This window comes from Lytechinus pictus, chromosome 17 (assembly GCF_037042905.1).
Source record: "Lytechinus pictus isolate F3 Inbred chromosome 17, Lp3.0, whole genome shotgun sequence".
Taxonomy (NCBI): domain Eukaryota; kingdom Metazoa; phylum Echinodermata; class Echinoidea; order Temnopleuroida; family Toxopneustidae; genus Lytechinus; species Lytechinus pictus.
Genome location: NC_087261.1, coordinates 14983829 through 15272186, shown reverse-complemented (window position 1 = coordinate 15272186; position 288358 = coordinate 14983829). Strand labels below are relative to the sequence as shown.

At 37.1% G+C, this 288358-nt stretch overlaps 8 protein-coding genes across 11 annotated transcripts; 2 read left to right on the top strand and 6 right to left on the bottom strand.

The window, feature by feature from the left end:
* The first annotated feature begins 18972 nt into the window (after nt 1-18972).
* On the top strand, nt 18973-32845 carry LOC129279962 (peptidyl-prolyl cis-trans isomerase FKBP1A-like). The gene is made up of 5 exons (XM_054916023.2): nt 18973-19098; nt 26282-26326; nt 27107-27219; nt 27915-27988; nt 30410-32845. Exons 1-5 carry the CDS (start codon nt 19062-19064, stop codon nt 30462-30464), a joined length of 324 nt encoding a protein of 107 aa, XP_054771998.2. The 5' UTR covers nt 18973-19061; the 3' UTR covers nt 30465-32845.
* Nucleotides 32846-38505: 5660 nt separating this feature from the next.
* LOC129279853 (kelch-like protein 24) lies at nt 38506-56252 on the top strand. Its single transcript, XM_064111902.1, has 6 exons — nt 38506-38668; nt 45909-46832; nt 47927-48166; nt 49059-49348; nt 50115-50264; nt 51632-56252. Exons 2-6 carry the CDS (start codon nt 45925-45927, stop codon nt 51889-51891), a joined length of 1848 nt encoding a protein of 615 aa, XP_063967972.1. The 5' UTR covers nt 38506-38668; nt 45909-45924; the 3' UTR covers nt 51892-56252.
* Nucleotides 56253-70658: 14406 nt separating this feature from the next.
* On the bottom strand, nt 70659-91315 carry LOC129280808 (melanotransferrin-like). 2 transcript variants are annotated; one of them, XR_010296211.1, is made up of 12 exons: nt 91196-91315; nt 90101-90316; nt 89211-89334; nt 85250-85430; nt 82900-82983; nt 81173-81338; nt 80210-80374; nt 78587-78880; nt 77797-77962; nt 77172-77436; nt 74139-74751; nt 70659-73674 (listed from the first exon to the last, which is right to left on the bottom strand). XR_010296211.1 is itself a non-coding variant. In XM_064111901.1 (11 exons), the coding sequence occupies exons 1-11, from the start codon at nt 91308-91310 to the stop codon at nt 74473-74475; spliced, it is 2055 nt and encodes a 684-aa protein (XP_063967971.1). In that variant the 5' UTR covers nt 91311-91315; the 3' UTR covers nt 70659-74472. The 2 variants fall into 2 exon arrangements, 1 of the variants encoding a protein (XP_063967971.1); XM_064111901.1 differs by having other exon boundaries at nt 70659-74751.
* Nucleotides 91316-142264: 50949 nt separating this feature from the next.
* On the bottom strand, nt 142265-147030 carry LOC135157344 (sodium-dependent phosphate transport protein 2A-like). Its single transcript, XM_064112571.1, has 3 exons — nt 147025-147030; nt 146193-146286; nt 142265-143524 (listed from the first exon to the last, which is right to left on the bottom strand). The coding sequence occupies exons 1-3, from the start codon at nt 147028-147030 to the stop codon at nt 142686-142688; spliced, it is 939 nt and encodes a 312-aa protein (XP_063968641.1). The 3' UTR covers nt 142265-142685.
* A 427-nt stretch (nt 147031-147457) lies between these two features.
* Nucleotides 147458-153284, bottom strand: LOC129280242 (sodium-dependent phosphate transport protein 2B-like). The gene is made up of 4 exons (XM_054916288.2): nt 152921-153284; nt 150966-151238; nt 149380-149462; nt 147458-147757 (listed from the first exon to the last, which is right to left on the bottom strand). Exons 1-4 carry the CDS (start codon nt 153282-153284, stop codon nt 147458-147460), a joined length of 1020 nt encoding a protein of 339 aa, XP_054772263.2.
* A 14908-nt stretch (nt 153285-168192) lies between these two features.
* On the bottom strand, nt 168193-208699 carry LOC129280244 (transmembrane protein 179B-like). The gene is made up of 7 exons (XM_054916289.2): nt 208508-208699; nt 196191-196322; nt 179690-179806; nt 177265-177338; nt 175586-175726; nt 172685-172760; nt 168193-171548 (listed from the first exon to the last, which is right to left on the bottom strand). The coding sequence occupies exons 1-7, from the start codon at nt 208697-208699 to the stop codon at nt 171405-171407; spliced, it is 876 nt and encodes a 291-aa protein (XP_054772264.2). The 3' UTR covers nt 168193-171404.
* LOC129279850 (ubiquitin-conjugating enzyme E2 W-like) lies at nt 205660-224363 on the bottom strand. 2 transcript variants are annotated; one of them, XM_054915908.2, is made up of 7 exons: nt 224285-224317; nt 218511-218537; nt 214716-214807; nt 213836-213938; nt 213286-213441; nt 209480-209555; nt 207429-208771 (listed from the first exon to the last, which is right to left on the bottom strand). In XM_054915908.2, the coding sequence occupies exons 1-7, from the start codon at nt 224294-224296 to the stop codon at nt 208758-208760; spliced, it is 480 nt and encodes a 159-aa protein (XP_054771883.2). In that variant the 5' UTR covers nt 224297-224317; the 3' UTR covers nt 207429-208757. The 2 variants fall into 2 exon arrangements, with proteins under 2 accessions (XP_054771884.1, XP_054771883.2); XM_054915909.2 differs by lacking the exon at nt 218511-218537 and having other exon boundaries at nt 205660-208771; nt 224285-224363.
* Nucleotides 224364-231510: 7147 nt separating this feature from the next.
* Nucleotides 231511-262039, bottom strand: LOC129280752 (protein EFR3 homolog B-like). Of its 2 annotated transcripts, none has more exons than XM_054916759.2 (21): nt 261965-262039; nt 260693-260820; nt 259616-259766; nt 258324-258445; nt 257707-257892; nt 255002-255127; nt 253252-253330; nt 251709-251844; nt 250296-250463; nt 247921-248053; nt 247354-247402; nt 246279-246372; nt 244076-244233; nt 242571-242732; nt 240426-240557; nt 238887-238954; nt 238220-238344; nt 237095-237180; nt 235932-236099; nt 235476-235525; nt 231511-234845 (listed from the first exon to the last, which is right to left on the bottom strand). In XM_054916759.2, exons 2-21 carry the CDS (start codon nt 260797-260799, stop codon nt 234734-234736), a joined length of 2412 nt encoding a protein of 803 aa, XP_054772734.2. In that variant the 5' UTR covers nt 260800-260820; nt 261965-262039; the 3' UTR covers nt 231511-234733. The 2 variants fall into 2 exon arrangements, with proteins under 2 accessions (XP_054772734.2, XP_054772735.2); XM_054916760.2 differs by having other exon boundaries at nt 257749-257892.
* Between the last annotated feature and the right edge of the window lie 26319 nt (nt 262040-288358).

Here is a 288358-nt window from a genome sequence, read left to right as displayed (position 1 = left end):
AGCTAGTGTTTATCTGGTTGCCCGAGTCGAGTTCTACAGGTTAGGATACGTGGTTACCCTGGCTAGGCCGTCGGGATATCCCTGGGGCCCCTTGAAAAAATACTTTATTTTAATTTTTTTAAATGCGATAAATAGCCCTTTATTCCCTTTAATTTTGTTAATTTGAGCCCCCTAAATGTGCATGCGCCGGGTCAAGCTAGTGTTTATCTGGTTGCCCGAGTCGAGTTCTACAGGTTAGGATACGTGGTTACCCTGGCTAGGCCGTCGGGATATCCCTGGGGGCCCCTTGAAAAAATACTTTATTTTAATTTTTTTTAATGCGATAAATAGCCCTTTATTCCCTTTAATTTTGTTAATTTGAGCCCCCTAAATGTGCATGCGCCGGGTCAAGCTAGTGTTTATCTGGTTGCCCGAGTCGAGTTCTACAGGTTAGGAAACGTGGTTACCCTGGCTAGGCCGTCGGGATATCCCTGGGGGCCCCTTGAAAAAATACTTTATTTTAATTTTTTTTAAATGCGATAAATAGCCCTTTATTCCCTTTAATTTTGTTAATTTGAGCCCCCTAAATGTGCATGCGCCGGGTCAAGCTAGTGTTTATCTGGTTGCCCGAGTCGAGTTCTACAGGTTAGGATACGTGGTTACCCTGGCTAGGCCGTCGGGATATCCCTGGGGGCCCCTTGAAAAAATACTTTATTTTAATTTTTTTTAATGCGATAAATAGCCCTTTATTCCCTTTAATTTTGTTAATTTGAGCCCCCTAAATGTGCATGCGCCGGGTCAAGCTAGTGTTTATCTGGTTGCCCGAGTCGAGTTCTACAGGTTAGGAAACGTGGTTACCCTGGCTAGGCCGTCGGGATATCCCTGGGGGCCCCTTGAAAAAATACTTTCTTTTAATTTTTTAAAATGCGATAAATAGCCCTTTATTCCCTTTAATTTTGTTAATTTGAGCCCCCTAAATGTGCATGCGCCGGGTCAAGCTAGTGTTTATCTGGTTGCCCGAGTCGAGTTCTACAGGTTAGGATACGTGGTTACCCTGGCTAGGCCGTCGGGATATCCCTGGGGCCCCTTGAAAAAATACTTTATTTTAATTTTTTTTAATGCGATAAATAGCCCTTTATTCCCTTTAATTTTGTTAATTTGAGCCCCCTAAATGTGCATGCGCCGGGTCAAGCTAGTGTTTATCTGGTTGCCCGAGTCGAGTTCTACAGGTTAGGATACGTGGTTACCCTGGCTAGGCCGTCGGGATATCCCTGGGGGCCCCTTGAAAAAATACTTTATTTTAATTTTTTTTAATGCGATAAATAGCCCTTTATTCCCTTTAATTTTGTTAATTTGAGCCCCCTAAATGTGCATGCGCCGGGTCAAGCTAGTGTTTATCTGGTTGCCCGAGTCGAGTTCTACAGGTTAGGAAACGTGGTTACCCTGGCTAGGCCGTCGGGATATCCCTGGGGGCCCCTTGAAAAAATACTTTATTTTAATTTTTTTTAAATGCGATAAATAGCCCTTTATTCCCTTTAATTTTGTTAATTTGAGCCCCCTAAATGTGCATGCGCCGGGTCAAGCTAGTGTTTATCTGGTTGCCCGAGTCGAGTTCTACAGGTTAGGATACGTGGTTACCCTGGCTAGGCCGTCGGGATATCCCTGGGGGCCCCTTGAAAAAATACTTTATTTTAATTTTTTTTAATGCGATAAATAGCCCTTTATTCCCTTTAATTTTGTTAATTTGAGCCCCCTAAATGTGCATGCGCCGGGTCAAGCTAGTGTTTATCTGGTTGCCCGAGTCGAGTTCTACAGGTTAGGATACGTGGTTACCCTGGCTAGGCCGTCGGGATATCCCTGGGGGCCCCTTGAAAAAATACTTTATTTTAATTTTTTTTAAATGCGATAAATAGCCCTTTATTCCCTTTAATTTTGTTAATTTGAGCCCCCTAAATGTGCATGCGCCGGGTCAAGCTAGTGTTTATCTGGTTGCCCGAGTCGAGTTCTACAGGTTAGGATACGTGGTTACCCTGGCTAGGCCGTCGGGATATCCCTGGGGGCCCCTTGAAAAAATACTTTATTTTAATTTTTTTTAAATGCGATAAATAGCCCTTTATTCCCTTTAATTTTGTTAATTTGAGCCCCCTAAATGTGCATGCGCCGGGTCAAGCTAGTGTTTATCTGGTTGCCCGAGTCGAGTTCTACAGGTTAGGATACGTGGTTACCCTGGCTAGGCCGTCGGGATATCCCTGGGGCCCCTTGAAAAAATACTTTATTTTAATTTTTTTAAATGCGATAAATAGCCCTTTATTCCCTTTAATTTTGTTAATTTGAGCCCCCTAAATGTGCATGCGCCGGGTCAAGCTAGTGTTTATCTGGTTGCCCGAGTCGAGTTCTACAGGTTAGGATACGTGGTTACCCTGGCTAGGCCGTCGGGATATCCCTGGGGGCCCCTTGAAAAAATACTTTATTTTAATTTTTTTAAATGCGATAAATAGCCCTTTATTCCCTTTAATTTTGTTAATTTGAGCCCCCTAAATGTGCATGCGCCGGGTCAAGCTAGTGTTTATCTGGTTGCCCGAGTCGAGTTCTACAGGTTAGGATACGTGGTTACCCTGGCTAGGCCGTCGGGATATCCCTGGGGCCCCTTGAAAAAATACTTTATTTTAATTTTTTTAAATGCGATAAATAGCCCTTTATTCCCTTTAATTTTGTTAATTTGAGCCCCCTAAATGTGCATGCGCCGGGTCAAGCTAGTGTTTATCTGGTTGCCCGAGTCGAGTTCTACAGGTTAGGATACGTGGTTACCCTGGCTAGGCCGTCGGGATATCCCTGGGGGCCCCTTGAAAAAATACTTTATTTTAATTTTTTTTAATGCGATAAATAGCCCTTTATTCCCTTTAATTTTGTTAATTTGAGCCCCCTAAATGTGCATGCGCCGGGTCAAGCTAGTGTTTATCTGGTTGCCCGAGTCGAGTTCTACAGGTTAGGAAACGTGGTTACCCTGGCTAGGCCGTCGGGATATCCCTGGGGCCCCTTGAAAAAATACTTTATTTTAATTTTTTTTAAATGCGATAAATAGCCCTTTATTCCCTTTAATTTTGTTAATTTGAGCCCCCTAAATGTGCATGCGCCGGGTCAAGCTAGTGTTTATCTGGTTGCCCGAGTCGAGTTCTACAGGTTAGGATACGTGGTTACCCTGGCTAGGCCGTCGGGATATCCCCTGGGGGCCCCTTGAAAAAATACTTTATTTTAATTTTTTTTAATGCGATAAATAGCCCTTTATTCCCTTTAATTTTGTTAATTTGAGCCCCCTAAATGTGCATGCGCCGGGTCAAGCTAGTGTTTATCTGGTTGCCCGAGTCGAGTTCTACAGGTTAGGAAACGTGGTTACCCTGGCTAGGCCGTCGGGATATCCCTGGGGGCCCCTTGAAAAAATACTTTCTTTTAATTTTTTAAAATGCGATAAATAGCCCTTTATTCCCTTTAATTTTGTTAATTTGAGCCCCCTAAATGTGCATGCGCCGGGTCAAGCTAGTGTTTATCTGGTTGCCCGAGTCGAGTTCTACAGGTTAGGATACGTGGTTACCCTGGCTAGGCCGTCGGGATATCCCTGGGGCCCCTTGAAAAAATACTTTATTTTAATTTTTTTAAATGCGATAAATAGCCCTTTATTCCCTTTAATTTTGTTAATTTGAGCCCCCTAAATGTGCATGCGCCGGGTCAAGCTAGTGTTTATCTGGTTGCCCGAGTCGAGTTCTACAGGTTAGGATACGTGGTTACCCTGGCTAGGCCGTCGGGATATCCCTGGGGGCCCCTTGAAAAAATACTTTATTTTAATTTTTTTTAATGCGATAAATAGCCCTTTATTCCCTTTAATTTTGTTAATTTGAGCCCCCTAAATGTGCATGCGCCGGGTCAAGCTAGTGTTTATCTGGTTGCCCGAGTCGAGTTCTACAGGTTAGGAAACGTGGTTACCCTGGCTAGGCCGTCGGGATATCCCTGGGGGCCCCTTGAAAAAATACTTTATTTTAATTTTTTTTAAATGCGATAAATAGCCCTTTATTCCCTTTAATTTTGTTAATTTGAGCCCCCTAAATGTGCATGCGCCGGGTCAAGCTAGTGTTTATCTGGTTGCCCGAGTCGAGTTCTACAGGTTAGGATACGTGGTTACCCTGGCTAGGCCGTCGGGATATCCCTGGGGGCCCCTTGAAAAAATACTTTATTTTAATTTTTTTTAATGCGATAAATAGCCCTTTATTCCCTTTAATTTTGTTAATTTGAGCCCCCTAAATGTGCATGCGCCGGGTCAAGCTAGTGTTTATCTGGTTGCCCGAGTCGAGTTCTACAGGTTAGGAAACGTGGTTACCCTGGCTAGGCCGTCGGGATATCCCTGGGGGCCCCTTGAAAAAATACTTTCTTTTAATTTTTTAAAATGCGATAAATAGCCCTTTATTCCCTTTAATTTTGTTAATTTGAGCCCCCTAAATGTGCATGCGCCGGGTCAAGCTAGTGTTTATCTGGTTGCCCGAGTCGAGTTCTACAGGTTAGGATACGTGGTTACCCTGGCTAGGCCGTCGGGATATCCCCTGGGGCCCCTTGAAAAAATACTTTATTTTAATTTTTTTAAATGCGATAAATAGCCCTTTATTCCCTTTAATTTTGTTAATTTGAGCCCCCTAAATGTGCATGCGCCGGGTCAAGCTAGTGTTTATCTGGTTGCCCGAGTCGAGTTCTACAGGTTAGGATACGTGGTTACCCTGGCTAGGCCGTCGGGATATCCCTGGGGGCCCCTTGAAAAAATACTTTATTTTAATTTTTTTTAATGCGATAAATAGCCCTTTATTCCCTTTAATTTTGTTAATTTGAGCCCCCTAAATGTGCATGCGCCGGGTCAAGCTAGTGTTTATCTGGTTGCCCGAGTCGAGTTCTACAGGTTAGGAAACGTGGTTACCCTGGCTAGGCCGTCGGGATATCCCTGGGGGCCCCTTGAAAAAATACTTTATTTTAATTTTTTTTAAATGCGATAAATAGCCCTTTATTCCCTTTAATTTTGTTAATTTGAGCCCCCTAAATGTGCATGCGCCGGGTCAAGCTAGTGTTTATCTGGTTGCCCGAGTCGAGTTCTACAGGTTAGGATACGTGGTTACCCTGGCTAGGCCGTCGGGATATCCCTGGGGGCCCCTTGAAAAAATACTTTATTTTAATTTTTTTTAATGCGATAAATAGCCCTTTATTCCCTTTAATTTTGTTAATTTGAGCCCCCTAAATGTGCATGCGCCGGGTCAAGCTAGTGTTTATCTGGTTGCCCGAGTCGAGTTCTACAGGTTAGGAAACGTGGTTACCCTGGCTAGGCCGTCGGGATATCCCTGGGGGCCCCTTGAAAAAATACTTTATTTTAATTTTTTTAAAATGCGATAAATAGCCCTTTATTCCCTTTAATTTTGTTAATTTGAGCCCCCTAAATGTGCATGCGCCGGGTCAAGCTAGTGTTTATCTGGTTGCCCGAGTCGAGTTCTACAGGTTAGGATACGTGGTTACCCTGGCTAGGCCGTCGGGATATCCCTGGGGCCCCTTGAAAAAATACTTTATTTTAATTTTTTTAAATGCGATAAATAGCCCTTTATTCCCTTTAATTTTGTTAATTTGAGCCCCCTAAATGTGCATGCGCCGGGTCAAGCTAGTGTTTATCTGGTTGCCCGAGTCGAGTTCTACAGGTTAGGATACGTGGTTACCCTGGCTAGGCCGTCGGGATATCCCTGGGGGCCCCTTGAAAAAATACTTTATTTTAATTTTTTTTAATGCGATAAATAGCCCTTTATTCCCTTTAATTTTGTTAATTTGAGCCCCCTAAATGTGCATGCGCCGGGTCAAGCTAGTGTTTATCTGGTTGCCCGAGTCGAGTTCTACAGGTTAGGAAACGTGGTTACCCTGGCTAGGCCGTCGGGATATCCCTGGGGGCCCCTTGAAAAAATACTTTATTTTAATTTTTTTTAAATGCGATAAATAGCCCTTTATTCCCTTTAATTTTGTTAATTTGAGCCCCCTAAATGTGCATGCGCCGGGTCAAGCTAGTGTTTATCTGGTTGCCCGAGTCGAGTTCTACAGGTTAGGATACGTGGTTACCCTGGCTAGGCCGTCGGGATATCCCTGGGGGCCCCTTGAAAAAATACTTTATTTTAATTTTTTTTAATGCGATAAATAGCCCTTTATTCCCTTTAATTTTGTTAATTTGAGCCCCCTAAATGTGCATGCGCCGGGTCAAGCTAGTGTTTATCTGGTTGCCCGAGTCGAGTTCTACAGGTTAGGAAACGTGGTTACCCTGGCTAGGCCGTCGGGATATCCCTGGGGGCCCCTTGAAAAAATACTTTCTTTTAATTTTTTAAAATGCGATAAATAGCCCTTTATTCCCTTTAATTTTGTTAATTTGAGCCCCCTAAATGTGCATGCGCCGGGTCAAGCTAGTGTTTATCTGGTTGCCCGAGTCGAGTTCTACAGGTTAGGATACGTGGTTACCCTGGCTAGGCCGTCGGGATATCCCTGGGGCCCCTTGAAAAAATACTTTATTTTAATTTTTTTTAATGCGATAAATAGCCCTTTATTCCCTTTAATTTTGTTAATTTGAGCCCCCTAAATGTGCATGCGCCGGGTCAAGCTAGTGTTTATCTGGTTGCCCGAGTCGAGTTCTACAGGTTAGGATACGTGGTTACCCTGGCTAGGCCGTCGGGATATCCCTGGGGGCCCCTTGAAAAAATACTTTATTTTAATTTTTTTTAATGCGATAAATAGCCCTTTATTCCCTTTAATTTTGTTAATTTGAGCCCCCTAAATGTGCATGCGCCGGGTCAAGCTAGTGTTTATCTGGTTGCCCGAGTCGAGTTCTACAGGTTAGGAAACGTGGTTACCCTGGCTAGGCCGTCGGGATATCCCTGGGGGCCCCTTGAAAAAATACTTTATTTTAATTTTTTTTAAATGCGATAAATAGCCCTTTATTCCCTTTAATTTTGTTAATTTGAGCCCCCTAAATGTGCATGCGCCGGGTCAAGCTAGTGTTTATCTGGTTGCCCGAGTCGAGTTCTACAGGTTAGGATACGTGGTTACCCTGGCTAGGCCGTCGGGATATCCCTGGGGGCCCCTTGAAAAAATACTTTATTTTAATTTTTTTTAATGCGATAAATAGCCCTTTATTCCCTTTAATTTTGTTAATTTGAGCCCCCTAAATGTGCATGCGCCGGGTCAAGCTAGTGTTTATCTGGTTGCCCGAGTCGAGTTCTACAGGTTAGGAAACGTGGTTACCCTGGCTAGGCCGTCGGGATATCCCTGGGGGCCCCTTGAAAAAATACTTTCTTTTAATTTTTTAAAATGCGATAAATAGCCCTTTATTCCCTTTAATTTTGTTAATTTGAGCCCCCTAAATGTGCATGCGCCGGGTCAAGCTAGTGTTTATCTGGTTGCCCGAGTCGAGTTCTACAGGTTAGGATACGTGGTTACCCTGGCTAGGCCGTCGGGATATCCCTGGGGCCCCTTGAAAAAATACTTTATTTTAATTTTTTTAAATGCGATAAATAGCCCTTTATTCCCTTTAATTTTGTTAATTTGAGCCCCCTAAATGTGCATGCGCCGGGTCAAGCTAGTGTTTATCTGGTTGCCCGAGTCGAGTTCTACAGGTTAGGATACGTGGTTACCCTGGCTAGGCCGTCGGGATATCCCTGGGGCCCCTTGAAAAAATACTTTATTTTAATTTTTTTAAATGCGATAAATAGCCCTTTATTCCCTTTAATTTTGTTAATTTGAGCCCCCTAAATGTGCATGCGCCGGGTCAAGCTAGTGTTTATCTGGTTGCCCGAGTCGAGTTCTACAGGTTAGGATACGTGGTTACCCTGGCTAGGCCGTCGGGATATCCCTGGGGCCCCTTGAAAAAATACTTTATTTTAATTTTTTTAAATGCGATAAATAGCCCTTTATTCCCTTTAATTTTGTTAATTTGAGCCCCCTAAATGTGCATGCGCCGGGTCAAGCTAGTGTTTATCTGGTTGCCCGAGTCGAGTTCTACAGGTTAGGATACGTGGTTACCCTGGCTAGGCCGTCGGGATATCCCTGGGGCCCCTTGAAAAAATACTTTATTTTAATTTTTTTAAATGCGATAAATAGCCCTTTATTCCCTTTAATTTTGTTAATTTGAGCCCCCTAAATGTGCATGCGCCGGGTCAAGCTAGTGTTTATCTGGTTGCCCGAGTCGAGTTCTACAGGTTAGGATACGTGGTTACCCTGGCTAGGCCGTCGGGATATCCCTGGGGGCCCCTTGAAAAAATACTTTATTTTAATTTTTTTTAATGCGATAAATAGCCCTTTATTCCCTTTAATTTTGTTAATTTGAGCCCCCTAAATGTGCATGCGCCGGGTCAAGCTAGTGTTTATCTGGTTGCCCGAGTCGAGTTCTACAGGTTAGGAAACGTGGTTACCCTGGCTAGGCCGTCGGGATATCCCTGGGGGCCCCTTGAAAAAATACTTTATTTTAATTTTTTTTAAATGCGATAAATAGCCCTTTATTCCCTTTAATTTTGTTAATTTGAGCCCCCTAAATGTGCATGCGCCGGGTCAAGCTAGTGTTTATCTGGTTGCCCGAGTCGAGTTCTACAGGTTAGGATACGTGGTTACCCTGGCTAGGCCGTCGGGATATCCCTGGGGGCCCCTTGAAAAAATACTTTATTTTAATTTTTTTTAATGCGATAAATAGCCCTTTATTCCCTTTAATTTTGTTAATTTGAGCCCCCTAAATGTGCATGCGCCGGGTCAAGCTAGTGTTTATCTGGTTGCCCGAGTCGAGTTCTACAGGTTAGGAAACGTGGTTACCCTGGCTAGGCCGTCGGGATATCCCTGGGGGCCCCTTGAAAAAATACTTTCTTTTAATTTTTTAAAATGCGATAAATAGCCCTTTATTCCCTTTAATTTTGTTAATTTGAGCCCCCTAAATGTGCATGCGCCGGGTCAAGCTAGTGTTTATCTGGTTGCCCGAGTCGAGTTCTACAGGTTAGGATACGTGGTTACCCTGGCTAGGCCGTCGGGATATCCCTGGGGCCCCTTGAAAAAATACTTTATTTTAATTTTTTTAAATGCGATAAATAGCCCTTTATTCCCTTTAATTTTGTTAATTTGAGCCCCCTAAATGTGCATGCGCCGGGTCAAGCTAGTGTTTATCTGGTTGCCCGAGTCGAGTTCTACAGGTTAGGATACGTGGTTACCCTGGCTAGGCCGTCGGGATATCCCTGGGGGCCCCTTGAAAAAATACTTTATTTTAATTTTTTTTAATGCGATAAATAGCCCTTTATTCCCTTTAATTTTGTTAATTTGAGCCCCCTAAATGTGCATGCGCCGGGTCAAGCTAGTGTTTATCTGGTTGCCCGAGTCGAGTTCTACAGGTTAGGAAACGTGGTTACCCTGGCTAGGCCGTCGGGATATCCCTGGGGGCCCCTTGAAAAAATACTTTATTTTAATTTTTTTTAAATGCGATAAATAGCCCTTTATTCCCTTTAATTTTGTTAATTTGAGCCCCCTAAATGTGCATGCGCCGGGTCAAGCTAGTGTTTATCTGGTTGCCCGAGTCGAGTTCTACAGGTTAGGATACGTGGTTACCCTGGCTAGGCCGTCGGGATATCCCTGGGGGCCCCTTGAAAAAATACTTTATTTTAATTTTTTTTAATGCGATAAATAGCCCTTTATTCCCTTTAATTTTGTTAATTTGAGCCCCCTAAATGTGCATGCGCCGGGTCAAGCTAGTGTTTATCTGGTTGCCCGAGTCGAGTTCTACAGGTTAGGAAACGTGGTTACCCTGGCTAGGCCGTCGGGATATCCCTGGGGGCCCCTTGAAAAAATACTTTCTTTTAATTTTTTAAAATGCGATAAATAGCCCTTTATTCCCTTTAATTTTGTTAATTTGAGCCCCCTAAATGTGCATGCGCCGGGTCAAGCTAGTGTTTATCTGGTTGCCCGAGTCGAGTTCTACAGGTTAGGATACGTGGTTACCCTGGCTAGGCCGTCGGGATATCCCTGGGGCCCCTTGAAAAAATACTTTATTTTAATTTTTTTAAATGCGATAAATAGCCCTTTATTCCCTTTAATTTTGTTAATTTGAGCCCCCTAAATGTGCATGCGCCGGGTCAAGCTAGTGTTTATCTGGTTGCCCGAGTCGAGTTCTACAGGTTAGGATACGTGGTTACCCTGGCTAGGCCGTCGGGATATCCCTGGGGCCCCTTGAAAAAATACTTTATTTTAATTTTTTTAAATGCGATAAATAGCCCTTTATTCCCTTTAATTTTGTTAATTTGAGCCCCCTAAATGTGCATGCGCCGGGTCAAGCTAGTGTTTATCTGGTTGCCCGAGTCGAGTTCTACAGGTTAGGATACGTGGTTACCCTGGCTAGGCCGTCGGGATATCCCTGGGGGCCCCTTGAAAAAATACTTTATTTTAATTTTTTTTAATGCGATAAATAGCCCTTTATTCCCTTTAATTTTGTTAATTTGAGCCCCCTAAATGTGCATGCGCCGGGTCAAGCTAGTGTTTATCTGGTTGCCCGAGTCGAGTTCTACAGGTTAGGAAACGTGGTTACCCTGGCTAGGCCGTCGGGATATCCCTGGGGGCCCCTTGAAAAAATACTTTATTTTAATTTTTTTTAAATGCGATAAATAGCCCTTTATTCCCTTTAATTTTGTTAATTTGAGCCCCCTAAATGTGCATGCGCCGGGTCAAGCTAGTGTTTATCTGGTTGCCCGAGTCGAGTTCTACAGGTTAGGATACGTGGTTACCCTGGCTAGGCCGTCGGGATATCCCTGGGGGCCCCTTGAAAAAATACTTTATTTTAATTTTTTTTAATGCGATAAATAGCCCTTTATTCCCTTTAATTTTGTTAATTTGAGCCCCCTAAATGTGCATGCGCCGGGTCAAGCTAGTGTTTATCTGGTTGCCCGAGTCGAGTTCTACAGGTTAGGAAACGTGGTTACCCTGGCTAGGCCGTCGGGATATCCCTGGGGGCCCCTTGAAAAAATACTTTCTTTTAATTTTTTAAAATGCGATAAATAGCCCTTTATTCCCTTTAATTTTGTTAATTTGAGCCCCCTAAATGTGCATGCGCCGGGTCAAGCTAGTGTTTATCTGGTTGCCCGAGTCGAGTTCTACAGGTTAGGATACGTGGTTACCCTGGCTAGGCCGTCGGGATATCCCTGGGGCCCCTTGAAAAAATACTTTATTTTAATTTTTTTAAATGCGATAAATAGCCCTTTATTCCCTTTAATTTTGTTAATTTGAGCCCCCTAAATGTGCATGCGCCGGGTCAAGCTAGTGTTTATCTGGTTGCCCGAGTCGAGTTCTACAGGTTAGGATACGTGGTTACCCTGGCTAGGCCGTCGGGATATCCCTGGGGGCCCCTTGAAAAAATACTTTATTTTAATTTTTTTTAATGCGATAAATAGCCCTTTATTCCCTTTAATTTTGTTAATTTGAGCCCCCTAAATGTGCATGCGCCGGGTCAAGCTAGTGTTTATCTGGTTGCCCGAGTCGAGTTCTACAGGTTAGGAAACGTGGTTACCCTGGCTAGGCCGTCGGGATATCCCTGGGGGCCCCTTGAAAAAATACTTTATTTTAATTTTTTTTAAATGCGATAAATAGCCCTTTATTCCCTTTAATTTTGTTAATTTGAGCCCCCTAAATGTGCATGCGCCGGGTCAAGCTAGTGTTTATCTGGTTGCCCGAGTCGAGTTCTACAGGTTAGGATACGTGGTTACCCTGGCTAGGCCGTCGGGATATCCCTGGGGGCCCCTTGAAAAAATACTTTATTTTAATTTTTTTTAATGCGATAAATAGCCCTTTATTCCCTTTAATTTTGTTAATTTGAGCCCCCTAAATGTGCATGCGCCGGGTCAAGCTAGTGTTTATCTGGTTGCCCGAGTCGAGTTCTACAGGTTAGGAAACGTGGTTACCCTGGCTAGGCCGTCGGGATATCCCTGGGGGCCCCTTGAAAAAATACTTTCTTTTAATTTTTTAAAATGCGATAAATAGCCCTTTATTCCCTTTAATTTTGTTAATTTGAGCCCCCTAAATGTGCATGCGCCGGGTCAAGCTAGTGTTTATCTGGTTGCCCGAGTCGAGTTCTACAGGTTAGGATACGTGGTTACCCTGGCTAGGCCGTCGGGATATCCCTGGGGCCCCTTGAAAAAATACTTTATTTTAATTTTTTTAAATGCGATAAATAGCCCTTTATTCCCTTTAATTTTGTTAATTTGAGCCCCCTAAATGTGCATGCGCCGGGTCAAGCTAGTGTTTATCTGGTTGCCCGAGTCGAGTTCTACAGGGTAGGATACGTGGTTACCCTGGCTAGGCCGACGGGATATCCCTGGGGGCCCCTTGAAAAAATACTTTATTTTAATTTTTTTTAATGCGATAAATAGCCCTTTATTCCCTTTAATTTTGTTAATTTGAGCCCCCTAAATGTGCATGCGCCGGGTCAAGCTAGTGTTTATCTGGTTGCCCGAGTCGAGTTCTACAGGTTAGGATACGTGGTTACCCTGGCTAGGCCGTCGGGATATCCCTGGGGGCCCCTTGAAAAAATACTTTATTTTTTTTTTTTTTAATGCGATAAATAGCCCTTTATTCCCTTTAATTCTGTTAATTTGAGCCCCCTAAATGTGCATGCGCCGGGTCAAGCTAGTGTTTATCTGGTTGCCCGAGTCGAGTTCTACAGGTTAGGATACGTGGTTACCCTGGCTAGGCCGTCGGGATATCCCTGGGGGCCCCTTGAAAAAATACTTTATTTTAATTTTTTAAAATGCGATAAATAGCCCTTTATTCCCTTTAATTTTGTTAATTTGAGCCCCCTAAATGTGCATGCGCCGGGTCAAGCTAGTGTTTATCTGGTTGCCCGAGTCGAGTTCTACAGGTTAGGATACGTGGTTACCCTGGCTAGGCCGTCGGGATATCCCTGGGGGCCCCTTGAAAAAATACTTTATTTTAATTTTTTTAAATGCGATAAATAGCCCTTTATTCCCTTTAATTTTGTTAATTTGAGCCTCCTAAATGTGCATGCGCCGGGTCAAGCTAGTGTTTATCTGGTTGCCCGAGTCGAGTTCTACATGTTAGGATACGTGGTTACCCTGGCTAGGCCGTCGGGATATCCCTGGGGGCCCCTTGAAAAAATATTTTATTTTAATTTTAAAAAATGCGATAAATAGCCCTTTATTCCCTTTAAATTTGTTAATTTGAGCCCCCTAAATGTGCATGCGCCGGGTCAAGCTAGTGTTTATCTGGTTGCCCGAGTCGAGTTCTACAGGTTAGGATACGTGGTTACCCTGGCTAGGCCGTCGGAATATCCCTGGGGGCCCCTTGAAAAAATATTTTATTTTAATAAAAAAAATGCGATAAATAGCCCTTTATTCCCTTTAATTTTGTTAATTTGAGCCCCCTAAATATGCATGCGCCGGGTCAAGTTAGTGTTTATATGGTTGCCCGAGTCGAGTTCTACAGGTTAGGATAAGTTGTTACCCTGGCTAGGCCGTCAAGATATCCCTGGGGGCCCCTTGAAGAAATACTTTATTTTAATTTTTTTAAATGCGATAAATTGCCCTTTATTCCCTTTAATTTTGTTAATTTGAGCCCCCTAAATATGCATGCGCTGGGTCAAGCTAGTGTTTATCTGGTTGCCCGAGTCGAGTTCTACAGGTTAGGATACGTGGTCCCCCTCGCTAGGCCGTCAAGATATCCCTGGGGGCCCCTTGAAAAAATACTTTATTTTAATTTTTTAAAATGCGATAAATATCCCTTTATTCCCTTTAATTTTGTTAATTTGAGCCCCCTAAATATGCATGCGCCGGGTCAAGCCAGTGTTTATCTGGTTGCCCGAGTCGAGTTCTACAGGTTAGGATACGTGGTCCCCCTGGCTAGGCCGTCAAGATATCCCTGGGGGCCCCTTGAAAAAATACTTTATTTTAATTTTTTTAAATGCGATAAATATCCCTTTATTCCCTTTAATTTTGTTAATTTGAGCCCCCTAAATGTGCATGCGCCGGGTCAAGCTAGTGTTTATCTGGTTGCCCGAGTCGAGTTCTACAGGTTAGGATACGTGGTTACCCTGGCTAGGCCGTCGGGATATCCCTGGGGGCCCCTTGAAAAAATACTTTATTTTAATTTAAAAAAATGCGATAAATAGCCCTTTAATTTTGTTAATTTGAGCCCCCTAAATATGCATGCGCCGGGTCAAGCCAGTGTTTATCTGGTTGCCCGAGTCGAGTTCTACAGGTTAGGATACGTTGTTACCCTGGCTAGGCCGTCGGGATATCCCTGGGGGCCCCTTGAAAAAAATATTTTATTTTAATTTAAAAAAATGCGATAAATAGCCCTTTATTCCCTTTAATTTTGTTAATTTGAGCCCCCTAAATGTGCATGCGCCGGGTCAAGCTAGTGTTTATCTGGTTGCCCGAGTTGAGTTCTACAGGTTAGGATACGTGGTTACCCTGGCTAGGCCGTCGGAATATCCCTGGGGGCCCCTTGAAAAAATACCTTTTTTTAATTAAAAAAAATGCGATAAATAGCCCTTTATTCCCTTTAATTTTGTTAATTTGAGCCCCCTAAATGTGCATGCGCCGGGTCAAGCCAGTGTTTATCTGGTTGCCCGAGTCGAGTTCTACAGGTAAGGATACGCGGTTACCCTGGCTAGGCCGTCGGGATATCCCTGGGGGCCCTGTTAAAAAGAAATCAAAAATTAAAAATTTCATGCCCTTTTATTCACTGACGTTGTCCCCTAAATGTCCTCGTACTAGGGCAAGCCAGTGTATTTATGGTTGCCCGAGACGTGCTGCACCTGTTAAACCCCCTATTTAGCTTTTAAAACCCCTAATTTTTGAATATCGAAAATCAACCAAATTCATACGAGTTTGAATATCGAACCTGAATATCGAACCAACTTCACAGCGTGAATATCGAATATCGAATATCCAACCAACTTCATGCCGGTCATTCATAGTACTGTTCTCATTCGACACGCAATCATTTAGCTAGACTAGTCGACTCGAGAGATAACGTAACAAAAATAGCAAAGATAGTGCTGCAAACACTGGCGGATCGGGGGGGGGGGGGGCACAGCCGACCCGTGCCCACCCCCTTGAGAGGCACAATTATACTTTGTAATGTAAAAATGCCGTTAAAACAGAAGTGTGCCCCTCCACCTATTGAAAGTGAAGAGTTTTTTTTTTTTTTTTTTTTGGTTGTCAAATTTTTCCTCGGGGGAAAAGCCCGGGGAAAAGACTAGTGCCACCCCCTTTTCGAAAAATCATAGATCCGCCCCTGATATGAGTGCATGCATTGGCGGCACCAAGGTTTTATTATAGCTATAGGGGCAGGTGGGGGTAAAAGAACAATTAGGGGGCAAAGACGGGAACGTTTTTTTTTCTGTTCCCGGGCCTGTTCACAAAATCGATTTGCGAAGCGCGAGCTAAAAAATTTCACAAAGACCGACCTCAAAAAGTGTTAAAAATGAGACTAGCTGTGAATCGAAAATAATCTCACCTATATAATGCTAATACCATACGCTAGGTAAAGCAGGCGCGAAGAGCGATCGGAAACTTTTTGATATTCTGGGGTGATAACTGGACTTTCTATAGAGCAGTTTCTTGTAACTATATATATGAACAGGATGGGTATCTAAACAACTGAAGCGAGCGCGTAGCGCGAGCTGAACATTTTTTTTAATTTATTATTTTTGTTAATACATGCGGGATGCGTAAAGGGCCTATCCGGGCCTATCCGGGCCTATCCCTTTTTCATCCTGACTTGAACAATGGATTTTTAAGCCTATGCATATGTTATCCTATATTAAAAAAGATAATCTATTTATCTCACTCAACAACCACTTTCGGAATTTGTTAAATATTGATTTTTTTTTTAAATTTAAAATAGGGAGCCGATAATTATTGGACAATCTTTCATAATGACCTGACAGATTGTCCAATAAAATAACTACACTCCCTTTATTTCATTCACTCTTCCATGATCATCCCTTTCTTCCTTCTTTTTTTTTTTTGAGCAAGCAATATTAAGGGCCAGGGGCAATTTAAGAGCTCCAGCGCCCTGGATTCGCCCATGCCAATGTGAACTCATCCCTATTTGATTTCTGTCTTCTTTATATATTTTCAATTTTTATACATATTGAACATAATATTTTTCCAGGGACAAAAATGATTTTATTAAACAAACTGGTGAAGTCCATTCTTTATCTCAAAATAGTTGTGTGTGGCGAGACCATCTAGCCGACGTAGTGCAGCCTTTTTATTTGATGAAAGATAATGATGTATATAGATAATTCTATATCGGGTTATCTGGAAATGCGAGTTTGTGCATATGGCATCCTTTACTATAGAAAAATTTATTTCAGTTGCTTGTCTGTGAGGGAACGGTGCAGGGGTCGCAGAACGGTTTTTGAAAGTGGGGCTCCGTCCGCGGCCCCGCATGTGGTGCTCTATAATAGAGCAAGAAATTCATCTATTTTTAATTAAGGTGAAACCTATATATAGCATTGTAATGCTTAGCATAATATCATTCATTTACAATCAGATAAGTCAAGCTATTAGCCATAATAATATACGTAATATTAAGGAGAAAATCACCTCTATCGCGTGTAGGCCTATAGTTTTGGGAGCTAACACTGACGTACTGGATGAGAAACATTTTTTTCTTCAAAATTTGAAGAGTGAAAAAAAAATGTTTGGAGCATTTTTTACAGCTGGAGTAGGAAGAAAGAAAGAAAGAACTTGAAGAAAGAAAGAAAGAAAGAAGGAAAGAAAGAAAGAAAAAAAAGAAAGAAAAAAAAGAAAGAAAGAAAGAAAAAGAGTAAGGAAGGAAGAAAGAACTTAGAGTAAGAAAGAAAGATGAAAGAAAGAAAGAAAGAACTTGAATAAAGAAAGAAAGAAAAAGAAAGAAAGAAAAGAAGAAAGGAAAAGGAAAAAGATAACACATACTGAACAGCTGAAACAAGAATTATTGATAGAATAGCGGACAATGACAGTTTTTACTATATGGAAAATACACCAAATTTCAAACTCACTTCTAACATGACCAATGCGATTTTGTAAAAAAAAAAAAAAAAAGAATAATAATATAATAATAAATAAAGATAAAAAATAAGCAAAAAAAAAAATCGCACCAAGATGAAGGAGATTGTATACAATCTCACAAGAATAGTTTATGTTTAGAGATATAAGACCAGGCAACACACCAATAACAATTTTTTAAATTTTTTTTCATAAATAATACTGTATATAAAATTTGTCACTGACGATGTACCTGAAGTGCAATATTTAAACGTAATAATTTTGATAGTTCTTTTTTTTATATTTTGTTAATACGCAAGTATTTGTATTCATTTCAAATTTGTTCTATATTCTGTGAACTTTGTATGTGTCAGTCTCGGATTGTTTAACAATCTCATTAACGCAGTAAACCGAATTGATATTTCTAGACGGCATTTTGTAAAAAAAAATATATTTTATATGAAATCAACATCCTAAAATTGTCAAGTATATATATACTTGGCTATTTTAGGATGTTGATTTCATATATATATATAATTTTAGGATGTTGATTTCATATAAATATATATCGTCAAGCTTTCGATCCATTACTACATACTTTTGCCGATAACTGTAAAAATATAATCATTTTTAAATATGAATAAATCTTAAACCACACTTTAACTTTGACTTGTAATTCAAATACTTGTGTATTTGAATTGTGTAATACTTGTGCAGGAATTTTCGTTTTCTTTTAAGGACAAGTCCACCCCAACAAAAAGTTGATTCGAATAAAGAAAATCCAACAAGGATAACACTGAAAATTTTATCAAAATCGGCTGTAAAATAAGAAAGTAATTATGACTTTTTAAAGTTTCGCTTTTTTCACAAAACAGTTATATTCACATCCTTGTCGGTATGCAAATGTGGAGACTGATGACAGGCTAACTCACTATTTCTTTTGTACTTTATTATGAAATGTGAAATATTACAATTTCCACCTGTTTAATATGGTTCAATCACTGAGTTGGTCCTTATATTGTCAAATATGTAAAAAATGAAATATTGTTTAATTCAAACAATAAAAAACAAAACTTGAGAAATAGTGAGTGCAGGACATGATCGCCTGTGTCATTTGATGTCACTGAGTTATGCATATCACTGTTTTGTGGAAAATAAGCGAAACTTTAAAATGTCATAACTTTCTTATTTTGCATCCGATTTTGATGAAATTTTCAGCATAATGCTTGTTTGATTTTTCTCTATTCAAATCAACATTTTTTGCTGGGGTGGACTTGACCTTTAAGTAGAAATTTTCTAACTCTGTACGGGCAGTCGACCGTAGTCGATGGTGTCCATTTGATTGTACTCACTTTCTTTTAATTGTTTGAATTATACAATATTTCATTGACAATAAAAAATTGACTGAACCATATATAGTTTTAAACAATGCTAATTCCACATGTTCAGGAAGGAATTAATCGTTTTTTCACCTCACCGTATAGGAGAAATTAGAATATTTCATATTTCATATAAATATTAAAATACTAAAGAAATAGTGAGTGGATGACGTCATCAATCTCCTCATTTGCATACCGACCAGGATGTGCATATAACTGTTTTTGTGAAATTAAGCGAAACTAAAAAATGTCATAACTTTCTTATTTTACATCCAAATTTTGATGAAATTATAGTATTATGCTTGTTGGATTTTTCTCTTTTCAACTTTTTGATATGGTATATGCCAATGGGGGTGCATGCATGGGCAGATTTGTCCATTAAAATGATTTCCTTAATATCCCAATTTTGTTTTGCTTGGTTTCTGTGTATAAACATAGTAAATGATGTACATGCGTGTTAAACAGTGAAAAAATCCTCAGTATGGACAACAAAGTTAGGTACCAATTATTTTTCGTCGCGAAATTGTAGAGGGCAGCAACACGAATTCTGAAATATTCTGAAATAATCGCACGACGAGGAATTCGTACTCGTAGCTGTCGACCCGTTTGTAATTTGTAAAAGAATAATAAAATAATGGGCGTCGAAGTAAAAACTATTAAAGAAGGGAATGGTAAGAACATTCATAATATGATGTATTTTATTAGATATGAAATAGATTATTCTTGATTTAACTATTGCTCTGACTTCAATGCCCCTTTATTTTTTGTGTGCAGTCGCGCGACGCGTCGCAGTTTCAACATGTTGTTCAACTAAAAGGAAGGCCTGGGTTGTGGGGGGCGCGCGGGCCGATGACATGGCCGTGGCGTGGGCTGTGCCGATGATTACTAGACCATTGGTAGACAGCTGGCAGCCGTCTGTTTCGAGGAGTTTTTTAACATTTTTTTTTTTTTTTAATTTCTCCTCATACACAGACGGCTCGCTAGCGTGCAGCCACCATTAGGGGACTTGCAATGCAAAATCCCCCCGTCGGGGCTCTTCAATTTTTGTCTTTAATGAGTAAAAATTTTGAAAATTAACGCGACCAAAATGCAAATTAATATTCCCTCTTGGCATCAATTGCCAAAAAACCGAGAAAAATCAAGTTAAAAGGAACAAAAACAGTGACTTACCTCGGCTGTCGCGCAAATTCACTTCCCCGTTTTATCCGATCTTAAGTACATAAACATATATGGCCATTGAGTCCCCTGTACAGATCGCGCTAGAACTTCGGTCTCTGTATTTGGTGAGTGAAGCCAACGGAGTTCAGCTGAACAACCAAAATTAACAGAGACCGAAGCTTTTGGTCTAGACCATTGGGTGATTTCAAGTTCGGTGTTCGGTGTTGGTGTTGAGACCGTAAAAAGGCCGCTGAACCGAGCTCCAACACCGAGCTGGGTTCAGAGGAATGATACCGATTGCGTTGTCGATAGCACATGACGTCCCGCCTCTGCGCTGCGCTGCTAAATGAGTAGGCCTAAATCATCTCAACTTCACGCGAGAAGTCTCGACGACGAAAATGAAATCGGAGAGAAATGCATTAAATTCTCATCGTACAGAATACCAATGTTTTAATTAATTCAAGAATTCGAAAGAGTGAACATTATTCTTCATCAAAATATATACAGCTCAAATGATTTGTACTCATCTTATTCTTAACTATAACTGTAAAAGCTAATTTTACGGGAATGTTTCATCGTGTTCGCCGCCTGTTCACGAGCTTGAGATTGCCAACACCAACACCAACACCGAACTTGAAATCATGATTTTCCCAATCCCTGGGGGTTGGTGTTGGTGAATGGGGAAATTGCACGTAGATCGTCAACACCAGCCGCAGTGCTGGGTTCAGCAGACGACATTCAACACGAACTGCCGGAAATACGTCATATTTTCCGAGGTCAATCCCAACACCAGCCTGATTTCAAGTACGGTGTTGTGGCTGGTGTTGGTGTTGTCACAACACCAACACCAGATTTCAACACCGTACTTGAAATCACCCATTGTGCCTGTTGCATGACGAGATGAACGATACGTAGGAACGTCCTCCTGCCGCCCTAGCTCCATTCTTCCGAGATAGGAAGATTGGCGACAAATCAGCGCTTTCCGTTTCACGAAGGCAATCTTGTCTTCCAAGCCTGCGACATCGTTTGATATCGATATTATCGGAAAAATATTTAGTCTTCATCGTCACCTGAACAGTAGAGGCGCACGGCCAATAATAATATTGGAGACTGTCTCCAATGTGGGAGATTATCTCCAATATCAGAGACTTTTGTAAAGAATTTGGGTATCCAATTTCAGAGACAGTCTCCAGTTTTGGAGTCCAATTTCCTTTGTTTACATTTGCTGCAAAAGGATTACCTTGGCGGCAAATAAAAATGTGATAAGCAGATTCCTCATGAAAAATTACCCCTTTTCACCGTCTACTTTAAAAATTCACCGTCTACTTTTATTTTGATAAGGAATTTTGTTGTCAATCACACACAAAACAAATGGGCTTCTGACCTCAGTGAGACAAAATTTTGGGTGGAAAAAATCATACTTTTGTTGGTGTTGTTTTCTTGTCCTTTTGCAAAGCAAGTCTCCCATGTGGGAGATTGTCTCCCCTATTGGAGAGAGTCTCCCATATTGGAGAGAGTCTCCCATATTGGCTGTGCACCTCTACTGCTGAATCATGAATGAACCTTTTTATTTTGAAATTACGACTTTTCAATTTCATAAAATCATTTCAATTACGGTAATGGAGATCAAATATTAATTTGTTGTTTATTACCGATAGTAGAAATGATGTATGGATTATGGAGCTTACTTTATGAGGTACAAGGAGAACAAAAATTGAAGATTCACAAACATACCTGGATGAAATCGAAATTCCCCTACCTAGAACACGGTGCCCTTTTAGGCCTTTAACTTTAAGGACAGCTTTCATTGATATTCCAACGAAAGAGACCCTTGTCCGGGAAATAAAAATTGAAGTAACTAAGTAATTTCAGCATTGTATTATTTCAATATTCTGATTTTTTGTCTCACCTGCATAGCAGAGTGAGACTATAGGCGCCGCTTTTCCGACGGCGGCGGCGACGGCGGCGGCGGCGTCAACACCAAATCTTAACCTGAGGTTAAGTTTTTGAAATGACAGCATAACTTAAAAAGTATATGGACCTAGTTCATGAAACTTGGCCATAAGGTTAATCAAGTATTACTGAACATCCTGCCTGAGTTTCATGTCACATGACCAAGGTCAAAGGTCATTTAGGGTCAATGAACTTAGACCATGTTGGGGGAATCAACATCAAAATCTTAACCTAAGGTTAAGTTTTTGAAATGTCATCATAACTTAGAAAATATATGGACCTAGTTCATGAAACTTATACATAAGGTTAATCAAGTATCACTGAACATCCTGCATGAGTTTCACATCACATGACCAAGGTCAAAGGTCATTTAGGGTCAATGAACTTTGGCCGAATTGGGGGTATCTGTTGAATTACCATCATAACTTTGAAAGTTTATGGATCTGATTCATGAAACTTGGACATAATAGTAATCAAGTATTACTAAACATCCTGTGCAAGTTTCAGGTCATATGATCAAGGTCAAAGGTCATTTAGGGTCAATGAACTTTGGCCAAATTGGGGTATTTGTTGAATTACAGCCATAAATTTGAAAGTGTGTTGGTCTAGTTCATAAAACTTGGACATAATAGTAATCAAGTATCACTGAACATCCTGTGCGAGTTTCAGGTCACATGGTCAAGGTCAAAGGTCATGTAAGGTCAAAGAACTTTGGCCACGTTGGGGGTATTTGTTGAATTGCCATCATATCTCTATAAGTGTATTGGTCTAGTTCATAAAACGTGGAAATAAGAGTAACCAAGTATCACTGAACATCTTGTGCGAGTTATAGTAGTTTTCAAAATCAGCACTGCTGCTATATTGAATCGCGTGATGCAGGTGAGACGGCCAGAGGCATTCCACTTGTTTATAGAATACGTGGTCGTGTAGTTCATCTAAAGTGATAATTTGCAAATTATGCTTTAAATGTTATTTGTTGATGTATAAACAGGGTTTGAATGGAATGAACCAAATCAACCTTGCTGATTGTATGAGACTAAAAAGGAAATATGAGAGGCTGCGTGTGAAAAGTCAAATTTATTTATTTTGTTCATCAGAAATAACGCAAGAAATATAAATGTGAGTGTTTAGAGTATAGATCTAAACATACATTTGCATGAAAATTAAGTTTAAAGGTCAAGTCCACCCCAGAAAATTGTTGATTTGAATCGATAGAGAAAAATCAAACAAGCATAACGCTGCAAAGTTCATCGAAATCGGATGTAAAATAAGAAAGTTATGACATTTTTAAGTTTCGCTTATTTTTCACAAAACAGTTAAATGCGCAACTCAGTGATATGCAAATGAGAGAGTCGATGATGTCCATCACTCACTATTTCTTTTGTTTTTTATTGTTTGAATTATACAATATTTCATTTTTTACAGATTTGACAATAATGACCAACTTGACTGAACCATATATTATCGAACAATGCTAATTCCACATGTTCAAGAGGAATTGATTGTTGTCTCACTTGACATCGAGAAGAAAATCAGAATATTTCACATTTCATATAATAAAATACAAAAGAAATAGTGAGTGGATGACATCATCAGTCTCCTCATTTGCATACCGACCAGGATGTGCAAATAACTGTTTTGTGAAATAAAGCGAAACTTTGAAATGTCATAACTTTCTTGTTTTACATCCGATTTTGATGAAATTTTCAGCGTTATGCTTGTTAGATTTTTCTCTTTTTATTCAAATCCACTTTTTGTTGGACTGGACTTGTCCTTTAAGTAACCGATGACAATCAAAATATGAAATTTGCTGCAAAGATGTCAAGTGGGTAAAGTAGCATTACAATAATAAAACATAGAAAAATATGTGAAATCAATTGAACGGGGAAAATACTATTTACAGAAACAATGCTAAAAATGACAATGATCATAAACATTGGTCATCTTTAAAGTTGAAAACTTTATAAGCTTCAAGAATATAAAAAAAGATTATGTTCAACATTTCAAAGATAAGGAGTCGAGACATTGCTTTAACATGAAATAGGCCTACCCTACGAAGTACGATTAAAATGAGCCTTTTCGTATGGACTTTCCATAACCCTGTCTATCATAGGTACAATGAACTTAACTTTATTTATAATGATTGTGATGGATTCATAAGCTACATGTATAGGCCTAATACTTTTAATTCAATTAGTTATTTTGTTACCGGCAGATTTTTTTTTCATTCATCACTTTTTCACCAATTCAACAATTTTCATTGATTGAAATCAATCTCAGCAAAAAATAATCATGATAAAGAAAATAAATTGAATATAAAGAAATGATTTAGCATGTTTAGTAACGTCTTAAAGGGGAATCCAACCCAAATAAAAACTAGTTTTTATAAGGAAAAGAAAAATCAGACAAGTTGATAGGTGAAAGTTTGAACAATATTGGACAAACAACAAGAAAGTTATGAATTTTTAAAAGTTGTAAATATTGGTAATCACTATACCCATGGAGACTTCAAATTGGCCGCATATGGGATGTCATAGTGATGTAAGGCAAGGACTACTCTTCCATGTACTCCAATACATATTATGGCTAAAATGTCATTTTTCCCAAAAGTTTTATTTCAAATTATATTTTTCTTTCATGAGGACATAAAACAATATACTACCTGGGTTATATTTAGATTACTGCCCCAGGGGAATGGGTACTTAGGAGAAAACCACAAATCCTTGATAATAAAGTACATGGCCTATGGGAAAGTTTTCCTTGCCCCTTGTCATAATTTACTTACCCAGTTGCCAATTTGAAATCTACATAGTATTAGTGATCTCAATTTTAAAGCAGCTATAACTTTCTTATTGCTTGTCCGTTTTCTTTCAGACTTTCACCATTCTGTTTAATTTATTTTTCTCCTTCCCAACACAACATTTTATGGCCAAGGCTGGATTCCCCTTTAATTTTGTATCATGTTTTATTATTATTTTTTTTTTTTGCTGAACGTTATAAACACATGTTTTCTTTACCATACATATTTTTTTCATAATATTTATCTATGATAAAGCATGGGGGGTCAGAGAGGTTGCCACCCATTTTGATATCTCAAGTATGGTTTTAAAAAAATGGAAAAGGGGTGGGGAAAGAGGTAGAAAATGTGAGGAAATAAAAGAAAACATATTTAAAACAAATTACTTGGGCCTAGATTACCCCAGACTGCCCAGAGAAAAATGACATCTGTTTTGAAATTGATGCTAGCCACGTGACTTGGCCCCATCCAAGCCCCATTCAAGATAAAATGCGTCTGAGTGCAATTGCATGACCCCCAAAAATGTTTAAAGGTGATATGCCAGTGTGGCTTGCCGTAAACGCATTTTCTCTCAATGCCAACGGTGGCGGGCGGTGTGCAAAGAAGATCATGCCTACGTACAGTATATAGGACATGTCTGGAGGTGTCTTTCCAAGGACCATTCTTCGTATCGCCCAAATTGGTTTTGTGAAACAATTGAGCGATATCTTGTTCTTACGTAGAATGGTTCTACGAAAGACCCTTTGATGCAACAGGCCCCATGCTCATGCATGCCGCGCGTTTGTGCTCGTGTGTGACATTGACTCGGGGGCGGTATTCTGAAAACCATTTTAATTTACGGTGTTTTTAATAGCTAGCTAGCTTACATGATTGGTATTCTGAAAACCATGTGAGCATGAAAAAACATGTGGACCAAGACCAAGTGGTAACACCGCAAATTTCATTGAAATACGCTACCAGGACGCTCAGCCTCGGGCGATGGCGAGGGTAGCCAGGAGGCTCCTAGTCGTAGAGAGTAAAAATCATTTGCTAACGTATGCTTACGCTCAACGGAGCCTGGAATCGCTTCCCATACATCTACACACACCGCCAAAAAACCTGAAACTTTCGCCCCCAAGATTTCTACTTTCCTTCTAAAAGATCTAGATCTAGCCCTAAATCAAGTAGATCTACCTGGGATACAACTTCATTTCCGACATTTCTACGCTATCGATTTAATTTTTAAACAAGAATTCATAAAAAAAATGAAAATAATATTATGAAAAGATGGAAGAGACTTGCCCGATGTTTACGCCGCCATATTGTTTCCTATCGTTCTTCCCCAACGTTAAATTATGCATTTAATATATTGATAAATAATCACACATACAGACCTACATGTGTGATATGGCATTGCGCAACAACACCCCGGGCAACAACACTCCCAACAAAATCGGACACGGACTCACTCCTTGCCCTTTCTTGAAAATGTCTCAAAATTGGTGATTTGAAGCCGGTTCTCAATTCATCACATGTATAAAATCTCTTCCGAATCGAAAATGGTGAAGGCGATGATCTTATTCATGTGCCTAGCAAGACCCGCGACCTCCGCGCATGCACAATTCGAATTGACATTTACATATATTATACAGTGCGTCCCACAAAAAAGGAAATCGAGGTTTAGCGATGATTTATCATAACTAAATCAAAAATACAATAGTTTTGTAAATGACCAGCTCAGATGTCTTATACAGGTGATAATCATTTATATTATGATCGTCCTACAATCTCTGAAGAAAAGAACAAAATATTAAAGTGAAAAGAATTTGGCTTTTACATTGGATCACCAGTTGAGAAGGACTTCTTGAGCCAAGCTTTTTTTTGGATAGCCTGGCCTATTCTTCAAAGACTGGCAAATTGTTGAGCTTGTTTAGCAATTATTTTTGTGTTTTCTTCACTAATAACAGGAGGCCAGCCCCAAAAAGGTCAGACAGTCCAGGTTCACTATACTGGTAAGTTTTGATATTTTTTAATTTACTTTTTTTTCCTCTCTGCCCACTGTTTCCCTTTATGACAGATGATATCATTCACCTAATACCCATATTTACCATATTTTAATGTTTCTTTTTGTCTCACCTGCGAAGTTCAGTAGAGACCTGCATGTAGTGATCACTTTTCCTGTTGGTCTGTCAGTCTGTTTATTTTAATAGTTTTATACAAAAACGGTACAAGGTTGTTGTGCAACTTGCTCTCATTTCTTTATTTCTGCATCAGTTACATGTATGTTTACACTTGCTGCAAATGATCCTCTGGTAATACCAAATTACCATGTGTGTTGTTGAGGATATTGGGGTCAAAAGGTCCAGTTTTGGTTTAACTTGCTCTCATTTCTTTATTTCTGCATCAATTATGTTCACACTTGGTACATATGATCCTTGGGTAATACCACATGTGTGTCCATTAGGGGTCAAAAGGTCAAGTGATATGAGGTCATGTCCATCCTTTTTTTAAAGTTTTTGTTTATTAAACTCGCTCTCATTTCTTTATTTCTGCATCTGTTGTATTTTAATGTACACTGGGTAAAATATTCCTTGGGTAGTACCACATGTGTGTTTGTAAGTAATTATTTGTAAGAATGGTATTCAGGTTAAAGATCATCTAGGGGTCTGATTTTGCAAACTGCATTTTCAAGCAAGAAATCGTGTTTTTTTTCTCAAAAGCATTTATTTACAACTGCTTGACAATTCCTCTGCCATGTTTAATATTGAAATCACCTCCCATATGAACTACAGGAACCCTTACAAACGGGGAACAGTTTGACTCCTCAAGAGACCGTGGAAAGCCATTTGAATTCAAACTTGGGCTAGGCCAGGTTATCAAAGGATGGGATGAAGGTGTAGCCAAGGTAATCATTCTCCTGTATTTAGCCGAGTCAACTTTTTGCCAGATCTGTAGCATTTCTCACCCAAAATATGTGTACATTGTAATGTTTTCAAAAAATATACATAGTATGTTCTCCCCAAATTTGGGTTCTTTTCCCGTATTGAGGATATTGCACTTTGTTTTTGAGGCATGCGAGCAAGATTGAACATTGCTGCGTGCTTTAGACAATGTGTGCACTAAATCGCTCTCCTAAAAACTGAAATCTGTGATTCTGTTTAGGTCTTAAAAAAATTTGCATAGTTTAATAAACACAATATGTTTGATGTCTAGACAAGTTACATATAAATTGTCTATACACGTAACAGTCGCAAAACACAAATTTTCTTTTATTTCAGTGGGGGGCATGATGATGGGCGATTGCATTCTTAAAAAAACAAACAATTTACCCCCACAGGAGGTATTGTTAAGAATGTCTTCATAACTGAGAAAATAAATAGATCAATCAAATGAAACTAAGGTATTGGGGCGATCAAGTATCACTGATCATCTTGCACAAGTTTCAGGTCACATGATCATTTAAAGGACAATGAACTTTGTATTTTATTATCTTATGGATAATAATCCATCCTAGTTGTTGTCAGAGTCATCACTGTTGCTACACGAGACTGCCAGAGGACTTCCACTTGTAATACTTTCCTGTGTTAATTTTCCTTGCAGATGTGTAAGGGAGAAAGAGCCACGTTGACCTGTTCTCCAGATTATGCCTATGGAGCCAGTGGATACCCCCCAGTATATCCTTTTTTTTACTTCAATACAAGATGTCCCAGAAAAAAAAGAGAATGGTGGATTTTAAAGTAAATGTTCACATATATATACACATCCTTCAAGACGCATGGCTATTTAACAGTGCCATTCTCGCAGAGGGACACATTATAAGATGGATGTATAGAGCTTGATATACAGTGTGTATCAATAAAAACGGGACAGTTTTTAAAAATCATAATGTCTATATTTTGATGTTAATGGATGCTCTTAGGTCTTATCTTTCAAATGCCATTAGAAAAAAATAAGATTAGTTCATGCTTGAGCGAACACGGAACGTTTTTGTCAGGGGTTCAAAAAAAGGCTTGCGCCAAAATGGCAGAAAATGAGAAAATGTGATCATCAGACTTCTTGCTAATCAGCAGACTCCTCTTAACCTTTTCATTATCTTTGTCATAATTCTTAATTCTGTCAAAATTCATTTACAAACCTATTGATTTACTTGAATTATTTTGTTGGGATGTCTTTTAGCACTGAATATTCCTTCATAAAATTGTTAACCCAGGTAATGGGATTTGCTTTGTTAATGGGAGAGCTTGTAATTTCTTAAACTCATTTCATTTTGTGCTACAAAGTTCATGGTGCCTTAAAAAAACATGAATCCTTTCCTGTTAATTAATATTGTCCTGTCAAGCGCACAATTTAACTTGTTCAAGGAATCAATGTCCAATTGACAATATGATTAATTTCTCGGCATTTGAAAGATAAGATTTAAGGGCATCTATTAACATAACAAAAATAGACATCATAATTTCAAACAAAATTTTGATAGACTTTTCAAAACTGTCCCGTTTTTATTGATAAGCACTGTAATGAATAAACAGGGGTAGCTGAGGGGTGACCGGTACATGATTCTATGGGATTGATGTATTCTTAGCCCTATCTAGGCCGGAGGCCCCCTCCAACGATGCGTGCAATATTTTTGCCGCGTGAATTTTTTTGACCGCGCCACTCTCTGACCTTTTATTTTAAAGTATTGCACATCTTGTGAGACCAATTTTGCGACGCCCGGGTACACGGTTCCGAAACTATGCAACATTGTGTAAGTGCATGTTTGACCAAAAATTGCTCAAAAACTTGATTTTATGTACAAAGTCAATGCAATTGTGTTTTCAACCAAAAAATCATATATGTATGATTATTGTTAGTTTTGCTGGACTATTAAAATGGATTTATTTTATGCTGTTTATGATCTCAAGAGTCCCTGACAAAGTTCATTGAAAAAACAATGAAAAACAAAAAGTACAAAAATCAAATGAAGAAGAAATGGCAAAAAGCAATATAATACATACAAAATTGATCTGATAACGCAATTTGTATCTCGCCTGCATCAGAGCGAGACTAAAGGCACCGCTTTTCCGATGGCGGCGGCGTCGTCAACATTGAAATCTTAAACCAAGGTCAAGTTTTTGAATTGTCATCATTACTTAGAAGATATAAGGATCTAGTTCATGAAACTTAATCATAAGGGTAATCAAGTATTACTGAACATCCTGTATGAGTTTCAGGTCACATGACCAGGTCAAAGGTCATTTAGGGTCAACAAACTTACACCATGTTTGGGGAATCAATATCGAAATATTAACCAAGGTTAAGTTTTTGAAATGTCATCATATGGACCTAGTTCATGAAACTTGAACATCCTGCGAGTTTCAGGTCACAAGACCAAGGTCAAAGGTCATTTAGGGTCAACAAACTTTGGTAATGTTGGGGGTATTTGTGGAATTGTCATAACTTTCAAAGTTTATGGATCTAGTTCATGAAACTTGGACATAAAGAGCAACCATGAATCCCTGCATATCCTGTATCCATTTCAGGTCACATGACCAAGATCAAAGGTCATTTAAGGTCAATGAACTTTGGCTGTAATGGGGGTATTTGTTGAGTTGGCATTACATTAGAAAGTTTATGGATATACCAGTAATTCATGAAACGATAGACATACATGTAAGGGTAATCAAGTGTGGATGATTGTTTTACATACGTCTTGGGTCATATGATCATGGTCAAAAGTCATGTTGGGTCAATGGACATACAGTAGTATTTTATTATCATATGAATGTATTTTTTTGTGAATAATTATTCAATAGCTGTTTTCAAAGTCAGCACTGATGCTATATTGAATCGCGTAATGCAGGCAAGACTGTCAGAGGCGTTCCATTTATTACCATACAACTAGTCAACTACCCTTCATTATGAAATGGCTTCTGAGCTTTGACTGGAAAGTTTTCCACTATGCCATTCTGACCCCAAAGGTTTAAAGTTGTAACGTGCCATGTATTAACACATTTTTTCTTGAGATTTATGCCTCTGGGCAATAAACTCTCGATTAACTCTAACTTGTGCTTACTATCTTTTGAAATCATATTTTCCTTAACGGCTATTTCCACTATCCCTCCAAATTCAACATTGGTCTTCGATGTGGAGCTTCTTAACTTCTTTTAATGATTCCGAAGACAGACATCGACATGCCCCTCAATGAATGTTATATGGAGTAGATTTTAGTGGTTTGTTTCTCTATCCCGTTGTTTGTACCTCAGGTATCGCATTTGGAACACATTGTAGATCCACACCATCCAACCATCTAAAAACAACTAGCCACCTTTTTACATGTGTCTCACCAATTTTATAGTTGAAAATATTTCTATCGTGATGTAAAAAGGAATAGAATATCGTAACATACAGTATAACAGGGTGCTTTTCAATTTGCCTATGATAAATATTTTCAATGTTTGTTTACTTGTTGGTTTCCTAGGAGAACGTCATTGTTGAGCTTGCTCTTTAATGATGATGCATACCAGGGATGTAGTCGGAAGCTGACCTCGAGGCCGCATTTTGCCAGCCTTGGTCTTGGCCCGAGTCCCGCGTACAACACCTATGGGAGAAGGTTTTCTCCAGCGGCCTAATGACTCGGAACTACTGGCCTAGACTACATCCTTGATGCATACATTAGGGGAGGGGGGGCTCAGTTGATACGCTGTAGCAAAAAGTCATCAAATAACACAGCAGGACCCTGTTGCCTTAAAGTTACTATTACCATAACTTTGCCATTCAATGGTAACTACCATGGTAACGCTGATCAACAGCCAATCACAACTAAGGATTACATGCAAGTTACCGTTGCCTGGCAAAGCAACTTTTATGCAATGGGGACCAGATGATTCTTTGCAGGTTATAGCTTGAATTTAGTCCCAATTAACTAGTCCATGGAAAATACACTTAATAAATGGTTCATTCTACATGGTTTTCAGGCATTCATTATTCTATAGTGGCATTCCTGCTTACTTTGGATAGTGGAGGCTGAAGATTTTATTAACAGTGAGCTCGGACTACTATGTTAAGGTGACATACATGTACATTTAACAATAAAATGTTGGTACTTGTTTTATTATATGTTATTCTGTTTAATTATATAAAATGCTTGAATAAGAGTCTTTTTGACAATTATTTCGAAATGTATGGTTCATTTACAAACTGAATAGATGGGCGCTCTTTCATGGTTTCATGTGCACCAACTTGCATTGCCCTTATTGCCTAGCAGTCAATTACCAAATCTTTACTAGCGATTTTTCAATCAGTGGTCTTAATTTTTGCATACAAGCAGTCGTTTCCTTCTCCTCGGGAGCCAACAAATGTGAACTGCCAACCAGCATTTCATGTCATTAGATTGCTCCCTAAAAGTCAGTCCATATTGGATCACTAAAGAGACTTCACACTAGTACTATGGTCAAGGTTGCTTAGTGATGGTCAAGTGATTGTCCTGACCATTTTGGACCTTATACGGTACGGTAACTTTTAGGCAGTCTGTTCTGCGGTTATCTTGTCAAGCTGTGTCCCAGCAATGTTTTGGTCGGGTTCTGTCAAGAGTCATGTAACCTTCACTGAGAAACCTACACTTAGCCAGCCATAACCATAGCGCTAGTGTGGAAGCTGTACTATACATGTTGTACACCAGTGTGCATAAATGAGTTCGCTCTTCTACATGTATGCACTATGTATAATACGATGTACCTCTTTTTAGAAATAATTCTGCAAGATTTCTTGATTTCTTCAAGCTTTATGTTGAGACATTGGAATTCTATCCAGTAGGCGGTTTTGAAACATGCAAGTTACAAATCACAGTGCAACATATGTATACCCAAATTTTGGTCTTGAAGCAACGCCATGTAAGTCTTTTAATATGTCGAAAAACAATCAAGAATCACATCTGACGAAAAAATCACTCAAATACATTGTACATGTACAATGTTAATACACTTTGATGACAACAACTATTGTGCAAGGAAATTAAAAAAAAAAAAAAAATTTACACCTGTCTTTGTATCCTGTACTACATGTATATAGTGAAGACCTGCAAGGCCTTTACTTTTCGGTTGCATGGCTGTAGCCAAGATAAGAAATTGAATAACACTGCACTTCATTAGTCCTTTGCATCGTGGGGGAAACATGTGTATACTCAAATAGCTTGCATGAATATTATCTATTTCATTTGAGTTGACTGTATAATGCTATAAAGTTATCAACTTGTCATTGTCTTGCAATATCTCTTCATTCTCCTGTTTAAGCCATTGATATTACCACCCTGTTATGTTTTCAGTGTATATTTTTGTTATGATTTTAACAGCTCTGATGGCGTTTTAGGCATCAGGCATTCGCTGTAGATTTTGTTTCCTTTTTGCATTATCTTTGATAATATTTTGATTTCATCCCATTGACCGGACCAATTGATATTTCAGTCATTCTACATGATTTTTTTACATTTTTTTTCATGGCAGATGAATACTCGCAATTTGAAATCCAATTAAATACTATTCTGCTCACTCTAAGTGTTGTACTCATTGATTATTCATTATTGTTTGTGGTGCCTTTTTATTAAATACTGCATTTGCTTGAATTATATCCTGCATACCCAGAATCAGTTACATCTATACATCAATCATGAATAGAGAAAAAATAAAATGCTCTTTGTATATTTTGTGAAAAGGTAAATCAATAAATCAAATTAGTTGATGAATTGTTTGACAATTTTTCTGGCTGTTGATAAAGAATATTAATTACTGTTATTTGATACAGGCAGTGTACATGGTTTTATAATGAATTCTCCAATGTAATTTTTTTTTTTTTTCAGCGAAGATAATTTGTGTTAATTCAGATTTGTAATCTATTTATCTTTAATGTTCTTTTTGGCCTTGTAAGGTATACCAGTGTTGCTTAACGTTGTATATCTCTCGTCTATTTGAATATTCTGCACAAATTCCAGACCCATCAAAAATTACAAGTTTTATGTTCATAATTATAGACGTTGCACGTGAGTAGAGAAAATTTCAAATGAAAAGGATATTGAGCTGTCTAGGGTAAGCCTGTTTGTCATATATTAGATGTACTTATAAATGTGTTCTCATGTACATTTTATATCATCGCCAGCATCATGTTCCTTTGACCGCAAATTTCCACAGGTACGGCTGACAGATTAGGTGTCGACGGAAGTAATGAAGGTTCAAATACATCTCTAGAACCTTAAAGGAGAATGAAACCCTTGAAACCAGCTGAATCCATATCAAAGAGAAAAATCAAAGGAACACATTGTTGAAAGTTTGAGGAAGATTGAATGAATAATAAGAAAGTTATGAGCATTTGAATATTGAGATCACTAGTGCCATGTAGATCCTCCCATCGGCAATGCGACCAAGATCTGTGATATCACACACGTACAACTCCCTCATTACTTTAGTACTTATTTCACTTATATTCTCACTTTTATAGAGTCTATCACAAGGTGAGGTGTTCTCTTTATGAGATGACAAGTACAGAGGTTTCACAACATTATATCATTGATGAATCGTTTGTCATATGATTAGAATGAGCAAAAAGAAATGTTTTGGGGTATATTTTCAGTGTCCAAATGGGAGAGTTGTACGTGTGTGACATCACAGATCTTGGTCGCATTGCCAATGGGAGGATCTACATGGCACTAGTGATCTCAATATTCAAATGCTCATAACTTTCTTATTATTCATTCAATCTTCCTCAAACTTTCAACAATGTGTTCCTTTGATTTTTCTCTTTGATATGGATTCAGCTGGTTTCAAGGGTTTCATTCTCCTTTAATAAACCAGTTTAACAGCCAAAGCATATTTCATCAGCTTTTCTGCAATCTGTGCCAGAGTATGCCATGCATTTGCCTGATTAATTGCTTTGTCTGTAATGCTTCAGTCACACCGACCCAACAGTCTCGAGGCCAATCAAAGCTATTACGTTATTTGTTATGGCACAACATTGGTCGGTTTGGAGTCGGTTGTGTTGATGTGACTGCAGCGTATAAAATCAAATCACAAAGATGTTCAGTACCTCCATAGAACAACAGACCCACTGGAAATATGGTTTGGGCCTGCCACCATTCCTTTTGCATTGGCTTTTTGTCTAACTTATTATGATTAGGTCTCATCTTTAATATAAAGCAAACACATTCTGAATTCCAACTACAGACTAATGAAAACTATTACATCTCTTCATTGGTGGGTGACTGGAACATTTCTATTAACTTGTAATGATGGGTCTCGTTTTAATCACACAAAATGCTCAAGGGTATACAATCCTTGGACTTTGCAAATTTCTGGCAATTTCGATTCATTTATCATGAGGGCACAAGATGAGCTACTTAAAGGGATGGTCCGGGCTGAAAGTATTGATAGTATAATAAATAGAGTATAATTCACTGAGCAAAATGCTGAAAATTTCATAAAAATCGGATAACAAATAACAAATTTATTGAATTTTAAACTTTAGCAATATTTTGTGAAAACAGTCGTCATGAATATTCATTAGGTGGGCTGATGATGTCACATCCCCACTTGTTCTTTTGTATTTTATTATATGAAATTGGGTTTATTCAATTTGTTTCCTCCAAGAACTAGAAAATTGGATTGACAACTGATTTAGTGCATTAGATATTTATTGCTGCAACTTATTTCATTATAAGGGAGACATTATTCACACAAGTATGAAATAATAAAACAATTATGATTTTATGTAATAACATAAGAAAACGGAAAGTGGGGATGTGACATCATCAGCCCACCTAATGAATATTCATGACGATTGTTTTCACAAAATATTGCTAAACTTTAAACTTCATTTGTTATCCGATTTTGATGAAATTTTCGGCATTTTGCTCAGTGAATTCTACTCTTTGTATTAAGATATAAATATTTTCAGCCCGGACCATCCCTTTAAAACATTTTAACAGAAGCATTTTTTAGAGCTTGCACAATCATCCTCTCTTTTGTTGCTGTTTTTTTTCTTTTTGTTTTCTATTGTTTATGTGCACATGTTTCCAACAATAATCAAGACAATAAATACGTTCCTTCAGTGACAGTCACACTTTCAGTTTCTTTTATTTGTCTATTGTTGAGAGTACACTCAAAACCCATTTTTGGTTTTGCTAATTCCCCCTTAAGTGAACTTCTATACTACTAGAATAAGGAAGTGTATGCCCCAAAACATTAGTATGTTGAGGATATATACAGTATGGCCCGTATTCTGAAGTCGGGTTTAACTTAAACTCAGGTTTAAATTTTTTTTTTTAAGTATGGATAGCCAATTGTTACATAAATCACTAACAGTACAGATATCATATTTCAGCTCATTTGGCTCTCAAATCATTCATAATTGTCTAGGAAGTATAAAACGATGATTGTCTTCACCATCGATGAATCAGGAAAGAGCTCAGCAAACATAAGAAACATACAACTTGATAAAAAATTTGACACTTTTGGCTTCCCATAAATTTAGCACAGAGTTAGACCCATGGTCTAAGTTAAACCTGACTTCAGAATACGGGCCTATGTGTTTATTGGATGAATTGTGCAATTTTGTATGAAGAAAATTTGTTTTGATCATGCACTAGATCAAAAAGGGTTATAAGTGGCAGTTATATTTTGTTCTTAGTTTTATATGGAATGGGCTAGACATTTCATGGTATAATCTTTGCCTGCAGCTTTCTAATGTCCAATCACCAAATTTGTATGACTAGAGCTAAAAAAAAATTTTTATAAAGATTACCAAAAAAAAAAAACATTTACAGACGGAGGGCACGGAACGACTCTGAAATCCAATTATGGATTCCACAAAAACTAAACTTGAAAAAAAAATCAAAGGAAACTATGCTTCTATAAGATTGGAATGTAGGATGATAATATACTTTAGAGTATAATTTACAATGTTTGATTTGATTTGATTTTTATTTTTCTTCTGCATAACAATATAATATGGTACTGGTAACATGAAAATATAGAGAGATTTTGACAATACATGAGAAATATGTATCATTGAACATAAAGCACTTGCAGAAGATGGATTGTCATTGTAAGCAAGAATGCTTGAAAATATTACAAACCAAAACGTCTATTAAATATATCATATTGAATGAGGAGAATGGATGACTACAATTATTAAAATATCAACTGAGAAAAAAAGGAAAAACATTTGCTATAATAAATAATCATGAAGAATGATGATGACGGTGAAGATGACGATGATGGTGAAGATAATGATGATGATGTTGACCCTTCGCCAAAACTCAATTCATCAACATTTAATGTATAACAAAAATTTATATTCCAAAGTTTTGCTTAATCTCTCGTAACTTGTTCAAATTGGAAACGGAGGACACCACTCACTAGTTCTCGATGAAAAACAAAATATAGTTTATCTTGATCATGGCTGTAAGTAGAAATTTTTACCAAGGGAAGGGGGGGGGGTATATGATGTTAAAATCAAATCGAGGGAGTGAAGTGAGCGCGAGCTTGTCATGGGGGCGTTTTTGCATTTTCCAAAGTGAAATTGAAGGAGATTTTCAGTGTTGTGCTTTTTTATTACCCTTTTTTAATTTTCTATTTTTATATGGGTGGACTTCCCCTTTGTATAGAATCAACAGCAATTATATCTCGATTGTGGAGATTGAATGCAGTACTAGGAAGAAGAGAAGAAGAAAAAACATTGTTCTTTTGCTCTATTTTTTTTTTGGGGGGGGGGTGTGAATCTATCACTTACCAGTAAATTTGAAAAAGAAAACATCCAAATGTTTAGTGTGTAAATTGCATATTTAGAAAATGCTCAAGTTCAATGACCACCCCAAATAAAAATGAATATATTGAAAAGATAATGAAAAAGTTAATAAAATTTGGAATGCCTAATATAGCGTTAATTGTACGAGTTCTTATTCCATAAAATCTTATGAATTTGCCAACAGAACTATTTGGTTTCTATATACTTTATAGGCTTTATAAAAATGTCTTAAAACCTTGTAAGTTTGTCAATTTGCGATTAAGACATATAGAGCTATGTTCTCCGACGTACCACATTATCACTTTTAGAGCTTAATTGATTTATACGATCTTGAAAAAAAGATTTAAGAGAATGTTTATATATAGAGTTCTTTTTTGTTTTTGCCCATATGCCCGGAGCCCATCCAATATCTAAAGATATTGGGTAAAAATTAAAGCAACATAGTTCAAGTCAATTAATTTGTATAATGAATTTAAAAACATCCCATGGAACAATTTTTTTACAGGGGAGGGGGCCCGGGTGCCGGTTTGAATTTGACAATAGCCCCGGCATGCAGTCCCCCGGCCCCAAAGGTTTTCTTTTAAAAATATATAGGTCGATCATATTATTTCTTCCATTAATTTAGCAAACCTTCCAGGTTTTCAATGGGAGCTGCCTATGGAAAATAACATACACAGCACCCCAAGGACAGAACATTTATTTACTCCTGAAGATAGTACGGGGGGGGGGGGGGGGGGTCACAAAGAGGTGCATATATACATGTAGGGGTGGGGCCATCACGGTCTGATCACGGTGGGCCTGATGGGGGCAGTGTCGTGTCCAAGTTTGCGGAAGTGTACTGCACCCACCTTTTTGGTATCTGCCCTAGCTTGTATCCTTATTATATGCACAATATGCTAATTGACCCATTGCAGGGGCCGCGGAAGCGGGGGGGGGGGGGGGCTTCAGCTTCAGCTTCAGCCCCCCCCCCCCCACTTTTTTCAAAACCGTAGACAAACACTAAAAAATGACCATATCTATGATTGTGATTTTTTGCATGGTCAGCCCCCCCACTTTTGGCTCACGGTGGGCCTGATGGGGGCAGTGTCGTGTCCAAGTTTGTGGAAGTGTACTGCACCCACCTTTTTGGTATCTGCCCTTGTATCTTTATCATATGCACAATATGCTAATTGACCCATTGCAGGGGCCGCGGAAGCGGGAGCCCCCCCCCCCCCCCCCACTTTTTCAAAACCGTAGACAAAAACTAAAAAATGACCATATGATTGTGATTTTTTGCATGGTCAGCCCCCCCCACTTTTGGCTCAGCCCCCCCCCCCCCCCCACTTTGAAAACCGTTCCGCGGCCCGTGCTCTGTTTCAATTTTTTACGAAGCTACTATAAACCGTTGACCGCATATTCTGAAGCATTTCCCCGTTTATTTGTCCCACTCCCGTCACCATAGCTACCCGGTATCGTGAGCGAGGTTAACAATTTTGAGGAGGTAAAGCCGGATAAATAGATTAGAAACAAGGCAGTGTCATTGTCGTCATGGAGAGAGTCAACTGGTAGAACATCTAAAGAAGGATCTACAGTCACAAGATTTTGTGAGTATTCAGGATTTAAAACGTCACAATAACTGCAAACTCCCCGTCGATTATTTGTAAAGGCGTCAATGCGTTTTTGCACCCCTCGCTTACGCTGTATGCGCGAGATGTTCGGGTGCCCGGGGCGCGGGCGCGGGAAGTTCAGAGTTATGCTTGTTTCGAGTTGACGTGGGTGGGAAAGCGCATTACCGCCATTACGGCTACTAAAGTATATTGCATCTCCTCGCCAAAGACATTTATAGCACTACGAAATATAGCATAGGCCCTACATGAATAACTTATTACTTAACGTGCTCCGCTAGTGCTCGGCATATCTAGGTATGTGACAAAAAATAAAAATCACGGAATTACGTTGTAACCTAGTCCATTGGAAAGGGCTGAAAAAAACATTTAAAATGGTATTAACCATTACTCTCTAGCCTAGGCCAAATATTAAGAGTTATGATTTGTTGAATATTAAAAATCTGATTTAATTATTGCCATTGTCTTACCATTGCAACCATTCAAAATGTGTGACCGACCGTGACCCAAAAAATTGTTTTTTTACAAATTATTCATTTTACTCAATAAAACTGAGTAAAAACAGGTGATGAGAAAGGATATCAATATTTGTCTTAATTGGTCAATGTATTGAATATTTAATTAGTAATTATCAATTAGTAAATTGATATGTTAATTGTTCATAAACTCATTACCGAACATATATACAAACTTATAATTATATAGGACCCTAGGGCCTAATTTCCTTATTGTTTGGAATTTTTTGACAGGAATTTAACAACACATCTTCTAAATGAAACTTTCAGAATGATTGATAAAGCATTGAATACTTACAGAAGAAAGATCTCAGGATTGCAGTATTTTAGAAATGTATTGATTAGTAATTATCAATTAGCAAATTAATTAGTTATCTATTCAAATCTCACTGCTGCAAAAAAAATCAAAAAAATCCTGATTTGGTATATTTTAAGTTTGCCTAAATAAATGATAAATGACATCCCACTTATCTTACAACAAAATACTGAAAACAAGCTAAAATTGTGTAATGTGTATATTTATATTCATCAAAGGATGTAATAACTTATAATATAAATATAAACAAGTAGACTCTAGGTCTCAAAAGCAAATAATAATTAAATCAATGCGATGCACAAACTGCTAGCATAACCCCTCTGAGCCGTTGCACCCATACCAGGGCTCCCGGCACTGCACTCATCATGATGGTCGCGCACCAGGCAACTCTCACGGCAGTTTGCTATTTCTGACAATCAATTTTGAGGAAGTAAAAAATAAATGATGGGATGTTTAGATTCGATTTATATTCACCACACACCAAGAAAAATATATGAACAAGCTGTTAAAATAGGTTTAAATCTGTCAAAACTTACCTTCAGGGCCGGTTACGATGGTAAAGATAACATGAGACTTTCACATGAGCCAAATCCAATTTCCATGCGTCCGATCTTCAAAATTTGACATCGAGGCGAAGGGGATTTTTCTCAGCTATGACATCAGTAAAAATAAGCCAAATTGGCGAGAAACCGCCAAATCTACACCCATTTAAAGCCACCCCTTACAGAGCAACCCAAACTCGTTCTGAAACTGCTGCCGGTGCCACGGTATTGAGATCACATCGTGCGATAGTCACATACCTAGCATATCATGACGTCATCCAGCAGTAGAGGGAGACTCTCCAATAAGGGAGACAATCTCCCATATTGGAGTCTTGCTTTGCAAATGAACAAAAGAAACAACACCAACAAAAGCATGATTTTTTCCACCCAAAATTTTGTCCCACTGAGGTCAGAAGCCCATTTGTTTTGTGTGTGGATGACAACAAAAATCCTTATAAAAACAAAAGTAGACGGTGAATTTCTAAAGTAGACGGTGAAAAGGGGTAATTTTTCATGAGGAATCTGCTTAATACATTTTTATTTGCCGCCAAGGTAATCCTTTTGCAGCAAATGTAAACAAAGAAAATTGGTCTCCCAAACTGGAGACTGTCTCTGAAATAGGATACCCAAATTCTTTATAAAAGTCTCTGATATTGGAGATAATTTCTCTCCATGGAGACAGTCTCCCATATTGGCCTTGCGCCTCTACTGTCCAGGTGCGATCGCAAGCCAATTTTTTTTATATGTATGAAAATTAGGTTAGCAATTGCTAGACAGCTGGCAGCCGTCTGTTTCGAGGAATTTTTTAAACACCTTTTAATTTTTTTTATTTCTCCTTGTACACAGACGGCTCATGATCGTGCAGCCACCATTAAGGGGTTAACAATGCAAAATCCCCCCGACTGGGCTCATTGATTTTTGTCTTTATTTCTTAAAAATATATAAAAAGAACTGGACCAAAATAAAGATTATTATTCCATTTTGGCCTGAAATGCACCAAAACGGGGAAAAAATAAACTTAAAAGGAAAAAAACAGTGACTTACTGCGGCTAGCTGTCGCGCAACTCCCACTTCCCTGGTTTATCTGAACGTAAAGGAGAATGAAACCCTTGAAACCAGCTGAATCCATATCAAAGAGAAAAATCAAAGAAACATATTGTTGAAAGTTTGAGGAAGATTGAATGAATAATAATGGCAATGCAACCAAGATCTGTGATGTCACACACGTACAACTCCCTCATTACTTTAGTACTTATTTCACTTATAATTTATATTCTCACTTTTATAGTCTATCACAAGGTGAGGTGTTCTCTTTATGAGAGGACAAGTACAGAGGTTTCACAACATTATATCATTGATGAATCGTTTGTCATGTGATTAGAATGAGCAAAAAGAGATGTTTTGGGGTATATTTTCAGTGTCCAAAAGGGGAGAGTTGTTCATCTGTGACATAGATCTTGGTCGCATTGCCAATGGGAGGATTTCCATATCATTAGTGATTTCGACATTCAAATGCTCATAACTCTTCTATTGCTAGTCCTATTTTACTCAAACTTTTGTTGATCTTATTCTTTGATTTTTCTGCTTTCACAAAAGCTAACTTGCTCCAAGAGTTTCATTCTCCTTTAATACATAAACATATGGCCATTGTGTCTCTGAGTTAGAACTTCGGTCTCTGTAATTGGTGAGTGGAGCCAATGGAGTTCAGCGGAACAACCAACAGAGATCGAATCATTCACTAACGTGTGCTTAACCCTCCACGGAGCCAGGGATTGCATCTCATTCATATGCGTGTTCCGCGAAAAACCTGAAATTTCTACTTCTAAAAGATCTAGCCCTAAAATAAATCATGTACATGTAGACTAGTTGTAGACTCTAAATGGGATACAACTTCATTTCCGACATTTCTACAATATTGATTTCATTTTTAAACAAGAATTCATAAAAAAAACGAGAAAAAATATGAAAAGACGGGGAAAACTTGCTGCAATGTTAACGTCGCCATCTTGTTATCTTTGTTTTTTTGCCAAGATACTAGATGCATATCGGGATCCCAGTTTGGAAGATCGCTTTGCTAGCGTTCCCACTTGATCACACAAAAGTGGTTTTCAAAATCACTTCACATAAAGCGATCTTGTTGCTATGGAAACGCTTTCCGTGGGGTGACACGTTTCGCGCTAAATTCGAAACCACAGCGTAGGAATTCTACACCTGTCGTGTGGAGTAGCGCGCTCAAAATGTGCGGAGATCGCTTCCCGAAGAACAGTTGTCCTCACTTACGCTAAAACCAGTTTAACGAAGCAAAGCGATCTTGAAAACTACATCGCGAGGTGGTTTTCTGGACCGGTTTGGAAGATCGCTTTAGACCGTTCTTACTACACAGAAACTAGTTTCCAGCAAACTGGTTTTAGGAAGGTAGTAAGAACGGTGTCTCTGAATCTAGATAGCAAAATTATCTACTGGAGACAACCTCATGAATGGGAGAGAGTCTCCAATATTGGCTGTACACCTCTACTCGTATTGTCACCAGCCTTATTACTGTACATACATGTAAGTCATTGTTGAAGCAAACCCACATGGCCCAGGAGGCATTTGGGGAAAATCATTTGCTCATCATTGAAAATCATTTGTGGAGCGTTGTGGCCCGGTGGATTAGTCTACGGACTTTGAAACATGGTCGTGGGTTCAAATCCCAGCCATGGCGTAGTTTCCTTCAGCAAGAAATTAATCCACATTGTGCTGCACTCAACCCAGGTGAGGTGAATGGGTACCGGGCAGGAATTTATTCCTTGAAATGCCGAGCGCGTAAAAGCTGCTTGAGCTACAGCCAGGGTAATAATATCCAAGTCCTTTGGAAGCGCATCTAGAGACGTTATTCATAATGTGTTATGCACTATACAAGAACTGACTATTAATATCATTATTATTAATTCAAGGTTAGAGTCTTCAGCTCCCACTCTCAAACTAATGTTAGATTCTAGAGCCAGTGTATTAACTGTTACAAGTACTATTGAAATAGCCCGACCAGATGCCGTGCGCATTTGGAGCATGGTGGCTGACGAACGACAAACCAAATACACCTTTAGAGTGCAATATCTCCCAGAACTCCTAGCATTAATGAGGAAGAAAATAGTGCTGTAGCCGAACCGCCGAACCGAACGGTAGTTCGCCGAACATGGCACTTCCGAACCGAACAGAACCGAACCGAACACTAAGACTCGGTTCGGAAGTTCGGCAAAAAAAAAAAAAAACGGCTTTCAGCTAATAAATTTATAAGTTTACACCCTTTCTAATCATTATATTTGCGCATTCTCTATTTAATCTTCTTTGCAATTGTATGTTGGAAGTATGCGCTTATTTTGCGGTTACTAGATTTTGTTTTCATTTTCATGTTGACATTGTGGTTTTTACGGCCCTGATTAAGAAAGGAGATCCGATGAATGATGTTGCGCGAGCTTGCGCTATAATCATTTTACTGGCTTTCATCATCTCTCGCTCTGTGGCCGAATCGCCGAAGCATGGTAAAGAAAACCAAAACTGTATGTGTCACATGTGTTCATTGATTAAATCTAATTATCTAAAATATTGTTGTTTTTAGGTGGCGAACAAGATTCTTGTTTGAAAATCTTCAAAGTATTTTGAATGAACGAGCTCAATAAACTGAAAGTGAAAGATGAAGTACCATTAATATTACGAATTACGATACGATGTGATTAAGATCGTAACTCGTGTATTGTTGCGGCGGAGAATAAAGATCTGATTGAGGTGATTGACATTATTATTGAGGTGTCGGCTCGCTACTGTCTAGTTTTCATGATTTTAGAGAGAAGTAAAGAGTTTTGAAAACGAGAGATCCAGTGAAAGTGGGAAATAAAGTGAGTGACTGTTAGAGATGGAAAGGAGAGACGCAAAACAAATAATATAGAAATGAGATGAGGTGAAGTTATCTTTTTTATTATTAACAATCAGATGAAAATAAAAATCAAACACTCATGAATGATTACGGTAAAGCATATAGCAAGATCCCCTTCCCCTCGTTGACAAGTTGAATGAAGATAAAGCCATGCGGAAACATTCATCTCTTGGGGGAAAATGACCCCCAATCTTTACTCTTTTTTTCCTTTCTTATCAACTCCTCAAATTAACCATAAACAATGCGATGATCACTCTACTCCCCCTGTCCCATTGCAGTCGTAAAACTTTGCATCCCACTTGGTCTGTATGTTCATGGTCGAATGAAATCTGACCAATGAAATCATAGAAATCTCGGGAATTGCTCTTCAATCAGTGAGCTGAGTTTCGCGAGCAGACAAAGCACGTGGCTGCATGTACCGATACGACAATCAGCGACATGCGATTGGTGGTTTAGTTCACCCATCGAGCCAATTAGCGAAAGGCGCATTACATAAGCACGCTTTCTTCGACACGCCCCTGGCCCTACTATGCCTACAGTTCAGTGCACTGGCGCTGGCATGGCCGCCTCGTATGTGATGCCAATCACGTTTGGCCGGACTGTACTAGTATATATAAATATTCATGAGCTCAGAGTCCCGCTACAAGGCCGGGGACTGCATGCGCTGGAGTGCGAGCGTAGTTAATTTGGCAAGTATCCAAAGTGTGGTCCAGGTATGGACGACTAGGAAGAGTCGCCATTTTAGAACTGTGAGTTACCCAATAAATATGTCATCAGATAATCAAATTCGAGATAACAGTTGATTCGTTGAGCGCTATAACTTTCATAGTCTCATGTCAACAAGATAGAGATAAAATGGTTTGATGTGACAGAGGTACACGCGAGCACATGCAGTCAATCAAGTACAAATTGTCTACCGGTACGCTACGTATACCTGAATGAACTATAGCTTTATCAGTCTATCATTACCGAACCCCGAACCGAACCAATGTTCGGCAAATTTCTGCCGAACCTTGCCGAACCGAACCGAACCCGAACATGGCGCCTGACTTGCAGCACTAGAAGAAAATATCCTAATCTTATCTCAGCAACTTTACTGATTTTTCTATGCTCTTCCAAATTTTGGATTTTGAAAATAAATTGCAATAGTGCAAAGACATAACAATTTAATTATAGTATGGTTCGTCTTTCCTTCGCTCCGAAAGCTAAAGGTGCGAGATAATGACCTGTACTTGAGTGGTGTCTGCGTTGGCCCAATGGATTTCTGAGTGTTTGAATGCAGCGGAAAAAAAATTACTGTTTTGGGTCAGCGATTGCATATTTCCCACCAGCGAATTCTTGGTGATCAGAGTTTGTCATAATTTTTTGGTTTCATTGTTGTCTTTGAGAAAAGTTGCTTGATTGATTGAAAATTGATACCTGACCAGGATCCCTGTTGCATAAGAGATACTATCATGGTAACTTCCATTGAGTCCAATAGTAAAACAGTATGATCAAATTAACCCATCAAAGCCATTTGAAAAGGGGGAAAAAAAAGAGTATACCTACTGAGTACAGTTTTGCTAAAAAGTTAGTGAACGCCTTCACAAAATGCACTCCTTCATGATGAGTCTTGAATGTAGACAACTACACTACAATGTTCGATGAGCCCAGAGAAACAAACTTTATTGAATGTACATGTAGCATTGTATTACCTGACTTTACAGTTAAATATCTTAAACATGGCAGAATTTTATGTGTTCATTTTCTGGTTGGGTTCACTAACTTTCGAGCACCACTTTACATGTAGCTTGATATAATGAAAAATGTATACTTATTTCTGAAAAATGCAGAATTAAAACATTTTAAATCTATCTTGTTTGGGGAATTTATCAAAATCTTGTGATCTACCAGACGAGACTCGTTCATATCCTTTTTTTCCACTGACTTCTAGATTATAAAACAGTAAAATGGATGAACTATTGGACATGCAGGAGAAGCGTACATTCTGTGATTACGAGGACTGCATTTGGGTGGAGAACCTCGGAGTGTCCTTTCAAGCCATGCGAGGTGCCTTAGAACTGACCGATATGAAACTCTGTGCAGGAGACACCGAGTTCCCCTGCCATCGGATCTTGCTCGCTGCAAGCAGTCCATTTTTCCGAGCCCTACTCACCGGACCAATGAGAGAAGAATCCCGGACCACCTTTGATATGAAAGATACCTGTTCTTCTACACTGAATCTTCTTCTAGATTTCATGTACACTGGTAAGTTACGGATCACGGAGGAGAATGTCCAGGATGTACTTGTTTCTGCAAATTATTTATTATTAGGACGTCTGGTGGACGCATGCTCTGACTTCCTACGAAGGCAGTTGGATTTTCAAAACTGTTTTGAGATGTACTCCTTTGCGGATGCCCACGGGTGTGGAGAGCTTCTCCGAGCCACGCAGAGGTACATTCTTAAAAATTTTCCAGAGGCCTCATCCTCGACATCCTTCCTTGAGGCCGGCTTTGAGCAGCTGCGTTCACTGCTGGGTCAAGATAATCTGAACATTTCAAGCGAGATGGATCTCTTTAGGAGTATCAGGGACTGGGTGTCGCATGATGTTAAATCTAGGAGATGCCATCTTGTGGAATTGTTAAGGCTCGTTAGGCTTCCGTACCTACCAACAGACAACCTTGATTTGATATTGAGTGATGAACTTATTGGAGAAAGTCCAGGCTGCAAGACTGTTTTACAGAATGCCTTTCTATGTAAGGAAGATTGTATCCCCTATCCTGTTGAATGGAGAAGTCCAAGGAGCTCAACCAATCAGACGGAAGCATTGGTCATTCTTGGGGGAGTACATTCTAGTCAGCTTGGTAACAGTAGTAGGTATGTTCAAATATGCTTTATTTGTGAAAACAGAAAATTCTCATGAATTTTTCAGAAGAAATTATTTACCCTTCCAAAAGGTTTACATCGACTTGGACTTCAATCAATGGGTCTTCTTAGATAGTCAAATACCACATGATTTAAACGGTCTTCTTTCAATTCGGTCCCATTGCTGTTTGGCTCACTTTTTAAGTGGTTTATTAAATACCTACATACATGTATACTAACATGTTAGTCTAATTCCCAATCTGTTTGCATATTATAATTTACTTACATGTAGCCATATGAAAATATAGCTCATAAACATTTCATCTAAACTATTGCTGTTTTTTTTTAGAGCAAATGGTTATTAGACGAAATGGATACTATAGCCTAAATGGAAATTAGAAGAGATGATAAATACACAGGTGTGGCAATTAGACTAAAAGTAATTTGGGATGAGACCAAATGGACGATAGACATAGTGGTTGTAGACCAATCAGAAATTAACCTTTAACACTGCTTTTCCAAAGCGCTTGATAAAAGGCCTCACAGTTCCCATAATTCCCATAAATTTGCCAAAGAGTTGGACCACAGCTGAAGTCGAACTGGACCACCACCTTTAGAAATGTAATTTATTATTACATGTTGTACAACGCCTACTTAGCTTGTTGTATGCGAGCAAATGGGGGGCTGAATGTCCTAGCACACACGACGTACCATCCAAAATGTACCGTTGCACGGCTTTAGGAGATGACCTCACAATGCGATTTAATTCATTGCGCTCAGTAAAAATGAAGGTGCTATATGCGTATAGCCTGCTGGCCAAATGCGCAATGCTGCCCAAGATCATGTGCGCTTGTGGGATTTTGCCTTTCGCTTTCATTATTTTTGCTCTTTTTTCATCTAGATTACTGCAGGGCAAAACTCTTGTTTTTTCATATTTTCGCTAGATTCCGAGGCATTGTACAACACAAATAGCGAAATCAATATTCTTATACGTGCAATGGTAATGCCGAGTTGAATAGAGCATCTCTTTCACCGAATGCGATATCTCGCACCATCGCACTCATGCCTATTCGCTCTTTATTTGTATATTTTATTGTGCCTTGCAGAAGCCTTCAGCATTACTGGTGTGACCCCGGGACGCGGCCTCTATCATGGGGGAAGCAGTCTATAATGCCGTACCTGCTGGGGACTACAGTCATGTACGACGTGGCAAAGTTCAGGAATTCTATCTACCTGACTGGAGGATTCGATGGGGAGCAGGGTTGTCTCGGCCACGTCTGGCGCTACCAGATCGATGACGATCAGTCGGAAACATGGATTAGGGCGCCATCACTTGTCACAGCCAGGTAAGACTGTTAACATTCACTTGGTTTCACAGTTGCTCTGCCTCTAATTCCGAGTTGGTCTCGTTTACAATATTATTTTCAAATCAGTCGTATGAAAATTTTCTCTAACATTTCATTTGACCCAAGTGGAAATTGGACAGAATGGCCTAACTGGAAATGAGACAAAAGACAAAAGACAATTAGGCAAGTGATTAGTAAAATAATTGGTTGTAGATGAACAGTATTAGGGCACATGGGATGAGATAAAAGGGGAAAGTAGACAAAGCGGTAGTAGACAAAGAATTTTGGTAATATAGTAAGATTTCCTGGGTTTTCATATTGTTTCTAATGTCATGTGTCAGTCCATTCAAGTACATGTAGCACTTTGACATTTACTTCCTTTAACCGGGCGGAGAGATTATGTTACCCCTACCCCTTTGATTTTTCTTCCCAATATTTCTGTGATTGAAGAAGCCATTGATACGTTTCATAACTCCCCTTTCCAGTCTTGTGCAAACTTTGAGGTTCAATTTGTATTAGATGCCAGGGCAAATAGTTTCAAAATTGGGTAAAACTTTATACTTGAAAGTAAGACCAAAATGTACCCTCAAAACGATATCTTAAGGGAGGGGTGGGGGAGTTAAATTTTTAGAGAGGCCTTGAGTGCAGTGCTTGTTTAATAGGCAAAGGTGATTTTGATGGGATCATGGTAATTATTCAAGACTTCTGGGGAATTATTTAACTAAATCAAATTTGATTAGCATTTTTGGTCATTGGAGCAAAGTAGTACAGTTCTATGTAAAAAATCTGCTACACAAAAGACTCTTGTGTTAGAAGTCTTTCGAAAATGTGGAGCAAATTATGATTAGGTCCCAGGAGAATTATTCCCCGACTTCTCTTTTTACTTTGGCAGGTATCAGCATGGTTCCGGCGTAGTCGATGGTCATCTCTTTGTCGCCGGGGGTTACAACGGTCAGGAGAACCTGAACAGCGTGGAATGTTACAGTCCAAACAAGGAGAGATGGCAAACTTGTCCACCAATGCCGGAGGCTGTCACATTTCCGGCTGTCGTTGGCTATCATAAAAGACTGTTTGTTATTGGGGGAATGATGAGTGATTCCCAGGCTTTTCCATGGATGCAATGCTTCGACATGGCTACACAGTCCTGGAGTATTATCAAGACGCTGGAGCTGAAAAGAAAAGGTGTGCTTTACATTGTCACCATAACAGCCCTTTCTGTGATCAGTCAACCTTTTTGAGTCATGTGTTACTTTATGAACAGCTGTATGAAGCCCTCTCTGTCTCCAACTTAACCCCAAATGACTTGATTTTATGCTGCTCATGATTGTATATAAAGTGATATCAACAAATACAAAAAAATGAAACACAAAAGCTTAAAAAAAGAATACAAAATATGAAAACAATGAAATACAGTATAGGAAATTGATCTGATATTGCAATTTTTTTATTCAGGTACATCACAAATGGTTTGTAAACCAAAAATTAACACATTTTGATCTTTATTTTAGGAATTAAAGCAAAAGACACGATCTCACATATATTAATTACACATAAATTATCATAATTAACTAAAATTGACTTTCATGGGAAAATTAACAACAAAATTTCATAGATAAAGTCGTGGGCAATGCGTGTGCCCATTTACGGCACAATTGCATGGTCGGTGGCCGAAATCTGAAGGGGGAGGGGGCCTAGAAAGCCCCTCCCCCATATTATCTCCCAAAATAGCACAGCCTAGTTAGGGTTAAGCCTACATGTATATTACTCTACTTTGAGAAAAAGAAGTTATAAATTGTAATTTCCTAGCCAGGAAGAAGAGTTATATTTCTGAAATATCAACACATTATAAAAAGCTCAATTATGGTTAATATATCAATAAATCCTTTTGTCAAAGTTGGACAGTATTCCATTGTACAATGTATTTTTAATCATTCATTTCTCTGTTCAGGTAGCAAAAGTGTCCTGCTTAACGATGCCCTGTACATCATCGGAGGACCAACCCGTGACGTCCATGTTTACGATCCAGAGAGCGATGTCGCTTTTGATGTTGCCCCTACGCTGGACATCCATGTGTGTGCTGGAGTAACGGTCAATAATGGTGAGAAGAGCCAATCTGAGGATGATTACATAAAGGGGTCATTGCAACGACCATCTCTGGTGTCACCGATTCATTATGATGCACCTTTATCATCACCATTTATTTAAAGTATTAGTTCGCTTTTAAATCCATTTTCATAAAATACATGTATATTGATGTTTAAAAAAATGGTTCCTTTTAATGGATGAAAGATCTAGGTTTGCAAATACTTTGTTAGAAAAGGCATAATACGGTGCATTATGATGATTAGGCGACACAAAAGACTTTCCTTGCAAATACACTTTCATGAAATCGGCTAAAGATTCTTATTTCAGGGAGCTTTTAATCAATAACAGACACCTAGATTCAATGTCAGAAATTTGTTATTAGCCTGTTAATTGCTAATCTTTTACCTTTTGTCAGTTGTTGTAATATTGTTCTTTAATGAAAAGTTCAAAGAAATGAGGCCAGAATAGTGGTAAGGAAATCAAACCCATGAGACTCCATATTATGCACCCTAGCTAGCTCCCCTTCCAGTACATGTATGTTTTTCATATCTACATCACATTCAACCCTCATGTGTAAGGTAACATCATTAATTTTCTTTTGAAAATTTCAACATTTTGATGACTATATTTTGATAGAGCATGATGACAAACCTGCACATACCAAATATGCTCCTTTGAAATCATTGTCAGTTGGCCTGGTTAATAACTGTTTGGAACCAGGTCATTTTACACTGATTTCAATATGGTTAAAGTATGTATGGCCTTATTGGCCAAGTCTTAGGCCACCATGGACCGATTCCCACCAAATTTGGGTTGTGAATGCTTTTCATCATGCTGATTGCTGTGCAGAGATATGGTATGAATATTGAAATGCAAGACCACCAGTGTGTGATGTCATTGCTTCAATACTTCACAACTCTTCACGATCTCACACAGTCTGGGTTCCCTGCTGAAAATCTCACGCTTTGTTGTTGTTTGAACTTTACAACTAAGGCCCCCATGGACCGATTCCCACCAAGTCGGCTCGTGAATGCTTTTCACCATGCTCTTTAGAGATATGGTATTACAAAAGTTGAAATGCCAAAACATAAGTTAGTTATGTCCAAGTTCCCTCCTTAAAATATCATGCTTTGTTCTTTTAACTTGACATCTCTGTTACAGGCAACATCTGATATCCAGGTTCCCTCCTTAAAATCTCATGCTTTGTTCTTTTAACTTGACATCTCTGTTACAGGCAACATCTGATATCCAGGTTCCCTCCTTAAAATCTCATGCTTTGTTCTTTTAACTTGACATCTCTGTTACAGGCAACATCTGATATCCAGGTTCCCTCCTTAAAATCTCATGCTTTGTTCTTTTAATTTGAAATCTCTGTCACAGGCAAGATCTACGTTGCTGGTGGGGACAACCTGAAGGATCGCCGGAACTGGGATAGCATCGAGTGCTACGATCCTGCATCGAATACCTGGTCCATTGTCGGTAAGATGGCCGTTCCGCTCTACTGGCACGGCATGGTGTCTATCGTGAGACCGGATATCCCTCGTCTTGAACCCTGGGACGCTGCCAATCTCCATCAAGTTGGTCCGTCAATGATGTTTAGAGGTTTCGAAGAAGGGCCTACTAATTATGATCCAAGGTGATATCGGGATCATGCCCTGTTGGTGGGGCATTGAAGAGATAGAGGTAACTAGACCTGGTACTGAAGACTGAATCAGACTGAACTTTGTGGAAAATAGTAATGGCTTCCAGAACTTGCCTGCTGGTACCATGACAGATACTTTGTATTCGTATCCTTCTACTTTTCTCGCTTCTCCACTTCCACCCAATCACCCTGATGGAAATCAAATTCAGTGCTGATTGCCTTTCTTTCTGGTGTAATACTGTTAGAACATGAAGGTGCTTCTCTATCCTGGCCTGATGACTAAACAGAGCTTGATGTTGCTTTTATCATCCTGCACCAAGGACTTGGTCACATTTCTTTTGCATCTTCACCATCCTGAAGTTCCAGTTTCTTGACAATACCATCCAATAGGAGCCATTGATCGTTGGTCAGCTTGAGTGTCCTGGCAGTCGTGGCATTTGCATATCTCATGTTGCGCTCAGGACCTGTGACACGGCCACCTCTGCTCCTTTACCACACCAACCATGCAAGCAACATGTGATGGAGTGGTGAACTGAGGTACATGTAATAACTTAAAGTATCAATATACTGGAAAGAAGGTCAACATGAGTTACAAGAACGGTGAAATACAAACAAAGGTATACATTATGTCAAATTATGTGAATTATATAGACCGTTTGTTGAAATGAAGACCTAGTTTTGCCCTTTTCTCAGCTATCTTATATCCATTTTTCTGTTTCATTTTAACAAGAGAGATGAAAGATTGGAAATCAAGGTCAACATTTTGAAATTTGCATCGAATAATATGAAACTTCAAACATACACAGATTTACAGAGAAGGTTTTTGTCAAATATCCATTAATACATGTAATAAGCATAACTAGTTCTCAGGGGAATTTTTTTTTTCGGGGGCTCCATTTTCAAATTTTTGTAAAATTTCGGGGGCTACTTTTAGCATTTCGGGGGCTATTTTTATCAATTTTGGGGGCTCCTCTTAAAGTCCACTTATTTACTTACCATATGCAAATGCATGCCCCTCACTCTTGCTGTGTTGGACGGCGGAAAACTTCTTTGTGTTCTTTGTCCCGCAAATGAAGGGGTTATTGGACACGGATCCTCTATTGTTCTTACTAGTTTTGGGGTGGTGAGATCGACACGCCCGGCAGTGGATCTGGAGAGCCACGTCGCTGCCACGGGAGCATTCCAGCCAGTCAAATTCCCATGCTTGCATGGCAGCTTCGCATGACACAGGCTTTTTCTTTCTTTTTCTGTTAGTGTCAGTGCTAGTAGTGGCCGTGGTGTCATTTGTCTTTTTCTCGTCTGGCTTGTTCAAACCGGTTAAAGTGTTGGGAGCGTTGGCACCCCTGGCTCGAATAAGAAACCGTTCCATTGCTACTGTAGGCTGTAGCATAGACGTACTCACATGCATGTGCTATATCGCGCTATCGCTAGCTAGCGCTGCATATTATGCCATGCCGTTAACGTTATCGTTGTTGTGCGATGCGAACCACGACAATTCGCCCATAAGACATATCACCTTGGGACAGGTCGCCCGCACGTATCTTCGGCAAGTTATCTTACCGGTTAGACGAGTTCAACTTGTCTCGCTAAAGAAACAATAATCGCAGATCATCCTTACATGTCCTGAAGAAAATTTTCAGTATCACGTGAGGTCGTTAGGCAAGACACTATACCTACCCCCTGAGAACCTTGACCTTGACTCCTGGCGATGCTCAAATTCGATAAACCATTGTGGGGCTGCAGTGGGCGAGCTTCCACCCGCCATGCTTGAACTAGTGGAAGCTAGATGGGAGCTTCGAGAGTCAGTGCTTTCAAAAGCGACTTTTTTCTTCACTGGGGAGTTTTCTTGAAAAGGGGGGTCACAATGTTTCGCAGAGCCATTCATCGCTTACTAAAGGTATAGGAAATTAACTCAAATGCTGAATTTAAACTGGTGAAAATTAACAAATTATGCGAGTTTACCCACGACACGTCCGTTCGCGAGAGATCCATAAAGCCGAGTTCCGACTGCCCAAACCTTTGTTTGCTTTCCCGATTTTCTTTATAGTCCTTAGGTATTCCAACATAAGTTTGATGTTTGCAATGCAACTGATGAACTGATGATGGGTAGGATCGGAAGTGTGTTGTACTTCTATATGCTATACATACCCCAGCCGGCAAGCATACCCACTCCGTCTCCGTCGACTGGCTTTGATTGTGCAACTGCAGGACTTGATAATTATTGTATTTCGTCAACGAAACAACAATAATTATTATTTATATTTACCTTATCACGGTCTGTCCTCTTCTTTTGTCACTAACATTAGATTTTCTTCGTTTGGGGAGTTTCCTATGAACGAAGATTGTAGGGATCGCATCAGGTTTCAGCATTTTTTTTCGGGGAGTGTACCCTATGATATTCCCACGGACATTTTCTTTTGTCACTAACGTTAGATTTTCTTTGTTTGGGGAGTTTCCTATGAACGAAGATTGTAGGGATCACATCAGGTTTCAGCAAAATTTTTCGGGGATCATTCCCTATGATCTTCGCACGGACATCTTCTTGGAAACAATCCTGTTCAAAGTGGTCCTCACAAACGAATCTACTCGTGTGATGTTTGTATGTTTTGATGTCAGATTTGTCGGTGCCAATATTGTGGAGCCACTGGGCACATCTCTCCCGATCTCGGATCGGATTTGGGATAGAAAATGCACTTTTATTGTTATTTTCTTCCGGCCGAACCAAGCAGCGGTATGCCTGACACAATTAGGCATATTGTAGCTGTGTGACGCGCTGGATTGTTGCGAAACCAAAGTGGAGATGGTACGTCACCGAAGTCGCTACATATGCGCGAAATTGAATTCATTTTGCCCCAAATAACCGTTACAAGAAATGCTCTTAAAAATCTCCAAAGTCAAGTACGAAGATGATACTTTTGAAATGACCCCTGCCATTATTTGCTACAGGCTAAATGTTTTTTAGAGCTGGCCTGTACCATCCCTTTAATACTCATTCACAATGTGACGAAGGATTGATGCCAGACAACCAGTAAGTTTTGTTTGCTTCTCCCCCACATGTTTTTGCAGAGTATCAAAGTGTTACTGATATGTTGTCCATGGCAACAATTCATGCCGACTCTGATATTCCACAATTCATGCCCACTCTTGTGTTGGCCTGCAGCACTGATCTTTTTAACCAAGTTCTTGCTGCCGTAACACACATCCCACTGGTGTTTAATGTCCTCATATTCAGAAGTACGCTTCATCATTGATTCGATCTGGGGGTGTGCATCTGTAACTATTGTTTGAACCTCCACCTTCGTATTCAGGAAGTCCTATCCCCTCTCAAAAAGCAATTCGTTCCATATTCATAGACTTTCCACTGTCTTCCTGCGCCAGCGCCAGGGCATAATGGACTGCTGGTGAGGGGAAGAAGAGAAGAGGAAAGGGGGGAAAGAGAGGGGGAAGAAGGGGAAAGGAAAAAAATTTAAAAAAAAGATGAAATTTAACCCCTATTTTACTCACAGAAAATATTTGTTTTATTCACCTGTTTCGTGCAAAATGACATCTCCATCAGACATTATCTAGCTACAGTTATGGCTAAAATTTGCAAACTTTGCTGGAGTTCTACGATCTCCCCGAAACATGCTGCCTCACTCACTCTTCTGGTGGAAAATCGTAGCACATCCCATGAAAATACCATCGTCAAAAGCATACTCACATTCACTACACTGTAAAAAATATTGCGTAAAATTTTAACCAGCACGAGGGTAACTATGTATCCAACCAATTTTGGGCAGTATTTTACCCAATGCGGGAAGCATATTGTCCAGTAAGTTTTAAAAATAAGCAGCAATTACTTTAGAATGGGCAACATTTTCATCACACTGGATAAATAAAAATGCCCAAAAGAAATGCCCAATGTTGGTTGGACACATAATTACCCTCATGGAGCATTTTTACCCAATATTTATTTAGAGTGTACAAATATACAGACACAATCACACACAGGAAGCTCAACCGCACTTTCAGAAATTTCACTTATCTTGAAACCATAACTAGTTTGGAAAACGTTAAGGTGCCACCAGTGTCATAGTTACGCTTAATTATTCCGCAAAGATCTACATGTAGTGGGGCCATGTATTTACAAATTGTTTCTGAAGGCACTGCTAATCAACATGCTACAAAGTTCACCTAGAATAGTATACTAGATGTGGATAGTAAATGAATAAATTAAAAATAGAGCAAAGCAGAATACATGGCATTAAATTGTAAATGGGAACACATGTTCCAACTTTTTTTCATTTTTACCTCAATAAATATGTTATATATAGAAAAACAAGGCAAGGTATTAAAAAACAATACTGAACACACACACACAAAAAGCAAGCATGGAATGATTGCAACAATACAAGTTTTGACATAATTTTGTCAACTGAAATGTAGTAGTGAAAGTACTGATACACATGATACATTTATGTGTCTGAAAGTTCTTGACAATAAACAATTTATTTATTATAACACTGTGTGCTCCACAAGGAACTTTGGAAATAATCACAGGCACCAGTGTAAAAATCTTGGGAGGGGGGAAGTTTGAGGTAGATGGGCAAAATCTGGTGAGGATGTATCGTTAGTTCACAATTGTAATGTGCTTAGGTCTGAAATGTATGTCATATAATCTTATATGACGACATACTGACGAGATAAAAAAGTGAAAGCAATTTTTTTCATCACAATTTTGTTATGAGTTAAGATACCTATATAATACAGTAATTTTAAAGTAAAATAATAACTCAGAAACACACTCTACATAACTACAAACTGATGCCAAATGGCAGCTTATATACAAATAGCGATAGACCATACATACTAATAGTACCTGTATTGAAGGGATAGTCACTCTGCTGGTAGTGCATGGAGATTCAATGAAAGAGTCCGACAGTCGATGTTACTTTTTTTTCACCAACTCTTTCCATTCCTCCAAAGTCTGTCCTCCGCTTGGACAGAACCATTTTCCCTGGAACTGTGTGTGACCTGTTTCCTTCGTTTTGCCTCGATTGCGCTTTAAACATAAGTATGTGCCCTTTCAGACCTGCCAACCAGTACGTTAGTACGTTTTTGCAACCAAAATACGGCAGTACTTTTTTACAAAATCGTAATTTATTGAGAAAAATCATCTCTATATGTCTCTATTTCATAAAACTTACACAAATATGGTTATTAGATCAATGTAATTTCAGGTAACTTGCTTTTTTTTCAATCATTTTGTTAAAACCAGGGTGAGATATGCACATGTTTACATTTTTTTTTTTCATCTGCAAGAGCAGTGCGCGTTTTAGCTTCCATGCAGCTTGAGCGCCGCGATGAGCGAGTGCGCCACGCATTTTATTATGAAATACACTGTTTTGGGGAAAAATACACTTTTTTATCACAGAATACACTTTTTCATTCCCAGAGGTTGGCAGGTCTGCACTTTCCCTTCTTGTATCTTTTAAGAGGTGGCTCTTCTCTTGCAGCCCTTTCCATATCTTCCTATCGGGTCTTCTCTCTCTATCACCTAGCATGGCAAGATTCATTTACATTTTCCTCTTCTTGGCTTGAGGGCTGTACGCCAGAGAGAATGCTATACCACGGGTACGGCTGAGGGGACATCGTTGGCCTGGCTGCATGGAAAGAGGGAAGTTGACAATAGTGGGGGAAAAATGGGAATGGGGCTGGTGACTAAAGTTCTGGAGGCCCTGACTGTTGGTTTCCGTTTTTTTTTATCTAGGAGGGGCCATTTCTCCCTCTCGGTTTAGAGGTTCTAAAAACTCCATCTCCTGGTGTCCTTGAGTTTGCAGCTGAGTGGGCTGTTGCCGTGGTAGAGGAAGTGGCTCGCCTGCAACTGTGGGAGTGTCTGGGAAGCGCTCGCCTTGCAGAAGTGTTGTAGCTTGTATTTTCTTCTGTCGTTTGTGCAACCTGAAATTAAAATGGAAATACAAATCATGATTTTAGGATCATATAGACTGGTACAATTATATTCCGTGGATGCAACCACTAAAAACAATTTCCTGATATGAAACAAAATGTGAAAATCAAAAAATTTTAATGTGTACCATATTTTCCTTTCAGTTACAAAGACAAGAGTGACTAAATGAAGCTTCAACATGTCATATCTGATTTCATAATATGTATTTCACATATTTGTCAACAAAGTTATATATCTATAATCCATAGAATTTCCTCTTTTTTTTTCAAAGCTACACCTTACAAAACATGGCGTTTTCTACACTGTACAACCTCTACATTGACTAAAAAAATGATATGCAAATTTCACTAGTAAAAAAAACCCCAGAAATTTACCTTTCTGCAGCCTGAACACCTGCCACACGATGTACATGTATCACTCAGCAGGTTGTCGCTCTGCTCACCCCATGAATTGTGGCACTGCTGTCTATAACCGACCCTGTATCAAAAAATCGCAGGGCGATAAAAACTTGCAGGGCCGGTGGTATCGCCTTGTTCCTGTTTGATTTGGGCCGAATTACATCTTCTACTTTCCTTATTGCGAGTATACCATCTCGCCTGAACCTATACTTCTTGAACATCTCCTCATCGTTGTAAAGATCCAGGGGGTTTGATCTATCCCTGAAAATATGAGTGTGACGCAGGGGACGCTGCTCCTCCTCTTCGATACGAGCCAAGACTGCAGCCATTTTCTTGATTAGTGAAACAGCTGTGTCGTTGCTACGGCAATATTTAAGGAGCTGCGTCAAATATTGCCACAGGAATTGTCATTTGCCGCAGAGAGCATCTGCGGCAAAGTTTTATGAAATGGAAATTTGACGCTGTTTTTAGATTTGCCGCAGAAAATGGGAGTTGCCGCTGCGGCAAATGCCCCTGGTGCAGCCCCACTTCTCTTGCGAGATGCCCTCCATGGATCCTGGAGTGATCTCCTCTTTGATTTGGGAGCATAGACAAAGGGGGCCTTATCCGTTTCATCCAGGAGGTTGTAGTTCCGTACAATCTGCTGTTCATCTCTACCTGCTAGGGCAGTTACGTTTCTTTTCAATCCCACCAGATATGCGGCTAGGTTGTCCACTGCTTCCCATCCTGGTATTCCTCTGTGGTCAGAACGTTTGTCCTATAATGATATTGCATACATACAGTGTACATCATTGTCACACATACATATTTGGTACATACAAAATGTTTTATGAAACTGGCCCCTGGTTCAGCCCCACTTCTCTTCTGAGATGCCCTCCATGGACCCTGGAGTGATCTCCTCTTTGATTTGGGAGCATAGACAAAGGGGGCCTTATCCGCTTCATCCAGGAGGTTGTAGAGCTGTACAATCTGCTGTTCATCTCTACCTGCTAGGGCAGTTACGTTTCTTTTCAATCCCACCAGATATGTGGCTAGGTTGTCCACTGCTTCCCATCCTGGTATTCCTCTGTGGTCAGAACGTTTGTCCTATAATGATATTGCATACATACAGTGTACATCATTGTCACACATACATATTTGGTACATACAAAATGTTTTATGAAACTGGCCCCTGGTTCAGCCCCACTTCTCTTCTGAGATGCCCTCCATGGACCCTGGAGTGATCTCCTCTTTGATTTGGGAGCATAGACAAAGGGGGCCTTATCCGCTTCATCCAGGAGGTTGTAGAGCCGTACAATCTGCTGTTCATCTCTACCTGCTAGGGCAGTTACGTTTCTTTTCAATCCCACCAGATATGTGGCTAGGTTGTCCACTGCTTCCCATCCTGGTATTCCTCTGTGGTCAGAACGTGTGTCCCATAATGATATTGCATACATACATCATTGTCTCACATATATATTTGGAACATACAAAAATCAAGAAAAAGTGTTGTCCATAATAATCTGGGCATACTATTTACAAGTGAATCTATTGCTTTCCATATTGGATGCTTATATTGCTTTCCTGCTTCTTTGGTGGTTAATACATTACTAGCCAAATTATGGTGAATAAGCCCTTAAAGCGTTTTAAGTTCATGGTCAATTGATTTCCATTCATCCTGTGGTAGGTTTGGTAATTGGAATATCAATCGCCCATCACTCTTTTCCAAGAAGAGTATTATCAAGAATACTCGGAGAGAGAATAGGTACTTACATGTACAGCTTGCCATGGTCAATGAAAAGTCCTTTGTGTTCCAAAAGTAGATTATAGTACTTAAGTTGAGGCAGTCAAGCTTGACTCTTGGGTAAGTTTTAGGCTTATTCCATAAGTCACAACAATAGCTTAATCATAGGCGGATCCAGCTTTTAGCGAAAGGGGGGGGGGGGGCGTACTGCCGAGCGGCGCACATATTTTTGCACTTCACCGGCGCCATAAAAGAAAATGTTGAAAAAGAGGTAAGGTCTGACCCTGTCAAATGCTCTTTTCAAAATATAGGATTTCCAGTCATGCCATTTTGCATGACCACACAGAGATAATATTTCCGGGGGGGGGGGGGGGGAGGCAAGACTCGAACATATTTTTGAAAAAAATAAATAAAAACGATAGAGTAAACGGACCGAGCTGCTCAATGGGGCGATTATTTTTTTTTTACAAGTGTAATAAAAGTATTTGGTGTACATCTCACATTTGCACATTTTTCATTGTTTTCATGAAATGTTAAGGAAAAAAAATTTGTTTTCACAACAGCTAATCGGGAATTTGCCCCCCCCCCCCTTCCCCCTTGCTGCGTACGACCATTCCCTGAAGTCCACTTAAATATATCTCATTATAACAGAAAATATACATCAATTTAACAGAAATTGGCTTGAAAATGGAAAATCTTAAGCGCCATTCCTCTTGTACATGATGTTTTACTTTTAATCTCATTAAACAGACAATGCCAGCGCTACCCCGCCCCCCCCCCCCTCCCCCGATTTTCCGCCTTTGGATTTGTAGCACGTTTAACTACTTTAGTCCCAAATCTGCATTTGTAATATGAAATGCAGAGCACCCAAAGGGTTGCCCTGGGAATAGGAATGCCGGGAGCAGTGAACTGTGACACAAGCCCTTACCAAATTGCAGATGTTTGAAATTGTGATAAAAAATATTTCTAATAGGCCTATTTCCTCTTTCCCTTTCCCCTCAATGTTTCTCTTTCAATCTCCCTGGCCTCTATAAAATAAAAGGATTTGAAGTACAATTTTTTTATTTTTTAAGAAATTTGTTAAATTAAAAAGAAAGTGTTGTCATAGGTTTCAGGGATATTTCTAATTGTTTCAACTCATGATGGAAAAGCGGGCATTTCATTAGCATAAAATCAATAACACGGAATAAATTAAAGACTCATTGAAATAGGCTAGACCATTTAATGTTATATCATATTGATTGACTCTGTGTTATGCATTGTATTAAAAAGAGTACGTAATAAGGACAATAAATGTGAATACTTACAAGGTGCTGTTTTTTGAAGATATCCGTTATCTTTAGACATTTGTGGGAATCCTTTTGCATCTCCTCCCGCATTCTCTCTCGTGCACGTTCGGCACCCGCTTTTTTTCTTTTAGGCATTTTTCAGGTTATGGTGCAAAAAACCCCAAAGGTTTTAGCTCAGAGTCATGTAGTGAATTGAATTCACCACGTGAGCACACTGTCAGTCTACATGAGTTTGACTTTGACTGCATCCTTGTGCTCCTTATACATATGAGATACGCGTTTAAAGAAGAAAGGGCCACACCCACAGAAATATGCGTAATTAACATCCCTAATTGTATACTCTCTTAGAATAGCCCAGTCTGATCTAACCTTAAATTAATTCGCTATTGCAGGCGGTGGCTTGCTTTTTAGGGCCTGTACAGAATGCCATTGAGGGGAAAAGTGCAATTAAGCAAATTAAAAATTAATTAATTACTTGAGAATGATGAAAAAACTCCTAAGCCAGTGAAAAATTATGAAAGATATTTTTGTCAAGTCTTGAACACTTTCTAGTGAAACACTATTATAGTAGCTGCCTTACACTAAAGCCATAGATCCAGGATTTTCTGAAGGGGGGCACGTATGGTTTTAATATGATTGGTGCTCTGTTTGCAATTTTTAAGAGATATTTAAATATAAAAACAACAACAGTCTGGTCCCTTTTGTTAATTTAAACAGTTTAATTTTTTAATAGTTTCAACACTAACACTATGCCAACTTTTTGTACTACCAGTTGTTTTTAACGGATGTTGGTGTGTACAATAGTATATATACCTGTGGGGAATACAGTAAAAATCACTTGCAGCACTTGTGGGTAGAAACATGTTAAATAAATATTTACCGTGTTTACACTTAATCGGCTTTTGCATCGGCTTTTTCATAGCGTGTAAACGCGATTAACTTGCATCGGCTCGCGGTTCAGAACCGGCAATTTGCACCACCAAAGTAGTAGGTTCAGAACCGCGAGCCGATGCATAATCGGCTTTTTTACTACGTGTAAACAGAAAGCCGATTCTGCATCGGCAATTGGTGTGCATTTCATTTACTTAACCATTGTGAAGTAATTGTAAGCGCACGGATCCAGCGTTGTCTTTATTATGACGTATATTGTTGGTGTGCGTATCATTTCAGGTTTTTGCATCGGCTCGCGGTTCTGAACCGCGAGCTGTAACAGCGTGTAAACGCAGTGCAAGATAAACCAAAAGCCGATTCTGCATCGGCTTTTGGTTCTGAACCAAAAGCCGATTAAGTGTAAACACGGTAATTGTTAATTACTTGTGGGGTAGATGGGCACGTGAGTAATCATGGGTATACGTGCAGACCTTTGAGGTGTACATGAATAGCGCACTTCAATCATATTTTGTATTTCTTCAGGTACGATTACCTTCTTGTCTAACAAATGCAAAATACAGGTTGAAATTAACCCATAATACGTACTTAACAAAGGAGAAATAATTGCTCCCTGGCAAGCACTTTGATCCAAATAAATAGATAAAACTGAATTGAATCAAAATAAAAACCTGAGCAAGGAGGTGTGCCCTACGATTTTATATACATGTAGTTGAAATATTTTTCAATTGAGCTTTGCCATTTTGATATAGCCATTACCCAAACCATTGTGGGCTGGATTTCAGGAAATAGCCCAAACAACAGATTTACAATGTATATACCAGTAGGCATTTGCTTCTGGGGTCTAATGTTACATATGTGAAGTGTAAATGGGAAATACATACGTGCAAGACCTCTCTCATTGCAATCGTTTGCACTACTTCCATCTACATCATCAAAATCTGGCAAAAATAAGATATTTATTCAGTTATTTTCTAACCTGATAAACAAGGCACACTCTACTAAAATGTAAATGCTTAAAGGGGAAGTCCACGCTGAAAATAAGTTTGAATGAATAGAAGCAGAAAATGAGAGGAACAGGTTAGTGAAGGTTTGAGAAAATGTTGATTACAATTAGTGGAATATGAATATTTGAAGTTATGATCAATCAAACACAAATTGGCAACTCGGTGAGGTATCATGCGAGATCTTCCATTTGCTCTACATAAATTCCACAAAATCTTGGTTTCTTCGATATCGATGACGGAATATATTTTTTCGATGCAGAAGTTAGAAACACATTTGCAATTATTATATTTAAGATGCATGTATGCTTGAAAATGTTGAGGAAAAATGAAAATTTCAGATTTTTAGTACTGAGCAAATGGGAGGTGAGCTCGCATGACAAACTCATTTTTATTTAGAATTTGCTCAAACTTTCACTGGAATTTCCCTTTTGCAGTGTTTGTACATCCAAGAAAAACATTCCATATTGTTTTTATGCACTTCTTGCCCACAACAAACATTTATAACCAATATGGTCAATTCCACAGGTTGAATGACATATGACATAAAAAAAAGAAATGTGCCTCTCAGGTTCATTCTTTGTCATAAACCTGAAGACATGGATGTTCATAAATAGTTAGGGTCTTTCATATGAAATATGAAGTTCTTTTCATTTCCATTGATTTTCTCGAGATTAATAAAAAACGTACATGTGGTACGGTAGACAACAAATTCCCTTTTAATGCAAATTATTCATGGTTCTTTTTTTATTTTTTCCTAAAAATTTTGCTTAAGGGAAGAAAATGAATACATTTCCATATTCCCAAGGTTATGTGATATTTGGTCTATTATAAAGGAATGAAATGACATCCGGACAATATGTAACATAAGTTACCGTAACGTGAGTAACCATGATTCACGTCTCCTACATAAAAAACTTATGCTTTCAGAGCATTTATTTTACCAATGATATTTGTCCCACTATTACAACTGTACCAAACAAACAGTCTCTTTCAATACCTTTTTAAAACATTCTAAATTTGCTTTCTTGTCATTTTACTCCTACCCAAATTATGTAACGTGAGTAACCGACTAATTTTGGTGCACTAGCTCACACAACCAAACTGCTTTTCTAAATTGCCTTTTCTATGTCTGTAAAGCTCAGGTTGTCTAAAATGATATGCATACACAATAAAGTTTATTGAATGTACATGTATTTAAATATGTATAGCTCTTGTAAAAAGTCAATGTTGCTCCAAAAGTAACGTGAGTGGAATTGTATATTCATATACAACGTACCGGTATATTGTATATGACACATGCATGTCTCCAACATCATGGAATAATTACATATTTAACAATCTTGTGAAGTGGAGGTTACTCACCTTCTAAGGTGATGTCATCAAGGGACTTGCCAATAAACCTCCCTACATTACCACTATCTACAGCAAGCAGGATTTTAGCGAACTTGGTAAGTTCGAGGGTAGATTCTGACAATCTATAAAATTCCCTATGAACTTGCACACTGTGACCGAGATGGTCCTCCAACCAGTCCAGCTGCGACTCTTTCAAGTCGAGAACCTGAGAGACAGTAGCAACATACTTCCTCATCTTAACGTAGCGCATGAGGTGTGGTTTCTTTAGTTTAGCCTTCTCTGCAAGATCTCGGAGACGGTCACAACCTCGCAGATTGGTATCATATCCTGGTCTTGCAAAGAAGTATGGATTGTCATGTGTCACGAATTGACTCCTGTGGGAAACAAAGTCCATTGCTTGTTTGCATTCTGTTGGGATAAGTATCGGCACCTTCCACGCTTTCCCCTGGTATACACTAATCCTAGTGTCTTTGAAAGTTCCAGTTCTAGAGGAGAGAAGTGTTGCTTTACCTCGGCGATGCATGCATTATCCCATTCTGGTGAATCTGTATAGGAATTGAGCCTATGATGATGATAATTTTTATGAACAATAAGCTTTTACGGAGCTTGGTTGATGTCAGTAAATGTGGTTTCTTCGCACTACACTTCAATGCATGCTGGCGCATTGCATCTGATCCTCGCATGTGAGAGCCTTCGGTGCCAGTTGCAAAGAGATACGGGTTCGAATCTGGTATGAAGTGCCTAGACCTCAAAATAGCATCTACACCATTCTCTACTTCTTCTGTAATAAGAATGGAAACCGTTCTTCCTCTCTTTCCCCTGATTTCTTGTCTCTTCAGTGTGGCAGTTAGTTTTTTTTCAAATTCGTCTAATGAAGAAAGTACTTCTTCTGATGGTTGGGCCTTCCTCTTCTTTTGCCAGTCATACACTTTTAGTTTTGAGACTTCTCCTTGTCTCTTACGATTGAACAGGATGATTTTCGAGAGCGCAACCTGTTGGTGATAAAAAAAAGCCTCCTCATCCAAAGGATCATCTGCCAGTTTAGAAAAGCATTTCTGACTCTCAGAATTTAGAAACTGATTCATCTTCACTATGTCCTCTGTTAAAGGTAAGAACTCTACCCCATTTTTTCTTCTCTCATTAAGGTTTTTCAGAGCAGTGGATGATACTTCCGACCATCTCATTTCAAGAAGCTTGATGAAATTTGTGCTTTCATCTGCAGCAGATCTATCTCCGCTTTCAAGCGCATGGGCCACCTTGATTTCAGCTGCTCTTTTCAGATGCTGCCCAGATCTGAGACTTTGGGATGGGTTCTTGTAGCATCAGATACAACTGAAAATTTCTCTGGATTTATACATTGTGACAGATTCTGACATGCTGGGTCCTTGTCTTTGACTGATAATAAAAGTCGTCCCAACTGCCTCATTTTACCCCGGATATGGCTAAATTGTTCTTTGTCTGCACCTGCTTTTGCCATCATATGGCTACCGAATCGAAGTATTAGCTCATCTCCTTGGGCTGCGTTTCCAACATTGTCCTGCCTCATGCCATTCAATACGTCTGACATGTCATTCTGCATGTCTATCCGGTAGGTTTTCAGAATTCTGCTAGCTTTTCTTATTTTCTTCTTCTTTGCAGATTGCTGGACACCCCCGGCTGCACTTGGTCCCATAGGGCAAGAATGCTTCCAGACACTAGCGGTTGAAAATGTTGCATAACAGAATTTACAGAAATTATAATCACTGTACAGACTTTCTGCTGAAGGACGATGAGTGACGATGAATTCACCCTTGCCGTTCATTATTCTCGATTGTGAACATAATTCCCCATATTCCTTAAGACTGTTAGCTTGCTCTGTTTTTTCTTTGGATTAGGTTCATGCAAATATTCTGTTACCTCACTTTCATCAGAATGCATATCTTTCAGGTGCCTTGCAATTTTTGAAATTGGTTTGTGACAATAGTAACAATAGTATTTTTTATCCCATCGTCTTTTTAAATTTTTTATCTTTTGTGGCTTGTAGCACCACAATATTCCTATGACTTGCCATTTTTATAGGCTGGTATTCTTCACATTCAGTTTCCGTTTCTGGAACGTACAAGCTCCCTTCACTGTCTATAGCTTCTTCACTGTCAGAGCTCCCTTCAATGCCTTGGTACTCTTTATCCTTGAAACTTCCACCCAATGTCAGTTCTACAATGCAAATAACACAACAAAATAATAATAATAATAATAATAATAATAATATAGAGTATTTATATTGCGCACATATCCACCTTGTTAGGTGCTCAAGGCGCTCCTATATTAATATATATTAATAATAATAGCTCTGCTTTTATTTTTTCTCCTTTTTTAAAGCAAGCAAGCAAACCCAAAGGCTTGAATGCACTTTCAGAGCCTGGAAAATCTTTAAAAAAATAACCAATGGGAAATCAGTAAAAAAAAATTCTTGTTGCATGGACCTAGTATGATTTCCCATAGCGTAACAAAACAAATTCATGAAAAATAATGTGCATGACTTCTGTAGAGAGATAAAGAAAATATGTACCAAATCTGCACTAGTTAAACAAGTGGCCTAACAATATCATATTGCATTTTAAATTTTGCAATGATCATGACAGATCATGACATGAGAGATTACCATCAGTGTCTGAAGGTTTGCAAATTTTGTCAGCTAAAATTGTACTGATTCAGCAAAAAAAAGTGGTCAAATTTTTCAATGTTCAACTTTCCATAAAATGTGATCGGGTTATGAGTTTGAGATGAATTTGGTGTTACAGGAAAGGACAGAACTTGTCCTTTTTTTCATTTTAGAGCAAAGTTTAATGGTCATTGATTTCATTAAGAAATATTTAAAAGGAACTTGTTTGCTGTGACATCTCGGAAAGTTCTGGGGCTACAGACTTCTCCAGCGAAATTATAAGGTAGACTATTTCAGAATGTTCTAAGTTAGTTAACATAGTGCTTTTAGTTTCGTGATTTTGATTCCTCTTGCCTCCTCTTGGCAGTCACCTAATGCACTGGGCAGAGGGGTTCAAAAATTGCATTTGTAAATTTGTAATCTCTGCCATTTTTTGGTTTTAAAAGTGGTATATCATAAATATACTCTGTCCATGTACTTCATTCCTGTTTTTTTTTCTTGTTGGGTACTTTTCAGTGTTATCATGGTACAAGGAGGTATTAAAATGCATTGTTTGCAGTGATGAATGTTTGTTTTCTCATTAATTTTCAATACATCCTGGGAAGAAAACGATTTAAAAAATACAATTATGCATTGCTCACTTTGCACATGTGCAATATACATGTATCTATTAGAGTGAATTTATACTTAAAGGAGAATGAAACCTTTGGAACAAGATAGCTTGTGTGAAAATAGAAAAATCAAAGAAACAGATCAACGAAAGTTTGAGAAAAATCGGACAAATAATGAGAAAGTTATGAGCATTTGAATATTGCGATCACTAATGTTATAGAGATCCTCAAATTGGCAATGTGACAAACATGTGTGATGTCACTTGTGAACAACTCTCCCTATTACTTTAGTGTATATTTCACTTAAATTGCCTCTTTTATCACATCTATCAGTAGATCATATGTTCTTTCTATAGGAGGGCATGTAATACAGATTTTTAAAGAATACACCATGGATAAAGAGTTTGTATCACCATAAGAAAAAGCAAAAAGAGACATTTTGAGGGTATTTTATAGTCCATCAAAGGGAAAGTTGTTCACATGTGACATCACACATCATTGTCGCATTGCCGATGGGAGGATCTCCATAGCATTAGTGATTGCAATATTCAAATACTCAATACTTTTTCATTATTTGTCCGATTTTTCTCAAACTTTCTTTGTTCTTATTCTTTGATTTTTCTGTTTCGACACAAGCCTACTTGTTTCAAAGGTTTCATTCCCCTTTAACACTTCATAGTTTGTGAAATGTAATACATGTACTAAGCTAAAAATAATGTTAAAAAAAATAATACTGTATTGAGTGGTGGATGGAAACAAATTGCCTTGCACACTTTCTATGCAGAAAAGAGTACAGTGGAAATTCATATAGTCTATGTTTATTTTTTTTTCGAACAATAAATTTTCATATGGCAGTCCAAACTGTTGCAGTGTTCTATATTAATCTGTACGATATAAGAGAAATTTGCTCAGCAATGCACAGATTATTCAACAGCACAGTAAATGCATTGGAAATGCCCGTCAAAATAATGACAAAGAACAGCTTGGAGGTCTTTGATGAAAATAAAGGAACCGTAACAGCAGTTTCCATTTAAGTTTCAGAGCTGACGAAAAATTTCAAATGCCACTTGTTCAGAATCAAGGACCGAACTGTTGGTTTGATTTACCAATTATTCGACAAAGACTTCGTGGTTGTTCTTTGTCATGTAGGGCATTTGACAATACATTTTCTCTGATGTTGAATCCTCCGTACGTTGCTGAGCGAAAACTCCCTTGCTTTCCTGTGATGCATCAAATTTGTTCTTAATCTGGATTTGAGAAAAAAAATGAGGCTTGTGATGATGATGATGGTGAGGATAATAAAGATAATGGATCTGCTGATGATGATATGATGGTTGCAATCATGATAATTGATCTGATGATGATGGGATAATAAAGTTAATTGATATGATGGTTGCAATCATGATAATTGATCTGATGATGATAGGATAATAAAGTTAATTGATATGATGGTTGCAATCATGATAATTGATCTGATGATGATGGGATAATAAAGTTAATTGATATGATGGTTGCAATCATGATAATTGATCTGATGATGATAGGATAATAAAGTTAATTGATATGATGGTTGCAATCATGATAATTGATCTGATGATGATGGGATCATAAAGTTAATTGATATGATGGTTGCAATCATGATAATTGATCTGATGATGATGGGATCATAAAGTTAATTGATCTGCTGATGATAAGTGATGATGTTGAGGATAATAAAGTTAATGGATCTGCTGATGATGATATGATGGTTGCAATCATGATAATTGATCTGATGATGATGATGGTAGGATAATAAAGATAATGGATCTGATGATGATAATTAGTGATGATGATGGTGAGGATGGTGATAACGATGATGGTTGCAATGATATTTGATGATACTGGTGATGATGATGGTGAGGATAATGAAGATAATTGACCTGATGATAATGGTTGCGATGAAAATTAGTGATGATAATGGTGAGGATGGTGATAACGATGATGGTTGCAATGATAATTGATGATAATGGTGATGATGAGGATAAAAAAGACAATGGATCTGATGATCATAGCGATATGATGGTTGCAATGATGATAATTGATGATGGTGGTGATAATGGTGATGATGGTTGTGTTGATCGTAATGGTTGCGACGATGGTGGTGATAATCCTGGTTGTGATTATGGCGACGATTTTAACTTCGGTGTCGCTTTGTCCATGACATGTGATAAGAGCATCTTCCTCATGAATGGCACGTTATGGGTTTAATCCCGACCCGAATCATGCCAAAGATTTAAAACATTGGACAAAATTCCTAATACTACTTGATCTTCAATTCAGAAATTATATTTCTCCCAATCACCAACAGAATCTCTTTTTAAATAAAGTTTCAATCATTTTCAATCTCAGATCTCTTTTTACATACGTTCTCTGTCTCTTTCACATCATTGGTTAGAATGATCACCCCCTGGAATAATCTCCCTTCTCATATCTATCGGCCCATTTCTCTGAACTCCTTCAATTCTTAATGAAAATAACATCCATTCTTGTCTATTTTTAATACCTCAGTCACAATTGCTTTACGGTGGCCGTACGGCAACCCGAAATCAGCCGTTTTATTCATTTTTATTGAAACCACCTATATGTAGCTATTACAAAGAATGTTAAAACGTCCTTTTTCGACTCGCCATAGAGCAACTGTGACCGAGGTATAAATATTGATTCTTCCAGGATTGCTTTTAATTTCTTTGAATCAAGTTAAATGTTACCTACATAAATTTTTTTATTGTATGGTACTTTGAAACCTTTGTTAAATGTACTGAATACACTTATTATTACAAATTATTCATTATCATTTTCATTAGTAATATCATTTCATCACCACCTTCATCATACACCAAAAATCAACGACTACGGACTACAAAAGAAATGCAGAAGATGTATTTTATTGGGTTCTAACCCACAAAACAAGACAGAAGATGGAAAAACAGAGGAAGAAAAAAAAATCAAAACATACATGTAAATCACAATGATGACCCATGTACACAAGAAAATTTGCACATGAATTGGAAAGCTGGAACTTTTCAGCAGAATATGAAATGCAACAATTCGAGAATAATTGACTTTGTAATATTTCATATGCAGAGACAGTGTTTCATCTCTCAACTTGGTGATGCCAAAAATGCATACTATTTCAAATGCAGATTAAAGGTGTTCTTGTAAAAAAATACTGTTACAGTAAACACCGATTGAGAGCTCATCATAAAAAACTTCCCGTTTCACAAATTTAGGAAAATATTTTTTTCTTTAATATTAATGTAATAGATTTTATGTGTTTCAGACATAGCGATTACCAAATTCAGACTTGGATATTCTTCTAACATGAAACGACATGGATGGGACTCTACGTGTGAATATATGACATTACAACAATAAAGGATTTCTGTTTTTTAACACAAAATTTCTCACAAGAGTTGTAGATGGTGAATGGCCTGCCACTGCATCCATCTATCAGCCTACTGTATGAAAATAAAAATATATTTCTTTACAAATAACCCTTTCGCTGTAAACTTTTGTAAGATTTGAATTGATCTGAAAAAACAATGACTTACAGAGTCAAACTGAACGCAGATTCTTAGATTTTAATACACTGCAACGACTAAAAGTTGACAATGAACTTTTGTAAAATACCCCTCTCTAACAGAAAGGCCGACTAATTCATCGATTTAGAAATGCTGTATTACCTTGAACCGCTTTACATAGATCATTTTTTAGAACTATCGCAGACATTATGTAACATTGTGTTATAGTAGAGGAGTTTCATTTTAATGAGCAGTTCTATGTGTAATCATTGTCCAATATTTTTTCTATAAAAAACCCTGTCATATTTCACAGAACAAGTGAATGGTCCTGCCACTGCTTCTTGCTATGCAAAATACATATAAAAAATCTTTGGAAGACATTGAACAGCTAAGTTTCACACGTTATAAAAAAAATGGCACAAATGGCTAAGTAGTTATGTTTAGAGTGCCACAAAGCGAGTATTTCTAATACTGCTACGTTATGACACTTTCAGTTGGCAAAAAATAAAACATTTATGCAGCATCTATTACCTCATCCATCTGTTTTAAGGCAGTTACATATATATCAAAATGGCAAAACACCTACATACTCTTACTACATAGTTTGGCAGTTTGAGATTAATGGATTTAGGTTCAAACATGAAGTTAGCTTTTTTTTGTTATTAATTAAAAAAAACATATTGGAAAGTAATTCTAATTGTGTTGTCACAACTATATTGCATCACATCACAAGGTCACAAGAATAGGAAGGGCAATCATCAGTGCATAACCATGAGATCTTCATCTAAAAAAAAATACATGTCAAAGAGATAAATGGAATTGTACAGTGAATGAGAAATGGGATTGTATCAAGCGAGGCATTTCCATTTAAACCAACCATGGCAACAGCTGTGATGTGTCGATCAACTGTAATGACGATTTCAAATAAATGTTTGCACTTTACGAGCAATCCAACTATTACTGTTCCACACGATTGTGCATGAAATATTGCATGCTCAAATAAAAAAACATATCAAAACTCATAGATGAAAAACACATCCTCTAAATTTTATATCCATAGATGATAGAAAAAGATTATGCAGATATACAAATCATTTCCATATGATATCCAAATAATGCACTACAAAAATGAGTGCATTTAGATGAATGAGTCTCATTGTACATACTGCACATTTGATTACATACATATTTCAGAGTTTAGAGTACATGATTTCATAGCATGATTGGATATATCAACACATTACATGCAATATCGTTTGCATATAATTGATAGTATGTAGAATAATATGCATCGTGATAAAGATATATATTTCCCTATAACTGCCAGAGTCCAGCCCACGACCCAGACTAATGAATATTCTTTATCATTGGCAGAATTCCATGAGGAAAAAGCAAAATGAAACAATAAAAAAATAAAGAAATGTCACATGATTACCTTGTGCCAATTGCCTCTTCAGTAAGTAACCATTTCATCCCCAGACACAGACCTACTAATTTACAAAATCATTTTCACCAGCAAAGAATTTCCCACTACATTTGGATTAAACTGTATTAATTTTCATGAAATAAAACTAAGACTTATTCTACATGAAATTAATTCATATTTCAAAACTGAACTCCAAAAAAAAGGAATATCAATTATAACCTTTATTTCTAAACCAAAACAACCTATAAAAGAAAAGCTGAATCTATATATTCAAAGATTAGGAAAGATAAAGAAGACAGAACATACACCATAGATGAAGTGACAAGAGACAACTGTTAGACATATTCCATTCCGTGAAACGAATGCTGTTCCAAGTATGAGAAAATGTTGGAAATAATCCTAAAAACTTCCCCAGAAATGTGTGTTTGCTATCGGCCATTTCATCACCGAGTGAGCTTTACTCACCTACCATTCAATCATGGCCAATTCCTAACTGATATAAGAATAAGCATTTGTTTAATTGATAAGGTACTAAAAGCAACATGAAGTGGATACAGTCATTTCTGGGTACCATGGTTACAGGTCACCCCATCATTTCAAACGGAAAGGAGAACTCTGGTCGTGTAACGGGTCGGTCTGTTGAAAGTGACATAGACTCATGTCGACTACCATCCAAAAGGCAATGGTCCTACCAAGGGTGACACTTCTTATGTCGACGCCCAGATTGGTATTTTCTTTGCAAAGGAGCAAGCCATCATCGTTGCTTATATGAATCTAAGATGCTCATTAAAAGACAATATTGTAAACTTGGAAGCTCAATGGAAAAGGGGAGAACTGCACTTGCCATGATAATCTGGGAAAATTACACTTTTTCACATGAACTTAAGAACAGACTAAGACGGAACATTTCAGGAAGGTCTTACATAGAGGTTCTAGACCTACTCGTATATAACGTAAGGGCATATGCCTAGGATTCATCAGGGATGAAAGTTTGAAAACAAGTCTGTTGTTTTAAAGCTCTTTTATCTATCTCGACCAAGCTTTCAGGTTGGGCAGTGTTTCAGGAGGAAACCAAGCAGAGGCGGGTCCAGCCGGGTATGATGCAATAGTTTTGAGAGGCCGACTATGGTGCAAAAAACAGTCTGGCCCCCGAAATGGCATTGTAGTCAACCTAGTTAGGTCCGCCATTGAACCCAAGGCCATACAAGGTTTGAATCTTGTATGAAAAAAACTGCAGCGGAATAAGGGTCACGCTAGATGCTCGTGGTGAATTTATAAGGCACCTGCGCTGAATATCAGTGCTACTTTTGCCACTGATTGCTTCATTCAGTCACATCCCCCAGCATTTTGGCAATTCCAAAGAAGGATGTAAGTTGGTCTGGAACCTCTATGTGAGATCTACCTGGATTGATTTGTGTCTGATTTCTAGTTCACATAAAATGGTGTAATCCTTCCAAATTATCATTGCGAGAGCAGATTGAGAAGTGAAGTAACAACTTGAAAAAATATATGGGTTGAAAAAAAATAGGGGTCAGACATACAAAAAGGTCGATTTCTTCTTCCTTCTAATATGTGTGTCAGTATCTAGAAAAACATGGGATTTAGAAAGAAAAACACACTGAGCTAGATTTCTTGCTTAGCTCTGAATCTTAAGGACTTGAGGAACTTTTTTCATGGAAAGGGGAAACATACTGCATGAGCACAACTCCAGCCTACTCCTGACTTGCTTATCTAGTTTACTTGCGCGATAGCATTCCAAACCAGACCATCTGAATTAGGAATGCGATCATCACGACGACCATGGATGACTGAGCGGTCTTGATAGCCCCTCCTGTCTTACATTCGATGGCTTCCAAGGATTTGACGTACTCTTCACTGAGCCACTCCAAAGTCGTGTCCTGCTGGCCCACGTCGACGAGCATCTGGGTAGAATCCTTGAAGAGGAGGTCGGTGTCACCGTAGGCCTCGGAATCGAACATCTTGAAGCCTGTGCCGGTGTCGCTGCCGAACTGACTCTACGCAATACAATGAATCAAATCAACGAGGTTGATGAAAGGTAATTAGGTATTCAAAAGTATATATAGATAGGAACATTCCACTAAACAAATAGCGATTTTTTTTCTAAACACTGAGAGGACTGTGCTATTTGAGATGTATCGAGGTCAGGGGGGGGGGGGTATGATGGCTCCCCTTCGAATCTCAGTTCATGGGATCCCGCCAAAGTTTGGCACCCACATTCTTTACCACATTAACTATGAGCCAGTATTAAAAGAATTTTATATAATAATTCAATCATTTATTTATCAATGAAAATCATAATCAAGATTTCTTTATCTTTTTTTTTATAATGGTCAAGGTGCTTATCATCAATATCATAATCATCGCCATCATCACCATCATTATCACCATCATTACCATCATCATCATCACCATCATCATTCTCATCACCATAACCATCGTTCTCATCACCATCATCATCGTGATCATCACCATCACCATCATCATCATCAATATCTCACTACCATCCACCAGCAACAACCTCATTAACATAATAATCATCATCACCATCACTACCATCATCATCGTCAATATCACCATCAACACCACCAGCACATACCTGCCAACCTTTGATAATAAAAAATCAGTATCAAAGTTCTGAGGGCGCCGAGCGGGTGTCCGGTCCGCTCCAACGGTATAGGGACTCTTTGCATTTTCAGCATGTAAAAGTAGAATTTCCCTACACTTTTAAAAGCAAATTTACCCTCATTACCACACCAGAGGATGACCTACATGTAGAGTCTACCTTTATTTATCAATTAAAAATTTAAAAAAGGTCTTTAAAATATCACTTTTGTGACATAAACCACCCAGTTTCATTCAGGTGTGATATATCTATATAGACTTAGGGATAATTTTTCTTGTTCATCAGAGCTCTCTAAAAACTTTGATTTTGAGCATATTTTTGTGAGGCCCTCTATTGGTGGAAAGTGAGATTGATGCAGATCTTCATCTCCACACATTCTATTTTCAATTAGACAAATAAATAATTTCAAGATTTTATGATGAATTTAGATTTAAGTTATCCCTACTGTATTAAAAACTGACAAGCCAAAAAATCAAACATTTATTATCCAGCCTATCAATCATGCATCAAGAGAAAATAAGCCAAACATTGACATTGTCTTATTCATGTTATTTCACCACACAGGGGTTACTGACTGAGGACAGGGTTATATCATAACCTACATTTGATAAGTGCTTGTTGGTAGAAGAAAGCAGATTTTCAACCATGACAAAAACGGAGCCGAAACTAACGGCTGCATGCGCCCGACCCGCACCCACCACTGCACTTGCGGTGCGCCGGTAAAAGACGGGGAGGCTGAGGCGCAGCCACTGGGCGGGCGCCAGGAGTTCAGGCATGGCTTAGGCAAGCGAAGCAAGTAAAGTAGATTTGGCGTTCGGCTCCGAAGGCTCAACCCGAGATCGAAAGTTGATCATCTTTCTTCCTAAAAAAATTGACAATTATTCGAAAAATAAAGTACAGATCAATGTTAAAATTGCGTAGGGATAGATCTAACTTAATTGCGTCGGTACGCGGCCGGGCGGGGGCCGGTGTTCAACGACCTGCCGTTCATATCATCAGCAGACTCAGCGATATACCACTGTAATCACCAACACACTCTAGATATGTATGATACATCACTAACTCACTCCCACACTACAAAATCATCCGGCGACATGGGCAAAAACCTCAAATAAAAAGTGAAATTTTCTTACCTAAATCACCTTGTTTCGCGTCAAAAATATCACCATCGGTGATTCTTAACATCGTAGTTAGGAAACAAGGGGTCTAAAAAGGTTACTCTTTCACGGTTTTTCCGATGTTCGTGGATTATGAAAACATGTCCTCACTAAAAACTGGCTCTTTCGCTAGCCAATGTCAGCCGCCATTTTTTTCCGGAAGTCAACGCTAACGACAACACCTCAAAATGTAGCGCCCTAAGTGCTGCCGTTGCGTGTATGCTCGTTAATTTTCACATGTATTTGCAATGGAACTGCGCACTTAGCAGTGTTCGCGCGCCGTTTAAAGTCGCTCTCTGTGTATATCGTGTAGCTAGCGCATTTGCGTAGCCGTGCGCTCCAGTCGTTTATGCGTTAGTCGCATCTTACAGCCGTGCATGCGTTAGTCGCATTATACAGCCGTTTCAATAATTTCAACACTATATTGATTAACCCAAAAATCAGAATTTTGGTTTTTTGGGGAATTCGGAATGGCGGCTGACATTGGCTAGCGAATGGAGGTCAAAAAATCGGTATAATTCCGCCAAAATCGGAATGGTTGGCAGGTATGCCAGCACCATTGCCTCCACCACCACCGCCACCAACACAGCCATCATCATCAAACACTTTCATCATGCTCATTTTGTTTCCATACCTGACCCTGAAGCAGCAGGTCACGGATCTCTTGCTTCTGTGCATCATCTTTGTCGCTTGAGGTCACCACTGCGTGCGAAGGTACCTTGGCCAGATTGCATGTCAGCCACTGAGATATAGGAGCACGGGAGTTGTCGGCACAAAGAAGTTCGTAATGAGAACTGTTAAGGTTCGTGCTCCAATCCTCTGTGCCCCTGCCATCTGTGTTATCAGGGACAGTGGTGTGCTTCACGAATGCAACGTCCCCAGCCTGCTCGGCCAAGCATCTGCCAAGAACAAAGTGTAAATTCACCATAGGAAAAACATATCTTCAAAGACACGTTGTCCCAACTTCAAAGGAGAATTCAATCAAATTTACCAGCATTTGCAATTCAGGGCCCCGTTGCATAAAAGTAACCATTAAGGTTACTATGCCATCCAAAGGTAACTACCATGGTAACACTCATCAACAACAGCCAATCAAAATCAAGGATTCCATGCAAGTTACCATTGGATGGCAAAGTTACCATAATGGTAACTATTGTGCAATGGGGTCCAGAAATTTGCTTTTTATTATGATTCTTATGATTATAATGTCTCTATGCGCTTATTTCGTCTATCTTTAATCCTCTAAAATTTGTTTTTACCTGAATGCCCCGGCATAGTCGTAGTAGGGTTCATTTGCATTCCGGACGCAAAAATTATTCGCTGTTCCAATGCACAGAGAGCACAAGCTGTTCGGGTTGGTTCCCTCTGGGTCGTACTTGTCCGTTTTAGCTCCCGGTGCACAGCTCCCAGCAGAGAAAAATTCCCCTGTAAATGATTAGAAGACAACTATTACTAGACATGCCAATTCATTTCATCAGCCCACAGAGGTAAGGAGATCACAATGCCAAAACTTGATCTGCTTTTGTGTCTCAAATTGGCAACTATATTACTTTTGTATTCATTTTCATACTTAACAGAATAAAACATTAAAGCCTTCTAAGTTTATTTATTTTCATGTCCATGTCTTTTAATATAGCCCGAGAATTTTCTTTTTCTTTTAAATCAAACATGGAAATGAGTCAAAGTGTGAGAAGGCTGGAACAAAGTGTTGCCACTTAACATTAAGAAAGAGTATTTTTTTTTTTGTGTTAATCATGTTGATAGAGTAAACAATGATTAAGGTAGGAACACAAAATGGTTGGGGCCATGCATGAAGAAAGGTAGCCTTTCCCAACTTGCAGGATGAATTTGCGAAGCCCGAGATTAACAGACCGGACCATTTGTAAACGGTAGCCCCGAGATTCCACAAATAAAACGAGATGTGTCCACAGGAATTGGAGTTGAAGAATCACATGACCCAAAGCGTTTATGTTTTGAACAAGTCAGGCATTTTTCACACTCGCTACGTTATTGATTGGACATTCATGGAAGCAACTGCAGTCCTCTTACCTACAGCCTTGGGGATATCGCAGTTGTTGTCGACGGAGATATGACCGTTGTCGATGAGGTGACCGACTGGCACGTTCCATCCTGATGTTTTGCCGATTCCGGTGTGACACGATTTGCGATCCTGAAGCTCATCCATGCCGAACTGGGTCCCTTTGCGAGCCACGGCCACCGCAAAGTAGCTGGCGTCTGGGTTCTCGCCACCAGAGATGTAGCTCTCTCCCACGATTGGTGCAACATCGTTACCAGCTTCAAAGAGATCGCCTCCGTCAAGGGTCACTACATCAGCATCACCCGCTGAAAAAAAAGGAATCAAGAAATTGCCAATTTGTCCATATAAAGCTACATCTTACTGGAACCCAGTGGAAAGCCACAGTCACAGATTTAGTTATACACGTCTAGGGACAGTGATTTTCCATTTCTAAAAATCGCCTTTTCCGATTCAGAAAATCTCAAATTCCGTTTCAGCATGTCTGAAAACGGAAATTCCGTTTCCCCATAGACTTTGTGTACATGAAAAAGTGACAATTCCGTTTACATAGAAAACCAATACGCAATGAGTAGCGATGTCAAAATGCTAGCGCTGGTCAAAATTTGCATCTACCAATGCACTAACATCGCTTTAAAATCCATTTTTATCGAAGAGATTCGAGCTAAAAAACTATTTAGAGAATTATAATCAACATTAATACATCCTCAGCTTTCATATTATTAGCATTATTTTATGGTTAAATGGGATTTTATCGCTGATTTGGGGACTTTTCGGACATCATTTTTTAGCAGTCGACGACTTCCGCCTATCCGCCATTTTGGATTTGTTGAATCACCGTGATCATGATATTATGACCAAACGCAGAGGGCAGCAACACACAGCCGTATTCTGCCTTATATGCGGACGTAAGTGTAAACTAATTTAGATACGATCGAGTGATGGAGGGGCTCGAGTGTAGTTACGATGTGTTGATTGCCATGATTATTGTAGCAAAGTGAGATCGTGTTTTTCAGTTGATATTCATATTTTGTTGAGGATTTGGGATTGATTTCTGCTGCTATTTTGTGCATTTTGAGAAAAAACTTGTTTTCCGTGAAAAGCCACTTTCCGTTTCAAAAGGCCGATTCCGTGAATTCCGTCCGTTACCCGCGATCGCAGGAAATCACTGTCCCTACACGTCTCTCGGGGTTAACATGAAGGAGTGGCATCACAATAAAGCCCCCCCCCCCTTTCCAAATAAAAAAAGGAAGAGAAACTGTTTGGTTGTACTCAACCAACCGATCCATTATAGTGAGGCTGCCCCATCTTTCTCAACATTTTTAAAAAAATCATAACCCAAACATGTCCAAACGTTGCATCCAAAAGCTGAAGCCTTCAAAATGCTTGAAAAATAGCTCCCAAAGATTTTTTATTTAAATATACAATATAAATAGTTACCAATATTTACATTTTCTATTATTATTTTTTTCACATCTGTACATGAAGAAGACATAATAATAATTTAAAAGATAATCCAGACCAACCCCATTTTTTTTACAAATCAAATTTGTGGGACGGTAGGGGTGGGTGCTTAGGACAAGACTTACAGACATGCATCATGAAACAAGTTAAAGAGCGCTAGCTCATGAACTCACCAATGACCCTATCCACGCAATGTCCTTTGCTCATCTCCTCGTAGCATGAGATCTGAGGACTCCAGCCTTCTCCCTTGAAGGCAGCGCTCATGTCACGGCATTTCTGAGTTTCGACAGCCGATGTGGTGCACCATCTGAGAGAGCCTTCTGGACACATCTTCAGACCTGGAGAGAATGGAATGAAATATATAGACACTGGGTGATTTCAAGTTTGGTGTTGGTGTAAGAAGCACAATTGATTGCTTCCCTAGCTTCAAAACCTATTCTTAATTAAAAAAAAAAAAATATCCAGATCACAATATTGACATCTCAACACCTGGTGCAATTTGTCCCTGTACCTGCATTGTAAGTTAAGTGCTAATTGCCATTAAAACTGACCTAACAGCCAACAACATGTCAACACTAAATTTAAAATCACCCACTCAGTGTGTGTGTGTGTTTGTAGATAAGAGAGAGAGGGGAATATCTAACTTTCATTTTACTACATGCATCTCTGTGTGCTTATTCCAAGGTTGGCAATTTCCCGGGAAATTTAGGTATTTCCGCGCCCAGGTGATTTTGGAAATACTGGGGAAAAAGTTGTAAATGCTGGGAAGTTCTTTAAGACATACAGGGAGGCACAGGAACATGCTTGAGAAACACCTGGGCAATACCTGAAAACATTCCAAGGAGTATATTTTGTAGCAATTCCCTGTATTTCCAACTGTATTTTTCCAACTGCAACGATTGGAAACCAATTTGGCCTGACTCCAAAACAAGGGCTTGCAATTATCCAAAAATGTTAAATTAGTATTCTTACAGTAAATTTGAACCTCAAATGAAGAGGTTCTTTTCATTCACATTCTCAGACAAACAAGCAAAATACAGTTTGTTCCAAAATCGGATTGTGGACCAGTCGTAAGGTGTGCGAAAGCCTTTATATGGGGAGGGGGGTGGGGGTGGGGGTTGGGGAGGGTAACTCACCATCAATAGTATCAGCATAGGTCCCCAGGTAAGTCCTGTAGGTCAAACCGGTCTCAAGGTTGGCTAGATTCTGGGCTGAATCCTTGAAGAGCAAGTCATGGCCGTTATAATCGGTAGAATCAAACATCTTGAATCCATTCTGATTGTTGTCGTCTCCAAACAAATCCTAGATTTCATAAGAAAAAAACAAAAAAACAATAAAATGAAGCTACTCTTCATAGTGTACTCAAATTTTCAAATAATTTTGATTTATTTCTTTTAAAACTCAAGTCCACCACAGGAAAATGTTAATTTGAATAAATAGAGAAAAATCAAACTAGCATAACGCTGAAAAATCCATCAAAATCAGATATAAAATAAGAAAGTTATGACATTTTAAAGTTTCGCTTTTTTTCAAAAAAAGTGATATGCACAACTCAGTGACATGCAAATGAGACAGTCGATGATGTCCCTCACTATTTTTTTGGTTTTTTCTTGTTTGAATTTTGAATATACAATACTTCATTTTTTACAAATTTGACAATATGGACCAACTTGACTGAACTATACATATAGTATTAAGCAATGCTAATTCGATATGTTCAGGGAGGAATTATTGTTGTTTCACTTGACAATCGGGAGAAAATTAGAATATTTCAAATTTCATGTATTAAAATACAAAAGAAAGAGTGGATGATGTCATCAGTCTCCTCATTTGCATACCGACCTGATGTGCATATAAATGTTTTGTGAAATTAAGCGAAACTTTATGTCATAACTTTCTTATTTTACATCTGATTATGATGAAATTTTCAGTGTTATGTTTTTTGGATTTTTCTCTTTTTATTCAAATCAACTTTTTGTTAGGGTGGACTTGTCCTTTAAATATATAATTTGATATCATGATTAGAGGCCTGATTCATAAACTACGGCAACGTTTTCATCATGTGCCAACTACATGTACCATGGAAACCGTGATTGTGGTTAGTTAATTAGCCAGGATTCCTAGCTTTTCAAGGAAAACAAAATTCCCTGACATTTCCCTCAGTTTTCCCTGATGAAGTTTAAAGATTCCATGATAATTATTTAAACCCATTCCCAATTTCGCATGTTTTCTAAGTTGTTGCAGTGAATTACATGTAAAAAAAACACTAAAAAACCACCCTAACCAGTCATTCAATGGATGTTGTTTTGATATGCAACAAAATATAACAGTGTCTGACTGACTACCGTGCTTTCGACACTTGGGCCAATCAAAATTCCCTTACTTTTTCCTCAATTGAGGCATTTTCCCTGATTTGAGGTATTAAAAAAAATCAAATTCCCTTTTTTTTCTGTGACTGGAAAAAAGTATAATTTTCCCTGATTTCACTGATGGGCTGGGAACCCTGATTAGCCCTGTTACCATGATACTAGTTACAATAATGACAAAGTTACATAGTTGTAGCTCTTTTATGAAATGGATCCAAGAGCTTAACTTCATCTTCAAATTTTTTTCTTGTGAGAATTTCAACAATTGACAGTAGGGAAATATCCTGTCCAGGTGAAATTCAATGTTATTAAATATCTTTAAAAAATACTTGGTCAAGCAATATTATAAGATTTCATAGCAAATGGCATCAAATTTTTGTTTCAAACTTCTTGGCAAGAATGCACAAAAGTGGTTTTGAATTTGAGGTTTGAAACCAGGCACGTTTTACATGTATGTAGATTTCATGCTCAATAATAATTCAGCATGACAAACTCACCACAGCTTGTCTGAGGACTTTCTGGAAAGCCTCAATCTGTGCACCTGTTGTCCTTGGTGATGTCACAATAGCATGGGCTGGAGACTGAATAAAAAGAACACCCATTTTGTCTACTATTAATTTGGCCTAGTTTCCATTTGGCACACACTACACATTCTGGCCTGTATTCTGAACTCGGGTTTAAATCAAACCCTGGTTTAAACTTGCGGTTTAACTATGGACAGCCAATTGGGGCACAATTCCTCAACAGTACACATTCCATTTATTATATAATATGATACCCAATTTGTTCATAATTGTCTGGAAATGATACCTGAAATATTTTTCTTCATTATAAAAGCAAAAGGAAACAAAATAGGTAACATAAGAAATATACAATATAAACAGAATATTTGAATTCTTGGCTCCCTTTTTAGAAGGCTTTTTTTTTAATTTTAGCACAGAGTTAGACCGTGGTCGAAGTTAAACCTGACTTCAGAATACGAGCCTCGAATTTGACGTAATGCCCCGCTTGGTCTACTTTCAACTTTGTCTACTTTATTAGTATGATCCACTTTATCAAATAAAATTTGATTGAATAAAGGGGAATCCTACCCACATAAATAGTTATTTTTAGAGGAAAGAGAAATATCAGACAAGTTGATTCAAGAATGTTTCAACAATATCGGACAAACAATAAAGGAAGTTAAATATGAAAGTTTAAAAGTTTTAAAAATTGGTAATCACTATACCCGTGGAGATTTCAAATTGGCCACATTTTTTTGTGATGTAAGGCAAGGACTACCCTTCCACTAACTCTAATATACAAAATGGCTAAAATGTCATTTTTTTCAAAAAGTTTTAATTCAAATTATATTTTTATTTCATGTGGAATAAAACAATATGCTACCTGGATTAGTAACCCATGGAATAGGTACTCACTCACCCAGTTGCAAATTTGAAATTTACATAGTCTTTAGGGATCTCAATTTCAAAGCACCCATATTTGCTTGTCTGATATCTTTCAAACTTTCACCATTCTCACGGAAGAGTTTTACGGTACACCATGTGTAAAGTCCTGTAAGGATGGAGATGGGAAAAGTGGATAGAACTGGAGGTGAATTGGAAAGGCGAGAAAGTGGAGGTTTGAAAGTAGTGTAGTCCTTGTAAGGACTGTTAACCAGAAGGAGAGGAAAGCTGAGAAGTAGGCAGGCTTGAGTAGGTGAGAGAAGGCTGGCTTGAGTCTGCCATCTACCAGCTTTCCACTCCTTCTGGTTTACAGTCCTTTAAAAGACTGCACTCATTTCAAAAAGAATATTCTATTTTCCAACCTCCACTTTCTTGCCTTTCCAATTCACCTCCAATTCTATCCAATATTCCTATCTCCGTCCCTCTAGGACTTTACACATGGTGTACCGTAAACCTCGTCCACGATTGCTCATACCACCATTCAAACCTTCAAAGATCTTCTTTCGCTGTTCCGTTTCATTTATTTTTCTCCTTTCCAACATTTTATATGACCAAGGTTGGATTCCCCTTTAACAGTTCATGTAATTATGTAGGACACTGGCGGATCCAGGGGGGGGGGGGGTGATACAGCCAGCCCGTGCCCCTGAAAGTGAAGACCTTTTTTTTTGCTTGTAAATTTTTTTCATGGACGAAATGTCCTTATATTTTGGTTGAAACCCTTTCTTTTTTTTTGCTTGTAAAATTTCAAAAATGTGCCCCCCCCCCCTTTTGAAAATTCTGGATCCGCCTTTGATGTAGGACTACATGTACATGTACGTGTTGTAGATGAAATGGGTATGGCATAACTGGAAAGTAGACATGTTAAATGGCCATTAGACCTAGTTGATTGTAGACCAACAAGGATTAGATCACGTGGGATGGGACAAAACGGAAAGTAGAGAAAGAGGGCGCAGAACAAGTGGCAACGGTAATCTCACATATACATGGAGACCCATAAATTTGTGTTAGGTTTAACACCCTAACAACATCATACCATGGACATAACAATAACAAATCATACCATCTCCATTTCCAGACTTTTGGTCTACCCCACATCTGTTTCTCACACCTATATCACAATTCCCTCCCTAAAAATCTCACACCACTTTCTTTTTAAATTAGCATCTCTGTACCATGGACTCCCATAGCTCTCTGTCTGTGCCAAATAAAAGCATTCACAGTACATAAGTGAATCTAGTCTCACTTCTTCAGACTCTGCATTATGCAATATACATGGAAACCAAGTGTCTGTGCCTGCAGACTAGGTCCAAAGCTTCATGAGCATTAGTTTACAAAACTCTAACAAGTTGCTCTCATACATGTATACCATTTCATAGCATACATGTAGTTTGGGGATGCGTACCTTGGCAAGGTTACAGTTCTCGGCCTGGTCCAATGTAGATTGTGTCCCATCAGGACACAGGATCCTGAAGTCTGCCGAACTCAAGCCTTGGTTCCAGGTATCCTGTCCATTGCCGTCCGTGTTTTCAATAACTGTTGCAGGCTTGATGAAGGCTACGTCTCCGTCACCCTCGGCGAGGCACCTGCATTGACAGACAGTGGATGGGAGGAAGAGCATGTGGTTTTATTCAGGGCTATTTGCACCAGGGCCGTCTAACAAAGGGTTGCGATTGATCCGATCGACCACAACCATGGAAAGCCAGCATAGTCATCTTCTAGAATGCATGTTTGTTCTAAATGTTTTTGAGATATACACCCATAGTCTCATACATTCATGGTTGTCTTGACAATTCAGTGTGCTTTCTCTTTGTTAACAAAGGGACATTGTGTGAATTTCTGGGAGGAAAAATTATGACAACGATGGATTTCCATATCGTTGATGAAGATTGGATCAATCACAACTCTTTGTAAGACGGGATCCCGGGCTCATGGGGATCACAGAAAGAGTTACAATCATCAAACACAACTCTTCATATCAATAGCAAGTTGATTTACAACCGATCAAAACAATTCATCAAGAACCTGTGTCTAATTTTTTTTTTTCAGGTGCCTTTGAACAAATCTCTTCCTTTACAAGGGTGTGGCAATTATTACTGATCGAATGATCTAGATTCAACTCGTATTGTTTGAACACCTGGGAGTGAGTCACTAAAATCAATAAGAAATGGTTGGCAAGTGAGAAGAGTATTGAATGAACCTATTCCACTAAAGAAGAGAGTCCCTATTTTTGAGACTTCAAAATGTATGAACAGTGCACAAAGGAACAAAGGTCTTCGATAACTGTTTGACTGAGTTATATTGCTCACAGTTTCACAATGGAGTAGCTCTTAATATAATGTAGCTTACCAATGACTGATAATACTAACTTCTTCAAAAATCAAATACAACCTTGGACCTTACAGTATGTCACCAAATCCATTGTTATTATTTCAAACCCAAGCAACCTCTTTTCACTGCTTAAAGACCTTGACCAACTAAGCTGAACAAATATTTCACATACCAGACAATCATTTATATCACTGAGAAAGGGAATTTCTATAATGAAAAAACAAAATGAAAATCCATATTTTATTATTCGTATAGACATGAAATGAAATACTCCGAAAATTTGCTTTGCCAAATTGATCACGGGCCCGATAGTTTACAGTTTAATTTCACTCCATAAGCACAAGGCTAGCACTTCAGTCTTGCCAAACAAAATATTTTCTGAAGGGTTCTTATCTTCTTTTTGAGCATCTCCTTTCCATAAAGGGCATTTGATCAACTTAAAGGAGAATGAAACCCTTGAAACTAGCTCAATCCATATCAAAGAGAAAAATCAAAGAAACATATTGTTGAAAGTTTGAGGAAGATTGAATGAATAATAAGAAAGTTATGAGCATTTGAATATTGAGATCACTAGTGCCATGTAGATCCTCCCATCGGCAATGCGACCAAGATCTGTGATATCACACACGTACAACTCCCTCATTACTTTAGTACTTATTTCACTTATATTCTCACTTTTATAGAGTCTATCACAAGGTTAGGTGTTTTCTTTATGAGATGACAAGTACAGAGGTTTCACAACATTATATCATTGATGAATCGTTTGTCATATGATTAGAATGAGCAAAAAGAGATGTTTTGGGGTATATTTTCAGTGTCCGAATGGGAGAGTTGTACGTGTGTGACATCACAGATCTTGGTCGCATTGCCAATGGGAGGATCTCCATAGCATTAGTGATCTCGACATTCAAATGCTCATAACTCTTTTATTGCTAGTCCTATTTTACTCAAAGTTTTGTTGATCTTATTCTTTGATTTTTCTGCTTTCACAAAAGCTAACTTGCTCCAAGAGTTTCATTCTCCTTTAATAAAGATACATATCACACAGGCAGAACAATCCCAATGGATTTTTTTTAAACATAAGATTGAAGTTCGATTTTGTTTAGCCATTAATTTATTTTGAAAAACTATTTTAATAAACGGGTAGTAGGTTTAAATGGTTGTGAGGTCTGAATTCAGATAGACTAATCAAAGTCTATGATGTAATAGCTTGGGTATTTGAACTCTGGTGCAATTTTCAAACAACATGCAGTATCACAAAGTGCCTTTGATTGACTATCGGTCAGGGATTAAGAACAAAGTTCACGACAAGCTCCTTATCATATTGCTCTTTTCTCATTGTTCATGCTAACAATGGCTTCACATGTCAAAATTCAAAATTCAAGAGCCTGTTATCACAAAAATTGTAGAGATTGTTCTGAACACTAAATGCTGAAATAGAACCATTGTCTAATTTATCATGATAGCGGTTACGTGTTCTGTTTGCAAATGGGCTTATGGTTACATGAAATTTGCTCCTGCGACAATCTGCACATGAAGCCAACCATAAAACCTAACCTCCAAAGCTAAATAAACCCTAATCCTTATCTCTATGTTATTCTGAACCAAAAATTCTATTAAAATCCTAACTCTAATCCTATGCCCTCTGAGATATTAAAACCGGAGCAATTGTCATAGGAGCAAATGTTGTGTCACCGGGCTTATACATGTATTAACAGTGCTGCCACAGGATTGTCCTTGACAAATATGTGCACAGATTACCAAGGAAGCTGCACAGACTGATAAACTGAAAAACAAATAAAGCTGGGGAGACTGCCTACTTGCCAATTTAGACTTACAGTGAATATACCCAGGAAATTTTATTTAATAGTACAGTTAGGATTGTAATACAGTTTTTGGTTGAGAATAATGTACATGTAAAGATAAGGATTAGGGTATATTTAGTTTTGGAGGTAGGTTTACATGCTTGGCTTAACATGCAGGTATTCCATCAGGGCAATGGTTGCTGGAGCAAAATTCAAGAGACCTATTTTGATGATGATGATTATGATAATGTTACTGTTGATCATGATGATGGTGGTTACATTGATGATAACTATGATGATGACGATGAATATGATGATCATAATCATGATGATAATAATGATGATGATTATGACTATGACGATGTTGATCATGATGTTGGTGATGGTAGTGTTGATGCTGATGATTATGATGGTGATGACGACGACGATGACGATGAGGATAATGAAAATGACAGTGGTACTGATTATCAAATGTATTCAATGATTACAAAGCAGCAATGAATACAAATACTGTATAGGAATTAAATGTTGGAACAATAAGGTAATAAATACAATCACATAGGTACTAATATTTGCTTTGTAGGCATGATATTTCCCTCTGAAAAAAAATCTGAAATATAGCCAAGGGTCGCTAAGTCACCGACAGAGCCTGAGGCGCCCCAGTGGGGGTTACAAACTCTTGCATAGAAAAGAAAATTGAAAGCGATTTTTCAAGGTGAGTCTGCATGATAGTTTTATCATTTGACTTATAATAAAAAGCAGTAAAAATTCGCATAAGAATGTTCTTGGGCAAAGGATATCACATTAAACGCGTTGTGGCCCAGTGGATTAGTCTCCGGACTTTGAAACAGAGGGTCGTGGGTTCGAATCCCAGCCATGGCGTAATTTCCTTCAGCAAGAAACTGATTCACAATGTGCTGCACTCAACCCAGGTGAGGTAAATGGGTACTGGTAGGAAGTAATTGTGTGCGCTGTGAACGCCTAGCTTAGCCGGGTAATATAGGAGCGCCTTGAGCACCTAACAAGGTGGATATGTACACAATATGAATATCCTATATTATTATCATTTTAAAAAAAAATCAGAAAAAATGTTTTAAAAATCGCAATTCCGATTTCAGTCGGGAGAATATCATGCCTGGTTTTGTGTATGCGGTTTGTCAACCACAGTCGACACATTCAAGCCAGCACTGGTGACAGTAATGGACCGTAGCTGAGAAAAAGCTGACCAACCTGAAAGCACCAGCATAGCTCTGGTACAGCTCGGTTGAATCAGGGGGACATCGGGGGTCGGTGCAAATACCGCAGAGATTTGGAGGGTTCTGCCCGTAAGGATCGTTCCTATCGGAGTAGGCACCTGGGTATTTTCAAAGAAAGACAGGCAAATATCAAAAGTGTGATTCAAGTAATCAGTAGGTGAAAATATTCATTAACACATTTTTAACAAATATCTATAAAAAAAATGCCTAAACATTAATTTCCTGTGTACGTTATCACTTCTTTTCATATTTTTGTTTTTAAATATTTTTTTTCAATTAACTTTATTTACATGTATTTTAACGGGCAAAAAGTATTCATGCATGTACAGGACTTTCGATTGAAATTTGCATTGATTTTGTACACATAATCCTGTGTCTTTTAAAAGCAATTTGGAGGTTGACATGCATGCACTAAGTCACACAGCATCCTTAACAGTGTATCCGATTTTCACAAAAAAATGATCCCAAAAGAAGCAGAAGACTTGAAAATAAAGTGCCAGTAAGCGAAGCAGTCACAAAATTTTGCAGGGCCAGAGGGCATAGTCACAAAATTAATTGATTTTTGTCAACCCCCCCCCCCCCCATACAGTGTGCTATAACGTATTAGTATCCATGCAAATCACACACAAATTTTGCTCTTTTAAATGAAATTACACAAAACATATCAACAAAGTAGGGCAGCAAGGGATTTTGAAAGTCAACTACATGTATTATGTCAGACGTGAGAGAGGTTCAAACTACTTTCAATTAGAACACGCAAAATCTGTGTTCTTCGGTAACATGTCACAAGAACATGAAAAATCAATGATCGTGAAAAAGTAAGAAAAAAAAGAAAAGAACCTGAAATAGAGAAAGGTTCCTAACCTGGGGCACAGCTTTGGTTGAAGAACCGAGACACAGCAGTGATGTCATCCCCGCAGTCCGTGGGCGTCATGTAGCCTTGTTCCAAGAGGAAACCAACAGGAATGTTCCAGCCAGCGGTCCTCCTGACGCCCGTATGGCAGGAATTCTTCCCCTCTAGGTTACTGAGTCTTAGATCAGTAGAAGTGGCTTTGACGACGGCGATACCGGAGTATGTGTCTGGAAGGGGTTATAGTGAAAGTAGTGGTTGATGATACTTGTAATGATAACATACGTAGTTATCCAGCAGGCGCGGATCTAGGGGGTGGGGGAGGTGCGGGCGCATCCCGTAAAATCTGAAAATATAATGGGGCACCCCATAGAATGCGTTCATTGCGCAACCGGTAAAGAAGGCATGATACCCCCCCCCTTTTTTTTTTAGCTTGTCCAGTTTTTCGGCAGACAAAATTACTGATGCCCCCATCTTTGGGGCTTGGAAAAATTTTCGGACATATTCACACTCTCTCTAACTCTACAGATGGTCGACTACATTTTGCTGTATAAAACCCTTATTTGATAAAGTACTTAGGAATATGCAGCCTACAGTCTCTGGCATCGACTTGTGCACAGAAGGTAGGTCTCATTTGTGCTAGTCTTATGTAAAGACCACCTTATTGATTACAGTTTCAACTAAGGTCTGTGCCTGCAGACTAATAATAATAATAGCCAATTTTTATAAAGCGCTTTTCCCAGAATGGCTCAAAGCGCGTTACAGCATATTATTACCCCGGTCATTGGATTCATTTCAATCCCGCACGAAAAGTGCACAATTTCCACTCCCTGGGGAGCATTCCTTGCAATCATCGCAGCCTCATTATGGCGCTGGCAAAATCAAACATACAATAACGTTCGCATCCTACCGGGTACCCATTTAGCACCTGGGTCGAGAGTGGCAAAGTGTGGATTAACGCCTTGCCAAAGGACGCTAAACCGCGGTGGGATTCGAACACACGACCCTCTGTTTACAAGGTGAGAGTCAGAACCACTACACCACGGCTCTTCCACCAGACTAGGCAGACCTTTGAGACAAAATATGGATCATCTGTCTATTATATATACCTTGTGCATACACTTCCTGTACAACAGGAACTAGATCAAACTCCTTTCCAGCGAGATAAATATCTCCTCCATCGAGGGTGATTAGATTGGCTTGTTCGTCTAGAACTTTCTGCATACAATCCTGAACAAACAAAAAAGAAAAGAAAAATATTTTAAAAGTGAGTGACAATGCAATACATAAATATATTTGTTACAAGAAAAGAATATATTCTTCTACTATTTCGATGAAGTGTATCTTTTCAAACCCCCCCCCCCCCAAAAAAAGAAAAGTTCAACGTTTTCCGGTCAGGCCTGATTTTTACACAGAGCACACAAATTGATATACAATAAAATTCTTGTTTATTGCATTAGTATCCTAGTTCAATGCTTACAAAATATACATGTATAAAAATACAAAATAAATGAAATCATAAAATTAGCAATCAAATTATTGCATTGGTAAGGACAGTGAGTTTTTCTTTCCGGCTGTTTGCTGGTAAAATCCAACAGAAAATCCATTTTGGTTTTCACTTTTCATATAAATCATCAAATTATACCTTTGCTAAAATCAGAATTCATGATTTTGACATGTTCATTTAGAGAATTGGGAATGACTCTTTTTTTAATGAGACTGGACAATCACTGTCCATACATAAAATATCATTGTTCAGTGTTGAGAAAATATTTTTTCTTCACACTGGCACAATTACAGAATTTTGGGGGCTATATTTTCATTTGACGGATAACCGTTTATTGCACAATGAGCAATTATGCATAAATGAAAATATCATTTCATATATTCTGTCATACTATGTAACAACTAACATACTGATTTTCTTGGGAGTATTGTTTGTGGTAGATATTGGGGCGATTTTTCAAAAGGACACCCAAAAGCATAAAATTATGGGAATTTTTAGGGACGATATAGGCTGCCACGATGGTGAAATACCCCCATCCTGGCATTGGCCATCACCGTCATGTATTTCATACTCATGTATACCCATATGACATACAACCATCAATGGCTGTTCTTCTAATTGAATGCAAATTGCTCCCCAAGGCCTCAAATAAATCAGACACAGACTGCAGAGAAGCATATGGTAAAATAATATGATTTTTACAAAAAATATCAAACAACCTAGCACCTGCTGTAAAACTATTTTATCTAAAAGGCATATGGCCATTGAACATATGGTGGGGTGTTGTTAGTTTGCAAGCACAGATTCATATTTCACACTTTAACCAATTATACCATGAGTGAAGATATATACTGTAAAAGTGGAAATTTTCGCGGATTTCAAGGCAAGATCGGCGAGCGCGAATTTAAAAACATGCGAAACATTAATGCAAGTTTCAAACCGCGGTTCAATTGCGTGTATATAAATTTTGGCAAAGAGACTGCATAATTTGACCTATAGAGGGCGACATTTAAGCAAGCAAGCTTGAGCTCCAAAATCACACGCATCGCGAGAATTTGTTCCAAAGCAATGCGATCATTTTTTTAACAGTTGCAGATCGGTATTTAAGTTATGATTTTGGTTGATTCAATATAAATTGTTTCTGCTGTTTGACTTTGATTGGTGAGTGTTCAGATCTGTTTAGTCTTTAAGAAGACGTTGGGTCGATCGCCCAGGTTTGATTGATCCCATGCACTTTGAATAGCCGTAATCCCCCCGGTCCTTACCCGGTGCTCGCCCGACCATACCAGGCCAGCAGCGCCTCCGTTTTACCTTCCCCGATATCCGCCCCGCAAAGAAATGTTGCGCCAAATGTCACAAAAGCTCATGATTGGATCAAAACAATGCTGAATTACGCCGCTTTAGAGCTAGAATTATGATCAGAAAATACAATTTCGTCGCTGAAATATTAATTAAAACCATTCACAGATGGGGAAGAAGTGACTTTGTGATTATGGAGTGTGCAGCGCGAATTCAAGAACCTGTGAATATGTTTCGAAGCCGCCAAGCGCGAAAAATTGATCCCGCGAAAATAACAGCGTTTACAGTAGATGCTAAAGGCTCTGTCTGTGTCAAATGAGAAGGGTGAGCCACTTGGTAAATTGACAACTTGTCCACTCACCAGAGATGGTCTACTTTCATTCAGTCTAATTCCATTCTATCCTTCAGCATTTCGTCTAATAACCCTTTGGTCCCTTAACCATTTGGTCCAATTATCCCTACGTCTAATCACCATTTCGTCTCATAGTTTGGTCTAATATCCATTTCATTTTCTTTCAGTTTGCACAATTTAACACTTAGTCCAATTAGACCAAATGGTATATAGACTAAATGGCTATTGGACCAACTGGTTAATAGACGGAATGGCATTAGGCTATTAATGAAAGTAGACCATGTGGTGAGTGGACGAACTGATGGTAGACCAAATGATAGTAGACGAGTTGGCGATTGGACGAAGTGGCATGAGACGAATTGAAAATATGCCAGCCATTAAAAGTGAATCTAGTCTCACTACTTCAGATTCTGCATTATGCACTAGTACGCATATTGTGTACACCATAGGTCTGTGCCTGCAGACAGGGCTCCACACTAACCCCTTCTTTTCTTCTGGTCCGACCTGATCATGTCGGACCAGTACATACCCATTTTTTTCATTTTATACTAGACCAAACCTAATATTCACTGGTCCCAAAAAATAAAGAAAAGTTTAGTTTATTTTGCTGTCTTTTATTGCTTATTAATACCCCCCCCCAAAAAAAAAAACACATCAAACAGTACACACACACAACATAGTTCATGAGAGTCATTTTTTGAGACACCAGGGAGCTCTATTTTTATAATTTACAAAAAGAGAAGAAAATATATTTTGTATCAGTCAAATATAATCTTACTGGTCATGTCGAAACAGTAAATCTGGCTTTTTCTGTAAAGTTACTGGCCCCGACAGCAATTTTTACGGGTCTGGGACCGTTGGACCTGTGCCAGTGTCGCGCACTGCTGCAGACCATGAAAGGTGTTACAACCTCATATCTCAGAATGTACAAAAATTGAGGACAGCTCGGTTAAAAGCTTGATTTAAGAGTTATGACAAAACTATCTTTGCCAAGATTTGTTATGGGAATCAATAAAACTGTTTTCAGCCAATTTGAGCTTGCCGCCATTGCCTATTCATTTCTAAAAATAATACAGCTTTTTGTGAGCTTCCCTCATTTTTTTCCCTTTATAATTTGGAGATCTGGTTTCACACTCCAGTGACTATATGGGATCATGGACCTATTACGAATGGACATTCAACGAGAGCATTTTATGACCACCACCAGTTTCCAGCTGTCAAAATTGCTGTCTAACCCTTAACTTTCTCTTTACACGGTTTTTACGACGACCGCCCGGGGCGATTGTTTACACAAGCTCCTTTCGGCCGATGATCGTCACCGATTAATCACTGGCCCTCTTTCGACCAAAGACGGTCATGTTGTAGCCCCGATTGCCAATAGGGAAAGTCCCTACATTACCTAGAATGCAATGCGCAATTCATATCCGTTTTTTCAGTTCATTATTTTAGGTTGTCTATAATGTGCCATTGTCGTCTGTCCATCAAAAAAAATCCCGTTAAATTTCATCAATCCTGTGGAATTTTATGCCCAAATGAAAATCAACTTCTGACCGAAGGTAAGCGCTACTATCGACATCAATACTGTCCGAAAAAGATGAAATTTTAACGTTTTTCCGCAGATTTTTTCGTCGAATTTCAACTGCTTTTTTGCCGTAGATATACGGATCTGCAAGGTGATGTCAATGCGTTTCATTTCCGGTTGTTAGCGATGTACGTAAAAAATATGTTTATGCACGCCTGTTTTCTTGTTTCTGCTATCATTTTCATAGCGCTAACGTTCGCTGATGTGCGTTGCTTGTGATAAAGTGAACGAACAACATCGCAATGGGTAGGAGCAGCGTACAATTGATTTCCGCTGTCCATCAGTGAGAGCGTGTTTTACGACTGGCTTGATGGGTGTCAGCTGCCTGCGCTCTGTTTATAAAAGGATTAGCGGCGACGGTCTTTGTGTCAAAGGAGGGGATTCGTTGAATGTCCATTCGTAATAGGTCCATGATGGGATAGACTGTATTAAATGCACCTGAGGCCCGTAACACAAATCTTAGCAATGATCGTAGAACATTTTGCTACGATTGATTCCATTGGCTACAATGTACAATGCATCGTGAAAATCAAGCGTACGATCAATCGCTATCCTTTGTGTTACGGGACCCAGATGTGACAATGTGCATTTTCGCAGATATCTATACCCATCCATTAAAAAATACGCCCCTCCCAGCCCCCCCTCCAAAAAAAAAAGGGAGAAAATCTATGATCTTCACGAGTATCAAACGATAAATGAACTGACCACTCAAGATCAATATTACATGCGCTTTTGGCGCAAAATACTGACCACGAACCATTCAGAAGTGTTCTCTGACTTCTCTCATATTTGCTATTCATCGCTAATCTTTCTGTTACGGGACCCAGAACAGAAAATGTTGATTTGCTAGAATCAACATTTTAAGGTATCTAAAATAAAAATAAAAAATTAAAATTAAAATGTTTGTTCATTTCACTTTTCCCCAAGTAGGTCTAGGGCTGAGCATGCATACATCTGCTGCTATTGGCATCAATCTCATACACTGTTCTTAGCAGGAAACATATGATAGAATGTTCATCTGATAATTGTCATCAAAATCCCAGCCAAGAAAAACCATTCTAAGCAGGAAAACAGGAAGAGCAATTTGACAAATGGAGCCTACCTACCTACACTTCCTTGGCATGGCTCACAGAAATATATTCTGACTTTGAACATTAAAGTCACTGCAAGTTTAGGCAAGTTCACTACTAAGCTATTCTGATTTTTTCTTTTCCATTCAAATTCAAATCATCTTTTTGATGCCATGGTTCTCATGAAAGTACATACGACCAGTGTCTAGGGTCTGCCTGATAATTGTCCACTGCCAACTCATCCACTCACCACATGGTCTACCTTCATTTAGTCTAATGTCATTCCGTCCATCAACATTTCGTCTAACAACCATTTGGTCTAATAAATATTTAGTCCAAACATCAGTTTGTCTACAACTATTCGTCTCATAACCACTTGGTCTAATATTCGTTTTTATTTTCATTTACTTTGCCCAAAGAACACTTACATGTAGTCTAATTAGACCAAATGGTATATGGACTAAATGGCTATTGGACCAACTGGTTAGACAAAATGGTAGGAAGACGAAATGGCAATTAGACCATGTGGATATAGGACAAACTGATAGAAGAGCAAATAATAGACGAGTTGGTATTTGGACGAATTGGCATTGGACCAAATGAAAAACTGATTGGTGTATAGAGATGGTGACACCAATCCAATGTTTGGTGTTACTTTAACACCAATTGATGTTAGGTCCATGCTTAAACCACACGTTGGTGTTATGTTCAGTCTGTAGGGTGTCATTTGAACACCTCAGGGTGTGGCCTATAGCTGGAGACACAAATCAGGTGTCAGTTTTAACAACCCAGTTTTTAGTGTGTGAACATCGCTATGACTCAGGGCTCCAACGACACTGTACAGTAACAAACTATAAAACCTCATGATAAATTCACAAATGTATGGCGACATTCCCATGAATTATTCTTCCAAGGCCAGGGTCATGAGGAATGCATGCTGTTTTGTTTGAAGCATTTCCTCCCCCTGTCCAATGTAACAACTGAGTCCTCTGCTCCATGCTTACAGAAAATGGTCAGAGCTGTGTAATCAATTGCCTCTCCTCCTATTTAGAATAAAATAAGTTTTGATAATAAAGTTACAGTGTATTGACCGATTTGATTTCAAATGCTGTCTTTTTTCTACTTTATTTCCTGGGAGGGGGGGGGGGGGCTGGCTCTTCAGACATGCCACCAATCAAAATGATACAAAGTCTTGTTTAATGTAGTTAGGAACATACATGTACAAGCAGTGAAATGGCACAAATCCTAATGCAAGTATCAAAATGCTGACTACATGCATTATTAGGGCCTACACGGGCACCTAAAGATTTTTTTTTAATTGCCTTTAAAGTCGACTTATACTTGTAAACAAATTTCTTGAGGTTTATATCAGCAACATCAAAATATTTTTGTGTTTGATACTACTTAAAAACTACGTTTTAAGATATTTTTAAAAAGAGATTCTCATAAAAGCATGGAATTATATCAATGCGAAAAGATTATGCTCAGGTTAAGAAAGTGAATGATTCTGAAATGAGTTTGAATATAGAATGAAAAAAAAATAACCACCCAAGTGTTAGAAATATGTCCCAAACAAACAAGAAATACAATTGCCGAGAAATGAGCATGGCGTTTCAGACAGATGTCTTGTCAAGTGGTTTTTCCATGCAATAACAATTCACACTTTTGATTGCTCTTTTGTGTTGAAACTATTAAAAACTCCACAATGCTTTGGGAAAGATGCCAAACACGAAAAAAAATAAAAAATCATTCACACAAACACATGCAATCTCAATTTATTTAAAAACCACTACACCTTGAAGGTTGTTTTGAAATTCCCAAAGACATGCACTTAAATTTTCATGATCACTTTCATTTTCACTGTTGATCAACCATGCACGAAAAAAAAAATTACCAAGGGAATAATTGAATGATTGATTGAATTGATTTATTGTCCATTAAACTTAATGTTCAATTTTCTTGATCACAGCAATTTGCTCTATATTTTGTTAAAAGTCCAGCCCAGGTGATTACTTTTAATAACAGCAGATTCAGGATATAGATACAGTCAGAATGTAGTTGAGAGCTTGAATCCTCATATGACCAAAAAAGCTCATCAAACTTGCGATGCAAAAATATTCTACTATCTTTAATGACATCACTGCTTCAAACACACCAGCAAATGATGGGAGTTCATTGAAAATCACTAGACAGTGAAAAAGATTCTTATGACTCAAATAAATGAACTTCATGGGCAGAATGTGTTTTTCAAAACAAATTCCCAAAGACATGCACTTCAATTTTCATGATCACTTTCATTTGCACTGTTGATCAACCACGCAAGAAAAAAAAATTACTCAAGGAATAATTGAATCAATCATTTAATTTGAATGATTGATTAATTTGATTTACATGTATTGTCCATTAAACTTAATGTCCAATTTTCTTGATCACAGCAATTTGCTCCACATTTTTTTAAAAGTCTGCTACACAAAAATTAAGGTGATAACTCCTTAGCAGATTCAGGACTATACAGTATGTACTTGAGAGCTTTCCTCTTATGACCAAAAAATGCTCATCAAACTAAATCAAAAATATTCTACTATCTTTAATGAAATCACTGCTTCAAACACACCAGCAAATGATGGGAGTTCATTGAAGATCGCTTGACAGTGAAAAAGATTTTAAAAGACTCAAATAAATGAACTTCATGGGCAAAATGTGTTTTTCAAAACAAATTCCCAAAGACATGCACTTCAATTTTCATGATCACTTTCATGTTCACTGTTGATCAACCACGCAAGAAAAAAAGATTACTCAAGGAATAATTGAATCAATCATTTAATTTGAATGATTGATTAATTTGATCTACATGTATTGTCCATTAAACTTAATGTCCAATTTTCTTGATCACAGCAATTTGCTCCACATTTTTTTAAAAGTCTGCTACACAAACATTATTTTGTTTTGCCAAGGTGATAACTCCTTAGCAGATTCATGACTATACAGAATGTACTTGAGAGCTTTCCTCTATGACCAAAAAATGCTCATCAAACTAAATCAAAAATATTCTATCTTTAATGAAATCACTGCACTTCAAAAACACACAAGTAAATGATGTGAGTTTATTGAAAATCACTAGACAGTGAAAAAGATTTTTATGACTCAAATAAATGAACTTCATGGGCAAAATGTGTTTTTTAAAACAAATTCCCAAAGACATGCACTTCAATTTTCATGATCACTTTCATTTTCACTGTTGATCAACCACACAAGAAAAAAAGATTACTCAAGGAATAATTGAATCAATCATTTAATTTGAATGATTGATTTGATTTACATGTATTGTCCATTAAACTAATAATGTCCAATTTTCTTGATCACAGCAATTTGCTCCACATTTTTTTAAAAGTCTGCTACACAAAACTTATTTTGTGTAGCCAAGGTGATAACTCCTTAGCAGATTCAGGGCTATACAGTATGTACTTGAGAGCTTTTCTCTTGTAACCAAAAAATGCTCATCAAACTAAAGCAAAAATATTCTACTATCTTTAATGAAATCACTGCTTCAAACACACCAGCAAATGATGGGAGTTCATTGAAGATCGCTTGACAGTGAAAAAGATTTTAAAAGACTCAAATAAATGAACTTCATGGGCAAAATGTGTTTTTCAAAACAAATTCCCAAAGACATGCACTTCAATTTTCATGATCACTTTCATGTTCACTGTTGATCAACCACGCAAGAAAAAAAGATTACTCAAGGAATAATTGAATCAATCATTTAATTTGAATGATTGATTAATTTGATCTACATGTATTGTCCATTAAACTTAATGTCCAATTTTCTTGATCACAGCAATTTGCTCCACATTTTTTTAAAAGTCTGCTACACAAACATTATTTTGTTTTGCCAAGGTGATAACTCCTTAGCAGATTCATGACTATACAGAATGTACTTGAGAGCTTTCCTCTTATGACCAAAAAATGCTCATCAAACTAAATCAAAAATATTCTATCTTTAATGAAATCACTGCACTTCAAAAACACACAAGTAAATGATGTGAGTTTATTGAAAATCACTAGACAGTGAAAAAGATTTTTATGACTCAAATAAATGAACTTCATGGGCAAAATGTGTTTTTTAAAACAAATTCCCAAAGACATGCACTTCAATTTTCATGATCACTTTCATTTTCACTGTTGATCAACCACACAAGAAAAAAGTTAAAAGTTCCCGTAATTTGCTTTAGTTTCAGACCGCCAAAATACCCACGACCTTGGAAAAATCCCCGCGAAAGTTCTCGTAATTTCGCCAAGTACCTACTATTTATCGGGTATTTTCTTTCGGGGATATTACGCGTAGTTTGCTTTCACACCGCCAAAATACCTGGTATTTTCTGATCGGGGTAAATTTCCCGATCAGAGAATACCTGGAACTGGCGAACTTCGAGGCGGTCTGAAACCACCTTATGGAGCATTCCATGAAACAAAAAAGAGTCAATGATCTTCACTGACTACTGTTATAAGCTACTGAAATCCTTGCATCTAATTGGCTGAGAGCAAATAAGTCAGTGAAAAGCACCGAGAAGATGCTTTGTGAAACCCTACCTCCTATGAGATTCGAAAACAGGAAGACCATCAATGTCAACTCTGAATCATAAAAATCTGGATTTCACAAAAGGGGCTTTCCCTTTCGCAACCCTCCACATCCCCATTTTCAACAAAAACAGACAGAAAGGTCAAGTGACCTGCTGCTCCAAGGGCAAGGACTGGTGGTACACAACATCTGTACCTGAGTAAAAGTTCAGTTCAGGACTGGTTGCTACAAGTCTGCATGCATAGACTAGCTAGTAGCCACCTGCCTTGGATTAAAAAAAGTGAATCTTTCTTGCTACCCACTATCTTCTCTTCTAAACATCAAACCAAATTTTCTCCATTAAAAAATAAATTTACAAACCAAGAAAAATTCCTTGAAAAAGAAATTATGAATAAGCTCATTAACACTAGCAGCTCTCACTTCTTGGCACAAATGTACCCCCAAGCCTACCCCCCCCTCCAAAAAAAAAAAAAAAACTTCCAATCACAGATACGTGTATCTCACTCACTGTTTGTGCAATGTTATACTATTTCCTATGATCAGGGTCATAAACTCAGCTTTATAGTGTCTACATGTAATTGTTTCTGGAAACCCAATCCTTCCCATGATAAGTACAGCATGCACTCTTGATCCTTGTACCCTAACTACGTGATAGGAAACAAAGCGTTATTGGACTCTTAGCATTTGCCCTTTTAACCAAAGCTCCTTGAAGGGCAAGTTAACTGGAAGATATTTGTGTCCTACTACTAGTTGACAGAAACTTTGCATTATCAAAGCTTTATTTTAACATAATAGTAAACATCCTTCAATGTTTTTATCAATTTTTCTTTCTTTTTACATTAAAAAAATAATAAAGGGGAGGGGGAACTTATTACCTCAACTTACACCATTGTCTGCACTATTCAGAAAAATTCACTGTGACCAATTAAACTTGCCTTAAAAATAATCCAAACCAGAGGTGAATTCACAATCTTGACATTTAAAAGAAGTGGGTGAGGTGAGTTAATATCCAGGGTTAATATTTAACAAACTTGATGCGATGAATTCAATTTGATCAGACCACTGTAATCTCATTATCTCATTGTGTCAGGTTATACCATTTCCTCTTTATCAGGGTATTATGAAATATCTCATCTTGTTTGTCTGACATTGCAAACCAAATCCTTTCGACATCTTTCGATTCTACCATGTACTGTACATCTTCACCCACAGGGAGCTCAAAGGGGCTCTTAGGGACGTTCCATTAGATACCCAGGGGGGTGGTCTGGAAGTTTGGGTCGATGCAATTTTTTTTCCTTTCTTCTTTGAGCAAAGTTTTTTTTTCCCTTACTCCATTGAGACAAGTTTTTTTGGTTTTTTTTTTGCACCTTTCAGTTGATTTGTCAGTGGACAAAGTTTTTTTTCTCTGATAGTGAGTCAAGTTTTTTTTTGCTCATATGTACATGTAGCAAGTCGAGTTTCTTTTTTGAAAAACTTCCAGCCCCCCCCCCCCCCCCCCCCCGGATATCTCATGGTGCATCCTTTTAGTAAAATGTACACTTTCCTCTGAATGCAGGAATTACATCACCAATGCTCAGGTTGCATTGCCCTTTATTGTAAAATGTACGCTGAAAAAAATGCAAATGTTTGAGGAACAAAGTCCTCTCAGAATACACACTGCAATTTGAAGAACCTTCACGAAGTTTCGCTTTCATTTCAAAGAAGACAAAAGAAAATGTTCAAACGTTCCAGAATGCAAACTTGTGCAGTATTATATATGCACAGAAAATAGGAGCAAAAACGTGTGAGAAAGCTCTTGTTGGTTGTAGAACAGCCTGATTGGTTTTCAACTCACAGACTGAAGCATAACTCTTAAAGAATTTTGGTGTAGTTAATTATTCCAGTAACATATATCACAAAGATCAATATGGCATCACAGATCTTTAACAGACACATATTAAAGTCGAAGGCCCCGGCCCCCTCCCTAATTTATTATATACATGTACCGGTAGCTAAAAAAAAGAAATTAATCAATAGATTAAAAAGGAGAGAAGTGAAGAAATAAGGTCTGGATTACATAGTTTCAACCTAAATAAAACAAAATGGAAATGTGAAGAATTGTGAGCATTTATGTGTACATGTGGTTTGACAAAGAGGGTCCCTATTATTAAATCTCTAAAAATAAAATGTGTAAATTTATTCAAATAAAAAAAAAACGATAGAAATAGTGAGTGATACCACTGTCTCATTTGCATATATCACTGAGTTGTGCATAGGTAAACTGAAAAACGAGCAAAACTTAAGGTTAATTACCATAATTTTCTTATTTTAAATTATATCAGATTTTGATGAAATTTAGGGTTATGCTTGAAGACCCCATGCTAATCTACTTTCTGAAACCACTTTCATGAAATTAATTTGGAAGATTTCTTTGCTAACGTTCCAATCTGGTTGCTAGAAAGTGAATATAAACGACTCCATGGAAAGCGATCTTGACGCTATAGGAATGCTCTCAGATTTGCGCAAAACTTGAAACCGCAGTGTACATGTAGCTAGGCATTCGATACACAACATGTGTGAAGATATGGCTTCCCGAAGAACGATTGTGTCCTCACCTACATTTTAATAAAGTGATCCTGAAAACTACATCAAAAGGTGGTTTTCCGAACCGGTTTGGAAAATTACATACTTCCAAGACCATTTTGAGCATTCATAATACACATTAAAAGTATTTTCCACAAAACTAGTTTTTTTTAAAGGACTGTAGAGAGAACAGGGTCTTTGATATTTCTCTATTGATTCACATCAACTTTTGCACTGGGGTGGATTTGACTGTAATGAACCAAGACCCAACATGGAGGTACATTACTTACAGGAATATCGGAACCAGCAACACACACCACTTCTGGAGAGAGAGAGTTGTCGCTGAATGCCGTTCTCATGGCAACACATTTCTGGGACTCCACATTTGATATGGTACACCATCTCATCTGAGTTGCTGAAAAAAAAAAATTGGTTAATTAAAATAGTTTGTTCTTACATGTGGTCTATACATGGGCGGAAATCCCAGGGAATACATCATTCAAAATCGAAATAAAACATGTATTTTGGACGAGATGACCTTACTTTTTGGGGTGATAACCTTCTTTTTTTTTTGCTTGTCGAAATGACCCGACAATTGGGGTGATGTTATGTTATACCGAGGTTGTTTTACCTGACTGCTAAGAAAGCATGAATGCCTGTGAGCAAGCAACCAGGGGAGCAACGGCTTAAGGTCCTCTCCGAGGGACCTGGTAATGAGGATAAATGCGTTACCAAAGGGCACTAGCGCACCACTTGGGAATCGAACCCGGGTCACCGGAATCCGAAACCCCCGCTCTACCGACTGAGCTATCGTGCGATAAGCTCCTTTTTTTTTTTTTTTTTTTTTGCTTGTCAATTTTTTCCAGCCCCTGGTCCCCTACCTTTGGGGAGAGATTTCCGCCCTTGGGTCTATATATTCCTTTTAAGCAGGAAAGCCCAAGGCCCCATCGGGTAGTAGCAAGGAATTCCAATGAGTGATGCAAAATTATACGAGCTATTAATGTTTCTTTATATATTTGCATCAAGAATATAACATTTGGAAAATGAAAATAGTAGAAAATAATAAAACATGGGGGGGGGGGGTAAAAGTGGAAAAGATTATAAGGCATGACAACGTGTAAATAGTGTAGTGCAGAAGTACTACTTTAAAAAAAATAATACAAGAGAGATTGAGAGACAGATAGAGAAGGAAAAAAGAGAGATATGCCAGCTAACTCTGCACTTGAGTCTTAGTTTGAGACTAACAACTCGCATCCCCCTCTTCTGAAAAAATAGGTGCCAAGTTGTCCAATATCAGGCGGCTACTTTCAAAATTAATTATGTTCTATGATTTAATTTTGATTTGTTGCAGGGTTAAGTTTTCGACAACTCTGCACCTAATTTTTGGGTGGGGCCGAGTAGTCTCAATTAAGTGCGTGGTCGACCTAAAAGTTAGACCAGAAAAAAAAGAGCATTCATGCATTTACCAGGGAAGTAGACATCAAATTTTACACAACTTATTTGCCACTCGTATTAAAAAGACACCTGTGCTTTTGAGCCATCAGGCTGCCACAAGACTCGGTCTCATTCATTGTTTACATCACTCAAAAATTTTATTTCATTATACTCACTCATTTTGACCCCTATATAATATCATTTGCCATTGATTTAGTTATCCAATATTGGCAGCCCTGGAAGATCGAGTTATATAAATTCATTGAAGTTGAATTTCCCGTTCGGTCCTCCTACTTACTAGTCCTATATCCTAAAGCTATACCACCATGCTTTTTACTGGCCTCGATCTACGTAATACCAACTAGTTTACATGTACTACCAACTCATAAATGTCATTAATTATCATTACCAAATAATCCCAATGCAATGGGACCAATCAGGGTCTAATTATAGGGTAATTTTGTTGTCTGACTCTGACTCTGAGTTATTAACTGGTCTACTAGTACTATCTATTCTAGTACTCACTTGCTGCTGCTAATGAGACCGTCATCAGAAGACACAGGAAAATACACTTCATCATTACGTTCATCTTGATCACTGTGTACCTCAAAAAAGCCAAGAGTGGAGAGGATTTCTCGATTTTCAAACTCTTGATCCTGTTAAAAGCGCCCGACCAGTAGTACACAGACAGGTGCTTCTTCCTATTTGTCAGTCGATCGATCGATGAAACGAGTGTTGCGTTAATTTTCAGCTCAGCTAGCTCAGTCTCAGACCACGTACGTACGGTACCACTACCTAGCCACATGCGCAATGCACTTTTGCAAACCAACCCACGTGCTTGCCGCGTTACTTTTTAAGGGCGTGGTCATAGGTCCAGGGGCGTCGCGGTGCAGTGGGGAAGGGGGGGGGGGGGGATAGTTTGTAACAGGTTTGTATCAAAGCTAAGCACAGACACGCATTTGATGCTAGTTTAATCAATTATACAATGTAATCTATAAATGAATCTATTCTCACATCTTCAGACTCTAAATGCACCTTGCAAATTGCGAAAACTTAGGGTCTGTACGTGCATGCCTGCAGACTAGGGAGTGGGGAGGGCAGGGCGTATTCAGATATATCTGGATAGGACAAATGCTTTTTGTTATTACATCTAAAGCTAAGCTGTTGCGGAATGAGAATTTTGAAGATTATTTGGAGGTTTGTTCCTCCCTGTAAAAATATAAAAAATAAGTAAACAAAATAATAAATAAATCAATAAATTAATTAATAAATAGACCTAATAAATATTCAAATATATAAGTAGGCCTACGAATAAAGGAACGAATGAATGAATGAATAAATAAATGCATGAATTGAGTCAGGCCTAAATAAGTCAGAATAAAAAACATGGTAACCCAATGATTCAAAATGAAACAGAAAGCATAAATATCTAGTGACAGATCAATTAATTAATTTTTGCACACACGCATCCTGAAATAATGGCGAAAAGCAAGCGCGAAGCGCGAGCGGGAACAATCTAGCTACAAGTCTTAAAGGCAAATCAAAAATTTAGATTATCGCAATTGAATCCTTAGGCCTATATATTTTTAAGAAATCAAATAATTAAATGATATATTTATTATAAAAAAATTAAAAAGAATATATTTTGAATATTTCAATTTTAGGGTTTCCAATTAATTGCTTTGATTTTTTTTATTTACCGAAAGATACCTAGGAATCGTTGATTTCACTGGAAACGATTTAGATTTTCTGGAATTGGAAAAAAAAACTGACGCGCTGTAATTAAAGCGCTGCCCAGTTGGCGCATGGGTATTAATCGCGACTGGGACAACAATTTATTGCACTCGTGGGGCGTTGAAACGATGCGATCATCCATGCATAGGCGGATCCAGGGAAGGGCCCGAGGTAGTCTGCTGTGCCAAACCCTTCACTCGAGTTAAGGGTCTGAATGTACAGTCTACTCATGCATTGTGTACTGAAGGCCCCCTCGCTCAGGATTGAAACAGCAAGTTTTTTTATGGGCTAGTCTTTGCGTGGAGACACACTTGCTGATCAAAGTTTCAATCAGGGTCTGTGCCTGCAGCCTAGGCCCGAGGGGCCCGCCCCCCCCCTTATTTTTGATTTGATTGATTTGATTTATTGTTTCACATTCCACAAAAACATACATCTTGAACATAATTATGAGAAGATGACAAAAAATACATAGTTGTAGTGTTTTACAAAGAAATACAATATCGTGAAATATGAGGAACCTATTAAAAAGCAAAGCTTGTAGACATATAGGTTCCCAGAAGAAAATAATCAAGGATTAAAAACTCCTAACGCAATGAAGCGAGATAAATCAAATGTAGAAAAATAAGACATTATAAAGAGTTCAACATGATAGTCACTCGAGCAAGGCGCTTACCCACTAGCGTACGATTGTAAAAGAAATGTTTTCAGCCTACATTTAAAAGAATATAAAGAGGGCGCCTCAATTATATGGGTGTCTAAATTATTCCAAAAGGAAGGCCCTGTAAAAGTAAATGATTTAAGGGCAAGAACAGTGCACACTGGGGAAATGTGGAAATTGTGTACTTGTCGAGTTGGGTAGGAATGGATTTCTTGATTTTGAACAAGCAAATCAGAGAATACACTCGGTAATTCCCGTCTATTTAGTTGATACATAAATATACCAACAAAATAATAATATAAATCGGTTACTTTCAATAACTTGTTTGAATAAAATAGCGGATTAGTATGAGCCAGAAAGTCAGAAGAAGAAATTATCCTCACGGCTCTTTTTTGAATTTTAAGTATGGATTCAAGTTTTGTCTTAGAGGCATTTCCCCAGGCTAAAATTCCATTATTCAGATATGGTAACAATAGAGTAGAATACAATAATTTCAAAATGTGATGAGGAAAATGAGGCTTAAGTTTATTAATTACTCCAAGATTTCTTGAGAGCAATTTACAAAGGTGATCAATATGAACTTTCCATGATAATTTACAATCAATAAAGATACCAAGAAATTTTGTTGATTCAATTTGTTCTAAAACATTACCATTCATATAAACAAGACCTGGCAATGTGTGTAATGAGTTGCTAAAAACCATATAATGTGTCTTTTTAAAATTTAGGGATAATTTATTAGCTTGTATCCAATCACACACAGAGCATAATTCAACATTTAGTCTTTCTAGAAGGATTTGAGGATTGCTGTGTGTAAAAAATAAGCTCGTGTCATCTGCGAAAAGAAGAAATGATAATAAAGAGGATGAGTTTTGGAAATCATTGATGTATAAAATAAATAGCAATGGACCCAAAAGGGAACCCTGAGGCACGCCACATGCAATGTGCTGTATTTCAGAATTGGAGTTATTAATGACTACAAATTGACTTCTGTTTATAAGGTAACTTCTGAACCACTCCAAGGCCTTTCCACGAATTCCATAATGAGAAAGTTTGTATAAAAGTATTTCATGGTTGATCGTGTCAAAGGCCTTGGAGAAGTCCAGAAAAATACCAGCAACATGAGATTTTTTATCAATTGCCTTGGTAACTTTATCGATTAATAACATTATTGCATGAACGGTTGAATGCTTTTTACGAAAGCCAAATTGTGAGTTAATAAAAACATTACAATTCGTAAGAAATTTTATTGTACGAGAATATACTATTTTTTCTAAAATTTTGGAGAAAGTAGTCAGCAGGGAAATAGGGCGATAGTTACCCAATTCATCCTCTGAACCTTTTTTATGGATAGGTATAACTTTAACAACCTTCATTTTATTAGGGACAATACCACACTGTAGAGAAAGATTGTATATGTGCGTCAAGAGCATCACGATTTCACGAATTATTTTAATGAGAAAATCATAAGAAATACCATCAAAACCAGAACTTTTTTTCGCCGGTAGATTTTTAACTATTTCTATAATTTCGTGTTCAGAAACAGGTGAAAAGAATATGGTTCGAGGATTTCGGTTTGGCAAAAAAGAATAAAAGGGTTTGCTACTATTAGGTATAGTATTAGCCAAATTTGGGCCGATGTTTACAAAGAAAGAATTGAATGCTTCGGCAATATCTGTATCATCTGTAATTTCCTTATTTTGTTGGACGATCCTATTAATATTCTTTTTCGATCCTTCCTTCTTAAAAACTTGATTTATCACTTTCCAGGTTGACCTTGTATCTTTTTTATGAGTTTCAAATAAAGAGAAAAAATAATTTCTTTTAGCTTGTCTCAGCACAGATGTTAGGGTATTTCTATAAATTGAATATCTAGATTTAGCGTCATCTGTGCCTGTAGATTTATATTTATAGTATAGTTTATTTTTCTTGTTTATTGATTTAAGTAGAGACCGTGTGATCCAGGGAGAGCGTGGTACTTTTTTATAATTTGATTTGGATAATGTTCTTACTGGAAAATAATGGTCAAATAAAGGTAGAATAATATTTAGAAATTCATCATAAGCTTGGTTTGCATCAGTTGTATTCAGTACCGTGGACCAGTCAACTTGAGACAAGCATTCTTTGAAACGAACAGTATTTTGTTCTGACATTCTTCTTGAACCTCGAAATTTTGAATAGTTTTGGTTAGTATTAAATATGTGGGGAGAAGAAACAAATACAGGGAAGTGGTCTGTTAAATCAGATACTATTATACCCGTGTCTAAATAACCGTGGATGTTTGTGAAAACATTATCAATAAGCGTCGTAGTAACACCAAAAATGCGAGTTGGCTTAGTGATGCAAGGAGTAAAAGAATTTGAGATCATAGTATCTAAAAAATCCTGGCAAGCTGGCTTTTCGTGGTAGTGAAGCAGATCGATATTAAAATCACCCATTATAAAGCAATGTTTGTTCTGAAAATAGGGTGAATCAGAAAAAGAATACAATATGTCTGTAAAATCAGTTATGTTACCGTTAGGCGGTCTATAAATTTCACCAACAAGTACATTTTTTCCTGATGCAATTTCAATTTCAATGAAAATGCTTTCAATTGTTTCTGTCATGCATGTCAAATCATTTATTACTTTAAATTGGAGATTATTTCTAACATATAAAGCTACGCCGCCACCGTGTTTATTTACTCTATTATTAACAACGATTGCATAATCATCCAGGTGAACAAGAGAAGTAAGTGGATCGGATAACCAGGTTTCGCATAAACCTACGACTGATATTTCTTCATTTAGTGAATTGAGAAACAATTGAAAAGGGTCAAAATTTTTACACAAGCTTCTTATATTATAATGTAGAGCTGAAAAATTTGAAGATTCTACTTTTTTACATTTTAAATCCTGAGGCAATATATAATAAGAAGACATGTTTTTTATTGATAAGTCATTTGTATCATAAGTAAGATTTAGATCAGGCATCCTTTCATTATAAATATCCGTAACAGTTGCATTTGTACTTTGTATGTGTTCAGGACTTACATGACGATGGGGAAGAACATTAGGCACGTCATGGTTACTACTCATTAAAGAGAGCAGATGTCACAGAAAGAGAAAAATCGCCTATGAAAGGCAAACAGTAATTGACATCTCTAGGTGATAGTAGAAAATTCAAATCGAATTTAAATATCAAATAGAACAACAGCAGTTGGAAACGCATTACCCGAGTGACCATTATGAACAGCATGTCGATAGAATCAGACCAAACAACCAATGTGATAATGGCAACAGGAGTTACGTAACTTGTAAAACAGTTTGTCTGCGTAACAAATGAAAAGCATATTCTTTTTTCTGTAAATGTCATAACTTTTGTGTAGAACGTAACAGGTTGGAATGTATGTATGTGGATCATTAAAAATGTGAAAACAAATAGCAAGATACGTGTCACTGATTTGGCCATAACCACTTTACAAAAAGAGACAGAATATCATCCGGTAGCATACTTGCACCGCAGGATAAATACTATAATTTACATAAAGCTTCCACAAAGAACAGCCTATAGCAACTTGCTTAATTCGTCTTAATGACATGCAATGCACAGTGGTAAAGAAGATTGAGAATACAATGTATAGCTTTACCAGCCAAGTGTTTGGATAAACTATCAATTCATTCACAAAAAGACATGTACATTGTATCTAAGAAGAAATGACAATGTTTATTTTAAGATATCACAATGTTCTTACTCAATCTAGAAATATTACAATGATTAATAAGCATGCAAAAAAAGAGAAAAAATCAAACTTCAGAAGCTAGGCTATAACTGTGTATACAAATTATATGTTGCTGAGGTTTTTTTTCCCCCGCAATGGTTGGAGAATTTGCTAGTCGCTAATTGCAATAAAGATAAAACAAGTGAATCCTTTTTGTTCTTGGTTAAAGTTTCGCATGAACTGTCATGGCTTCTAATATACAATTTACAAGTTGACTCTGTCAATCAGTTCTTATTTACTACAAAGTGACTAGCCGTGACAATATAATTTTGTAGTTTGTCTGCTAAGAATATTAATACAAGCAAATATTCTTATTAAAAACAAACATGGTTTGCACTACTTGATTATATTTTGCCCTTATTTCAATAGAAATATGCTGTAAATATACTTGAGAAAAATTCAATGAAGAAAAACTGAAGTACTCAGTGAGATGTAAAGAAAAAAGTTCTGTTTCTGTTTCAGTATCATTGACCACATATGATAATACTTTCGTTCTCAATTTCATACGTTTCAATTCAACTAGCTTTTCTGGGCAAGGAAAAAATGAATGTCCCTATGAATTGAATTTAAAAATATGATTTTAGAAAAAATAAATGATTTAGGCTTATTGTCAAAATCCTGAACTGTCAAAACCCTGAACAGAAAATGTAATTTTGGCTTCCAATATATAATTTTCATGTTGACTCTGTCAATTAATTTATTCTTATTTACTACAAAGTGACTAGCAGTGGCTAAAGAATTCTGTTCTCTGTCTGCTAAGAACATTAATACAAGTAAACATAAACACACATGATTTGTTGCACTACTTGATTATATTTTTGCCCTTATTCAATAAAAAAATATGTTGTAAATATACTTGAGAAAAATTCAATGAAGAAAAACTGAGGTACTCAGTGAGACATAAAGAATAACAAAATCTGTTTCTGTGTCAGTATCATTGACCACACATGATAATACTTTGGTTCTCAATTTTAAATGTTTCAATTTAACTAGCTTTTCTGGGCAAGCAAAACTGAAATTCCATATGAATTGAATTTAAAAACATGATTTCAGAAAAATTAAAATAATTTTGGCTTATTTTCAAAATCCTGAACTGTCAAAACCCTGAACAGAAAATGTAATTTGGCTTCCAATATACAATTTTCATGATGACTCTGTCAATTAATCTATTCTTATTTACTACAAAGTGACTAGCCATGACAAAAACAATTCTGTAATCTGTCTGCTATTAGTACAAACAAATATTCTTAATAAAAACACACATGATTTGTTGCACTACTTGTTTATGTTTTTGCCCTTATTCAATATAAGAATGTGCTGTATATATACTTGAGAAAAATTATATGAAGAAAAACTGAGGTACTCAGTGAAATGTAAAGAATAATTCTGTTTCTGTGTCAGTACATATATAATCATTAACCACACATAATATACTTAGGTTCTTAAATCCATGTTATATTTAAATTCAACTAGCTTTTCTGAGAAAGCTAAAATGAATTTTCATGTGTAAAGATAAAATATGTTTGTATTGTTGATTAAAGGTAAAATACAGGAGAGATTCCTGCTGGGTAATATAGAACAGCGTTGACAATGATAAGAGCTGCCTTGGACAAACAATAGTACATTGCTCATAGTTGGCTAATATTTAGTAGTCTAAAAACTGTTTATGCGAAAATCATCAGGTATTCAATAGGTTAGACAATCTGTCAGGTATAACGGACAGCACCATCAGTTGGTTGCAGTTGCATTTCATATTTCAAGTCATCAAAGATTTTTTCCTAAGTAAAATACATTGAATTTTCATATAATATCATAAAAGAAAATAATTTGCAGATGATAAACATGACGGATGTAACAAAATTCAAGAGAATAAGGAATCATCGAAGTCATCGACTGAGGGTTTTCATTCTCCTACTCAGTATATTCATTCCATTTTGTAGAGCCCTTTTGCTTCCACTTCAGGCAAACAGTGGTATTCTGAAGTATAATCTTGGTAGAAACTCCATCTTTCTTTCTCATCTTATAGGCGATATTGGCTAGATGGCCCCTCTTATTGGCAGAGCAACGAAGGCAAAAAAAGGTGAAGAAAAAAAAGAAAAAGGAATAGGCGGGGAAAGGGAGGAGAAAAAGGAGAGGAAAAATAAAGGAGGAAGAGTGAATATTATAAGGTTAGGGGTAGGCTTTAAAAACAAAAAAAATCTTATATAAAATTTTCGCTCACGCTTCGCGCTCGTATTGCCTGTTCGACGAGATACATATCTTCCTCAAAAGGCTAATATGGAGCTTGAAAAATCAAGTTTTGAAGTCAATATACAAAACATAATTATTTCAGCTCTGACATCAAGCTTTCATTATTTTGTTTAATTTACAAATTATTTTTTTAAGTGCTGTTTAAAATGTCCGCTGGCGCTGTGTGCTCGCATTTTCATTGGTATGTATAAGCCTACTTCTACAATGTAAAAAATGAAGTGCTAATTTAGCACTTACAGTGCTTGTATAGTGACTGCACTACGAGTGCTGATTTTCTAGTTTAAATTTGAACTAGAAAATCAGCACTCGTAGTGCAGTCACTATACAAGCACTGTAAGTGCTAAATTAACACTCCATTTTTACAGTGTATTTAAATTCTAAAAAACTACTTAAAATCCCTCTTTCTGACAGTAATTTTATCAAAATTTTGCGCTCGAAGTATTAGTTAGTTCCAGAGGCGTCTTGTTCATATTAACAAACATTGCTCAGAATGTTCCATTTTAGGACAAAATTTTTGGACAAAATTTTAGGACAAAATTCCTGAAATTTCTATAAAACTTAGCTCGCTTCTCACGTTCGCATTATTCAATCAGGGATTATGAGATATACAATTATCTTGTTTATAAGAATAAAGCTAAGAAGTCACTGTTCGGACGACCCCTCCAAAGAAAAAAAAAAGAGCTTTGAGCAGCCGATCTGGGAAAAGATGAATGAAATCCCAGCCCCCCCCCCTTATTGGCGAAAGGTCGATCCACATCTTTACATATGCATACCCGTATGAATTTAATGTGAAATAAGTGTGCCCCCATTCCGAAAAACTGGCTACGATGGTTGCGGTTGGCTTTTTTGCCCCGCCCCAGCCAAAAAAGTGGTCTTTATTACCCCTATTCTGTTCCAAGCAATCAACCCCCCCCCCCCGCAGAGCGATTTTTTTTTTGGAGGTTTATAAGTGGTAAACATCAAGAATGGATCTTTTTAGTGTAGGCCTACATTAGTTGAACTTTGACAAAACAATTTCAGAATGCATCAACACGCCCCTATGGATATTTGATTTGATAACTTCTTTGGTAATAACTCTTATACTTGTTTTCGTCAATAGGTTAATAGTAGTATTCTCGTTGAATGCATTTTTATTTTACATGTTTGATGTTCAGTAGTCTGTTTTTAAGTTGTATTTATTGTAAACATGTTCAGTTTGGTCCTTGCACCTTTGCATCATGTGCATTAATTTATGTTTAAACCGGATAAATAAAATGAAATGAAATAAAGATACGCAGGTCTAGCAATGAGAGAAGAATATGAACTAGGGGTTAGCCTCATTAGCCTATATTATATGATCATCCCTTTGAAGGAATTCTTCGTACGTAAACGCCCCTGGTAACAATAGATCAGCCCCTTCCCACAGGGGCGGTGAAAGTGAGGGGGGAGGCAGGGGGCACTTGCACCCCAAAAAAAATCCCCGTAGGAACGAAATACTATTTTTCCAAAATGGGAAATTCCCTTGTTTTTTCCAAAATGAAATGTGCTGTTTTTTTTAATGAAATACCCTTTTTAAAGTCTATATTTTAGATTAGAAAGTCCCAATTTTGTTGGTTATTGTATCAGTTATTGTTTAGTAGGGTGCTCACCGTTTCTGGTTGTAAAAAGGCTTAGAATCTGCAGTTTTTAGGCTGGAATATATTTCTAGCTCGCGCTTTGCACTCGCATTATTCGATGTATCCTATCCATGAGTCACTAAACGCAGTCCTTAACAGGTTTCCCTTTTGGTCAGTATATTTCAGCTCACACTTCGCGCTCGTGTGAATTCTTCAGTTAGATGCACATCGTTATAATGATTGCAAAAACTGCTCAGAATGTTTTATTTTCATTTCTTATTGATATGTCTAAAACCTTTGGCTTACGATTCACGTTCACAGCACCTCCCAAGGATGCCCTTTTAACAGTAATTGACCAAAAAAAGAGTTTTACAACATCAGCTTTGAAAATTTGTCTCGTTACACTCTCTCGGGAAAAATAAAGCCTATATATATATATATATTTCATGAACAGAAATCACTTAAAAAAGGCTTTGCTCTACTTTTCTCTACTTTGCTCGGCCGCCCTTCTTTTTTCCTTCCCATCCTCATAACAGTTGAACAGCAACGGTGTTCCCCCCTCCACCACGCTTACCCTTCCGGTTTTCCCGGCTTCGCCAGCGATTAATTTCATTTTCGGATTTACGAACCTTCGGAATAAAGAACCTTTTCTTTTTTTCGGATTAACGAACCTTATATCGTTTTCGGATTATCGAACCTTCGGAACAACGAACCTTATTTCGTTTTCGGATTATCGAACCTTCGAAACAACGAACCTTATTTCGTTTTCGGATTATCGAACCTTCGGAATAATGAACCTTCGGAATAACGCCATAAATGTTCGGATTAACGAACCCTTTTTCGTTTTCGGATTAACAAACATCGAGGTATAGGCAATTTACGTGTTCCGGAATTACGAACCTTCGGAATAACGAACCTTCGGAATAACGAATCTTCGGAATTACGAAGTGTAACCTAAAATGTCCAGTTTTCAGGCATTCATATCAACAAAATTCCAACTCTCATTAGGCTTATTAGATTAAAAGACAAAAATAATAAAAAATTTTGTCCCCATTTTCAGAATGGAATATCGACAAGTCATCATTTTCATACGATGACAAAATGTCCGTAGAATGTCCCGGTCCTATGTCAAACTAATAATAAAAAAATATCAGCTTGCGCTTCGCGCTCGCATCATTTATTAAGTGCAATCCATACATTCACTTTACAATTGTCAATTTTTAGGTCGGAATGTCAAAAAATTTTCAGCTCGCGCTTCGCGCTCGCATTATTTAATTGTTGAAATATGTGAAAAGCTAAGAAGTGACTGTTATAGGGCTACCGCTTTAAAGAAACAAACAAAAATCAACTTTAAGCGGCCGATCGGGGAAAATATGTATGGGTGGAATTTTGTTCGCCCCTCCCCCTATTGGCCAAAGCTGGATCCGCCCCTGTCATGAAAATTGTGAAGCCGTATAAAGGTGATTAACGATCGACCGTCGTCAAAAGAAGATAGATCTATTATTCAATCACAATCAATGTTCTGTCAATCATTTTGTTTCGCTTATTTATTTTGTTAGATAAACTCAGGTTGGAAGCACCTAATAGTAATAATTGAGCTCATTGGCTTGACAGGTATATGGAACTTTCCAGACATATCAGATTTTCTCTTTGAAATTAAGATACTGTCCGTCCTGTCCGCCAAATTATTTTTTTCTTAAAATGAAAGTTAATTCTCCGAATAATGAGTGTATTTTCACCCCCCCTGGTAATGACTGTCAAGAATCACTCATTTTGGAGTGAAATCAGTGAATTAAGACCAATAACGAACGTTTAAAAAAATCAACTCATTGATATTGTGACATTCACTCAACAACTTATAGAAGAGTGCATGTATCTTTATCTAGTATTCTATATGCTGAATTACTGTCGAGCGCTTATATAGACTAAGAACTGACAAAGTAAGTGTTTTAAGGGATTGTTTAATTTTTAGTAGTACTTAGTAGTGTGATGAATAACTCACAGAGAGTACAGTACACGATCATGCGTGAATAGTTATCATATATACGATAAACTCACATCATTGAAAAAAAAAACGCTAAGCTTTACAATAACATATTTTATGCAAATCCTATTTGTGATTAAAGGTCAAGTCCACCCCAGTAAAATGTTGATTTGAATAAATAGAAAAAATTCAAACTAGCAAAACTCTGAAAATTTCATCAAAATCGGATGTAAAATAAGAAAGTTATGACACTTTAAAGTTTTGCTTATTTTTCACAAAACAGTGATATGCACAACTCAAATGAGTAAGTCGATGATGTCCCTCACTCACTATTTCTTTTCTTTTTATTGTTTGAATTATACAATATTTCATTTTTTATAGATTTGACAATAAGGACAAACTTGGCTGAATCATAGAGTATTAAACAATGCTCATTCTACATATTCAGGGAGGAATTAATTGTTGTTTCACTTGACAATGAGGAGAAACACAGAATATTCCCTATTTCATATAATGAAATACAAAAGAAATAGTGAGTGGATGACGTCATCAGTCTCCTCATTTACATACCCACCAGGATGTGCATATAACTGTTTTGTGAAATTAAGCAAAACTTTAAAATGTCATTACTTTCTTATTTTACATCCGATTTTGATGAAATTTTCAGTGTTATGCTTGTTGGATTTTTCTCTTTTTATTCAAATCAACTTTTTCTTGGGGTGGACTTGTCCTTTAAGTAATATTGATTATCGTCAATGCTGTTTTTTCCTTGGATGCTTTGTATGGCATCCCGTCTCAGTTATGGGAGAGGGCGCAATTTCGGTAATTTCCCAACGAGCATTAATCAAACACGACATGTACACTCTTCATCGGATTGTGCCTACTGGGGCCTACTCATCGCATTATGGTCTAATTATCAGATAGTCTAACACAATCATGCTGAAACGCTCTTTCAATTTGGTCTAATTCTTGTTCGACCCGACCCTCATTTGGTCTAATAAACACACACTCACTTGCAATGGCGAAATGAACTAACAATCTAGAGGGGGCGAGAAATGGCGTATCGAGCTAAATTTTAACAATCAAGTTCCGAGTGAGCGAGCAAAAATTTCGACATTTTTATTACAAAAAGCCAACTTTTTGATAGATTTGGACATATTTGGATTTTTGTTTTACCCTTCTCTCTTTCCTTTTCTCTTTTTTCTTGGTCGTGAAAAATTGGGGGGGGGGGGGCAAGCGACCCCAATTAAATTACGTAAATTACGTAATATTATACACCTTCAAAGAAAAGTGTATGAATGATGCCCCCGCCATGTAAATTTGAATAATTTCGGTAGTACCCCCAAAACGTTATCTTTATGAGGTCCTGATAATCAAAAGTTTTAATATCGCTTTTGTACGGTATAAATAATAATAGAAAATGAACGTTTCAGAGAAATCTGCCGAACTCAGCATAATAAGAATCAAAATTGGCTCGCCAGGATGTAATGCGATGGATGCTCGATTTTTTTAACATGCTTAACGTCTTCAAAATACCATAAGATGTGAATTCATGGATATAGAGTTTCTTTCTCGAATGATATATCATCTCGGCATACGTACTATGTTACATTTTGAGAAATTCTAAATATACTCTAAAAAATATTGGGTAAAAATGCTCCATGAGGGTAATTATGTGTCCAACCAACATTGGGCATTTCTTTTGGGCATTTTATTTATCCAGAGTGATGACAATTTTTCAAATTCTTAAGTAATTGCTGCTTATTTTTTAAACCTTACTGGACAATATGCTTCCTGCATTGGGTAAAATACTGCCCCAAATTGGTTGGACTAGCTCGTGCTGGTTAAAATTTTACCCAATATTTTTTTTTACAGTGTATATACATCCTGCTGGATTTATTGCCTATATTATCACTTATCTATGATAATTTTGTATGACATCAAGTAAGCCCATATAATGTAGGGTATACATATTATATACCTAAAGTGTTTAATCGACAATATGGCCTATTATTTGTATTAAGCAGTTGAAACCGATACTCTCGATTGCATCGGTTGAGTGGCATGCATATAAAAATGCAAAGTATTCACAATTAAGCTGGGTATGACTGTACATAGCCATTGTCAAATGAAACCATCATAAGATGTTGATTGAAGTTAAAAAAAGACTACCTTTACCAAGGCTATCCGATATCCTGTAATATCTATGCTTACAGGTTTCGACAGCAAATAAGAACTTGTTTTGATTAGCATTTATCCAACCACTTCACATTGAGTGGTTTTCGTTGTTTCGACATGATATCTACTTTTAATTAGAAGGCATACACAGAGTTTGAATGAACACTTAAAAAATCTGTCCTGTGATACAAACCTTTTCTGAAGTTTCATCCCTGAAGCGATTTCACAGAATGAACAAGCTACATGACGGATCCTACTTTCTTTGTTGTCAAGCTTGAGCGTTCTAGATGTAAATAATTCCCGTTTCTTAGAAAGGATTTTTAATAACCTCCATTTCACTCATTTTCTTGAAGGATCAATATGGCAATCGAAGATGAGGAGTCAAGACGAGGTCGGCCGAATTACAACAGTACCCTTTGTTTATGTCTTCTATCGAGTCTTGGGGTGTGTTTGGCGTTTCTACCGTACATTCCTCTTACCATCAACGACAAACGTGATGTGATCTTTACAGTGTCCAAGATAATGATGACCTTAGTGATACTAGCCGTAGAAGTCTTGTTGATTCGCTTCATACGTAACAAGGAACGTTTCCATCAGGCCCAACTTATATTTTGGCCAAACCGTTGTCGACACTGTGCGAAGATACTTGAAAACATTCGATCAACACCACAAATGCAGAGTAACAACTTCAATGGAGACCAAGCAACCAGGCCAGGTAGTGGAATTTCACATTCAGACGCCCTGCAAGTTGCTACACGACACGGTGCTAACCAAACTAGAAGTTCTCGCTCCTCTGTTTGCAACAGTGAAATGAATTTTAGTGGAACTTCGTATTTTTTGACAGACCGAGATTCCATTTTTACACATCCAATCCATGCTTCATCAGGATCACCTGAGAGTTCAACCTACGATTCTTTGTCCACGTCTCAGCAAACTCTGAACTCCTCTCCGGTGGAACAAGAGGTAATTTGTCGTGGCCATCGATGCAGAAGACGACACACTTTTCCCAGACGCCACCGGTCACTTGTCAATGTCTTTAATATATTCTGCTTAATCGCTTTGATCGGAATACCATTTTTAGTCATCAATAAATTTGCCTGCATCTTCAGCGGGGACGGTCCCAATGCGAAGCTCGTATCTGGAGAGGTATACGACCTGAGCCTATTGAGTCTTATACCACTAGCCATGATGTTCGCTACCAGGTATTACGATGCCATCTTTGTTACCAGCCCACCGAACTGTTACTCTATTGTATTTTTCCTATCTGGAGGTATATGGATATCCGCGGTGAAACTTGTCCTGCCCATTGCCACCCTTTTGGGATACTACGAAATGGGAAGTTCTTGCAAGATGAACAGTACCTTCGGGAATGTGCTCCTGTACGGTGAGAGAGCAATGACCCCATTCTTCACGGAATGCGCCATCATATCTACAGGAATCCTTTGGCAGGCTTGGACATCTTTCGTGTCAAGATCAGAGCTTCGTCTTGATCGTGAAATGCCGCGTTACGATGCCATTCCCACCTCCTCTTCGCGCCACTTCTTGCGGATGCTTCCGTCACCACTGACATCATGGTTTTGGAGACGTCGTCGCCCAAGGGGCACAGAAGAGGAACGGCGAGAACTGATATCGAATGGACGCTGGTCTGGATTGGAAATCTATATCTTCAAATGTTGGGTTCTTTTCTTCACTGTATCCCTAATATACTTCGTCATATGCATGTGGCTGATTTGGGATGGGTTTGCACTTTTCCCTTCGAAAACCACGCAACAGGTATACGTTGGCTGGTCTCTTGAAATCTTATTTTATTTCCCTTACTTCATATTTTTCTACCACATTTCCTCGCTTTCCAGGGACAGAACACGACCTCCTGTATCCATGGTTTCCCCACAACGTAGTTTAGAAGGACATGACATCTTGCTCCTACTCTGTACCTGTGGGATTTTCTGCCAGGCAATATTTCGCATAACCTCCGGATCTGGTCTCCTCCTAAGTCAACGTGCAACATCGGGTGATGATCTTGCGACTTGGATCTTTTCCCTTATATACTCCATCTTCATCATCATACTTATATTCAACCTAACATCTTTCCTCATTCGCGTTCAGCGACATGATGCATTGAACCCTGCCCAGACGAAATGGGTGCTGGCTTTCTTGATTTACATCTCATTGTCGTACAGCACGGAGTGGCTGATTGATAGCATCGTCGTCGAAACATGGATAGTGCAGTGCCAATTCTTCGGGAAAACGACAGGGACGGTGGTTGGTACTCTTTTGGATCCCTTCGCTACCTTGTTTGGTCTCCATTCAGCAATGGTAGCATACGAAGCGTACAAGGTCATCCTCAAAAGAGCTCTAGGGCAGCAGGGAAGCGGTAGCTAGGATCAGATGATTAAGTACATAAGCCCACTAACTGTGCGTGGTTGTGTGTGCCTGTAATCCAAGCTTAGTGGGGGAAGTTACAATTGGATGCAGAGGCTCGAGGTTCGAGCCCTGGGCATGTCTTTCGGATAGTGACGTTACAAAGGTCGATCCCAGACGTAAATAATCATATCATATATACAAACACAGACAAAAAACACCCTGCCCCACAAACACCCTTAAAGTCAACCACCCTCACACACACACCCTCACACAACACACGCACACACCCACACACTTAAATCGGGTTCAATTCAAACCCCGGTCTAAAGTGTTGGTTTACCTATTAGAAATTCACTTCATCAGCCAATTTGACACTTGAATAATTCATAACTGTCTAGGAATGATACACAGCAAAAACTGTGGTGTTAACCGGTGTACATAGAGGACCACATCACTGATATTTTACACCGTCGTTAAATTGACAGTGTTAGTTTAACACCTATAGGTGTTATTACAACAACTTTGGTTGATACATTTGCACTCTTTGTTTTTTTTTCTTCAATCGATAGGGTGTAATTTTAACACCTCACGGTGTTAAAACTGGTGTCAGTTTTAACAACATAGTTTTTGATGTTATGCATCTATTTTATGTTCTTTGATGCGATGCAATCTTTCATTATCTCGTATTGGATTATTTCTCTTTTCCGTTTTCATTAAACTTCTTAATACTGCTAAATATCAAGTTAAGTTTTAATCCCAATTAGACGATTTGACTTGAAATAAACTGTTCATCTAAAATGTTTGATTAAACGTTTTAGAATTGGTTTTCATCGCACTTTGTTTTTCGGGCATGTTAATTTTTTTAATTCACAGTATACCGTAAACAGCTTCTAATTATACTTATAATCATGTACACATTATGTGTAAAGGTATTTCTTCCAGATTACACTTATCCAAAATGTTTATATATATATAATATATATATATATATTATATATATATATATATATATATATATATATATATATATATATTATATGTATATATATAATATATATATATATATTTATATATGACGATATTACAAATGGTGAAAATCAACAAACACCTTTTAAAAACAAAGCTTTGTATCCCTGACAAAGACGTAAGATTTGCGTCGAAAATTTGGACTTGGAAATAAACTTTGTTGGAACTACAATGCATTACCTCTTTGTCTCTTATATATATATATGTGTGTGTGTGTGTGTGTGGGGTGTGTGTGCGAGGGTGTGTGTGTGTGTGTGAATGTATGTGTATATTTAAACATTGCTATTAAGAAGGTTCGTGAACCAACTTGTTGCATATAACTCAGGTGAATATTATCGAATACCTTTACATTCAACCTCAATTTCATTTTCGGTGAAACCACAATCTATACTTGAAGACAACCGATCGACCACAACCTTCCCCGCCTACATGAAGTTCCGTGAAGCCGTATTTTATATTCGGTGAGAGTAATTGTTTACGACTTTTACATTTTTTTGTCTTATTTGATGAACCATTGTCCTGGAAAAAAAATATATACTTGTATATACATAAAAAAAGAATGTTTTTAAATTTCACAAGGCAGCTATTATGTCGAAGTACTTGCTATTTGTTTTTAAAGGGTGTTTGTTGATTTTCACCCTTTTTCTCAAGATTCCTATTTGTATTTTACACACTCCTGAGACAACTCATATTCAGGAATTCCACTCTCTTAGACCAAATCGGTTGAAAACTAATAGATGAAAGGGTGCAGTGCGTATCAAAAAATGGGACAGTTTTAAAAAGTCTATCAAAATTTTGTTTCAAATTATGAATATATATAATATATTTTGATGTTAATAGATGATCTGATGTCTTATCTTTCAAATGCCATTAAAAAAAGAGTTTTGTTCATGCTTGAGCGAACAAGAAACGTTTTTGTCAGGGGTTAAAAAAAGGCTACCGCATCAAATTACAAAATATTGACCCTCAGACTTCTTCCTAGTTTTCATATAACTTGTTCTCATTTCTTAATTTCAGCATCAATTATGTTCATACTTGGTAAATATGATCCTTGGGTAGTATTCATGAAGATGATGGGATCAAAGGTCATCTAGGGGTCAAACGATTACATTGCATAATGTAATTATCGCGAAATCAAGCGAGACTCGTGGTTCACAATTAAACCACCTTGTTTCATTTAAACAATGTTATCTTTTAGCATTGAATATTCTTTGATAGGTAAGAATTTTTTTTTGTCAGCCTAAGCAAGGAGATTTCCATTATTCATAGTAAAGCATGTAATTTATTCATATCCTTTTATTATGTGCAACAAGGGTTACGGTGCCTTGGAAAACATGAATCCTATTATATTGTCAAGGGGACATTGATTCCTTGAACAAGTTAAATCGTGTGCTTGACGGGACAATGTTAATTTTAACAGAAGGATTCATGTCTTTCAAAGGCACCATAGCCTTTGCAGCACATGATGAAAATATTTGATTAAATAACGAGCTCTCCTATTGATAATGCGAATCTCCTTACTTGGGTCGAAATATTTTTAGCTTTTACTTATGAAAAAAAAACCATTCACTGCTGAAAGATACAATATTAAAAAAAAAAACAGAACAATTCCAAAATGAATAGAATTCGAAAATTTTTGGCAAAGATTTATGAAAAGATTAAAAATAGGTTTGCTGATTAGATTCAGATTTATTTCCAACAGAACATAAAGAATAAACAATTAGCAAGAAGTCCGATGATCAATATTTTATGACATTTGGTGGAAGCCTTGTTTGAACCCCTGACATAAACGTTTCGTGTTCGCTCAAGCATGAACGAAACTCGATATTCAAAATGGCATTTGAAAGATAAGACATTAGAGCATCTTTTCACATCAAAATATAGACATCATAATTTGAAACAAATTGATAGACTTTTTTAAAACTGTCCCGTTTGAATATTCGCACTCTATAAGCTGGGGTCATTGTAACTATCGTCGCATTTCTTTATTTTCTATAGTCCAGGATAGTCATATTTTACTCGAAAAATAATCACTTATGACTAGAATATGATAATGAATAATACTATACATATCGGTTGCATCAACATGAATAAGCTGAATAGTGATCTAGTGAATGTGACTGATTTGTTTTTATAGTGTTTGATCAATATTTCATTCGACTGATTCATAAATGATCATGAACTATTCGATTAATGTGCATTGTCATATACCCTGACATTTGTAAAGAAAAAAACTGAAACAATAACATTTTTTCCTGAAATCTACTGGGTTACATATAGATTATAGCGATGTTTGATTTTTGTATAAAACAATGTCGCTGTATTTTCGTTTCATTCATCATTTTCCTTTCTAACAAAATACATGTACGAAATACGCTTGTTGAAATGAAATAAATTCAACTCATCAAGTTCTCGCTTAAATTAAGAACTGAAAACAAGGGAAAAATTGTAAGGCATACATATATTGTTTTCAAGATGAAATTCCGGGTTGTGCTAAAATTATTATTACACATTTAATCTGAGCTCAAATAAGAATTGTAAATTACCAGGCGTTCTCCGTCTCTTCTTTTAAACAATTACTCAAAACACATCTTTTCACCTTGTAATTTTATTCTTCACTTGTATTAACTGTATATTATCTTTAATAAATATGTTGTATTTCATTCATTTAAGTCCGTCTAATTAATAACATTGAAATGGCTTAGATCATATAGATGTTAATGTTATACTAATCAATCGTTCTTATTTTTATTATTTGATTATAAAAGAAATGTTTCTGTTAATCAAACTAAGTTATATATGTGTAAAGTTTCCTCCAGTTTTTAGCTCCGTATATCATTAAGTTTGAAAGTTTGTACTGAATTATAAGGTGTATGACATTTTGTATTAATATGTCAAAATTTTTGTGTGATTGTACACAGCGCCATGAGCGTCATGCCTGGCGGATGTGTGCACTTTAAAAGAATCCCCCATTATTATCAAAATGAGGAAATGAAACCAAATTATGAGTGAGGTTTAGTTTCAAAATGTAATAAATGTCCGTTCAAGTTCAAGTGTGATGCTTCATCCAGGAGATTTTTGCTTCATCTAAATATCCTTTCACTTATGTGGGGGCGTCTTGGTCTCGCATGTCTAGTGGTTACGACTCTCGACTTTCAATCAGAGGGACGTTGGTTCGAATCCTACTTCAGACGTGTTTTCCTTCAGCAAGATATTTACCCACATTGTGCTGCACTCGACCCAGGTGAGTTGAATGGGTACCCGGTAGGATTCATTCCTTGACGCTTAAGCGCCGACATAGCGGCTCATCAGCTACGGCCGGGGTAATAAAAATATGATACGGAGTATCAAAGCGCAGTTGAGTATTATGCACATAAACGCGCTATATAATTGGCATATTATTATTATTATCATTATAACGAGAAATTGATAATTCGTATAGTTTTTGCACATTTTCTCTCACTCCCAGAATATACTTCCGATTGGACTGTACTATCACGAAATCCAATTGCTTTCAATTGGCAGCCAAAAGTCCCTCCACATTAATTTTGGCCTATACTATAGAAATAATCTGTCATATTTCTAGATAGATATATTTTAACCAAGATTAATCAAGTTATATCAGCCATCCTAAATTATTATAAGGTTCCCACTTAAAATTAATATAAATATTCGTGCGTAAATGTTCAAGGAATTTTCCTTCAAATTCAACAGTTGCTTTGAAATTGAAAGAAAGAAAAATGGTCTTGATAAAATTACATATCAGGATCAGGTCTTAACAGATAATTAAGTGATATGTAATACAATAAACAAATACTTTGTTAACATTGGTTCGAAGTTACATTCTGAATTTACATCTAATATAAATACTCAATCTGATTTATTAAAGTATATTACTAAAAACGACAAATCTTTATTTTTGTCCCCAATAATTCCTAAAGAAATATTGGATATTGTAACTGGTTTTGAAAATAATGTCAGTGCTGTTTTTGATGGTATTGATGTCATGATTGTAAAGAAGTCAATACATGTAATTGCTAAATTATTATGTGATATATTCAATTCTTCTTTTTTACTGGGATTTTCCCAGACCAGCTTACGATTGCAAGAGTGGTCCCTGTTTTTAAATCTGGTTCTCCTGACATTATTACAAATTATCGTCCAATTTCCGTTCTATCCATTTTTTCAAAAAAATATTAGAAAGATGTATTTATTCTCGTTTACATAGTTTCATTTCTCAGTGCAATATTCTTAACAATGATCAGTTTGGTTTTAGAAAGGGGCACTCCACATCTTCGGCCTTAGCAGAATTTGTATATAAAGTCACAAATGCATTAGATAAACAGGAAACAATGATTGGTCTTTTTATTGATTTAAGCAAAGCTTTTGACTCACTTGATCATGATTTATTATTACGTAAATTAAGCTATTATGGAATTAGGGGGGTTGCACTCAGTTTATTTGACAATCATTTACAAATTCGTAAACAGTTTGTTTCGATTGATAATTTTTCTCCCTCGATGCAAGGTATAAGATGTGGAGTGCCTCAAGGGTCGATCCTCGGCCCACTTCTGTTTATAATTTACATTAACGATTTAAGTAATGTCTCCAAAATTGTGGACTCTATTTTATATGCAGATGACACCAGCTTGTTCATGTCCCATAAAAATGTACAAACTTTACAAAATATTTTCAATAAGGAACTGAAATATGTATCAAACTGGCTTACTGTAAATAAATTAACCTTAGATGTTAAGAAATTTTGGGGTTTTTACAAATAACAATAGATCACAATTCAAATTTGAGGTTTGTTTCAATGAGATGCCAGTTAATGAAGTAACATTTACTACCTTTCTATATGTTAATGTTGATAATAAGTTAACTTGGAATGAATAGCTGGTGTCATCTGCAACAAAGTTGCCAAAATCGTTGGTGTTATGTATAAACTCCACACATTGCCGAAGAATATTCTTCTTTTATTGTATAATACCTTGATTTAACCATATTTGAATTATTGCAATATAGCCTGGGGTAATGCCTTTCAAACACATATTAACAGAATATTTCTTTTGCAGAAAAAAGCCATGAGAATTATAACTCACTCTTCTTATCTCTCCCATTTTGGACCATTGTTTACATCTCTGAAAATTTTGAATATAATGGATTTGAATAGAATGAATATTGCACTTTTCATGTTTTTCTATAAAAAGGATCTCTTGCCTAATTCCCTTAAGAATTATTTTTTATTAAACACATCTGTACATACTTATTCAACAAGAAATGCCCAAAATATCCATATTCCACAGTGGAGTACTTCCATCTTCAAAAACAGTATATTTTATCAAGGACCAGTTATTTGGAACTCAATCCATTCTGACATTCAATCAAGCCCTTCGATATCTGTTTTTAAAATAAGTCTTAGATTTATTTTTGGTTCTTCCCCCCCCCCCATTCTCATTCGGTTAAGGTTTAGTTAGGTGTTTGTTTGTTTGTTATGTTTTTTGTTTTTTCTCATTGAATTTGTGATTATATGATGTTTTTAATATTTCTTTAAGTACAATTTTTGTTATGGGTTGGCCTCACGCAAGGTTTCTTCCTTTTTGGCCATTACCTTCCTCACTTTCTTTAAAGTTGATGTACATTGTATTTACATTGTCTATTGTTTAATGTATTTTTATCTTGATCTCTTGAGGAGAAATAAATGAAACTTGAAATGAAACTTGAAATTAGCAATGTCGGTGATTTTCTCTGGGTGATCCCCCGTCGATTCTTAAAACTCAACCTTCTTGCTACTAGTTTCTGGCATTATGGATAAATATTGCATGTTCCCACTTTTCGAATAGACAAATTAATGAATCATTACAAAGAGAAAATCACCTTAATTGCTTAAACTATTTCTAACTTAACCAAGACCTGGTCATATTGAATAGATAGATGTTTAAGAGTCTATAAACAGCAAAAGGGCTTATATACTTCCGAATAACCTTCCCAATTGTTTTTTTTTTAATGTAAGATCGTTTAAGAACGGTTTGTTTGCTTAAATATTAAAGGACCATTAATCGACAGATCTGCAGGGTTGCTAACCTCGTATTAAAATGAACATCAGTATTTTGCGGGATGAAAAAAAAAAATTTGGTAGAAAAACAGTAATTTAAATTAGCTGCCATTTTTTGTAATTTTTTTGTAATTTAAGTATTTCTTTTCCAGAACCGTGTATAAAAACGTAAAAACTACCATTTGATTATGATTTTTAGCATGATTACCCCCCCCCTTTTTTTTTTGGCTCAGCCACCCCCTCTTTCAAAACCGTTCCGCGGTCCCTGAAATGTCCTTAAGTATTTTCATTTTTGTAAAAAAATAGTATGGAATACTGCACAAGGGGAACAGTTAGCATCCCTGCAATGAATGATTATAGAGTAGTAAGTGATGAAAACTTGCCAACATCCTTCCTCCAAAAAACACCAACAACCCCCCCCCAAAAAAACAGTCTTGTGAATTGATGCATGTTTATCTATCCCCATTTTTAAATCCAGTAGGCCTACCTGATAATTTAACATTAGTTGATACTAGTTCGATTATTATCAGTGAAAAAAAATCTTAATTTCTAAAGTAATGTTGAGACACTTCAGTGATGAGTAGTCAGAATCACTGGCGGATCGGGGGGGGGGGGGGGGGGGCACAGCCGGCCCGTGCCCCCCCCCCCCTTTTGAGAAGCAAAATTATTATTATTTTTTTTTCTGCTTGTTAATTTTTTGGGGATGCACTATCCTTAATTTATTGTAAAAAAACTTTAACAACTGTAAAAAATGTGCCCCCCTTTTTTTAAATCCTAGAATACGAATATTAGATACCTCAAGCAAAATTGCGAACCTTGTAAAAAATGGAGCAAATAGATGTAATGCTGTCATTTATTTCTTTTTATGTCAAGTGTGATAAAGAACAGACCGTGGTGTATTGTAATTATATCTCCTTTATATCTACTTATAAATGAGATTAGATTTATTTGAATTGACAGTTCAATATGTTCAAAAAATTACCAAATATTGCATTGCTTGTAATTTTCATCATTCATTGCATTTGAGAGTTGTCCTGTCGACGAAGTATGCTGCTGTTGATTTTATGAACTCATGATTTCTTTAAAAAAGGTTCAAAAAGCCGACACAGGACCAACACATACACACACACCCCACACGCAAACACAAGTATTAAAAACTAGGTAAATAAAACAACCGTATAAGAAAGACATCACATTCGTCTATTGGCATTTATCAGGAAATTATGAATTTATCAAATCAACAGTATTATTATAACCCAGTACACAGAGCGTAAATTGAAAGCTTCCTTTAAAAAAAAATCATTGTTTGATGATTAATATAGTATATTATTACATATTTTAACAAAATGAATTTAGAAGGGCAAAATAAGAAGAAAAAAATACATCAGAAATTAAGAAAATTTGATCTTACCTAACATACTGGCCCGTATTTTGAAGTCAGGTTTAAATTAAACTCTGTTTAAAGTTGTGGTTTAACTATGTGGATAGCCAATTTAGGCATAAATCCCTAATGTTAAAGGTTCAATTTATCGGCTCATTTGGCTCTCAAATCATTCTTAACTGGCTGGGAAGGGTAAATAAGATAGAGTATTCTTCATTCAAGAATTAGAAAAACTAAGTGAACTTGAGAAAGGTAATATGTTAATAAAATTCTGACATTTTTGGCTTCCCATAATTTTAGCACAGAGTAATTAAACCACGGTCTAAGTTAAACCCGACTTCAGAATACGGGCCAGTATGTAAGGTAAGATAAAAAATTTCTGATGTATTTCTTTTTATTTTGCCCCTTCTTAATTCATTTTGTTAAAATATGTAATGATATTCTCTTTCAATCACCATCAAACAATGAGAGAGAGAGAAAAAAAAACACAGGCCCAACCAAAAAAAAAATTAGCATTAACAAGCGAAACACTGATGAAATATGTCATCAGCAAAATTGTAGGGGAAATACTTCCCGATGTTCTCAGCAAAGATAAAGGCTTTTGAAGAAAAAATAATTCAAATTAAAAGACTGGGATGAAAACCTAGCCTTATGCTGATGCCCTGGCGACTGATCTTATAACCTAACTCGAAAAGCGAGTTAGGCCTGATATTTCTCGAAGTAAAATGTGACTTAAAACCATGAATAAGCGCCGACGCGCGCACGGTATTTAATGCGCAGTCTCATTGATTAACACACTCTTAAAATGTTGGGCAACATACTGTACACACAACAATTGGTAAAAAATGTATCCAACTCTGGGTAGTTTTCACCCAAAGCATTGGTTTAAAAGTTCACAGAATTGGATAAAGTTTTAACCAATTGTTATGTGAACAATATTATGCTGTCTAACATTTTTAAGATTGCACACATCTTCTTTTTATTGTAATTATTCCCAATACTATTAATTTCATCTATACATTCTATTTATTTATCTTTTTAATTATGGTCATATATCATCAGGAAATATTACACTTGCCTGTCGACTTGATTCATTAACGTAATACTAAATAATCAAACTCGTGGAATTAACTTTCCTTTGTTTTTTTTCTCACCCTTTAAAAAATATTATTTATAACATTTGCTACGTATTCTGATATACCGGTGCCTTTGTTGTCTCCTTTTTTCCCTTCTTCTTCACCATCATATTCTACTTCCTTTTCTCGTTCCCCTTCTTCTACGTCTTAATTTTCTTCTTTGTAGATATTTAGTTCTATACACTGTACATAAATTATAGTCTGTAAATATTCAAAATACAGAAGAAGATTATATTGTGACGTTTTCATGAAAGTGGCTCCAATTTCCGAATAAGGGTGACAAGTGTCAAATAAATTCATCGTCATTGTCAACTCATTGTCATTCTTAGTATGATCTGACCAATGCGGTAATGTGAATTTTAGTTAATACACTTCAGCCTTAGTTTGTGAAACACCCTTAAGGGCTGGTTGCAGGAAGAGTTGCAATTAAACGCAGTTACAAAAATCAAACGAAATTTGATTTCTAACAAATGAAAACGAGTGCTAGGGACTTACGCTAGATCTTTCTCCAACGCGTTCAGACTGGTCTTATTCAACAATGTTGAATTAATGTCATATTTCACATAACTCGTTGTTTATACATGCGGTATATACAATAAACAACGATGGCACCATTGGCGCAACGAGTTAGTTTAAACGATATAGACACCCCCTCCCAAAAAAAATGAATAAAGGTATTTCTTTTTGTTCAAATGTATAGGCATAGAACTAATTACATAAAGTGAAATCAAAATCAATGCAAATGGAGTTAAGCAAACGATACGCACATTATTTTATGTAAGGGGAAGGTGGTATCTGTAAGACACAGCTTTGAGTGGGAAAGGAATCCAGCGAACGTCCAGAGACTACCTCTAGGAATTGAGAGGGGGGGGGGGGTGCGAAAACGAAAGCACAATTACGGTATTCAAAAAAATTACACATAGGTGTGGTCAACCCTCCCACTGCCGTTGCTTTCCCTGTTTTAGGATGACACGGCTGAATTCTGGTTCACAGATTTTGGAAAGAAAAGTCAAGAACAGAGTATTTTTTCTTTCATTTTCAAACACTTGGCGGTGGTGATTTGCTGAAGATGTTCTGCAAGGCGTCGAATGCCACAACTGACGCGAAGAGCTTATACAGCATCCCAATTGGCTTCAGCAACATCCCCATTATTTGGCCTATTCCTTCAGCAAAATAAACAGATTGGACGGGCCACGTATCCATCTCAAGGCTGTCCAGGATCCACTGGCTTATATTAGTGACTGCAGTATAAACCAGACAAATCATTATCCATTTCGTCTTGGCTTCTGATATTAGGTTTTGTCGCTGAACGAGGAATAGGAAGTAAGTCATGACCCATGCTCGACAGAGATCAAAGAGTGAATAGACAACGGCGAAAGAAGCTAGATCTATGTTGTCGGTCGAGCCGCTACCAAGCCAGTGAAGTATGATCCCGATGGCTGCTACAAATCGCATGAAAGAGATCGCACAGATGCCGAAAAGAGCAGTCAGTAAGACAATGTCACCGCCATCTAGAAAGTTCATGAAACTCGAGTAACCCTCAATCAACTTGCAGTTAGTCTTTCGAAAGGTGCTGTTATGGTGAAGCAACATGATGACTAAAGGCAGCGTAAAAACCATTTCGCAAGACCACTGTAGGTAGACTCTTGTATGTTGGGACAACTCCGCATGTTGTTCCATGAGGAAACTGCTGAGGCAGATATAAAGGAACCCTGCGATAGAAAGCTGAATGGACACCAATACCAGAGAACGGCGCAAACGAGCTCGAAATTTCATAACCTCGTTTTGGATCAAATGCTCCCTGTCTGGCGAGGCCCTATTCCCATTTCTGCAAATATTTACCACGTGGCGACAGAGTGAAACGATGCGTTTCCGAACCCCGATACCACTGGACTGAAAAGGGTCAAATACTGCGTGATCTGTGACGTGGAGATTCAGAAACTGTCTTGGTACTACCGTAGACCATTTAGAAGTTATGATAGCCATTCCGATTATCCCGCTGCTCATATACAAGTGTGAAAATGATGGACCTGAACGAAGAGAAGGAGTGAATTATTAATTACAATAGGACATTTTATCAGATGTGAACTTGAGATCGAGCGTATTATAAAAGATTGTTTGTAAAGTAATGCACTTTTGATTGAATTTATTAGCGAAGATAGGTTTCCTCTACGTGTCTCTGTGACAATTATCTCATGATCTATTTATCTTGAACAGTCTCTCTGTTTGTCTATCTTTTTTATCTCCCTCACCCTCTCTCTATCTCTTACACACACACACACACCCACACACACATACACACTTACACTCCACACGCCCTCACCTGCACACAACCACACCCACATACATCGGCAGCATCAAGAGAACAACACACAAAATGAATACCAGGTTTGAAAGCCAAAAACAAGCTTGGATATCTTATATGCCGAAAGGGCATTACAGTGATGTCATCAAATGTCGTCACAACGTATTGTACTTTCTCAACGGATAGCTCTCTTCACCAAAGACTTTATAATAACATCGGTCTTTCCTCAACTAAACTACATCTACTCTTCATCTGCCAAGTATATCACCACTGACTACTAATAAGAGACGTGTTAAAGAAATCTCACCGAATAGCTTCGTCGGTTCTTGAAGAAAGCTAGTATTCATTACACAAGTTGCACCATTGGGTTTGATGAAAGAATTTCCCATTAGCTTACTGACAGGTATGATGACACTAACAGCAGAAATCCACATGCATCCACCGTTAATGACTCCTACAACGTAGCAGTTCGACGCAGTCTCAACCAACACAGCATCGCCAAACCTCATTATTAGGACCATTGCTAAAGGAATTACCATGATGATGGAGAGGGTGAGAATCTCTTGGGAAACAGTCGCCGTTGAGTGTTCCTTTGACACGCACAAGATGGATATCGCGACGCGGAAGGGATATCCGACCATTTCTATCACACCAATGACGCAGAAAGCTTTACATAACGAGTTGAAATGCATTGGGATATGAACGTTTGGAACAGAGTTCAAATCTCGTGATACCCGAAGATTTGAATCTTCTGCACCCAATGGCGTTACCGTGTCTAGTAGAACATCTGTAACTCCATTTTCAGTGTCGACAGTGTCATCAACGCCTTCGGATTGAGTACCCGTGGAGCAGGAAGCCATTTCCAAAGAAGGTACCACTATTCTGTGATTGCTTTCTCTCCTTGTCAAGCAATCTCCTATTGCTCCATAACTCCGACTACGAATGGCCTGTCCTTGATCAGGTCCTCGAGCTCGATGACCGAATGAACGACACGATTCCGTTAAACGTGTCTCCACCACGTCATTCCATCTCAAATGATGTGTTCCAATGGGCAGCGACGAAGACACTCGCTTGCACTTGGTATTGCGGACAAGTTCTAATTCGCTTTCTGATTCATGACGGGGTATAGGAGAATTATCATCGGTCTTTGAACGCAGAGTGGTCCTAGTCATATCGGAGTTAGGCAACGTTTCATTCTGAGATCCACGGACTTCGGTTTTGTCACTTCCAACACCCAAAGCTCCGGCACAGTGTCGGCAACGCCTTGGCCACAATATGGTTTGCTGTTGATGAAACCTCGTTTTGTTCCAAATAAACCATATCATAAGAGCTTGCATGAAAAACACACCAGCCAACAAAGAGCAATGGCTCACTGTATCCAGAGCCCCACCCCGCGTTTCCTCCGGGGCTAGTGGAGGAAGGAGGGAGAAACAGAGAAGAAAGCTGAAGAATAGACAAGTTATTATAGTGCTGATATAACGATGGATGTTGATATTTACGAAATCATCATTTTCCATGGTGATTTTGAAATTGCTAAAAGGATTACGGAATTGCGGACTGAACGCGTTAAACTTCATCAACACCATGAGTAAGATTGAAGGATCAGATAACAGCTCACACTCGAAGATAAATCAACATACATTTTCCCCTATTGGTTTCATGCATCGCATCCATTACTTATCAGGATGCTGTCAGAAACCTAAACCATAATAAAATAAATTTTTCTGATTAATCATTTCGAAAGGTTCTGACATCGAAAGCACTAACATTTATAGGAGTGGCTCAGTGGCTCTATTGTAAAAATCATATATTGCCTTCGGTTTGTTTTTAAGAATAATTTCTGAAATTGAATGCAAGTCTCACTATCCTAACCAAGGAGATATCACTCTAACTCCTTGTCCTAACTGCCATATACAGCCTTACAAAATGTTAGAAATGAGTATATTTGTGTATACAAAATATCAAATCTCGTACTTTTCTTTGTCTGGTTATGAATTCATATAAAATTATACATATGTAACTCGCTTTAATGGCTATCGCCGACCGGTGTTGTTAAAAACAAGAAGAAAATGTGTAATATATGAGCGGCATTTTAAAGCTAAATGCCATTTGTGGTAACGATTTCAAAATGAGTTCATACAGAATTCAAATGATTACCCCAGTGTTGGTTTGTATGTCCGGAAGAAGTTATATAATAAGCAAAATAAACATTTCACCAAACTGCTGAGTCTTTTCCCAAATATAATAATAGTCCTACACTGTCCCACGTGTGGTTATTTGTGTTAGCGATATTCAGTGTGGTCGTTTTTGTCTCGCCTGCGGCGACGGTGGCAGCGGCGGCGTCGTCAATAGTGAAATCTTAACCAAGGTTAAGTTTTTTTAAATGTCATCATAACTTAGAAAGTATATGAACCTAGTTCATGAAACATAGACATAAGGATAACCGAGTATTATTTAATATCCTGTCTGAGTTTCAGGTCACATGACCAAGATCAAAGGTAATTTAGGGACAATGAACTTGGACCATGTAGGGGGAATCAATATCGAAATCTTAACCAGGGTCAAGCTTTTGAAATGTCGTTATAACTTAAAACGTTTACGGAACTAGTTCACAAAACTTGGACATAAGGGTAATGGTGTATCATTGAAGATCCTGCCTGAGTATCAGGTCAAATGACTAAGGTCAAAGGTCACTTTAGGGTCAACGAACTTTGGCCATGTTGGGGTATTTGCGGAATTGTCATCATAACTTACAGATTTTATGGAACTAGTTCATAAAACTTGGACATAAGAGCAATCAAGTATATCCTGTGCGAGATTCAGGTCACATGTCCAAGGTCAAAGGTCATTAGGGTCAATGAACTTTGGTAATGTTGTGGGTATTTCTGGAATTGTCATCATAACTTTAAAAGTTTATAGATCTAGTTCATGAAACCTGGACATAAGAGCAACAATGTATCCCTGAATATCCTATGTGTGTTTCAGGTCACATGACCAAGATCAAAGGTCATTTAAGGTCAATGATCTTTGATCGTGTTGGGGGTATTTGTTGGCATCATAACTTAGAAAGTTAAATTGTCATGGATTTTCATTGATCATGTTCAAAGGTCATTTTTGGTTAATGAACATAGTATTTTATTACCATATGAATGTTTTCTTTTGTGAATAATTATTCAATAGCTGTTTTCAAAGTCAGCACTGCTGCTATATCGAATCGCGTAACGCAAGCGAGACTGCCAAAGGCGTTCCATTTGTTTCAGCTTTGATTTTATGATTTTACTAAATTTCAGTTTAACTACACCAGATCTAGATCTATACTATATTAATTAACTTTGTTTGAGAGAATTTCGCATGAATGAGTGTTAACTGCAACCACTTTCATAATATCCATGAATGCAACCCATCTTTATAATTTGCCACACCCTGTGAAAAATATGTCTTTTTGTATATTTCAGACGTTTCCTGTGTCATCAATTTGTTTAAGTACATTTATCAAGGATAAATCATTTTCCGCCCATACAGGGTTTCATCAAGAAATTATGAATTCATTAATAGTCGATGTTAAAAAAAGAGGTAGAGCGGCGATCATGGAAAGGGGGGGGGTAATGAATAGGGATAAAGAAAACAAATAACAGACGGGAAACAGATAAGTAGAAGACAATGGAAATATAAGCTAGAAGAGAATTAAAGAAAGGGGATACAAGGGAAAAGAAAAGCAAAGGAAAGAGAATGTGTGAGGAAACATAAAGAACGAAAGAAAAATCATACACACAGGTCTGGAATACGACGATTTACATAGGTACTCCATGGTGTAAGGAATGTGATATTTAAACAGATAAAGTAAAATCAGACAAACGAAACACTGAATACTTTGTTTAAATCGGACAAAAAAAAAAGATTTTGCATTATTACGGTGAAACAGTTCTTTAATCTATGCATGTATTGATCAATATGCAATGAGCAAGCGGATGATTTCATATCCCGACTTACTCTTTTTCATTCAATCATAATTATGAAACTATGAAATTATGAAGAGTGAACAAATTTGTATTGACTACTTATTATGTCAGATAATCATTCAATCTAAAAATGAAATAATTAACATTTTATGTATGTAATAACATCAGGAAAAAGGATAGGAGGATATGACATCATCAGTCCACCTATTGCATATTCATGAGAGCGAGCATATAAAGGGTTTCACTAAATATTGCTACACTTTATCTATTAACTTTGTAATTTTTTCACAATGTAATGAATCTTTCAGCATTTTGCTGGATGAATTTTTACTCTATTTCCTAAGAAATAATTATTTTCAACCCTGATTTGCCCGTTGATGCATCGTTGCAATGCCGTATTTGGGTAATAATGCAGCAATTAGGCATATAAATATATCCTATGCGGAAAAACGCTACGCATAAAAAGCTGTTTTGCCAACAATGTTTAACACTGGCGTAAATCCGTGTTGATGGGTGGGGGGGATGACTGAAATATTTTGGCTTTTTTTTGCAATCATGTTTTTAGATATGCAAGGAAAATCATAGATAATTCAGACCTGAAGTGGGGCATTCTAAGGTTTCTTTGTAGGAATTAACTAGGACCATACGTATTTTAATATCCAAATGATGCGAGCGCGAAGCGCGAGCTGAAAATTTTTGATATTCAGATCAGAAGAAGGGAAATTTTAAGGACTGATTTTAGGAATTCATGAAGAGCAGACATATCTCACCAATCCACTAATGCGAACGTAATCACGGACAGGAAATATTTCATATATACAAAGACCTTAACATGGGGCAATCACTTTTTGAGTCATGAAAAAAGAAGAATATGTCACTACATAAAACAATGATAACTCAAGTGCTAGGAAATATATTGGTTTATATTGACTTGAAAACGGGATGTTTCAGTACAACAGGATTATATATCTCGTTAACAGACAATGCAAGCACCATGCAGGAACAATGAATACGTAGGCCCTGGGTAAATTATGTTTCATGAAGTTATGATAAAAATGTTTCTTATGTAATATAACATTATAATGAATACCATTTTCTTCTTTCCCACTATACGCTTCTCTTCCTTTCTCCCTCTTTTCTCCTTTCCCCCTTTTCCCCGTTTTTTTTTTGGTCAGCCGATGGGGGGGGGGGGGGGACGTGCCCACCATGCCCCCCCCCCCCGTAGTTACGCCACTGTATGTCCATATGGCAAATATCCCTCCAATATTATTATCTTTGTTACCCCATGATGGTTTAATGGTTTTATTCGAGATTACATTAAAAAAGAATTGACATTCTATCTTAATCCCTTCCCAAAGACCCCAACATTGTTGAATTGGAAGAAACGGGAGTTTCTCTTCAATGTTATAATAAGGACATAAGTATTTCGTTTGGAAATGGTGAACTGGCTCTTTATTTGCATTTTATGATTCAATAATATTGTTTTATTTGTTAAGCGGTATTTCAGGAAGAATTTTCACCAATAAAACAATTATCTCTTGTGATTTTTTTTTTCATTTCTTTCGTAAAAAGTGGGGGTTGTTTGTACAGGCCATCCCCCCCCCTCCTCGAAAAGTGGGGGGATATATCCCCCATCCCCCCGGGATTTACGCCAGTGATGTTTAACCTAATAAATGTTAGAGTGTTGGAAACAATAAATACGGCAAACAAGACCACATTTCGTAATGATATACCGCTTTGAAACCAAATACGAAAGAACGACGATGAAAATTGTTCTATGAATAATAAAATCAAACAAATACATGGGGGCCTACATGTACATGTATTATAGAAGGGGGGGGGGGTACGAAAAAACACAAGCCTGATATGCAATGATTTGTCGACTGTCAGAAATATAATTTGGTCTCTTAAAACATCGCAATGAAGGGCTTGCTCCAACTGAAGATGAGGGAAGTGATTTCCAAACCCCTGGACCCTAAATAAATTCTTTGAGATACATATTCTATTATTGGGATCATGAAAGTTAAAGGAGTTTGAAACACACTAGTATCATCTGCAAAAGATATAAAGATAAATGAATACTTCAAACGGGGGTATGTTATGGAAGCATGGCATAAATAACATAATTCATTTATAAAAAATAAGCCGAGTATCGAACCTTGTTGTGATTCATAATTACGCAACACAACAATTGTTTGCGATTATATTAAAAATAAAGTCATTTTAAGATTACGCCTCGAATTCCAAAAAAATTATATTTCTTTTCAATAAAATACCGTGTCAGGTTTTCCTCGAATCTAAGAATAAACTATGAAATAGTTGATTTTCTGTTTTAATTTGCAGATGACATCCCTTTCTTAAATCCATATATGCTCTCACTGATAAGATTTCACTGAGTCAAGAAATGTGAGAGTCTGCTGTAAATATTTTATTTATAGATATTCAAATATTAAATTACATGTACAGAGATCAAGAAAAGCATCGACATTCTGGGAAGAAATAGTGGCAAATAAGTCAACATTGTAATCTCCCAATAATTAAATCGGTTTCTTTTCTTTGTTTACGGTACCAATTATAACCTTCAGTGAATTTGAGAAAGATTGAACAGGTTGACCTGTACAAAACACTAACAAATAAGTTCCTAGAATGATGGTGCACTTCAATGTAACAGCTCTCAATAGATTCAGTACAGATATTTAATTCCTTTTTGATTTAGGGTGCGTTTATCCGCAACTTTTTTACCCTAGAATCATGATCTGAATCATGATTCAAATCATGATTCTGCAGAATCACGATTGCGTTTAGTCGAAATTGAATATAATCATGATTAGAATCACAAACATGAAACACGAAAAAATGGGCGTTTGGAAAGACGTTTCTGCAGAATCACGTACGAAAATGTTCGAATAAACGATATCGTGATTTGAATCATGATTATATGACCTCACTGTTGTGTCGGGCTACTTTCGGTTTGACTCTTGCCTAGCTCAAGGCGCTGTATGTACATGAATATGTACTACGCATGCATTTCTTGTCATGTTCAAGCTCTGTGTTGGTCATCGCATCGTCCACTACTTTTCATTTTTTGGTCATGTCTTCAACTTCAAGTTCTAGTAAATGAATTTACTGGACAGACAATGATCTCAGTTGTTGAGTATACAGTATCAATACTAAATTGGATCTACGCTGAAATTCACTTCCGAACACCATTTTGGATAAACTAACAAGATGAATAGAAGCATATGGACCCTATATGATAGAAGTAAACAAAATGAGGTATAGACTGAATTCTGGAAGCAAAGATTTTTCGAGAGCCGAAACACGTGCGAAAAACTTCCTCTGTCAAACTGCGCACTAGTGATGCGCACTGGATTGGCCCGAATCTGAGGAGAAACAGCATTGGAATGAAGGTCGTCTAAACGCTGATTCTGTGATATTGTGATTCATGTTTGTGTTTTGAATCATGATTCAAATCATGATTCTGGCTTGAGGTCGCATAAACGCAGCCTATGTATGTCCTTTCATTTAAAAAACCCCATCATTATGATTATTATCATTATCATTATTATTATCATTATTTTTTATTATCATTTATCATTATCATTGTTATTATTATTTTCATTATTATTACTATTATTATCATCATCATTACTATAATTATTATCTTTGTTATACTATTATGTAACATACACGAAGATAGTAACGGGGGGTACTCGCTTGTATACCGCATACGGGGATGTACCGCTTCAGTGGGTCGTTTTTAGCAAAAAAAAAAAAAATCCTTAGACTTGGGTCAACTGAATAACCCTTAGACAAGGGTTCGTTTCTGAAAAAAAAATAAATACTTATAAGAATCCCAGGAAAAGCCCCCCAAAAGTCCCGGAAATGTTTATGTTAGTCACGAATAGCCGGGACCTCGGGACGAGTAGATTCCACGTGTAGTATTTCCACATCTTAGTAAGATAGCAATGGGCACCGGAGTACGTCACTCTATGCATATCTGGCACACTCGGCCGACCGAAAATTATCAGGCGTGGGTCTGTATTTTGAGAAAAATCCTTAGACATGGGTACTTGTTCACTGTCAAATGACCCTTAGAAATGGGTAAAGGTTTCAAGCCCCGAGCCTCACACCCCTTCCAATCATAAACCAAGTACCCCCCCCCCCACCCGCCCTCCCGGGATAGTAACCATGGATCCTTTCAAATGGGGAAAATATCGACGAACGTTGTATGTCTTACAATATTTAAAAAATTGAGAACCATCATGTGGACACAAAGATATGAGAGAATAATATCAAATAATGCACAAAGGTAAAACATTGACACAATAAGATTTTCAGGTGGTTGATTTGTCACCACTATAGTGCGTTCAAATGGAAATGTTACAATGTACGAAAAGTTGTTGCCTGCAACGTTTTTTTTTGGACACATAATTACCCTCATGGAGCACTTTTACCCAATATTTTTTAGAGTGTAGTTTTTTGTGTTTTGTGATTGTTCAGTACTTTTTGTTCTGGTTCCTTGTGTTTTCTAAGTTAATATTCTAATATTAAGAAGATTAGAATTATGATATATTGAAAGATGTATATACAATGTAAGGATTTAACAACGAAATAACATTATTCGGAAATTTTGAAGACAATTTGAGAATGGTTAACGAAACAAGGTGTCTTTTTTATTTAGTCTGGGTTTGATGTTGACAAAATATTTATTAATATTCGAACATAAAACACAATGTACATTGATGCCGCGGTCACTCTTATTTCATTGGTGTCAAAGTTTGACTCTGTAAAGCGTCAGTTGAGGTTCAGGTTCCATGCCAATTGCTCCGGCGACAATGGCTCCGATAAAACATCTGCACATTTAGCCAAACCAAAAATCTAACCTCCAAAACTAAATAAACTCTAATCCCTATCTTTGCATTATGAACCAAAAACTCTACTATAACCCAAACTCTAACAATGCCTTCTGAGATATTAAGACTGGAGCAAATGCCGTAGTCCTGATCAAATGCAGTGTCACCGAGGTTCAAACCCTTTTCCTGTAGTTAAAAGGACTCAGATTCCCTACTAATTTGATTTCGAATGGTGTGGAATCTTCTGAAAGCAACTAGATTCAGAGTCAAAGTAACTCAGAGACGAGTCAGTTTGCCTCGGAATACAGTTCACTCAACTCACAGCTGACGTTTTGATGGGATACGCCCATCATCGCCACGCAGTAAACATGGTAAATATCGACTGTACCGGATTTGGCAACGTCAGAGATATCATTCGGGGAAAATGTGTCAAATTTCGGATGTCCTATGTTATCCTTTCGTTAGATGCACATGTAAACAGTTGGATTTTAAGGGATAGACAATCTTTACTACCTGTTTCAATGAACCTCTTAATTTCTCTTTTTCGCATTAGTACGTGATGTTCCAATGGGTTGTCTTTAGGGGCCGCGGGACGGTTTGGAAAGGGGGGGGGGTGCTGACCATGAAAAAAAAATCACCGTCAAATGGTCATTTGTACGGTTTTAGGTTTTTTTTTTACAGTTATGGAAAAGAAGTTGGGAGCTAAAGCCCCCCCTCCTTCGGTTCGGCGGTCCCGGATCTTTACTACCTGTTTCACAATATTTTCAAATTCATCTTCGAATGATTCTAGAAAAATCATAACTCTTATACAGATATGATAACAAATACAAAACGTATTTTCATTAGATTTCACTTAAACATCTAAAAAACACACACACACACACATTTGTACAAAAAGGCCTAACATGTATGGTTGTATAAGTTGTCCGTGGTTATAAACTTCGTTCATACAGTACCATTGGTTTTGTCTGATTCAAGCGCTAGCATGAAATTCCCTTGAAGAGTCCGTTTCGTTTAAACAAACACAAACACACATATTGTCACATGGCTTTAATGAATGCATCCAAGCTGGTAGACATTCCCAAGTTTTAAGTCTGGTAGGTAAAAGTTGGGGAGCTTTATGCTGCACGACGTTAATTAAAATGACAACAGCTACCAGAACTAGAAGTGGCACCCCGATTCCAAAGAGGTAGGGGTCTCCTGCGACACTTATTCCAAAGACTGCACCTGGTAATATGAGGAACATAACCGCTACGTAAAGAACAGCGAACCATCGATGTTTAGACGTCTTGTTCCCAAGACTGTTGGCTAACGTAACTGGAACTTTTCTCATCAACGGTAGTGGGTACCATATTAGGATTCCTGTTACATTGAAGAAGAAGTGGCACAACGCAATGTGCAAAGTATCTTCCAGTTCACCGCCGTTGCTCGCCAACGCAGAAATTATTCCCGTAATGGTAGTCCCTATGTTTGACCCCAAGGTCAATGGGTACATCCGGTCTATAGATAGCACATCCATCCCGACCAGTGGGGTAAGAAGTGAGGTGAAGATTGAACTGCTCTGCAAGAAAAAAGTACAAAGTGTACCGATCAGGATAGCGATGTACCCTGAGAGAAAGCCCGTGCAATTTGGGAAGTCTGCGTTGACGAACCTCCTCAGCAAACGGGAGATACTGCTCTTGAGGAAAGAGTTCAAGAGTTTCACCATCAGTAGCAAGGTGCAGGATACCCCGAAGAGGGATATCGAAAGGATTATGAAGCCGACTTCAATATCTGACAGCGTTGTGAGGGCAAATAAATGGTTGTATGTACCTGGTCGAAGGAAAATAATAGACACAGTTATCAAAGACGTATGACATGTATGATGAAACGAGCACTAAACTTCACTAGAAGATCAAAGCAAAGGTAAAATTGTTTAAATCGATTGTATTAACACAACGCTAAGCAATCATCGCAGACAAATTTTCTAGGATTGATCGCATTGACTATACAATGTACAAATAATCGTGAAAATCAAGTGTACGATTAATCGCTAACCTTTGTGTTACGGTACCCATGTTTATAAGATAGGTCACGTGACGGTGACACATTTATTTGCCTCTGCTACATTTACTCCGGTCTTACTATCTCAGAGGGCATAGGGTTAAAGTAAGGATTGTTATAGAGTATTCATTATGAATATTGTAAAGATAAGGATTACGGTTTATTCAGCTTTAGAGGTTAAATTTTATGTTTCTATTAAAGTGCAGATTTTCCACCGGAGCGATTGTAGCTGGTCAGGAGAAAATGTCACGGAACCCACATGACGGCATCTGTCGTTTCGCTGCCTTGCTGCCATATGTTTTATAACTTATCACACATTTTGCTTCTTAGGCAAAATAGATGTATGGGTACAACCGTGATTAAAACAATTTACTGAGATTTTCGTTAAATCCAAAAAATAAGAATGAAAACAGGGCAGCGCCACGGGGGAAGAGTAGCAGGTCTGTTGACTGCCAATACGATTTTCCAAGTAGTAAAAAAGAGGGGGTGGAGCAAGAAAAGCTATCGATAAAAATGATGCCGCCTTCATCAAGTCGACCCCAAGTACAATTTCTTGGTGTCGTCCTTGACGATAACATAAACTTGTGCAGAGATTACGAACTGAAGTTTGCCCAATACTAGGTGTAGTGTTTTCACAATAACATCAGACATCCTCGAACACAGTATGCTTAATCGGGAAAAAAGACTTCTAAGGCTAGTATACGCTATATCGTACCCACAGCACCCGGATTACTAAATATAATACATCAGGAATTGTAAAAGCACCTAAAGCTACAAGATTCCTCCTTTTTTGGGGGGAACCGCATTCTGTCGGTTCGCAGTTATGCCCGCTCCTGACAGTTCCGTTGTAATATTGTAAGTTCGGCATATTTGGCTGGTTTGTCTTATTTTTTTTAGTAGAGCTCACGCTGAAAGGGGATATGATTTTTTTGGCTCACCCGGGTGAAAATAATAGTATACTTTCTTTCTCGGACGCTTCCGTCACCCGCACATTAATGCCACATTACCTTCAACTCCTTCTTTATAGCGTGAAGTGGGTTCAAAATTCTAAGTGCCATTTATGAAAACTTACAAGCGTTCTTAATAGTTTGATTATAGATTTCCCCGGTGAAAACATACACAAAATTGTACACGCCCACACACTTTGTCATAATGTGTTGTGGGCTTCAAAACACAAAGTTTCCTAAGAAGAATCGCTCGAGGCTTCTTGCTCATTCGCTCCGCTCAATCCCGAGACACAAATGCCGATTCGCTGGAATGTCTCATTTCTACCGCGATGTGGGTTAAAGTGATATATACTTTACTAGTAAAAATAGTTAATATTTTAACCTAACCTTGCTCTTCTGTCTCGGAGAAACCGACACAAACCTCCGTCCGTCTCCCAAGCCTAACTTTTCCGTTAGAATCGGGGAAAACTTTAATTAATAAATTTTACATCCCCCTATACCGTCGGAGGGGTCTACACCTTCCTATAGTATTGGTCACACCGCCAGAACTATGCTGGAGCGGTGAAAAAAATCATTACCGCTCGTTACCGTTAAGGCAGCGCCGTATGCGCTCGGCCACCGCTGATGGTCCCTCCTACCGGTCCGAAAGTTTTGGGCTGCAGAAAATATTGCGAGCGGTGAGGAGCGGGCAATTTTCCGCTTCCGCAAAGTTCATCCCCGCCCCAACAACGCCCAGTCAAAGTTTGGCACCGCTAGACGCAAGTTCGTGGACGCTTGGATCCGCTAGGCCAACGCAGAAATCTTGAAAGCTGGACCACCGCTGCGGTGATTAAACGTTGCACAAACTTTGGTAGAGCGGTTGTATGCGTTTTACGAGGCGTACACGGGATTGTTGGAACGGTGTCGGGCGTTGAAGGAGCAATCCATTGCGGTGATGAACTTTGGTTTGGCCTGGGAATGGAGGTGTCACCGCTAAACCACTGCTCGCTACGACTCGATACCGTTAAACCAACGCTAAAGCAACGCCGGCTTCAGCGGTGCACCGTTAAGGCAGCGTCCGTGTTTTCGATTTTTTTTTCATTTTGCGCGCGGTGACGAGCGTTGTCGAAATTCTGCCCCCTCTCCCTATCGTTCAAGGACCGCTCAAACAAATTTCCTGCGGTGTGACCACTACTTAACCTCCGCAGTTTGTTTGCTTTGCCCCACCCCCGGCCCTCACTGTTGAAAACTCCTGACCATGCCCGTCACATTCTTTCGTCACTTTTTTCAACCTGGATTATTTCACTTGTTCATTGTAATTCGTATCACTGACAGAGATGTAGTCGCGGCCGGTACTTTTGAGTCATGAGGCCGCGCTAGAGGAAGCCCTCTCCCATAGATTTTGTACACGTGACTCGGCACGAGGCCAAGGCCGGCAAAATGTGGCCTCGACACCGGCCTTGAGTACATCTCTCACGACATAATCAATATTTTACTTTAAATGGACTTACACGAGTTTCTATGGACATCTATGCATTTTCGGATGATGCTTTGCCCGCCCGTTGTATTCTCTCTTAAAAGATGATCAATGTCCTCCCTATTAACCTGTATTCATAGAAAATACACAAAAACATAAGTTTTAAGAATATTTTTATCTAAAAGAATAAAGATTAAAATTCGTTGTGTGTAGCGATAACACTTACATTATCAAAAGTCTTTACGTGCTCAATTTCACTGGCTTTACCAAGCAGTTGTGACAAGCACTGCTGCGTTTCAAGGAATGAAATCCTGCCAGCCAATTTATTGCTGAAGGAAATTACACGTCGGAATGCAGTTCAGTTCTAGAGATCAGGATGGTGGATTTTTCAGCACCCTCTGTCTATTGGAAAAGTATCACATCATCGCTGCTAAAAAATCCATCCTCCTGAAATCTAGTTGCTGATGACTCACCTGGCGAAACAGCTAAAAAGCCAAACAACTATAGAGCAAAATTAAACTACTCGGGTCAATTAAATGCTCTACATCGGATCGTAAACAGGTGAGCACTATCGACGATTGCAGTATCCATTAACAATTACATACATTCATGATTTTAACCCCCATACAAATACTGCTTACACTGATACTTCCATGTTAAAATATTTTATCGGGCGGTGTAAAACCCTGGTAACTAACTACCCCTCTTGCGCCTCCATATGTGTACTCTGCGGCAAAATTTGTAGTAAATCCCTGTGCCGCACACATGGGTCTGCACTCTTTGATCAAGCATGCGGGAGCATGCAGAACAAACAATACGGCAGCTGTCCATCAATGGTGCTAGGTGCTCATAAAAACGCAAGTTACCCGCATGGTATCGTACCTCTGTACGTGCTCCTTACGTCCTGAACACGAACAAGTCGCACGTGCAGCACTCTATGCTCCCCTTAAGAATTCTCAATAAAATGGCCCAGGCATTTTAATAAGTAGTGTGGTAGACTCAAGTGAAGACGCCGATATGTGCATGTGGTTGGATGTGACCATGACGCGGCAGATTATCATGGCATTAATTTGCTCAGAGTTGATTATTGTTGCAACGCCCGTGCTTGAAAAAAAGAACCGCACACGACAGATTGTCATAAGACGTACGGCTGTAAACTGCAACCGACATCTGTCTTTATCCACCAGGCTAAGCATGGACTAAAAGCAAGTCAACCGAACGCACGTCAAAGTCCCTCCGAGGCTATAATATTATGATAGCAGGACCTGTAGCAGCTGCGGCTTGGACAATTTAAGCTCATTAGGTCTTCGGGCCTACTCCACCCGCCAACATCAGCCATCTTATGCTGATGTAAAAACAAATGCTTACAGATCGAACTTGCACAATGAGATCGGTGCATGGCCTCGTGATGACTTTTAAAAACTCGATGGATGTATTCGTATCGCTGAAGTCAAAAGTTTCGATGATGGCGTCGGTCATGACTTCCAGATAACTCGTGGCCATCTCCACTGGGAGCAGAACGGCTACCGTAAGGCAATTGAATATATCGTGGACTGCTGCACCTCCGAATGCACGTCGAAATTCATCCTTGTCTCGCACCTATCAATAAATGAAAGAAGGAAATTTGTGGTTCACTCAAACTTAAGCCTTTCACACTGCAATCTGGGGGGAAAAATAGTGTCAAAGCAACTGCATAATTAGTTGGACTTAACAACAATAATATATATTTCGAATACAGAAATCTATTCCTTCTTTCAAGGTGATTAAATAACATATAAGGAAAAATTACATAGATGAAAGGCACGCAAGCGTACTTGCCAATAAATCTGATAAATCTGATTTTTTTAAATGGCTAAATTTTGAGAGATTATTAATCGGTCAGTAAGCTTCTGTTTCTTTCCCAAATCCTATTCATTTAGTATGCTACATTTACTATTTATCTTGTTTATGATATGATTTTTGAATATACATGCACTGCAAGATTATTATTATTACCGTTCTGTACGATTTCTGTGGAAGCCTTTTCGTTGATGTTAATGGATTATTACTCATGCTATTTGTGTTGATACGTTGTACTTTCATTTTATGCAATTCGTTGACAAAATAATGACCGTTCGGGGGGCAACAAAAATATCTTTAAAAAAAAACTGTTGTGTCCTGTCTTTGATAACTTAGCTTTACAATTTCAAATTTTGACAGTATGAAGAAGAAAGATTACTCCTTCAGATAAGCTAATTTTCTACATTTTGAAGACCAAAATACTCTCTTGGCTATATTTACAAAGAAAGTTTTCTTGGTGACTTATTGTTTGGATTGGCTGGTCACCTAAAGGTATTTTGAGAGGAATAGTGCTTGTTTAGCTACTTGGTAACACAGTTGTTCCAGTAAGAATTCATTGGGCAGTGAATTGGTTTGTTATCATTCAAGTAGACCAATACAAAACTACACTGTTTAGAATGTGCATTACAAATTTGGAACCTTGCAAGATTAAGTAATTTTAGGATTTGAGGTCTTGTTATGCAATGTTGCTGTTTTTTTTTTTTTTTTTTTTTTTTTTTTGGGGGGGGGGCTTTAATATCTGTTACACTTCGAAAGACGTTCATTTCATAATTCAAAACTAGAAACTCTGTAGCAAGGTTGGTGTGATTCATGCGTTAAATGTATGAAATATCAATAGAAGTGACAAGTTCATGCATTTTTTGCCAATAAAAAAAAACAACAACTTTGCAATAAACTAACAAAGAAGATGGAGGACGGTCGACGTTTTGTGTTTAATCAATATTGTCGAAATGAATTTACAGTCACTACCTTTTATACTCTAGGAGCCGATGGGCTCTATAACCAATGCGGAGTTGAATATGTCAAGGGCGTAGGCTGGTTTGAACATGGGGAGCTGCACATCTTGTGGAGGTGGAGCTAAAGTGGTATGGGGTGCACATCTTGGGGAGGCGTAACTAAAGTTAGGAAAATCAGCTGTTGAAAGCAGAAAGAATACAAATTTAGTTTTGCTTGCCAGTGTCGGGACTCATCTGCCTCAGCGAAAGGGCACACGTGCACCCCCCTTGATATGTGAATATGGTAGCTTCAATACCATATAATCCACAGCTTTAAACGTGCAAAAATGTGCCAAAGATGTTTTAATCAACATCTTCAAGATGTACTGCTCTCCGCTTCTTGAGACATGATCATGATAATGTTGTTAACAGTGTATCCTTACTTACCTGACCAAACGATACAAGTGTGTTCGTTACTGCTGATCCTATATTTGTTCCCATGATAATTGGTATTGCATGCTTGACAGATACTGTGGAATAACAATAGCGATCATGGATAGAAAAGGGTTGAGATTACCATACCAAAAGACAGTTTGTTTGAAAGAAATCGGACAAAGAAATGAGAGAATTAAAGCTGCTTACAAGATGAAAGACTGTAAATTTGAAATGGGTAATTTGGTAAAGTAAATTATCTGGGATTTTTTTTCGTTGGTTTACTCGTAAGTATATTCCCTGCTTGGGTAGTAATCAAAATAAAAAGGAAAATATGATAGAAGTAAATCTTTTGAAGGAGAAGAAAAAAAATCACATTCTACTCATTATGAGTATTAGAGATGAAATAGAATATTAGTCCCTTTAGATCACCATGGCATCAGCAATTTTAATTCTTCATAGGTATTGGAAGGACAACTTTTTACAACTTTTTAAACTCATAACTTTCCCCATTGTCCGTTATTGTTCAAACTGTCACCTACTCAGCATTTCAGACTTTACTCTTCTCTCAAACAATTTTCCTTTCGGGTTTTCTAATTGGATTTTCTTTTCACTAGCTTCTAAGAAACACAATGGGAAATGTTTGTTTGATACAATTTATATTAAATAACAGCTTTTTCATAATGAAAATGAAGTAGATTTTCTGGTAATGATTTGTGTCTCTTGTCAATAGATCCATTAAGCCCGGCGCACACTATGCGATCAGATACGACGCGATTTTTCAATAAATCGCATTTTGCATCAAATGTGAAAATTCCAACAAGTAGTATTATTTTATTTGATGTTCGGCATAATGTTATGAATGATAAAATCATAATTTTACTTTGCGACAAGCCCTGTGGTCGGAGTAAAGTCCAAAACGGCTTTAAGTCACAGCCGATGATGACGTCATGACGATTTGGAATTGAATTTGCTTTTATTCCTACAGGGAGGCTCGAACAAGAATGAATTTCAATTGAGTAGTCCTACCACTATTCTGATCTCAGATCGCTAATATTTTTATTGGTTCATGTGGTTGGAATGTTTATATCAAATTCTTTTATAATTTCTTTGGAATTCTGGTCGCAACGAATCGCATAGTGTGCGCTGGGATTTAGAAAAATGTACATTATGACAAAGATCAGTGTGCGTAAATCTGGTCCGAGCAGGGGGGGGGGGATAACAATGTATTAAATAATTTTTTTGAAGGGGGAGGGGTGAGTAGGGCAACCCGATCCTTTCCGATATTGATAGTCTCTATCCAAATCCTCTTTAAAGAGTTTTGATCTTAAGAAGAGTGATTATGTTATGTGGATCTTTTCCTGCTTTTTGTTGTGTGGATGTTTTCAATCTAAGTTTTGTCAGATGAATATATCGCGTTAACCATGTTAACGATACAGGTTCCACAACAAGTTTACCATCGTATAATTATCAATACACATTAGTTCTAATGATTACCATTTCGACAAGTGGCATCAGGATTTAATTTAATATAATAGCAGAGTATTATCATTGAGGAGAAAAGTCAGACAATGGATGACTGTAGAGCCAATGGTACATACCTACATGTGCGGATACCATTGACACCACTATAGAGGTTGTAGTACTGGAACTCTGTACAAGGACCGTACTCAGAAGCCCAATCACGAGACCGCATAGAGGGTTCGTCAGGAGGTCGTTATTAGCTACCACCACCCCGATGCCCTTACCACCAAGGAGGCTAAAGCCTACAGACAGGATATCCAGGCAACATATAAAGATATAGAGGAATCCTAGAAGGAAGATCCACTTCAAAAGGGCGCGAAGGATGCCAATGAACTTATTAGTAGGTATATCTGAAGTAAAAGCAAATAAAAGATTGATTAGCATATATACTCAAACCATGGTCCAGGGAAGCGGGGGATGCTAAGGTGCGAAGCACCACCCTACGAGATTTGTTTGGTGGGTGCTGTGTATGATATACATTATACACCATAAACAGCAAACACCGGGGTGCAAGAAAGGTGCGACTCTGATGATGCGCTGCTACAAGTCATCCAGATCTGCAGGTGGGGTGCTGTACATTTATGACTTCAGGTACCCCCATACGAAGACAGGCAGACACTTCGCAGGGCCATGGCAGCAATGCTCCATCGAGCTCAGAAGTGCATCGAGAGAAATGGACAACATGTGGAAGATTAAAGGCGGGAAGCTTTGTCCAAGTTGTTGCCATAATGACAATGAAAAAAACTTTTCTGTGAAGATAATTCATTGATTTACTGGTTCTTTTGTTTATTTTTCTTGATTAATTAACATAAGCATAAACTTTACGCTCATTGTTTGTGTGAGTGCTTTTGTGTTTCTGTTTTAGCAGGTAATTACCTGACTTGGCGCAAATGGGTTTTGACACTTTTTTTCAAGCAATGGCTGTTGTGTACTCGACCATAACAACAACACTAAAACAAATTTTACCAAGTGACAAAGAAATATTTACTCTATCCATACATGCCAGGAATTCTCTCTGAATCCCACATTTTCTTTAAAAAATACTAAATGTAATGCAGTGTAACATTTTTTATCTGACTCGCGCTGTAGAGTGTGCGAAAACTCTCTATTAGAACTTTGTACCACCAAACAGTCGAAAACAGCCGTTATTATCTAATTTTATTCAAACCACCCATATGCAGCTGGTAAAAAAAGTCTTTAAAATGGCTGTTTTCGACCCTACGTACGGCGGCTGTAGGGAGATGTGACTGAGGTATAACTACCAGTGACAGACCATTGGTTGGTTTAGAATTCGTTTCGTTTGTGTGACTGACTGCCATGATGGAATGGCATGTTCCATAGAAACCAATATTTACCAAACGAGACCATGATAATGGCCTTATTCATTTCTCTGTATCGCACAAAAGTTATTCATTATTATGTCTGTAGGATTTTGGTCGAAGAATACCATGGTAACAATCAATTTTCCTCATTACTTCCTTGAATGAAAGTAAAAACAAAAAATGAATGGGAAAGGTACATATATAAAACTAAAATGGAAATGGAAATCCATAACATATTGCTCAAACTAGAAAACTGAATTAGAACTCTGAAATAGAAATACTCCGAAAATTAATTGTTCCCCAATTATCAGTGGGGCCGACAGCCTTTGTGCAGCGCCAGATCGACGTTGTTCAATCCCTTAAATCGTTATACATCAAACAGATTAAGAGCTGCAACTCCCATCTTTTACCTTTTTTTGTCTGACGCGGCCGAGGTTATATATATATGTATATATATATATACATGATATATATATATATAAAGTAAGTATACAGTTACACCCAAACAATCGACTTGACTTCAAACCCAACAACAATATTCTTGACGATGTATGTATGAATTTTATTTGAATGAATATAATAAAGATTACTACAAAACAAAAAAAGATATGTCATTGGTATTCACGTTTTTAACTCTTATCGGTCAAGGTTCGGATTCGCTAATGTGACTGTAACATAATTTTCTAAAGGGTGTATTATTTCCATCTTACCTTTGTTGGTCAATTCCTCGGCATCTGCCGTATCCGAGACCCTATGTTCGTCGACATTACAGATGTTTTCTCTGTCATCTTTATTCTGTTCCTCATCGCTCTCGTTGTCATCATCATCATCATCATCATCCACCTCGAAGCCAGAGAGAATTACCCCAGACAATTCCAACTGGGCCTTTTGGAAGGTCTCGAGATCATCCAAAGCTGTTGCCGAACACTGTGAAAGTGATGTCCTCAGCTGCAAGTGGATATCATTCCCCTGGTAAACTGGATTCACGATCCCGATTTCATCTCCCCCACCAACATGTCCACTGAAGATGGCAAATATCCCTTCTTCAACTGAAGTTCGAGGCTGCGATTCCATTTTCACGAGAAGCTCTGGTTACGCTTGCTCATGGAGTTTACTCTTACCCTTGATTTTTTTTCTCAATTTGATGGCATTCACTGTACAAGATACGAGGACACGAATTATTGATGTGATTCAACAGGCAATAGAAAAAGTCTGCTAGGCATATGCGCAGAATTAATTATCTTAACTGACTTGTATGTATATATACATATGACTGTTCTTATGATCTACCAATCACAGTCAAAATTTGGCGTATTCAATAAACATTTTCCACAATACAGAACCATTAAGAGAGTAGCCGCTCTTCAGATGTGCATGGTTTACAAAAATGTTTACCCTTATTTTCATTAGAATTTGATAAGAAGTACAAATAAAAATATAAGAAATATAAAAAAGAAAACATTATTCAAAAAAGGAAGGGAAAGAAAACTACATTTTTCGGTAGCGCTCCCGACACTAGGCATGATGGCACGATTCAGTCAAAATACGAAAGTTTTTTAATATTATACTCAACATAGAGCAACGTGTAATATTAACCTAGATATACGAAAGAACGATTTAAAGTTCGGCGCCCCAAAAAAACCCATAAACGAATGCTGATTGGCTGACGAAATTAACAGTAAATTTATTAGACAGACATATAGCACTAACAGCTGCTTCGGAAAATTTTGGAATAGCCAATGCATCGATTTCGTCTGTGTATTAGGTTCGGCGCAACATTGGGAGGGATAGAAAGGGACAGTTGGGGCGACCCTTTATGAATTCTCAAGAAATTAATTAAAGGGGAGAAAAGGAAGAATTAAAAAAAAAAAGATTTTTGGGTCGGTTAATTATATCCAAGTGAGAAAAATGGTGTAACCATTGTGGTGTCATAATAATACACTCACGCTGACCCTGGTGTGTATGTGTGGGTGTTTAAAGTTGATGCGTGTATGTATTAGGCTGTGGGTATGTGGGTGCGTGTGTGAGTTGGTACGTGTCTTGCTTCCTGACTTAGAAACGAAACGCCGTGGTTCGATATCCGGCAAAGAGAAACACCCTTGAGCAAAACAGCAACCCTTCAATTCCTCTTTTATCATAATATATCGAACAAACGAAAGGGGTATTGGTGCGGCCGTATGCATGTTTTTAAACGTGTTTCTTGGAGTTTTGGTGTGATTGTGTGGGTAGGTGGGTGTGATGCGTTGCAGGATGTGCGGATGTGACGGTTGCGATGCCTGCCTATATTTTCCATTTGAATTAGTTACTGACCTCTCTCTTCCCCTCTCTCAATCACTCTCTCTTTCTATGCCTGCCTTCGTCATCTATCTTTCCATCTTCTCTTCTTGGTCTACCTTTTTTCGGGCACACATTCACACACTCGCCAGTATTTTCCCTTTCCTTCCGTTCCCAAACCTCATTTTCTTAGTTTAACAGTCCTTTCACAAAGCTTTCCGACGTACACCCATATTCCCATCGCTCAGTGCTACTTTTCTGCAAACAATTTTTTTAATTGGCGCCATGTAAAGTCCATGTGACAAGGGTATGAAGACACGTGATAACTATTTCCAGCAACCCATCTACAACGCCTCACACAATGTAGAACGACCGATTCTCCCTGATTAAAATGTAGTAAAGCGTGCGAAAGAAATTAAACAAAATTGATGACACATTGAAGAGGAGGTAGCGTTGGGCAATAATTCAATCAGTTTAAGGGTCTGAAGATACGACGGAGTCAAACAAGGAGCAGACCCCGGGACCGGTTACTCAACGAGTTATAATCAAAATCATTTTAAAATAGCCAAGCGATATCACCCTGAATCACAAGGAGAAAGGTGTATGAAGCTACGATATATATATATATATATAACAGGTTGTAATGCGCCCGCGATCAACAATACCTTTTGGAAGAGAATTATGAGTTTATCAATTTTGGAATGTACCTGGAAAATATTTGTTCATTGCTGGTTTATATTCAATTTCATTCGTTAGTATTTTTTGTAATAAGAAGCGAATAATGTATGTTTTTTTATTATATGGCTTCAGCCAAGAGCTGTTACTTGTTTTCGTTCTTCAACATTGTAATCCAGGACCTTTTGTTTTTGTGATCGAGTCTGTATGTGAGCTAGAATTGTTTTGAGAATTTGGACAGGATTGGCATACATGTAGAGTGATGTCAGAAAAAAACCCAGTGTTTTTCCTAGGTCTTCGACCAATGCTCATCTTTATAGACAAGAGGTGGCGCCAGGACTAATAGGTTGGCGCAAGGCGAAATATGATTTTTATTGCCTATTTATTTATAGTAATAGACAATATAAATGCTGTTGTTTTAAACAGCTATGGTTAATTAATTGAAGATTAATTATTAAATATTAAATTCTGTTGTTCAAGGTTTTATACACGTGTTCAAACTGTTTAACAACTACTGTAAGATTCATATAGGAAACAGCATTGTATATATATAAAAAACAAATAAACAACGTTTTTACTGTGGGATTATTCATCTTTTTGTACGCTAGGGATTCAATCCCCGGACCTTTACGTGCATAGTCAGGCGCCTTAGACCAATCGGCCACGGTACCTCAGAAAAACGTTTTGAATTACCAAGATTTTTTTGTCATAAAATAATTTTTGTATTGTCAATTTTCTTCTTGATACCCCTCCCCCCTGGATCCGCCCCTGATTATTCTTTCAGTGAGTTACTGAGTGTTTTCTTTGAGTTTATCTGAGTTGCTTCGAGCGACCTCAATTTGCCTACTTGCGTGTTGTTGGTTAAAACTCTTAGCAGTCTACTGATTCCCAGAGGAGGTCTCATGGCTATCATTCTTAATTGTTATGTGTGTAAAATAATATATATATATATATATGTAGGACATAGAGACACGCAGGCACGAAGAGCTAAAATTATCAGGTATCTAGTTGCGCCCTACATCTTAATTTTATTTAAAGTTTAATATTTATATGTTTGGTGAGAGGAAATTAATGGGACCGTGTTAAAAAGGTGGGGAAATTGTATGTACACTTATAAAGCAGAGGAGGCGCGATAGCTCAGTCGGTAGAGCGGGGGATTCGTATTCCGGTGACCCGGGTTCGATTCACACTTGGTGCGCTATTGCCCTTTGGTAAGGCATTAATCCTCATTACCAGGTCCTTCGGAGAGGACCTTAAGCCGTCGGTCCTCTGGTTGCTTGCTTACAAGCATTCATGCTTTCTTAGCAATCAGGTAAAAAATCCCAACCAACCAAAAAAAACCCAATTTATTTCTTTAAAATGTTAGCATGGCTAATGCAACTTATATTGACAGCTATAGGCTGAAACCAGGACTCAGGAATGTCATATAAAAAAAAGATATGAGCGCAAATACATGTAATAAGACCCCACCCCTACAATTATTAGGAGTAGTAGAAGACGCACTATAAGTTTAGTGAACACCAATAGATGCTTAGACAGACCACTGTTTTTTCTGCAAAGTAGAAGCATTAGTACAACCCTGAAGCAAATCTAACGCTGATCCATTAAATCAAAATCAAAGTTTTCGTTGTTGAAAATGTTGATGTTTTAATGTATTTGCATCATAAGTGGCATCCCACTTTGTTTTAGTATGAATGTAAATCGGTTTTTTTTGGGGGAATGATCAATTCAATCACTTTTTTCTTCAATAAACGTGTACAAAAGCGTAAAAAATGACTACCTAAATGTCATTTTCGCACAGCCAGCTACCCCAACATTCGCATCAGCCCCCACTTTCGAAACCATTCCGCTGCCCCTGTCTAATAACATTAGACTGAATCATCATCCCTGTAGTCAGAGCTGTTACTCTTACAACTGCTCATTTCACTTTGTCTTCGCTGGTTGAATCAACAGTGGAATACTGGATATTGGACTCTAGCTGACTTTTTTTTACTTTGGCGCCCAAAGAGTATGAGGACTGACTGACACTAATCAACAGATTTTTTCCCCTCTTCATTACAACGATTCTTCAATCCATTCTTTATTCACACATAATTATCTTTGCTTTTCATAATCTCAAACATCTCAAATATTTACATATTCTCAAGCGCCTCTCTTCCAAATCTTGCCTCAGCCAAACTTTCACACCCCGTCATCGTTACAGCTTCATACACACTCACATATACCTACCTACCCTCGCGCGCGCACACACCCTCTTGTACCTCGACAATCGGGGACTCATTTACCATTAACTGCCAAAGTGGGGACGTTTGCACGGTGTGCATGCAAGCGCTTGTGTGAGAGTGGGAGGTCTCATACACCCCAAAACGTTTAATTTAATCCACATACCGGGCTCATTTTCGGATAGGCTAACGTGAGCAAACCCGGGACGTTTCCCATCCCGTACACACAAAAGTTAATTTGTGTTAAGAACCCGCGGACTATTAATAGCAATGGGCAATGAAATGTTGGATAATGGATACGTTATTTTGGACATTACATAAGTTGTCATTTGTGTTTGCCAATTGAGATAAGCCCTGTGTTTTCCATCTGTGCAGTCTAGTTCTCATCTCTTTAATATTCTTTCAAAATTCCTTTATTTGCTTCTTCTTCATCATACGAAAAAAAGTGCCCTCTGTTCTCTGGTCATAACATTTCTTCAGATCAGATCATAGTTGGACAATTTTGTGTGCAAGTTTCTTTAAGCACTCTCTTTTCACCTTAGATGACGATCCTTATCCATCAAAATGCCTTCAGTTTTTTATTTACTGATACATAAACCAGATATTTCAGAAAATTCCTCCTTCCTCTCTTACCATTCATTCTATTTCCTCGTTAATCATCTTAATACGAGGAAAAATTTATATGATGATTGATCGTCACACATCGTATGAAACATTCTTAAAACCGGAGCCCATATGCCCCATTCTTTTGTGTCATTTTGATTTACAAGTATCACTATGCAAACAACATGTCACTCGAACATGTGACAACCGAATTCCTTTGCCTTGAAAATGGGCGCGTGTGAAATGCATTCGAACTATGCTCGGGTTGATTAAATTTTCATACATGTTCCAGGAGCGATGTAAACAAATATAAACTGCCCGAGACCATGTCGTTGAAAAAAAAAAACGAATGTTCAATCTACTGATCAATGTTCGTAGATGGATTGAGTTACTGACGACATTCAAGTGAAAAGAATACAAATTAAAAAAAGAGCAAAAATCAATTTTTGTGATTTTCTCATATTAGATTTCTTTTTAGTCTGGTATTTCACTCTTGCAATTTTCCTTTTTTTAAGGGGAAGCTCACTCTGATGAAAAATATGTTTTTTAAATACCAGAAGAAATATCATAAAATCATTGCTGAAGGTTTGAGGAAAACTTGTCAAAGATTATGAAAGTTACTAGAATTTTAAGTTCTTGATTTGTGACGTCAAATGCAAGCAGCTGCCCCATATCTTATGCTACATAAAATGCACAAACTTAAATATTCAATGGTTTAGGATTACTTGTTTCTTTGAGGAACGGGCATCGCCTGTTGATATACTGAATGTACAGTAAAACAAATACTTTCATATATTTATTATTATATATATTTTTTTTTCGGGGGGGGGGTACATTTCGATGATTTTTTTTCTGCAAATATGGTGAGGAATAAAATATCTTTAATGGATTTTCCTCAAATCTTCAACAACAAGTCTTATTATTATTTCTCCTGTTTTAACAATCAACATTTCGTCAGGGTAACATGTTAAAGACAATTGTAGGCTGATGCAGTTACTTATATGTTAAACAAAGTCCAAACAAAGTCATTCAACAGTCAACACCTATTATCATTTAATTTGGCACTTTCAGAAATCAATAAAGAGACAGCATCTACCAAACCATCATAAGAACATGAGTAGAAGTATTTTTTGAAGACCAAAATCAATCAAAATCAAGTAGAGTTGTAAAATCTGACAACTTGTCGGACAAATATGTTGATGAAACCATGGACCTACTAGTAGGTCCATGATGAAACACTCCCCAGCTCTGCCACCCAAGCAAGATTTATAAACGTGGTATAATGGGAATGGATCACCACTCCCACACCATAAGGGGGTAAATAACACACGGACAGGTGAATAACAAACAAGTCATTTAGGGGCCGAAGAAGCGGGGAGAGGGGTGTTTTGGGATTAATTCAGCCCCACCTTTTCCAGTAATTGTGTACGAAAACGTAAAAGTGACCATCTGATTGCCATTTTCTGCATGGTCAACCCTCTCCCCCTCCCCAATTTTAAAAAACCGTTCCGTGCCCCCTGTGGTGGATGTTTTGCATATGACGCCATGATAGGCCTATAATAACACCCTCCCTCGGATCGTTGTCATTGTCATTGCCATCGACACGATGAATTTTTTGCAATCGCAAAAGTCCCTCATGCAAAAGAAGTCTTTGTCGAAAATTGGTGAATCAAAACAGTACTTCCGTCCTGGACTGTGGACGAACGACTTTATATTTGCAAGTCTTCGTCAGCTCAGTACATTACGACGGTCAACTGTTCCAGTTCACTTATTTTCGACAAAGTCCTCTCAGCTGTTCATTCTGATTTTACGGGCATTTTCAATAGATTCTCTATGTTGAAGAATCCGTCCCCGTCGCGATCGCAAAAAAAATCGCTGTTGACAGATCACAAACGCATGCAAGGCGCAATAGCTTCCGCCTCTTAAATGACGGCACGTTGACGCCAATGCATAAGGTTTATTCCGTTGTCCTCCTGAATGCATTTCTCCCCTCTTCTACCCCGCCCCCTTTCTATATCACAGAGCTGTCGTCCCTGCCTGGAACACTACAAAATTGACCAGATTGCATTGAAAAAAACATGGAAATGTTTATCTAGCCAAATAATGCTATTCGACTTAATTTCTGTTACCTTTGTCTCACATAGTGTTGTCTTCTGCTGCTTCCTTTTTTAGCAAATCTTTTTGAATTGTCCTATTTTGGAATACGTAAATGATTGCTTCTATCTTTCCAGTTGAAAAGAAAACCGCTCCGGTATATAATGTCCATTTTGACAAGATAATTTTTTTAAGTTTAGTACAGCGTAGGAAGGTACAGAAACGTACAGTATAGATACCAATTTTATTAGTCTTTCTTCAGTGAAATTGAACAATTCATATCATAACAATAAAATGTACATCAATGGCATCATAGATTGACGAGCGAAGGATGACATCATCAGGAGATGAATTGCAAATCAGGTTTCCCCAAAAAGATATTGTTCACAACAAGCATCCCCCTTGCCCCACCCCACCCCTATCCCTGTACCTTCATGCACTTGCACGTTTTATGACAGTAGGTAATTGGCTATTTTCCAGGGCCGTCACGTTTTCAAGCTTTGTTTGTGTGACGACCCTTGCAACCATCCAATTAATTGTCTAACAGAAAATCCCACTCAATATTGTCTATTTATGTGTGATATATTTGATGATTTATATACATGTACAAAACTATTGTTCATTATCTTGATGTCAAATTTCAGATATGTATTTTCTTGTCCAGAATTTCGTTATGAAAAATGTTGCAAAAACCAATAAATGAAATGAAATATGCAGGATATGATTACTCAAATCCAAACACGTAGAACACTAAACTGGGTATTATGTACACGCTGAAAAAATAAATATTGCCAATGAAATATTGAAAACTTTTCAAGTATTCAGATTATAAAAGAAGGGCGTGTTCTAGAGAGAGCTTTCAATTTCTTGATGAACTTCTGACAAGTATTCAAATCTAATTGACATCATTATAATGAAATGTACAACCTACGAGTATATACACATAAACACAGATGATAATAATTTTTCCTTCGCAATTCCGCCATTACATGATAGAATTTTGCGATTTGTCGTTTGAACACGAATTCCTCTAGGTAACAAATCAAATGCCAAAAATCAAACAAAAGCAGAACAAAGGCATAAATGTGCCACCTAAATTTTAGATATTCATGTCCTCGTCTTTTTCTCTGTATATATGTATTTTTCTCTCTTTTTTTAACTTTAATTTCTTCCATTCAAATTTCTTATAACTATCATTAAGATTTATAATTTCTTTATTGCAAATATACAGGGTTGATTCTTCTTCCATGCATTATATTTTTCTCAAATTTAAATCTTCTAAATTGACTAATATTCTTAAACTAATAACTATATCAGTCGTACTTTAAAGCAGCAATTTTGGTGATATCCAACCAACCAATTTTCCTTTGTCGATTGGCATCTTCTCATTTTGACGCTTTTTTCATTTTTTTTTCGGTTTAAAATTCTTTTCTTTTTTTCTATCTGCATTTTTTTCTCCTTCCTTTTCTTATTTTTTGGTCTTCTTCTTTATGTTCTTGTTCTTGTCAATTCTCTTCCTTCTTCTTCTTCTTCTCCTCCTCCTCCTTCTTCTTCTTTTCCTCCTCCTCCTCCTCCGTCTTCTTCTCCTTCTCCTTCTCCTTCTTCTTCTTCTTCTTCTTCTTCTTCTCCTCATCCTGCTTGTTATTTCTCCTCCTTCTTCTCCTTCTTTTTCTTCTTCTTCTTCTCCTTCTTCTTCTCCTTCTTTTCTTCTTCTTCTCCTCCCCCTTCTTCTCCTCCTTCTTCTTCTTCTTCTTCTCCTTCTTCTTCTTCTTCTTACCCCATAATATTTATATGACTTCCTCATTCCACCTCCAGCCTTAACAAGACGGATCTATGTGGTGCAGTGAGCCAAATATTTCAGGGGCCAGATATATAGCGGATGGAGCAAAAATCTAAAAAGATGCGAGCGATCAATTTTGGTTTGTTTTCTCAATACAAAATAAAATCGAATTATTGGATAGATTTTGAAATAATACTGTTTCTTTTTTCTTTATTCCTTTTTCTTTTGCTTGGTCGTGAAACGTAGAGGGGGGGGGGATACCCCCGTATGAGTACACCAGTGACTTGAATAATGAACTAAGTCTAAACGTACGTTCTGCTTAGTTTCAATACTGTATATTCCTGTTTAGACTCAAGGGGTCTTTGAAAGTTTTGAAGGGTGGGGGGGGGGGGGGGGGCTAAAGCTGCATCATATAGATCTTTGATAAAGATTTTCAAAAACCTTTGTCTTGAGAGATAAATATATCTATTTTCATTTGATTTTATAAGAAGAACAGAAGTGATGGGAAACCTTTTTTGATTAATTTTCTCATTCGTAGTATATTTTTGGGTTAATACTGAATTGATTAAAATCCTACTCTGATTGATTGATTGCATATTGATGTAAACACTTTTGACGTCAAAGGAAAAATATATACAAACAATTCTCATTATAGATCCCATGAATATCATTACAATAGAAATGCTGCATTCCGGGAACGCGATCCTGGACATTTCGAAAGATTCAGGTCTCAAGCTAACACTTCTAAAATTCTTTGAAAATAATTTCAGATATAAATCTGATTAACTCTCAGTTTGCAAATTATTTGTCGAAGTTGGGTATCAACTGACTTTCCATTGGCGATCAGTAGAAATGCAAGTTAAAATAAAATGTGTACATGGTAAACTTACCCACCGAGCAAAAGAGGTAACCATGTTTCATTTGATGAGATGCGAGATAAAGATTCCCCATTTTTAGATAATTAGATGAAAACGACTGTGGAACATCCTACAAGAAAACTTTACTCCAATGTTTAATTTCTGCAATGTTTGCTAAGCCTGCCGGTCCTTTTTCTCTTTCTTATTCATCGATTTAACAAACTAATCAGGGGCGGATCCAGGATTATCCAAAAAGGGGAGGGGCACATTTTTCGGAGGAAAAAACTTGACAAGCAAAACAAAAAGTCCTCACTTTCAAAAGAGGTTTTATTTTCAAATGGTTTTAATGGCATTTTTACATTACAAATTTTAATTTTGCTTCTCAAGGATGGGGGCGGCAAGGGCCGGCTGTGCCCCCCTGGATCCGCCAGTGAAACTAATTATACGTTATGGGTTTTTTTCTGCTTCGTTAATATATCGAGGAAGAACATCGATGACATTGGAGAGAAAAACGGTAAGAACATCGATCACGATCGATGGCGTTCGATAAAAAACGGTTTTTCATTTTAAAGCCAACATACGCAATGCACCAGACTCCAAATGTAACTGTTCAATTATCAGCTTCCTTGCGCCTCTTTGCCACTCCTCCGCTATTATAACGCTGTAGTGTATTTGAGTTACAAATGCAATTCCCTCATTCATTTAATATGATTTATGCTTTCCTTGTTCTCTTGCTCTATCCCTCTGTCCTTCTCTCTCCCTTGCCCTCCCTTTCTTTCTCGTTTCTTATTTCCTTTCCTCTATTATCTCAATCTCACCCTCGCTCCATTCCCCCCATCTCCTCTCTCCTCTCTTGATCATGTTAAATCCTCTGGTTTATATCCATGCAGGCCTATATGAAACATTTTGTATACTTATTATACCCACCCACCTTCCTTCCTCCATGGCAATCGTAATTGTTATCGAGAAAAGCTATACTTCAATGTACCGCCTCTTATATATAGCACCATTTGCCTTCGTCATGCTTGTTCATTTATATCTATTCCTACGGGGACATGCAATATACAGTTTTTATTCAGTTTTTTTTTTAGCAATACAAAATAAAATTTTGACATTATATGCATCTAAATGTGTTCATTTTTGCTCAATCTTTAGTATATTTTCGTTTCTATCTGTTCTAAGAAGTAGCAAACCATTTACGAGATATTTGGATCTCTTTCGACAGATATGTTATATGCTTCTTCTTTACGACGTGACAATCAGTCTTCCCATGTATATCCAAAACGCAATGTTCTTTGGTAACCATAATCAAACATCTGTAAAACAAAGACAACCGAGAATGAAAAGATCTCAAGACACCAGAAATCAATATTGGTAAAGTAGGGAAAATGGAGATTTTGAAGAAAATAGGTGGACGAGAAGGAAGATATGAGAGAGTGAACAATTGTGTGGGAGTGTATGGACGTGGGTTGGGGGGGGGGGGTGGGTGATAGTCCGGGGTTCAATTTCCCGTCACAGCTCCTAAGCCCGGGTATAGTCCAGGCTAGAAGAGGCATAACCTTGTTGAAAATCTGAAAATTGCTCGCACACTGGCTATAAAATGCATGAAATTGTGTGGCAGGAGTGAGATACTCTGTGAAAAAAAAGATTTTTGACAAAATATTTATTTTCTTTATATTCAAAATGGCCGCCATAGACCCCTGTATACTCTATTATGTACAATATGGATAGGGGAAACTAATTTTCACAAAAATGGGCACTAAACTGCAAGTAATTGATTTATTAGAGAATTAATGTATGACATCATCATTACGTTTTACTACAGAGATATATCATTTATTATGTCATGTATGGGGAAATTGCTGTATTTTGATATTCTAATGCCGCCATTGGCCCAAACAGTATTATGTATAGTGGCAAAAGAAATCACAAGAGTTAGTGAATACTGTCTAAAAACATTATCTAATATGCCATATATGAAATAAATGCTGTATTTTGATATTCGAAATGGCCGCCAAAGACCCAAACAGTATTAAGTAGGCCTACAATGAGGACCAAGGAAATCACAAGAGAGAGAACTAAAATGCTTGTATTTGTGATAAACAAATGGGATACTGTCTAAAAAACACAATTTTTGACGAAATATATCATTCAGGTTTCAAGCTTCTGTAAAATACTGTATTTTGACTTGTAAAATGGCCGCCATATACATTGACTGTATTATGTACAATGCGAACTGGGAAACTAATTTTCACGTGAGTTAAATAGATTAATAAATAAATGAATAAAGAAATGAAGAAATAAAAAATAAATAGATAATTAATAAATGAATAGATGGATAGATAGATAAATTAATAAATAAATAAACAAAAATAAACAAATAAATAAATAAATGCACGTAATTGTGATCTAAGAGTAAAATATTGTCTGAAAGCATAAATTCTAACAAGATATATCATTTTCTCTGCCAGGTAGGTGATAAATACTGTATTTTCAAAGTCAAAATGGCCGCTACAGGCCCTAACGGTATTATGTACAATGTGAATGGGGACAAATGATTATAACATATTTTGGCTTTGTTTGACTAAATGGTGTTGTATGAGAGTAATATTGTCTGAAAACTTGATTTCTTACGAAAGATATCATATCTCATGTAATTTAGGAGATAAATTCTATATTTCAAAATAAAAAATGACCGCCATAGGCCCTTTTGTGAAAATTACCTGTCCCCATTCCAATTGTACATAATACGATAAGGGCCTATGACTGCCATTTTTAATTTCAAAATGCAGCATTAATTTTATCACCTTAATTACACAAGATATTATGATATATCTCGTTACATTTTATATATAATTTACAATTATATGCAATATTTATAGTCCCGCAAAGCCAAATTCTGTCGAAATCATATGTGCCCAGTTACAATGTACATAATACTTTTAGGGCCTATGGCAGCCATTTTGAATTTCAGAGGACAGAATTTACCTTCACGAATAATATGTGCATGATGTGATGTATTTAGTTTGAAATCATGTTTAAGACGATATCTTTACTCAAACATCGCAATTACACGCATTTTATGATTCTCACTCTTGTGAAAATTACTCTCCCTATACGCATGTTACATAATTTAGTTTGGGCTTGTAGCGGCTATATTAAATGTAAAAATATATCTTTGATTTTTCCAATTTGAGAAAAATTCAAGGTTACCCATCAAGAAATGAAAAAAAAAGTTTAGTCAGTTTTCTTTGGGGCCTATCATGGACTAATGAGACATTACCCTTTCATAAACCCAATTATGCGGCTAATAGCAGCATAATTTGGTCGTAAAATCGGAGGAGGACCAGAGTTATCCGCATTATTTTGATGCTGCAATTATCCGCATAATAGCAGCATCGGGACAAGATTTTGAGTTTATGAACGTATTTCCAAATAATGCGGATAATTGCCATGGTGCGGTCACAAGGTCACCCTTTTCCAACACAACTGCATCGGAGGGGGCGTGTCCAGTTGTCATGACGATTATCCGCCTTTTTCAGGATGGGTGCTCGTAAAAATAATGCGGATAATTTTCGGAGTTTGTGAACGCAATTTTTATTGAATTATCCGCATTACTCTTAGGCGGCTAATTGGAGGATAGGTTTTATTGGGTTTATGAAGACTCTCTGGGAAAACACCAGTAGACATTGACAGATTCAGGATACGTGTAAGTACTGGGAGTAAAACAGACAAATGCTTCTTAACCAGCCATGTAGGCATGGGATCCAAAATGCAAGATTTTGAGGAACACTTAGAAATCATACGTTGTAAGACATTCTCACTCACAGTATCAAATTTATCAAGAGTTAAATCAAGTTTACATGTATTTTAAGATACGTTAGATACACTACAATCAGTTGGAACAGTGCCCTCTATATCATCCCTAATTTTAGTAACTTTACTGGCAAAATGATCTGAGAAACTTTCAGCAAGATCTGAAGAGCTGGGAGACACAGGAAGGACATTACTACTGGCATTGAGCAATTCGTTGACAGTCTTATACATGTCCTTAGTATTACACGAAAAAAGTTTGTTACGATAATAGTCTTTTTTAGCGGAAACAACAACATCGACTACATTCCGCTGGGCCTCAATATAAAGTCTGTAATTAGCATCTGACTTTGCTTTGCGCCAGCATCTCTCAGCACGTCGTCTGGTACGTAGGGCTTCATTCACTTCATCGGTGTACCAGCTAGGCTATGTTACACGCATGTTAAATAATTTAGTTTGGGCTTGTAGCGGCTATATTTTAATGTAAAAATATATCTTTGATTTGTCCAATTTGAGAAAAATTCAAGGTTACCCATCAAAAAATGAAAAAAAAAAGTTTAGTTAGTTTACTTTGGGGCCTACCATGGACTAGCGAGACATTTAGTGGACAGTGCTCTTTTATCCTACATTCAAATAAATTAAAGTGCTACATGCACTCTTGGTAATTAGGTGTGCACTTGTTTTTTAATGTGTGAGTGTGTGTAATAGAGATTTGATTTGATTTGATTTGATTTATTGTTTTCTCCTGCATCCATAACATTCGTATAATACATTTTTCATAACATAATAAACATAATATGCTAGCATTTTTGGCATGAATCATAAATAAAGAGTATTAAAAAGATAATTCCAGACAAAAATGATTAACTGTATGATATTCACAATTTGCAGGAGAAGGATTGTCATCATAAGCAGATTGCTTGAAAAAAATGACAATCCCAAACTTATACTAATTGAATTAATTAATACATTTATAAAGCAGAATGGGCATATATTTTCATATACGAAACATGAATTCATGCAATATTATAGTAAGAAGATGAAGATCATAAAGCTGAGGGTGACGGTGATAGAGAAAAGAGAGAGAGAGAAAAAGAGAGAGAAATACAGAAGAACAAGTGGGGATATGACATCATCACCTTGCTTATGGCATATTCATGAAGACATGCATCGACCTGTTTTATCGATTATGCAAATTTTAAAATGCCGTTACTTTGTAATTCCTTATCCGATTTTTATGGAATTTTCAGTGTTTTGTTTGTCTGATTTTACCTCAATCTGGCACATCATTTATTTTCAGCCAGGAGCACCCCTTCAACTGTACGATGAAATCCAAGAGCAGGGGAAAAAATGTACCCCAATATTTGTCACTAGATATGTAAATTTATGTGTTCCATTTACCAAATGCTACCTCTCTTTCTCTCTTTCACTTCCTCTTCTCTCTCTCTCTCTCTCCGTCTCTCTCTCTCTTTCTATCTCTCTCTCCTTCCAAATTCTCTTTCTATCACTTTATCTACCTTCCTTTCTATCGTGTCTATATATCCATTACAAGTCTTACTGATATTTCCTCACTTTAGACTTCTTCTTATTTACGAATATACTTGCAGAATAAATCAAGTCAATCATAATCTAAAGAAAATAAAAAATCGATTTGCAAAATAAAATGAATATAGAATTTAGTTTAATTCGTATAATACTTCAAAGTTATTTCATTACATTAGATTTATCTCATAATACTGCCATCGTGCAAATGGCATACCTAATCAACATAAATCTATATCAATTAATATATATTTTTTATACCAACAGTTACGCAATATTCTTCAAAGTCTGACTCCTTCTTGTTATTAAAAAAAAATTGAACCAACAAAAACGCACATTTTCCATTTCTACTCTATAAAGATATCGAGTGAAAAAGAAAAAAGATCGAATGAGAAGCTAGATTGTGTTAAATTTTGAATTGGATATAACCACACCAAAACCTAGTTTCGTATAAACATGATAATTAATATAGTTGTCATGAAGATCAAGGTCAAAATAATTGCAGCTATACAAACTTATTTTTTGCTTCTACGCTATACATTTTTCGTAATAACTATTGCTGTGTTTTTAAGTGGAAACCATGATGATTTATGTTTCTGTGTTTCTGTTTATGGTAACTCCCGTAGAAACTCGGCAGGACAGCATTTTGCTGGTAAACGCCAAGCTGGTATATAACCAATTACCCAGGACACATTTTACGTCTACTTTAATCAGTCATAGTGGCTGGCATTATAGACGACAAATATTACTCTCGGGCCTTTTTATCAAAGTGGAGACAATGGCAGAGTGGGGATTCGACTCACAACCTTGCGATTATGAGTCCAATGCTCTAACCACTGGACCACACGACCCGTATGTATTCAGCATCTGCGATAATCTGCCCTTATTTAGAGAGGACCTTATAATTTTTGTCCCATGCTTTTATATCTATATCACTGTTAGAAAAACAGGTAAGGAATGGAACATTTTTTGTCCCGCATTTTAAACTTTAATGGTTCTTCAAAGAAACAGAAAATGACTCTAAACAGTCCTTTAGAACCATTTTTGGTTCTATACCAGGGACCATTCATTTCATTATACATCCTATGGGAATTTGGTGGTGTGACGAACCCTATACCGATTCATCATATCGGGTCGTTTACATCATCAAGAACCCCAAAGGTTGTAGAAGAACCTTAACTGATTCACTGTATAACCAACGGTTCTACCAGAGGACTGTTTATGACCCTTTTCTGTTCTTTCAACCTGAAAGGTTACAGAAGTTATAAAAGTGTGTTATCTGAACAAAGACATTAATAAGGGAGATGATTTCAATAGTTGAATGTACAAGAAATACAAAGCCAAACCTACACATTAAATACATTCAGCTTCTTTGGCAAGACTAATCGACTTTACAAAATAAAATATTGAAGGTCATTGCAATTATTTTTCGCTCAACTCAGAAAATATATATATAATACATATCATGTAGGCCTATATACATTTGTAACATTATATCCGTTCTATTCCATGGATGATTGTTTGTTAAAAATCGGCTTTTCATGTCTGTCTTGATGATTGAAAAAGAAAAACTCATGCAATTATAACAAATACAACCATCATTATGATTGGCCATCTGGAGAAATCAAATAATACAGTACACACACATTTTTTAATTCCTTCGTTGATTAGTCTCCTCAGTACATCAGCTTTATTTGCAGTTTATTACTTGCAGTTATTCAGCAGAAATATTGTTATGCCCCCTCCCACATCTCGCCCTCGGGGGGTTAGGGGGTTCTAACGTAAGGATATTTTGTTTTGCGTCGACCTAGCCAGAGGCGTATTCAGACGACGATTTCTCAGTATGCGCGCTTAATTATGCGTAATGAAGGGATGACCTCGTCAAAAACCAATGTTTCAAACCAAGCATTCACAACTTCCTTTATAAATTTGGGCAAAGGAGTTTTAGGGACAGAACGCCGGATAATCTATTAATTTGTTGCCTAAGATAGTTACGTTTTCTTGAGGCAAGAACAGAGCAACTACACATATGACCACAATATTTTCATACACAAAATTTTTCACATAATTCTGATTTTTACAACTCATTCTATACCAGTTTGCAAATATAAAATCGTTCAATTTCCTTCAAACAGTTGTGGAGTCAAAAAATGATTTTGTTTAATTTCACCGAAAACATAATTGTAATATACATGTAAAAATCTTTAAGTTGCATAAATCCTGTTTGCTATCTTACAGGTCACTTTTCCTGGATCTCGAAATAAAGACAAATAATCAAAAGAAGCCCTTTTTTGTTTGTATTTACAAAATTACAATTACTTTAGAAGGAAGCTTCTTTTGTTCGGTAGCGATGGTTACCAATATTAACGTCAGCTTTGATCAAATCTTCCACTGCTTCCTCTTAAGCTTGTCCATCCATTAGTGACTACATTCTACCCTCGAAAAAAATATCCCTCTTTAAATAAAGAACATAGAGAACAGTGAATTTGAAGTGAAATGTTTTTTTTTTCGGTCAAGCCCGACAGAATAGAATAAAGTTTACCACAGTATGTAACATAGTGTGCAACACAATGTGTAACACAGTGTGAAATACAATGTGTGTGTGTGTGTAACACAGTAATTAGCATAATTACGGTGTTACAAACGGTGTGATACACCTTATGTAACACAGATGGATTGTAATGTGTAACACAGAGTGTAAGACAAAGTGTAACAAAGTGTAACACAGCGTGTACACAATGTGTAAAACAGTGTGTGACACAACTTTATGTAACACTGCTTGATTCATTCTTCCAGGACCCCTTATCATGTGTGTTACTGGTATCTCCAATCCACATTTCAATCATATGGCTTCTTTTTTTTGTTTAGTTTGTTAGTTTGTACAGACCTGATAAATATTTTGGACATTTTGTTCGATGAAATCCGCTTAATGATTTCATCAAACAAAAAGGCCAAAGTATTCATAAGGTCTCTCTGTACAAACTAACAAACTTAATATAAAAAAGAAGCCATATGAGTGAAATGTGGAATAAACTCTTGTTAATGGGAAAAGGGAAAACGTGATTTCAATAAATCCATTGTTTTCAATTAGGAATAGAATACCAGCAGCCCCAAAAGAACTTGGGAAATTTGGTCCGTGTTTAGCAAACCTAACATACGCGTCCATCTTTTGTGGGTTTCACGAATAATGGTGGAAACACACGTGAGAATACACTTTCACGAGTCTCTGAGAGGTCGGTCTCCAAATTGTCGCTCTTCAAATATTCAAATTGTCGGTCTTCCCTAATGCCAGTCTACCGCGCCCTGGTCCTTGGGTGTTCCAATGGTCTTCGATCTAAGGGTCTATATTTTCCGAATTGGGCATGCTGGGTGGTTCTTCCTTTGGCTTCGGTCCTGTTCCTCGTCGGTCCAAAACAAATACCATGATGGACATTGGGACCAGGATCAACCAACACGTGAACGAGATCCAGGATCCAATCTTGAAATATGAAATAAATCGGGTAAGAAAAAATGAATTCCACTCTTAACATGTGATAATAATGATAAAAGTATTATCAGCAGTAATATAAATGATAATAATAATCACAACAATAATAATGACAAAAGTAATATTAGTTATGATAATCATAATCATAATAATATTAATTATTAGTATTACTATTATTATTATCATAATGATTGTAATACTAGAAGCAGTCGTAGTTAGTAGTAGTAGTTGTATTAGTATTAGTAATAGTAGTAGTAGTAGCAGTGGTGGTAGAAGTAGAAATACATGTATAAGTAGCAGTAGTAGTAGAATCAGTAATAGTAGAGGTAGTAGTATTATTAGTAGTAGTCGTAGTAGTAGTAGCAGTAGAAGTAGTATACCTAGTTGTTGTTGTTGTAGTAGAAGTAGTAGTAGTAGTAGTAGTAGTAGTAGTAGTAGTAGTAGTAGTAGTAGTAGCAGCAGTAGCAGCAGTATAGCAGTAGTCGTAGTAGTAACACCAGCAGCAGTAGGAACAGTAGTAGTAGTAGTATTAGTAGTAGTAGTAGTAGTAGTAGTAGTAGTAGTAGTAGCAGCAGCAGCAGCAGCAGTAGTAGTAGTAGTAGTATTAGTAGTATTAGTATTAGTATTAGTAGTAGTAGTAGTAGTATTAGTAGTAGAAGCAGCATTAGCAGCAGTAGGAGCAGTAGTAGTAGTAGTAGCAGTAGTAGTAGTTGTAGTAGTAGTAGTAGTAGTAGTAGTAGTAGTAGTAGTAGTAGTAGCAGCAGCAGTAGCAGCAGTATAGCAGAAGTAATAGTAGTAGTAGTAGTAGTAGTAGTAGTAGCAGCAGCAGCAGCAGCAGCAGCAGTAGTAGTAGTAGTAGTAGTAGTAGTAGTAGTAGTAGTAGTAGTAGTAGTAGTAGTAGTAGCAGTAGTAGCGGCAGTAGCAGCAGTATAGAAGTAGTAGTAGTAGTAGTAGCAGCAGCAGCAGCAGCAGTAGCAGCAGTATTAGTAGTAGTAGTAGTAGTAGTAGTAGTAGTATTAGAAGTAGTAGCAGCAGTAGCAGTAGTAGTAGTAGTAGTAGTAGTAGTAGTAGTAGTAGTAGTAGTAGTAGTAGTAGTAGTAGTAGTAGTAGTAATGATTCATACTCACACAAGCCAAATTGAGCCTAATGTAGAAGTTTCGTCCCTGGTAGACATTCCAATGGGCTTGTTGGAATCGAGCACACCTGATAATAAAAAATAGATAGACAATCACATTAGACAAATGCAAAATTCAGTGTAAAATTCTGGCTACTATGAAATGTCATGAAGGTCCAAAGAATCGGTCAAAGTTTGTTATTCAGAAAGGTCTAACACTCCAAAGATTCGATCTCCTGAATATTCATTACATAGTCTCGAGGTATTTCATCCGGAAACAAAATAAGATTCAAATAAATATTCCGATTAATTTTTTAAATCCGAAAACGAATCAATGTTCGTTGTTCAGACAATTGGACCTTCGGAATAACGAACCTTCGATATAGAGAGCGTATACTGAACGAATTCGACTGAGCCTCGGACAGGACTTTTTTTTATAGGAAAATACATTTTCGCGGTTGTTCAGTCGCATCAGCGCCTCTGGCTTGTCTGGTTGTTTGGTTCTTTACAACTTGCCGGATTTTTAAAAGTACATAGCTTCTTTAATAAAATGATTGGTAAACATTCTTTTATTCTATTTGATTAATCGGATACATGAGGATTTGAACTCAAGTGATGGTCATAACTAATATCAAACTCGTAATATATATCATATTCTTCGTTTATTTTTGCAGTGAAAGCAAACTGAGAGCTTGACAGGGAGACTGACTATGCACGGACTTAAAGGTGTAACCCTTTTCAGTTTCCTCTATGATGGAACAACTGTTAAAATCCCACTATCATGACTATTTTGTACATCTTCTGAATAAAGACATGCGCAGTGGCCATCGAACTCTTTCGAAAGCAATATCACAAATATTTGCAATATCAATCTTTAGCCGTGAATGAATAAAACAACACATTTTCGTTATTCACATGATCTTTAATAACTTGCTTTTTTATTTTCATTGTTCATATTTTATCCCTTCCTCATCAAATGCATACTCATTTTCATTGCCTTTTGGGGGCGTCGCGTCGTGGTCTAGTGTTTAGGACTCGTCTTTCAATCAGAGGGACTTGGATTCGAATCCCAGCCATGCGTAATTCCTTGAATGCACCAAGCGCCTTTAGCAGCTGGAGCTAAAGCCTGGGTAATGCATGTTTAATAGTGCACCATTGAATAGGCAACTAGATAATCGGCGCCTCATAAATGCTATAAATCTTGCCTAAATATTTCAGCATTTGCAAATGACGCCCTATCTAAATGTTTTAAATATGTAATTAGTCTATTATGTCTAATTTTTTTTTTGATACGTGACCAATTAAGCCATTTGGCTGCGACTCATGTTTTTAACAAACTTAGAATTGAATTGAGACAAGGTAATCGAACTCTGCAATTGAGACATTTTTAGCTCCGGGTTTTAGCTGTCAAAAATGGAAACTTTCATGTAATATGTAATATGAAAGAGTATGTTTACAATAATATGGTGTTCCTATCATGTCCTCCATAAAAAGCTTTCGGAAATTTTCCCATGATCATGAATTCGGAGATGATATAAGGCGACTTTCCCCTTCAAAATGACTCACTTCTATTACTGGCATGGCACCAAGAAATACCTCGGCATTTCCTCGTAAACAATTTATCTCGGGTAAAGTTGGGGAGGGGGCCCCCAGTTCAAGGCTCTTAATGTTGAAGGGGAAAGCTTTCGATCCCAGTTATTGGAACAATGTTTAACAGGATTCATGGTATTTGCCGCGGCAATAATTGTCCCGATAAGAAAATCGCGCATGAAACTTAAAATGTAACATCAGGAATATCGAAATAACACGAATCACCTCCTCTAAAAATGAAAACCCTAACAATATCCCATGAACAACATTGTCTAAAAGATAATAAAACTATATGCAACCTTTGATTAATCGTTACTAGCTGCTCCCTTAAAGCAGTGCCATGGGAACCATTTTTTTTCACTGGGAGTGCTTACGTAAATTTGAAAAAGCCCCCCAAAAGAAGAGTTTTCACAACGAAACGGAGGTCATTTTGGACCCAATAAATTTGAAAAGCAAAAAAAAAAAAAAAGGATTTTCAACATTTTGGTTAAATTTACAATTTTTACCCATCTTTCAGAATACCTGGGGGTGCTGCCTATATAGAGAATGAAGCACGTAGCCCCCTCAAGGAAATTGTTTGGCATGCCTTAAATGTGCCCCTCCACCCCCCCCCCCGGAAAACAAAATCATACTTGCAAACTTGCACCTGAAAATAAGTTCCAGTGTTGCTCGTCAACCTTTTTTCCCCTTAAAGAGTTAGTGTGTAATTTGAAAGTCGCATACAACCGTAATTCCGAAGCTTCGTTATTCCGAAGGTTCGGATATTCCGAAGGTTCGTTATTCCGAAGGTTCGTACTTCCGAAGGTTCGTAATTCCGAAGGTCCGTTAGTCCGAAAACGAAGTGAGGTTCGTAATTCCGAAGGTTTGTTAATCCGAAAAAGAAATGAGGTTCGTAATTCCGAAGGTTCATTAGTCCGAAAACTAAATAATTAACTAACCTTATTTCGTTTTCAGACTAACGAACCTTCGGAACAACGAACCTTATTTCGTTTTCGGATTAACGAACCTTCGGAACATCGAACCTTATTTCGTTTTCGGATTATCGAACCTTCGGAATAACGCCACAAATGTTCGGATTAACGAACCCTTTTACGTTATCGGATTAACGAACATCGAGGTATAGGCAATTTACGTGTTTCGGAATTACGAACCTTCGGAATAAAGAACCTTCGGAATTACGAACCTTCGGAATTACGAAGTGTAACCTTGAAAGTACATCATGACTTGACTGAAGAAGTAGTAAACCTGAGTAGTAAGTCGGTAAGTAAATGAAGTAAACAAGAAAGTAAAAAAGTTGTAATTAGGGTGAAAACTAAATACTTACTGCACTTCGATTGATCTCACGGGTGTTTGAGTGAGCTGTTTGCAGAAGTATGTAAATCCTACGGTGACCAGGCATGCCTCAATAAGAGCCAAAAAGCACATGATACAGTAGATGGGGAGAATGATCAGACGGAAAACGGGGCTGGAAAAAAAACCATAGGCGGTGGATATAAATGTGTGAAAAGCTTTGCATTTGTTCAGTAATCATATTTGCATCCGTATGATTTCTTTTGTTCTCTTTTTCTTTCCTGTAATACATATATGTACGCGTATAAGAATAAGTCTACTATACTTTCTTCATTTCCAAGGGGGATCCACACTTTACAAGCTTTGCTTTTTAGTGGATCCCCCTCATTTCCATTTATGCTCTATATTATACTGTTTTTTCTGGGTTTTTTTACGAAGTAAGAATGCCCTTCTGTAAAATTGTACTTGATTTGTATTACTTTATATTACTTTGTATTATGTTTTGAATGGAAATGAAATAAAAGAATTGAATTGCATTGAATTGAATATCATATCGAACGGTGATATGAACATTATATCGACCGTTGATATAAACATTATCTCGACAGTTGATATAAGCATTATATCAACCGGTAAATATTAAGTATTACATCTATATACCGGCTAGGGTTGGGGATACTATTACATTGTAAAAACAGTCATCATAACACATCACCAGAGTACCACACTAAAGCATTTGACGCCAGTGTAAAATAAACCTCAGTGTTAGGCCGATACCTAATTCAATATGTAATACATGATATATATATTTTTTTACACCAATTGGTGTTTCGTTCAAACTATACTTTGTGAGAAGAACATCTGAGGTGTGATTCTATCCCAGCACGGACTGATTCTGTTTTTAAACACCTGATTTTTTCATTGTTACGGTACCTGAAAGCAGGTAAAAGGTTAAGTGTTGTTTAACTTAAAGAAAAAATAATAATACATCAATAATTGAAAAAAATTATGGATTGCATTCAAAACATATTATGATCTTCTATTCACATTTTTGTTTCATCTACATGAATTCACCTGGTATCATAGTATTCAAATTACATTCTAAAAAATGGATTTGAAATAGATCAGCTGTGAATAGTAACCAGCCAAACCCTCGATTAATTTTTACACTCAATGGATTTGAATTCAAATATTAAAACTTCAAACTTTACTGAGTTAGTCTAACTTCAGTGTTCGGTTGATGGTAGATTTCCACAGCCGATATGGATATTGTTTATATTTATGAAATTCAGATCGTATGCTTTGATTTTCATAATTTTACATTCCCAAAAGAAATTACAAAATTTAGGCTTACTGTAAATACAAGCGAATAGGGGGGGGGGGGGGTGAGAGAGTAAAACACTAGTAAACTATTGTGTGTGTGTAGGTGTGTGTTACACTGTAACTTACAGTGCTTGCATAGTGACTGCACTACGAGTACTGATTTTTCAGTTCAAATTCAAACTAGAAAACCAGCACTCGTAGTGCAGTTACTATACAAGCACTTTAAGTGCTAAATTAGCACTTCATTTTTTACAGTGTATTTAGTTTTGTCCGACGTGTGTCAATCTTTAACCCTTGCATCAAGTGGTAACTTCCTCACATAGCTTGGGTTGTTTGAATTTAAATCCCTTGGATTTGCTGTTGTAATAAATAAATGAATTCTATACTCACATATCAAATCTTTTTGTGAAGAAAACAATCAGTTTGTAAAGCGCGTAGACAAACGCCATCATCGAAATGATCACCTGTGAAATTCATTTTAAAAAGAGAAAAGATTACAACTAAGTTGTCCTCGTAATTTTCCATATTTCTGTACCTGGGGCCCGTTGCAGAAAGAGTTGCAATCAAACGCAACTCTAAAAATCAAGCGCAACTTGATTTTCAACCAATCAACAGCGCGCATTTTGGACTTGCGATTGATTTTTTGACTTGCGTTTAAACGCAACTCTTTCTGCAACGGACCCCTGGTATCATTAAGGGCACACGTTGAAAACAATACATGCATTATCAAAAAAGGGAATGCGGGTGATATCGAACTCCAGAGGTCCGTTGTAGAAAGAAATCAATCGCAAGTCCAAAATGCGCGCTGTTGATTGGTTGAAAATCAAGTTGCGCATGATTTTTAGAGTTGCGATTGATTGCAACTCTTTCTGCAACGTCGATCGGTCGTGTGTCGGTTTCATTTGCGTTACTGTAGCATACAAAGCCCGTACTGTGTAAAAAAAACAGTAGGCCTAATTATTACTGGCAGCTGGGACTCACAAACAGAATTAACTGTTAAACACCGATGGGCTGTAAAAATGCAAAATACTGGATAACTGTAAAGAAAAAAAAACCCCACTATTTTAACATTCATTTAACATGAAAATCGCCATTAATCTACAAAAACGAACAATATTTATACGATAGATGCACTGCAATCAACGTAAAAACAATAGTTCGTTGCTATTTTTTTTATACAAAGATTATTATATTTTACCTTGTTTTACATTTAACTTTGTAATTCTACGTTACATATCACTGCATAAATACGTTTGGTTTGTTAAATCATTGTGTCGTCTGTTTTTAAAAGGTAAACATCTTGTAAATTTACGATTTTTCTTTGTAAAAATACTAGTATTTTTAACAGTGTGGGTTAAGGCAGGGTTACGCCAAAACCAAATTCTCCCGAATAAATTCGGACCTATTCTGCCCGAGTGTGGCCTTATTCGGATGGATTCGGAACCCATTCGTCTCTGATTCTGGCAGCTCCCCGAATCAGAGTTGATTCGGTTCCGGTGTAACCCTGGCTTTACACCGGGACCAAAACAGCTCATGCGAATCCATCCGAATGATCGTATTCGGGAGGATTCGCCAGTATTTTTTTCTCAATCCCCGAATGCGAAAAAATTCGGGAGGCTATATAGAGGGATTCGGAAACATAACGTGGAGGAATTTGGCTCGTTTTGAAATGTTTAAAACCATCAGCCGAATACCCTCCAAAATAATGCCGATTGTGGCCATGACAAATTTCATTCGGGCCATATTCAAGATGTATTCGGATTGAATTCGGGTAGATTCTTAGAGGCATCCGGGGTATTTCGGGACCTATTACGGAGGCTTTTCGGGCAGAATCGGTCCGAATTCTCCCGAATAAATTCGGACCAATTCTGCCCGAATGCGGCCTGATTCGGATGGTTTCGGTAGATTCGAATGTTCCCGAATCTCTCCCGAATTTTCTCGAATTCGCGGAGGGAGAACAGAATACTCCCGAAACCACCCGAATACGTGTATTCGGATGGATTCGCAGCTGATTCGGTTCCGGTGTAACCCGGCCTTTGATCACAGCTCATCAAAAAGCACAGAAATTAATCACAATATACAGTACAACACACGTCAGGATGAGTATAATTTTTATATACAAGTACAACACGAAGCATTTCGTTTGCTATGTTTGCCTTCACTGGTGTTTCTGCAAGCTCCCGATATCAATAGCCAAGTCCACCCCAGATAAATGTTGATTTGAATCAATAAAGAAAAATCAAACAAGCATAATGCTGAAAATTTTATCAGAACCGGATGTAAAATAAGAAAGTTATTGCATTTTAAAGTTTCACTTATTTTTCACTAAATAGTCATATTATATTCAGTGATGTGCAAATTAGATAGTCGATGATGTCCATCACTCACTATTTCTTTTGCTTTTTATTGTTTGAATTGTACAATATTTCAATTTTTACCAATTTGACATGAGGACCAACTTAACTTAACCATAAGATTTTTTAACAATGATAATACCACATGTTCAGGGAGGAATAAAAAAAAATTTCACAGGACGATGAGGAAAATAATTAGAATAATTTTTAATAAAATTCAAAAGAAATAGTCAGTGAGTGATGCCATCAGTCCCCTCATTTGCATACCAACCAGGATGTGCATATAACCGTTTGTGAAATTAAGCGAATTACTTTAAAATGTCACAACTTTATTATTTTACAACCAATTTTGATGAAATTTTCAGTATTAAGCTTGTTGGATTTTTCTCTTTTTATTCAAATCAACTTTTTGTTTGGCTGGACTTGTCCTTTAAGTAAGCTTTCAATATTACTATACGTACCTGTACAGATAAAGCGAAGTCGCACTTTGGCCCCGTGCCGTTCGCGTGTACGGAAAAGGAGTTGGGTGTGTCATATTGGACCTGTGCATAAATTAAGCAGTCGCCTCGGAAGTCATCCTGATGGACAAAAAAAGGAGAGAAAAGATAATAGATTTTTAAAGACAATACAGAAATAGATAGATTGGGCCATCGAATGAAAGAGGACCTCATATAGCATTTGGTGTGGATGTGCGTGTGTGTTGTTTATGGAATGTGAACATGGGTGTAAGGTGCACGCCTGTATGCATCTATCCCCTTTCTCTGTTTTTATGTACTATAAAATGTAATTAGAAGAAGAGGTTTTCTTAGATTTGTTTGATTTATTGATACGGATGTATTAATGTTTGATTGAAAAGAAATCCAATATAGAAAAAAAAATCATGGAAAAAGTGTGCGTGGCTGCGTGACCTTGGAATGGGTGTGAGCGATGATGCCTTTGGTAACCTTAGCATGGGTTTACCATGATGGGTGCTTATAAATACATATAGGCCTATCACTTCACCTACAATTATTTATTAAATTTTCCTGTATCTGTAAATTGTGTTTTTGTATTTACCTTATTTATATTTGTTTTTTATTATTTCAAAACGTAATGTTATGAATCATGTTGATTAGCAAATATATATATATATATGGTAACGCGTCATGCAGTCATATATATATTGCAGTCATGGTAACGCGTCTTTCGATGCGTCTCTTACAGTGCGCTTCCTCCATCTTCAGCGCATTGATTTCTTTGAAAGGTGAGTTTCACAATCCGTTTGCCCATGAACAGACGTGTTTTTCACGACTGTTTCAGAAACGGATTTTGAATTCTCTTTTTTGTCACATCATGGGCACTGACGAAGAGTGTGACTTTACCTTTCATTTTTGAGAGCTATGCTCCTTTTAAAATCTACGATTTTATTTCTACGGCATTTACTAAACCTTTTGTGATTATTATATATATATATATATATATACTTATACTTATTTTAATAAAAACTTATCATTCACTGGTCACTGACCGAAATAAATGATATACTATATGCCCATGAACAGACGTGTTTTTTACGACTGTTTCAGAAACGGATTTTGAATTCTCTTTTTGTTTGTCACATCATGGACACTGACGAAGAGTGTGACTTTACCTTTCATTTTTGAGAGCTATGCTCCTTTTAAAATCTACGATTTTTTTCCACGGCATTTACTAAACCTTTTGTGATTACTTTATATATATATATATATATATATATATATATATATATATATATATAAATATATACATGTATATATAGTATATCATTTATTTCGGTCAGTGACCAGTGAATGATTAGTTTTTATTAACAATAAGTAGGTCGGTTTCATTCCAATAATTCCCCTCTGATGAAATTTGGAACGACGTATATAGTTGCATAATATATACAGTCACATGATAAGTCTAATGTGACATTCGAATTATTTTCCAATTAATCAATTTCCTCTCCTGTCATGTGTAACAACTTCCTCTCGCTTTTCAAGTATCATGTCGTTTGATATAGACTTTTAAACGAGGAATAATTTTATGGGTATTAATACAGGCAAATTAGGAACCGAACTGTGCGTATACAATATACATGTATAGACAGGCATATGCACAGAAATAGAGTAGTTTTGATTGCATGTAACTTGTTTTTATTACGATCAAGTAAGAAATTTTCAAAATAATGTGTTGATATTTTTCAGAGTGTCATATTTAAGTTTATAATAGCAGGAGCAGGGCCCGCTGGGAGAACAGTTTTGGAACTAAAGTGGCTACCCTGGGTAAAGATGCCGCTATTATTATTATTATAAAATGTTACAGTAAGTTGTACGGGCCTGATTTCAATACAACACACAAGCCTATATTTTCCATTGACATGATAGACCTAAACTATCCCGCGTTATCTGAAGGGTAAAGTGGTTAACAAAAACAAACAAACAAACAAACAAAAACAAAACAAAACATCTTGAATGGAGCACGTGGTAAATTATAACTCTCAGAAAGTGAGAGCCACTTCAGGACCCCGTCTTACAAAGAGTTACGATTGATGCGATCAATCTGAACTCTATGCATGGAAATCCATCAATGTCATTATTTTTTCTACATGAAATTTTCACAACGTCCTTGTACACGAACAGAAGCACAATGAAGTTTCCAGAAAGAGAAGAAAGTATGAATATACATATCAAGGGAAAATATTTTGAACAAACATGCATTTCAGATGTTGATTTTTTTAAAACAAGTGCACACCTATACGAAAAATGCGCATATCATTTTCATGTAATGCAGGATAAAAGAGCATGGTCGATTAAATGCTTTGCTCACGGGCATTGGTGCCGCGGCCGAGGATCGAACCCCAGACTTTCCACGTAGGCCTACAGTCAGGCGCCTTTGACCACTCGGCCACTGCACCTACTTAATGTAACTTATGTTGCTGGCTTTCGATAGTTGTGGTTGATTGGATCAATCGCAACTCTTTGTAAGACGGGGCCCAGCTATATACAGGCGAGAAACAAATGCAAAACCGAGATTTTACCAGTGATTCATCCCCCCCCCCTTATTATGATGAACAGTATAGTGTTATGAGCCACAAATTTTGAGGGGGCAAACAAATTATGGTGTACGGAGCAAATTTCTTATAATTTGCGATCTAAGAGAGTGAGCACTCTTACCACGAAAAGCTAATTTTGTGTTGATTTACAGTCCCTAAAAATATTGGGTAAAAATGTTCATGAGGGTAATCATGTGTCCAACCAACATTGGGCATTTCTTTTGTACATTTTATCCAGTGCGATGAAAATTTTGCCCATTCTAAAGTAAGTGCTGCCTGTTTTTTAACCTTACTGGACAATATGCTTCCCGCATTGAGTAAAATACTGCCCAAAATTGGTTGGAAAGTATATAGCATAGGTTTTAGGACCCCTTTAAAGTAGAACTATATTGAAAATCGTAAAAATGGAGAATCATATATCAAATTAAAGGAGAAAATAAGGAGAACACGATGGTGTAAATCATTTATCATGGAGACCGATGGAACTCAGTTAATTGATAGTTTAAAGTTCTCTCTCTGAATGCTTCAAACACGCAGAATTACGTCCGCGAAATTGGGGATTTTTTATGACGTCACTTTCTGTACGAGAGGCGTGATTGGCTCTCCAACGTTAAGCTCCACTTGCATGCAAAACCTGTTGCGAGGGTACGTTTTCTCCACATTGTCACTGAATACTTCGATCCCGAAATGAAAGAAAACCCAGAATTAGATATAAAAGATCATCCGCCTAGCTCGCATTCGATTGTAAACAATCAGCAAGGCGAGCACATAGAGTTGGATAAAGCTACGCTCCAACTCTATGGGCGAGCCATGTGCTTTTGATTGTTTGTTTACAATCGCATGCGGCTAAGTGGATGATCCTTTATATCTTATTTTAATTTACCTCAATTTCTTTGCTTCTAAAATATTTTATCGTAATTCGAAAAATAGTACCAGGTGTTACTTAATTTTTATGTAGAATACTAATTATCCGAGTTTCGTAATTTAGTCAAAATAATGAGATATAAATTTTATCTAACAGAACGAGTGACAATCTATTCCAGCCACGTGAAATTCATCGTCGGTGCATATCGTCTGCTGCTATTCCTTGAGTTGATTTACCTTTAGACTAGGTTCGGATATATTCACTTATTTGTAAGTACAGTTATTTTATTATTTTCCTTCTCATTATGTTGTTGATAGAGGAAAGAGACTCTGTCTGGATGTGGTCATGCTGCATGGAATTCATTTTCATGGATTTGACCCGCGGTGCAGCTAGCAGCTGCATGCGTTGGTAGCGAATCGGCTTGCAAGTTGAATTGTCTTACTCATCATCACCGGCGTAATTCCCTCAATTTACCACCATCCACGTCACTTTGTTTTTCTAGAGTTAGAAACTTTATCATCATTCTCTTCATCTTCATAATCATCAATTTGAAAATCCAAATCTAGATAAATTTCTGGGTTTTCTTTCATTTCATGATCGAAGTATTCAGTGTCAGTGTGGAGAAAACGTACTCTCGCAACAGGTTTTGCATGCAAGTGGAGCTTGACGTGGGAGAGCCAATCACGCCTCTCGTATAGACAGTGACGTCATCAAATTCGAGTCAATTCAGAGACCGATGCGAGGCATATTTCGGAGAGGCATTTTAGCGCTTTTTAATCGGCGATTTCCACCTTATGTATTATTTTCGTTATTTTTGAATGACCTAATGGTGATCCTCACATCATTACCTTTCCACTGATATATAATAAGGCCATATTCATAATCAATACATTTCTCCTTTAAAAGCAAGGCTTGTCAGCGGGGCCCTGGAATACTTAACATGATAGATAACATAAAATATAAGATAAACTAATCTACAAAATACAAAAAATAGAGAAAAAACAATATATAATAAGATTAAGATGCTGAACTATATATGTTTTAAATATGGGCAGCCAAAAAGGTATTTAAAAAGTATATTAAAAGCTAATAACATATCTGATCGTGCCAATACGTTCAACAACTAGTTTTCATGCAGGTCCTATGAACTTCAATTACCAACTAACGGTATTTTCAATGATCTCTCACAAACAGTTTTGATACTTTTAGAACTTAAATGAAGTGTATGAACTGTTAATAAATTGAATTAAATTGATACCATCATTGAATACGTACCTACACTGCCACAACTCAGGTGTTAATTTGACACCAGAGCGGAATCTTTTACCAGAGAATTGTTAAAACAATCATGATAGTACCAGTTTGGTTTACATCAGTTTAGAGTTTATAGAACATCAATTAGTGTTTAAATATCTGCATCGGTTTAGTTCCAAAGTAGTATTGTTTCAATCCTTCTCCTGTGCTGTCATTTATAGATTCCGGAGTTTTTGCAGTGTGTATGTATTTCAAACCTACTGTATATTCCATAGCAAGCAGGCAAATATTATGTTGGTATAATGTACTTTTTTTCTGTCTGATTCAATTTACAAACACAATACTCATTCAATTTAATCCAATTCAATTTCAAATTATAAATCTGTAATATGCAAAATGTATTTGTGGGTTTATAGTCTTATTTCACACAATTAATGTATTGTTATTTTTGAGCTGTATAATCTAATCTTGATTTTTTTTTTTAGCATTAAAATAAATGTGTTCTCCCCTGTATCAAATATATTAGAATTAGATATACAAATTGCACTTCATCCTACTCATACGAAGTGTAAATAAAATTTGAAAAAATGGAAATCCATTTTATTGTTTGAAATAGAAATCAGAAATACAAATACTTCGAAAATGTTTGCCAAATTGATGAACACGCAATGGCCCGTCGCATTTACTCAAACGACATTCCCATATAAGGTCATTCATACACCAAGAAAACGTCGTTTATCCATTCGTCGTTTATCAATACGTACGGGATCTCTTGTGTCTGAATATGAGGGGGAGGGGGGGGGGGAGGTCTCAGATAAATCGTTGCCATATATGTTATGTGTCATCGACCATGATTTTTATCAGTCTTTCACATGATGTATGAATCATATTGCATCGACCTTCTCGAGACGGACGTTCTATCACACACACACACACACACACACGATTGTATTGCTGAAACTGTATATGTTAATGTAAATTTTATAATTGCACTTGGTTGTATATAAGATATAAAATACACGGTAAGGGTCGAGGTTTCAGAAATCGTTTTATTGTTTGAAAATAGTTTTTTTTATAGAGTTATAGCTAGGAAACGCTGGTGTGAATGTTTCAATGCAGAGGACAAACCCATTTTATATTAAATGCTGACTTCAACTGGCCTGGTTGCACAAAATATAATGTATAGAAAAATAAGATCAACGCAGATCGATCTCCCTCTATACTTCCCTGCACTATGTACGTGTAAGGGTGTGTGGGTGTGGGTGTGTACATTATGAGTCTCTGTGTATTTCCCCTGCTCTGTGTGTGAGTGGTGCGTGTGTGTGTGGATTGCATGTAATATGCATGATGTGTACCTTACCACAAGCTGTGTGTCTGCAGGGTCTGTGTTTAGAAAGAGGCAAAGAGACGTTCACTAACCAAAGAGCTATCTTGAGCTAATTTTGGTCACAACATAATATGCCTTAAGGACGTGGACACAGTTAAAGTGAAATCTATGTCATTTTCACCAAACTTTGCACATAGATACTTTAGCACCTGAATATTCCAAATATGCGAAATGTGATGAAATTTTCATGGATTTTGACTGAGTAATAGAGGTTTACACTCATTGCAGTGATCTCATGAGGTCTAAAAATTTCAAATTCTTTTGGGTGAACTTTGAAGCTCTATAGCAAAAAATCAAGCACATGGACCAATGTGTCAAATTTTGCACATTTGGAATATTCAGATGTTAATAAGTTTCTATGTGCAAAGTTTCGTGAAAATGACATGGATTTCACTCTAGCTTTAAAAAAAACAAGAAACTTATTCCATTATCATAATTTTTTCTCACTAAAGTAATATTCAACACTTATCAAACCTTCCTATCTTTTTTTTTCTCATAAACTTGCCAACATAAAGTTGTGTATTTTTTAGCTGAATAGTGCGAACACACATCTCATCTCAAATTGGACTTTTCATAAGTTTGTATGCTCACAAAATTGTTTGCCGTTCAAAGAAAACAAACAACAACTTATTCAATTATCATCATTTTCTCGCTAAAATAATCAGTCATAAGACATTTCCTGCCATATTCATAAACTTTCCGAAACTTTAAGTTGCGTGTGTTGTTAGTAGAATAGTGTATTCATGAATTATACTTAATCCTGAATTCTACTATCTTGATTTTGAATATTTACAATCATGACAGTCTTAATATACCAATTTCAAACAGGCAACCAATTTAATAATCGGATTACCTTGCTAAATGAATAGCTATGAATATTCTCTTTCATTCTTGCATTATTTTTCCTTCATAAGTGTCCTTAACGTTTTTTTAGTTGAGTAGCTCGCAATACTACATGAAATTTTTAAGTCCTTATACCCACAAATTTCTTTTATTATCATAATTATTATGCTAAAAGAAGTTATGAAAAAGTTAATCACATTCTTTCATTACCCTACCCTAAACACGACAGAATTGTGTTTTTTTATATAACTTTTGTTAGTGTAATTCACTACATTGAGTTTTTTTTTATACATGACATTATCTTTTAAAAAAATTACCCTTCCCGCACGGAACGTGTGGGGTGTGTCCCGCTTATTTTACCAGCCTTTTGAATGTAACCTCATTTTGGTTAGTATTCTTCATCTAGGTTTATGATTTTAAATAAGTGGATAACATAAAGAAATAAATAAGAATTGAAAAATAAAAGTGTTTAAAATGGCAATAATCATGAAAAGTCATCAAAGTGGCTCAATTCTTTAAAAGTATCAGATCACGCTTCGCGCTCACATTATTGATTTAGTCTGGTTCTTGTAGAAAATAAAGCTAACATTATTTATATTTAAAACGTCAGTCTTGAGGACTACACCCCCCCCCCCTCCGCTTGCGCACAAATGTGGAACTTGTGGCCAAGGACGCCCCCCCCCAAAAAAAAAAGGAGAATAGACATGATAGATAGGATGAAATGTTATATATTTTCATGATATAATTTCAAAGTCTACAGAATATCAGAAACTTTACAGAAAGTAGAGTTATAGCCAAGAAACAATGGCGACAGCAGTTCGTCCTGAAGTCCCCCTCCAACCTAACCGAATGAAATATGCCTTGCGATGGCTGGCGAAAGGCTTTTTAAAAATCGTTTTCAATGGTAACTGATAGTAAATCATATTTACCCTTCGTGTTTGGGTTCGTGCACCTTCTGAACTAAGAGCGGCGATTATTCAAATTCGCGCGGAAATTTTGAACATGTTTTATATTTCCCGACGAATTAAAAAATCGTTGGTCATCTGTTTGAATTCGCATCTCTTATTTAGTCTGCGGTAATCGGTCGTTTATCGTTCGTGTGTTATTGTCGCACATAGTCCCTCATCGTGCTTTTGCCAAAGTTGACCGATCTCGAAAGAACCTTAACGAAGCAACACGATGACACAAACGTACAAGAAAACCCGATCTATTCCCTCGTCTTCGTTTCTACTCGCACGCCATTGCTCACTGTTCGTTCGTCTCAACCCTTAGCTCTTAATTTGGTTACCGATTAACGAAACTTCGAAATATCGAACCGTATATCCTTTTTGGAATAGCAAACTGTATAGCGAACTAATGAAACTGTACAGTATCGAACCTTAGAAATGACGAACATTAATTTTGAAATGACAAGCCTCCGGAACAACGAGGTCTAGGCCCTCTGCGGTGATCAAGTATATTAAAGGAGAATGAAACCCTTGAAACTAGCTGAATCCATATCAAAGAGAAAAATAAAAGAAACATATTGTTGAAAGTTTTAGGAAGATTGAATGAATAATAAGAAAGTTATGAGCATTTGAATATTGAGATCACTAGTGCCATGTAGATCCTCCCATCGGCAATGCGACCAAGATCTGTGATATCACACACGTACAACTCCCTCATTACTTTAGTACTTATTTCACTTATATTCTCACTTTTATAGAGTCTATCACAATGTCAGGTGTTTTCTTTATGAGATGACAAGTACAGAGGTTTCACAACATTATATCATTGATGAATCGTTTGTCATATGATTAGAATGAGCAAAAAGAGATGTTTTGGGGTATATTTTCAGTGTCCGAATGGGAGAGTTGTACGTGTGTGACATCACAGATCTTAGTCGCATTGCCAATGGGAGGATCTCCATAGCATTAGTGATCTCGACATTCAAATGCTCATAACTCTTTTATTGCTAGTCCTATTTTACTCAAAGTTTTGTTGATCTTATTCTTTGATTTTTCTGCTTTCACAAAAGCTAACTTGCTCCAAGAGTTTCATTCTCCTTTAAGTATTCTGTTTCTGTTTCTGTTTGTGGTAACTCCCGTAGGAACCACTGAACTAGAATACGTGGAATACGTGTCCCTATTCCCAACGTACACAAAGCCGTGCGGCAACGAAGAGCATCGGGCTTCACGCTCGACTGAGCGCGCCGCCATTTTGCTAGGTCAATACTGGCTGGTCGACAAATGCTGCGTGTAGGCAGATGGGAGAAAGGAACGCAAAGAAACTTCCTTGTGCTGTTTAAAGTTTTAGTTTGCTTTGTTACATCAGGATCTATATGTTATTGAATACTTTCATAACTGAAAATGTTGATTTAGTCACATTTTTGTATTAAAGGGGAGTAAACATACAGACATGAAATCATAAAAAACTCGACCTTTTTCACGCGCACACTGTGACAAAGAAAGGCCCACAACAAATATGCTTTCTGAGTATAGGCCTACAAATTGTCTGAAAAATAAAGGCCTACTAGCTGGTTGTATTATAAAAAAAAATTCTTTTAACGATTAGAAATCATGTCCCTTTTCTCTAGCTTTTTTTTTTAAACCTCCCTTCTCATTCAACTATTCATCTCATCTCATTTTCTCTGATTTTCCTCTTCTGTCAATCTCTCTAATCCTCCCTTTTCTCCATCCCCTTCTATTTCTTCCATTTCTACTTTCATGCCCCTCTCTCTCTTTACCATTTTGCCTTTCTCATCTCAACTTTCTCTATATAAATTTTGAGTAAATATTCCCTTCCCTCTCTCTCATACTGTTCAATCACACATTCAGGGTGAAACATTGAATAGAAGTTTGAGGACAAGAAGGTTGTTACTTTTAATGAGCCTTCAAAGTTGGACCTTCGTGTGCTCAGTCATGAAATATCTATTGAGTACAGTGTATATAAAAATGGGCACAATAGAATTTGAATTCTTATGAAATTTAATTTGGAAGAGCATGGATGTTGCACGACATGTGCTTATACATCAATACACCTTTATACATAAAGGAATGGGTGATGGATAAACAAAACCAAGTCAACTCTAACAAGTTTACTAATTAGAGCACAAATCAGAAAAGCATAGCAATGGTAATTCCATTAAAAAAGTTGTGGCACTAAATTTCGCTTATTTTCACATACCAGTTATATGCATATCCTGGTCAGTATGAAATATTCCACATGTCAAAAATTGCACAAAAAGACCACTACCTCTTGTCATATATTTCCAGGGTGACCAGACGTCCTGTATTTCCCGGGATCGTCCCGTATTTTGCTCCTTTGTCCCGGCGTCCCGACAAACCCTTCCCGGGACACATCTATCTGTCCCGTATTTTTAGAATATTGAACAAAATGTAGTTGATACATTTAAAAGTGACGAATTTTCATCAAATAACCAAACAGATGACGAAGCAGAGACAGCAATTAATCGATATAACTAAACTTTTGAAAGTTCTGCGGGTGATTTTTATCCTAACCAAATACATTGCAAACGAGCTGGCTTCCTGCCTGGGTGCAGTGGCATGCAGGCTCTATGCATGTAGGATCGGAGCAGATTCTCAATGGTGCAAACAATCACACATGATAAACAGTTTTCCACCAAAATAATCACAGAATCGGCGGGAAATTTTTATGATCATAATAGATTCTCAGATTTCTGATTTAATAGGAGGAACAAGTTTTTTTAGTTTTCATAACTGGATCTACATGTAGTTGTTTTAGCTTTCGTTTTTAGTCTTGTTGTGTAGGATGCCGGCGCTGTTTCCTCTAATTTGTAAGTTGACAATGTTTCACTTTGAAATTTTATTCATTTCTAAACCACTTAGTTTTTCAAAATTTTAAAGATATATCTAAAAAACACCAAATATCATTATCATTTCTGTTAGATGATTGGATTGCTTTTGTTTGCTTGAAGTTTAAACTTTTTCCTCTTTCATTTTTATCATTCATCCTTCTATCCTTCCTGCTTGCTTTTCATGTTCCATCTATCTTTTAATATTTCCTACCGTTCTTTCCTGATCCTTTCTGTGTGTTAATTTTCTTTCTTTCCTTCTTTCTCTTAACTGCCCTTTTTATTTACTTCCTTCTCCCTTCCTCACCTGTTTCTTTTCGTTTTTTCTCTCCTTCCATTATTTTTTTTCATTCTCTCCTCCCTCCAATCTTTCCTCCCTCTCTTTCATTCTTTTTTTCATTCTCTATTTTATTTTTCCTTCTAATTCTTTCCCCTTATTCTTTCTTTCTTTCCCTCCCTCCCTTCCTTCCTTCCCCCTTCCTGTTTTCTTCTTTCTTTGTTTCTTTCTTTCAAAGAATGAAAACATTTTTCTTTCCTTCATTCTTTGTTTCCTCCTCCTTTTTCTTACTTTTTTTTTCTCACCTTTATTTTGTCTTTCACACATCTTACCTTTCTTTCTTTTTCTTTCTTTCTATATTCGATGAATTCAAAGAATGACGGAAACTTTTTTTCTTTTATTCTTTCTTTCATCGTCATTTTAATTATTCTAACTTTCTTTCATTTTTTCCCCTTCATTTTTTCTTTCTTCTTTCTCATTTCATTTCTTTTCTTTCTCTCCTTCATTCTTTCGTTCACCCTCCCTTCCAATTCTTTATATTTTTTTTCACAAGTATAACACTGTAGCCTTCTTTGATGATCTTTTTTTATCGATTGTCCCGTATTTCATTTTGTGAAATCTGGTCACCCTGATTTAAACCCTTTTTTAAAACTACATGAATTACCAGGTCCCAGTACATTGTGCATATATATAGAAATATGTGTGTACATGATTGGCTTAATGACATTAAAATACACTTTGCCACACTAAGTACATCAGTATTAATTTTACATTTATAGAGAAAACGTTCATATTGCATCTTGCACATACTTTCAATTGCCTTCTACGGCGCGTTCTCGAACAATTGACCTAGCAAAATGGCGGCCGTACGAGACTTATCGAGTTTGCCGGCGATGTTTTGCTTGGGTGAACACGACTTCCACGTATTTCTAGTTCAGTGGTAGGAACTCGGCAGGACAGCATTTTTTACTGGTAAACGCCAAGCTGGTATATAACCAATTACCCTGGAAACATTTTACGTCTAGGTTAATCAGTCATAGTGGCTGACGTAATAGACGACATATATCAATTGGGCCTTTTTATCAAAGTGGAGACAATGGAGACAATTGGGATTCGAACTCACAACCTTGCGATTATGAGTCCAATGCTCTAACCACTGGACCACATAACCCGTATATAGGCCTATAATATAAATTGCATTTTGTATATTATGTCTATGTCTTCATGAAATAAAATTCAATTTCAGTAAAATGTTTTTAAACAGGCATTATGGTCCTTAATTGGGAGAATTTGAGAAAATGGTATTTTGTTCCCACTCTACACCACAATATTAAGTGATTTTTTTATAAATCCATATCACATTTCTGATGGCACAGCGTCTAGATTCGTCACAAGACTTGCTGTATTTTAGGTTTAGTGCTATATGCTAAAGTGGAAATCGGCACAACATCAACAACACCAAAGGTGAGGCTACTATCCAAATTCGAATCATCCAAAGTTTTAACTAAGCAGTCAATTTGAAATCATTCAAGAGATTAAAACTATTCAAAACTTCAAAAAGTTTCAGAACTTTCTCACTCATGTCACTTGTTCATAAGACATTAACCAATATACTCATCTGATTTTCCTTTTAGTTTGTTCTTTCAAGGTAACACTATAATGTTGGTTTGATATCCCTTTAAATCTAGATCACATGATTTTCCTCAGAGTATAGGCAGGTTATAGGTATACGCTGCTCGTTATAAGGGATGTCGTTAGTAAGACATAATTAACGCGTCATCGTAGGCAGGATGTATGATGTGTCACAAGAGGTATGAACCATCTGCACTACGGTGTCCCTACTGTGAATTCGTAAAAAGGAAAAATATATCACTTGTTTATCCATTATGGTAAACTATGATTGAATTACCTATACCCTTGAAAATACACTCTTAAAAAGATTGAGTAAAAATTTACCCAATATTGGGTAGAAAGGGAACAGGCATGTTTGCTGCGTAATTTTTTCTCTCTTATTGGGTATAAAATGCAAGTTTAAAGGGTAAATTTCAAGGCAACATTGCATTAATTTACAAAGTATTTTGAATCTTTTTACTCAGCAAGCATACATATTCCCGTTTTACCCAACATTGGGCAAACTGTTTTTAGAGTGTATAAGTCTATACATCCAACAGAAGGCAATGAATGATCTGGTATGGATAAAACAGCTATGTGGTAGTATTATATTTAGTGAAGTTATTCATATAAAATTGGGTGTTCTTAATTCCAAAAAATCCATAAATCAGGCAACGGTTCAAAACGTTTAAAAGTGATATTGTATCAATCAATCAAGCATGCAGAAAATATAAGATAATAAGATCATTTATTAATGTTGTTTTTAATAATTTCTAAGGTTATAGGAGCTGGTTATGAGAGGACCTGACCCATGGCTAAGGCAAGCCCTTCAAACATCCGAGTCCTCTCTGGTTGCCCCGGCGATTCTTGGAAATTGAAGTTTATAATCGGAACGAAAATGATAAATACGGTTGAAATATTGGACGAAAGTTATGCAACATCTACGAACTTTAAATTATTAAAAGAAATGTTAACTATGCATTGAACGATGTCAGGGTATAGCACAAACGAAATTCCATGTTTTCAATTGTGAGCTCGGAGAATGTGAAAAGGTGGTGTTCCCTAGAGAATGTATTTAGTTATCTTTTCAATAATATGGAAACTTATTTGAGATATTCCAGACTCCATAATACAATAATGAGTTTATTACGTCATCTGATAACTAATTTCCATTATATGTAGATATTCCATATCAGAAAGGGTATACGTTGCCCTCTCTGTTAACCATTAAAGGGGAAGTTCACCCTGAGAATAAGTTATTTTAACAGAATAAGAACAAAAAAGAGATAAAAGTTTTGGTGAGTGAAGGTTTGATGAAAATCTGTCACAGAATAACGGACATACAATTTTTTGTTTATTCTGTGACATTACATGCAAGTCATGTAATATGAATCTTCCACACTGTTACTTTCTTTAAAAAAATGAAATTGATGTAATTCGTGTGGTGGATATATCTTCCGACATTAATTCATACAAGAGTCATCTTCCATCTAAAAATTGAAATTTGCTGATAAGGTGGAGGAGCCGTGGTGTAGTGGTACTGACTGTCGCCTTGTAAACAGAGGGTCGTGTGTTCGAATCCCACCGCGGTCTGGCGTCCTTTGGCAAGGCGTTAATCCATACTTTGCAGCTCTCGACCCAGGTGTTAAATGTGTACCCGGTAGGATGTGAAAGTCATTGTCATGATTGTAGCTTGTCCAGTATAGTACTGTGTGCGCCTCATTGGCGACTGACTGGATTACTCCCCAGGGAGTGGAGGATGTGCATACATTGTGTGCGGGAATGACTGATTGAATCCGATGACCGGGGTAATAATATATCTGTAAAGCGCTTAGACACGTCGTAATTCCGATGTATTAAGCGCTATATTAAAAAAAAAAGCGGAAGCGGATTGGAGGAACTGCTCCCATAATTATGAAGTCACATATAAAAATTAATTCAAAAATTATATCTCTTTTATTCATTGATGGAATTTCATCAAATGTATCAAACATATTGGCTTCACTTTAATTTCATGTTGTCTTGCTAGGGGAAACTTGCGTGGAAGAACCTTTTTTTGTAGGTTTTCTCGACGTGACTCGAGAACAAAGAAAAATTATTGATATCATCTTCAAGATCACGCAAAGCCCAGCCTTGGATCAAGGGACAGGGACAACTCTAGACGGAACACTCCACCCAAAATCATGGTGTGCTACTAATAATGAGAAACGTTTTTTCGTTGTCGCAAATACAGTTTTCATAAAGGCTATAATGTCTGCATAGGCAAATGCACCCATTAGATCCATTATGAGTTTTTTTTTTTTTACATCCGTAAGATAATTATGAAAAACGGTAAAATTACAAATTGAAAAGTATATAGAATAAAGGATTTTTTTAAAGAGCTGGTTGCCTATTTCCAATTGCAACTACCTCATGTCATGAGTTGCAGCGGCACTCGAAAGCTCGTGAACTTGTAAGCTAGTGAACACTTTTTGCGAGAGTGATCACGAATTTCCTTGTTGACCATAGTAGATTGCGAGCCAAATGAATACCCTCTAGCGATTATCTCATGTCAGTTCGAAAATTTTGGGCGAAGCCTCCACCTGAAATAATTGCTGCTATTGGTCTTCTATAATTATACAAATCCATTAACGAGTGACCACCCCCTCCCCCACCGAAATGAAAAAAACAAGTTTCATTGAAGATTTGTAGAGTCTCGCCCCACTTTCTTTGTCCCCTCGTTCATGAAATCCCGGAGTCGCCCCATGCCTCGCTCCGAGGAAATGGTGAATTTATATTCATTTGGATTATCATTATAATGCCCATGCATGCTAAGAGCCCGGCAACGGGAGAACCTACGTAGACCCTACGCACTTCCATGGATCGTGATTCATGGTACTTCGATAGGGAATATTCACACCGCAACGCAGAACTCTTTCAAGAACCTAGAAATTGTATTGTCAAATGCCCTTCTCAACAAAAGAGCATTTAACCAAGAAGTCTTTGTCGAAAATTGGTGAATCAAAACAGCAGTTTCGTCCTGGACTCGGGGCAAACGACATATAATTATTTGCAAAATTTCGTCAGCTCCGAGACTGAGGTGGAAACTGCTGTTCCGGTCCACTAATTTTCGATAAAGACCTCCCAAGCTGTTCATTGTCATCTGACGGGCATGTTCGATACATTTACTGTGTTCTTGAATTTTTTCTGCGTCGCCGGTGTGAGAGCTCGCTATAATGATGATGACAGTGTGCTTAAGCCCCGCCCTTTAAATGCACAACTTGTAATATTGTGGGGTTAAAAATAACACTTTGTAAGACGATAACACCGAATGATGAAGATAAACCATGGAGTGTGATACCAAGTAGTGTTAACATAACAAACAGAACCGTTGTAAATGTGCAATGACTACACCAAGGATTAACCCTACTTGAGGGAACACAGTGTCCCACGGTGTGTGCCACAGTGAGTTCACAGTGTGGAATAAAATGTGATATCACCATAACCCTTTTCACTTTGAGCATTTCAACAGTGTGAATCATATGTAGTCGATCATGTGAACACGATGTGAACAGTCACACTGTCCAGGTGTCCACACTACAGCTGTCATATCTTTACACTGTTGAATTTGAGCATGTTAACAGTTTGAATAATATTTTTACATGGTCCACCGTGTGAACACACAGTGATCGCACTGTGTTCTTTCTAGCAGAAAAATACTGGTGTAAAAAAGAAAATCTTCAAAGGGCTCTGTAATTAGTTATTGTTTTTGCAATGTGTTCTTAACTTCTCGCGACGTACGATTTTCAGATATTTCGCTATTTTATTTCATATTTCGTCCAAAAAAAAATGGAGGTCATTGATGGAGGTCGTTTCTTACCCTTACGATGCCGATGGCGATTGCGGCTGTTATTCCAGAAAGGAAAGCAACGAGGAGGAGAGTGATCTCCATGATCATCTGAACAGAGTACATGCAACTCATTTTGCTGCCCTTTTCCCGGTCCTTCCACGTCTATAATGGAAATAAAAAGAGTTTTCTGAGCGATGTACGGGATTGTCCTCCCGATTTAAAAGAAGAGATCTTACTTAAATCGCTTGCAGGAACAGTCCTGTGTGTCCTTCCGATCTACAATAGACAGAAAGATAGGTTTCGGCAGCTCGGAATGGGTGTGTTTGATGCGAGATACATGTAGACGTGAACTTTGCCAACTTATTCCCCCTCTTGCAGTACCGGACCGGAAGAATGGCGGTCGATCTGTACACTCGGGAGAAAGCGATTGGAACAAACTTGCGATCCTCTCGATTGATCAACGCGAATTCTTCAAAACTTCTTTGTTCAATTGTTTAGATGATCGACAACCCCAGGACAATAACAACAGTTGGGAAATAGTTTTCCTTAAGTTTCCTGCCTTCTGAATAACCATCAACCTTCAATTGTTAAAGTTACAATGTCGTAGGCAAAAACATTAGTTTGATATTAGTGGCGAATCGATTGTCCTTTTGTCTCCGAAGAATACAAAATGAGGTCGGGCAGATTTAATTCAAGACATCTGATTCACTACAAAAAAATCATCATGTTCACTGTTTAAGTTTGGCGAGGCTTAAACTGGCAACCGAGGAGCTATATAGTATTCTTGCGCAGCACAGACTGGATGTCCTTTTTCATGGCAATGAACTAGAATCCTACAATCCGGCCTGAAGGTTCCAGATTATTGATTCCTCAAATAGTTCCAAGCGCTTGAAAGGGGTGTCAGTGGGCCCTTTGATAATTCTTATCAAGTTATGACTTCATCTCACCCACATAATATCAAAGAACGATACAAGCTTTGACAGAATCCCCCAATTTCGAGGCACCCAATGCAGGTTAAGAGCTATGTACTTGTGTAACCGTTGCAGTCGTGTCTGGCCTTGGGAAGGCGTAAAGGGGAAGGGGAAACGCCTGGTAGTCTTAAAAAATAGACTTTATTTTGATCAGAGGGAAGGGGGAAACGCCTGTTTATCTCTTAAAAGACCCCATCTAATAAAACATCAATCTTAATTTAGTTGGGATTCTAGGATTTAAAGTCGTATGCATTGTACTTTTTATCCTTCGGTGCTTTAATCAACACTGTAAAAATGCTGTTTAAACTTTCAAGCATGTTGTTTTAGCCTGTCACTCTAACAGCTATTGTTTAAAGTTTTAAACAAGTTGTTTAAACTTTTAAACTTAGAGTGACATGCTTAAACAACATGCTTGGAAGTTTAAACAGCCTTTTCACTGACGGTGAAGAATATTTTCAGTAACCATGGTAACTATAGTTTGAAGGTTTATTCAGTAAAAAAAAATCTTAGTAGACCGATATCCCAAAGGTATACTCACGACCGAAGGTCTTACCTCCAACTTATAGAAAAATAGTCATAGCATGAACAGTAAAGGAGGGTATATGGTGTCATTGGGGACGTCAAATAACAGGTATCACGTTGGTATTCTTTTATTTTTAGTAGAGGATAAATTTGTTCTGTTGTTTCATTTCTTTATTCGAACCATGGACTTTCCATTTTGAGAGACCATTATCGTGCCAACCAAGTCACCCCTACCCTCTGCCCCTCCCTGCTATGGTTGGATGACGGTTATGAAAAGGAGACGAGGTAAAAAGTGCCCGAACACTAAGACTAATAGGTGCAAGGAGCGTTTCGGCTGTATTGAGATGAACATGACGTAAGGAGCAAAAGGAAATATCTCTTCCTTATTCAATTATAGGAACTTCCTATGAAAACATTGTCTCTTCGTATATACAAAAATATGCACGGACCTGTATATTCTGAACAAAATTTCAGAGAAGTTGTTTAGTGTATATGGTATACATAGTTGCGCTTTTGATATTTTATTACTTTGATTGGTATTCAGCTACTTTGTTTTATATTTATCTTATTGATGAGAAAGGTTTGGGCCCGAAGTCGAATGTCATCATCGAACGCCAATTAATAGGGCGTGGTTCCCAGTTACCTACCCTCGTTCCACGCAACTCGCTCATCTTTATACTGTATATATATTTTGAACGTTAAACGTACTAGTTTTATTTAACATCACATTACACATTTTCTCTACAAATATTCCTTTTATCCTTATGGTGTAATACAGAAATATTGGAATATTCATCTTTTTAAACTAGTTTTATTCGGTATCTATTAATGTATGAACTTGGATAATTTTAATCAATGATTTGAATTGTAAATTGCCATCATAATACATGTTCTTTCCCCCACCCCCCAAAAAAATTCTTATCTTTCGATTTCTTTTGAATAGTGCAATATATAAATGGAATTATGTGTCCACTCTCACTCTCTTTCTTGCTGATCAGATTGTTTCTATATTTATTGGATTTTGTTAAGTAATGATTTTAATTTATAAATTGCCTACCTTTAGCCTTTTAACAGTCGATTTCCTCATTTATAAAGGTTTATATCAACGCAATCAATTCTAAAAATAAATAGATGTGTAGTGTCCTTGTATATGTGTATTTTTTAGTAACTGAACATGTTTTTCATGTGTATACCATGTTTGTATTATCAACAATCCAAACTGCCATTGTTGCACTGAATGAATTTGTAATAATAATAATATATCCATATATATAGCGCAGTTGATATGTGCATATACTCAGTTTCAGTTTCAGTTTTATTTTTTCTCATTTCCAACAAAACAGTAGACAAAATCCATCATAAATACAATTATAACAATTGAAATGTAATAAAGAAACATGAAACACAATATATATATTCATCTAAATTATACATTTGAAACCTAAATATGGATCATGATATATTTGTGGCTGAAAATACTCAACTGCGTTTTGATACTTGGTATCATATTATTACCCCGGCTGTAGCTAAGCCGCCATATTAATAGGCGCTAATGAAGCATTCAAGGAATAAATCCTACCGGGTACCCATTCACCTCACCTGGGTCGAGTGCAGCACAATGTGGATAAATTTCTTGCCGAAGGAAGTTACGCTAAGGCTGGGATTAGAATCTACGACCCTCTGTTTCAAAGTCCAGAGACTAATCCACTGGGCCTAAGCGCTCCACAATTAAAGAAATAAACGTTTAATTATATTTTTATACATTCAAATGTATGTGACCACGCCGCATTTCTAAGTCACTATGACAAATAAATGATTAATTAAATTGATTATAAATTACAAGCAAACGTATAACATTTGTTTGAACAAAAGTTATCCTGAAGTTGATAAAATGTGGAAGACACAAAAAATGGGCTTATTACACCCATACATACAAAGCCACTATTGTGAAGAACCAATAAAAACATTCTATTAAGGGCTCCTCTTACAAAGTATTCATTCAAAATATAAATATATTATCATAGTGTGGGGAGGAGTAGGAGCATTGTAATAATATCATATTGAAGAAAATGATCAGGGTGGATGTGTGTGTGTATGAGGGTTTGAGGGCGTGTGTGTTGGGATGTTTTCGTGGGGGGGGGGGGGGGGCTGTGAGTGTGTGTGAGTGGTCCGGGATTATGAATATTAATATCTCATCTCTCATCAATTGAAATTTATAAATAGGTGTATAAAATCAATGTAAGATTGAATTAATCTTGTTAGAAAAAAATATATAAGGTAGTTTGAGAACAACCAGTATTATGATTCAAAATTTATTCATGGCTTTTTTTAAAGAATTGTCAATAACTTATTTTTCATAGGTGTGGATGTATTATTTACGATCATTGTATAGTTCAAACCAAGTTTTGTAATTACGGTGTAATTTGATTTAATACGTTTTGAGTTTATGATGAAGAATTCAATGTTTTATTATGTACAAATTTGTTTGATGAGAGAAGAAAGTATGGAAATAGCAATGTTTCGAATTCCATTTCTGTTTTTCATTGATTCTGTAACATGAGGCCTTTTGGCTTGCTTCAATATCCCTTCACGCGAGTGGGAGGGGGAAATGACGTCATAGGGTGACTCAGAAATAGGGAGGGGCAAAGGTCATGGGTACATCATCTAGGGGGTAGCCAGGGAAAACTTTGGCCAATAGGAAGGAAATAAAGGAAAGTTCTAAACAAATCGAGTTAGATCGATGTGCGTACAATATAGCCTTTATATGACGTGTCGCCTGCATATAGCATGTATGTGGATTTTCAGTCAGGGGGACAGAAGTCATGGAAGTAAGGGAAGCAGGAGGAGGAAGGAGGAGAACAAGAAGAAGAAGAAGGAGAAGAGGAAGAAGGAGAAGAGGAAGAAGAGGAGAAGAGGAAGAAGTAGAAGAAGAAGAAAAAGAAGAAGGAAAAGAAGAGAAGAAGAAGAAGAAGTAGAAGAAGGAAAAGGAGGAGGAGAACAAGAAGAAGGAGAAGAGGAGAAGAAGAAGAAGTAGAAGAAAAAGAAGAAGAGAAGAAGAAGAAGAGGAAGAAGAAGGAGAAGAAGAAAAAGAAGAAGTAGAAGGAAAAGGAGGAGAAGGGAGAGAAGAAGAAGAAGGAGAAGAAGAGGAGAAGAAGAAGAAGAAAAAGAAGAAGAAAAAGAGAAGAAGAGGAAAAAGAAGGAGAAGAAGTAGAAGGAAAAGGAGCAGAAGAAGAAGGAAAAGGAGGAGAAGGGAGAGAAGAAGAAGAAGAAAAAGAAGAGAAGAAGAAAAAGAATGAGAAGAAGAAGCAGCAGGAGAATTATGAGGAGAAAAGAAGAATAAAATAGTAACGACTATTAATTACTACAAGATAAAGAGCTAACAGTAAAAGCATCGATTTTTAAAGCTATAAGTCTCTTAAACGATACTGAATTACAAGAAAATGTACATGCATGGCAGCAGTTCGCAGCTGGGGGGGGGGGGGGCAGATGACTGTCCCTCCCCGAAATAAGGAACACTTACATATTTCTACTAAAAAACAAACACGATAAGTGTGCACGAAATCCTTCAATTTCACTTTAAGAAGAAGCAAAAGCGCTCCAATGACAAGCTCAGTCGCTTCGTTCGTTTTTATAGGTTTCTTTACATTTAACATGGAGAAAAAAAGAAAAATAGGGCAATCAAGAGTATGAAGGTTAATATGGTTTAAAATGAGGAAATGACAATTCAGATTTAGGGAAAACCAAACTGATTTAAAATTCTCGTATCGTATTCATCCGATGACCATAAACATACATACACAATATGTATGTATGTTTATGGTCATCGGATGAATACGATACGAGAATTTTCAGATTAATGCGAAGGCATGCATTTGCAAGTCTCTGATCACATTTCCAAGCAAAGTCTGGATTCATAGTCACAACATTTGACTAATTTTCATACAATTTCATCTAAACTGATATTGTCACATTTTAAAATACTGTATTTCCATTCCCTCTTTAAAAGACAACCCCCCCCCCCAAAAAAAAAGAATAAAAAGAGAGTCAACCTAACAAATATGCCCTCAGTCTCCCACTTTCTCGTACAGAGAGAAGCCTTACCCCTCCGTAAAAAAAATTATATATCTTCCTTCCTTTGTCTCTACCCCCCCTCTCTGATCTTTTTCTCTCTCTTCATCCTACACCACTATTCCCTCCCTCTACTTTTTGTGCTACATGCAGGCACAGACCCTGATTGAAACTTTGATCAACAAGTGCGTCTCCACGCAAAGACTAGCACACATGAGGGCCTTCGGTACACAATGCATGAGTAGGCTGCACATTCAGACCCTTAACTCAAGTGAAGGGTTTGCACAGCAGACTATACTACACGAGAAGGAGGCCTTCTGTCAAATTCATTATTTCTCCCCAAGAAGAGTAAAAAATAAGAGCCAAAGTAGATGGTTTCATTTTTTAATCTTTCATTCCATGGTCTCACCGTGGTATCATGAGATTTTAATATACAGATATTTCCATAAATTTACACACACGCACAGACCCACACACATTTATATTATCCATATTTCATTTCTCTGCGTTTTCAATGTACAGTGTTCTTGCTATGAATCGAATTACATGTGATTAATCCAGTACCAAGACGAAGATTGTAAAAAGAGTACATTTCATTTCATAAAATAGAGGAAAGAAAGATAAAAAACAAAAATAAATTAAGTCCAATATCTGTGTATACTTTGTTGGGTAGCATAAAATATCAAATGGGAAGTTCACAATAACATCAAGTTGCTCTTAATAATAGAAGAAAGGCAAAAGAAACGTGTAAAATGTTTAGCCATAAGCCATCGAAGATTATAAAGTGAGCTTTGATTTTGTTTTATTATAACTTTGTGACATGCAAAGAGCTCAAACATATATCTATGGATTACATAAAATATTATCATCTCAGAAAATTGAAAATAACTTTATCTGCCCATTCAATAAGCCATCATACACAAAATTCCACCCATGGCTCTATTACAAAATTATTTGGAGTCATCACAATCTGAACATAAAAAAGTTAGGATTTGGGGATTTATATTATCTTGACAGTTTTGAATATCACACTCTTTTTTGTGAGTATCTTATTTTTCTGCTTTCATTAACACCAGCCCTAAGTTTGGGGAGACTCTGCCTATAAATCAATAAACCAGGCATAGGCGATACTAGCCAAAAATAAACCAGGCATAGGCGATACTAGCCAAAAAACCAACCTTATCCATTAAAATCTATAATTTTATTTCTATTTATATATAAGCACTACCCTGTCCTTTTTAAAGGTTATATTTAAGTTATACTTAAAGGACAAGTCCACCCCAACAAAAAGTTGATTTGAATAAAAAGAGAAAAATCCAACAAGTATAACATTGAAAATTACATCAAAAGTGGATGTAAAATAAGAAAGTTATGATATTTCAAAGTTTCTCTTAATTTCACAAAACAGTTATATGCACATCCTGGTCAGTATGCAAATGAGGAGACTGATGACGTCATCCACTCACTATTTCTTTTGTACTTTATTATATGAAATATTGTAATTTTCTCCTCATTGTCAGGTGAAGCCACAATTAATTCCTCCCTAAACATGTAGAATTAGCATTGTTTGATAATATATGCTTCAGTCAAGTTGGTCCTTATTGTCAAATCTGTAAAAATGAAATACTGTATAATTCAAACAATAAAAAAACAAAAGAAATAGTGAATGAGGGACATCATCATCTGTCTCATTTGCATGTCACTGAATTGTGCATATCACTGTTTTGTGAAAAATAAGTGAAACTTTAAAATGTCATAACTTTCTTATTTTACATTCGATTTTGATGAAATTTTCAGTGTTATGCTAGTTTAATTTTTCTCTATTTATTCAAATCAACATTTTTCTGTGGTGGACTTGACTTAACTCTTGATTACTAACGTACATATGTACCAAAAAATTTAATGTGTGGTTGTGTGTCCATGTTCAATAAGTTTTTTAATGCTAATCTTAGTCTCCAATTTCAGCATCAGATGATATCTTGATTATTTCATGTCACTTTTGCATAAATATTTTATGATTTTATGACTGAAATAAATTAAATTGAACTGAACTGAATTAAACTGGAAGAAATATCAACACTTTTCACACAAAATATAACAAGAATAATTTAACACAATATAATATCTACAAGAAGTACACATATGCATAAATGACCTACAAAAACGTTTTGTTGAGTTGCATTACATTCCCTATCTAGACATGTAGGAGGAAATTTCGACACACAAAAAAAGGAAAGAAGGAAAAACAAAAATAGGATACTTGATGTGGAATCTTTCACTTGCATGATCAAATAATGAACAATAACTAAGTCCAATGATAACTGTTATTGTTATTAAACAAAATAATGAATGCTAAGCCAACTTGGGCGAAACATAATAACTGCTTCACGGTATCTTTCTTTGCATCTTTGTTGCACAAATATGCTTCTGAATAAAAAAAAAATACTTGAACTGCATATGCCTACCAAACAAGCAGAAGAGGCTTAAAAAAAAGCGATTTTCAGTTAAGATATAAAAATTTTAAATCAGACTGAGTAGTATACTATAACAATAATTTGACAGGACATTAATTAAAATATGACAAAATATATTTCAAATTATACACTTAACGAAAAAAAAAAAAGTGTATTATAATATTGTGGGCAATAAGGACCATCTACATGTACATACAGTCATACGACAAAATTTATATCAAATAAATAATTAACAGAAAAATTGTTTTAAAAAAAAGCACATTCAAAGACAATGTAAAACAAATCAGATACTCGAATACATATGAAGTCCAGGCAATTGCAAGTCTCCAAACTAATTTCAGGGCCAATTCTGGACTTCATGTGCATAACATTTTGACTAATTTTCATTCAAATATACATGTACCTCAACCGATCTCGACACAGTCTCCAGTACTCTACAATGATATTGGATCTCTTTCGTGGTATATCACATATCTAATATTCATCTGGATAAATACCGCACTTGTCCTCGGCTCGTGCAATATTCACACTGTATGCAATACATCTGGGCCCCATAAATACAAAGAGTTGCGATTGATCCAAACAGCAACTAAGGAAAGCCAGCAACGTCAACATCTATTATGCATGTTTGTTCAAAATATTTTCTAACAATGATATATATAAACTATACATGGATATTCATACATTCGTTGTTTCCTTGAAAGTTTAGGTGCTTCTTTTCGTTTCTAAAGGACATTGTGCAAATTTCCTGTAGGAAAAATTGTGACATTGTTGGACATCCACAGAGTCGAGGTCGATTGGATCATGGACCTAGTACAATGATCAGACGAAAATCGTGCAATATCGTCAGCGTAAAATAATGTAATGAAAACCGGAAATGAATTGCACATTTTAATATAGGTAATGCAGGGACTTCCCCTTTTTGAGATCGGAGCTAGAACATGATGACCGTCTCTGGTCGAAAGAGGGCTTGTGATCAATCGGTGACAAACATCGACCGAGAAGAGTTTGGGTAAACAATCGCAAAGGGCACTCGTCGTTAAAACAGCGTAATAATAATAATAATAATAGGCATTTGTATGGCAAGTAACGAGAAAGTTAACTGTGTGACAGCAATTCAGACAGCTGGAAACAGGTGGTGGCCATTAAATTCTCTCGTTGAATTCCAGTAGCAGTAGGTCCATGATTGGAGTAATCGGAACTCTTTGAACATAAGACGGGACCCCCATATACCACTCAAGTGCATCCAATATTAAAGTATCTTTGCTGTTTATTAAAACTTAACTCCACTTTATTTCTTGTAAGATTTGTATTAAGGATCCAAAGAGATTTTAACTTACAGAAATCAATACAACGCTTGCTAACTAGCCATGAAAGCTAACAACAGATAATTTGGTCCAAATACAAATTCAGAAACAAGCACACCATTCTGTATGCTTTTGCATCATAATGGATTTTCTTTTTCGAAGATACATGTAGAATTTAAGCATTTGCTTTTTATCATGTACCAAGGATCATCACTGACTACTGAGCAAACATGTAGATACAGTGTTCACTAAGTTTCAATAATGAAATTGTACTGTCTACATAAATAAATTATGGCTTATTTTCAATTCGTCTAATGCCAAATCGTCCAATTGCCAACTCATCTACTATCGTTTGGTCTACCATCAGTTCATCAACTATCCACATGGTCTAATTGCCAATTCGTCCACTCACCATTTCGTCTAATAACCAGTTGGTCCAATAGCCATTTAGTCCACATACCATTTGGTCTAATTGGACTACATATAAGTGTCAATTGTGCAAAATGAATGAAAATTAAATGGATATTAGACCAACTGGTTATGACGAAATGGTCATAGACAAAATGGTGATTAGACGAAGTGATGATTGGACGAAATGTTTAATTGACCAAATGATTGTTAGACGAAATGTTGATGGACGGAATGGCATTAGAATAAATGAAAGTAGAACATGTGGTGAGTGGACAAAATGGCAATTTATCACGCGAGTTTACATGTACGTGCATTATTTGTACAACACAGCACTGCCAATATAGTATATTTCTATTCTCAATGCAATCTAGCTCACTGTGATAACCGCTGTACATGCTCATTGATTCAATATAACAAACAAAATTTGGATCCACACCAATGTTCTACGTTATGCTAGTCACACCAACGAAACTGAATCAAATCCGATACATGGCATGTCATTAGAAATAAGATAAAGCCTTGGTTGGTTTTATCTAATGTGACTGAAGCATCGGTGACCACTAAGTTAGTGGGTAATTGGTAAATTGCCAATTTGGCTACTGCCAACTCGTCCACTCACCACATGGTCTACTTTCATTTAGTCTAATGCCATTCCGTCCATCAACATTTCATCTAATAACCATTTGGTCCAATCATCACTTCGTCTAATCACCATTACGTCTATGACCATTTCGTCTCATAACCAGTTGGTCTTATGTCCAGTTCATTTTCATTCATTTTGCATAATTAACACTTTCGTCCAATTAGACCAAATGGTAAATGGACTAAATGGCTATTGGACCAACGAGTTATCAGACGGAGTGGCATTAGACTAAATGGAAGTGGACCGTGTGGTGAGTGGACAAACTGATGGTAGACCAAATGATAGTAGACGAGCTGGCAAGCGGACAAATTGGAAATAAATTGGTAATTGGACTCCGGTTTAAGAATAGGGATGTGAGGCTACATTTACATCTTGTCGCATTTAATGCATGCAGCAGTTTTAAAACATCTTACATGAAAGTACATGTACCTGAAGAAAAGTAGAATGTAAATCTACATTAATAAATTCCTGCACATCGTTCTCATCCCAAATTGTCTCATCAAGTCTCTTTTGATGAGCATCAAAAATACAATTACAAATATTTACAGATATTCTCATATAAATATATATATATATACTATATGCCTAAGTATTTACTACAAAATTGCATTAACTTCTAATTTGTCACTAGACACTACGAGAATCTACATGGACATTCTTTGGCTGTGGGCAGTAACCTAACGTGTGACTCATAATGCAAGGATTTAAAATCAAACTTAAGCCCAGCGCACACTACTAGTATGCCATTGCAATGCAGTAAGATTCGATTGTGACAAGTTGCCAATCACATCTTGGTGCAATTGCATCACAAGCCAACGCACACATTGCAACAGCTCTGCAACGCACCGCATATCATGGCGCCTCTTCTTTTTCGTGTACGTCGTTTCCGCTGCAGCAGCAAAGCAAATTGGTCGTGACATCATCGTCTAGAACAAACCTGATTGGCTAAAATAATTGCAATCGCAGGAGAAACATTGAAATATTTGACACTTCGGGTATTTCACAGTATAATTTTCAAGTAAGAATGTCTGGGGGATATTTGTGAACTTAGCGTCGTAAGTATAAATAGTGAAATATGTCCCTAGAGCATGAAGAGCATTGGTAGCAACAAGCTTTGGCCAGCAAGAGTGTTGGTAGGGACAAACTTTGGCTGGCAAGAACGTTGATAGGGACGTCCTTGGACCAGCATGAAGGACACATGTAGATCTTGACCGGTTGACTGCTGAATTCTGCATTTCCCATAGGCTTTGTACAGGGACAACCAGTACCAATAGGAAATAGGTCATAACCACAGTCTTGATCAAGCGAACAAAAACTACAGTACAAGGTCTGTTGCATAAAACACTGGTAAATTTACTCTGATGGTATCTATCTAGTACATGTCCTTAAAGCAGCTAATAAAAATCAACGTTTCTATGTTAGTACACCATAATGGTAAAGTCACCATGACATAAACAGTAAACAAAATTTTTTAAAGACCAAGAACAATATTGTACATCTATTAAGCAATCTTACACTAGGAAAATCTGCCTAATAAATGCTATATATTATTAAAATCTGTTAGTGACTTGATTAGTTACATCTCACCTGAAAATGGTTTTTCTAACAGCTTCAATCAGAAAAATTTAAGTAAAGGCTAGTATACCAGCAATTGGAGGTCAACTCTAATTTTCGATGACCCTACACCATGGTCGAGTCTGTATCACCTTTGACCGAGGCCGAGTACTTCCTGTTACTAGATAGGCTGTCAGCTGCATTGGACCACGGGCTAAATGGTCATGTCCAATTCGGAGAAAGATGGAGACGGCCTTCAACAGTTCTGTGTGACCTTAGGCTGGGGATGAGGAATTCCTGTAACTAGGCAAGCTCTCAGCTGCAATGGACAAGGGGCTAAATGGATCATGTCCAATTAGAAGATGGAGATGCCTGACTTTCAACAATTTATTTTAACCTTTGACCTCAGCTGAAGACTTCCTGTCACTAGATAGGCTGTCAGTTGCGATGGCCCCGGGGCTGGACGAAGCATGTCCCATGAGATGAAAGGTGGAGATGAACCTTGACCTTCATCATTGCAACCTTTGACCTCAGCCGAGAACTTCCTGTCACTAGATAAGTTCTTAGCTGCAGGGCCTAGAATGTTCATGTCCAGTCAGGGGCGAGATGGAAATCTCTTAAGGTGAAAGATGGAAGCTTTGCTTGTGTCATACAGAGTCATCTGCAAGAAACCAAACCAAACCAGGAAAGAGGAAGTTGTTAAGCGTGCCAATAGAGGGCAGCACACATGTTTGCATGAAGTCACACATTGCTCCATTTACTTTTGCTACAACTTGACTATTCATGCCCCTAATAAAATTTAATGTTTATTTTCAATCTTTACAGTATTTGATAAAGGGTAAAGAACCATACAAAGAGTAAAAAGATGAATAGCAATTGTTCATGCTTCACATATTTTAAGGTTTGCTACAGGATATTCATGTAGAGGCATGAACAGCCATAGATAGCAGAGCTGCGTCAGTACATCGTTCCTTTTTCAGTATTTTATTTCAATCATTGACCAAAACCTTAGATGTTACTTAAAAAAAAACTACTTAACAATATTCACACATGTTACTGTTTAATTACTTCACTGAGGATAAAGGTGATTTGGACTTGGAGGGGGCAAATTCAAATATCCTCGATAAATTAGTAATTTAGCATAATTAAGGAAAGAACGTTGTTTTTAGAAAAAATAATGATAGGGTTATGAAGATAACATTATGGGCAACTCAAGGAGTGTGCCAATGTTCAGAGCCATCATGGGGAAATGGACATGACCTGTGCACCCCCCCCCCCCACCGTAATTTAATGAAGAAAAATATCCCAGTAAAGTAATACAGAAATAATAATTTTAAAAATATAATTATGAATATAGTAAATAACTTACCATGATACCACCACTTTGTCTTTTTTGGACTCTTATTGCATGTTTTTACATAGAAACTGTTATCAGGTGGTCTTTTCTGTAAAGAGAAAAAAAAAGAAACAAGTGGAATGCCTCTGGCCGTCTCACCTGCATCACGCGATTCAATATAGCAGCAGTGCTGATTTTGAAAACTACTATAACTCGCACAAGATGTTCAGTGATACTTGGTTACTCTTATTTCCACGTTTTATGAACTAGACCAATACACTTATAGAGATGTGATGGCAATTCAACAAATACCCCCAACGTGGCCAAAGTTCTTTGACCTTACATGACCTTTGACCTTGATCATGTGACCTGAAACTCGCACAGGATGTTCAGTGATACTTGATTACTATTATGTCCAAGTTTTATGAACTAGACCAACACACTTTCAAATTTATGGCTGTAATTCAACAAATACCCCAATTTGGCCAAAGTTCATTGACCCTAAATGACCTTTGACCTTGATCATGTGACCTGAAACTTGCACAGGATGTTCAGTAATACTTGAGTACTATTATGTCCAAGTTTCATGAATCAGATCCATAAACTTTCAAAGTTATGATGGTAATTCAACAGATACCCCCAATTCGGCCAAAGTTCATTGACCCTAAATGACCTTTGACCTTGGTATGTGACGTGAAACTCATGCAGGATGTTCAGTGATACTTGATTAACCTTATGTATAAGTTTCATGAACTAGGTCCATATATTTTCTAAGTTATGATGACATTTCAAAAACTTAACCTTAGGTTAAGATTTTGATGTTGATTCCCCCAACATGGTCTAAGTTCATTGACCCTAAATGACCTTTGACCTTGGTCATGTGACATGAAACTCAGGCAGGATGTTCAGTAATACTTGATTAACCTTATGGCCAAGTTTCATGAACTAGGTCCATATACTTTCTAAGTTATACTGTCATTTCAAAAACTTAACCTCAGGTTAAGATTTGGTGTTGACGCCGCCGCCGCCGCCGTCGGAAAAGCAGCGCCTATAGTCTCACTCTGCTATGCAGGTGAGACAATAAAAGTGACATTTAAAATGCGACAGCAGTTCTTGTGTTGCAACTAGAGGACAAAGGACAATAATAGACATAGGCAATAGCTCGATGGTAATAGTGTACCCAATATCTATCTTTCTAGATAGATCCTTTTTATCATTACAACCACAGCATAACAAGAATCTAAAGGACATGGATATTAATACTCTTGACATTTTTATACCAATTTCAATGCCTCAGCCGAGTACAGTGCATCGCAAAGTGAAAAGAAAGTTTACAGTGGTGTTCTCACAATGATTCAAGTTCATCGTTATTTATCAATATTGGAAATTTGTTTTGTTCACAACTTCAAGTCAATAAACATTAAAATACCATATTAAACATATAAAGCCATTAATACATTTATAAGAATTATGTACAGTGAAAGTGAATACCCATTAATACATAAAAGGCTACAAACTAATAATGTACATAAAGCCTCCATTTGACAAAAGATGACAATACTTGAAAAAAGGAGTACTAGTATAGAAATAACTAGTAATCAATAATTCATAATAATTCATTCCAATAAAAAAATACTAGTGTTACTGTCACACCTTAATTCAAAGAGATACTTTATAGAGATAATTAGTAATCAATATATTTCAATACCAAAAATTTAAAATTTCATTCCAATAATAACTGCGTCACTCTTTAATATCTCTGATTGGCCTTTCATTGATGCCAATAATGCACTTTATTCAACCTATTCACAAAGATACACAGAACGGTGCACGCAACTGGAATATGAAATCATATTTGTATCATGTCCACAGACTTTTCCTGATATAATTTATTCAACTTCTACCAAAAGATTTAAAGAAAGATTATAGTCTATTCGGATATGTATTATCATCTATAAAGAGTGTTTAAAGGACAAGTCCACCCCAACAAAAAGTTGATTTGAAAAAAGGAGAAAAATCCAACAAGCAAAACACTGAAAATTTCATCAAAATCGGATGTAAAATAAGAAAGATATGACATTTTAAAGTTTCGCTTAATTTCACAAAACAGTTCTATGCACATCCTGGTCAGTATGCAAATTGGCAGACTGATGACGTCACCCACTCACTTTTTCTTTGGTATTTTATTATATGAAATATGAAATATTCGAATTTTCTTCTCCTTGTCAAGTGAAACAAAGTTTTATTTCTCCCTGAACATGTGGAATTACCATTATTTTAACAGTTTATGGTTAAGTTAAGTTGGTCCTTATTGTCAAATTTGTAAATATTGAAATATGGTATTATTCAAACAATAAAAAACAAAAGAAATAGTGAGTGATGGACATCATCGACTCTATCATTTGCATATCGCTGAGTTGTGCATTTAACTGTTTTGTGAAAAATAAGCAAAACTTAAAAATGTCATAACTTTATTTTACATCCGATTTCGATGAAATTCGCAGCGTTATGTTTGTTTGATTTTTCTCTATCGATTCAAATCAACAATTTTCTGGGGTGGACTTGACCTTTAAGCGATACATTAAAAATGCGTATTTTGGTCTGCATCAATTGCCTGACTGTGCAGTATCAGAGCGTACCCCTTAAAAGGACCGAAATCTGACAAATATCCCATAGGCTCCTGTACAAAATTTGAAGTTGAATATGAGACCGTATTCAACAGTCTAGTGCGCACGCGCTAATGGGTGAAATATACATCACATACAATGAAAGTAATGCGATACACAGCATAGAGCACAACCACGCTCCATGACGTCATAATAAACTACATGCAAGTCCCATGTCAACGACCAAATTTGATCCTATGAAGCGATGATGCCATAATGTGATAAGTGATACGCCTTGTTCAATCAAATTTATTCCTTTTTTTAAGGGAGGGGGTGGGATAGATGATAATTATATTGGACGGCTTTATTCATGGAATACCAGAAGATGAGTGGAATATTTGCCCAAACTCTTGGAATATTTCTGGTATTTTTCCATCCTGAGCCATCCAATATAATATAAATGCCACTGGAAATTGCCTCTGGTAAAATGTGATTATCTCACTTTCAATGGCATGACAATTGCCTGAGACTAATAATAAAGCTTGGCCGAAGAATTTCCTGCTGTAACACCAAGTTTGCTTTCCCCCCAAAGATGTTTCGGTTACACATACTTCCAATGCTTTTCACAAAGTCTGGGGTCAGCAAATAGTAATCAACTCCCCATGAAAGCTGATGCCCATCTGACTTTAATATCAAAGATGTTCTTCTGAGGAACAGTTCTAGATTACAGAAGTCTGCAAGCACAGACTCAAATTTGACACTTTAACCCATTATAAGTACATGCATGTCGAGAATGAAGACTCCGGTACACTCCAAACCATCCATCTGTGTCAAATAGAGGCAGCCACAGTACATAGTGAATCATCTAGTCTCAATACCTCAGACTCTGCATTATAAACTATGCGAATTACGAAAACCAAAGATGGAAAGTTCGCTACACAAATCTATACAAGTCTTATGTATTATTATTAAGGTCTGTGTCTGCAGACTAAGGGGGTGTTGCAAGAAAATATTTGCAATCAATCGCAAATATTCTGTTGCAAGTTTATAATCAATAGATCAGCTCTAGCTGTAGCAAATCAGATTACACTCCTTGCTTCAAGAAGCAGATTAGCAATCAATCATGCAATTAATTGCAAGACGTATGATTGATTTAGGGACCAAAAATTGACTTGCAATTGATCGCAAGTTTCTTGCAACACCCCATAAGACTACAGATCCTGGTACACTCACCTTTTCTGTACAACTGCTGAGCATACTAATTATACTTAGACATACGGACTGTACTGAGAGAGCGGGGGACCAATCCTCTGTGAGTATTGATAGACATATGTGACCATTACTATAGACATGTGGATGTACAGGGATGTTCCCACCTATAAACACAACCTGTTTAAAGAAAAACAAAAACAATAAGGACGACTACCTGCATAATACAGTTTGTACATAAAAAGTGAGAGCCAAATCTATCATAGCGAGCAATCAATTCAATAGGCAGAACTTAGGTGTAAGATTGAAAATACTTGTTACATCATCCTAATGAGTTCAGACACAATGTAAGCAACCCAAAAGTGGAACAGTAAAAGCTAGTTAAAAATATCATGAGATCCCTTGGTAGTTGCCATAGCAGCAATGTTACCATACTAAAAATCTTTTATTAATGGACCGGGCAGTACCCCCCCCCCCCCCCACTTGCTGTCTCTCAACAAAACTGCCAAAATAGGCAATAAAATCTACATGTACGTAGCATAAACACAACTGGGATTTCCTTTGACTACATTACCTCTGGTGAATCAAAAGGATATTTATTGCTGAACTTGAATTGAAGTTGAAACTTTTCACCAGCATATATAGAGTTAGGTGCACCATCTAAATCCACATGCCATCTGAAAAGAAAAGACAATATATGGTAAGCTAATTGGTTGTCCCCTTTTCCAAGCTCAATTCATTACAATATTGTGTTTGTTATTGTTTTATCATCATCATCATCATTTTCATCAATGCCCATCATCATTTATATGGAACTTCATAATATATTTTTAATACCTTTCTGAAAGAATTAGACTAGTATAGAGGAAGATGCGCACCAAGTAAAATGAGACATTTTTTGGGTTTTTTTTTTGCTTGTCAAGTTGTCAAGCTTGTCAGGTTATGTGTCCCCCTAAAAGTAACTCGTTCAAGTGAAAGAAAAACAGGAAGTCAAGCAGTTTTTCTGACTGAAGTACCAAAAAAACTGGGGGGGGGGTCATTCAAATTGTATTTTGATGGGGGTGTGCATCATCTAAATGGGGGTCTAAGGGATTCACTTTCAAGGCTCGCACTGGATTAAATTACAATTTTGGCAGGCCCGAGGAACAGAGATGTTCTGTGACAGGGGTCTTTTGAGCAGGGCGGGGCTTTTATCGTGTGTAGAATCTTGAGAACAGGGGAGGGTGTCACCAATACTTTCATCGGAAAAGTTGTCAGATCTGACAACTTTTCAGGATTTTAAATCGTTAAATCGTGACTTTGAATGAATTAAAGAGAGCGTTGATTGGCTTGATGGGAACAAGTTGATGCCAAAAGCAGCGCACATGCACACAGAAGTCGCCACTGGCATCAACATTAATCTCAGTCCACGATATTTTGATGCAAAGATCGAGAGCCTGCTCATGATGACTTACGTATTGAGAGTACTGGCTGCCTTATCTTCGTTGATTTTGATACCGGGTGGGGGATCTTTCTGAATCTGCATCAACTCCTTGTGCAGCCTCTTCTGAAAAGTGATGAAACAAAACAAAAAATATAAAAGTATAAAAGTTAGACTTAGAAAAACCTTCAGAAAAGGGGGTGGAGGGGGGGGGGGGGCTGGGGGGGATGTTTTCCAAGTTTAGTTGTGCTTTTTTGTCATTATACTTTTCATCACTGGGATGTTAACACCTTGTATCTCAAAACCTAAGAAAAACAAGTACAACTCAGATAAAAATCATTTTAGAGTTAGGACATTTATAAACCACATTGAGCATTTTAGAGGCTGGAAAGACTGAAATTGACATACACATCCCCCATGGCATAATCTTCATTTTTTTTATAGAATTCTTCAATCAATCATGCTAATTTATACAAGAAATTACATGAATAATTTGGCTCTAAATCTGTAAAATATGCCACAGAAGTGCTACTTTTTGCCGTCTTCTGTTTCATTCAAATGCATATATGAAAAATATTCACCGAATTGTTTTCTCATTGCTTTTTGGAACTTCTTTTTTTCTTTCTAGACTTCTAGTTTTTTTTTCCAATGGAAATTGTCGGCATTACTTTTCTAATCATAAACATGACATTAATTGATCTTTATCAGTCAAGGTATTAGTAAAACAGCATTGAACTTGGGCTTGAAAAAGAATTTGCATAAGATTTGTACATACACAAACAGGTACAGTACATTATGTCAGTTTAATTGTTTTAAATATCTTTCCCTGATATTTTCCCCAACATGATTAGACAAAAGACATGAAAAATACTAGATGAAATTTGCTAAATAGAGGTGAAACTGATTATGAAATAATTTCTCAAGAGGCAGTTTCTTAAACATGTATTACATGTAAGGCTTCAACAGAGCTTCACAAATTGATTCTAGAATAGTCCTGTTTAATAAAGTCTCTCACCATAGGTCTTATGCCCATATTTTGAAGTCTGGTTTAAATTAAACCCTGGTTTAAAGTTGTGGTTTAACTATGGAGAGCCAGTTGGAGCACAAATCCCTTACAGTACACATTCAATTCATTAACTGACAGTGATATGACACCCAAATTATTATTCTTCATTATGAAAGCAAAAGGAAACAAAATAGTAAACCTAAAATATATACAATATGAACAGAGTTTTTAAATTTTTGGCTCCCTTACTTTTAGCACAGAGTTAGACCAAGTTAAACCTGACTTCAGAATGCGGGCCTTAAAGTTCTGCATTCACAGAAGGTGTAAATATGGACTGATTTCAATTTTGAGGCGTTGACATTTCCCTTTAGGTAATGCTACATGTACCTTGTGATGTCATCAGGACCGGTGCAACAAGAAGGAGAAAAGGGGCATTTTCTTCTGCCCCCTCCCCCAAACACACATAGATTTTTTTTTCAAGTATTAAATAAAGATGGTACATGTAAATAACAGGAAGAAAAATGAGTAAAAGAGGAAGATGGGCATAATTAAAAAGAGTAGCCAGGTGACATTGGTCATGTATGTAGGTCTATAAATACTTCTAATCTTTTATGGAAAAAATGTTACCTTAGGTCCCGTTACCAACCCCCCCCCCTCCCCCTGCAATCAAAATACCTCAAAGCAGTGCTTCAATATCTTTATGGTTCATTTCCTTTTAAATGTTAAAATAAAGGGACATGAAATATTAAGCCTGACTCAGGACACCGTGGAGGTCGGGTTTTCAAAAAAAAAGAATCAATCTGGACCTTGGCAACAATTTGAGAGATATACATAATTGTAGAGGTCCCTTTTATAATGATTTCAGGGCCCGTCTTACAAAGAATTGTGATTGATCTGATCAATCACAACTACATGTATGGACAGCCAGCAACGTCAACATCTAAAACGCAAAATGTTCAAAATATCTCCTGGATATGATGTTTAATCATACATTAATCGTTCTCTTGAAGATTCAGTGTGATTCTCTTCGTTTACAAAGGAAGCTGTGCAAATTTCATGTGGAAAAAATTATGGTATAGCTGGATTTCCATACAGTTGAGATTGATTGGATCAATCGTAACTCTTTGTATGACAGGGCCCAGGTGATGAGATGAAATCTCTTGGCAATAAGAATGAGTTTATGTACAACTATTCTCCAAACTGAAGTAATTTATTTGTCCTATCACATTTCACCTTCTGTAATTACTAAACTTGATTCCTTGCCAAAAAATTTTGAAGTTCAAAACGGGACAAAACTTTCAAAATACTTCAATGAAAATTCTATGGACAGGCAAAGAGAAGTTGAAGAACAATCTGGAGCTTTGCTACCGCTTCAAGAATGTTGATTTTCTTATTTTTTACTCTATAAAACTATATACTTTTAAATGGCATTTGATCAAAGATACAGTAGATGAATGAAAACTACATAATTACATAAATGCATACATATAATTATCACACAGTATACATGTATTGCATGATTTACATCATTTTTGCATGTTGGTTAGTGAAATGCGATACAGTAACTTCATGGATGTCACATAGAAATGATTTACATCTGAAAATCACCTAGAATGACCATGTTCCTATGCTGAAAAGGTGGTGTTACACATGGCCAAAAAACATGTTTTTAAAAAAAGTCAGACTTTAGTCTCAAAAGCAGCATCCCTGGTAACTGAGAAAGAATATACACTTGTCATTTGGATGACCTTCCCTATGACCCCCCCCCCCCCCGGAATGGTGCGTGGTGCGTCACTTGTCTAACGTGTTAGATTTCATTGTACAATGCCTACTTAGCTTGTTGTACGCGAGCAAATGGGAGATTGAATGTCAAACATTTGTACCGTTGCACCACTTGCACACACGATGTACCATCTACAATGTACCGTCCATAATGTATCGTTGCACGGCTTTAGGTGACGTCACAATACGATTTAATTCATTGCGCTCAGTAAAAATGAAGGTGCAATACGCGTATAGCCTGCTGGCTAAATGCGCAATGCTGCCCAAGGTCATGTGCGCTTGTGGGATTTTGCTTTTCGCATCTTTCTTTTACCTCATGCGACATCTCTCACCATCGCACTCATGCCTATTCGCTATTTGTATACTATACCATGAACCATTTTTACCTTTGCAGACAATGACGGACCCCCTCATCAAATTCACGACGCACCATTTTCGGATTTGGACTGTCCTTCTGTAGATATTGATGCACCCAACGTAAAGTGACCGACATTGACGCACACCACAGGCTACGTTGTGACGCACCGAATGAGTACAATGACTGTACCCTGCGTCACTGATTGTAAATGACCCCCTCCCCCCACGATGCACCTTTCCCGGTGGTCATAGTGGTGGTCATAGTCATACAAATGACAGGTTTAAATAGCTCCACAAATTCAGTACAATCACATTGTTTATTTTTTTAAACAAAGACATAATCACCATAACAGGGCCTGCTCTATAATCATGATAATGGTCAAAATAAAATAAGTTTTTCACTCTTCTGGCACCAAATTCAAATATGATTGACTGGTTGGTTGATAATGATTTTGTTCTGTTTTTTTTAAATAAAAATTTGCCTACTTTTTCCCCCATAACATATATGAACCTAGGTTACAGTGATTCAAAATGATAAACAAATGGGTGAATCACAAATACAGTTTTGAAATGTTTTCAAGCTTGATGAATTGTACATTTATCTGAAATTGTATATAAACACAGAGAAATTGATGGTCATGATAAAAACTATGAAAACTGATGAAAACACACAACTTTTTTTACCGTGACCACTTCTTTTTTTGGCTTTCCCTGAAAAGAAAAAAAAAGAAGAAAATGATTGTATTTTTCTTTTGGCCAATCCAATATTTGGGCACTTCACCACCTTTGGGCTTTAGGCCTTGCCTGGCCCTGGTAGTGTTGGGGCCTAGCCTATACTTTACAGTTTCGCAAATTTGATACTTTATGTGAAGAGCTTAAAATCTTTAATGGCCATTTAATTGGGAACCTTGATCTTGAAAGCCAAAATTCACTTCAAACTCAAAGTCATAAGGTCTACAGCTTATAAATATAAAGCAATACTTTCACCTCCATTCCTGCCATTCACTGTGTTACAGGTTCCCAAATACATAATTTGGCCCATTATTGTGTTGCCCGTTGAGACTCCACTCTCAAAATCTTAATTGGAGCAAAGACACTGCAAGGGTAAGACTGGACAGTCTGTATTAAAATGCTCGGGAAGATTGCCCAACAGCGCTGAATAAATAGCCATTTTGGGTTGTGTAAAAAACACAGGGTTCCAGCTTTTCAAAAAAAAATACCCTGATTTTTCCCCAACGAAGTCTTAAAATTCCCTGATAATTATTTAAACCCAATCCCAGTTTCGCAACTTGTTGCAGTGAATGACACGTATTTTTAGTATAAAAACAATCATGTAAAACTAATTAGTATACCATAACCAGTCATTCAATTGATGTTGTTTTGATATGCAACAAAATATAACAAAGTCTGACTGACTACCGTGCTTTCGACTTTTGGGCTGATAAAAATTCAGATTTTTCCTTGATTTCAGGCATTGTCCCCTGATTTGAGGTATTTTTTATCGAATTCCCTGATTTTTTCCCTGACTGGAAAAAGTTAAATAATCTTCCCTGATTTCCCTGATTGGCTGGGAACCCTGAAAACATATGAGAGAAATGGTAGAGGGGGGAGAGAATAGACGATTTTTATATTAATTTTTTTTCTCTTCAATTTCTTTAAATCTAAAATTAGAGATGAATATCTTAGAGGTGGACTTATCCACACGCGCCGCACTTGTGCCCTCTCCCAAAGGCCAAACACCCCTATCATTTTCAATACATTGCATGCCAATGTGCGAAGGTTTACTTGCTCAATGCTGTTGGGCCTGCGCGCCCATCCCACGAGCGAATGGAGTGTTTAAAAAAAATCGCCAAAGTGTCCGTTCTTGGCCTTGTATGGTAAGGGGTCCTGAAGCTACGCACCACTTACCACGCATGCAATTTCAATGGCAAAATGCGCACTCTGTGTGTGGAACTGTGACTGCAGAGTGACGAAAGATTCCTATTCAATTTGCTTTTACAGAGGCTGCAATAAATCACTAAATGCATAGAAAACTAGCAACTCTTTCAGTAGAGGCGCTGATCCAAAAATTGAGATCCTCATAAACCAGAACAATTCATGTCTTGAAAAATTGAGATTGTCCATGTTTATATGCCAATGGGGAGTTTTTTTTCACTTACCCCTGCGGGACATAGAATGCAATTACGGGGATTGAGAGTGCTAAAAATGGATTCAGTGACCTCAATTCCCAACAGTTCACCATCTATTTTTTCACGACTTGCTGTCTTCCAATAATCTTATGAAACCTGATATGTTCACATTGAGCACTTTTAGAAAGGTACGTCGACATAGAGGACTGGTACGAGATGACGTCATTTTTTGGCCTGCCATATGCCTTAGGTCCTCACACACATCCACTATCAAAATCGAGAACCTCGCCACATCCATTTTGCGGTTCTCCTAAATCATAGACGACGTGCACGTGAGTGACGTCATTTTAACCATTCAAGCCCAGCATGAAGATCAACCTTTCCCTTTTAAAACACAGTTTTCAGTGACTTTTCACAAAATTAATGTAAGTTGTACGATGCATTATGTTTATCATATTTGAAATTGCAATCTGATCTCCAAAATATACATCGATATATATCCTAACTCGCGTAAAAAGGAATCAAAGCAAGTGAAAGGGCACATGTGCACACGTTGCACATTCGCATCACCCGACCGGGTCGCCAGGCGATGGTGCCCAAGATCTTCCGGGTCGGGCAGCGTGTCATGACCCGCTGGTTATCGCGCTGTTTCATGTGGACGTACGTACACGTACAAGTCGAGTGAAATCTAAAGTATTCGCATCTGTAGTGAACAAGGGCAGACGACGATGTTGACTCGAACGATCAGATGACTGCTACGTCGTTCACGTTCACTGCTCCTAAAACTCTCTAGTGACTAGCATTCACATTCACTCAGCTCAATTGATGTCGGCACTTGACAGGTGAATGAACTTTCATAGATTTCTTGTAGAGAAAAATCAGACAAGCATAATGCTGGAGATTTCATCAAAATCGGATGTAAAATAAGAAAGTTATGACATTTTAAAGTAAAGTTTCGCTTATTTTTCACAAAATAATTGTATGCATAATTTAGTCACATGCAAATGAGAGAATTGATGATGTTCCTCACTCACTTTTTCTTTTGTTTTTTTATTATTTTAATTAAACAATATTTCAATTTTTGCAGATCTGACAATAAGGACCAACTTGACTGATCCATAAAATGTTAAACAATGGTAATTCCACCATGTTCAGACTTCAGAGTGAAATAAAACTTTGTTTCACAGGACAATAACATTTGAATATTTCATACAATGAAATCCAAAAGAAATAGTGAGTCATGTCATCAGTCCCCTCATTTGCATACCAACTAGGATGTGCATATAACTGTTTTGTGAAATTAAACGAAAATAAAAAATGTCTTAACTTTCTTATTTTACATTCGATTTTGATGAAATTTTCAGTGTTGTGCTTGTTGGATTTTTCTCTTTTTATTCAAATCAACATTTTGTAGGGGTGGACTTGTCCTTTATTACTGAGACAGTCCCTGTAAGCTGGGACAATCCCAATTTTCTGACCAGCGCCTTAGTAAGTTACTGTCTTTGACTTTGGAGTTTGAAGTTATTTTCACTTTCCTAAAATAACATGAACCTACATGTATATGACACTGGAAATACCATTTCTTTTCCTTCTACATCAGGCGGTGAAATCAAGAGGTGTTTGGAAAACACATCAGGATTTTCATATTTTGTGATATTTTCTTTGTCTAGGCCTAGTCTAGATCTAACATTAGATCTTCTTCAATCTTGTTCTAATCTTGGGTCATGTGGGTAAGGATCTTTCATTCATGCTTTGGTCGGATTTGGAATATTTACCCCAAATTAGTGAAAAATAATTTGTTCAAATATTAAAATTGGCATAGTATAGACATAGTTTTCATCATTTGTAAACAAAGTGCATATATCTTAGTTTAGGCCCCCCCCCCCATCATACTGCAGGGCTGCCAACTCTCACGCAATCTGCGTGAGTCTCACACAATTCACCCGATTCTCACGCTGATCATAGGAATTCTCAAGCTGAACCCCGAAAATAGAGAGAAAAAAAGTTTATTAGCCAATATCGGATATTCAATAACATTATAACCCGGCCAGGCATAAGTTTCAAAGTTTTTAACCACACAAGCGCAAAGCTAAACCATCAATGCAAATGCGATTGGCTTACTGTATCCCGCGTGTGAGAGCTGGTGACGTCGAAATTTACTATGAAGCGGGGTTTCGTGCGAGGCACAACGAGCGATTGAGTGTCAATGCAATGCCATGTCATGGCGATACACTTGGTTTCTTTTGTAGCTTTATTTTAATTGAGCCAAAAAGAAACTGATAATTTATTATTTTATGATGATAGTTTTAGCTTTCTTCCTCTGTTTTTTTTCTTTCTTTTCAATCATACTTTGTTTCTTCCCTTTCTTCTTTCATTTCTTTGTTACTGTCTTTCTTTTTTAATTTTCCCTTTTTTTGTCTTTCGTTCTTTCTGTCCTTTGAACAAATATTTTTCTCTATTTCTTTTTCTTTCTTTTTTGATTTCTTTCTTTCTGTAATTCTTGAATCCATCCATCCTATATTTATCTCTTCTTTCTTTCTTCTTTTTACCCTTTCTTTGCTTCATTCTTTGTTTCTTCCTTTCATCCATCCTTTCTTTACCCTTTCTTGTTTTTTATTTCTTACTTCTTTCAGCCTTTTCTCTCTTTCTTTCATTCATTCCTTCCTTTCTGTCTTTTGTTCTTTCTTTGTTTTTCCCCTTCGTTCCGTCTATCCTTTTACCTTTTCTTTCTTTCCTTCATTCCTTCCTTTTTTTGTCTTTTGGTCTTTCTTTTTTTTTTTCTTTCATCTATTCTTTTACCGATTCTTTTTTTTATATTGCTTGCTTGCTTCCTTAATTCTTTATTTCTTTCCTTCATTCTTTCTTCTTCTTCTGGAAACAGTAGTCCACCGTCTGGTGTATTGTCGTACTGGTGAAGTGCAACGTGCAAGTGTGTACATTATCCGATAAAAAATTGCTTAAGGGAGCAGCAGATAATCACAGGTTGAGGTTTCACTGCTAAGCTTATAGACAGTTGATTTGGAATAATGAAACTTAAAAATGTGGAATTTTTTTCAAGGTCAGTGAACTTCATTAAAAAAGCCAATTAACCTATTTGAATCCTGCCTTAACTTAAGTATATACCGTATGGGCACTAGTATTCAACCCAGCATAATTCAAAGATTTGGACAAATTCCCCCAAATATTTAGAAATAGGGAATTTATCTTATTTTCATACCTTTGTTATTTCCAGGGTAATCTGTTGTCGGTATTTTCTTTATCAATCTGTCGACTATATGCGCGGAGGATCGAATCATGTGGCGATGACCTTTTGCATTGAATTGCACTAGTATTCAACCTAGTGATGATAGATAGCGAATCTCAAAATGGTTTAGATTGCTAAATTAGATCTAGATCTATGTAAGTCTCTGGCTTTGATTAATTCCGTTTGGTCTCATCTCAAATGGTCTAGTCCATAGTCAGATGGGACAAGGGCAGATTGAGAGACAGGGTCATCTTTCCGCGCTAGGTTGAATACTAGTGCCGACGGATTGAATACTAGTAGTGGCAAAAACCATCGCCGTATAATTCGATCGCCCGTGCACAGTCGATGGGTTGAAGAAAAAAATAACTGAAAAAGAATAACCAGCATTTGCTCTCGGAAATAAGAGTTAAGACGGGTCTGAAATTAAGATAAATTCTATATTTCTATATATTTGACTTTGAGGAAACTCTCCAAACGGGTTGAATACTAGTGCCCTTACGGTATTTATGCCTTTTTATGGACTCAGAGTTAAAAGTATGTGCCAGATTGCAACACCATTTAAATTGCAAAATTGTAATTAAAAGCTCCCTACCGTGGAAGGGGGCACACCCCCTTCCACAGACCACACCATCCCCCCTCGGGCGCTCCGTGCCCTCGATCGCTTCCTCGCAATGTCTCACTCCAAGCTCTTCTCAAAAGTTGGCAGCCCTGATACTGCACTGTCTTTGATTGGTGATGCAGTTGGGCCTTTGGCGAAAATTGAGCGAGTTCCCGCTCCGCGCTGCGGTGGGAGAAAGACAGTCACACGAACGAAGCACACAAACTCACACCCGGCAGCTCAGGGCAAAGACAGAAGGAGCAATCCGTTGGGTGTTGACAGTCGCACAAACAGCTGCCAGTTTTGGTCTCGACCAGAGAACGAGACAAAATTATCGAAATACGACCAACATGTCGCATTAATAATGGTCTGTTTCTAAGAGCTACACGGGTATCCAACCCTTTGATGGCCATTGCTAAGCCAATAGATCTACGAAAGCTCATCGATATCAGTTATAAATCATGTAAATAACCCTCATTTAGCTTACCTGTGTCGCCATATTTCGCCTTTCCTCATTGTAATTTGCAAAGCGCCCTCTCAGGGCTCAATTGGCATATTTTCTTAAAGGAGAATGAAACTCTTGGAGCAAGTTAGCTTTTGTGAAAGCAGAAAAATCAAAGAATAAGATCAACAAAACTTTGAGAAAAATAGGACTAGCAATAAAAGAGTTATGAGCATTTGAATGTCGAGATCACTAATGCTATGGAGATCCTCCCATTGGCAATGCGACCAAGATCTGTGATGTCACACACCGTGACGTACAACTCTCCCACTTGGACACTGAAAATATACCCCAAAACATCTCTTTTTGCTCATTCTAATCATATGACAAACGATTCATCAATGATATAATGTTGTGAAACCTCTGTACTTGTCATCTCATAGAGAGAACACCTCACCTTGTGATAGACTCTATAAAAGTGAGAATATAAGTGAAATAAGTACTAAAGTAATGAGGGAGTTGTACGTGTGTGATATCACAGATCTTGGTCGCATTGCCGTTGGGAGGATCTACATGGCACCAGTGATCTCAATATTCGAATGCTCATAACTTTCTTATTATTCATTCAATCTTCCTCAAACTTTCAACAATATGTTTCTTTGATTTTTCTCTTTGATATGGATTCAGCTGGTTTCAAGGGTTTCATTCTCCTTTAACTTTTCATTCTCCATGTTCTCCTGCGCTGCATGCCGCGCCCCCCTTCTAATTCCTCAGAGGACAGTGCAATAACTTCGGTGCGAGAGGGGGGGGGGCTGTCCTCTCACCGAACATTTAGTTTTGGGTGCCCTGATTGGAACAGATGACAAATGTATACATGTAGAAATATATATATATATTGTGACGGCCTCTAATCCAACTTTCAGCTGACACGGTTTTCTTGTCAGGATGCCACCGTGCCTGACCGTCAGTTGCGTACTTCCCAGGACCAAAATCCAATTGAAACCAGTTGGATTTCCAACTGGTTTCAATTGGTTTCAACTGGTTTCAATTGGTTTCAACTGGAATTTAACAATTTCCAGTTGAAACCAATTGAAACCAGTTGGGCAACTGGAAATCCTAACTGGAACCAGTTGGGTAACTGGAAATGACTTCCAATTGGAAATGATTTCTAACTGGAACCAGTTGAGTTATACTGGAAATCCCAACTGGAACCAGTTGGGCAACTGGAAATCCTAACTGGAACCAGTTGGGTAACTGGAAATGACTTCCAACTGGAAATGATTTCTAACTGGAAATCCCATGCAACTGGAACCAGCTGGGCAACTGGAAATCCTAACTGGAACCAGTTGGGTAACTGGAAATGACTTCCAACTGGAAATGATTTCTAACTGGAAATCCCAACTGGAACCAGTTGGGCAACTGGAAATCCTAACTGGAACCAGTTGGGTAACTGGAAATGACTTCCAACTGGAAATGATTTCTAACTGGAAATCCCAACTGGAACCAGTTGGGCAACTGGAAATCCTAACTGGAACCAGTTGGGTAACTGGAAATGACTTCCAACTGGAAATGATTTCTAACTGGAAATCCCAACTGGAACCAGTTGGGCAACTGGAAATCCTAACTGGAACCAGTTGGGTAACTGGACATGACTTCCAACTGGAAATGATTTCTAACTGGAAATCCCAACTGGAACCAGTTGGGCAACTGTAAATCCTAACTGGAACCAGTTGGGTAACTGGAAATGACTTCCAACTGGAAATGATTTCCAACTTGAACCATGCAGTTGTGTAACTGGAAATCCTAACTGGTACCAATTGGGTAACTGGAGATGACTTCTAACTGGAAAGATGGGTAACTGGAAATGAATTCTAATTGCATGGAACCAGTTGGGTAACTGGAAATAAAATTGGAACCAGTTGGGTAACTGGAAATTATTTCCAATTGGTTTCCAATTGGAAATTTTCCAGTTACCCAACTGGATCCAATTGAAACCAGTTAATTTGCATATTATCTGCCAGTGTGCACAGATTAATGTTTTATGAGATTCATCATCATTAACAATGTATCTATTTAATTCTTTTCAATTTCAAGTACCACACTTTTTAAAGATAAGTATTTAGAATACTTAGCAGTGAAAACCATGTTCATAAATGTTATAGATTATAATTAAAACAGATTAAAGGATAATTAGTACACCACTAACTGTTACCAAATTACATCAAATAAAAATACATATATTTGAAGATCTTCCATATAAATATATACATATGAAAGTCTGTATTTTATCAATGCCCTTTACATTGGTATTAATAGACATAAAAACACTGCTTCTGTGTTGGCATGAGCAATAGTTAGTGCAAATGCTAATTAATTTGTAACTAATTAAGTTCATTCCAACTGGAAGTTCCAATTGGATCCAGTTGGAAACCAATTGGTTTCAACTGGTTCCAGTTGAAACCAGTTGCCTCCAATTGGTTTCAATTGGAACCAATTGAAACCAGTTGCCTCCAATTGGATTCAATTGGTTTTAATAGGGAAATTGGAACAACTGGAACAAATTGCCAACTGGTTCCAGTTGCCCAATTGGTTTTAACTGGAACCAATTGGCAACTGGTTTTCAATTGGAACCAATTGGTTTTAACTGGAACCAATTGGCAACTGGTTTTCAATTGGAACCAGTTGTTCCAATTTCCCTATTGAAACCAGTTGGCCAACTGGTTTCAATTGGTTTTGCCCTAATTGGTTTTAACTGGATTTTGGTCCTGGGTTTCGTTTGGTCAAAGTATATGACCGTTGCTGATGGTTTATGGAAAAGACTGATTAACAACCATCACCAACCGTCGTCTCTGGTTTCTCCAGTCAGATCATCCGTCGATTGCAATCGATCACCTCTCTCGTCTCATTTCAGTCAATCGGACATCCGTCGACCATTCAATCACCAGCATTCGTTCCGTACACCAATCATTTGATCCTTCATAACACTCAAAAGAACGTAGTCCAGATCAGAGTGTAGGTTCAATGCTTGATCTTTACCTTTAATTTCTCAAAAAAATATCATTGTACAGAGCAAAATGAGATACAAGAGATGAAGGGCAGCATTTGCACTACGGTAAAGAGCCGTAACACTAATCGTCCTTAATGCCAGTTGGCTCCTCGTATTTATCCATTTTTTAACACTTCGATAAAACAGTTACTAAAGATGACTTCAACAACTACAATAACCTAATTAACTTTGCTAATCAACCAGCTTTCTCGAATAAAACAACTGGATAATGCTTAGGCAACTTTGCTTATAATAAATTAATCAAAAGGTTTCATGACAACTCCAACATGTTTATAAAATGTGCGATTTTGGCTAATTTTCGTTAAATCATAGAACGTCTACACATACGATTTCCATATAGTCTACGTTTACAGACCCTATAACATCCCTATGACATTAAATCGGAAACATAGTTCGTTACAATATTTTTCAAATCAATATGAACGCAGGCTATATTCGACAGTTCGAGTGGAACTTGACTATACAGTGAACAGTTATGATTTACTGTAATTAGTTTTCTTTGTCACTTTAAAAGCGCTGTATGTACGTCACGTTATTTAAGCTTGTCACTCTAACGACAGTTCCCAGAAGGAAAAACCAGTAAGACCAGTAAGAATTTTTACTGGTTTTCAGTAGAATTTTACTGGTTTCCAGTATATTTTTACTGGGCCAGTTGATTTTTAACTGGACCAGTAAAAATAAACTGGAGACCAGTTCCAACAATTGCATTCCAGTTGAAGCAATTAGTAATACCAGTTAAATTGTTTTTCATCAAACTGGTGTTTCTGGTCCAATAAATGGTTTCCAGTAGATTTTTACTGGTTTCCAGTATTATGTTTACTGGACCAGTTGATTTTTAACTGGACCAGTAAAAATCAACTGGAGACCAGTTCAAACAAAGTAGTAATACCAATTAAATTGTTTTTCATCAAACTGGTGTTACTGGTCCAATAAATAATGACTTTATTTCAAGTCAGATCATTTGACGAATTATGGAAAATGAATTTTGCAATTCAGAGAAAGTTATTATCGTTATCATTGTTATCATCATTCTTCTTATAATTATCATAATTATTATTATTATGATTATTATAATCAAAATTGTTGTCATCATTCTTATTACTGTTATCATTGTTATCGATATTGTAATAATAATTATTAATATTATCATAATTATCAAGTATTAACATTATCATTAAAATAATTATTTCCTTTAATTATGATTAAGATCAAAGCAAGATATATTCCTCTGGTATAGTCAACTGGTCTAAAGTAATTCATTGTTTGAAATTAAACTGGTCAAGACCAGTAATACCAGTAATTCTGATGATGCTGATCACGTGGTTAACCTCATTTGCATATTTCCTATTTTAAAAAGAAAAATCAGGATTTAGAATGGAATATCCTTGCAATGGCACTCATTGTTGTTTAAAAACTTTCCAAATAAGTGTGTGAACTAATTCACAATGAAAATGTGTAATTTCATATATCACATTTAAAATAACAGCAGAAAAATTAATTTACTAACCATCTTTTCCATCACATTTCACTGACAATGGTATATAACAAACCAAATGCATGTAATAAATTGTTCCAGTAAGACCAGTACGAGGACCAGTTCGACCAGTTTGAGGACCAGTAGAAAATACCAGTAAAAACCAGCTTGAATTGGATACCAGTATGAAGACCAGTGAGACCAGTAACAACCACCAGAAACAAGACCAGTATAAAATTCCAGTAATTCAAGACCAGTTTAATTTTTAACTGGACCAGTAAAATTTTAACTGGACCAGTATGACCAGTTAGACCAGTAAACCGATGTTCCAATTTCCAGAGTTACCAGTTAAAATTATACTGGTCTAACTGGTCCAGTGGAACTGGTTTTTCCTTCTGGGTTGTTAAACTTTTAAACGAGATGCTTAAACTTTAAAACAAGTTGTTTGAAAAGTTTAAACTTGTTTAAACAATCAAGTCATGTACTCGATCTCGAGTGACAGGCCAAACAACGTAAGTGCCAGCGCCGATCGAGTGCTAAGAAATCTCAAAATGAAGGTATGCATTGAAACTCACGGACAGGGGCGTAGACAACGGGGGGATGAGGGGGATGCATCCCCCCACCTCACAAGGTGGGGGGGATGGCATGTACAATCATCCCCCCCAGGATTATTATTATTATTATTATTATTATTATTATTATTATTATTATTATTATTATTATTATTATTATTATTATTATTATTATTATTATTATTATTATTATTATTATTATTATTATAAGACTGAGATCAAATAGAAGTAAATAATGCCCTAATTTGAAACGATGCAATGCCGTTATGGTTCCGATTTCTTCACAAACTTACAAAGCAGTATTGTTACTCCATGGATCATAGTGATTCTGTTTATGTTTTTTGTATCTGTATGTTAATGAGCCGCCAGCCAATATCCATCTATGGATACTATGCCTGTTTCTTTAAGGTAAAAAAAAACATAGTATGTACGTATATTCGTTATGCTTTATAATGAACAGACATATTGTTGTTTGTTTGTTGTTTATGTGTTCTATTCACAAACGGCCACAGAGGCTGTTTTCATTCATAACCACATACCCATATCAAGGCAACAAAGACTATACCTGCGTGTACACAGTTGACATTGGTTTTTTTTCTGAAGATGTGTAACAGCAAAATTCACAGAGATAAATAAATACGTAGTGTGGTTCAATATGCAATACTATATGTGTCAGTCCATTCTGTATTCGTATGCCACGGTGTGTAGATCTTGTCGATGTATGTCTGTCCATTCAAGGCGGCCGGCGTAGTATGTGTGTGTGCGCGCACCCGTGTGTGTGTGAGGGTGAGGGTGTGTGTGTGTGTGAGTATGTGTGTGTGTGCGTGCGCGCTTGTGTGTGTTATTTTACCTCATTAAGTATGCATCAGATTGCACGATTTCAAGTTCAAAATTGCAAAAGGGAGGGGGGACACTCCCCTCCCACACCCTCCCCCCGCTCGGTCGCTTCGCTCCCTCGCTCGGGCGCTTCGCGCCCTCACTAGCGTTGGCAGCCCAGTCATCCCCCCCAGGTGTACGAACCTGTCTACGCCACTGCTCACGGATGTGACAATTTCATTCAATAGCTAGGCCTAATACAATCATTAACCTGATAATCATTATAGACCTAGCGGTGAATAAAAACTACCTGGGTGTGAAACCGCAAACATGATAAGCCTAACAGTAAACCTGTAGTCATGTATGAAATTTTTTTAGAAGTTAACAGATTTTTATTTTAAATAATGACCAGAAATAATTAACTAAAAGGCAATCGTGATATGCCTCTCGATTAATTTGATTTGTTAATATAATATTTATCCTTACGAGTTTCGAGTGCTTGACCTCTGCAGGCAATGAATAGACCTATAATAGGCTTATAGGCCTAGGCATAGTCGAGTAAAGTAAAGTCAACAAAATAGCTTCTGGGAAAACCATGTACAACTTTGTTATATAATCCAGTGGTAGGTAATAACACGATTTTTCACTGATAAATTCCAGATGGGGAAAGGCTACAGACACGCCTTCTCCTCTGTCATTTTTTTTTACATGGAACCAGCTTCTCGGCGGCCCCCTCTCTCCCTTTCCGCTTTTCTCATTTTTTCTCCCCCCCTCTCTCATTTCAGTATCGGGCCCCTCTCCAAGTCCGACCTCAGCTCCCCCTTTCATTTTCCGTATACTAATCTCTCTAACTTCTCCAGTTCCCATGTTCAAGTTTCTCAAATCCATCCCCGACCTCATGGCTCTCTCTCTCACCCCCTCCCCTCCCTCTCTCACTGACCCCAGCTCCCTCTTTCCTTTTTCTATAATCTCTCCTCCCCCTCCCATGCACTTCTCCAGCCCCCCCCCCCCCCTCTTAAAATATATCACCATCTGCCAGCTCCCCTACCCCATGGCCTTTTATCCTTAAACCAATCTGTACGTACCCCTCCCTCTCCATCTAAAGTCATCCATCAGGTCCATCAGCTCCTTTTGTTCAGTCTCCCACATATGTCTCTCTTGGTGACATGTCTCCTTGTCTTACACTAGCTGCCAAAGGCATTTAAAAGTACCTGTAACTTCCCCTTAGAAAAAAAATCTTTAACAAAAAAGTTATTGAGTACATACTGATAAATTCACTCTTTGCCAGGGGGAAGGGGTCAATCACATTAGAAGATAATAAATTCACAATTCAACCTTGATGCAATGTTTTGATATGTTTATTGCACATTTTTAATGTCAGAACATTGTACGAAGTAGCGTGTTAATTAACTTACACAAACATAACAATAATATAAATGTAGGTTTATCTCGCTATAAAAGTTGGAATGGTTCATGACATACCACAACACTATGAATGATGTGAATGTGATCCAATGGTATGCAAAATCTGGGCTTGTTTGATTATCAATAAAGACACCTCAAATGTAAATCGGAGGGGAATGAGATTTTAAGATCAATCTTTAAGGACAAGTCCACCCCAACAAAAAGATGATTTGAATAAAAAGATAAAAATCCAACAAGCATGACACTGAAAATTTTATCAAAAACGGATGTAAGATAAGTTTTGCTTAATTTCACAAAACAGTTATATGCACATCCTGGTCGGTATGCAAATGAGACTGATGATGTCATCCACTCACTATTTCTTTTGTATTTTATTATATGAAATATTATAATTTTTTCCTCAATGTCAAGTGAAAGGATTAATTCCTCTCTGAACATGTGGAATTAGCACTGTTTAATACTACTAGTATATGGTTCAGTCAAGTTGGTCCTTATTGTCAAATCTGTAAAAAATGAATTATTGTATAATTCAAACAATAAAAAATAAAAGAAATAGTGAGAGAAGGACATCATCGACTGTCTCATTTGCATGTCACTGAATTGTGCTTATCACTGTTTCGTTAAAAAATAAGTGAAACTTAAAAATATCATAGTTTTCTTGTTTTACATCCAATTTTGATGAAATGTTCTGCATTATGCTCGTTTGATTTTTCTGGGTGGACTTGACCTTTATAAAACAATTTGTTTATTGCATCTCTTTATAAGCTCTGAAATTTATTAACAAGCAAAGCTCACTATATGCTCATACCTCCTACTATTTCCTGAAATCAAGAAGTTCCTATTACTCAATAAAATGTGCAGTGGCTTTTAAACATTCACATGCCATTCTACATGTACATTGCAAAATGTTTGTCACAGATAAAAATGGAAGATACTGTAAAAATGAAAAGCAGTCTATGTTTTCATCTTATCTAAAATAAAAAAGAAAAACATACACAGACTAACAACCAATTTGTAACAAAAATTAATAGTCATCATTTTTCTCACTATTGTATTTCTCCAAATGTAAGCTCTTCGAGTGTTTCACAAAGGATATACTTAATAACTTTATACTTTCACTTTGAACATGTAATTGGTATCTCGTTTCACAAAACATGAGACAAAAAACATTATATATAATGACAATAAATATATATACATCATTAATTTTCTATATGCTGGATGCAAGTTAATAAATATATATCGTTGGTCAATCTCTAGAAATAAGTGTATATCAATCTTAGTATTTCTTTTTCTATATATACAGAAACATCAAAGTTAACAATATCCGACACATCAAAAGGGGCATTATTGCAATGCTACTTCAAACATATCTTCCACTCAGAAATACAGATGTACATAAAGCATGATTATTTTAATTCATTAATGTAAATGTCATGGGATTGTTTATTTTTTTTCTTCACACTTATGTCATACACTGTATGTACCAATTAACAGAATACTTCTAATCCACGAGTAGTTGTACAAACATGTTTCATAATAACTTAGATGAATGTATTTGATACAATCTAATAAGATTTTAACAACCAGTACACAGAGTTGTACAAGTGGAGATACCATAACATATCACAACAATAGGAAGTATGGAATGAAGAAAAGAGGTATATTGGGGAACAGTTATGAGAAAAATCTGGCTTGATACACTCATTGGGCAGTATTCTCGAAAGAGTTTCAATTTCAAAAGAGGTATTTTCGACTTTATGTTTTTCAGTGTTTTTTTCGGTGGAAATCATCGGCAAACAACATTTCAGTCATAAATTACATGAAAATCTATTGCTTTTAATCAGTAAAAATTAAAATAATGATACATTTATGAAATTTGGCAACATACATAATTTGCATTGGATTTGTACATGAAATGAGTTTTTGAGCAATTTTGGGTCTTGACATGCACTTTCATAATGTTGCGTAACTTTGGAACCGCGTACCCCCGCGTCACGAATTTTATCTTAAAAGTCATGAAAGTGATGAAATGTCATGGCGCGATCTTTTTGCCTTACAGATTTATCATGGAAAATGTCAAGGGGGAAATGTTTTTGCCCTTCCCCCTCCGAGTGGGATTGGAAGTAGAGATAAAATTTAAAAAAAAAGGCACAAAATAAAACAGCACACAAACCAAATAGTGGGATAAAGGTAGCTATAAAATGTATACAAAATAAAAAGTTGTCAGTTACAAACAGCAGAGAATCAGCACTGCAGTGAATAACCTAAAGTTTTCAGAATGAAAATATTGTTTACAGAGGAATCTGTAAAAAATCACAAAGTATACAAGTACTACAGAAAGTATCTTTTTATTTCATAAAAAAAAAGGACTATTTTCTCTTGTCGAATTCGGATTGTATTTGTAAGTTTTCATTTTAGATATTTTGTATGATAGTCTCATTGTAAGTGAAGTATTTTTCATCATCTTTGAAAAAGCACATAAACAACCTTTTTTTTCTGACTAGAATTTGCAAAACGTGTGTAGGCAATAATAATAATCTGCTTATTTATAATGCACAGACATACATTAGTACATACCTAAGCGCTTACAGATTTATTATTACCCCGGTCATCGGATTCAATAAGTCATTCCCGAACACAATGTATGCACATTCTCCCCTCCCTGGGGAGTATTCTAGCCAGTCGCTAATGAGGGCACACACACACTGCTGGACAAGCTTCAATGACTTTGCATCCTACCTGGTACTCATTTAGCACCGGGGTGGAGAGTGGCAGCGTGGATTAACGCCTTGCATAAATGCCACAGGAAGCTAGGCTGCGGTGGGATTTGAACAGACGACCCTATGATTTGATTACAAGGCGAGAGTCAAAACCACTTCACCATGGCTAATATCATCTTTGAAGTGAAACTAACCAGTCTGATTGATGGATAAGCGGCAGTGTGCGTCCTGTGCGCATGATCTGACCAATGAGGTGATGTCTTCTATACCATACGCAACTAGGCAATTAAGTGCGACTCTAATTCATAATTTAAGCTTTGTGAAACACCCCCCTGTAGTTATATTAACGATGAAGCTCTGGGGAGTGTTTATTTAACTAATTCATGAAGTTATGAGCAGGTTACAAACAAGATGACTTTAGTAGACACATAGCTCTGGGAATTTCATGTCATACGTTGGTACCGAGTGGAAGACGGCTGGTGTTGATGGGTCGGCTTTGACGGGACTGCCAGCTGGAGACACCGGGGTCCTAAAACAGACAAATATCAAAGTAAATTTTATCAAAGGGATAAATTCACTTTCTAACAAGCAGTAAAATGTGCTTTGAAATAAGAAGCACCATTTCAGAGTGTATACCCATTGATACTTGAACTTTTTAGATACAATGGAAGTAATTATTTATCAACCAGGCGACTAATATATGAGGTTTGTCTTGTTATCAACCGTGATCAGCATATAATTTTTTTGGAATGTGTCGATAATTTTCATAACTTTCCCATTTTCATTTTTGTTTTAGATGAACTTTTCAGCTATATGTTTGTTTGATGTATTCTCTACTTAATCATTTAACATTTTCTTTGTTGGGAGTGGACTTGGCCAGTAATTAAAGGTGTTCCCATTTGTTTAATATTACTAATTTTATTGAAACATTTTCTGCTCCGGTTCTGTATTTCATTCCATTAATATAACAAACGACATGCATATTTCTGTACAATATATAATTTCCAAATAGAATGTAAAATATAGATTTAAAAGGGCTCAAGAATGATTCAATGAGATATGATCATTATCATTCGGGTTATACCATTTACTTCAAAATTCTTTAATTGACTACAGAATGATTTTCGATTAAAATAAAAACAAAAGACAATCCACTTACTTCACCACGGTATCGAGAATGTCATTTAGCTTCTTGTACCACTTCTCACTCTGTAATAAATAAAATGTGAAATAACTTAAATTCAATTCAGAGGAAAAGATGAAAATAAGCACTTGAATGTACACTGGTGGACCTTCAACAAGTCCAATAATAGCAAGTCGATGACATTTTCCAGCATGTTTGCCTATTAGCGCTCAAATTCAGGATGCAATTTTAAAGTCGAAAGCGGTCTTGTAGTCGCATAATAATCTTGTCAGAGCAATTTTTTCCAGTGCGCATGTCTTATTGTATTAAAATTCATAGTCATTCAGGATTCAATTCTTAAGTCGAAAGCAGTTTGAAAGTCGGATGATCGACTAGTCAAAGCAATTTTCCAGTGTTAATGCCCAGCTGTATTCAAATTGCACTCACTCATGATGAATTCGTAAATTCATAAGAAAATAGCTAGCAACCTACCCTCTGTTCTGCAGAAGCTGCGAGTTGATCAAGAGATGAATTCTGAAACATGATGAGGATAGCAAGTCTTTTCTCTCTCTCCTCTTCCACGGTGTTTCCATCTACGACAGTCATTGGCGTCAAGACCTTCTTCAAAGACTCAAAGGTCACAAGCTCTTGAGGATGTTTCTGTGTGTAGAGAATCACGAGAATACAGATATTTTCAGGTGTATGACCTGTGACCTTTGACCTCATGATCCCAAAATCTAATCAGATCGCAGTAACTCCTATATCGATCCTTGGATCAAGTGTAAGGTTCGTTAGTTATCGTGAGAACAAATGCGGACAAATTAATCGACGACCAATCCATAACGTAATGCCTCCAGCAACAAAAAAGGTGTACTGTGTATTCATGAATACATTGTTGAACAAATACATTTTCTAAACACAAGGTTGTATTCTTGAAATGAAAAATAAAAACATATCTTGAGCTGGTTTCCTCTTTTGCAGTTGTTGATTATACTGTAAAGTATCATATCATACATTGTAAATACTAGGCAATTATATCTATTTTAATTAACAAGGGATACCTAATTTGTATAGTGATTTTATGTAAACAAAGGAAAACATGTGCAGATAAATGTATTTTGATCAGGCACCAAATTAAAATAAATGTCCCTTTAAAGTTGTGAAATACATGTACATCCGATAATATTTCATATCAGCAACAAAATTTGAGTTTTCAGACATGTGTGTTCATATAATACAGTAATAAACTGGAATAGCAATTAACGCTTTAAGGATATTTATCCAAATTTAAGACGGACTTTGAGGACATAATATCTGGTGGGTATTTCATAAGCTGTTCATAAGTTATGTAAAAATTTACACAAGGCCACTGGACTGTTGTTGGTTGCCAAATAAAAAACAGCTTTATAAAATTGACAAATCCCATTCTAAATCATTTTGATTAATCAGTTGTAGGTGAAATAGAAATTTTGCTAACCACAATTCTTTGTTAAGGAACAAGCAAAACATTTTACGGATTAAAGGATCTCTCTCAAAATAAAAAATAAATAAAAAAATGGAATATCCAATTTATTACAAGAACTGGTCACTAGTTGTTAATAAAGTCATGCGGAACTTACAAACAGCTTTGTGAAATCGCCCCCTAAATAACTTACCCTAATCCCTGTTGGGGAAGACTGAGCTGATTCCAGTTCAATGTTAACAGACCCTACATCGGCTCCGCTCCTGGGACGATACTCAACTACGGAGAAAAGAGAATTGATGGATACAACTACAGTTTACATGTACAACAATAAGTTCTTTCTTGTTCAATGTTAACAGACCCTACATCTGCTCCGCTCCTGGGGTGATATTCAACTATGGAGACAAGAGAATTGATGGATACAACTACAGTATACATGTACATCATATATGTATTAACCCGTATGAGACTGATCCCGCATATATGCAGGCTGGATTCTATGGAAAACATGTAGCAAAATTATCCAGTTTCCAACGGGTTAAGTTCTTTCTTGTTCAATGTTAACAGACCCTACATCAGCTCCGCTCTGTGGATGATACATGGAGATAAGAGAAATGATGGATATACTGCATTATGCAACATCCCTGTATTATGCTCCTTCTAGTTCAATGTGAAGAGACCCTACATCATCTCCACCCTGTGGAAGATATCTATATGATATTGATAGGCTTTGGGGTAAATATAATGTGGCATCTCCCGAAAATCAAAGCCAGTCAATATCATTATTATTACCTACAGCTGCATGACGTTTAGGATTATTCAAATTCAAGCTATTATTTGTAGCCTATTGGTACATCTGATTTCAGGTTATTCATGAATTTGATGAAGTTACCCTGGCTAAGTAATTGTGACATAAAGGGCATACAGTGCAGCGCGCATCATGCATGGCACGCACATACACTAAACGCGTACCCAAGACTTGTGCGGGAATACAGATGTTATGGACCAATAATTTATTACGGAGGAGCAAAAAGGAAATTGAAAAATTCGCGGAGGAGGGGTGTATGACTATTTTGGTCCCAAGTCATACAGCTGAAAACTGGCACGGCCATTGTGGCGTATTTTGTGTTGTGTTAATCAATGAAAGAGACAAAATACGTGTTTATATCTTGTCTAAAAAATGCCTTATTCGGGTAATAATCAACAATAGAGACAAGAAAATTGATGGACATTACTACATTATACAACATACATGTATTATGTTCATACAACTTCATGAGGTAACATACATCTATCAAGAAAGTAGTTTTATACACACCTGAAGGTTCATGAATGAATGGAGTGTTCAGACGAGAGATGTCATGTCCACTGCTTCTTAATCCATCACTGATGGCATCCTTCTGGAAGAGGACACTCGCTGGTAAAGGCTGAGATGGAAGTTTCCTGTCAAAGAATATTACAAATGTATGTTACTCTACAAAATACTAACAAATTTCATTACAGAGTTAATGTAATTAACGTCTACAGACTTAAGCTTAAGTTGACAGTCAAGAGATACACATCTATCAATGACAACAAATACCTCTGCTGCTGCTAATACTAAACTATTATTTAGTAACATCACCACACCACCACAACCACCATCCCAACCACCATCATTACCACCACCATTACAACCATTACCACCACCACCACCATCACCACCACCATCACCATCACCACCATCACCACCTCCACCATCACCACCACCACCACCACTACAACCATCACCACCACAACCACCATCATTACCACCACCATTACAACCATTACCACCACCATCACCACCACCATCACCATCACCACCATCACCACCTCCACCATCACCACCACCACCACCACTACAACCATCACCACCACAACCACCATCACTACCACCACCACCACCACCACCACCCCTACTACTTCTACTTCTGATTGTAATAATTATTAGATGATTGTCTTACCTCTGATTATTTTCCACATTAAATGGAGGAAGAAGATAAGGGGCTGTCTTCTGCCTTGTATCAATCACCTGAAAGACAAAGTACATATAGGATGTTTCCAAATTTAAATGGCAACATGAATCATGATTGAAAACTCAATTACAAAATGCAGACATAATGATTTACTAAGGGGCCCGTATTCTGAAGTCGGGTTTAACTTAAACTCAGGTTTAAAGTTGTGGTTTAAGTATGGGAAGCCAAAAGTTTCAAAATTTTTATTAAGTTTTATGTTTCCTATGTTTACTGTGCTCTTTTCTGATTCATCGATGGTGAAGACAATCATCTATTTATACTTCCTACACAATTATGAATGATTTGAGAGCCGAATGAGCTGAAGTATGATATCTCTACTGTCAGTGATTATATAACAATTGGCTGTCCATACTTAAACCACAACTTTAAACCTGAGTTTAAGTTAAACCCGACTTCAGAATACGGGCCAATGTGTCTTACAAATCATGATCCAATGGAAAATTTAAACGTAGAAAAAAATGCGTTTGTAAACGCAATCAGCTTGGATTTTACGACCTTCAGCATCGCGAATGCGACATTTAAACACAATTGAGTTTTGAAACGTCTTTAAACTTGCTCTCGCAATGGAAGCCTACACAGAGAGGTACCAGAATTCTTGTGATGGGTCAAACTGCGCAAGCGGGAAATTTTAAGGCGATCGACAAATAATCAGCTTTATATTTTCGACACTGAACAGTACACCACTCATTGTGTTTGTGTTTTATAACTGAGTTTTCAATCATAATTCATGTTGCTGTTTGAATTTGAAAATCAACATTGAACACACCCTAAGTACGTTGAGGGTAAGTACACTGTAAATGCATTAATAGAACCCGAATAAAAAAATAAAGTTAAAGATGTGGGATAGGAGGAAAAAGTTAAATTTCTATAGCAGGGTACTGTCCGTTTTCCTTGTGTCTACATTTAAAATTGTTTGGTATTAATCACTGACAATACGCATGTTAATCTTTTATTGAATACATATTCAATCCCAAGTTCCATCTTCCGATAATGAATTACAATACACATGAATAGATGAGAATATAGACAAACATCTAAGATTTCAAAAGTGCATTTCTTTACAATAACATGATGTACGCATACTCATATGTATGTCAACATGAACATTATGGTTTTGTGTGAAAAAAGAACAAGAAAAGAAAAACAAAAAAGTTTGTCCATATTTTTTCAAGGATTCAAATGTTATTAATGATTCTTGGTTTGTAGAATAATTTTTTAACTTCATTTTGAGTATTTTGATATTACTGTCATAAATATTTTGTATCAATTTAACTGAAATTATATTTTAAAAAACAGGCATTCTTTGTTAATTGATCAGGGTCAGGTCACATTCTAATAGTCAAGAACAACAATAAAGCATGAAATAAATGTAGGAAAAATAAAAAAGATCATACAGGCTAAGAACTCTTCGGCTATTTCAGTGTACAAGACAGTAACAAATAGAATGGGAGAGTTGACTGAACTTACCGACCATACATGCTGCCCAAGTGCTGGTATAGCAGTGAGTTGACTGATAAGGTTCAAGTATCTTGCTACTAGAGCATGGACTGCACATCGATGGATTGGTCCAAGCTTACAGTCATTATCACAAACCATGTCCTGAAAAAAAAGAGGTATTATTGAGGCCATTCTTTAATAAATTAGTCAACTGTTTATCTAATTTAATAAGATATTAAAACAGTGTAGAAATTAATGATTATGCATTACCAGTATCACTTTAGCACCCTGTGACAAAATCAAATTCATTATCAGACTTTTTTTCCCAATTTTCATGCTAAATTTAGCGTTATTCATGCATGATATTGCATAAACCATTGTTTAGAACAATTAAATTGGAATTAATTTCAGTTTCACATTTAAAGGAACCTTGTGCTATTTCTTCTAATACTGAATGCTACACGGAACATGTTTAGAATGATACAAATCCATTATAAAATAAAATAACGAAAAAGGGGGAAAAAAGAAAGAGGAAATACAAAAAGAAAATAATCACATATATACTGTAAGAGTATTAAAAAATATATCATACCAATCAATCAGAATTTCATTAAAAAAGAGACTAAAAATGAACAGTTAGGCAGTTCAGGAGATGAATACAAGCAAATTTATAATTTGACACATAAATATTAGCATAGTTGATTTATAATTGAATGAAATCAATTTTATTAAAGGGGGATCCAGCCTTGGTTATAAATGTTGTGTTTGAAAGGAGAAAAATAAATAAAACAGCATTGTGAAAGTTTGAAAGCAATCGGACAAGCAATAAGAAAGTTATGGCTGTTTTAAAATTGAGATCCCTAAGACTATGTAGATTTCAAATTGGCAACTGGGTAAGTAAATTATGACAAGGGGCAAGGACAACTTTCTCATAGGCCATGTACTTTATTATCAGTGATTTGTGGTTTTCTCCTCATTACCCATTCCCCTGGGGCAGTAATCTAAATATAGCCCAGGTAGTATATTGTTTTATGACCTCATGAAAGAAAAATATAATTTGAAGTAAAACTTTTGAAAAAAATGTAATTTTAGCCATTTTATGTATTCGAGTACATTGAAGAGTAGTCCTTGCCTTACATCACTATGACATCACATATGCGGCCAATTTGAAGTCTCCATGGTTATAGTGATTACCAATATTCACAGCTTTTGAAAATTCATAATTTTCTTATTGTTTGTCCGATATTGTTCAAACTTTCACCTATCAACTTGTCTGATTTTCCTTTTTCCTCTAAAAACAAGTTTTTGTTTGGGTTGGATTCCCCTTTAAGAGGGTAAGTTGCTGATCAAGTTTGTAGATTAATTGATATGTACATTGATTTTGGTTGCACAATGAACAGTTTGTTGGCAAAGCTCAGGAGGGGTGGGGTGGAGCGTGGAGCAGGGTAGCCCCATAAGACTATAAGTAACATGGCTCTATTAAGTTTAAACCTAACTAGGCTGGGAGGAGGGGCGACCTCGGAGGCCCCCCTTAACATTTTTGAGCAATATTTTCACTGCGTGAAATTGATTTGACTGCACCACTCGCTGAATTTTTATTTTGATGTCTTGTGCATCTTTTGAGACCAAATTTACGACGTCCGGGTATGCTGTTCCGAAATCAGGCTACATTTTGTAAGTGTATGCTGGACCCGAAATTGCTCAAAAACGTGATTTTTATGTAAAAATTCAATTTACAAAATGTGTTTTCAACCAAAAATCATAAATGAATGAGTATTTTATTTTTGCTGGTCTAAATAGATTTATTTTATGCTATTTATGATCTCAAAGAGTCTCCGACAAAGGTAATTGAACAATGAAAAGCAAAAGGTAAAAAAACAAAGAAAATCATCACAATTTTTTTATATGTTCATTTGCACAAAAAGTTTCTATACCAAAATATAAACCATTTGGAGCTTTATTTAGGGAGCTAGACAAGAAAGCATGATTTGCATATTGATTACACATAAATTATCATAAACAATTAATAGCAATTACATGAAATGAATTACTATACAATTTTGTAGATTATGTGCCAGACAACTTGCATGCCAATGTCCAGCGCAGGCCCCCCCCCCCCATGTGATCTCTCAAAATACCCCCTCTAGATATGGTTAAACATTATAAGATGCTTACCTGTAATGCTAGGGAAACCTTGACGAGGTCGACCAGGATGTCATCTGTTCCGAACTCAACACACAGTAGAGCCAGGGTGGTGAAGATACCAACGTAGTTCTCTGATTTATTCGCACTGCATCGCAGATTCTCATAGATGTGCCATTGAATGTCTGCTCCATTCTGGTTTAAAAAAAAAAAAAATGAAAATCAAATGCCAGTTGTGGTAACAATCTAAACATAAAATTACTAGCAAGAATCTTTAAAAAAAATGTTCTAAAAGATTCAAGATGGTAGAGAATTGTGTAATTGCTGAGAAATTGTCAAAGTTGGCATGACATTATAGCCAGATGTCAGGTCTTTTTTTCATTCAATAATAATACATTGTCCCACATGTGCTTATTTGTGTTGGTGACCATCAGTGTGGTAATTTTTAAGCTTAGATGTTAATGTTTCATGAAGTTTGGTTTTTATACACGAACCAGATTTAGATTCTGGATCTACCATGATATGGTGATAATTAATCTTTGAATTTTATGACTTTATCATAAAATTTGTTGAACTTGAGCTCATAATTACACACTCTAATTTGGTAACGCAATGAAAACAGCAAAATCACTGTTTAAAAATGTATATCATTTTTCTGTAAATTTATTAATTCAACATTAATTTAACAACTGTATATCCATATTTTTAAGGTTTAAGGTAAGAAAATGAATAGAAATTACATTGACGGTTGCCAATTTGAGGACCACACAATCATTTTTGAACTTATGAAAGCTGTGTACCTCTATGCGGAGGTGTTTGTAGATGGGTGGCTATATGTCCCAACTATGAACCAAAAGGTCAAGAGTTCAAATCTCAACAAAGCACATGCATCTTTGGCAAGGCGTTAACCTACAATGTCACTCTCCACCCAGGTGTAGTAAATAGGTAAAAGGGGGGGGGGGATACCAGGCGCGACCATGAGGATTCGAATAGCACCCTAAACAAGTATTTTCCATATTCTGAAAATGGCTCCCTTAACAAGTATCGGCATCTGAAACAAGACCCTAAACAAGTATTGGAAACAAAATGGAACCCTTGACAAATATTTCCTGAATTTACCCCCTAAACAAGTACAGCGATACTTTAATTGTTATGTCATGGACATGATCACAGACGTCGGCTTTATCTTTACTTACATTAGGTTTAGCACCGCCCCACCTCCCACACCTTGCTCAATATGGACTCTAAACACATAGTCTTGGGGCAAACAGTACATCTTTTATAAAGCATTTTAGTCTTGTTTATACCCTCGCAAATTTGACCGTAAACATGTAGCTTTCCTAACGAAATATATACCCTTTTTTCAGTATTTTAGTAACGTTACGTTCGGAAAGTGCCCAATCTTGAAAAAGAGATCCTTTTTACACGTTTCTTTAATTTGTCGCAGCTGGTATCCACTTGTCAATGGAAGTGGACCCTTGGGTAAAACATGACGTTATTATTATCATCATTATGCAACACAACATATTGAATTTTACCTTTCTGAGGAAAGATATATCTTGTCTGGATGGCTTCTCTACTCTCAGATTCAGCTCAGAGATGTTTCTAGGAATGGCAATATTCCTCCTCAATTTGTTGGTGTTGTCATGGCGATCGATCAATGTTTGGAGAATTTCCTGCACAGTGTAGCGAATGTCTGTGGATTGAAAGATTATCATTATTTTCATTATTTATACTGGACTTTTAAAGGAATCATTTTGGAACATAGAATCAAGGTTAAACTTGTCAAGTGCTAATAATAATAACAATAATAATAATAACAACAATAATAATAGGCATTTGTATAGCGCCATCTATTTAGAAACAATCTATTCCAAGGTGCATTGTTGTTATTATTATTATTACCCCGGCTTTAGCTCGAGCTGCCTAGAGTTATTATTGAGAAGGTCGTATTTTGTAAGTGGTCATTGATCAAGATCAATCAATACATTAATCAAGAAAGGAACTCAAAGCTTCATTGCATCTCATCACGCAGTAAATTCTCAATAGTCAGTGCATTCAATGGTTTACAAATATTGAGTGCCTGAGAGTCCGATAGTGCAAAAATATCATGAGGCAAAACTTTGATTTTCTATTTCACAAGACCTAGTCAAGCTAAAGTGATATGGTATTGTCCAAATTTGACTTCATGATATACATTTACTATTGCATGAGCACAGGCAATCAGTCAATATTTGTTTTATGTCATGATATCTATTAAATCAAGTACAGCTTTGGCTGTCCAATAGTACAAAAATAATATCAATGTTTACGAGTTCATTGGACAGAATATTTCATGAGGTGAAAGATGTAATAATTGATCCATTCAACTTGGCTATACCTCGTTGAAAGGATCATTGCATCCTTCACCGAATGAAGTATTCTGACCATTGCAAGATGAAACTAGAAATTTGACGATTCCAAAGGACACAGATGCCCCTGCTTAACGCGATCAGAAATTCATTCAATATGATTGAACTTGATATTGTGCAGAAACCAATATGCATATACATGTATAATGAACACATTTAGACCTTTGAACCAACTTGCATATATAACGAGCTGTGACCTTTGACCTGCGAACTCCGAATTCAAACTTAGCCTGTATTTTGGTGTCATCTACCAACACACACCAATTTTTTTTAAATCTGTTGAATATTTTATAAGTTATCATGCGGAAACCAACTTGCATATTTAATGAGCTGTGACCTTTGACCTGCAGACTCCGAATTCGAACTAAACCTGTATTTTGGTGTCATCTACCTACACAACCAAATTTTTGTAAATCTGTTGAATATTTCATCAGTTATCATGCAGAAACCAACTCGCATATTTAATGAGCTGTGAGCTTTGACCTGCGGACTCCGAATTCGAACTTACATGTAGCCTGTATTTTGGTGTCATCTACCTACACACCCAAATTTTTGTAAATCTGTTGAATATTTCACCAGTTATTATGCAGAAACCAACTCGCATGTTTAATGAGCTGTGAGCTTTGACCTGCGGACTCAGAATTTCGAACTTAGTCTGTATTTTGGTGTCATCTACCTACACACTGAAAATATTTAAAATCTATAAAATATTTTTCAAGTTATTACGCAGAAACCAACTCGCATATTTAATGAGCTGCGACCTTTGACCTGCGGACTCCGAATTCGAACTTAGCCTGTAATTTGGTGTCATCTACCTACACACTAAAATTTTTTAAGATCCATTAAACATTTTTTGAGTTATTACGCGGAAACCAAGTGGGGGGACGGACGGACGGACAGGGGCAACGCTTAATGCCCCCTCCGGACTTCGTCTGCGGGGGCATAAAAACAATATTTCTTTTAAATGATACATAAAAATAGATCCTTGTCATTTGACATTTATGTTTTTAGATGGAAAAGTGCATGTCGCTGAGCGAACGCTGCCTGTTGATTATCGCATACATGCATGTAACAGTAACACACACTCAAACACAAGTGTTTTACGTGTAGTGCCAGTGGTCTCGGCACGCGCACGCAATGGACAAAATCGTATGGATCCAAAATTGCATGAATGGTGACATGTGTGTAAAATAGGCTAAATGAAGCATCAAACAACCAATCAAATGACAAGGAGCCATCAAGGTGTCATACAATAAAAACTAATGCACAGCTATTACCACTGTATTTATGATATAAAAAGCCACATCCAAGTAATTTATAAAACTCTCACCAGGGTCTTGAACAACAGACATGTTAAGTAACGGCTGCATAAAGGATGCTGGGAAGGTTGATGCCATGGAAACGGTCACATACTTTGTACCAACCTAAAAATTACAGAGAATATTTCATTAATGATTTAACTCTAAAAATTCCCAAAATCTCAATTTCAATTTCAACAAGATGTTGCAAGCATTATACATTCAATTCCAAAGCAAGCGCAGGTCCCAAAATCAATGACAAGTCCTTTGATTAAATGCAAATTTGTAGTTGATCCGAGTTCAATTGCCACTGAATTTTCTTACAATGGCAAATTACACTTGATTTCCAATCCAACATAAGTTTCTTGCAATGCCCCACGAGGCTCATATGAGGTAATTTGACCCCAATTGTATTCATTAAAAAAAAATGCCACATGATTATCGAAGGTATACATGGAAGTTTGATGTAAGTTTGTTGCATGCATGCCCCCACTCCCTCCTCACACCATAACAATATAGTCCTTCCAACATAGCATCTGACCATACTAATCAAATTTATCGATTATTTCATTTAAAAAAAAAATCTTCAACTTTTTTTAGGTTCTTAAAATTGCAATTTGAGTCAGACTTGAATCTATTGTAACTTTTTGTAAGATGGGGCCCAGGGGGTGTTTCACATAGATTTAAGCGTGATTCAAAGTTGAACTTACATTCATAGTTGCATGCTGTATATAACGCATCACTGCATTTGTCAATTCATGCTCTGAGGATATACACTACTGTGTATCATTGATATTGTGCGTTAAATATCATGTGCACGTGGGCATGCACTAAGCATGATTTTAATTCACACCTAAATCTTTTTTAAACATGTGTTTTACAAAAATTTAAGTATGACTTGGAGTCGCACTTAAATATCCAGTTGCGTGTGATATAAAATGTATGACCGCATTGGTCAGATCATGCGAAGAGGACGCGCACTGCTACGTATTGACCAATAAGATTGCGTGTTGCATATCATGTACGCGTCGGCATTTAAATGTGACTCTAAGTCATCTTTGTGAAACACCGCCCTGGTCACGATAATATCAAAATAAATTTTCTCACCTCCAATAAACTCTTCAATAGAATACTCTGCAGTAAGATGTCACCTTCACTGAAATTCAAGCAGAATATTTCATCATGAAACAGCTGTAAAATGCCCTAAATGGTAGTTGCCCACAATGTATTTCAGATTTGTTCATTCAGTTATCAAACACCCACTCATACCGTACCAGAATTTTGGAACAAATCGCATTTTGCTCATTTTCTGGAAATGTGAATGGGACATATAATTTCATTTGAGGTTTAAATTAATTGAAAGAATACTAATATAACCATTTTGAAAGATTGCAAGCCTTTATTTCGGAGTAAAGGCCAAATTAGTTTCAAGTCGTAGCCAGTCGTACGACTGCTATGACGTCATTACGACTAGATAGTAAATTCACTTTTATTCTAAGAAGGATGATACATGTAGCATAGTCACAGATTTGAACACAGGTATTCGTACGATGATTTAGAACATACACAGTAAGATATTCCAAGTCTCAATGTTAGCATCAAATTCTACATTTTATTCTGAAATCGGGTCGCAGACCAATCGTAAGGTGTGCGGTCGCCTTTAAGATTGCTTACCCCTTGGAGTAGATAGCTGAATCTCTACCAAGATGTTCTTGGCTACCGGTAGGTCTTGGGAGGGGGATCTTCCCCATGATAAACATCATAATCTCTATCTTCTGATAGTCAGGCAAGACACTGGCAAATGCACCTGTCATTATTTGAAGAAAAAAAAAACATATCATTGAAGGGCTGTTAAAATCTTGCATCTCAAAACTGTAAAATTTTGAGGACAGAAAAATCTGAGTTCCGTCTTACAAAGAGTTACGATTGATTTGATCAATCTCAACTGTATGGAAATCCATCCATACCATAATTTTTTCCTACAAGAAATATGCACAATCTTAGTAAACAAAGAGAATCACACCAACTCTTCAAGAGAACGATAAATGTATGAATATACATCATATCGAGAAAATATTTTGCACAAATCTGCATTTTAGAAGTTGACATTGTTGGTCATCTGTAGTTGTGGTTGATCGGATCAATCGCAAATCTTTGTAAGATGGAGCCCAGAATTTTATAGTTACCGGTATGACATACAGTGGCAACCCCCTTTTGCTGAGATAGACAACTATTTAGTAATTACGAGACCAGTTTCAGGCGATACGAAGTTGTCATCTTTGGCATATATGTCTAAAATACAGGTTCTCTGAGATGCCCTTAAGTACTCAAGTTCTTTGACAGGAGGCTTCAACAGCCCAGCAAAGAGATACATGTATAATCTTGAATGAAAGAAGAGACTGATGGGTTGACCAATATTTCTCAAAAGGTACAGCATCATGAAAAAAAAGGTTGTAAAGGGGCCGTCCCATCTAGATAGACAATTCAACTAAAATACATGTATATGTCTAATATACTTATGGCAAACTGATTTATCATTTCATCCTATTTCTAGCAATTCCTGATTTCAAGAATTCATTTTGTGTTATCAAAAATGTCATTTTTTCCAAGCAAATACACTAAATTGATTTAACCCTAACTAGGCCAGGCTTTTTTGGCTGTTGTGGCCGGGGGGGGGGTTGATTCAACCCCCTCTGAGATCTTGGCCGCCGATCGCGCGAGCACCGCAAAAATTTGCACGTTGTTTGTTGTTCGATGTAATCTTCAAGGCTGTATGGTAAAATTTTCCAAAATAATGAGATTTTATTTTATTTGAATTAATTATGCTAATTTATGCATAAATCATACTTTTTGCTCTAATTCACTAAATAAAGCTCCTAGAATGCTAATTTTTTGTAAAAATATTCTTTGTAGCATTCTTAACAATGGCAATTGAAAAAAACTTCGGTTTGGAAATCAATTTCTTATGTATTTTATTGTTTTATGAATTTCTTATGTATTTCTTTGTTTTTCTTTGTTTTTTGCACCAGATTTATTGCACAACCTTTTTGAAGCATAATTATGCTAAAATCAATTGCTTTCAGCTGTTTAAATTAAAAATAATCATATCTTTATGAATAAGATGAGAAAACTCAATTTGCATTGACTTTGTACACAAAATCACGTTTTGGAACAATTTTTGGTCTGACATGCACTTACAGAATGTTGTGTAATTTCGAAAACCGTGTACCCGGGCGTCGTAAATTTGGTCTCAAAAGATGCGCGAGACTTAACATTATAAACTCTGAGAGTGGCGCGGTTAAAAAATTTCGCGCGGCAGAATAATCACAGAAAATGTTGAGGGGAGGGGGTTGATTCAACCCCCCCCCCGGCCATTTTAGGGTTAATGCCAGCATATTTACAATAAATAACCTAGGATACCTTCTGTGTAAGCAGAAAGGTACAAGGTATACAAACATGTAAGAGATAACAAAATAATGTCGGAATACCAGAGAGTTACATAATACAACAAATCTGCATGGTTCTGGAGTTTAGAAACCTTATAGTGAAACTTCAATAACGATAAGAAACATTTTAATTTTCTTTCCGTAAATATAACTGCCATCAAGGATTTCCAAAATCAATGTATCAAGCAGGAGAGCATTTTCACCAACACTTATCATCTGACAAGTTGTTGATCTGACTAATTTCCCCTCGTTTTTGATTGGCTGACATCCACAGTACCTATGGTAACTGTCGGATAATCCACACTTTGCGGCTTTATCATCTGTCAAGTCCTTCCATGAAACGCTCCCATCTTACAAAGAGTTTAACTCTATGGAAATCCATCGGTGTCATAATTTATTCTACAAGAAATTTGCACAATGTCCTTTGTAAACAAAGAAAAGCACACTGAATTTTCAAGAAAACAATGAATGCCTGAATGTACATCATAATTAGAAAATATTTTGAACAAACATGCATAATAGATGTTGACATTGCTGGCCGTCCAGTTGCGATTGATTGGATCAATCGCAACTCTTTGTAAGACTGCGCCCTGAAGTACTTACCTATTGTATCAATGATCGCTTCTTCAAAGAGAGCTTCTTGTCTCTCATCAACATCTTGTTTGGCCTGTCTATTTGGCTTCGGTGACGGGGTGTGGCCGGAGAGTCTCTTATCCACTGATGATCTCAAATGACGAAGAAGGGTGTTGAACACTTCCAGCACGGATGTCCCTGTCAGTGAAACAAGGTGATTAATTAATTTAATCCATCAAAAAGTATATAAATTCTCATTCTGATGGAAAGAGAGGAATAATGTACCTCTCTCTAGTGTACAGCAAATAAAAGCAAACTGAATCACTATGACCCTCAGGTCTCTCCTCCCGATATACCTGATGGGGGGGGGGGGGTGCAGGTGGACCACTACACTGGGGTTTCCCCCTACTCTTATACCAACAGTGCAGTGGGTACTCAACATGCAAAGGTGGTGACTCTCCTCTACACAGGGCCTCCATTTAACGTCCATTCCGAGGGATGGAGTGTTTTTCACTGCAACATAGTCTGCATCTATGGAACACGGGAGAGACATTTACACACAACGCAGGCTTCAGTCATCCGCCTGGTGGGACTCAAACCCATGACCTTTGGTTCAAATTATTATTCTTTAATTATTTTTATATAATAATTACTATTTTTATAACTATTATTATGTTTTGCTTCTGCTATGAATGTGAGACAAAAAGTTATCAATCTAACAAACATGAAAATAAACATTCCTACTCGTCTTCCAACTTTATCAGTTGGTGGAAGATATTACTGATAATCCTTTGTGTAACATCCGACTATAGGCGTACAAAGGTTCTTTAAAATGAAAATCTGGGCTCTGTAACACTCCAGGTTTGCAATTAATTCCTTAATTTTATGACCAATCAAAATCATTCTTATATGCGCACTTTGTTTAAAACACTGACCTAGCACCAATCGGAGTGGTCCTTTCATATTTGCAATTCATCACTAACCTTTACGTAACGGTAAACTACCAATTCGTCTATTGCCAATTCGTCCACTCATCACTGTGGTCTACCTTCATTTAGTCGAATGTCATTCCGTCCATCAACATTTCGTCTAATGACCAGTTGGTCCAATAACCATTTGGTCCAATCATCGCTTCGTCTAATCACCATTTCGTCTATGACCATTTCCTCTTATAATCAGTTGGTCTAATATCCATTTTATTTTCATTTATTTTGCCCAATTAACACTAAGTCCAATTAGACCAAGTGGGATTTGGACTAAATGACTAATGGACGAAATGATGAATGGACGAAATAGCAATTAGACCATGTGGATAGTGGACAAACTGATGTTAGACCAAATGATAGTAGACGAGTTGGTATTTGGACGAATTGGCATAAGACCAATTGATCATAAGCCTATGTAACAGGGTCCCGAATATTAATATTAAGATAAGATACTGACCTACTGCTCCATCGGCTGCTATGGCAACCGTCTCTTTGAGAACCTCTACGATGCTACGCTTGATGCGAGGAGAATTATTCATGTTCTCATCCAAATGGAGCAGAAGATAATGAGGTGCCACATACAGATACTGGGACTGAAAAGAAACAACAACATACATGTAGGATGTAACATTAAATAGTATGTGGAGGTTCCTTGCGAAGACATAAAATACAGTATTATTGAGCGGATAAATTGTTAGTTTGAGAGTGGATGCTACAGATATTGACAATAAGCTATTTTATCGGCAGGAATAAAATTGAGAACATATTACAATCTTAAAGGAGAATGAAACCCTTGAAACCAGCTGAATCCATATGAAAGAGAAAAATCAAAGAAACATATTGTTGAAAGTTTGAGGAAGATTGAATGAATAATAAGAAAGTTATGAGCATTTGAATATTGAGATCACTAATGCCATGTAGATCCTCCCATTGGCAATGCGACCAAGATCTGTGATGTCACACACGTACAACTCCCTCATTACTTTAGTACTTATTTCACTTTATATTCTCACTTTTATAGAGTCTACATGTATCACAAGGTGAGGTGTTCTTTTTATGAGAGGACAAGTACAGAGGTTTCACAACATTATATCATTGATGAATCGTTTGTCATATGATTAGAATGAGCAAAAAGAGATGTTTTGGGGTATATTTTCAGTGTCCAAAAGGGGAGAGTTGTTCATCTGTGACATCATAGATCTTGGTCGCATTGCCAATGGGAGGATCTCCATAGCATTAGTGATCTCGACATTCAAATGCTCATAACTCTTCTATTGCTAGTCCTATTTTACTCAAACTTTTGTTGATCTTATTCTTTGATTTTTCTGCTTTCACAAAAGCTAACTTGCTCCAAGAGTTTCATTCTCCTTTAAGTTACAAAATTTTTATCTATTCGCAATCCATTTAACCATATTTGATCCAGATGCAGCTAAAATAAATGGTGAATTGAAGCTTTCTTAAAAGGTTGCTGCTCAGTATTAAGGAAAGACAACTGACATTTGAGGAGGGTATCACAAAAGACGATATCAGTTTATACTGAGAAATGATTCATAAGGTACCTTTAAAAATATTAGAACCTTTAATGTACAGGACTGGCTGTTTTCATAAAGCTGTTTGTAACATAGGGCAATTCCATAAAATAATCAACCTTTTCGTACATCCGACCCCCATTTTTCTCAAGTTTTACTTCACGTCATAAACTGACCAAGCCATCGTCATTTGACAGCATTACAGACTGTCATACGAATTAGAAATCAGAGACAGAAAATTTCAAGAAGGTCTCACAAACATGGGATCAGACATACATATTTTATGGACTTGCCCCTTACAAACGAGCTCATGCACCACTGTAAATCAATTCTAATGAAAATATAGGGAAACATGTATCATTTACTACAGGGTCACGAGTGGTTCTTAAAGTTATGTGTGACTTCCTGGGTTAGAATTTTGTACAAACATTCGATCGCAAACAGATCGTGCAACTCGCAGAGGTTATTTACCTGCATGGAATACATGATGACCTTGAAGACCTTCACTGCAAAGTCGGTGGGTAGCCAGATCTCATGAAGGTCAAGATGTCTAAAATATGAAAATATAACCAGTCAATTCATTATAACAATCTATATTAAGATTATTAATTCATTTACAGAGAACAGAATATTTCCCTTTTCTTTCATATTATGCATCTTGTTGTATGCTCCAGTGTGTCATATTTTTAACTCTACTTTTGTAAAAGTGAAAAAAATCATGGTCCAGCACAGCTAATGGAGGGGAAGAACACACTAAGTGTAAAAAAACTTGAGCTTCTGACTTGTCAAAATCTTGATCTTGGATATAAAACAACTTGGTATGAGACAATACAGTATGTTGAAATTCCTGCTCAACGTTTTTGCAATGGTACACATATAACTACAACATATAAATATGAAAACTGTATACAACCATACTTTGTACAATGCTTTTCGAGATCATACAAGTCCTTCGTTGACTACATTAAAAGGGATGGTCCGGGCTGAAAATATTTATATCTAAATAAATAGAGTGAAATTCACAAAGCAAAATGCTGAAAATTTCATCAAAATTGGATAACAAATAACGAAGTTATTGAGTTTTAAAGTTTATCAATATTTTGTGAAAAGAGTTATAGGCACATCGTCATGAATATTCATTAGGTAGGCTGATGATGTCACATCCCCACTTTCCTTTTTCTTATGTTATTACATGAAATCATATATGTTTCATTTTTTCATACTTTTGTAAATGATGTGTCTCCATTATGATGAAGTAAGTCGCGGCAATAAATACCTAATGCACTTAATCAGTTTTCAATCCAATTGTTCTAGTTCTTGGTAGAAAAAATTTGAATAAACCTAATTTCATGTAATAAAATACAAAAGAACAAGTGGGGCATCAGCCCACCTAATGAATATTCATAAAGACATGCTAGAACTTTTTCATCGGAGTAATGCAAATCTTTAAAATTCGAAAAATTCGTTATTTGTTATCCAATTTTGATCAAATTTTCAGCGTTTTGCTCTGTGAATTTTACTCTATTTCTGGAGATAGAAATATCTCCAGCCTGGACCATCTCTTTAGGTATATGATGCCATTCAGGATGGATTCATAAGATATACATGTAGTATAAGCCAGTTATGGTAGCAATCTAAAGTGAGTTCAAATAGAATCTAGCAAAATTATGAAAGTATTTGTAAGTATAAATAAAAGATACATGTACAAGCCATACAATTATTATTTTACTAGAAAATGTGTAATTTCTGAGAAAAAGCATGGCATTCCAGCAAGATGCTGGGTCTTTTTCTAAGCAATAAGAATACACTGTCCCACATATGCTTATCTGTGTTGGTGATCTTCATTGTGATCATTTCCAGCTTAGACTTCAAGATTTAACAGGGATGCAAATAAACCAGGAGCCCGTTTCATAAAGGACTTGCAACTGTTGTAACTTTGCCATTATGGCAGCTACCACGGTAACCTTGATTATGATTGGCTGCTAAGCCCTATTACCACGGTAGTTGTCATAATGGCAAAGTTACAACAGTTGCAAGTCCTTTATGAAACGGGCCCCAGATCTAGATCTGTGATGTAATGATGACAACCAAAATCAACTTCGATTTTCATAAAGACTTTCTCATGAAATCATTGTTCACTGCAACTATAGGTACCTTGATTTAAATCAAACATTCAACTAAAATAACGCATTGATTCACATACTTCTTGTCTATCACATACCTGAGGACAGGTTTGAGCACAGAATGGATGTTGTTGTACGCGGCGCTACACATGACATTCCTCAGGCAAGTCTCAGCAAGGGCAGCGGGTCTCTCTTCTACGTTGTCCGATACAGGTGACTCATGACTACAATTCAATCACATCAAGTTAAATGTTACACACACGCAAAAAGGAACGACAAACATTGATTAAAATAGGCTACACAGTCATGCAGTGTAAAAATGAGTTGCTTGGTAAATTGCTAGATAAACAGATATTCAAGCAAGCGTGAAGTTTACAAATACATAAAGATTGGATGTACATGTAAAATAAGAGTTATAGCATATAGGAATTTCACACACACAAGGAAACAAAATTACATGCAAATGACTTGACAATGACACATATATGCAGACGAGGAAACCTATGACATCTCCCAAAAATTATTTTGTTTGTATTATCATTTGAAATATAAAATATTTCATTTTTTCTCATTGTAATGTAGAAATTATTTAAACCCTCAATGACTCTGTAGAATTGCCATTGTTGTAGCATGATGTGATTTTAATAACTAAGAGCTTCCTTACATTCAAGTCTATAGAAATATTCCACATATTTCATAAAAATGTAATGAAATACAAAAAAGTAGTGAATGTTTGACATCCTTGGTCATTAGTTGTTTGTTGGTATAAAATAAAACAAGGTGGTTCACGAACTCAAGTCTCGCCTGATTTCACGATCAATGATATGTGGAATATAATCTTTTGACCCCTTGATGACCTTTGACCTTACCATCCTCAAGAATATAAATAAGCACTTTTAGAAATGTACGTCTACATAGTGGACTGGTACGAGATGACGTCATTTTTTGGCCTGCCATATGCCTCAGGTCCTCACACACGTCCACTATCAGAATCGAGAACCTCGCCACATCCATTTTGCGGTTCTCCTAAATCATAGTGGACGTGTACGTGAGTGACGTCATTTTGACAGTTCAAGCCCAGCATGAAGATCAACCTTTCCCTTTTAAAACAGTTTTCAGTGACTTTTCACAAAATTAATGTAAGTTGTACGATGCACTATGTTCATCATATTTGGAATTGCTTTCTGGCCTCCAAAATCTATATCGATATATATCCCAACTCGAGTAAAAAGGAATCAAAGCAAGTGAAAGGGCACGTGTGCACAAATTGCACCTTCGCATCACCCGAACGGGTCGCCAGATCTTCCGGGTAGGGCGTGTCATGACCCGCTGGTTATCGCGATGTTTCAAGTGGACGTACGTACACGTACAAGTCGAGTGAAATCTAAAGTATTCGCAATTGCAGTGAACAAGGGCAGACGACGACGTTGACTCAAACGATCAGACGACTGCTACGTCTTTCTCGTTCACTGCTCCTAAGACTCTCCAATGTGTGGTATTACACAATGATCATTTGAACCAAGTGTGATAAAAATTGATGCAGATATAAAGAAATGAAAATAAGTTGTTAACAAAATTTGAAACAGGATGGACATGACATCATATCATTTGACCTTTTGACCCCTAGTTAACCTTTGACCCCAGCATTCTCATGGGGTCACATGTGGTATTACCCAAGGATCATACATTGTATGTACCAAGTATGAACATAACTGATGCAGAAATGAAAAAAAATGAGAGCAAGTTGAACAAAACAAATTTTGGTACAGACTAACGGACCAACAGGAAAAGTGATTAATAGGTATGAAGACAAAAACAAATGGCATTAGTAAGAATTATACGCATGAGGTACCTGTGGAATTCTAACATTCCTGATGCATGGTCAAGGGCATTTGGACAGTTTTCCAGATCAAATGATACATTTGTTTGATCAGATAGTGATGTTGGTGTTTGTTACATGTATTTAACAAACCATCCTCACCTCAAAATCTCGTCTCAAATCATGAACGGTCAATAGAAATATGTTAGTCAACAATATTCGTTCGCCAATTTGGCCGCCGATCGTGCGAACGCTGTGAAAATTGGCATGATAATAGTGTGGGATGTGATCTGTAAGGCTGTATGGTTAATTTTCTGAAATAAGACTTTTTTTAAAATATGAATTATGCCAATTTATGCGTAAATCATACTTTTTGCTCTAATTCACTAAAAAAGCTCCTAGAATGCTAACATTTGGTGAAATTATTCTTAATACCATTGCTAACAATTACATATGAAAAAAAAAATCTGGTTTGAAAATGAATATCTTACGTATTTCATTGTTTTTCTTTGTTTTTAATGACCAAATTCATAGCAGAACGTTTTTGAAGCATAATTATGCTTAAATCAATTAATTTCATCTGATGAAAGTAAAAATAATCATATCTTTATGAATAAGATGAGAAAACCCAATATTCATTGACTTTGTACATATAATCAAGTTTTGGAGCAATTTTTGGTCTGGAATGCACTTACATAATGTTGCTCAATTTTTTAACTGCATACCAGGCATGATAAATTAGGTCTCAAAAGATGCGCAAGACTTCAAAGTAAAAAGTCAAGAGAGTGGCGCGGTTGAAAAATTTCGCGCAGAGGAATGGTCATGGAAAATGCCGAGGAGGGGGGTTGATTCAACCCCACCCCCAACGGTTTTAGGGTTAAAAATACATGATTGGTCATGTGACAGAATCTGTATCACATGACTGGTCACGTGATAGAATCTGTATCACCATTTTATAAACATTGATATTTTAAGCTTGGCTACCTTGGGTCATTAGTTGTTTGTTGGCATGCAAGTTCCTTGTACCTTTCAAAGCCCTCATGCATATTGAACAGGAGTGACGGAACAATCTTCTCCATGTGTTGTTTCTCCCATATCTTCACCTGGAGCTCATCGCTAACGGTCTTCCTGATCACGCCCTGGATCCCCTTCAGTCCAGCGATCCGAATTCTGGTGAGACACAACAGAAATGACGTAAATCAAATTTAATTAGCGTACATTTCGTTATCGATTTCAAAAAGTACATAATACAAAACATCAGCTTATTTTTGTGAGGATTCACTTGATCAAGGGGAATAGTAAATAACCAGTGATATTGGATGTACAACAATAAAAACTTTGGAAGTTAATAATATCCTTTGTTTAAATAACTGAATGTGGACAACTTTTGAAAGTTAAATTTTGTCCAAATTACCTCTTGCTCTTTAACATACCATAACCTCCAATATTGCTGGCGTCTGTTCCCAGTTCCTGCCTACAGAAGAAATTTGGCACCACTTGAATTTTTGGAAACCCATTTCCGCCCTTTTTCCACTGGTACTCAAACCATGGCTAATAAAGTGAAACCAATGACTCAGTCCTAATAATGATAATAAACTCACTTTCTCCGGACACTCATATTCTCGTTGTTATTATGACACATAGAGCTGAACTTGGAGATGAAGAAATCATATCGTCGATGGTAAGACGGTGTATCCTCCTCAATGTTAGCAAACTTCACAAACTAGAAGAACAAACATAAAAGGTAGTGGTAATCTGCCTGTGCTCCTCAAATTGGCAACAGTAATGAATAAAAAAATACCTGATGAAAAATTGCCAATTTGCATTTTTCAATAATAATAATAATGTCATATTTTACCCAGGGTAGCCACTTCAGTTCTGAAAACTTGCCTCCCAGTGGGCCCTGCTTAAACGCAATAGTTTTATTATTATCCCGTCTTTAGCACGGCTTCCTTGATCGGGCGCTCAAGCATTCAAGAAATTTCTTCCTACCGGTTACCCATTCACCTCACCTGGGTCGAGTGCAGCACAAATTTCTTGCTGAAAGAAAGCACACCATGGCTTGGATTTAAACCCAAGTCCCTCTGATTGAAAGACGAGAGTCGTAACCACTCGACCATGATGCCCTAATCCATCATGTTATTAATATCATTATTCTTATTTTATTATTTTTATTTGTTAAATGAATTCAGAGAACAAAGGACTACCAATAATAAATATTAAGTACTGGAATGCCAGGGGCAGAAATAGTTAATAATTGTTACAATAAGCCTTCTGCCCCACTTCCAGTGGTTAGAAACATAGAATGATATTAAGTCTATTAAATTCTACCTAACTTTGAATGGTTGCCAATTCAGAAAGTGTTGTGTTTAGGTGAAATTAAATTACTTTATCCAGGAATGGCAACTGGAAATGGTATCGCCTTTATATAATTTTCTTTTTAAGATACCATATGTGTGATTGGTAGCATTTACAATACCGTAAAGAAAAACTATAGGCTTTATAATAAAGACCCTTCCATTATAGGCTACAGTTGATTCCAGTTGAGTCAATTAATGAAAACATAGGAAACAAGGGGTATAATTGGTTGAATAAAGTAGTAAATATGGAAAAACCATACATATAACAAAGTAAGAGTATTTTGTAGCGAGCACTATTTCATGAACTGGTAATGTGCACAATGGACTAAATCCAACTCAAATAGAATGGATAAAAAAAAAAAGTTTGTGCACCATTTACTAATTAATCAGATTTTTTTGGGGGGAATGATAGATTGTTGTACATCATGCACAACAATGTTTTATCCAAATCAAATTAAAAAAAAAGCTCTACAGTATTACTTTTTAATGAATATCATGTTCTAACTACAGTGAGCATACATGTATGTACTTACAGATTGTGTACCATAAACCTGTAGCTCTATGTTGTTAGATTCCAGTAGTTTGTGGACCATTTTCAAGAAGCTTTCTACAAAGAGATTCAGACTCTGTGCATGGCACGCCAATAGAAGCTGGTCTAAAGCTTGCATGGAAATCAACACATACCTGGAGAGAGAGAGAGAGAAAGAAAAAGAGAAAAATATCAAGAAACGGATATGCGATGAATTATCAAGGATGGAAATACAAACAGAGAAATAACATCGGAGGTTGCACAATTCCCCGAGTCACACATATCCATATCCGTGACGTGACGGCAAAGAAATATGAAACCGCACTAGTGTGTAAATTCCATGAAATTGTGCCAGACTCATCACCAAGTCATCAGTACACAGGCTAGAAGTCCAGTCCGAGCCCGAGTCATGAACCTTCGATCTGAATCCGGCGAAAACAGAATCGAGTCACACATCATTGATGTCCTCTGCCTCTTGATGCTAAAACCGTACAACCTCTGTCAAACACCTCTCAAAATCACCGACCGCTCCACGTTTTTTTTACCCTTTGATTTGCTGTCTGCATAATCCTTGTCTAACCTCTTTAAAGACCACCCACCACACGTTTCTCAAAGTATGTGTTGTCTGTACATTACATCTAATCAAAGACCACCACCGTGGTGTAGTGGTTCTGACTCTCGCCTTGTATACAGAGGGTCGTGTGTTCGAATCCCACCGCGGTCTAGCGTCCTTTGGCAAGGTGTTAATCCACACTTTGCCACTCTCGACCTAGGTGCTAAATGGGTACCCGGTAGGATGCGAAAGATATTGTATGTTTGATTTTGCCAGCGCCATAATGAGGCTGCGATGAATGCAAGGAATGCTCCCCAGGGAGTGGAAATTGTGCACTTTTCGTGCGGGATTGAAATGAATCCAATGACCGGGGTAATAATACGCTGTAACGTGCTTTGAGCCATTCTGGGAAAAGTCTAAAAATTGGCTATTATTATTATTATTATTACCCACTGTTTCTTACCCTATCCATTGTATAATGGACCTCCCCGTCCAACATCTCAAGACCACCCACTACACTCTCCTTACCCTATGCGTTGTCTGTACACATCCCTGTCTAACCTCTGTGCAAGGTAGCTACCGATGCGATCAAGTTTCTCATTGTGAGACACGGCATAGAATGTCAACTTCTCCATGTTGCTTCGCACCAAACCCTCCTAAAAAAAATAATAATCGGAAAAAAAAAACCCAGGTCTGATCAATCACATTGCTTCACACTAATAACAGAGTTGGCAATTACTGAATCAGCACTGAGAGCCAAAATCAGTATTTTGACCTAGATACATGTAAAGTAGTTGACTGGTTTCAGTCATCCTATGGCATGGAACAAAATGAAACCACAAATAGAGTAAAAAGGAAAAGCTGCCCTGGTTATCAACAGAATTTTCATACTCCTAATGGTGTGTAATTGAAACAAATAGGAAATGCATGTACAACTATGATTCAAAGCACACAGAAGTCCATGTTTGATCTAATGAATGGACCAAATCAACTCTGATTATTAAACTGGACTAATGATAGTGTCATGTATGTTTCATTATCATTGCCTTTTAAAACAAGGCATAAGCGATTTTGTGTCTCGCCCACTTATGAGAAGAACCAGAAATATCATGATTTGAGAGGGCACGCAACAGAATTGTAATGTATCGAAACTTCATAGTGAAATGACTGGGATGGAATAACACTTGTCATAAGAGTCTTGCATGTAAATTTTAATGTTTACCTCAAAATGAACTTTGACCATACCATGTGACCTCCCAAAACAATAACATGCAGGTCCCCTAAGTACATCTACCATCCAAGTTTGGTTGAAAAGTGATTTACGGTTGCAGAGTTATGTGTCATCAAGAGAGTCTAAGTGCACAAAAACTTTAACGTTGACCTGAAAATGAACTTTGACCTTACCATGTGACTTGCGACTGCAGCATGACATGCAGGTCTCCTAACTACATGACAATCCAAGATTGGTTGAAAAGTGACTTCCGGTTGCGGAGTTAGGTGTCATAAGAGAGTCTTGCATGAAAACTTTAACGTTGACCTGAAAATTACCTTTGACCTTACCATGTGACCTCTGACTGCAGTATAACATGCAGGTCCCCCAAGTCCATCTACCATCCAAGTTTGGTTGAAAAGTGACTTACGGTTGCAGAGTTATGTGTAATAAGGTTTGTGACGGACAGACGACATTTGAACCCCTAAGTCTCGCCTTCACCTCTGGTGGGCGAGACAAAAATTAGTTATTATCATCACCACTAGCTTTATTTTTAACCTTGACTTTGAACTTTGACCTCCTAAACGTACCTCAGCTGTGTCTGGATAGATGTTGTCCACAAGTCTCTTGTAGCGGGGCTTGCATGCCGCAAAACAGTTGCAGCAACCTGTAAGGAAGGAAGTGAAAGTGATTATGTTGATTAGCAATTATAATGGTTTATTTTCAAACATGCCAGAAGGGGGGGGGGGGTAAGTAAAGGTGAATGTCAAAGGGAATTATGATTCAAATTGTTGATGGGGATGGGGATATAAAACAAAGGCGAAGGCGTTTCCTTCGAAAGCATAGTGGTAATTATTAATCCTCGGTTGGACTGGCAATATTACTATTTTCCCTTGGGGCTTCGCCCCTCAGGAAAAATAGTAATTGCCAGACCAACCTCGGATAAATATTTCCCACTATACTTTCTCAAAGCCTTATTTGTATAATATACTGGTTAGTGTTTGCAAGTATATCAATGCAACTAAAGGCAAGACTACATAATATCTTAGGGGTAAATCAGACATTGTTACATATTTACCGAAAAATTGTGATGTGAAATTTTGTCTTAAAAGATGATTGCGCAAAATTATTTTGGTAAGAGTTATCCCTAACAATTAAAGGTATAGTGTATGATTGGTTGATCTCAGACAAGGGCAATGAATCAATTTTGAAATTATTACATTCATTAAATACCTATATTATTGCTCTATTTTATCACGGAAAAGAAACTTGCATAACTTTTATATTTTCATGATATTGAGGGGTGAAACATATATTATAACAAATGTCGGTTAAACGAGATAAGGTTGAACTTTTTTATTGACGCCCTCTCGGGTTAAAAAATAAATTGATATTAGAACACCGTTCGAATCATGCATATTCATTACGACCTCATGCATATTCATTACGACCTCATGCATATTGATGAAATACGTCATGGCGCATGCGCAGTATCAAGAAATCATCGTATCAACAAAGTGCAGTACTGTGTGTGTAGCTGAGTAGAAAGCAAACATCGAACGGTGCGTGCAAGCTCAATGAGCCGATGCTAGCCGGCTAGCGACATGCTTGCGCTCTGCATTAGTTTCAGATATAATCCACTATTAGCGATTGCACACACAGGATACTAGTAGTTTCAGGATTGTATATCGTACGCGTGAAAAGGGATTCAAACACGTTGAATATCTGACGTGAATGACGAAGCAAAGGATTGCCCAATACGGCTTACTTTTGGAATCTTATGTCATGAATCTGAAAGTATACTCCAAAACTAAAAGAGATACGAGAATCCCAGAGATGGGCAAGGGCCGAGTACCGAGTTTGATCTTTCTTCATGTGGATTGTAGCTCTTTTATGCACCTTTTCCCTTCATGTATAGCTTGGCGTGCTACATACGGGAACTAGAGCGAGGAAAGGGGGAGGGAGGAGAGAGAAGAAAGAAAGAAGTGAATTAGTGAAAGAGAATCAGGAGAGCCGTTATAAAGGGATCTGAATACAACCATGGACCTATTCGTAATAGGTCCATGATACAACATACCCTAATTTGATATTTTGGTGGGTTTTTTTTATCTTTCCTGAATGTTTCAGTCAGTTTCAGATTATTTGGCTCCACTCGATCGCAAAGTACAGAGGAGAAATTGGAGAAAAAAAATTAAACCAAAAATATTTAAAACTCTAAACAGACGGCCACCACCATTCTGTCTACAGCCAAGCATGAAGAAAGGGAAAGGGCGAAGAGAAAAACAATTACTTTCAGGGCGGTTCTACGATATAAAACAGGGTTTGTTTAATACGGGGTTAAATATAGGCCTATAGTAAAACCATAGAGCTATTAACATAACGAAGATGAAACCCCAATGCAGGGTTAAATATAGGCCTATAACCCAATGCAACACTTGACTACTCTTCGTTTGTTTAGATTGAACTCGCGAGGTCAAAAGGTGAGCTGAGAAACCTGTTGATGCGAAGTACGTACGTATAGTCTATATTGTGTAGACCGTGATAGCATGACTGTGACAACGCATCAAGTTGCAGATTTCTATTAATTCTGTTAAACCGAGTTTTTACCTGACTGCTAAGAAAGCACGAATGCCTGTGAGCAAGCAACCAGGGGACCAACGGCTTAAGGTCGAACAAGCAGAGTAAAGGCGTCATGAGTAAAAAAAATGAGGGGGGCAGACATGACGTCAGGGACAAGATTTCTGGGAAAACTCTTATTTTTTGCATCCACACAAGAAAGCTTGCATCGAGATATGGAAAAATGAGAAGTTGAGTATTGCGCGGTGCTATGGTCTAGAACCGCTCTACGTATTCAGAGTTGTGATTTCCAGGGCCGACCAGCATACATGTAAGAGTTTTACAACATAACTTTACAAGGCACGCTGTGGGACAAAGTGCAACAACGTATGTGAGAAAAGACTAAGCAAACCTGTAGAAGCAGCAACGTACAACATGGACTCACGACCAGTCCATGGGTCACCGAGTTTTTATGCAGTATGGGGAGGGGGTGGGGGTAGCCTACAATGATAATAATAACATTTGTAGGGCGCTTTATACTTTATACAATCATGGACCTGTTAGGTCCATGCTATAATCAAACCATCAGCACGACGAGTGGATGGATGACTGAAAGAATGGATGGATAGGCACATATAAATGGATCATCCAATTGATGTATTTTCCCAAGAAATGGATGGTCAAAGAGAAATGGATACAAATGATGCAGCAATAGATAGGGGCACCCCATGGGAGATCAACTTGCTACCCCTTCATAGACAGTAAGCAAGTAGAAAGAATTGATAAAAAGATGAAATTTTATAGCAACAAATGAGAGGAAGAAAGGCCTCCGGGAAAGGCCTATGCGCATACAGAGTGTGCACGAGCAGTTCAACCGTTGAAAAAATGTGAATGACTGCGACATGAGCAGGACAAAGACATTACTTTCCGGCATTACTTGCATCCGGGACTTGCATCTTGATTGGCATAACATTTTAGACTTATTTATCAATGGAATTGTAACTCCCATTTCCCTGCTATAACTATAGGAAAAACGAATGATAACTGTTGTTTTATAGACGTGGAAATTTATGCTTCATATTAGGACCAAAGAGATTCTGGCGTACGTGTCAATATTTCAAAACTCATGCGGGAAAATAATATAATCATTTTTTATGATTGAAAAAAAAGTGCCAAGTTCACACTGTCACGATTTTTTTTTGGTGGCGGTGCTGAGGAAAATTTGACAAAGCAAAAGAAAAACATTAAAAAAGGTTCCAATACAAAATGTTGGTAATTTTCCTACATTTATCCAATTCGACACCTATACCAGAATTCCAGGGGGAGCTGCCTACATGGAAAATAATGCACGCCGCACCCCATTGTAAAATCTTGGGAATGCTTTGCACCCCCGGTTCCAAGGGCCATAATTATAATCGCGGAATAATTAATCGTATCAGATCAGTCGAGGCGATCGTATTGATCGTAGAAATGGTTGGAATGGTTCAACTATGTGGTGATGTGGCTTTTTTTGCAGGATTTTTTTGCATTTATTGGAATAATATACAAAACAAATTTACAATGCTTGAGACATGATCATAATACAAGTGACAATCTTATATGTAGTGACTGGAGAAATACAATATATAAAAAAATATATATATAATGAGTAAAATGCAGAGGCAAACTATATACAGTAAGCAAATATGTGCTTGAAGCATATAGCAGCCAAAATAAAAATGAAATTTCGAAACGAGACAAAAATAAAATTTTTATTTTGGGGCAAGCCCCATCTGGCGAGGTTTAATGGGTATACGCTTTTTCTGTACTTAATTTATGATGATGTAATGCACATGTGCTGCCGATGAAAATATAATATTTTGCCTTTATGGGTGTTTTACAACTCCAGGGGGATCAATGAGAATACAGTAATAGTTCTGAATACGCACTGAGAGAAGTGAAGGCCGGGGGGGGGGGGCACTTCCATTGACGAGTGGATACCATGCACGACCATGGGGTCTCGAAAAGCACCCAAACACGTATTTTCCATATTCTGAAACTGCAAGTATTGGCGTCTCAAACCGACCCTTAACAAGTATTGGAAACAAAACGATACTCTTGGCAAGTATTCCCGAAATGAACCCCTAAACAAGTACAGCGATATTTTATTGTTATGTCGGGTCCGTCGGTCGTTGGTTTTACCTTTACACATCATTATTTTGGTTTAGTACGCGGGCCCCACCTTCCACAACTCGCGCAAGTCGGACTCTAAACACGTAGTGTTGGGGCAAAAAGGACATCCTTTATAAAACATTTTAATTTTGTTTCATCATCCCCGAAAATATGACCCTAAACACGTAGCTTTCCTAGCAACATATACACCCTTTTTTCAATATTTTTGTGTTTTTGACAAAAAGACATCCTTTTTACGTGTTTTTTGGGTCGCGCATGGTATCCACTCGTCAATGTAAGTGCCCCCCCCCCCCCCCCGGAGTGAAGGCAAAGCGGTCATGGAGCATGCAAGCAAACGAGTAATTATAATTCCTTGAATAGTCATACCATAATAAAGTTGGAGAGGATAATATTGAAATAAATAGAAAAATAACATTAAAAAATGCGAACATAAGGAATACACACAACCCCCAACCCAAGGCTAGGAATTGTGTAAACATCGAAAAATACAGAAGGATGTTAGGAACCATGCTTGAACTATTCATGAAAACAACCATTGGCGTAAATAATAAACATAAAAAATATGAATTAAGGGGCCAGATATATGTGTCGGGCACAAATCATTTTTTATCGGTGATAGATTTTGACATAATATTCAGATATTAGTTCCCCTTCTCGCTTTCTTTTTGTATTGGCCGTGACAAATTTGGGAATCCATATAGCCCCAATCCTTCCCCATTATTTTGAACGCCACTGATTTCAACTGGATATCGTCAAAAAATATTGATTGATTGATTTTATTTCGCAAGTCACCATAATATATTTACAGTAGCATTAAAAACAACAGGCTTACACAGGATGACCCACGAAAGCTCTAAAGCTATTTTCCAGTGGGGAAATAGGCTTTACCTTGTAAATAAATATTACCTTGGAAATAAGCTTTACCTTGTAAATAAATATTTACAAGGTAGTCAAACTGACAGCAGATGCAGCGTGTAAACACAGTATGAATTTCATTACATGATAATAATAAAATGATAATTACGTAATGTCATGGGTAATGAAACAAGGATGGGACGTTTTGTAATTCGCTACGCAGGCTTTTGATAGTAAAGCTGATGAAATACAGGGTTGAAAGTAAAATAATGAGAAAGACTGAAATGAAACGATCTATTCAAAATATAAATTCCATGAAAGAGAAGCGATTCAAACAGAGTATTATATTGCGTTTACATTCCCTTTGATTCATATTATTTTGATTCCCTTTCAACAATCTACTTCATTCTTTATTTCTTCTCTCTCCTCCATGCCCCCCTTCCCTTTCTTGGGGCGGCGGGGGATGGGGGGGGGGGGGTATCGGATATGAGAAAGCATGCAGTTTAGGTGTTATGGCACACTCGGACAAGTTCAATTTAGTGGCCTAGTATAGGTCCATTGGTAAATTGCCAAGTCGTCGACTGCCAAGTGCCAACTTGCACTCACCACATGGTCTGATTTAATTTAGTCCATATCCATTCCGTCCATCAATATTTCGTCGAACAACTATTTGGTCCAGTATCCAATTCATTTTCATTCATTTTGCACAATAGCACGTTGTCCAATTAGACCAAATGGTATATGGACTGAATGGCTATTGGATCAACTGGTTACTAGACGATAGTGGATGAACATAATTATGGTAGACTTCAATGATAGTAGGCGAGTTGGCAATTTGACGATTTGGCATCAGACGAAATGGAAGTAAACTGATCTGATCCATGGACTTATATAGTATCACACCGGTATAGATAAAGAGGTACAAACGTGGAAACGATGCCCGACGGACATGCGCATATCCAGGATTTTGCACCACGAGGGGGTCACTATTTTTGCGCCCCTGTGAACTTTTCGGAAAATTGCACCCCGACCCGACCACTCAGGCAATCAAAGTGCCTAAATGCATTTTGAATTGTCTTATTCCACAACCACGTGAAAAAGGCAATCGAAGACCATTTTTTTTTAATGTGTCCATGTAAAAAAAGATCAAAGTTGTATCCACTTCTTGAAAAGAATAAATGCGACCACAAAGCATAGAATTTTTAAGCGTTTTGGGGTTTCAATTTAGTTCAACTTTTCATCAGAGTGGTAGACCATACTAAAATTATGTGCGGGAGCTGTAATTTCTTAACCGGGGCTAGATCCAGCTTTCGCCAATAGGGGAGGGGGATATTTTCATCTGTTTTCCGATCAAACATTCTACGCTTTTTGCAACCGTGAACATGATATGTATATGAATTATTTAAACAATTATTATTGATACGAGCGCGAAACGTGAGCTGAATTTTTTTTATATTCTGACCTAAAATTTGGGGGAAAAAAATCTATGAGCACTTTTGGCAATCAAGAACAGGATGGGTATCTATCAACATTTTATGCGATCACGAAGTGCGAACTGACAATTTTTGAATTCCCAATCCAACACTGGACACCATAAGCACGTTTTATAACCATGAACAGGATGGGTATATAGCTAAATAATTAATGCGAGCGCTAAGCGCGAGTTCAAATTTTTTGATATTCTGACCTCGTAAATTTGTGCGAGTGCGAAGCGCGAGCTTAAAAAGGGATTGATATTTTGACCTAAAATGTGGACATTCTAAGCACTTTTGGTAATCATGAACAGGATTGTCATCTAACTAAACATTGATGCGTACGCAAAGAGCGAGATGAAATTTTTTTCATATTCTTACCTAAAATTTGGACATTTGAGTAAGCATTTTCGGTTATCATGAAAAGGATGATCAGTAACAAAACAGTTTATGCGAGCGCGAAGCGCGAGCTGAATAAAAATCTATATATTTTTATACAAAGTCAGACATTCTAAGCACTTATCTTACCATGAACAGGATCGCCACCTTACTAAACAATTAATGCGAAGAGTAGGATGAATTTGTTTTTATATTCTGATCTAAAATTAGGACTTTCTAGGCACTTTTGGTAATCATGAACAGGATTGGTAATTGATGGGAGCAAACATGAGTTTGGCACCCCCTCCCCTCCCTAGGTAAATTGAACCTGAATTTGATGCACCGAGACAAATATCAAATTAGCGTGTGGTGAATATCCATTCGGCACCCCCAAGGTTAAACATCATTTCGGTGCCCCTATGTCGAACATCTTTACGGCGCCCCGAGGTAAAACATTAATTCGCCCCCCCCCCCCTAGGATGAAGATCAATTTGGCACACCCTAGGTCGAACATCAATTCGGCGCCCCTAAGCAAAACATAAATTCGGCGCCCCTAAGCAAAACATAAATTCGGCACCCGCTATATACATACTCTAGGTTGAACATCAATTCGGCGCATCCACCCCCCCCCCCATGTCAAACAGCAATTCGTCAACCCCTTTTCTTTCCTTCCCTTTTCTCCCTATTTTGGCGCCCCCGAATACGCGCATGGTAGAGCTACGGATATAGAGAAATAAGGACAAAGATGTAATGACAATATAAAAACTCTTGAAATACTTTACGTTTTCTAGGCAAACAAGAATCCAAACTCCAAAGCGTATAAATAACGTCCGGCTAAATAGACCTCCATTTGCATCCTGTTTGATATGCTTTCCTGTAAGTTCCATTGTGGGCAAAATAAAGGGCAAAAGTAAGTCTGCTTTCTTTGAGAGGGTGTAAATGATGATATATTCAAATACCAGCGAGTGCCATAGGTGACGGAATCATAGGCGACGGAACGTATTTTCAATTTTTTTTTTTTTTTTGTTGGGGGGGGGGGGCAAAGCGAAAAAATGCACTTATATGCAAAAAATTGCATTTTTTATGCAAACTGATATTTTCACCATGAGATTATCATCTGTGTTAAGTAGTTGTGCGTTTTGTAGTAATTAAATTGAGCAAAACCTTTTTAAAGTCTTTTCTGATTGATAAAATATCTCTTTAGGCTTTATTTTTCCGGGAGCGAGCGTAGCAAGCAAGCAGTTTGAACATTTTCAAATCTGAAGTTGTGAAACTCGCCGCTTTTTGGTCAAATCGCGCAAATTATTGTTAAAAGAGCATTCTTGCGAGGTGTTAAGAGCGCAAATCGCGAGCTATAAATTCTAGACATTGCTTGTACTAACATGACTAATAAGACATGAAAATCAAACATTCCGAGCAATTTTGTTATGAAAAAGATGTGCATCTAATTGAAGAATGGACGCGAGCGCGATATTCCAACCAGAAAACTGGACATTCTAAGCACTTTTTTTAACCCAAGAACTTAATTGTGTGTCTTAATAAATAATAATTGATGCGAAGCGCGAGCCGATAATTTGTAATATTTCAACCTGAAAACTGAATATTCTAAGCAGTTTGAAACCAAGAACATAATGTGTACCTTTGATGCGAGCGGAAAGCGCGAGCTGAAGATTTGTGACATTTAAACCTGAAAATTGAACATTATAAGCACAAGTTGTAACCAAATCAAAGTGAGTGCCTTCCTAAAAAATAAATGATGTGGGCGCGAAGCGCGAGCCAAAAATTTTGTGATTTCCAACCTAAAATGTATCGTTTGACTTCAAAAAAGGTATTTTATTTTGAAAAGGGACATACATGTACATCATTTTGAAATAAGTGCACTCTCCATTTAAAAAAGGCATTTTTTTCCTACTGGGATTTTTTATGTAGGGGTTAAGTGCCCCTGCCGCCCCCCGGTTCCGCCACCCCTGCTGCTAATATAGCCTCGGGTTATAATTTTTATCTAAGTTCAAACTGGTATTAACAAAAAAATGTTGGTATGACTGCATTTTATAACTATGGTTTTCTTTAAAATATATATTTTTTACCATTTCGATCCATCACATGTTTGCATTTTTTTGTCCGTCGATATGCCCAGCGCTGAGAGGTCATGCCAAAACGTGATTTTGCATGAAGTACATTCTCTGAACCATCATCGGAACTTCGGAATCACACAGAGATGGAAGACCCCTTCCCCCAAATAGTTCCGCCTAGCTGTATGTCCTCGAATATATATATATATATATTTAATAAGACATCAGAAATGCGAAACACAAATTCACGAGTAATGCAGTTTTTGCAATAAAATTTGCAATTTTATTATATATATATATATCACCATGATAAGTACGTAATTTTATTATCCGAGCACATGCAGCGGACCGAGGAGGAGTGGGTGGAGGGAGAGGCGCACCTAGGAGACGTCATACTTGTTCTTAATTGTTCAGTATATACTACCATAACAAGTTGAAAAGAAAAATACAAAGAGAAACTTGGAGGGGGATCGATGTTACATGGTTATAACATACAGACCTACGCACCGGTATCATAGGCGGATCCAGGAGGCCGACGTTACGCCCCCCCCCCCCCCCGATATTGGCGGCGCAAAGTAATATGAACGAAAGCAGAGGGGGGGACAAAATATAAGAGGAAGAATGAATAAAAAAAGGTGAGGGGAATTCAGACTTGGGGAGGGGTGAGAGCCAATCATGTCACTACACATGTATAAAAACAATTTAGCCCGCGCTTTGTGTTCGCATTGCCTGTTCGATGGAACATGCATCTATTCATCTATACCAATTCATTTATTGATTTATTCATTCAGTCATGGTTAAACAGGTTCACAAGTTCAGAGTTATTAGTATATAAAATCATAGTAACAAGTACAATTACAAGGTATAATTTATATCAAAATAGTATGAGACATAAAGAAATATTAACTGATCAATGTAATACAAAACACGGAAACATTGTTGAAGGGCTTATAGTAAAACGAACAAGGGAACTAAATAGGCCTTTACTTATTCAAATTTTTGAGCACCTTATCCGTCAGTGTGCATCTTGTTTAATGATCATATTGCTCAGATCAATTTTCAGGACACAATACACAGTCCGAAAATAATACCTCACGCTCGCATTTTTAATAGGGTTTAGTACTGTTACGACTATAGATTCCAACAAAAACTAGCTTTGAGCTGCCGATCGATCGGGAAAAATGTGGATGAAAATATTGTTCATCCCGGCCCCGTTATTAGTGAAAGCTGGATCCGCCCCAGAATATATTGTTTAAAAAAAAGGCGTAGGCCACGCGGTATTTGTCATTTTTTAGTGATAAATACATTGAGGCAGTATATTGACAAATAATCACTGGAAGAGAAAGAGCATCTTATAGGCCTATATAACGCACAAAGCAAAATAATGAAAAATGGCGGCCAAGCTAGTTCAATACAAAATGATTTCCTTTTCCTTTAAAAAAAATGTTACAACACGTTATAATAATGAACAAATCAAAATACAGAACCTGAAGAAATTGATAACAATTCAGTGAATCGGAATCGAAACAAAAATGCGTATGTAAATATAATTATAAAATAGAAATAAAAAACGGAAAAAAAATAAGAATAGCCCTTTCACAAGCAACCATAATTCTCCCTCCCTTCATACCCTGGACAAGTAAAGAAAAAAAAATACAGCTAGAGAAACGAAGCAAAGAGGAAAAGCAAGGAAAGGGAAGAAAGCCGTCTCTCGGTACCTGGTACTCTGCCCAGATATCAGGACCTATTCTCCGCGATTTGAAAAACAACGTGCATAACATCACAATTGTTATGATAGTCATTTCAAAATTTCCTTGGTTGTTTCCAAGTTATTTAATTTGCCGTCGAGGGACTGCGCGAATGCACACGCTCCTACAGGATATGAATGAAAAAGTCGCAAATAGACTCCGCCGTTCAATCCGATACTGTACTGTATAGCCGGTATACAGATCGGCACGTGAGACAAGCGCAGAGGCGATGGATATGAATATTCATGAGCAGGTATTGATGTCATTTGGTCTCAAGGTGGCGCTCTTCATTTTTTATGTCAATTTCAAAATCTGCATCAAAAGAAAGCTCACTTGGCAAAATTTATCTTCTTTATATATTTTTTTGAGAATAAAAACAGTTCTTTTGGCCAATGCAATACATTTTATGGACTCAGAACTTGTTTATGAGTATTTTGAAAAGCGAAGAGTGAAATCTAAAAGAAAGTTTTGAAATAAACCAATGTCACAATTTACCTTTAAGTTATATATCAATCATTGGAAAGGTCTCACTCTAAGAGTTGAAATATGCATGTTATTTTCCTATAGGGTGTAAAGTTTTTCTGATTCTAAAATTTATTGGGAAGTATATTTTTTCACAATTTTCCACATATTTTGACCTTTAACTTTTTATGACATTACCCTATGCCTTTTCTGATTGCATTTTTGAATTCCTCAGACAATTTCCTTTCAGAATACATATACTTTTATGGGTATAGGATGTCAAACATAAGAAAAATATGCAATTGAATGAAACGGTGCAATTTTGGAGGAAAATTTGAGTTGTAATGGAAATGGGCCCAACTTAAAACGCATGGCCGTAAACAAATTGGACATTCTCACCCCGTGAAACCATTACTCTCAGCTAATCACATGACCAGTCACATGATATCACATGGCAGCTGTACTATTTGCGCACATGCACACAATATTACACACACTTAACGTGCATCGTCTCGATCTATAACACACAGGGCCATGACTCGTGAGGTCCGATCATACACATCCGATCAATCAAAATCATCATGGGGAAAGAATGAAAATACGGTCAGGATGCTTGGCCTTTGACCTGTCCCCTCTACCACCACACTAGGTGGATTGATTGCCCGTTAAAAACAGTTTCATGACTTTTATTGTGGTGATCGACAGATGACACCTCAAATCTTATCACACCATCCGGGTTTATTTATCGGGTTAGAGGCCGGATGCAAAGTGAAACCCGACCCTTTCCGGGCAGAACAATGTCAACTCGGCAAGATCGAGTCTGGTAAACAATTTGATTTCGAGCTTCATGTTACTTTTACAGGACTAGGAAAAACAATGATTTTCGGGCATTTCATGTGACGGCCTGAAATTATGAAAATACAGCCTTTTTATCAAAATCCCTGAATCGTGCGTAAAGTGAATGGGAGTGCAGACATATGGCACTAGGACCATTCTTTGTTCAATCTGAACTGAAAATGACTGGCACTGCCACTGGCTAAGGCTAAGCCTAATCAGGTTTTTCCCAAGAAAATCACGATTTCTCTCAAAATCAAATTTTTTTAAGGAACATTATCAACTGAACATTTTCTTTAAATTAAAGAAAAAACATGATTATTATTATTATTAATCTAAATTGTTAGGTGCACAGACATGGCCATGGGCCGCCTTCATACAATAAATAAGCCACAGAGCTACCCAAAGATTTAGCTCCTGCGCAATTCAAATGAGTGTATCACGGAATTGTGTCATCTCCATTGGAACATAGTGTGCATTGCATGCACGGGATCCTGTGTGGGCTGTGTGAGATGAATTTTGGGGAAAAAAACTTACGCCCGACATAAAAACGAAACGCAGTGTATGTGATGTCTGTTGAAGAAATCTACATAACAATTCATTCACGGATAGTATTGGATTTAATGAGAAAAAAATTTATCGAATTTAATATTACCTGGCATTTTGACAACAAAATTCCTGAATTTTTTAAAGACTCTTCTTCTCCTACAATCTACATGTAGCTCCTTTTCGTTGCCCAGTTCTTACGGTGTCTTTAAATATGTGGGGGAAAAAAAAATCGTTCCCGGGCGTTTCCGTTTTACACCCTGGCGAAGGCATTTTCCGGAAAAATAGCCACAAAGCGACTAGTGAAGAGTCTACGTCTACGTTTGTTTACATAATCAGCTGGGCGCGATCCAAAAGTCCGCGCCGAAGATATCCGCAGAACATACGTGCAAATGCAGCTGAGCTTATAGACCAAAAGCTTCAGTCTCTGTATTTTGGTTGTTCCGCTGAACTATATACGTTGGCTTCATGATTTTTTTTTACTTTATCGCACATGATCGTTTATATATGAATGAAAACGAATAATAGCTAAAATATTGAAAAATAAAACACATAATTACCTTTTTTCATATTATATCTATCCTTATATCTACCATATCTGTCTATCCACTATCTATGTTATAAATCAATCTATGGTACTATGATATATCTATATGTTAATTTGTCTATCTACTCTGTCTCTCTCATTCTCTATCTACCTATCTATCTGTCTATCTATCTATCCATCTAACATCTATCTCTCAAATTCTCTATCTATCCATCTGTCTCTCTTTTATTTCTCTCTATCCCCGGCTCTATCCATCTGTTAATCTACTCATGTGCAACATCAACACTGCTTCGACTTCCTTCGGGAGTCTATTTCCTCAGCTCTACTTTTCCCTTTTTTGTGCTCGATTCGATTCAATTACTACTTTATTTACTTGTTACCATTGTTAAATGTCTTGTATTGCATAATGAGTTTTTTTTCTTCTGAAGGTTGCCTCCTATTCTCTTTCAAATTCCACCTCTTGCTTTCCCTTCTCTTTGTCTTATCCCAATTTCTTTCCCTTCTCTCACTTCTTTCTTCTTAATCTTTCATTCCGCTTTTTTCTTCTTTGGTGACACTTAATTTACTTTTGGCCTTTTGTATTTATTTATGATACATTTCTTTTTTATCTGTATGAATTTGTATTGTATTTGATATTTATTTATAATGTTTACTTTATATTTTGTTATGATTCTATTTGTATGTAAACATTCACTTATTTCAGTCTTTGACTGCTTGTGATTGTATTTTGATAGTTTTTATTGCAATAAAATCCAATATATATATATATATATATATATAGTGTGATGATAAGTTTACTTCTACCAATCGCTGTTGAGTTGTGAATATTTAACATAATGAGATGAAGCGAGGCTAACTATATATATATATATATATCTCTCTCAAATTCTCTCTATCTATCCATCTGTCTGTCTTTTTCTCTCTATCCGTCTATGTATCTATCTCTCAAATTATATATCTATCTATCTATCTATCCATCTATCTATGTAACTACAGTATCTATCTATTAATCTTCTCTGTCTCTCTCTCTCTATCTATCCATCTGTCTTTCTCTAGTTCTCTCTCTATATCAATCTATCTATCTATCTTCTATCTATCTATCTATCTATCTATCTATCTATCTATCTATCTATCTATCTATCTATCTATCTATCTATCTATAACATCTCTCCATCTCTCAAGTTCTCTCCCCCCATCTATCTATCTATCCATCTCTCTGTCTTTCTCTCTCGCTATCTACTTCTATCTATCTATTTATCTATCTATCTATCTATCTATCTATCTATCTATCTATGTCTCTATCTATTTATCAGTCTTCTATATCTATCTTTCGGCATCTAAGTGTATCAATCCATCAAACTTCAATTTTCTTTCTATTATATGTATCTGTTTATTTTTATTTTGTCTGTCATTCTATTCATTTAGTTAATATTTTATATTTAGAAAAAAAAAACTTTTTCATAACTTTTCATTAAAAAAACGTAACTGCAAAAGCATGTTCGGATTTCACTCATATGACTGCTCTCTGTACATGCAGTGCCGAGGAACTCTATGCTCTGATCAGTAACTGTGCAGATTGCATGCGGTGGTGTGGGGCTCGCCTGTGTCGCACGCTGCAACCAGCGACGTGTGTAGACTCTTCACTAGTCGCTTTGTGGCTATTTTTGCGGAAAATGCCTTCGCCAGGGTGTAAAACGGAAACGCGCGGGCCGGGGGGGGGGGGGGGGGGGGGCAAAGGGGCAAAGCCACCCCTTTTGAGAGGCACAATTAAAATTTGTGATGTAATAATGGCGTTAAAGTGTCCACACACCCTTTGAATGTGAAGACCTTTTTTCTCTTGCTTGTCAATTTTTTTAGTGGACGAAATAACCTTATTTTTTGGTTAAAACCCCCTTTTATAAATGTGCCCCCCCCTTTGGAAAATCCTGGATCCGCCCCTGGTCCTGGGAAAGTGGCGGCACCAAGGGGTAAAAATGAATGAAGAAAACAAAATGTAGAGAAATCCGCTCTTATGCACCCCGACATCTTTTTTTTTGCCCTCCTGACTACCTCCCGCTTTAGAATTCCCGTGGCAATACCACCATGCCGGCGAAAAGGGGTGCCAAAAAGGGGAAAGCAGATAGGCCCTAGTGATTATTCTGGGGAAGTAAAGAGGGTATGGGAAAGGAGACTGGACGAAAACGGAAAGCAGAGAGATGATTTTAAAAAAGAAGAAAAAACAGAAAGAAATAAAGGGGAAATGGAAGGAAAAAACGAGGGTCGAGAGGGAAGCGAAAGAGAAAAGATAGAGAGGGAGAATATTATAGGGGGGCAATGAATTAACAACTTGAGGGACGCGAATTATTTGAACGAGAATTGAGTTAATTGGATTTAAAATAGGGGCACCATATATTGCAGTAAATTATGAGCGGCAAATTGAACTTTAAATCGGGGGTCGGGGAGGAAAAAAAATAATGATCTTAATTAGGGGCGACGGAAGGTTTAAACCCAGGGGTGCTAAATAGACCAGAAATCATGGGTGCTGCGAATAGGGTCTTAAAATTATGGGCACCGAGAAAACATTTTGTTACGGGCACTAAAATAAAATCTTATGGGCAATGGAATGACGCTGAACTGCGACTATATACACTGTAAAAAAAAATATTTGAATCAGTAGTTAACACTTAATGTATTTAAGTAGAATTTACAATTTGTAATTATTTTTCGTTGTTTTTAAGTAGTTTCAACTTGTCTTTTAATTTACTTGATTTACTTGATTTATTTGGGTTCAATATACATTTAAGAAAATTCACGTATTGATAGCTTGCTTTGATTGAGTAAATCTAACTCAATTAGGCAAAGATGATTGTTACTTATAAAATCATGTTGAATGTACTTATATTTTTCAATTAACGCCATATTTAAATAATGCATGAATATTCATTAGAGCAAGTAAATGTTTTTTTTTTTTAATAACTGTCATATCTATTTGTGTTTGAAATTGTTTTGGATAAGGGTGTGCTAACTATTGTATTCTTTTGTTGAATAAATGAAAAGGCAATATTAAATAGTCATTTAGCAGAAAATTATTCTCACTGTTTTATTTGTAAGAATGAAACGATCGCGTATAAATATAAATGTCAGTACCTATACATGTACAGGTAAGTGACAATTCACAAAGTCTAATATTTGGATAAAACATGTCTAAAATGAAAATGATGCCACCAAAAGTGGGACGATGGGGGAGCGGACTTTCGAATCACGAAAGTCCACTCCCCCATTTGATATTTTCAAATATTTTGTTGATTGTTTTACTTAATTGAATTAAGTTATTGTAACTTAATTTTCTTGAGTAAAATGGAAGCAAAGAAAATAAGTAAATTTTACTTAAAACTGCCAAAGTCATAAATACTTGAAAAAATTAAGGCAATTTTTTGCCACAATTTTATTAAGTAATTTCTACTAATTTTTTTTTTTTACAGTGTAGGAACATCAAATTTGACCCGAAAATGAGGAGCGGGGCGCTCTAAATTGACCTAAAACTTAATTAGGAAGCGATTCGATCTTAATTAAGGGGCGCCAGAAAAACCTACAATTTAATTGGGCCAACCTGATCTTGATTTAACTTTATGGGTCGCCGATCGATAGTAATCTTAATGAGCCACACATTGATTGTAAAGGCAATGGGCGCAAAATTGACAAGAAAGTATAATAAGGGCCGCAAAATTCAAAGAAAAAAATCATAGACTGTCAGGTTTATAGCAAATCGTCCAAAAGTATAAGGCCGCGCTTCGCGCTCGTATTATTCACTTACTGACCGACGTCCTCGTGATTTTTCAAATGTCAAATGTCAAACAACGCACTCTTTTGGGATCAGTATATATATATATTTATATACATATGTTTAGTGCGTATCAAAAAAAAGTTTACACTTAGAAAAAATCCTGTAAAATTATACATTTGTAATATCCTGAAGATTTTTCCACATATTAACATTGGTACAGATCCATTTTAAGCAAATGACGATATAACTGTCGAAAAATATTTCCGCTTGAGTGAGCACCACTTACTTTCGAAAAGTTAGTGAAAAAATGATTTGCGCAGAACTTTGAAATAGTTATGCAAATAAAAGTAGACCTTAATCATGAAGAACACATGAAATTTAGATTGTATAATTGATTTGAAGATATCTTTTCCCTTTTTTAACTTGTTTCCTTGCCCAAAACATTTCAAAGAGTGCATTGCACCCCATCCCACTCCCCCACACACCGAGGCCATCGTGACGATATTTGCTTTACACTAAGCTGTCGTCTACATGAAATGGCTAAGGCTTTATTTTCATTTGGTTAATTATTGTCAAGCTTGGAAAAAGTGTGGAGAAACAAGTATTAAATTAAAGATGAAATGTAAACCCACTTTAAATGATAAAAACTTAGTGAAATATGCTGGAAATGTTTGATATAAATTTTTTTCAGATTCAGTTATGTCCTCAGATCCAGCTGGCACAAAAAGAGTTAAAGGTTGTGCTTACTAAGTGTTGAAATTTCAGTTTGGGTGGCAAAATGGTTATGCTTGAATGTATCCGTTTTATTTCAATTGACTAAAAGTGCAAAGGAAATGTATGAAAAATGTTTCGCAGGGTAAGTTTGATTTCGCCCTTTCCCCTTGACACAGCGTGAAAGCGAGCATTTCTGCGCAAACAGATTTCTGCGAGCTTTACGAAAATGGAAAGTGCTCACTCAAGTGTAACATTCTGTTAAAACTTTTACTTTCATTGGACAGAAGAGACCCAAACCCAAGAATACATGTGAAAAAATTACCCATATGTTGTATATTTTTTAATTCCCAGGGCTTTTTCAAAGTGTAAACTTTTTTTGATACGCACTGTATATATATACTGTATATATATATACATGTATATATGTACTCAAATACAAGATATAGAATAATACTGAAACGAGTTGTCATTTTACATGAAACATTATCCTCTATTTTTAGTCGCAGTATTAACTACACAAGACTTACTACTCCTCCAGATGCACAGAAACCCAAGTTAATTTCAATGCCGGCAAATACATTGTCTTTCCACACACTTAAGTTTCCCAATCGTTTCTATTTTATTCCACCATCTCGTTTAAGTCATTACCCCCTCTGTTGTTATTTTTTGTTATCTTACTGTAACCCTTCTGTTCTGTACCCTTTGTTACCCTTTATTTACTTTGTTGTTATTACGATTTTATTTGTATGGTTTTGTTCTATTTTGTTTGTTTAAATGCATTATAGGCCTGATGAAGGCCCTACAGGCCGAAAGCTAGCAATAAAAGAGATACTTGGAAGCTACGTCTAGCGTCAATGCTTGAATTATTTACGCCTATATATATATACATGTATAAGGTTCCACTTCGCGCTCACATTGTTTATGGGATCATGTTTGTTGAAAAGAAATATTGCACGGGGTTGCCGGAAAGAGAGGACTTTAGCCAAACTTATAAAGAGGATCATTAAACACAAAGTAAAGCCCACAGAATGACGATTGCAAAGAAAAAAAAATTAAATGTGAATAGTGATTAAAGCACGAAGCTCATGATTCTACAATCTAAAAGCCAATATGATACGTGACAAACTACCAATAGCGATACAGGTTTTTGTCTATTATAACATAAGCCGAAAAGCTTAGCGGAGAAACTTATTACGATGGGTAAAAGCATGGACCTACTCTCTAGAGGTCCATGGTAAAAGGCATCTCCTACGTTTCCAGGTAACAAATGGTCCAACGACAACAAGGATCATAGTTACAAAGCTCTTAATTGCTTGTGAAATCACGTACGGGAGAAGGGGGGGGGGGTGATCACAGAAGACTTGCCGAACCCGGCGAACGGGGCGCAAAATGGCATAAATGAGGGATATAGGAAATATAGAAAGTTGAATCGCACATAATATATACAACCTCTCAGGGAAGCTGCATCTACCGTCGTGAAGACCGGAGGGGGGGTTATGGAGCGTTAGCTAACAGACATTCGGAGCACAAGCGTACATGATCGAGGGCCTTGAGTAACTTATCAAAGTTTCCATAGCGAAGAATGAATCAATGAACCACCCAATACATTATAATATTATGTTGTTTAAATCAGTACGGCCACAGCTGGCTGGGAGGGCCGAAATTTTAGCTCGAGCCTCGGGAGTACGCCATTGAGTAACATCGTGTGACTTCGAATTGGCGTAAAGCACCCTAGATACGTTTCTGGCTATCTAGTTTAGAAAAAAAACCATTAGAATTAAAAACATCTCTACAGATACTTACATAGTACCCCTACTCAGCTGGCCAAGACAAAACTACATAGGTATGGATAGCAACATCACGTTCTTGATAATGACTGCAATTTTGACAGGTAAATTTCTAGATCTACATTAAATCAAATTTAAGAAATAATTTTAAATGAATGTACACACCTGCTTTAGATGTGTCTTACCAGTGTATGTTTATTAATATATTTTACGACTATACTTAGAGGTGCAAAATCACCTATCGAATATAACAACTATTTTTAAATCATTTTTTTTACCACCGACCCATTGTCTCGTCATCATCATCATCGCCATCGTCGTCGTCGTCGTCATCATCATATCATCATCATCTTCATGATGATGATCTTCATCATCATCTACAACATCATCATCATCGCCATCGTCGTCGTCGTCGTCATCATCATCATATCATCATCATCTTCATGATGATGATCATCATCTACAACATCATCATCATCATCTTCATCACCACCATCATCATCATCATCATCATCATTATCATTATCATTTTCATCATTACCGTCATCATTTTCATCATCAGCATCATCATCATCATCATCATCATCATCATCATGCGCCGTCACCACCATCACCACCACCATCACCATCATCATCGCCATGCACAATCATCATCATCATCAATATCATCATCATCATTTTCATCATTACCGTCATCATTATCATCATCAGCATCATTATCATCATCATCATCATGCACCGTCACCACCATCACCACCACCACCACCATCATCATCGTCATGCACAATCATCATCACCATAATCATATTCGTTACAATCATTAGTCTTTTGGTTAATCGTCGTTAATTTTAAAATGAAAACCAACATACCCATCTCTTTCTTTAGGAGCGATACAGGCGATCGATTGGAACCCCCAACAACAGAAGAAAACATGTTTTAATGTCGAGTACGGTCTCAATTACACCATGTCATACTTCGTTCCTTGTAAGAAAAAGACTTACCGAGAAGTTGATATCGTGCAAACCATTCCCAAGCTAATGTCTGGGTTACCTCAAGGTGGTAACGGATGCAGAAGAAAACAAAAGAGGAGACATCATTCCAATCACATCATCTGCCGATTCCCAGGTATTATATAAGGCTTTTATTATGTAGCAGTGTTGTTGCTGAGTAGATATGTCTCCGGACTCTGAACCACAATGTCCGGGGATCAAACCCCGGTGCAGTACCCGTGTCCTCTGGCAAGGCGTTTATCTACATTTGCCATTCTCCAGCCAGGTGAACTAAATGGCTCACGGCACGAAGGAATTCTATGACTCCTCTAGGAAACGTTTAGGGTATATAGCCGTGCTAATCAAAGCCGGTGTAATTATTGTGCATCACGTAGAAACTCTAAACGCTCTATAAAATAACGTTCCATACATTTTTAAATCATCATTATCATACGAATTGTTGTTAGTTTATTATCAAATATTTCAGTTCCATCCCGAATTTAGCAGGACCATTTTAGTTTTGTTTAGCATGTGTTTTATCAGAAGGATACGTTTCCATATTCAAAGATTTTATTTCATTATTGTTTCATAAATTTAGATTGCTTGGGGATTCCCTGTAGTACTGGTTGGTGTGAGGAAACTTTGAACGGGTATCGATGTCGCAACAACGATGGATTTTCTAACATAGCCTCATGGATGTCGTCACCGAAAACATTTGAACCGACATCAAATACCCAGGAAGCGACACCAAATACACTCGAACCGGCACCAACCACAATGGAATCGGGAACCGGTTCATTGAAACCGGATCAGAATTCCACTGCTACATTTGCCATGGTTTCTAAGGCTTCTCCACAAAACATCACCGACGATGGTCAGTAATAATCGTAGAAATTTGATTTAAATAAAGAAATAATACTTCGAAAGTACATATTAAAACAGGACAAGAAAGACAAGTAGACTGGATGGGCTTGACACAAAACAATTGAAGATGAAGTCAATCACGGAGAAAAGAGGGATTTGAATAAATGGAGGAAAATCAGAAAAGCATAATCCTAGAAATTCCATCAAAATCGGATGTTAGATAAGTGAGCTATGAATTCAAAGATTTGTTAAGCAGACCATATTTTCCTTAAAAGGTTATACAGTATGAACAACACAGACAGTATAACCCTTGAGGTCTCACACTCGATCGCCATTGCTTTTGCATTTTTAGTATATACATTGTGTAACCTTTCCACACCTATATGATGAAAAGAATTGTTTGATTCCTCGGTGAACATGCGTTTCATATTGAGTCTTGTCAGTACTGCATGACACGTTCTCTGGTTGATGATTGATAATCAATCTTAAAGTTGAAGCATGGACCTATGTCACTGGCGTAAATCCCGGGGGGTGGGGGGGATATATCCCCCCCACTTTTCGAGGAGGGGGGGGGGATGGCCTGTACAAACATCCCCCCATTTTTTACGAAATAAATGAAAAAAAAATCACAAGAGATAATTGTTTTATTTGTGAAAATTCTTCCTAAAATACCGCTTAACAAATAAAACAATATTATTGAATCATAAAATGCAAATAAAGAGCCAGTTCACAATTTCCAAACGAAATACTTATGTCCTTATTATAACATTGAAGAGAAACCCCCGTTTCTTCCAATTTATCAATGTTGGGGTCGTTGGGAAGGGATTAAGATGGAATGTCAAAATTTGTTTAATGTAATCTTTAATAAAACCATTAAACCATCATGGGGTAAAAAAGTATTTTGGTATTTGGTATTTGCCATATGGACATACAGTGGCGTAACTACGGGGGGCATGGGGGGCACATCCCCCCCCCATCGGCTGACCAAAAAAAAAAAAAAAACGGGGAAAGGGGAAAAGGAGAAAAGAGGGAGAAAGGAAGAGAAACGTAGTGGGAAAGAAGAAAATATTATTCATTATAATGTTATATTATATTATAATTATGTTATGTTACATTACATAAGAAACATATTTATCATAACTTTATGAAACATAATTTGCCCAGGGCCTACGTCTTCATTGTTCCTGGTGCTCGCATTGTCTGTTTAACGTGATATATAATCCTGTTGTACTAAAACATCTCGTTTTCAAGTCAATATAAACCAAATATATTTCCTAGCACTTGAGTTATCATTGTTTTATGTAGTGACATATGCTTCTTTTTCACGACTCAAAAAGTGATTGCCCCATGTTAAGGTCTTCGTATATATGAAACATTTCCTGTCCGTGATTACGTTCGCATTAGTGGATTGGTGAGATTTGTCTGCTTTTCATGAATTCCTAAAATCAGTCCTTAAAATGTCCCTTCTGATCTGAATATCAAAAATTTTCAGCTCGCGCTTCGCGCTCGCATCATTTGGTTAATGAAATACGTATGGTCCTAGTTAATTTTTACAAAAAAACCTTACAATGCCCCACTTCAGGTCTGAATTATCTCAATTTTCAGCTCGCGCTTCGCGCTCGCATTGTTTAGCGAGACAGGTACCTATCATGTTTACACAAATGTGATTATAATGTCCCTTTTTAGGTGAATATAAAAGAATTTCAGCTCGCGCTTCGCGCTCGCATTATTTGATCAGTGAGATACATATCAGTTTAATGACATTGTCCTTAAAATGTCTCTATTAGGTCAGTATAACTGGCAACTGAGCGCGCTCACTAGCGCACTCACCAGGGGGGTGAAACTCATAGACAAATAAATACGTATAGACTGAAAGGTAGCACCCGCGGAAAAGCCTCATTTAAATAACATTTGCATATAACGTACAGATACTCCATAGAAGCTCCATGGTGATAAGCGTATTTTTTACCACTTTCGGCCACACCCCCTGGGAGACATTTGAACCGAATCCTAAGCCCCCATTTGCATATTGCTAATGAATCATTTATTTTTTCTTTGCGTACTCGCAAGATACTGTGATTTGATTGGACCTTACCTTATGAATAATGTATTTTTCTATTGAAATTCGTACGTCATAATTTGACCCCATCGTCACTTCCGCTTAATTAAAGGCTGAAAGATGACGTCACCCGCACAGAAGAAGATTATATCCTTGAAAGATTTTCGGTGAGTACTGTCAGATTAACGCTGAATTTTAATTCATTTACAAAAATAAATCAAAAGATCTAATGTTATATGGATCTTGAGAAGTCTGGGTACAACATGAATTAATTTGTGTTTATAAAAAGTGAATAATTAGGAAGCAAACGACTTGCGAAAACTCAAAACTATTTCCATCGTCGTGAGCTAAAAATGTAGGCTAGATTACATGTAAATCTCCATCTGCTACCATTTGAGACCTCGTATTAATTATCACGCCAGACTTTTGGGCGAGAGTTAATTTCTCTGAAATTTCGACGCCTACCGAGATCTCGGCAGGCATAAGCGCATGGAAAGAACTAACCCACGGGGCTCCGGCCCGCGGGCCGAACAACAACAACAACCCCTGGGTTAGGAAAGAACTAGATATAGTCCCTTTAACGTTTAGGCTAGACGTTGTCTGGGATCTATCGCGCATCCATATTGACTCTATAGAAAGACATTCACTCCATTAACCCGTTCCCTTCTTTGAATTCACATATCAATAGGACCGGAGCCTAGTCCTGGCTTGATTTTTTTAATTTTATAAAGATGTTTCATTTCCCAAAGGCAAAGTCCAAACTTATTTATAGTTCTTTTCATTTTTTTTTTAATTTTTCTAAACTTGAAAGTTAATATAATAGGCCTACAGTAGTAGGGCCTACAGGTCTTGGCTAAAGCTAAAAGAAAACTTTTCTACCTCTTATCCTATCTATTCTCTAGCTTAGGTTTATAGACCTAGACTAAACTTACTTAGGCCTACAAGGCTACAACAAAGCGACCTCCTGTATAATCTATATAGGCCTAGCCCTAGGGCTAGGCCTAGTATTATTTCAGTCACTAAGTCAGGGTCTAAGTTAAGGATTTATTTATTGGAGGTTAGCTTTTGTTTGGCCTAACGTGTAGATTTTTCATCGGGGCATTTGTCGTCAGAGCAAATGTCATGAAACCATTAAAAAAACCCTGGGTCAAGACAGCTTTAGTTTAGATCTAACACTTGTATGATTCAATAACATTGAAATTTCGCAGAATGGTAGGTTTAACAAAAATGAAATTTAAATCTACTTTTGATGTAGATCTAGATCTACTTACATTTAGTTCCAGATCTATGTACGCCAGAGTCTGTGATTAGATCTAGATATATACGCTATAGTCCAAGTGTTATGTGTTTTAATTTTTTTTTACAATAGCTTGTATTGCTGACATTTCTGTCTGTGTGTATTGTTCTATTCAACAGACATAGAACATGATGCTGCTTCACATCCTCTTTTAGAGACTCGAGGATTACAAGACCGAATTAAGCTGCAGGACCCTCCTGATTCATAAAGGTAAAAAAAAAAACAATAATCATCCTATCTATCAAACTGAATGACTTCATGTATTTACAGACCAAATGACTTTATCCAAAAATGAGTCCAGATGTCAATGATTTCATTGTCCTAAAAGCGTTATATTAAAATCCATTTCAAATTTCAATACCCATGTTCAATAATTTACAAGATAATAACTCTTTTTAGTGTCAATACACAAATCAATTTCTTTGAAAATTTGCTAACTCATAGATTTTGGCATCATTGGCATCTGGAGTCATTAATTTTAGCCATGCCTTATTTCGGTGCAAATCAAAATCTACATCTCTGCAAAAAATACATACTGACTATCTAAATATGAATATGGTATCAAATTATTTGGGAGAATATACTGATTCTAGTGTTATATAATTATTATGTGTTCATGACATATTTTTACATTAAATTGGGGTTTTGTGAGGTGTCCTTTTTTTTTTGGGGGGGGGGGGGGCTCACATGGTAGACCAAGATATAAGTTGTATTGACTAAATGAAAATAAAATCAGCTCAGAGACTAGGCTGGAGTCGTATTGACAGGCTCCATTTTAATTTTCACCTGTCATGTTTTCAGGGGACAATTAATATCACCTACCGGTAGATCTAGCTTGTCAAAATTAAATAAGAAAATCAGAATATACTAGGCTAAGCAAGTGGAAAATCATATGTAATCAACTTATTTGCTTCCTACCCACTCATGAATTCTTCAATCCACACCAGATTTTGTAAAGGTGACTCATTCGGCTTGTGGTTTCATTAAACTTTTATACATATTTTTTAATTTTTTTAATTTTTTTATGATGGCTTGATTGAATTGCTAACATTTCTGTCGTTTTTTTTTTTTCAACAGATATGGAACATGACTCTGCTTCACATCCCCTGTTTTAGAGACTCAAGAAATACAAGACCAAATTAAGGGTTTGCTTTTTAATTCCAATAATAATTTTCTGGAGGAAGAATTAGGGAATAATGCATTGACAATATGCCAAACATCCTATATCAAACTGAATTACTGCATGTATTTACAATAGAGTGTTGTAACCGCCCCCCCCCACACTACTGACCAAACAAAACCCATAAACAATTTAAGAGGGATGCGGTTATTTTAGGGGTAATTATACTTGCTGATTGTAGCAGTAGTTTTTACAATTATGGATGTAGATAATGATAATGTTTATAATAATAATACTTAGAATAATAAATTTATTACGATGACATAACAGGAATGATAAATAAAAATTCAGCAATACAATATGTACATGAAATTGTGTAACAATTTTGGCAATGAAGAATGTTTAACAAAAATAATGATCAATGAATTCGGGGGGGGGGGGGGGCATGTGACATTGCATCTGTGTTTGTGAGGACAGTAGTCTCTTTCACACCATTTCATCTTAAGCAGATGGGAACGAGTTCTGATCAAAATTTGATCTTTAAACTCAAGAGGAAAATAATTGTTACCTGATTTATGTATTTGGAATAAAATGAATTGAAATAATAATTTTGTCATTGTCACTGAATTAACAAGTCTTCTATAATTCTTTTTAGCTGAGAGTTTAGGTGAATCAAGTTATTTCAGGAGACACTGGAAGTACTAGTAGAATTAATGGACGAGCAATAGTGAACAATTAAGCAGCATAAA

What these genes read in the sequence shown, in the direction of transcription:
- LOC129279962 (XM_054916023.2), top strand. Translation starts at nt 19,062, where the DNA reads ATGGGCGTCGAAGTAAAAACTATTAAAGAAGGGAATG. An exon ending in AGTCCAGGTTCACTATACTG is followed by an intron (nt 26,327 to 27,106) that starts GTAAGTTTTGAT and finishes TATGAACTACAG; the next exon opens with GAACCCTTACAAACGGGGAA. An exon ending in GGGATGAAGGTGTAGCCAAG is followed by an intron (nt 27,220 to 27,914) that starts GTAATCATTCTC and finishes TTTTCCTTGCAG; the next exon opens with ATGTGTAAGGGAGAAAGAGC.
- LOC129280752 (XM_054916759.2), bottom strand. Translation starts at nt 260,799, where the DNA reads ATGGAGAAGTTGACATTCTATGCCGTGTCTCACAATGAGAAACTTGAT. An exon ending in AATGTGGAAAATAATCAGAG is followed by an intron (nt 238,345 to 238,886) that starts GTAAGACAATCA and finishes ATTCTTTGACAG; the next exon opens with GAAACTTCCATCTCAGCCTT. An exon ending in ATTCATTCATGAACCTTCAG is followed by an intron (nt 237,181 to 238,219) that starts GTGTGTATAAAA and finishes TTTTCTCCGTAG; the next exon opens with TTGAGTATCGTCCCAGGAGC.
- LOC129279850 (XM_054915908.2), bottom strand. An exon ending in GCAGCCAGTACTCTCAATAC is followed by an intron (nt 213,939 to 214,715) that starts GTAAGTCATCAT and finishes TTTTCTTTTCAG; the next exon opens with ATGGCATGTGGATTTAGATG. An exon ending in TCAGCAGTTGTACAGAAAAG is followed by an intron (nt 209,556 to 213,285) that starts GTGAGTGTACCA and finishes TTCTCTTTACAG; the next exon opens with AAAAGACCACCTGATAACAG.
- LOC129280244 (XM_054916289.2), bottom strand. Translation starts at nt 208,699, where the DNA reads ATGAACATTCTAGGCCCTGCAGCTAAGAACTTATCTAGTGACAGGAAG. An exon ending in TCGCCATCGGCATCGTAAGG is followed by an intron (nt 179,807 to 196,190) that starts GTAAGAAACGAC and finishes TTTGTCCATCAG; the next exon opens with GATGACTTCCGAGGCGACTG. An exon ending in TTCACAAAAAGATTTGATAT is followed by an intron (nt 175,727 to 177,264) that starts GTGAGTATAGAA and finishes TTTTTTTTCCAG; the next exon opens with CCCCGTTTTCCGTCTGATCA.
- LOC129280808 (XM_064111901.1), bottom strand. Translation starts at nt 91,310, where the DNA reads ATGCAGAAAGTTCTAGACGAACAAGCCAATCTAATCACCCTCGATGGA. An exon ending in AGAACTGTAACCTTGCCAAG is followed by an intron (nt 82,984 to 85,249) that starts GTACGCATCCCC and finishes CTTTTTATTCAG; the next exon opens with TCTCCAGCCCATGCTATTGT. An exon ending in TTGCGTGGATAGGGTCATTG is followed by an intron (nt 78,881 to 80,209) that starts GTGAGTTCATGA and finishes CTTTTTTTTCAG; the next exon opens with CGGGTGATGCTGATGTAGTG.
- LOC129280242 (XM_054916288.2), bottom strand. Translation starts at nt 153,284, where the DNA reads ATGGAATCGCAGCCTCGAACTTCAGTTGAAGAAGGGATATTTGCCATC. An exon ending in AATGGTATCCGCACATGTAG is followed by an intron (nt 149,463 to 150,965) that starts GTATGTACCATT and finishes GTTATTCCACAG; the next exon opens with TATCTGTCAAGCATGCAATA. An exon ending in CACTTGTATCGTTTGGTCAG is followed by an intron (nt 147,758 to 149,379) that starts GTAAGTAAGGAT and finishes ATTTATTGATAG; the next exon opens with GTGCGAGACAAGGATGAATT.
- LOC135157344 (XM_064112571.1), bottom strand. An exon ending in AGATGTCCATAGAAACTCGT is followed by an intron (nt 143,525 to 146,192) that starts GTAAGTCCATTT and finishes TCCTTCGACCAG; the next exon opens with GTACATACAACCATTTATTT.
- LOC129279853 (XM_064111902.1), top strand. Translation starts at nt 45,925, where the DNA reads ATGGATGAACTATTGGACATGCAGGAGAAGCGTACATTCTGTGATTAC. An exon ending in CCATCACTTGTCACAGCCAG is followed by an intron (nt 48,167 to 49,058) that starts GTAAGACTGTTA and finishes TTACTTTGGCAG; the next exon opens with GTATCAGCATGGTTCCGGCG. An exon ending in TGGAGTAACGGTCAATAATG is followed by an intron (nt 50,265 to 51,631) that starts GTGAGAAGAGCC and finishes TCTCTGTCACAG; the next exon opens with GCAAGATCTACGTTGCTGGT.